Source organism: Carcharodon carcharias, chromosome 18, assembly GCF_017639515.1.
Source record: "Carcharodon carcharias isolate sCarCar2 chromosome 18, sCarCar2.pri, whole genome shotgun sequence".
NCBI lineage: Eukaryota > Metazoa > Chordata > Chondrichthyes > Lamniformes > Lamnidae > Carcharodon > Carcharodon carcharias.
In genome coordinates, this window is record NC_054484.1 from 65,487,608 (window position 1) to 65,775,965 (window position 288,358).

The following is a 288,358-nucleotide window of genomic DNA, read 5'->3' on the forward strand; positions in this document are numbered from 1 at the left end:
AAATTATTGCAGTCCATGTGGGGCAGATACACCCATAGTGTTGTTAGTTGGGGGGGGTTCCAGGATTTTGATCCAGTGGCAGTGAGGGAACAGCGATATATTTCCAAGTCAGGATGGTGAGTGACTTGGAAGGGCATAGACAGGGTGGATAGGGAGCAGCTGTTCCCCTTAGTTGAAGGGTCAGTGACAAGGGGACATAAGTTCAAGGTAAGGGGCAGGAGGTTTAGGGGGGATGTGAGAAAAAACTTTTTTACCCAGAGGGTGGTGACAGTCTGGAATGCACTGCCTGGGAGGGTGATGGAGGCAGGTTGCCTCACATCCTTTAAAAAGTACCTGGATGAGCACTTGGCACATCATAACATTCAAGGCTATGGGCCAAGTGTTGGTAAATGGGATTAGGTAGGTAGGTCAGGTATTTCTCACATGTCGGTGCAGACTCAATGGGCCGAAGGGCCTCTTCTGTGATTCTGTGAGGAGAATTGGCGGTGGTGTTCCCATGCATCTGCTGCCCTTGTCCTTTTAGGTGGTAGAGGTCATGAGTGTGGAAGGTGCAGTCAAAAGAGCCTTGGAGCATTGTAAACGACCACTATGTTCTGTGACTATCACTTTTAAATCAGTTGATACTTCAAAACCACAATTTATGGCATATGCCAAATCAGTCAGCTGAGCATGGATATTGTAAGGGGAAATGCGTTGTTCACTTTCCATGAGGGAAAAAAAAGCATAGATTCAGCAGAGAACAAAACTTATCCTGGGTGGCTGTGATTTTCACAGGCTGAATTTTATAGATCATGGTGGGGTCACGTTGATGGAAGATGAAGTGCACACTTGCCTATTCCCACCCAACTCCTATTCCTATTCCCAAGTGCCAGCAGGGCCAATTAGCAGCCAGCTGGTGGGAGTGCCCTGTGGAGGTAGGGTTGGAGAGAGACAGAGAGCAAGAAACAATAGGCAGTTAGCTTAACATCTGTCATTGGGAAAATGTTAGAATCCATCATTCAGAAAGTAGTAGCAGGACATTTAGAAAATCATAATATAATAAGGCAAAGTTAACATGGTTTTGCGAAAGGGAAATTGTGGTTCGAGTTCCTTGAGGATGTAACAAGCAGGGTGGATAAATGGGAACCAGTAGATGTAGTGTATTTGGATTTCCAAAAGGCATTTGATAAGGTGTCACATATAAACTGACTACACAAGATAAGAACTCATGGAACTGGGGTGAAATATTAGCACGGATAGAGAATTGGCTAACTAACAGGACAGTACACGAAAAAAGGGACAAATCCAACCCAGGCAATTACCATCCCATCAGTCTACTCTCCATCATCAGTAAAGTAATGGAAGGGGTCATCAACAGTGCTATCAAGCAGCAATTGCTTATGATTAACCTGTTCACTGATGCCCAGTTTGGGTTCCGCCAGGGCCACTCAGCTCCTGACCTCGTTACAGCCTTGGTTCAAACATGGACAAAAGATAAAAACAAAAAAACTGTGGATGCTGGAAATCCAAAACAAAAACAGAATTACCTGGAAAAACTCAGCAGGTCTGGCAGCATCGGCGGAGAAGGAAAGAGTTGATGTTTCGAGTCCTCGTGACCCTTTGACAGAACTTGAGTTCGAGTCCAAGAAAGAGTTGAAATATAAGCTGGTTTAAGGTGTGTGTGGGGGGGGGGGGGAGAGAGAGAGAGAGAAGAATTCCCAAGGTGAGGTGAGAATGACTGCCCTTGACATCAAGGCAGCATTTAAACAAGTGTGGCATCAAGGAGCCCTAGCAAAACTGGAGTCAATGAGAATCAGGGGGAAAACTCTTCTTGGTTGGAGTCATACCTAGCACAAAGGCAAATGGTTGTGATTGTGTGAGGTCAGTCATCTCAGCTCCAGGACATCACTGCAGGAGTTCCTCAGGGCAGTGTCCTAGGCCCAGCCATCTTCAGTTGCTTCATCAATGACCTTCCTTCCATCATAAGGTCAGAAGTGGGAATGTTCACTGATGATTGCACAATGTTTAGCACCATCCACGACTCCTCAGATACTGAAGCAGTCCATGTCCAAATGCAGCAAGACCTGGACAATATGCAGGCTTGGGCTGACAAGTGGCAAGTAACATTCGCGCAACACAAGTGTCAGGCAATGACCATCTCCAACAAGAGAGAATCCAACCATTGCCCCTTGAAGTTCAATGGCATTACCGTCACTGAATCCCCCACTATCAACATCCTGGGGGTTACCATTGATCAGAAACTGAACTGGACTAGCAGGTCAGAGGCTAGAAATCGTGCAGCGAGTAACTTGCCTCCTGACTCCCCAAAGTCTGTACACTATCTACAAGGCACAAGTCAGGAGTGTGTTGGAATACTCCCCGCTTACCTGGATGAATGTAGCTCCTACAATACTGAAGAAGCTGGACACCATCCAGGACAAAGCAGTCCACTTTATTGGCACCACATCCACAAACATTCACTCCCTCCACCACCGACGCAACATGATGCACTGCAGGAATTCAGTCCTGTTATGGAGACAGTTCTGGGATTTTTACCCAGTGACAGAGAAGGAACAACGATATATTTCCAAGTCAGGATGGTGAGTGGCATGGAGGGGGACTCCCAAGTGCTGGTGTTCCCATGTACCTGCTGTCCTTGTCCTTCTATATGGTAGCGATTGTGGGTTTGGAAGGTGCTGCCTAAGGACCCTTTGTGAGTTTCTGCAGTGCATCTTCTAGATGGTACACACTGCTGCCACTCTTCATCAGTAGTGGAGAGAGGCTTGCCCAGAATTAATAAATGAACCCATAATCCCTTATGAGCGATTGGTGCCTTCATAACATTATAAAAATACGACATGGTGTTTAGCAATGGTTCCTTCTAAGCGACATGGTGCTTAGCCTGGTAGCAAGATTCAGTACAGATACAACATGGTGAACTTTTAGATCATGGAACATGGCATGAGATGACCCTTGACGTTCTGGTCAGACTGCAACAAAGCCACAGCATTGGAGAATGTTAAAACCGCAGTATGGTGAGTACACAGGAAGTCTTTGAACACACACTACAAAGATTGTGCTGAAATGAATAGCTGTTCAGAAGATGAATCCTCATGCTGTTGAGCGGACCAGCACCAAGTTAGCTCAGTCAGGAAAGGCAAGTGACCAGGGTGTGGGCTGGATCTATAGCAAGTGAGGGAGAGTCAAATAAAAAAGAAAGTCATGAAAATCAGGCCAGAGAAGGTTACGATTACAATGGAGTTTCAGAAAAGCGCACAAAAGTGACTACATTGACAGTCATCCCAGATACTACAGGAGAAAGAAGGTCAAAGGTCTACTGTCAGAATGTTCACAAAATGACCCAGTTTAAATTGGAATGAAAATTACTTGCAAATCGAATTCAAAAGTTTGAAAAAGCATACAGAGCTATGGTTTCTTGATCCAGGCGTTTCTGAACCCGACAAGCAAGCCATAAAAATTTGCCTAGCAATTGGGAATAAAGGACTACACAGGCTGAATATGTCGGGATTAATAGCAGAAGAGCTAAAGGATCCCCAAAAGATATGGACTTCATTGAAAGTCTGGTTCAGAATCAGATTCAACTTCTGTTTTCATCAACGAGAGCTCATGTCATATTGTCAACAGCCTACAGAATCCATAGACCCTCTTAATCAGCAGATGCAGAGAAAAGGGTAGATGCTGTGACTTTTCAAATGCAGAGCTAGCAGACAGAATTGTTGAAATGGTGATCAAATCCACTCCCATGAAGAATTCCAGAAATATCTGCAGGATAAGCCCATAATGTATAGCATCGAAGAACTACTCAAGGATGGACGTACGTACAAAGCTTACAGGCCCTAAGTACAACCCCAATTGTTGACATACTTAACACAAAAATGAAGAAAGATGTAATCATTAGAAGAGTACAAAAGCATTGTATGCCATGTGGAAGGTGTGGCTTTCTCTATGCATCATGGAAATGCCAATCTTTCCAGCAATTCTGCAAAGTAATTGGCACAAAAGGCCATTGGAAGCAGCAGTGCACTAGAGCAAAGGATGATGCAGTTACAAAGAGCTGTGCATTGATCCAAACAGACCTTTCACAATGAGTACATTCAAGTAGTAAGAAAGAGCATCCAGTATCCCGTCAGAAACATATACATGAAGTGATTGACAAACCAGAAAATTACAATGATTGCAGAATGAGATAAAGAGCGGTGAACATGTTTCACACCATCAATCTCTTGGAGAACACAGATTCTGTGTCACCAACTGAAATATTCACCAACATTTGAATTGCCTGCCCTAAGGAAGTTGATAGCTTTGTGTTATTGGCCAAGATTAACACAGGGACAAGTGTCAACACACTGCCCCAGTGATTCAAAACAACATGGATCCACAGACATGGAACACCATGGTGAAACATACAGCTGTGAAACCCTCAACTTACAATGGTTCACTGATTCCGTGTGCAGGTTGCATTGTCCTGGACTGCAAGTACAATCAATCCTCCTGAGTGCCTTAGATATTCTATACCATGGAGACTAAAGGCTGAGTAATTGCAGATGTACCAGTATGTCGTGACCTCACACTATTGACAATCCACAGAATTATTCAGACCTCATACAGCAGATCAACCTCAGAAACTACTCCTGTCACCTCAATTCATGACCTAACATCAAAATATCCAGAATGTTTCAATGAAGTTGGCACCTTTAAGGGAGCTGCAACATTACACTTTCAGGAGAATGCAAGTCCATCCATTGATCCAACACATAAGTGCAGCATCCATTTATAAGACAAATTTAAGGTTGAACTGAATTTAAGGTTACACAAAATGAAGAAAGATGCAATCATTAAAAGAGTACAAAAGCACACAGATTGGTGCAGCTCAATTATGTTTGTCATAAAAAAGGACAGATCATTGTGAGCATGCCTTGATTCACATTTAAATGCAGCTTTGAAACATTGTCCTTACAAAATACCCATATTAGAAGAGTTAAATTGAGATTTGCAGGTGAAAATTCTTCTCAAAGCTTGATGCCAAACAGGGCCACTGGTCAGTGCATCTCGCGAAGAAGTCACAAGAGCTTACTACATTTCGTACCCCATTCAGACAATACTGTTTTCAAAGATTCCCTTTTGGGCTCTCTGTTAGCCAGGATTTCTTTCAAGCTCACATGGACTGCATTACGTGCACTATGCCAGGATGTATCACCATGACATTGCTGTTGTGGAAAGGACAAAGCAAGAACATGACCATAATCTGCACTTATTGATACAAGTGGCACGTAATGAATGATTGGTCTTCAACAGTCTGAAATGTGCCATCAATGTGCAGCAGATCAGTATTTTAGGCTCTATTTACTCCAGTGCTAGAATACATTTCAAACCATGTAAAAAAGAGGATGTTAAGGCCATGCCAACTACTTGGGATAAGGATCATCTTTGAAGATGTGTAGGTCTCTTTAATTTTTTGTCCCCCTACATTCCCAATTTCACTCAAAAATCTTCATCGCTAAGGGAATTGTTGAGAAAGATGTGCCTTTCCTGTGGCATGAAGACCACTAATGCCTGTTCGAAGTACTGAAACAGTCATTATCATCGACATCGACATTGCAATTTTACAATCCTAGGGAGATAACTACCCTGGGGATAGATGCCTCACAGAAAGGCCTGGGAGCATGCATACTACAAAAAGGCAAACTGATTGTACTTGCTTCAAAATCTCTGCCTGTAACGCAATTCAACTAATCCAACATCGCGCGAGAAACATTAGCTTTAGTGCTTGGAATCATGCGTTTTCATACCCATCTACTTCGCAAAAGATTTGTGGTAGAGACTGACCACAAGACGCTGGAGGCAATTTGGAGCAAGCCATTGACCAGTGCATCACAGAGATTGCAAGGTCCCTTGATAAAGATTCAAGATTATGACTCTGAGATTAGGCATAAACCAGGTAACTTGATGATCACATCAGATACACTTCGCAGATTGCCTAACCCAACAATAATGGAAGACGTACCCTTAGATCTATAGGTTGACTTCATTGACATTGAAATGGAAGATGTTCTCCAAATTGATTTGGTACATTTTGCACTAGGTAGATGCCAGCAGCTACAAGAGGAAATGGTGAAAGCTTCCACACTAAAGAAACTGGAAAACCATCATTGAAGACTGGCCTGGTTCAATTCAACATGTCCACGAGCAAGAGGACTCGCAAAAGGCACAGTCTGTAGGCCAGGTATTAACAATGACATCGAAATAATCAAGACATGCGAGGCATGTCAAGAGCATATGCCAAATCAGCACAAAGAGCCACTGATTTGGCATGAAGTTCCTAACCGTCCTTGGTCCAAAATCACATCTGACCTCTTTCATGTCCATGACACTGACTTCATCGTCATTGTTGACTACTTTATAAACTACTTCATTATATAACAATTGTACAATATGTCAAGCACAACTGTCGCACGCACTCTAAGTGCTATTTTCAGTTTATGCGATGTGCCTAGAGAGATCATTACAGATAACAGTCCGTTATTTGTTAGTAAACCATTTCAAGATATGTCTGAGAAGTAGAATATCAATCACACTATTTCTTCTCCTCATTACCCTAGATCTAACAGCCTAGCTGAACGAATGATTTTTTTTTTTTTTGCAAAAATATACTTTATTCATAAATCTTCAAAAACATTTCGAACCATTTCAAAATCACCATTACAAAAATACAATCAGGTTCAACTTTTACAACATGAATCACAAGGTGTATCAGTACAAACAATGAATATTACAATCATTGGCAGACATTCATTTTAAGCTGTACAGCCTGAGGGGCACTAAACAGTTCCCAGTCCCTCAGTGCACTGTGGCAGAAAGGTCTTAGACAGCGACCCTTCCCCATTGCGCCTTTGTGGCAGCTGCCCCAAGCTTAACTGTGTCCCTCAGCACATAGTCCTGGACCTTGGAATGTGCCAATCTGCAACACTCGGTCGGGGACAACTCTTTGCGCTGGAAAACCAACAAGTTTCGGGCAGACCAAAGAGCGTCTTTCACCGAGTTGATGATCCTCCAGCTGCAGTTGATGTTTGTCTCGGTGTGTGTCCCTGGGAACAGCCCGTAGAGCACAGAGTCCTGTGTCACAGAACTGCTCAGGATGAACCTCGACAGAAACCACTGCATCTCTCTCCAGACCTTCTTCGCAAAGACACAATCTACAAGGAGGTGAACAACGGTCTCTTCCCCACCACAGCCACCTCGAGGGCAACGTGCAGAGGGGGTGAGACTCCTGGCATGTAGGAAGGATCTTACAGGGAGGGCCTTTCTCACCACCAGCCAAGCTACATCTTGGTGCTTGTTGGAAAGTTCTGGCGATGAGGCATTCTGCCAAATAACTTTGTCAGTCTGCTCAGGGAACCATCCCACAGGATCCACCCTCTCCTTTTCCCTTTAAGATGTTACGTGCCTACCACTGCCTGATGGACTTGTGGTCAAAGGTGTTTCTCTGCATAAATTTTCCCACGAGGGACAGGTGGTATGGCACGGTCCAACTACTTGGACCATTCTGCGGCAGCGTGGCCTGACCCATCCTTCGTAACACTGGGGACAGGTAGAACCTCAGCATGTAGTGACACTTGGTGTTTGCATACTGAGGGTCTATGCACCGCTTGATGCAGCTGCACACAAAGGTGGCCATCAGTATGAGGGCGATGTTGGGCACGTTTTTTCCCCCTTTATCTAGAGGCTTGTACATCGTGTGCCTGAAGACACGATCCATTTTCGACCTCCAGACAAAGCGGAAGATGGCTCGGGTGATCACCATTGCACAGGAGTGTGGAATGGGCCAGACCTGCACCACGTACAGCAACAGTGAGAGTGCCTCACACCTGATGACCAGGTTCTTACCTGCAATGGAGAGGGAACGTCGCTCCCACATGCCCAGTTTCCTTTTCACCATAGACACTCGCTCCTTCCAGTTTCTAATGCGTGCCCTGGTCCCTCCGAACCATATCCCCAGCATCTTCAGGCCGTCAGCCCTGACAGTGAAGGGGACAAAGGATCGGTCAGCCAAGTTCCCAAAGAACATGGCCTAGCTGAACGAATGATTCACACTGTGAAATCCCTAATTATCAAATGTAGACAGACCAAGCAAGAGGTACACATTGCAATATTACATCCGAGAGCGACACCTTTAAGTACAACTATCCCATCACCAGCAGAGCTCATGTTTGGCAGACCAGTGTGTACCAATTTATCTACACCTATGCATTCTACTCTCTCAGAAACTAGAGAGCAACTTTTAAAGCTGCAAGAGAGGATGACCAATGTGCAGGATAAAATGTAGATATAGATAGCCAAGCTTACATTTGGGACAACAAGTTCACAATCAGGATCCCACAGAAGGTATGTGACAACCAGCTGAGATGACAAGGATTTGTTCGGAGCCAAGCTCCTATGCAGTTATCACACAAAAGGTGCAATGGTGAGATGTAACCAAGGGCAAATCAAACCCATTCCAGATCCTCAACCATTGCATCCTATTGCATCTAGGACCAGATCTAAAATGCAACGAGGAACAATATCCAAGAATGACAATCCTACAGATCACTGTGAGTAATTAAAGAAACATCAGGCAAGGTTACCATTACAAGGTCTGGGCATACCAGGAGATCACCTCTGTGCTTCAGAGACTCATAGATTCACCCATCCTATCCACTTACCTAATGCTAACTAAAATGAACATGTATTGTAAATAATTATACTTCTTTGGAAAGGAGAAAAGTATTTTTAAAAAGAAAGGGGGATGTTGTAGTATGTCTTTAAGAGATGGCAGCATACCATGACTTTAAGGGAAATGTGTCATGTGATCCAGCCAAAGTTTCACTTTGGCCTGGGGCAGAATACAGATGTGCAGCTTTGCAACTCTGATGTCCTCAAGCTTTCTGTCTATGTATATCTGTTCACATGTGCCAAGAATGAATAAATGAATCCACAATATGTTTGCACAATCTCTTATAAGACAGTGGTACCTTTATATCATTATAACATAAATGGCAGTGGGGTCATCCAGAGGATAGGCTACAATGCCACAAAAGGGTGACCTTCTCTGTTCTGCAAGGGTGAGTGACAAACCTAACTGTCAATGTGGTTGCACTCTGTGGTAGGGTATATGAGTGATGTGCATGATGTGCCAGGGAAATGGATAAGTAAATGCCACACATAATGAATGCATACTCAAGGAGCCTCCTGTAAGAGCCTCAGCAATCTGCCTGGCTTTTGGTGGCTGAGGAGTGGTGTGGGAAAGGTAGGCTGGCATGTGAAGAACAACGCCATAAGAAGAAGCAAGGCACCATTGGTTGTGGACTACGCCCTGAAGGTTTGATTTCTCCAGAAATAGAACACATCAGTTTTTAATTATCTTTGCAGGGATAGAGGGGCCATAATGTCTGGCAGGTGGCAAGGACCAGTGGCAGAGTCCCCAACATAGCAGTTATCACTCAGATGGGGGAGAACATCCTGCATAAAAACAAAAAAACTGCGGATGCTGGAAATCCAAAACAAAAACAGAATTACCTGGAAAAACTCAGCAGGTCTGGCAGCATCGGCGGAGAAGAAAAGAGTTGACGTTTCGAGTCCTCATGACCCTGTCGAAGGGTCATGAGAACATCCTGCAGCTGGTCAGTCACCAGGGATGCAGATTCATTGGCCACAGAAAGGTTGAAGATGCCAGGGGGATTAAGAATCTGAGGGACAGTCACTCGGACCAAGGGAGGTGACTGTGTTGCTGTGGTGGTGAAGGGATGATAGTGTCTCATCTGAAGCTGGGAGGGCGTCACTCTGTGTCGTGGGTTAAGGGCAAAGGTGTCTGTCCGAGCTGCAGTGATCTCGTTTCCAACTTCATTCTGCAGTGCTGAGCAAACTTTATCTTTCTGTTTTCTCCAACAGGTCAGCCATTGGCCCCAGGAGCCACCATCAATGTCTGCTCCTGGTGGATGCATGGCTCTGTATCAGTGATACAGATTCTTTACTGGCATCAACAGCCATCTCTTTGTCCAAGACTCCCTGTTGCCAACTATCCAACCCTCCCTCTCTGGTGTTGGCGCAAATAGCTGTCTCACCCTGTCTGAGGATATGGGCATCCTGGCTACTCCCAGCTTACCGAACATAAACTTCATGATCCTCTACCGCTGGTCACAAAAACATTTTAACATTCAAGGAGTGAAATCCCTTATGGTTCACGAATGCCCCTGGCTGGCCCATGTGAGACTTGGTGGCCACATGTGTGCAATAGATGACTCCCTGCACTTTGGGGAATCCAGCTATGGCACCAAACCCTCTGGCTCTCTTGACCTGACTGACCACATCCATGGCTAAGTTGACAAAGTCGCCAGCTCTCCTAAAATGTGCATCAGGGACCACCATGATGCAGTGATGCATTGACATCTGGGGGATGCTGTACAGATCTCCGGTTGCTCCTTTATGAACCCAAGGCATAAAGGTTTAAGGCCACTATCAATTTGAGCACCTCAGGCATCAGGTGGTCAGCCAGCACAATTGGAACTTATCTCTCACACTAACGTATCACACAGAGATGTCACTGTCTCCCAGGAGACTCGCAGATGGTAAAGACACTGGCACTCTGACAGCTAAGGCAGCTTGAGCCTTGCCCATACACCAGCTCTCTTCTTAGGCAGCCTTGCTAATGGTGATGTCAGTAGCCTTCTGCCCCTTCAACATGACCGTGTGCTTCATGTGGTGGTCAGCAGATTGCTGCTGTCCCTGTTGAGTTGCCCTCCTCTCCCTCCTTCTCCTCCTCCTCACTGGAGGAGCCTCCACCAGCCTGCACAATGCCATGTGGATAGTAACTTCCTAGTTTGACTCATTCCTTTCAAGAATACTACATGGCTCCAGGCCCCCTCAGCTATGATTCCCTTCTAGATACTCTTTTGCATTGTATTTCCTTAGAAAGTTGCCTCATGATACAAAAAAATCAAATGCCCCTCACGCCCATCAGTCTCAACTGCTGCCTTCAGCTCCTCAGACTGAGTTCCTCTCCAGCTGTTAATCTAGTACCCACGTGCTGTCCATAAAAACCTGCCCAGATTCCCTCTCCCTCATTTGGCCTTTGCACATTCCGACAAAATGCATGGGCCACGTAAAGTGTCATTTGATTGCCACTTTAATGAACTTAACAACCTAACAATTGCTCATTTTCGGAAGGCAGGTGGGTTTCTGATTTCACACCCTGCCTTCTGATTTATTATCAATTGTTCTTATTTTTGGACATGGGCGTCATGACTTTAGCTTCCCAACCCGACATCATGGTACCTGATATTACAGAGGGCCAGGAGGGACAGCCTGATCTGAACCTATGAAATTTAGCCCCATAAGTATAGTGCGTACTCAATGTACTATGCAGAATATTGAGCTTGGCTGCCATCTGCTGGCAAACACGTGTACTACACACTAAAAGAAAACAGGAATTCCAAACAGTGCATCACCCCATTTTCATGCATCTCATGTAACAGCACATCCATTTTGCCAACCATCAAACAGGAAGTGTTAAGTGTTGTGGAGTTTTGGATACCATTCAATAGGTCTTAATGAAGTCTTCATAGTCTTAAGCAGGTTAACTGTATGTATTTATTAATGACAAGAACTATGTACATAAACACAGTAAAGGGTTCAAGCTGGGAGCTGCCTCCATGCTTGCTTGGCACACACGGCTCTGTCCAACACTAGACTAATCCCTAGGTGCAGGTCATGTGTTCACTTACATCACTGTGCAGACAGTACTCTACTCAGTCCCACATTAACCCTATGTGTGTCAGACCCTTACACAACACTGAGCTACTCCAACACTTGACTATAGACTTTGATTTATGTCTCCACTTTGGGTTTCCAACCTTGTATGAGAGACAGGCAATGACCACACCCGCAGGATGTGTCTAAACTGGACCTGTGCATGGCCACCTTTGCCAGGCCTAGGAGTAGACCCATGAGGAACTTCTCTGACATGCCTGTGCCCTCTGCACTGGATAGCCAAAGGTCAGAACTGTGAAGCTGAAGTGTAGCCAGAAACTGAGGACCAGCCTCTTCAAATAATGAAGACTGCAATCTCTTACACTCCATTTAAATACAGTCTCCGCGGAGTCAAAAAAATGTTGAAAAAATTACAAGCGGCCCTGGAGTGACTTTAACATTTGTCGGTACTATGAACAACACTCTCCATCCAAATTCCCCATGGTGCAGGGGAGGACTCCTGTGACGAGAGGTCAGAAACACGCCACACAGCTCCTGTTTGTTAAGTTGCTGGCCTGGAGCTGCCTAATCAGAGACGTAATCAGAGTTCTTTCCCATCAGGTCCACTGGTCATCCTCCGGGAACTGTTACTCAGGAACCCACGTAGCCATATGATTGATTCCAGTGACATGATGCCAGTGGAGAGAAGTGCCCTAGGAGCCAAGGTAACTTGAAGGAGGGGTGTACTGGATGTCAGCAGTTGGATGACATTGGAAGAATGAATAAATTAGCCCTACATCCAGCCATTGTCATAGCCAGCGAGGCATAAAAGCTGCATTCTGCCCTGACTCCACTGATTGTGTTGAGCAGGCTCAAGAGTGAGGAGTGATCCCATCCAAACTGACCCTGTCAGACAAAGTTTTCATCAGTGCTAAGAGAGCCCTCTGTTGCGGTCCCCTTCCTCTGCTGGATGGAAAGGTTTTCTTTCCCCAAAAATATACTTTATTCATAAAATTTGTAAAAGTACATGAAAGTTCAAATTTGACCTTACATAAAATGCAATACAGATCAGTTTCTTTCAACACAGTACATGAGCTGCCTCAGTAGATGTGCCATTACAGGTTATATTTACAATGTCTATCTACATTTCATGTCAAACATTCGCTGACGTGGAATATTCATGATTTGAAGTGTAGATCTTATTAAATTTGGAATCAAAAAGAGAACCTTTTATGTTCAAAATATTGGTTTAAAAGGGTCACTGTGTGCACAAAATGGCTGCTGAACATCAGGTGACATGACCGTGTGCATTCCATAGCCAAGTCAAGGAACCAGTGGCTGGGATTTTCCCTGATATTGGCGAAGTCTGATATCAGGCGGGGAAATTAGCATTTGACCTGCAGATGGCAATGTCGAAATTTCATCCCTAATCATGTGGAACATTGCCAAAAAAAATCAGAGGCACAAGTTTTATGTAGGATCGCTAGCAGGGCAGCCTTGGATTTGCATACCCAACCATAACCTCAGAGCTTCAGTAATCTGGGCACCATATTTAAAGGCTGCCCCTGCACAAAGCTAGCACTCTTCAAGGAATAGGAATCTGCTCGGAACTGATGGCTGCCAAAGGGAGGAACATGCTGTCCCCAAATTTAGCAACGCCTCCCTTGAGCACCTACTGGGCACAGTGGAGGCCCACTGTGAAGTCCTCTAACCCCCAATCTGGGCGAAGACCAGCAAGCAAGGTCACTAATCCCACATGGCAGTGGCAGTGGTGGTCAGCGCCAAAAGAGGATAGCCACCCAGTGCCAAAAGAGGATGAATGATCTCTTCCGTTCCATCAGAGTAAATCATTCTTCTCATCACTCTCAACTCACACACTCTTACATCCACAGGGATCTCACTCACAGCTCAAGGGGCATCACCATTCACCCCCTCACACACATTCATCTGCCCTGAAGATCATGTCTTCATCCCATCCATGGCATCACTCACCATCCACACATGCTAGGCATCCTTCTCATCTAGCCTGGCAGGTGTCCTGCTTATACTCTCTCCATCTGTTTTCATGTGGGACAATTGGCACACAACAAAAGGGAGAGGTCGCAGACTGGTGGAGGAATTCCCAAACTCAAGGTCCTGACAGGCTTTGAAAATAGAGCAATTCGGATGGCCAACGAGGATGAGGACCATTCTTTGTGCTGACATTGAGGCTGATGGTGCTGAACCAAGCGAGGATCCAGCATTGCAACATCCATCAGACAATCATACTGTGAGTGGTGTCTCCTGTTTCACAGGCCACTGCCATGCACTACCTATCTCTCCTTTCTTTTGCAGGCACATCTGGGAAGGCAGTGCGGGGGTTCACGAGCCAGGTCCTCGACTGAAGCCCTGAGGACAACTTGGAAGTGGAATCCACCAACATTGAAGGCCTGTCACAGCTTCACCCACTCCCTCCGCCAGCTCAGAGACACACACCTTGGTTGGACCTGGTTCTAGTGTAGCCTCGGGGTCACAATTTGGTGAGCACAGCAAGTGGAGGCAGAGACTTCCCAGGTTACTGGCAACACTGGTAGGAGACCACCGTGGAGACCTTACTCCAGGACATTGGTCCTGCACTGCCACAGAAGCTTCACTCCATCGCTGAGGCACTTGCTGGCATCCATCAGTGCCAACGCAAAAGGGGGGCAGAGCATCTCAATCTCACTCCAGCTGCCCCTTCGTCTCGAGAAGCTAGCCAGTGGTCCTCGGATACCCATAGGGAGGAGGATCAGCAGGTGCACATCTCGGGCCATTCACCCAGGTGACTATGAGAGTTACCGGCCCATCAGAAGCCCCTCTACCTGTGATCCCAGCAGCTTCAGTTCTGCAGGCCGAAGAGGGTGCCATTGCCACACAGCAGGACCCTGAAATCAGGCCGGGGCCCTCAGGACTCGGCCCTCCAGAGGATGCCCGCCAAGGTCATCACAGACAACAGGGCGTAACTGTCAGCAGGCTGCCTCCACCTCTGATGTGGATGTCAGGGGAGCACTAAGAGTAAGGAAAGTGAAGAAGTTGGCATGGGTGTTAATAACTTGTACTTAACATTGACCATTGTAAATATACTCCCAAGAATACCTCCTTGTCTATGGTTCCTTGTTATGAAGAGCAATGTTCGTGTCAATCAGATGTGAAACATTGATTCCTGCACAAAATGAAGGCAAGTGTCGCAGTCCAGGGCCTTTCCCCTGTGCAGGGTGTAATCTTCTGAGCACAGTCTGGCTTCAAAGTCACTCTCCAGATCAGTGATACTTGCACTTCCATGTGGCTTGTGTTTGCTGCAAGAATCTCTTACCCAAGTGTCATTGGGTTCTGTAATGATCTCTGTGTGCTCTCAGCACCTTCACCAACCCATTTCATCATTATTCCTGACAGGTGAAGGTGTGGTGCTGAAGGGATCAGGTGATGAAGCCTGCCAAAGGATCAAGTAGCTTTAAGGTCCATGCGCCTGATGTAGCTCAGCAGCGTCTCCATGATATGAGCCTCTTCACAGAGCGTTTATGCGCTACCCTCAGCCAGACAGTGTCAGATGTTCCCAGATGCAATGTGAAGATCCCAGGAATGTCCTCACTGCATCTCATCGTCATCCTCCTGGAATCTTGTGGCAATGAGAGCCTCACAACGATGCCTGCCTCATTTGGCCTGTGCAATGGCCTCAGTACCTGCACCCTCACCTTCCAGGGCCCCATCACCCTCATCCCCTTCAACTTCCTCCTCATCGGAGGAGATGTGCTGCTCTTCCATCTGATCACCATCCAGGTCCTCCCATCTTTGCATCGCCAGGTTGTGTATCATGCAGCAAGCCACTATGATGCGTGACACCCTCTAGGAGTGTATTGCTGCGCTCCACCAGATTTGGCCAAGCAGTAGAACCTCATTTTCAGGACATCAGTAGTATGCTCAGCCAAACTCCAGGTTGTGGTATGAACATCGTAGTACCTTCTTTCACCAGGAGTCTGAGGCCCCTGCACAGGCTTCATCATCCAAGTCCTTTGTGGGTAGCCCCTGTCCCTGAGGAGCCAGACTTGCATCCTGTGTGGCCCCTGGAAGAAGTCAGGGATCTGAGATCTGCTGAGGATGTAAGAGCTGTGGACACTTCTGGGGTATCTTCCACAAACCTGCATGATCTGTTTGTTATGATTACAGACCAGTTGAACATTGAGGCAATGGAAGTCTTTGCAGTTCAAATACTGGACTGCTTGTTGGCAGGGAGATCTAAGAGCCAGGTGATGAATTCAATGGCACCCTACACTTGTGGAATCCGGAAATCTCAGCAAATCCCAGCGCACTTGCTTCCTTGGTGCCATCTTTTGCAATCTCTCCTTTGCCTCCACTATCACTGGCCTTCTATCCAGCTTCCACCCCTCCTTAAACAGTGTATATTTCACTACATTTCTACTTCTCTTTAGCTCTGAAGAACAGTCAGAGGAATTCGAAACATTAACCCTGTCTTTCTCTCCACTGATGCAGTCAGACCTGCTGAGCTTTTCCAGCATTTTTTGTCCATGACCCTGACGGTCTCCTCACTGTAGTATCAAAGAGAGAGAAGCAAGGGTCAGCAATTGTCTCCTAAGGACCAGTGTTGGTCAAGTCAATGACTGCGACTGCGTCTCAAGGCCCCTTTATGCATGCTTGAGAGTCCTAACCACCACGTGGATGCCCAGTGTTTACTAAATATGATGGTTGATATAGTAACCTGAAGTGTAATATACCTTTAAGACAAGTGTGGTAGTGTAAGAACACATGATCTAAATACCCAATAGCAGAGTAGCGTGGGCTACCTCTGTGAGAGAGTCTTAAGTTAGACACTGAAGATTGAAGACAGAGTTATGAGTTGTGAGCACACAAGTGTACCTGCTGAGTTTAGTTTGTAAATAAACAGCATGTGTTTATTCTAACACCGATCTCCTGATGTTCTCTATCTTTGTACCAACTCGGTCACCCCGAGATAAGCGTGCAACTTGGATCCTTTAGCCCCAACAAACCAAGGGCCAAACCAAATCCAACAGTTGACCAAAACCTCATTCAACACCGCCTCACACCACAGGACCAAGTGGCGACAGCTTTGCCCACTCAACTGCATCCTGAACTCTCATCTCAGGCTCAGGCATTGTCCTAACCTGCATTCCAATGCTTGGCAGTTTGCTTGAACCATGAGGGTGATTTCAATGTCTACTTAAACATAATGCAAGGGATTAGGAGCACCACCCCTCTGTCAGTGTTCCATGGCCACCTTTCCCAAGGTGACCCCCAAGCTTTCCCAGTCACCCAATGCTTCTGCAGTACCATAGCACTCATTCAATTTTGAATTGTGCATGCGAGGGGTTAACAGTAGAGGGGCAATCATTGGTACTGTGAGGAATTAGTGCTGCTTGAGTGGGCACAATTGCTTGACTAGCCCAACTCCAAGCATGTCAACTGAGCTCAACTAGATGGTCTCAGATGCAGAAGAGTGCTCATCTTTGACATGTTTTTTCCATTTGCCTGGCTGTTTTCTTCCCACCACCCCCAAACTCCTCTACCCCCAGCATGTGTGCAACTTTCAGTCTATACCACCATGACCCCGCCAACCCCCCCACTGCACTGTTGCCATTGCCCCGAGGTTCCCTTCTCTCCCTTGTCTCCAGCACTGTTGCCCTAGCCCCAAGGTTCACGTTCCCTTCGCTCTAGCACTGTTGCCCTAGCCCTGAGGTTCCTTTCTCTCCAGCACTGTTGCCCTAGCCCCAAGCCACCAAGAAGCTGTGGTGGAGACTTGCCTGTGACTCCCCGCCGAATCTGCGGAGCCACTTCCTTGTATTGGGATCCTCGCGAGCGCTGCACCTCTGAGTTCCCCTCAAAGTTCAGGTTGCCAGGTGCATGCCTTTTAAAGGCAGTTGTAAATCACACCATTCTAAAATCACGCTGATGTGGGATTTATATTTGATGTGGGAGGGTGATTCTGGCGTGTGGCCACAATAATGATTATACAAATGTGTTCAAATTAAGTTCCCGACATCCGAAGGCAGGAAACACAGCCCGCCATTGATGGGGGAAGGGGACAATCGCTTCCGGGATTTATGTCACCTAGGCATTCTTGCAAAATTTTCCGATCTCACCACTGAACATGCCCATTCTGATTGGGCATGAAAAATCCCGTGGGTCCACTGCAATCCAGCCTAAAAGATGTTAATTACATGTTAATTACAACAATTACATGGTTGTGAAAAACCATCAGAAGGCACTCCTGAATTTAACGTGTCTTTTGGATGAAAAGTAATTATTTTAACCCAACGAGGTGGCTGTCTTAATCAGTGGCGCAGTAATTTAGAAACGATAAAACAGGATATGGCTCGTCAATCTAAGAGCACCACCTTATCTGGTAAAGATGCCACAATTGTGAGAGGTTGCATGATGGAACAGCCACGTTTGTCCTTATGTACCTTAAAATAATAAATGCTGTCTATAGACAGAGAAACAGAAAAGACAGTAGCACTCGGGTTATCGTCGGACCCCCACCCTCCCCAGCCCCTCGCTATCCCCCAAGTCTGTGCTTTTTCTGGCCCACACAACAGATGATCAACCCACATAAGGACTAGGCTGTCCTTCGGTTGAAGAAATGACCAGAAACCAACTTCGTCCCTTCACCTTTTCTACCCTGGCTGCTGAAATCCCTTAACCAACTCTTGGACTAAAGAAGACCATGCACCAAGATCTGCAACCTTGATCTTCAGATCACATTAGACAACTGATGTATGATATTTTCCTGATTTCTCATACATTGTAACTGCACTATCTCTTACCCCTGTAATTTTTCTTGAGTGTGTTTGTGCGAGTGAATGAGTGATGGTTTTGGATTATTTTGTGTCTTAAAAATAAATAATCATCTTCTTCTTTTAAAATCAATTCCCAAAAGTCAGCTGCTGTATAACATCTTAACGGAACACTCAGGGGGTTAAAAAAACACATACACCATTCTTGTTTTTTAAATTCACTGATCACCGGCAGTTTGAGAACAGGGTTGGGACAGGGTTGTCAGCAGTTCCCTTTCAACTTGACTGTGACAGGTGCATGCAGTCTGAGGGGTTTTGCATGCTTTCTAGTCCCTCAGTATGCTACGGCAGGAGAGGCTTAGACAGTGGCCCTTCCCCATTATGTCCTTGCAGTGGCTGTCCCAAGCTTTGGTGTGTCCCTCAGCATGTAGTCCTGAACCTTGGAATGTGCCAGTCTGCAACACTCAGTCATGGATAGCTCTGTGCACTGGAAGATCAGCAAGTTTCACATTGACGAATAAGAGTCTTTCAGATTTGATGGTCCTCCAGCAATAGTTGCTATTTATCTTGATGTACGTCCCTGGGAACAGCCCATAGAGCAATGAGTCCTCAGTGAATATCAGGGCTGCTTAGGATGCATCACAACAAAAGCCACTGCATGTCTTTTTAGACCTGCTTCACAAAAACACTTTTCAGAAGGATGGTGGGAGACCGTCTCTTCGCCACCACACCACCTTGAGGGCAGCAGGCGGAGGTGGTGAGCCTCTGGCTGTTGGTGACTGAGAGGGTCCTTCCCACAACCAGCCAAGCTGCTGAATGGCCTGTCAAGGAGTGTTCAGACTTAGGTTTAGAGTGCGGACATGGAGATTGTGAAGGAGCAGCCTGTACAGAAACACCTTCATGCAGAGCACAATTGAATGGAAGGTATTTCTGAAAGATGGCTCAAGTTGTGAGGTGCAGGTCGTTGAGGCAGGTTGTTGAGGCCTCAAACTGATGAGAAATTCTGTTTGAACAGGGGTCATTACAGACAAGATTTCTTATCTCAGTAGCCAAACGGTATGTAATGCATGGGGAGGCTGTGTATAAGGATGCACTTATCTTACTAGTGCAAATTAGAAAACACTCCCTCAATGTGGACAAAGGATCTGAATGGCTCTGCAGACATTGGATACCCCACAGTGAAAAATAAAACTTTCATTTTGGGCATCATAGGACCTTCCTTGCTGGCAATGCTTTTTTCTCTGAAAAGGAACTTAAATTACCTCCAGCTTTAAAAAATATGGCAGAATTTTAAGGGTAGCCAGCAGCTCATCTGACTCTGCTAGCTCCCAATATTCCAGTTCTCAACATCTGTGGTATTCCCAGAACATCACCCCCCCCCCAAGAATGCCACAATAATTATTTAAGTGGGTTGTCTTTGCATGATGCAGAATTATATAAGCTTGTGAATATGGTAAGAACAGGAAGTTGTGGAAACAATGAGATTGACTCAATCTTAAAGATGAAAAAAACTTATGAACGAATGATGGAAGTGGAATTGAAGGGAGTGGAGGAAAACAATCAAAGGGACTTACTATCCAGATAAAATTTATTCATAGAAGTTTACATGGTTTATTCTACTCTCACTTCTCAAACCAAAGCGTTACATTGGTTACACCTCACCCCAAGGCCTCTGCTATTTTCCTATCTGGATTCTTTCAATAGACTGGGGTGTATTCAATTAGGGGTCAATAATGGAATTCTGTTAATAGTTTCTAGAATAAATTTATTTTCTATAGTTAACTCGAGCATAAGATTCATATCATCCCCTAGTATATCTGCATTCTCATTTCCACTATCCTTCACAAATGTAAAATATCTATACACCATATCCTTCATTGCCTACAACTAGATTCCTACTTTTGCACCTGAGCAGTCCTACCCTCTCAAATTATTTTTTTTTACTTTCTATTTGTCTATGAAAGCCTTACTATTTTCTTTTATTAGCTCAGCCAGCCTTTTTTCATATCTCCTTTTAGCTCTTATAATCTCCCTTTTCAATTCCCCACTAAAACAAATTCCACATGTTTTTCTTTCAGACTAACAGCTCCAACATTTATCTCCGTTTTAAGTTGCAGTTTAATTTTAATTTCACTATTTATGCATTAAATCCTGTTGTATTATGCATCGTTTTGTTCATCTTACAGGAATACATTTATTTGCTCTCTATCCATCTCTTATCCATTGCTGATCCTGTTTGCTAACTTTTATGCCCTGTTTATTTGAGCTAGATCCCATGTTATCATGTAGAACCTTACCTTATTCCAGTCTAACACCCTATTCTCTGGATCCTACCTTTCTCTATTTTTACATTGAACTAAGCTGCAGTTGTTATTTCCCAATTATTGTCCTTCTTTTGCATCAATTATTTGCCTCAATTCATTTATTAGAATTTGTCTGGCAAAGCTTCTTTCTTCATCGGACAAGAAGCAGAGTGATGTGGGAAGCAGTTTTGACACATTGTAAAACCTTTTGCTCATTTTGACCAAGTATATTACTTTTATTCTAGTGCTTATTATTGCCTGACTGTTTTTTATGGGCCACAATTTGCTGTCAAAATAATGATGAGATGACCAGTGCTCTTTGTTATTCATGCAAAGTAGTACAGCAACTTCAAATGAGAGGCAGATGCACGCACAGTTAAATGCAGAGACCAAACTTTGCTGTCTGAATGGCACTGCTCTCCTGTTATTTTTGCCAAAGTGTCATCTCAGCATTAAAATGTATTGAATGGCTTGAAATTGCTCTAAATACAAACTAAACTCATTGCAAAAAGCTAAGCCTTGTCAATTTCAGTCTAAGTACCACTTTAACAACATGATAAATGTTAATTACTGCCAAAAAACTTCACTGGTACAAAAATTAATTATTGCAAGTGTGGCCTCTCTTTCCTTCCGGTTTTAATTGCTGTTGAAGATTTTAAAAATGATGGAGTCATGTTTCCATTTGTTCCTGCTAGCTTACAGCCAGATTCAAGAACAATCAACAGATCCAGCTCAAAATGTCACAGAATTTTAAAGTACTTATTTTAGGATTTTCTGCAGTCTTTTACACTCTTTAAGATTTAATTTGCTTGAATTAACTGGCAACATGGCAAACTAGCCAGATCCAGATTGCAAATTTCTGCTGGTTCAGGAAGGTTCTTCAAATCGTGTTCATTTTCTTAAGCACATAGGCATGTTTTAAATTTTCTTTTATCTAAAATATTTAATTTACAAATAAACATACTAGTGTACAGTGGTGAAACTAGTAAATGGTTCAACACAGTTTTGAAATCAGAGATTTCAAAATCACAGATAGAAGATTAAATGCTGGTTAAAATGATTATTTTTTGTAATAAACACATTTTCATCTGTAATAATGAGAGTGTATCAGGCTATCACTCTTAACTACAACAATGAATATTTTAAATAAAAATAAGATTATGTTCAATTTTGCCACTCGGTTGTGCTAGATCATGGAATATTTTAAGTTTGAGCTTAAGCAAATACATTTCAGTGGAAACTTGGGGCAGAATTTTTCGCTGAGTGGGCGGGTGCGCGCCCAACCCACTCGAGTGTCAAATGACGCGCGATGACATCAGGAGCAATATTTCGCTCAGTAGTCGTGGGAGTCGGATCCATGCCTGCCATTAATTAACAGGCCAGTTAAGGCCCTTGACAACCCAATTGACAGCAATTTAGCGTTGCCCATGCGATTTTTCACTCATCGCATGGGCAAAATGGGCAGACCATAATTTGCAAAACCTCATCCATGGGCAGGATAAGAAGGGTCAGCAGCATTGTCAGTGAGGAGTTTTGGAGATTACTTGCTGTTAGTGGCTTATTGAGACTTGGCAGTTTAATCTCTGATTAAGGCTTCATTCCTAGCATTTCCAGGCTTCATTTCTGGATTCATTGGTGTCTTCCAAGCCCCCTGAGGATTCGGACCATGTAGACCCCTCCAGGTATCAGACAGCCTTCCCTTACCCTGGTAAATGGGAATTGTGATCTCTGCTGGTGTCACCTCCTCTGCAGAGGAACAGAGGGGCAGAAGGGAGAGGAGGCCAGGTGTCTCAATTCAGCTTCCAGAGGAGAGACCTGTGGGAGGAGAGACACAGGCACAAGAGGCGCAGGGCCAGCAGGATGTCCAAGGTGGAAGGGGCTGCAGAAGACGCCACTATCCTGCTAGCAGGGTTTATAGGTGACAATGCAGCTACCTCTATATGTCTGAGGTGCAATGCCGAAGGAGGCTCCGTCTCTCAAGGGAGACCATGACCTCCATTGGTCAGATGATTGGGCCTGAGATCAGATCCGACTGTATGGGTGGACACCACATGCCAGTGGCTCTGGAGGTCAGAGTGGCCCTCAACTTCTATGCCTCCGGCTCTTTCCAGGGCTCAGGGGGGAATCTGTGTGCAGTCTCCCAATTAGCTGTCCACAGTTGCATCAAGCTAGTGACTGAAGCTCTGTTCAGGCGGGTACTGACTTTCATTCATTTCCATACGGACAAGACCAGCCAGACTGAGCGAGCCAGAGGCTTTGCAGTGATTGCTGGGTTCCCCCACATCCAGACTGCTATCGACTGCTCACATGTGGCCATCAGGCACCAGCACATCCCAGGAAGGGCTTCCACTCCATGAACGTGCAGATAGTGTGTGACCACAGGATGCAGATTCTGCAAATCTGTGCAAGGTACCCTGGCTGGTCCCATGACGGGTATATCCTCAGACACTCCCAGATGCCGAGGCTCTTCAGTGCTCCAGCCTGACTGGAGAGATGGCTGCCGGGTGACAAGGGCTATCTTTTGAATATGGCTCATGACACCTCTCCACCACCCAGAGACGAAGCAGCGGTACACCATGAGTCACACCTCCACAAGGGCGGTGGTGAAGATAACCATAGGTCTTCTCAAGATCAACTTCCAATGCCTGGACCATTCAGGGGGCGCACTGTAATGCCCTCCAAAGCGGGTGTCATTGATGGTGGTTACATGCTGCGCACTCCACAATCTGGCACTGGCAAGGGGGGACCCATTGGAGGAAGAGGATCTTGTCGCAGCTGCACAGGCCACAGAGGATGAATCCAGTAGTGAGTCAGAAGAGGAGGATGGTGAGGAGAACGCTGAGGGTGTGGAACCAGACCTTGGTAACCTGCAGGGAGGCAGGGACACCAGGGTCATCTTGATCCAACACTCCTTCAGCTAGGCTGCCAAATAAGAACTAACACTTCATGCCAGGGCTGCCGCCTCCATCGTAGATTGCAGAAATAACCTTTCCCTTGGCCCCCAAGATATACTCAGTGCCTCTACAATAAAGTTTTGAGCCACCCACGCCGAGCATTACATACTGGCCTACCCTGCACCTACAAAACAAATGAAGCATACTCAGGCCAATAACACAAAAGCAAATGTAACTTAAAGTTGGAACACACATAGTCTTGAACGGAAAAATATTTGGTGTTGGTAGTCACACCATTAAATAAAGAAAAACAAAATGGGGGAACAAAGGATCACCCATGATCAGTCCCTTTTGTGCTTAGGGTCCTTTAAGCTTACGTTTACGGGTGCTATGTCTAGGTACTCCCCTCTCGCTGGCTTCGGCATTGGAGACAACCCTCTGCCTGTGCTAACTTGTTTGCTTTGATGTCCTTGGAGGTTGGGATACTGGGTACCCCATCCATCTCATACATGGGCATTGACCAGCTGAGGTCAGTGCCTGTGTGAGGTCTTGCAGGTCTGAGCATAACCCCAGGAAACCTTGACTCTGTTCCTGGAGCAGTCTCTCCATGAGAATCGCCACTCTCTCCACGGAGGAGGCATTGCACTCAGCCATGAGTGCTCACGCTCCGCACAGACTCCTCCACAACAAAGACCATGGCACGCATACCCTCATGGATCTCCGCCAGATCCTTTCCCCACATCCCGCTGGATGTCCAACATCTGCTGCCTAACAGGCGACTCCAGAGGCTCATCATTTGCCTTCGACTTAGCATTGTCCTGATCTTCAGCAGTCCTCCAACTGCTGGCGCCCTGGGCACTCTCTGCCTCTGCCTGCATCTCAAGCAAATGTGAAATGCCCTCACCAATGTGCACTGAAATACTAGCCATCAAACTAATGCCCACCAAGGTGCTGGTATCTGCACTGGTGCCTGGTTCAGAGAGTGTGTGTGACGCAAGTGCATGGTAGTCCTCCGGGGTCAGGGGTGGCCCTTCAGGGTCCAGAGACTGAATGCCTGCTGGCGAACCTAAAAGGGAGAAGAAGGACATGTCATTAATGAAAGCCATCACACTGTCACTGTGCATGCCAGGCACCCTGGTGAGACAACGGAGATCTGCATCATGGTGCTCTCGTCTTTCAATGATCAATGGGGACTCCAGGTTTAAGGCTCACATCAATGAAGAGACTGCACTAGTATGGTTGCACAAGCTGAAATTCTTACCTCAGTGCACTGAACTCTTACCTTCGTCTGACACCCCAGCCTCATCATGACCACTTGACCGAGGTGCATGACGTCTCTTGAGCTCCAAGGCCTCCTGCTCGTACCAGGAGAGAATGAGGGGGTGAGGAAGTCTTCCGCCAGTCCGCGGCCTCTCAGTCTTATTATGGGATGTCTTCTCCTGAAAGGACAGAGAAGCATTGATTAGTCCACTCTCTACCTGAAGCGCCTTTGCAGCCTGGCCAACCCCAGCTGAGGAGCACCTTGCCGGGCGCATCCGGGTTGTGGCCTTCGAACCGCAAGGCACACAGTCCAAGCAACCAGGACTCAGCTCCTTGGTCAGCTCCAGCATGATTGACAGTTGGCACTCAGGTTCTAACACTCCTGAGCTCCACGGGAGGACAACCAACCCTAAAAAATTCAACACACTGATCCATGCCAACATGGTACTCACCCTTCCTGAGCACAGCAGGTCATTGAAGCTCTTCAGGCATTGCACCCAGGTGTACCGCAGCATGCCTTGGCTGTTCACCTGGGCTGCCACCTCCTTCCATGCCTTCTTTGTGAGATGCGGTGGCCTCCTCCTCCCATCTCTGGGGACAAGGGTGTCCCTTCTGATAGCCACCTCCTCCACGAGGGCAGCGAGGAACTCATCGGAAAAACAGGGGGCCAAGTGCCCACCTGACCTGCCCTCCCGCCTGGTGTTTGCAGCCGCACTCGAGCTCATCCTTGCAGCGGCGACAGATGTCCTTCACTGACAGCCTTTCTGGGGCTGGCTGAGCGCTTTTAAACCGGACGCCGGTTTGCCATTAGACCTAGCGGCCAACAGGCCCCGCTCCCGCTCAGCCCTTCCTGGCCAGTGACGAGCCGCGTTTCATGCTAGGTGGGCCTTAATTGGCCAGCCAGCGTGAAATTGCAGATGGGTCTCGATCGTGGGCGGTGGTGGACTTCCCGACCTGTCCCACCCGCCCCATCAAGCCCGCCTGACGTGAGCAAAATTCTGCCCTTGAAATCTAAACTAACCAGCACCAAATTTGGGTGCATTTTGTGTATAATTTCCCAATTTCTGAAATCTTTAAAACTTGAAAATTAATTTATATTTTACTTTCCCTTTCTGTCTCTTTACCCTTTCTTAGGCCAATCTTAGGAAGTCCTATGGTGCAGTGGATAACGTCCTTACATCTGAGCCAAAAACTCTGGAACTTGATAGCCACGTAAGATGTGTTCATATTGTGGCCAAACAGGTTGATTATTAACCTATTCATCCTTCCAAGACACATATGGCAGTCTCCTGGTCAGCCATAACCTGCAGAAGGCAAAGTAAACCACTGCAATGCCTTGACAAGAATAACCGTGGACCAATGCATTGAAGTTCATGTTTGCCAATGCTTTCTTAGGGCATGGTAGAGACAGAGAGATTAACCTTTCCACCCCAATCTTTAGTTCTCTTTCTGTATCTGAACTGGCACTGAATTCAATCATTTTATGTTTCATTTTTAGCCTTCCATTGTTATTAATGCTTCCAATCCATTAATTTTATTTTGAATACTTTGTGCATTCACATATCATAGCACTCCATAATGACTGTTTTTTATTTGGATCGTGGACAATTATTCTTTCTCATGGTTTTCTCAGTACGGTGAGGGGAAATAGGGAGAAGAGGGGAAGAGACTGAGTTGACTTTAGTGGGTATGGAAGATTGCTAGAGTTTCATGTTTGCCTTTGTGAATTGAGGTTGCTAGGACTTGGATATGTTTATGCCTCAATGGAGGGCTGATGTTGTAGGGATGCAATTCCTGTGTCAGCTGCAGAACATAATTTGCATAAAAAGAGGTACTGTTCTAACTCTGGATCCAAGCGTCAATGGGAAAAATTTTCCCCACGTTGGGGGTATGTGCGGGGGCGGGTGGGAGTGGGCACGAAGCCGATCGGCGCCCCTGATCGGGGCCGCGCCACCGTTTTACGTGGACGGGCCAATTAAGGCCCGCCCAGCGTGACACTCGACCGGAGTGCTGAGCGCTTCCTGTGTGGGTGGGGGGGGGGGTTTGGGTGGAATTTCCTGAATCGGGGCCTGTGCTCTTTCATGCGCTTGTGCACAAAAGAGTGCAGAAATCTCCCTGAGGCACCTCTGTGCTTCAGGGAGATCAGTTTGATATTTAAAAACTGAAATAAAGTAATTAAAATTTTTAAAAACATGTCCCCTCATGTGACATGAACTGGGACATGTCAAAGAATTATTTTAAAAATTTTTATTGAATTTTAAAAACTTCATGAAACCTCACCCGGCCTGTGGATGAAGTTTCATGAAAAATGCGAAGGCCGTCTGGGTTCTTCGCCTGCCTGCCAACCTTAAGGTTGGACAGGTAGCTCAGTTAATTACTTTAATTAGTTTTTAACAGGCCAAAATAGGCCTTTGACAGTTCAGCGGGCATGCAGATGAACCGAAAATCTAAATGATGCACGGTGATATCGGGACACCCGCCTGATGTCACCACGCATTCATTTTACCCGTCAGTGAGCGGGCCCTGCCTCCACTCGTCGATCAGAGAATTCAGCCCAATGAGCATCTTGTCTGCAGATCCTGAATGGGTTGTCTCAGTGCAGAGGTGGACTTATTTTCAGGATAGGCCATTTTCCTGACTGCTTTGCATTGGTGAGCAATTTTACAGCCCTTCAGACAAATTTTGCTGCAATTTTAGAAGATCAGGTGCTGCAGGTTACTTTCGGCTCATTCCACAATGTGTTTGCCATTACTGTTTTTAATTTTTTTTTAATTAAAAATATGCTCTGCGATTTTTAATGGCACCTTGTGAAACATCTTTATTTCTTCTTACATTTCCTTTTACATTTCCCTGCCACATAATGTTATATCATGTAATATTATTCTCCCAGCACCACCTAAACCTTTGGCATGTTGCCATCACTGGCATTTTTAAGATAAATTCCCTTTTGATGTAGAATGAAGTACTGCAGAAAATTTATCATGGTTAAGGTCCTTGGATCTGACCAAAGTGTCAGATTTGTTTGGGAGAGTAATAGGGAGTAATTTTGAGCTCCTGCCAGCAACCAGGACTCAGCAATAATGTGCAACATACTTTCTCTGCATTCTTAGTAACCCAGTGTTTGTGGAGTAGACAGTGGGTTGCCTTAGTCACAGACTGAAAGATTATTTTGGTCTTGTTTTAAATTGAAGAAGCAATCCAAAATTTTGAGAAAGAATCACGTCCACATTTTTGCATGCCTAATCACTTCAATTCGACGCTGGAAGCACCTGCTTTAAAATTAACAGGCATATTTAAATAAGGTGGTAATTATATCACAACATGGTATATTCTATTTTCCATCATTGTTACCTCATTAACACAGATTATAAATAAAGACTGGAAAAGAAGAACATTCAGTACTGTTAGGAAGAAAAGAAGAGAGATTTGCATTTATATACTGCCTTTCACCGCCACAGGACATCCCAAAGTGCTTTACAACTAATGAAGTACTTTTGAAGGGTAGCCACTGTTGTAATATGGGGAAACATACCAGTCAATTTATGTACAGCAAGAAACAACAAACAAAAATGTGATGATCAACAGTCCTTTTTTGTGATGTTGACTGAGGAATATATTTTGGACAGGACACCAATATAGTGTCATGAGATCTTTTACATGCACCTAAGAAAGCTGAATCTTGAGCCTTGATTTTTGTGCTCAATTCATGGAATGAAAGTTTGAATTCCCAAGCTTCTGACTCAGAGACATGAGTGCCACCCACTTAGCCCCAGCTGACACTTGCTAGACAATGAAGCAATTTCACAAGGCCGGCAGCTATTTTAAAAGAGCTCAGCACATACTTTCAAAAGAGACATACAAATTTACTGATTTACTGAAATATTGATTTTCATTATTTTATATTTTATCATTGAAGGCAACAGCTTTACAACCTACCTTTGTAGCTCTAATGTGGGTTTGCCATTTCTCCTACCCTAAAAGATGGCACAATGCATTTTCCAATGGGAACGCATGGGCATTTTGCTCTTTGGAGTGAGAAAACAGCAACTATGGAGGGAAAACATCTTGGTCAGTCAGCATAAGAGGTACTCGCTACCCACCTGTCAGCTCCTCTGCCACAGTATATAGCCAAGGTGCTCCTGCCCTCATTTCACTCAGGAGCTACAATGGCAGACACTAATAAAAACAAAAAAACTGCGGATGCTGGAAATCCAAAACAAAAATAGAAATACCTGGAAAAACTCAGCAGGTCTGGCAGCATCGGTGGAGAAGTACAAATTTGACGTTTCGAGTCCTCATGACCCTTCAACAGAACTAAGTAGAAATAGGAAAGGGGTGAAATATAAGCTGGTTTAAGGGGGGGAATAAGGGGGGTGTGGTTGTTGGGACAAGCAAGCAGTGATAGGAGCAGATAACCAAAAGATGTCACAGACAAAAGAACAAAGAGGTGTTGAAGGTGGTAATATTATATAAAAGAATATGCTAATCAAGATTGGAGAGCAGGACGAGCAAGGTAGCTCCAGTGGGGGTGGGGTGAAATAAACCATGAGTGGAATACATTTTAAAATAATGGAAATAGGTGGGAAAAGAAAAATCTATGTAAATTATTGGAAAAAACAAAAGGGAGGGGGAAGAAACAGAAAGGGGGTGGGGATGGAGGAGGGAGTTCAAGATCTAAAGTTGTTGAACTCAATATTCAGTCCGGAAGGCTGTAAGGTGCCTAGTTGGAAGATGAGGTGCTATTCCTCCAGTTTGCGTTGGGCTTCACTGGAACAATGCAGCAAGCCAAGGACAGACATATGGGCAAGAGAGCAGGGTGGAGTGTTAAAATAGCAAGCGACAGGGAGGTCTGGGTCATTCTTGCGGGCAGACCGAAGGTGTTCTGCAAAGCGGTTTCCAAAATGGCAGACACTGCTGTTAGCAAACAAAAGAAACCACAAAATTACCTGCAGTGCACCTCCATTGCAGACACTGCCAGTAGCTGTAGAGGTCACAACTATCCTGAATAATGATAATACAGATAGCAGGCTATTCTAGGTTGCCACTGGCAACATCAGTAAGATTAGTGCATTCAGCAAGTCATGGGTGCAAGCCAATGCTCTGCAAGTTTACAGAGATACAGAATTCCCTAATGCCTAAGAAGACATGTCCCAATTATTGTGGGACATTGTTCCCTCTGGATGTCCTCTGCGCAGTGGTGGCCCTGGAGAGGGGATAGGCAGTGTCTGCCAGTATGTTTGATGTCTTATGCAGCCAGTGGGCACGGCAGGGACGAGTGGTAGTGGAAATAATATTATGATTTAGTTTGCCCAGTTTTATATGATTTGGGATTCTATTAGACGTTCCCCCTCCAAAAGGGGGAGCACTTCTGTTTAATGTTATTTCTTTTATTTCGACCGAACCGGTGGAGCCAACCGGTGTCCACTTATAATAATAAAAAAGCAGCAAATGCTGCCCAAGTCCCTGCTGCAGATTCACGGACAGGGAAAGATGCTGCCCGGGTTCCAGTGTTAAAGCCAGCGCAGGGCTCGAGCTGGCAATGACGTCACTGCGCAGGAGGTTCTCCCGTCATCTGGGCGACCGTGGAACCTCGCAACCCGCTTAGCAACAGGCGCCAGGGCAACGTTGTGGCGGGGGGTGCGGGAAGGATACCCGGATATACAGCGAGACGGAGCAGCGGCTATGGCTGAATGGTAAGTGTCGCTTCTTCTGTGGTAGCTGGGGCCGAGGGGGGAGGGTCGGGGAAAAATCCAGCCGGAGCAGGCCCTTGCTGTACGGGAGCGGCAGCTTTGTTGAGCGGCCGAGGCTGGAGGTTTTTCTTTGTGTTGCTTCCCCCCGATCCCCGGGCCTTTGTCCCCAGACCAGCACCGAGTGGCTGGAGGGAAGGGTTTGCACCGCCGGGTTGTCAGGTTCAAAGCTGCAGCCAGTATTTCAGCTGAAGAGTTTCTCTGCTTCACTAGATAGGAAACTGTGATCCAGGGTTTTCACTGTGATGTTGGGGAAAGGACAAGGAATGCAACCTCTTTAAACATGCATCACTTTCATAAAATTGTCACGTTCTTTGGGAGAGTAGAAGATGGGGGAAATTAAGAAAAGCCGTACATCAGATTTATCACTGAACTGGTTCTTATTGACGTTGCTCATGGACAAGTTTTTTTTAATATAATTTCTAAAAGGGCATCTTCAGTCACTTGCTTTCCTGCTCCTTCTGACTCGTTGCATCTAAACAGCCCAACGATTTGTTCCAACATTAATATTGTATTTTGTAAATAAAGATGTTATCTTTGTCAATCTCTCCTTTGCCCCCACCTATCGCTGGTTTTCTATCCAGCTTCACCTGCTCCATCCCACTTAAACAATGTAAATTTCATCACATTTTTACTTCTCTGTAGCTCTGACGAGTCATGCGGACTCGAAACGATAACTCTTTTTCTCTCCACAGATGCTGTTAGACCTGCTGAGTTTTTCCAGCCTTTTCTGCTTTTGTTTCAGATTTACAGCATCCGCAGGACTTTGCTTTTATTTTGCCTAAACTGAAGCTAGTACTTCTATGCATTATACAACAGCACAGAAATAAAACATTTAGCCCAACTAACCTGTGCTAGTGTTTATATTTCATACTAGTTTCTTCCCATTCTATCTACCTCACATGTATCATCTCAACCTTTCAGCATATCTATTTTTTTCTATTTCTGTCACGTATTTAACATGTTTCCTTTTCTGAAAGCATCCAATCACTTTTTCCTGTATTTCTTTTTGGATCCATTACCTTGTATTTATGGCTCCTAGTTTTGGATTCTCTGCACACCTGCAAGTCACCTCTTTTCTAAAGAAAAACCCTAACCGATTCAATCTCCGTTGATCACTGTAATCTCAGTTCTGGTACCATCTTGTAATTGTATTTTGTACTTTCTCCAGTGCACTCTGTGCCCTTTTTATAACATGCAGATCAGAAGTGTGCACTCTGAACTCTTAAGTACAGTCTGACCAGGGATCTATACAAGTTTACCAGAACTTCACTACTTTAAATTCTATACCCCTGTGCTTTGTTAACATTTTTTAATGCGTTGCTGATCTATTTGATTTAAGTGCACTTCTGATAGTTGTATTATTGTGCAGGATTTGCTGGAGCAGGACATCTTGTGGCAAGCCCCACTTGTTAGACATTTTCCCTCACCTGTCAGCTGAAATTTTTTTTTTGCCCTGGAAGTGCAAGCTGATGCTGGTTTGGGGAGGGCAGAGGGGTGGCTGGGATTTTAGTGAAGGATGGGACCAACATTGTATCTCATCAGCTATTGAACTTTAAGTATTAAGGCAGAAAAAGAGGGATGATGGAGAATAAGGGTGAATTAGGGTGGATGAATTAGTGAAATCAGGTGCAGATGGAGAAATGAAGTCAGGGAACAAAAGATTGGATTCAAAGAAAGTGAAAAAGAAAGGGGAAAAAAATATAAATTAAAAAGAAGCAACAATTGAATACTTGTAAGAATGAGATCCACAGTTTAAAACGCTCCCTTTTTGGGCTAGAAAATTTGGTTGGCACTGCAGGACATAACAGTATATCCTTTTACTGAGGAGATTTAATTACTTTTCGTAACTTACTGAGGCAAGTTTAGTGGGCAATTAATGTGCAAATGCAGCTACCTCATGAAACTCACCAGGAGGTTGAGGGCGAATTGCCATTTTTGCGAGGCCAGTGGTGGAGAGATGCAAATTGACCACTAACATCTGGCATTCTGCAATTCATTGGGTATCTTTCCCTTGACACAATTTGCTAGATTTATCCATTAATAACAGTGAATGCCATTAAACTCACTGTTACTTTAGCAGCAATTTCTGGGCCATTGTTGAATGAATACTTTTAACCTTTAAAAAATATAGTTTCATTCCTTATTTCAAATCTCCTGAGAACTATTAATCCTATCCAAGGCTCCCTGCAATGGGAGAATACATTCTTTGGCTACAGTGTTGGCCAACTGGCGCCTCTGGAGCTGCATGTGGCTCCTTTGTGGCTGAAATGTGGCTCTTTGACTGCTATACATAGTTTGCTTCTGTGCTGGAGCTATGTTTAGTTCCCCTGTCCAAGTACTCAGAACTGATGTAAGAGGTGACGAATAAGGAAGGATGGACACAACAAAGTATAATGACTTCTTTTCATCTTAACAAAGTTCTAATGTTCCCTTATATTTTGTGCCCTATTATCTGTCTTTTGGATGAGATACTAAACAAAGGCCCCTTCTGCTTTCTCAGGTAAATGTCAGCGATCCCATGGCAGTATATCGAAGAAGAGTGGGGGAGTTCTCCTTGGTGTCCAACTGAATTATGTTGATTTAGGGATTCATTCAGTAAAACAGGCTATCTGGTCATTATCACATTGCTTTTTGTGGGAGTTTGCTGTGGCTAAATTGGCGACTGCATATCCTCCATTACAATAGTGACTATACTTCTAAAGGATTCCATTATCTGTAAAACAGTTTGGATGTCCTAAGGTCATGAAAGGTGATTATATAAACACAAGACTTTTTTTCTTTATGTGGTTCAGAAACAGATTTTGTTTGTTAACAGTCCTGTGAAGCACCTTGGGATGTTTTACTATGTTCAAGGAGCTATATAAATGAAGTTCGTCATGTGCGCTATAAGAATTTCTACAGTGCTTTACTATATCACAACACACCAATAATAAGGAACCCTACCTTGAAATTCACACTGATTTTTTTTTAATTAACTTAATTTTAGGAAATAGACTTGTTAAATTTCACGAAGGGAATATTTAATAACTTATCATTTGTAAAGAAATGCTGTTGTGCCATGTTTCTTTTAAGTTAATTCTATTGTTGGGTGATGAAAAGGATTGATAATATGATTTTTTTTAATTCAATATCCATTGTACAGTTACAGAAATATATTGATTAAGTTTGGAAATAGGTTCTATTTTAGATTGGAAAACATTTGGTGATCCAGATTACAATCTGCTATCAGAGAAATCAGTGGTTCAGCTTTCCTTCAAACTTTGTTTCAGCATTTCTGTATCTCTCTCTTGTCTGCATTTGCAAAAATACTTTGACTATATCATTTTTAATGTAATTCTCAGGATGAGAATTGTTCTCGAGACAGAAATACTGTTATGATAGAACCTACATGTCAGATCTTTTAGGCTGACAAGATATATAGCCTTATCTGATATTTATAGGATAACTCGATGAAATATCTATGTTGTTTTGAGTGATGAGGAATAAATCGAGCCCCACCTTCTTGGTCATGTAAATGTACATGAAAAAGCCTAGTGAGTTCTCATCAATTTTCTTCTCCCAAACATCCCCAGGAAAACCAGATTTCTAATTGTTTTAACTGAAGTTTGTGCATAGAACCATACTTTAAACACATACACAGACAGGGAAACACAGAAGGGCTGTCAGTTAGTGTGTGTATACCAGAGCATGAAGGCAGAAGGTCTAATATCCAAAAGGTCTAGTGCAGCTGCATTTAGCGACGTAACAGCAATGACAGCACTTTGAAGACAAGCCATCGGTTGTAAAGTTTTGGGGCACCTTCAAGACATGAGAAACAATATATATCCAATAGATTTCCAGCATCCGCAGTTTTTTTGTTTTTAATATATATCCATACCTTAGCATCATCCAAGATTAAAAAATAATGTGAAATGGCATAAGGGAAAAGTAAAGAACAGCTCAAAAAAGAATTGACGATGTTGAAACTTGAAGAATAACAAAGTAATTAATAGGTATGACATAATAAGCATCTGCAACTGGCTATGCTGAACAAGGCCCAACTGAAGAAACACTGAAGGATTACAAGAAGTCAGATAACTAAATGCAAAAAACAAAAATTGGATGCAAGGCCTTTTGAGGCAACTGGTAATTATCTCCACCCCCCCCACCCCTTCATCATTGCTGAGATGGAATTCCCCCACATGCCTTGCCTGATAGGGCAACATTTGCACTCAGACATTCCCCACACATGCTGAGGCAAATGACACCTTGCTTCTTCTCCTTCCCTTCCTGGCTCTTTATCTCTTCCTGTTTTACGCTTTCCCCTTCCCTCTTCCCTACTTATATTTTCCCCCATTTCCTTTCTGGGAAATCTAATAACACATGAAAATGTAGCATCTAGCATACATCTCGTGTCATGTTTATTAATTGTATAAACAGCAGGTGTTCTGACCTGAATTAAACAATACCACAGTTCTGATTTACTTTATAAATTAGTTCTCTATGTTTACACTTTAATTTAAACAAAATGATTAGTACTTTTTTAAAGTCCTAATGCCTGTACTTGCAAAATATGAACGGAGTGAAATAATTCTGCACTTTTATTTTTACTGGTGTTAGAAATGATGTATACCTTTAAGTTTCATTTATAATTGTAGTTTTGTGTTAAGAAAGGTGAAACTTGATTTCAGTTTTATTTAGAGGCTTTTTTTGTTAGTTGGGTGCCAGGAAATCTAGGGCCCTGTTTGTATACGTGTATTTTTAATGAGGTTTTACAACTCTTGAAGTGATGAGATGGGTTACCAAGGGGCTAGTAGTTTAGTGATGTTTAAAAGAAGCATAAAGTAGAAAATAACTGTGCTGTTGCCTAGACAGACACAGGGACAAGGAAACACAGAAGGTGTTGTCAGGTAGTGTGTGTATACCAGAGTTTGAAGGCAGAAGGTCTAATCTCTCTAATAAGAAATCCTGCAAGCCTGCTGTGGAACTGATGTTGGGGAACTCGTGTTTGCTCTGAAGTTGAAGTAATAGTAAATTTAGATTGTGGTTTTTGGGTGTCTCAGGGTGAGATACCAGCTGAAGAAAAACATCTAGTGAAAGCTCAAAAGACAGCCAGAAGAAAACTGCTTTGAAACTGAGCTAACCCAAGCAACAAGCCATGGTGTTGAGATAAATGGTGAATCTTCACTGGGCAAAAACAAAAATAAAAATACCTGGAAAAACTCAGCAGGTCTTACAGCATCTGCAGAAAGGAATACAGTTGACGTTTTGAGTCTGTATGACTCTTCTTCTGATGAAGAGTCATACAGACTCGAAACGTCCACTGTATTCCTCTCCGCAGATGCTGTCAGACCTGCTGGGTTTTTCCAAGTATTTTTATTTTTGTTTTTGTCTAGATTTCCGGCATCCGCAGTATTTGGTTTTTAATCTTCACTAGAGTTTTGTGTCTGTAATAGTTGCTGGGATAAAAGAAATAGTGTGAGTTTGAATCATTTTCTGGTATCTGTATTGAAATCTTTCCAACCCCTTTGTCTAGCGTAATATAGTTCATTGTTTTCTTGCTTAATAAACATTTTATTCTTTGTGTTAAAAGTACACTGCCAGACTCTTGTGAATGTGTTCGGTAATTGACCTCCACGGTTTCTAAAAAAAATACAAAGTCGGATCTACCAAGCCAGGCTTCATTCTGGGATCTGACTTGGCCAGTATTAACATCAGCTGGGATCATAACACTGGATAAAAATGAATATATGTGAATAATGAAGTAATGGTTTGTCTTAATATCTTATTGGTACCTGTTTAGCACTTCAAAGTTGCCAAGATCATTGCTTTTCTGCATGAAATAAATTTACTTTGAACTGAGGTTTCAGATTTTATAACTTTTGTTACATAGAGAATCTTATTTCTTTAATTAGATCATTTCAAGTTCGAACTTTAATTTTGAAAGTACATTTTTGTAAACTTGGTTGGTGTTTTTATTCATTTTGCTGCAGGTGTTTGCCTCTCTGTTGGCATATTTGCTGAAGTCTGCTCTTCACAGAATTCTGAGAGGGATGTTTAGTCTGATGGCTAACTGCTGCACGTGGCTAAAACGTTGGCGAGAACCTGTAAGGTATAATTTAAGCAGTTCTAATGAAAAGTCATCGACCTGAAATGTTTACTGTTTCTCTCGCCACAGATGCTTCTTCAACTGCTGAGAATTTCCAGCATTTTCCTTTTCCAAGTTGCTGTATATGCAACATTTTTGCCTTTGTGTGAACTAAGCAGTGTTGCTGTATTCGAGTCTGTTAACATAGAAATTCCAGATATTTGGTCTGTAATATTGGTAAAGTATTTTCTAAAAATTATAATTAAGATTTACAATTAATGAGAGTTTTGTAAGACAATTGTTATGATTTAATTTAATTAATTTCCCAGAGACCAACAGAAGTAAACCAAGGGACAAGATTTTAAGTTTTAAGAAATTTACTGTAACTGATAAACTAAAATCAAATATTACTTAACAGGCAACTAATACACCAAACTAATTAAGATATGTCTTACAACTGCTTTTGCTGTGCACTTCACTTCTGGTAGATATATAGCATTAGAAGATTAAGTCCCAGGTTGCTCCCAGCTCTCAGCAGGCTCCCTTCTCCCTGCCACGCTAGGTTATAACTTCCAGTGCCTTTCAAAAATCGTTCCATTCAGCCTGAGTATGCCAGGACTAATTTCCACCAGCAAAGCCCACCTCAGCGACTCCTTGTTCCATAAATCTCCGAAAGTCCATCTGTTCTGTCGTTTTAAACGGAGAACCAGGTCTCACAAAAGCAGTATTTTACTACTCTTCACAGCAGTGTGTGTGTGTGTGTGTGTATGTCCAAAAAGCAGCTTTTGGTTTGTTTTTCTTTCCCCATGACAACCAGATCACATGGGCCTTCCTCTGAGCAGAGGTTTATTATTACATCACCATTCCCCTTTGCAGAACACTGTTTCACCTTAAGTCAAAGGAGACACTTTAAAACATAACCGTCCTGTAAAGTTCCGCATTTGTAACACAATTCAGGTCTTTGCCTAGTAAAAACCCAATTTTTTTTCATAGAGGAATGTGGTACATCTCATTTAGGCTTTCAGTTAAATCTATTTTGCACTCTGTCATTGTGATCTCTGCCGAGAAATAAGAATTACAGTAGGGGGAATTTTGATTGCAAGTTGCGCAGAAATAGCGTGTAAGTACTTTTCCATTAGTGAGGTCTTCAATTTCTGGATTTAGTTCAGAGAAAATGTATCAGCACAATCAAATACAATCTGTAAATTTAACATTTTTCTTCTCTACTGCCAATTAGATAGGTAATTGTGAAATAAAGATAATTCACTTTAGTGAATAGTATATTCTGTGTTCTTAAAATTGCACTCTAAATGGACTACTACCAGAGTAATGCTCTGCTTAGTAGTACAGTGATACTTTTCCAAAAATTTAATTCTCAATTATATGTCCATTCAATGGATGTTGTATACTTGAATTTTCTGAAGGCTTTTGATAAAGTCCCTCACAGGAGGTTGATTAGCAAAATAAAAGCACATGGGATAGGAGGCAATGTACTGGCATGGATTAAGGATTGGCTAACAGGCAGAAAACAGAGAGTAGGAATAAACGGGTCATTCTTGCTTTGGCAGGCTGTAACTAGTGGGGTGCTGCAAGGATCAGTACTTGGGCCCCAGCTGTTCACAATATATATCAAGGATTTCAATGTGGGGACCAAATGTAATATTTCCAAGTGCGCAGGTGATACAAAGCTAGGTGGGATTGTGTGTTGTGAGGAAGATGTAAAGCGGCTACGGGAGGATTTAGACAGACTTAGTGAGTTGGCAAGAACATGGCAGATGCTATATAATGTGGAAAAATGTGAGGTTATCCACTTTGGTAGAAGAAACAGATGTGCAGAGTATTTCCTAAATGGTAAGAGATTAGAAAACGTAGATGTACAAAGGGACCTGGGTGACCTTGTCCATAAGCCACTGAAAGCTAGCATGCAGGTGCATTAGGTAATTAGGAATGCTAATGGAATATTAGCCTTTATCGCAAGAGGATTTGAGTAGAGGAGTAGTGAAGTCTTGCTTCAATTGTTTAGAAGCTTGGTTAGACCGCACTTGGAGTACTGTGTGCAGTTTTGGTCCCCTTACCTCAGAAAGGATATTATTGCCATAGAGGGAGTGCAACGAAGGTTGGTGGGTCTGTCTTCTGAAGAAAGATAGGGGAAACTGAACCTGTATTCTCTAGTGTTTCAGAGAATGAGAGGTGATCTCATTGAAACCTGCAAAACACTTAAAGGAATAGACAGGGGGTTGTAGGTAAGATGTTTCCCCTAGTTAGGGAGTCGAGAACCAGGGGACACACTTTCAACATAAGGGGGAAGCCACTTAGTACCGAGATGAGAAGAAATTTCTTTACTTAGAGGGTTGTGAATCTTTGGAATTCTCTACCCCAGAGGGCTGTGGAAGCTCAGCCATTGAGTATTTTTAAGATAGAGATTGATAGATTTCTGATTAACAATAACGTAAAGGGTTATGAGGATAGTGTGGGTAAAAGACATTGAAGTGTTTGATCAGCCATGATCATATTGAATGATGGAGCAGGCTCGACTGGCTGAATGGCCTACTCCTGCAGCTTTGAACACTGGTTTTGTAAAGGTTACATACCTGTGTTCACTGGTCTGTAATTTGTTTTTATTCATTTGTGGGATCCGGGCTTCGATGGCTAAGCTAGCATTTATTTCCCATCCCTAAAAGCCCTTGAGAAGGTGTTGATGAGCTATCTCGCTGTGGTCCTTGTTGTGTTGGTACACCCGAAGTACTGTTAAGAAGGGAGCTCCAGGTTTTTCACTCAGCACGAGTGAAGGAATGGAAATATAGTTCCAAGTCAGGATAGTGTGTAACTTGGAGTGGAACTTTCAGGTGGTGTTTCCATTTATTGTCCTTGTTCTTCTAGATGGTAGAGGTCACCGGTTTAGAAGATGCTGTTGAAGGAGCGTTGGTGAACTGTTCAGTTTATCCTATAGAGATACTGCCATTGCGCATCAGCGGTGGAGGAAATGAATACCTAATGGATGGGGTGGATGGGGTGCTGATCAAAGAAGCTGCTCTGTCTTGGATGTTGTCAAGATTCATGAGTATTATTCAAACTGCACTCATCCAGGCAAGTCTTGCTGCTGAATTTGCAGCCTCTGACCTGCTTTTGTGACCACAGCATCTTTATAGGTGATCCAGTTGAGTTTCTGGTCAATGGTAATCCCCAAGATGTTGAAGATGGGAAATTCAGCTATAGTAATATCATTGAACATCATGGGGAGATGATTAGATTCTCTCTAGTTGGAGAGGGTCATTGCTGTGGTGCAAATGTCTGCCTGCAGACTTTTTTTAAAAGGGTATTCTTACAAGAAATAGATCTGTTAGCTTTCAAAATGTCAATTAAACTTATTATTCAGTGTGCCAATTATTGCTGAAAAAAGAAACGTCAAAGCTTTTCATCTTGCCCATCAGGACACTTGTAAGAATACCAACATAAGAGGAAAATAACAATTTATAGTGTATGAGAAGAAAGTGCTGATTGGTTGGTAATTGGACTCTAATTGGTAGAGGCGTTACCATGAAGAATGCACCAATCGATGGTGACTGATAGTTAACTGCCGAGCATTGTTTGAAATTTAAAGCAGGCAGCTTGCCCCTGCTTGGCCAAGGCATTTCCCTGAGGAATGAGTCAGAAAATGGCTGTCACTAATTTTGTTTAGCTGAAACATGTGTAATGCGTGTACATGTTCTTTCACATAATTGGCATATGTACATGACTTTTCAATCAAATATTAATTCAGAAAAATGTATGTGATACATACTCAATTATTGAAAACTATTGGTATAGTAGTTCTATACGGTTTTGATACCTGAATGCTATGAGCACATTTGTAGATGACTAGCATTTTTTTTCACTCAATCCTTTACCAGTGAACCATTTAAGACTGGACAAATGTTAATGTATGTGGGAAGAAATACGAGTAATGATGGAGAACCATTTCATAATTCTGCTCATCATTTTAGTTTAGATGAATTCAATGTTATCAGAACAAGAGGAACATTGAAGTTGTCATTCATGTTGTAAATTAGAGTACAGTAACTTATTTCCTTGTTAAGTTATTTTTATTTAGAATGCATGTGTATGGATTAAATTTCTTTGTTACAACTGCCAGAAAATTTGAAGGATCTAAGATTGCTGTTTGGAATTCTTTTATTATGAAGTGGTTCGAGTGGTTTAGCCATTTTTCTCCAGATTTAGCCGGACCCCACATAACACTATGGGATTCTGCTAAACCCACAAAACCTCACTCTGAAATGAAAAGAAAACCACCTGCTTCTTTTCTCCATTAAAAACAGTCTTATATCCCTCCACCCTTATCTCCAACAAGAAGTGCAAGGAGCTCTTGGACCTTTGTGTCACTAAGATTGAGACCATCTGACCAGCTTCCCCTGCCAATTCCCTCCCTTCCCCTAGCTCACCTGGACAAACATCCTCTAAGGTATCCTCCAGCCTCACCCTGATCTTGCATCTTTCTCTAGTTTCCCTCTATCGCCACCACCCCAAACCTCATGCCCGGCCCAAGTTTATTTTGTCCATGAGACCTATTTCCTACTCCCTTGACCTTATTCCCACCAAACCGCTGACCATCCAACTTCACTTCCTAGCTCCCATGTTAACTGATATTGCTAACGGTTCTTTCCTCTGATACTGATCACCTCCCCATCAAATTTGCTGGGATCACCATTCCACTCCAGAAAACCAATCTCTTACTCTTATGTTCTGGTAAATCTCTGCCCCATCTCCAACCTTTCTTTCCTCTTCAAATTTTTTGAACCTGTTGACCCCTCCTAAATCCATGCCCATCCTTCCTGAAACTTCATGTTTTAGATTCCTCCCATCGTGTTTTTGCCCTGTCATAGCATTGAAACAGCTCTGATCAAACTCTCAAATTATATCCTTTTTGACTCTGACAAAGTAAGCTATTCCTCTTCCTCAACCTGCCTGCAGCCTTTAAAATAGTTGATCCCATCAACCTCCTCCATTGCCTCTCTACCATTTGTCCACCTGGGTAGGATTGCACTCATCTGCTTCAATTCTTATCTATGTAGACGTTGAATTACTTGCAGTTGCTTCGCTTCCTGTTCCTGCACCATTACCTCTGATGTCCCCCAGGGATCTGTCCTTGATTGCCTCCTGTTTCTCATCTACATGCTGCCATTTGGTGATCATCTTGAAATGCAACATTAGTTTCCACGTGTACACTGAGGACATCCAGCTATACCTCACCACATCTCTCTCGAACCCCCTTCACCATCTCTAAATTGTCAGACTGTTTATTCAACATCCAGTACTGACTGAGCAGATATTTCCACCCCTAAATCTTCATAGGACTGAAGCTAATGTCTTTGTTTCCCACCACAAACTCTGTTCCCTAGCTACTGACTCTATTCTTCCCCCTGCAACTGTCGGAGGTTGAACCATTCTGATTGCAACCTTGGTGCCATATTTGACTCCGAAGTGAGTCCATGCCACCACTAATTCAACTTCCACCTCTGTAACATGGCCTGACCCCACGCCTATTTCAGCTCATCTGCTGAAACCCTCACCTGTGACGTTGTTACCATTAAACATGACTATTCCAATGCGCACCCAGCCAGCCTCTTACGTTATACCCTTCATAAACTTGACCCATCTAAAAATCTGCTCCCTGTGTCCTAAATCACACCAAGTTCTGTTCATTCATCACCCATGTGCTTTGTAACCTACATTGGCCCCCAGTTAAGCAACACTTCAATTTTTAATGTTCTTGCTCTTTGTTTCACTTCTTCCATGGCCTCTCACCTCCCTGTCCCTATAATCCCCTTGAATATTCCTGCTTTTAATCACTCCACCAAGGCCCTAAACTCTGGAATACCCTCCCTAAAATTCTCCATCTCCCTCTCTTTCCTTCTTTGAAATATTCCATAAAACCTACCTCTGATCAAGATTTTGGTTGACAATGGTTGCAAGGAAGATTTGATGGTCTCCCAGTCCATGAAAAGGCATCTGGAGGCTATGAACCACAAGCTACAGGAGAAAATTGTGGAACTATCAAAAATAATTGAGATACTACTCAGCCCTACTCTTTCTCTATGTGGCTCAGTATCAAATTTTGATTGTTAAGTTTGTTGATTCTCTTGTGAAGCATTTTGGCATATTTTTCTACATTAAAGGTGCTCTATAAGTGAACTTGTTTTTGTGATTTATTTTCTATATTTTGAACTTATTCAGTGCAGGCAGAATTATTTTTTTATTCATTCACGAGATGTGGGCTTCGCTGGCTGGGCCAGCATTTATTGCCCATTCCTAGTTGCTGTTGAGAAGGTGGTGGTGAGCTGCCTTCTTGAACTGTTGCAGTCCATGTGGTGTAGGTACACCCATAGTGCTGTTAGGAAGGGAGTTCCAGGATTTTGACCCAGCGACAGTGAAGGAACGGCGATATATTTCCAAGTAGAGGATGGTGAGTGACTTGGAGGGGAACTTCCAGGAGGTGGTGTTCCCATCTATCTGCTGCCCTTGTCCTGGTAGATGGTAGTGTTTGTGGGTTTGGAAGGTGCTGTTGAAGGAGCCTTGGTGAATTATTTGGCAACTTCTTATGATTTAAAAGCAATTGATTAATTACACTATTGCTATTGTTCAAAATATGTTCTTGACATAAATTATTTGACTACAATGGGTCATATATTTTAATATTTCGACACTACTTTGATTTCCCAGTATAATTATATTTGTCCAAGCATGTACTACTTCTAAGGTTTGCTGTCTGCCAGCATTATAATTAGGACTATCAAATGAAGAGTATTCAACGATTCGTAACATTAAATGATAACTTAATATTGCATTTGTACTTTGCCTTCCATTACTTTTAGTAATTTGATATAAATGGAAATTTGCTTAAATTTCAATGTTAGTAAATCAAAGTTGCTTAAATGTCTGTTTGGTATGAGAGTATAAACTGGACTTTCTTTCTATTCTTATTAAATCTGTCAGGACAGTGAAAAATGTTTTCCATTGCTTCTACTGTATGCTGCACAGTAGCATGAGCAGAAAACTCTGTGCCCATGGTTAATTTAATTTCATTAACAGACCCAATATTCAAGACCAACCAACATTTGTTTTTTTTTTGGAAAAATATATTTTATTCATAAAGTACCTGAAAGAACATTACAAAACTTTTCTAAATGGCCATCACAAAAAGTGCAATCATATTCAACTTTTACACATGTATCACGAGGTGCGTCAATACAGTCAATGAATATTACAGTCATTTCAATATGGTCATTACAGACAGTCAGACAATGCAATGGTATTGGAGTTATCAACATACATCATGTTGCACTCTGAGGCACTTCAATACAATGATGATACATTTAGTATTCAATGCATACATTCATTGTGAGTCATACAGCCCGAGGGATCTATACAATTCCCAGCCCCTCAGTGCACTATGGCAGGAAGGTCTTAGATAGCAACCTTTCCCCATTGTGCCTTTGCAGCGGCTGCCTCAAGCTTTGGTGCATCCCTCAGCACGTAGTCCTGGACCTTGGAATGTGCCAGTCTGCAACACTTGGTCGGGGACAACGTTTGCACTGGAAGACCAACAAGTTTCGGGCAGACCAAAGAGTGTCTTTCACTGAGTTGATGACCCTCCAGCTGCAGTTGATGTTTGTGTCGGTATGTGTCCCTGAGAACAGCCCGTGGAGCACAGAGTACTGTGTCACAGCACTGCTCAGGATGAACCTCGACAAAAACCACTGCCTCCAGATATTCTTTGCAAAGGCACATTCCACAAGGAGGTGAACAATGGTTCTTCCCCACCACAGCCACCTCCAGGGCATTGTGCAAAGGGGTGAGACCACTGGCATGTAGGAAGGATGGGCTTTTCTCGCCACCAACCAAGCTACATCTTGGTGTTTGTTGCAAAGTTATAGCGATGAAGCATACTGCCAAATGACTTTGACAGTCTGCTTGGGGAACCATCCGACAGGATCCACCATTTCCTTTTCCTTTAGGTCCCCTAGGACGTTACGTACCAACCACTGCTTGATGGACTTGTGGTCAAAGGTGTTTCCCTGCATAAATTTTTCCACGAGGGACAGGTGTTACGGCGCTGTCCAACTACTTGGGAGTGTTCCACGGCAGCGTGGCCAGACCCATCCTTTGCACCCCGGGGACAGGTAGAACCTCAGCATGTAGTGACACTTGGTGCTTGTATACCGAGGGTCTACGCACAGCTTGATGCAGCTGCACACAAAGGTGGCCATCAGGATGAGGGTGATGTTGGGCACGTTTTTTCCCCCTTTATGAAGAGGCTTGTATATCACGTCCCTGCGACCACGGTCCATTTTCGATCACCAGATAAAGCGAAAGATGGCTTGGGTGATCGCCACCACATAGGAGCGTGGAATGTGCCAAACTGCGCCACATACAGCAACACTGAGAGCGCCTCACAGCTGATGACCAGGTTCTTACCCGCAATGGAGAGGGAGCATCACTCCCATATGCTCAATTTTCTTTCCGCCATAGCACTCGCTTCTTCTAGTTTCTAACGCATGCTCTGGTCCCTCCGAACCATATCCCCAGCACCTTCAGGCCGTCTGACCTGACAGTGAAGGGGACAAAGGATCGATCAGTTCAGTTCCTAAAGGACGTGACCTGGCTCTTGCCATGATTTACCTTGGCTCCCGAGGCCAGTTTGAACTGGTCGCAGATGTTGATCAGTCTGTGCACCAACTGCAGAACTGAGCAGAAGATGGCAACGTCGTCCATGTACAGGGAGGCTTTGACCTGAGTGCCTCCACTGCCTGGGATTGTCACTCCTCAAGCCTGGATCCTTCCTGATGGACTCAGCAAAGGATTCTATGCAACACAGAAACAGGACAGAGGCGAGAGGGCAGCCCTGCCTGACTCTAGATTTAATTGGAAAGCATTCTGATTCCCACCCATTGATTGACTGAAACTGCACTTTTGATGTTAGTGTAGAGCAGTTGGATCCAGTTGCATTTTCCCTCCCGAAACCCCATTTTGGAGAGCACATCCACCATGTAGGTGTGTGATATTCTGTCAAAGGCCTTCTGATCCAGGCTGATGAGACAGGTGTCCACATCCCTGTCCTATACATAGGCACTCGTATCCCTGAGTAGCACAAGGCTGTCAGAGATCGTCCTGCCGGGTACAGCGTAGATCTGGTCAGGGTGGATCACCAACTCCAGAGCAGACCTGAGCTGATTGGCAATGACCTTGGACAGAATCTTAAAGTCCACATGCAACAGTGAAATGGATTGCCAATTTCTAATTTCCTCCCTTCCCCTCATGGATGAGGGTGATGATGCCTTTCCTCATGGATTCTGACATGCTGTCAGCCAGAAGCATACACTCGTACACTTCTAGCAAGTCTGGGCCAAGCCAGTCCCACAGAGCCGAATACAACTCAGCCGGTAAGCCTTTGCTTCTGGGAGCTTTACTCTTCTTGAAGGACTCAAGGGCCTTACTCAGTTCATCAGGAGTTAGCGGTTTGTCCGGACTTTCCTGTGACTGTCGTCTAAGACCTCCATGATAGAGGACAGGAAGGACTGGAAGGCCATGCTGTCTGTGGGCTTCATGTCATACAATCCTGAATAAAAGGATTTGCTGATCCTCAAAATGTCGGACTGCGATACCTTCACTGAGCCGTCTTCTTCCTTCAGGCTGCTGATCACAGAGCTCTCACTGTGTACCTTTTGGAAGAAAAAACATGAGCACATCTCATCCTGCTCCATGGAATGGTCTCTGGATGGGAGGATGATCTTGGAGGCCTCTGAGGCAAAGAGCAAGGCTTACTGGCTCTTCACCTCTTGGAGGCCCTCCTTCACATTGATCCGCATTGACTGCAGCCGAAGCAGGTTCTGCATGTTTTTCTGGGACCTGGATATTTCCCTCTGTTCCTTTCTAGCTTTCTGGACACCTTTTGAGGATGAAAAACCTCTTGATGTTCTCTTTGATCGCTTCCCACCAGTGTGTCAGGGACTCAAAGAGGGGCTTCACGGTAATCCCTCTTGAGTTCCTCAATGTTCTCTGGGGTCAGCAGTTGCACATTCAGCTTCCATGTTCCCCTGCCAACCCTCTGGCCTTCCTGTAAGTGACAGTCAGTCAGTAGGAGGCAATGTTCAGAGAAGAACACCGGCTTGACATCAGTGGATCTGACTGTGAACGAATGGGACACAAATAAGAAATCTATCCTGGAACGGATGGACCCATCTGGCCATGACCGGGTGCATCTTAGCTGCGCTCCATCAAAAGGTTGCTGAAGATGTCGGGCAGCTTGGCATCCTTTACTGTTTCCCTCAGGAGCCTGGACATGGCGTCCAGTCTGTTGTCAGCCCTGCCAGATTATCCAGCCACATCGATGATGCAGTTGAAGTCACCACCCAGAATGACTGGCCTGGAGGTCGCCAGCAGCAGTGGGAGCTGATGAAAGACTGCTAGCTGCACGCTGTTTTGAGCCGGGACATATACGTCAGTTAACCGGAATGGAGCATTCTTGTGCAATTCGTCTGCTACGAGGAGGTGCCTGCCCACCACCTCCTTAACCTCCTGAGATGGTGAAGTTGCATCCCCGCAGCAGAATACCCAGGCCGGAGGAACATGAGTCGTTTCCTCCCGACCGGATCGATGGCCCATGGGACCACCATCGCAACCATTGCCTGTAGAAGCTGAGGTGTGGTATTGCACATTCCTGCAGAAACAGCAGGTCAGCTTTGACCTTGGCAAGGTGATCCAAGGTTGCAACACATCACATGGTAGATTTAATACTACGCACATTAATGGATGCAATCTTTATCCCCATTTTTGAAGCATTCTGGTGCTTACCAAACCTGTTGTCTTTGAGAGTCCCAGATCTTTGGTCTGCTCCTGCATACTCAGCGTTTGCAAATTGTCTCACTTTAGATGGGCTGAGGAAACCGTCCTGAACCATCCCATTGGAGATGTTCTGCTCAGGTGGCATTGTTAGGTTTGTGCAAGGAGCGAGGTTTGAATTGTCCTCTGTTGGAGAAGTCCAACAATTTTTTTGGAAAAATATACTTTATTCATAAAACATCTGAAAGAACATTACAAAACATTTCTAAATGGCCATCACAAAAAGTGCAATCAGATTTAACTTTTACACATGGATCATAAGGTGCAATCAATACAATAAATGAATATTGCAGTCATTTCAATATGGTCATTACAGACAGTCAGACAGTTATTGACATACATCACAGTGCTTCAGTGCAATTATGATACATTTAGTATTCACTACATGGAGAAGTCCAACATTTGATGCCCAATGCTGGAGTCAAATCCTAATTTGAGTTAGTAAGCAAATAAACTAGCCTCCTACCTAAGTGGCTATCCTCCTTGTAAAGATGTTCTGATCAGAGCCACATTATGTTTTTAAATGGGGAGAAGAAAAGAGTTGACGTTTCGAGTCCTCATGACCCTTCGACAGAACTTGACTCTCAAGTTCTGTCGAAGGGTCATGAGGACTCGAAACGTCAACTCTTTTGTTCTCCGCCGATGCTGCCAGACCTGCTGAGTTTTTCCAGGTAATTCTGTTTTTGTTTTTGTTTTGGATTTCCAGCATCCGCAGTTTTTTTGTTTTTATCTCTATGTTTTTAAATGTTGTTTATGATTGACTGGAGCTACATTGTACCACCTTTGTTTCTGAATGAAGCTTGCATGTTAAAAATCACTAAGACAGGCCACAGGGAAATTGTTTCCCACAGAATAATCTGCAAGGATCATTTGTTTAAAAGACCTTTTAGGGGCTTGGTGCTTCACTGAATTTAATTTGATTGTAAACATGATGCGGCGTGCTTTGGAATTTACAGAATGCTGTTGTATACTGTTAGCTTGCAGAAATTGTAAACTAGGCTGAGATCATAAGAAATAGGGCTGGAGGAAGCCATTCGGCCAAGAAGCCTGCTCTGCCATTCGATAAGATCATGGCTGATGTGATTGTGGCCTTAATTCCACTTACCTGCCTGCCCCCCATAGCCCTTGACTCGCTTGTCGATCAAAAATCTGTCTAACCTAGCCTTGAATATATTCAGTGACCCAGCCTCCACTGCTTTCTATGGAAGAGAATTCCAAAGGCTAATGACCCCTGGAGAGAAGAAATCCCTCTTTAAATGGAAGACGCCTTATATTTAAACTATGCCCCTGGTTCTAGATCCCCCACAAAGAAAAATATCCACTCATCATCTACCCTGTCAAGTCCCCTCAGAATCTTATCTTTCAATAAGATAATCTTTCATTCTTCTCCAGTGAGTATAGGCCCAACTTGCTCAACCTTTCTTCATAAGGCAACCTCTTCATCCCAGGAATCAGTCTAGTGAACCTTTTCTGAATTGCTTTCAATGCACATATATCCCTCCTTAAGGAGATCATAATCATGCACAGTACTCTACGTGCGGTCTCATCGATGCCTGTATGGTTGCAGCAACACTTCCCTACTTTTACACTCCATCCCCCTTGCAATAAAGAATAACATTCCATTTAAACATTCCATTCTGCGACTCCTCATACTGAAGCAGTTCATCTCCAAATGCAACAAGACCTGGACAATATCCAAGCTTGAGCTGACAAGTGGCATTTAATATTCGCACCACACAAGTGCCAGGCAATGACCACTTCCAACAAGAGAGAATCTAACTCATCACCCCATGACACTTAATGGCATCGCCATTGCTGAATCCCCCACTATCAACACCCTGGGAGCTACCATTGGCCAGAAACAGAATTGGACTATCCATATGAATACTGTGGTTACAAGAGCAGGTCAGAGGCTAGGAATCCTGTGGTGAGTAACTCACCACCTGATTCCCCAAAGCCTGTCCAGAATCTACAAGGCACAAGTCTGGAGTGTGATCGAAAACTCTCCATTTGCCTGGATAGGTGCAGCTCCAACAACACTCAAGCTTGACACCATCCAGGACAAAGCAGCCCACTTGATTGGCACCCTATCCATAAACATTCACTCCCCCCAGCACTGTGCACAGCAGCGGTGTATATTATCTACAAGATGCACTGCAGGAACTTATCAAGGCTCCTTAGATAGCACCTTCTAAACCCATGACCACTACCATGTAGGAGGGCAGGAGCAGCAGACACATGGGAACATCACCATCTGGAAGCTCTTCTCCAAGCCACTCACTATGCTGACTTGGAAATCTATCGCCATTCCTTCACTGTCACTGGGTCAAAATCCTGGAACTCTTCCTAATAGCACTGTGGGTGTACCTACACCACATGGACTGCAGCTGTTCAGGAAGGCAGCTCACCACTACCTTCTCAAAGGCAATTGAGGATGGACAATAATTGCTGGCCTAGCCAGCTATGCCCACATCCAGTGAATGAAGAGTTACTGTGGAAAATAAAAGCCCGTGGTAAAGGGGGTAATATTGGCATGGTTACAAGATTGGCTGGCTAACAGGAAGCAGAGAGAAGGCATAAATGGGTCTTTTTCAAGTTGGCAAGATGTAACAAATGGTGTGTCATGGGGATCAGCGCTGGGACCTCCACTGTTTACAATTTATATAAATGATTTGGATGAAGGGATTGAAGCAATGGTTGCCAAGTTTGTTGATGACACAAAGCTAGGCAGGAAAGTAAGTTATGAAGAGGACATAAGGAGGCTACAAAAAGATATAGATAGGTTAAGTGAGTGGGTAAAGATCTGAAAGATGGAGTACAATGTGGGAAAATGTGAAATTGTCTATTTTAGCAGTAAGAATAAAAGAGAAGCACACTATCTAAATAGTGAGAGATTGCAGAGCTCTGAGGTACACAGGGATCTGGGTGTCCTAGTGCATGAATCACAAAAGGCTAGTATGCAAGCACAGCAAGTAATTAGGAAAGCTAATAGAATGTTATCATTTATTACGAAGGGAATTGAATACTAAAATAGGGAGGTTATGCTTTAGTTGTACAGGGCACTTATGAGACCACATTTAGAGTACTGCGTACAGTATTGATCACCTTATTTAAGGAAGAATGTAAATGCGTTGGAAGCAGTTCAGAGAAGATTTACCAGACTAATACCTGGAATGGGTGGGTTGTCATATGAGGAAAGGTTGGACAGAGGGGGCTTATATTGCTGGTGTTTAGAAGAGTAAGAGTGACTTGATTGAAACATGTAAGATCCTGAAGGGTCTTGTCAGGGTGGCTGTGGAGAGGATGTTTCCTCTTGTGGAAGGATTTAGAACTAGGGATCACTGTTTAAAAATAAGAGGTCGCCCGTTTAAATCAAAGATGAGGCAAATTTTTTTCACTCAGAGGGCCGTGAGTCTTTGAAACTCTTCCTGAAAAGGTGGTGGAAGCAGAGTGTTTGAATATTTTTAAGGCAGAGGTGGATAGATTCTTGGCCAGCAAGGGGGCGCTAGGTTATCGGAGGTAGGCGGGATGCTGATTTCAAGTTACTATCAGATCAGCCATGATCTTTTCTAGGCTGAACAGGCTCAAGCGGCTGAATGGCCTACCCCTGCCCCATATTCGTATTACTGAATAAAAAAATTGCTTTCCTAATTACTTGCTGTACCTGCTTGCTAACTTTCTGAGATTCATGAAGAAGGCCACCCAGATTCCTCTGTAAAGCAGCCTGCTGCTGGCTCTCTCCGATTAAATAATATCCTTGCTGCCAAAGTGGACAACTCACATTTTGCCAAATTATTCTGCACCTTCCAAATTTTTGTTTACTCACTTAACCTATCTATATCCGTTTGCGGATTCTTTGTATCCTCATAACTTGCCTTCTGACCTATCTTGTATCATCAAATTTGGTTACAATAGAGTGAGTCCCTTCATCCAAGTCATAAATACAGATTACAAATAGTTGAGGCCCCAGCACTGACCCCTGCGGCAATCCAGTAGTTACAGTTTATCATCCTGATTTATCCCGATTCTCTTTCTGTTTCCTGTTCGTTAGCTAGTTCTCTTTCCATGCTAATATGTCATCCGAATGCCATGAGTGCTTATCTTGTACAGTAACCTTTTATGTGGCGCTTTATCAAATGCCTTTTGGAAATCGAAATACACTAAATCTACAGGGGTTCTGCTTTATCCATCCTGCTTGTTACATCCTCAAAGAACTCTCTAATAAATTTGTCAAACATGAGTACCCTTTCACAAAACCATGTTGATTTTGCCTGATTATATTGTAATTTTCTAAATGTCGTATTACTACCTCCTTAATAGTAGATTCTAGTATTTTCCCAATGATGTTAGCCTGACTGGCCTATAGATCCTGTTTTCTGTCTTCCTCTCTTCTTGAATTGTGATGTTACATTTGCGTTTTTCCAAATCTGCTTGGACCTTTCCAGAAACTGGCAAATTTTGGAAGATTACCACCAGTACATCTGCTGTCTTTGCAACCACTTCTTTTAAGACCTAAAGATGCATGTCGTCAGGTCCTGGGCACTTGTCTTGGACAGCTAGAGAGTAGATTAAAAAGCAGAACCACCAAGATAATAATCTCTAGATGAGCAAATTTGCAGAGGATAAATAAGTTCAGAGAGTTAAATATGTGGCTCAAAGATTAGAGTGGGAGAAATAGTTTTCGATTCATGGGGCGCTGGCACCACTAATGGGGAAAGAGAGAGCTGTATCATTGGAGTACAATCCTTTCATAGTATTTAGTGAGTCAAATCCACTCTAAACCTCCTGCCCCTTACTTTAAATCAATGCCCCCTGGTTATTGACACCTCCACTAAAGAGAAAAGTTTCTTCCTATCTACCCTATCTATCCCCCTCATACTTTTGTATACCTCTATCATGTCCCCCCTCAGCCTTCTCTGCTCTAAGGAAAACAACCCTAGCCTATCTAGTCGCTCTTCATAGCTGGAGAATGTGAAGAGCCTAGCCCAGTACTTCCCAAGTTGTTTTCCAATGTATTTCCATTTTAACATTGAAAATTGTGTGTCCAGACGCCAGCAAAAATAAAACACGGATAAAACTGCATGGTAATATTCAGTATAATTATTAGTTCACATATTATAGATCAAAATATAATACGTGATATAAATATGAAAATCCGAGATTTTAAAATACTTTGTAAAAATGTTATTTATTCGTTTTTTGGGATGTGGACACTGCTCACCAGGCCAGCATTTACTGTCCATCCCTAATTGCCCTTGTTCAGGGGACATTTAAGAGTCAACCAAATTGTTGTGGGTCTGCAGTAACATATAGGCCAGATCATGTAAGGTCGGCAGATTTCCTTCCTTAAAGGACATTAGTGAACCAGATGGGTTTTTACGAAAATCGACAATGATTTTTAGGTCATCATTAGACTTTTAATTCCATATTTTTATTGTATGCAAGTTTCACCACCTTCTGTGGAGGGATTCCAACCTGGGTTCCTCAAAGCATTACCCTGGGTCTCTAGAATACTAGTCCAGTGACAATACCACTATGGTACCCACCACCTCCTACCCCCGTCACCATGTGCTCATTCAAGTGGTTATAACAGTTTGAATTTTTAGAAAATGGTGATTTTTTTTTTCAATTCAGCATGTACTTGACAGTATGTAAAGCTATGTGAAGAAATAAGCCAGCTAGATCTCTTGAGTTAACAAGTGAGGGGTTAGTTTTCTTCTTTAAAAACTCATTCGGGTAAAAGTATAAAACTTATTAAAAAGGTAAAACCACGTCCCAAACCCCACAACATGCATATGCACGCGCACAGACACACAAAACTTAAGTTATAAGGTGGAGGAGATGGAATTGATAAAAGTAAAAGTCTGTAAGAAAAAAAATACATTCCAACATTCCTTTGGTAGTCTTGAAATTCTGGTGGGATTGTGGCTGATGTAAAATAGTTGTTTTTCTGGAGACAGTCTCTTTTAACTGTAATCCATCTAATGGCACTTGAAGTTTCTTTTAATTAAAATTATCTGTCTTTGTGATGTATTCCAAAATGTAACAGAGAAAGAGTCCAAACTTGAGAATAGCAGGGAGAGATGATGTTACATTCTGCAGTCTTCTTCTGGATATTACTAGTGCATACTGCCGACTCCGCTTTGCATAATCAGTTTTGACGGTCCTTTTTTGTTCCAAACAATTTCAGAAGTCAGGATGTCTGGTGGCCTGTTGTCCTTATGTTTTGCAGAGAGTTCAGACAATGACAGATGTGAAGTCCATGAGGGAGCTGCCCAGATATGTCCCCTGGTAATCTGCTTTTAGAGGCTTCTAGAAACTTGGCCAGTCAATTTGTAGGTCAGGAATTCTACAGCCATTTTAAAACCGAGTTTTTGCAGTTCTAGTTGGTTCTTTCCTTTTTTAAAAACAATCCAGGGAATTATACCAGCTGATGAAATTAGTAATTAATATTCTACATTGCACACAGCACATTGTCATGACAGGTTGAGGAACACTTTTGGCTCACCACCACTCCTTGCTGTTTGATGGCATCAATTCAGTGAGTCCAGGGCTGTGCTGCCAGAGCCTTCAGACTGGGGCAATCTCCTCTCCACAGTTGCCATTGCTGTTTGGACAGGTGTGACTTGCACCTCAAATATGACCTCTACGACCCGCGGTTTGGGAACTACTGACCTAGCCAAAAGGGTGTGACAGCCTCCTGGACAAAATATCCGGGTAACTTCCATGCTCCTCGATGCATTGCAGTGTCCGAAGCTTGGATTCCAGCTCATTAATCTTGAGTTGATGTTTCTCGAGCTGCAAACTCTTAATGCAGACGTGGTTGCCTTGGATCACACTAGTATCCACCAGCATGCCACATGCTACAGCGGCAACACACCACCTCCCCTGCCATCTTTATTGTGTTTTATTTAACTAATTAGGTATCAGTTCTTAAAGAAAAGTTTTACTTGGTGCTGCGCAGAAGATTTGCAATCTATCTAAATAAAACTAAAAGATCATAGTTTTTGCATTTTGTCATATAACTTGATAATTTCTACAATTTCCGCTTTTTATATAATTTTGAAACATTGTTTACCGATAGACCAATCAAGCTCTTGTACATTAGTGGCTTTTCTAAATATTTGCAGACCTCACCACTTGAGTTTTTTAGTTCTGAAAATAAAAGTATAAAGAAAATTCACTGTGCTAGTCTGCTTGATACATCTAAATTACTGATGTTTCATTTTATTTAGGCATAGATGGGTATTATTGGGTCTATCACAGGATTGACATTTGCTATATACCATCTATCTTATCACTTTGGCTTTCCAAAATATGAAGGTGAAAGTGCCTGATCTGCTTTGTGGAAGAACATTTAGATGAGAGCTGTTCTTCTATGTAAATAAGATTGAAAGAATGCAATGAAGAATAACCAACTGGACCATGCTTTAGAATAAAAGGGGGTGAGGAGGGTGTGGGGGAAATCTTAACCCCCCACTCTCCAAGATTGGATGTGTTGGGGATAGATGAGGCGGTTAAAATTTTTCAACTTTTGATTTGGAGTGCAATCCAATTCCAAACCTCTCACTTCAGGGTTTAACAATAGCGAGTTTGTATGTTCATGAGAAACCGACTTGCCAAAGTCATGGATTTAATTATTATGGGTGAATAGATAGTTATTGGTGAAATTAACAACAACTTACATAGCATTAATGTTGCTTTGATGCAGTGAAAAATCCCGAGGTGTTTCACAAGTGCATTATAAAACAAAATGCAATATCAAGCCACAGAATTGGATGAGAGCAGATAACCAAAAGCTTAGTCAAAGAGGTAGATTTTAAGAACATCTTGAAGGAGGAAAGCAAGGTAACAAGATAAAAGGTCAAAGAAATTGAATACTGTTTGTTACTGAAAGCTGAAGGCATAAGTATGTATTGCAAGACAGAGTGAAAAGGGGATGTGGGTCTTTAAACCCCAGGATGTAGTTGAATCAGCAATATTCCTAACCATTCCTTACCATTGTCTTAACATGGTATGCTTATTAAAGCACTTCCTGCTCTGCATCCTAGACCTGGGCACAGTTTTCCTGCTGCTCACCACCTTGATGAGGTTCACAGATTTCTTCCTTTTCATATTGCAGTGGAAAAGTATGCCCTGACTGTACCCAGCTACAATTCCAGTGATGCATCATTGAATCTGGATGCTGCTCTTGCTTGATTTCCATCAACCAGCTGTAACACCTCCAAGTTTCAGTACTTATTCAGAATTAAAAATTCAGCCCACTTGGCTCTCACAAAAGAATTGTGTCCTCTGCCAAACCACTTGTTACACGCATTTGCAATAATATCATTGCTCATCATGGTCAGGGGTGCTGTCCACAAAATTAATAAATCATGTATTCATCACTGTACTCACTTTTTGGATTTCCACTGTAATATAACTTCTCATTCAGTTAGTATGGTCTTTTAATTTGCTCCCTTTATCTCTTCCCAGTGGTCGCAAGTAGTTTAATAATCTAATGTTCTGCTTGGTTAATATTTGCACAAAGTTCCCCAGCTAACGAGACCACTTAATTTTCTGTTTTTGAAAAATAGTAATATAAGGGATGCATTGTACAACAGCCCCTTTTCCCGGCTGATATGCATTAGCTCTTGTTGTTATTCACAATAAGTGTCTGTTGTGGAAGAATGAGTCCAAGCCAGTCTTTTACCTCAAGCTGGTTTATTCTCAAGACAGCTCTGCAGTGCAGCAGACTCTCAGTCCCTTGATTATTGAGGTGTTACTCCTGTACCCATTAGTACTATTTTAGTACTATTTTGATAGGTGAACGAATGTCCATCACCCGTTTTAACAAGTGGTTATCTTAACATTGTAATTGTTATACAATGTAATTGCCAGTCAACAAGAAGATTGCCAAGGCCCAATAACAATACAATTACTGATGTATTGACGCTTCTATGTTACAGTTCTGCAGACAGTCTGGTTGCTTCTTAGAAACATCAACACATCAGTAATAGTTGAAATGAAAAATATTTTTTAAAACTTACAAAGCTCTTACCATCGCATTCCCATCCCCACACCTGTAAAACATTCCAATTTAATAGTCAGCAGGTCTGGCAGCATCGGCGGAGAAGAAAAGAGTTGACGTTTCGAGTCCTCATGACCCTGTCGAAGGGTCATGAGGACTCGAAACATCAACTCTTTTCTTCTCCGCCGATGCTGCCAGACCTGCTGAGTTTTTCCAGGTAATTCTGTTTTTGTTTTTGTTTTGGATTTCCAGCATCCGCAGTTTTTTTGTTTTTACCAATTTAATAGTAGTCCTTTTTATTATTACTAAAGAACAAAAGGAGCAGTATGGAATTGGGAAACTAGGCATTAGGACTGCTACTAATATGGAGGATTATACTATTGCAGACTGGTTGATTGAGTGGTATGCTAGAGGGCCAGGTCCAGGAACTTGTGGGTGGTTTGAGCGAGACAGGGAAAAGAGACTAGGATGAAGAGGGTACAGAGTATCTAGGATAGTTACGTTGTGGACATCGCTGTGATCTTCATGTCCTAGAGATTTTCTTCTCGCTCACTTTGGCTTTGATTCAGAGTGTCTTATGCCTTCACCCTTGAATGATTTCAGTCTACATGTACTGATACAGTCAGCATATCTTCAAAAACAGTTCACCTTCCCAGCCTTGTTTATCTTTCCCCTGAATTTCCCAAGGATCTATTACTGAACTCTTCTCCCTCTTCCTCATCTTAATTCAGCCTGTTCAACTTTCATAGGTATAGTGATGACAGATAGTTTTACCCCTTTATTCATTACTGATGAATCACTTTCAGATTTGTTTATTATTCAGATTTAATTTGATATAATGTGGATCACTGATATATTTCCCCCTTTACCCGTAATATTATCCAGTATTTTTATAGTGATCACACTAGTGCCACAGCAGAGTTGGGTTTTTTTTATTCGTTCATGGGAGGGGGGCGTTGTTGGCTAGGCCAGCATTTATTGCCCATCTCTAATTGCCCTTGTGAACTGAGTGGCTTGCTAAGCCATTTCAGGGGGCATTTAAGAGTCAACCACACATGTAGGCCAGGCCAGGTAAAGATGGCAAATTTTCTTCCCTAAAGGACATTAGTGAACCAGATGGGTTTTTACAAAAAAGCCCAGTGACACTACCACTACGCCACTGCCTCGCCTGGAAATAACATTCTGGAAAATGTGATTTTGTTTAATTTTATAATCATAGGTGTATATGTCTCCAGCTTTATCACACATAATGTCATGAGTTCTGAGATCCCTGGTTTAACATATTTCTTTTATACAGTATTGTAAATGGAAAAAGTAGTCTTATGTAAATACAACATGCTCTTTTCACAGGAAGGTGACTCTCGTAATGGTAGGATTGGATAATGCTGGGAAAACTGCAACTGTAAAAGGAATTCAAGGAGGTAAGAAATCTTTAGTGATCCGTTGAAACTTCTAACTCTCTGTGGTAACTGTAGGTATAAACATTGAATTTTACATGAAATCTTGTCCAACAAGAAATAACAGCTGTAGCTTTTAAATTATAAAAATTAAATGTAATCTCCTATTTATATTAGATCATTCAGATATTGTAGTGGGCATTGCTCTCAACTAATAAAACTTGGTTGTTAACAAGTATGATAGCCACAAAATAGGACTCCATAATGCCCATAGTTTTGTCAAGATGGGTACTGTTTTGCTAACAAAATGGCATCTGCGCTGCACATACATATGGTACAGTAAGCAAGATTGTGTCATTTGCTTGTAATGTTGATTTGACACTAGTGGTGCCACTTTCAAGCTTGCCACTGTAGCTAACGTCCTCCCTTAACCTTGCACTGTTGAACATGAGTTCAGCAACAGGACCAGTGCTACTTAAAGTGATCATCAACTTTCAGCATAGTTGCTGATTACTCTTTACTGGCTCTGTTTGAGTTTGTGAAAGGGCATGTTGTTTTAAGTTGGTAAAGTCAGCAGGCAGTGGCACTGCATATGGAGAAAGCCTTGGCTGTCATTGCTCCCATTCATGGATGTTATGGTTGCAATTGCCCTTGGGCTGCAGCATGAGAACAAAATGAAGCAGAGGCAGAAAAGAAGAGAAGAGGACAAGCTCCTTTCAGAGTGGGGAGGAGGAGGAGAGGGGAGAAGGACTCTCAGCAGGAGGCCTTATCCACTTGGAGTCTTCTGGAGCATTTCTCTTACCTCCACCTAGGTCAGGAGCATTCTGTGCATCATCTGCGCTTTAAAAAAACTCTCAGAATTCTGCCAAATTTTGAAAACAGACCTGGAGCCTCAGAGCTTTGTGAATATGGGCACTGCCACTGGCTGTGAAGATGACTGTGGCCCCTGAATTTCTTCATATGGGATCCTTCCAGACTGAAACGGCAGTTTACCTAACATCGCCAGTTCGCCTTCCACTGCTGCACTGGAGAGATGACAGATGCTCTTTACACTGGAGAAGGGACTTCATTGTGTTCTCTCTGAATAGAGAGAAATAGGCAGAGGGCACATGACTTTACTAGGATAGCAGATTTCCCCACGGGGCAGGATGCCATTGAATGCATACAGATGGCTTTGTGGATGCAGGATCCCAATGCAATGTACCACAAATGCGAAGGTTGGCACACCAAATTCGTAGTTGGTGTGAGATCATGTTCAGCACATTGTGCTGGTGAATGACAGCTCTCCTGGTAGCCCTCCTAATGCTTTAATTCTGCACCAGTCCAATGTTCCCTCAATCTTTCAGACTTTGGGCTTCCTCTTTTTCTAGCTTTCTCCCCAGTTAGAAAGTACCCTGTTGTATCCTTTTTAGGTCCAATGTGGATGACCCTGGATCGTGGGGGGAGATCCAGTTAGGGACCACTAATGTTTTGTTTAAAGTAGATGAAGTTTGAGATTCAAGACACTTACTATTTGAATAAAGCCACAAGATTCCATGGGTTTTGAACAAACTTTACTATTTAAGTTCAGAAAGATAACACAATTTACAATATCTAGCTTATACTCTTACGTTCAGGGTAAGTATGAGATACACGTGAATTAACTGGCGAACTGTGGTTGGACACATCATACTAAACAATAAATGACAGGTGCAACTAAAATAGATATTGAGGGTTTCTCAACAACCCACCCAGACTTTTGTCACATTGTGAACTAAACAAACTCATGAAACCCATGGAATCTCCGTATTTGAAGATCTTGCCTTTGAATTCTCTCCAAAGGCCGCTCCCACTGGGGTGGCTTCAATAACGACCCACCTTGAAGGGCTTCACTCTCGCCTTCCAAGATTCTTTTCTCCTGGATCTCCGAGTACACTCAAGCTTCACCTGCCAAGCATAATTTCAGATCTTCAGCCGTACCAACTAGAACACCACTGCTCCAAAGAGGTACATTTGCCCCAACAACCTGCAGCATGGAGTCACCCACCTTCAGTTGACTTCTTGGATCTTCAGGGCTCCTCTTGTGCACATTCCGCTTAAAGTCTTCTCCCGGCAGCTCGCTTTTAAATTCAGAGCCTATAACCCTGCTCCTTCCTTATTACTTAACGGGACCTATTCCTGTCCCCTATCTTCATCCCTTACTTGGGGCTACCTTTTTGAGACCATCTCCTTGCCCCCTCCCTGGTTTGGGACCTTCTCCATGTCTCCCTCCCATGTCCTGCTCCCTGGAATGCACTCACTCCGCTGGCACTCCATATCCAATCATTTGACCTGCCTCTTTGCACTTTTTTTTCTTTCGCCTTCTGCGTGCAGGGCTGGTCCCTGGTCTGAAGAGCATATAAAAAAAAACGAACTGTGCATGTGTATCCATTTCCTGCCTGGCGCATCTGTAAGTGGCCCAAGGTCTGTCAGGAACCTTCAAAGGTAAGTATAGGTTTCTTAACATCCTGCATTGAAACCCATTAACTACAGTTTTTTTCATTCATTTTATCTGTCTGTTTGTAATGTTATACCTCTATCTACACTGCTTATAATGACGTCTATCTTGGTATCGTTGGCAAATTTGGTATCTGGCTTTCTATCTTATTTAAGTGATTAATAAATACAGTGAATAGTTGAGGCTCCAACACATTGTTGTGAAACACTACTTATCACATTCTGCTAAATAGCATACCTGCCCACTATCCCTATTCTCTGTCTTTTCCACCCAGCCAGTTTCCAAACCAGGTCAACAAAATTTGCTTTCAATTCCATGGGCTTCAACTTCATCTAACACTCTCTTGTGATGAATTTTATCAAACTCCTTCTGGAAGTCCAATAAATAACATCCATAGACATTTCCTTGTCTACTGGTTTTCAGATGACCTGCCTTTTACAAATTGATTCTGAATTTTAAGGGAGTAAAATCACTGATGGTTCATGAAAGTGTCAAGTTGTTAAAGGAGTCAGGTTGTTGATGGAGTCTTGACAGCCATATGTGCTGTTGATGGCACTCTTCAATTATGGTAACCCTGCAGTGACTGCACGACCCACAGCCCTTGCCTGCTGGTTTCTGTTGTCCACGAGAAGCCAGAGAAATTCTTCAAACCTGGTAAACAGTCCATTTGTGATTTTAAAAACAAAATGTGTTGGAAAAACTCAGTAGGCTTGGCAGCATCTGTGGAGAGGGAAACAGTTAATGTTTTGAGTCCAATATGTCTCTTCATTGGAACCCATTTGTAACTTGCTTTTTGCAGGAACACACTGCAGCCATATTGCATATGTCTTCAGCCTAAAATGTCTCTGCTGCATAGGAAATCAGGACTGTGGTCACTTTAACTTTCACAAGCAATGCAGTACCAGTTATGGGCTCCAATTCCTGTTGCAGCATTCTGTAGGTATTTGATCTTGCCTCTTGTGGGAATGTCAGTCTTCTCATACTGCTGGTTGATCTATCTGAACTTCATTCTGGACCTCGAGTGCAAATGCAGGGTAAATCTGCCTGTGAGGTGTCATCCTCCATCCTGAATTCCTTACAGGGCTGAGAGATACTCCCTAAAGTTCCCCAGACTGATGCTGTTTCTGTACCTGTGCCCCCTCTTTCTACAGCCAGTTGGGGGTGGTAAATATCACAGTTACCCATCAGTAAAGCAAACACCTTTTAGTACTAATAGGATGGTTGAAATGTCAAAAGTAGCACAATTTGAAAGTCTGATCATAAAAGTTCCTTCACCTCTCCAGAGAGACACCAGTGATTTGACTACTTGCAAATGAGTGTTCCATTGAATATTGTTGGAAATGTTTGTTTACAATCTCTAGCATGCAGTACAACTGGATATGTCTGGCACTGAATGTTCACTGTACATTGGAATTCTGTTGAGTCACAGGATCTAGCTTTAATGAGGCTGTCACCTGTTGTTGGCAGGACTTCCAGTCATTTATATTGAGACCTTGATGAAAATAGCAGCAGGCAGATCGACAGCAGGAATAGGGCCGTAAGTTGAAAACTCAAGTGCTAAAGGCAATGCTACTACATTCGTGCCTGATAAGAAATTAAAAACTAGTCTTAATGTGCGGAACCTATGAATGTGAATTCAGTGATTTCTAATTGGTCTTATTATCGGTAAGATTCCATTTGGGGTCAATCCCGGACCAGAGAAATGGATTTAAAATGTTGAAAAATGTATTAGTAGCAGTTGAATATTTTTCATTGACCCAATGATTATGTACATGTAGCTTTTTCTTTCCTTCTGCAGAGTCTCTAGAAGATATAGCTCCCACAGTGGGTTTTTCAAGAATTGATCTAAAACTGGACAAGTTTGAAGTCACCATCTTTGATTTGGGAGGAGGGAAAAGAATCCGCGATATCTGGAAGAACTATTATGCTGAATCCTTTGGTGTTATTTTTGTTGTGGACTCCAGTGATGTTGATCGAATAGAAGAAGCCAAAGATATTGTGGCAGGGGTCATTAGGCATCCTAGGATATCAGGGAAACCTGTGCTCGTGTAAGTATTGCCTCTGAACATAGAACAAAACATATTGTATATAGATCTATTATTTGTCTTATCCAATATCAACATATGCATTAATAAAATGGTAAAAATAATCTTATATGCAGCAATACCACAGATCTTCTGTTAGTATAATTTTGAATGCCCAATAGGTAAACCATTTGGCTGGTGCTCACTCGCCCATAAATAGTTGTAGGGTGCACAGCTTGGATTATTATGATCAATCTGTTCTTAATACGGATTCTTAAATCTGAAATGTAAAGAGGATCCTACAGAATATCTGGGATAGCATTACTGCAGCGAAAGTGAACTTTTCTACTATCGTGGCATCCTAACGACCTAACTTGGTCTATCTGAGCCAATAGAAATCACTTTGTTGATAGACCGTCTCCTTTTGCAGTAGAACTTTACATAGGCCAATGGGTTACAAGACTCTAATCTCTGATCATTCAGTCTTGTCGTGGTGGTGAGCTGCTCATGGACAAAAATGCAAACGAAACTACCCCACCCCCAATCATCAGTGCAGCTCAAACACTTTCTCCTTTTAAAAAAAATAATTTATGCCCCAGCAAGTAAACACGAACAGATGAGAAATTTCCACTGTTTGGCAGAATTCTGACTTTTGGATCGCAGAATTCTGCCTTTTTTATTTCAAACCTCCACCTGGCTCAGGGAAGCCATCCATCAGTGCCCCTCTCTTTAATCTGCCACCAATTTGACTCACTTTCTGTGATGTAGGAGATGCAGAGGCCATGCCTCCAGTAGCTGCTGCTCCCATGTACAGCCTACAGAGCACCTTCCTGCGCTGGGCTGTCTTTCTGGTGCTGCCTTCGCTGTCAGAGTTGCTGATGCAGGACAACTGGAGCCTCTCGCCCAATCTGAGGCCCCGTTACTGATGGAGTGACTCGGCCCAAACCCAGTTGCTGCCCTGCCGCTTGGATTCAAGCTCCAGCCCGAGGAGGGAGGGAGATTCCAACCAGCCATGGCCTTGACCACATCCTGCCCTCTGAAGCACTTTCTCTGGCTTGGCATACCTGGAAGTGCCTGGTGATGGAAAAAGCTGCACTCCCTGTTCTGCCAGGTTCTGAGCCCTTGGGCTGGGCTAAATTCCCCGGAGAGACAGCTCCACCTTCCCCAGCATTGCAGATCCAAGTGACACCGGCCGAGAAAGAGTTGCAGCTGCCCACTGACAACAGCAAGGAGGAGGAGCAGCGGCTGGAGGAGCTGCTGTTAAGGGATGAGGCGATGTTGCTGGAGCAGCGACAGGCCGATGTGAGGGACAAGAGAGCAGGGCAGGTAAGGAGAGGAGCGGGGCCGAGGCATGATTGAGTGTGGGAGTGGGGTGGGGGAGAGGAGCTGACTATAATGTGTGTAGGTGGGGAGGGGGAGAGGGGCATCACTGAGCCTTCTGACACTTGGGTAGATAGCAACCAAACTCTCCAGAGTACATGAAATATTTTTACAAAGTACTTGAAAAACACTGATTTTCACACTTTTTGATGTACACTTATCTATAATACACAAACTTTAATAACATACCAAATGTTACTATGCTGCTTTATTGCCGTTTTGTTTTTGCTGGCATCTGAGGCCACATTAATTTTCAATAGTTTTTCTTGCCCATCCCTAATCTCCTTTGAGAAGATGGTGGTGAGTTAAGAAAGGGTCACATTGGAATATGGTTTGTGAAGCACTACCATTGTCTTTTACTTCGCTTCATAATTCCACCCATTTGAAATGGCCTAGAAGCATTCGCATTTTTCTACACATTAAAATTTTAAATGAAAACATGATTCTTTGTCATAAAAAAATTTCAGACCTTTTTGTCTTTCGCAACTAGTTTCGGACCTTTTGTCCTTGGTCACCCTCACCCCTGCACTGAAGTCATTTTTAAGTTATTACAATGCTATGCATAGCTACAGTTTCTCGTTTATGGTATGTAATGTAGAGATACTTGTGATCTGAAGCAGGACAGAAAACTGCCACACCTGCCCCACCACCAGAGAACTAGTATGGTTTAATCCATATCATCTGGAATTGCTTTGTTCAAATTGCTGGAAAATTTGAATCATTATTAAGGCAAAAATCAATTGAATTTTCAAAGAGTAGACAGTCCATCATTGGCCCCACTTGTGGGACCAAAAAGGGATTTGCTGATTTTTTTTCTTTCTCTCAGGTGAACGATTCAGTACACAGCCAGAAAGTCTCTACAGAATTCATGCAGACAGTCCAGCTGTCTATACAATGTGGATTGGTCTACACCAAGCTTCTATTGACCATTCATTCACTTTGACTTTACCCACCTAGTGGTCTTTTCTCAGCGTAGCAGTCTGATGGTGTCCCTTACCCTTCTTGCAGATTATCAGTTTATTGCCTTGTGTCCCACCTAATTTAGCATTTAACTTCAGTGTATCCACTCTGTAACCTGTTTGGCTTAAAGGATGTGGGCTGAATATGTGATTTGGTGCAGGATTTGCCTTCACACTGGACAACATCATAGGGACACCATAGAAAGTATACTTGCATTTATTAGGAGCAGAAGGGAATATTATCTGTCACAGCAATGTTATTTCATTTCATTTCATTTCCAGTAGAGAATATCACATGCAAAGTACCTGAAAGCATATAATGTTCATTTCTAGCTTAACATTTTTAAACCTCTCCATATTACAGTGAGTAGCAATTATATATTCTGGGTGGGGGAAATGTTTAAGGTGAAGGAATCCCTTTTAGAATCTGACTCCAGTTTAGCTATGAATAATTTTCATTATCATTTAGGATTTTAAAGGCCTTTGTCAATAATTTGAAATGAAACCTACTGTGTACTCTATATTACTAAGAGGAAAATGTGTTTGTCAGACATTATGTAGGTATGGAATCTGTCTCTGCATCGTTAGTATGCCTGATGAGATTGCTGCTTTGAATTTTGAGATCAGACATCTGCTGTTGTACGTATTCTACCAACTACCAGTCAGTAGGTGGTGCTGCAGTATATAAGCAAATCCATAACAGGAGTTCAGTATCTGTACAGTAGTGAGGCAATGCAATCAATTTGATATAGAATAGGAAATTATGGGCCAGATTTTGCCCCCAAAATAAAAATTAGATTAATGGTCCTTGAGTTGAGGGACAGATTCACAGTTAGATGAGGATATTGAAAGGTTGTGATGTGAGTTTCCCCACTGCTCCCTTAGCTTTGCAAGAGTGTCATTTCATCATCTGTTTCACCATTGAAATGGATTGAGTGGTGTGAGATTGCTGTATTTGAGTACAAGATATGAATTAAACTGTCCACAGAAAGTTAAGTCTTGTTATTTAAAGTGTAAATACCTTTTTAACAATGTGATAAATATTGTTTAGTGCAAATCAACCTCTCTGATAATGAAAATTAATTATTACGAGTGTAGAGTCTTTTTTTATTCATTCATGGGATGTGGGTGTTGCTGGCAAGGGCAGCATTAATTGCTTTTCCCTAGATGACTGAGAAGGTGGTGGTGAACTGTTCTCTTGAACTGCTGCAGTCCTTGTGGTTTTTTTATTCGTTCATGGGATGTGGGTGTCGCTGGCTAGGCCAACATTTATTGCCCATCCCTAATTGCCCTTGAGAAGGTGGTGATGAGCTGCCTTCTTGACCCGCTGCAGTCCATGTACACCTACAGTCCTGTTAGGGAGAGAGTTCCAGGATCTTGACCCGGCGGCAATGAAGGAACGGCGATATGTTTCCAAGTCAAGATGGTGTGCCTTGGAGGGGAGCTTGCAGATATTGTTTCTGTGCTTCTGCTGCCCTTGTCCTTCTAGGCAGTGGAGATCACAAGTTCAGCCGAAGACAGGTTTTAAGATTTTCCAGATCCTTTAGGTTTTTAAACGTAAAATTTTAACTTAAGCATCTTTATTTTCTCAATCCAATCGCTCTTCTCTTCTGTTTTTCGTTCTTGACTTGATTTAACATTGCATTTACCCCCTCTAATTTACATTTCCTTCTCAGTTTTGTTTCACAGTCCTGCAAACTGGTTGGTTAAGGAGATACAGGTTGCTTGCCCTATTCCCTCAGATCTCAGACACCTGGCTCTCTTGCTGTGATGTTATCAGTTCACACTTCCAGCAACTTGCCAGGCTAAACATTTAAAAACCTAATCATTCAAGGACAAGTTTGAATAACAGCAAACACTTAGATGTTCTGCTACTGCAAATTATGGCCCATGGTCTTTCTAGTAGATGTATTCATGTGGAATAAATTTATGATGGTTATTGTAAGAATTCAAGAACATACAAAAATACATATTAATTACGTGACTGAATGAAAACAGTTGCAATATTGTTTCAACTTTTTGTTTAAGTAATTTTTTGGTACGTTGTTGAAAATCTTGGAGTAAGCAGCCCAGCTTATTATTAAGGGGGTAGGGTTAGATTTTGATCTGGACCGATGAACATTTGGTTGAGACTGCAGCATTCACCACCTTCTCAATTCAACTAGGGAAAAACAATAAATGCCATTCTTGCCGTGAATGCCCACATCTCAAGAATTATTTAATACTTTAAAATTATTCCCAGCACACGTGCACCCTTCTCAACCACAATTCTTCCAGCTGCTCCCTCCAACACACTAACCCCAGATTCCCCTGTTCTGTTTGCTCCCAATCCTGTTTTGCATTCCTCAGTTGAAAGTAAAACAGGTAGATGATCTGATTACATCAGTTTCCTGACCAGTGGATTAGGTTAGAATTACCACCCCATCTGAGTGTCAGAATCAAGTATTACCAGGTGATGTATAGCATAGCCAGGTGCAGAGTAAAGCTCTCTGAGCTATGCCTCAATCTCAGAATAGCACGCTCTATTGTGCCAGTATGGCATTTTGCCATTTCCCAAATCAGCCATCATATGGTCTCTCTGAGTTAGACTGCCAATTAGTGTCAAATAGAGCAGTTTTATGCTGTTAGTCCTGGCTCATTAGTAGCTGGTTTGTGAGTTTTGTGCCAAAACTCATTTTACCTAACAACTCTGCGACAGTTGAATTTGAACCAGGTACCAGAGGTGAAAGATGGCAAAGGTCATTGTGACACCCAGTTCCTTTATGATACAATTTTATTTTATTTTGTCTATGAGCAATCGGTGTTATTAAATAATGGTTAAGATTCAGACATTTCAAACTCATCATAAAACAATATAGTTACTAGTGAAATGTGTGTTCCTTGTCTTGGTTGGGAGTATATTGGTGAGGTGGTGTAGGAACATAAAAAATAGAAGCAGGAGTAGGCTATTTGGTCCTTCAAATCTGCTGTGCCATTCATTGAGATCATGACTCATCTTCTACCTCAATTTTGCCTTCCCATCTATCCCCAACTTCCCTTCTTATCCAAAAAAATATAGATCTCTCTCTCTCTTGAATGTCCTCAGTGACTGAGCATCCACAACTCTCTGGGTTAGAGAATTCCAAAGATTCTCAACTCTTTTGAAGAACTTTTTCTTTATCTCAGTTCTAAATGGATGACCCCGTATCATAGAACTGTGACCAACCCCCCTACTTCCAGACTCCCCAACCAGAGTAAACATCCTCCTAGCTCCTACCCTGTCAGCCCTTTATGAATTTTATAAGTTTCAATGAGTTTACTCCCCCATTCTTCTGAACTCTAGGGAATATAGGCCCAGTCTACCCAATCACTCTTCAGGGGACAATCCTCTCATCTCAGGAATCAGTCCAGTGAACCTTTGTTGCACTCACTTCAAGGCAAGTATATCCTACTTTGAGTAAGGAGACAAAACTGTTCACTGGATATCTCACTAAGGCCCCATATAATTGTAAGGCTACTTTTGTCCTCCAATCCCTTTATAACAAAAGCTAACGCATCATTTGCTTTCCTAATTCCTGATTTGTGTACAAGGATACCCAGACCTCTCTGAACAACATTTTCCAATCTCTCACCATTTTAAAAAGTATTCTGCTTTTTTATTTTTTTCTTGCCCATTTGCCTAACCTGTCTATATCCCTTTACAGCCTCTTTGCAAACTCCTTTATACTTTCTTATCTAATGTTGTATGGTCAGCAAACTTGCGTGTTTGACATTCAGTTCTCTCATCTATGTCATTGATAGAAATTAGGTCTCAGCGATTTAGAATCACTGATCCTTGCGATGCCCCACTAGTTACATCCTGCCAACCTAAAAATGACCCGTTTATTCCTACTCTCTTTTTTTGTCCGTTAATCATTCCTCAGTTTTTTTTTATTTGTTCATGGGTTGTGGGCATTGCTGGCTAGGCCAGCATTTATTGACCATATCTAATTACCCTTGAGAGGTGGTGAGATGCCTTCCTGAACCCGCTGCAGTCCATGTTTTGTAGGTGCTGTGCTGTTAGGAAGAGAGTTCCACAATTTTGACTCAGCAGCAGTGAAGGAACGGTGATATTGTTCCAAGTCAGAACATGTGGCTTGGAGGGGAAACTGAAGATGGTGGTGTTCCCATGCATCTGCTGCCCTTGTCCTTTTAAGTGGTAGAGTTTGCAGGTTTTGAAAGTGCTTTTGAAGAATTGCTGCAGTGCATCTTGTAGATGGCACACACTGCTGCCACTGTGCATTGGTGGTAGAGGGAGTGAATGTTGAAGATGGTGGATGGGGAGCCAATTAGTAGGGCTGTTTTGGATGATGTTGAGCTTCTTGAGTGCTGTTGGAGCTGTACTCATCATGACAAATGGAGAGTATTCCGTCACAGTGCTGACTTGTGCCTTGTAAATGGTGGACAGGCTTTGGGGAGTCAGGAGGTGAGTTAGTCGCCACAGAATTCCCAGCCTATAACTTGCTCTTGTGGCCACAGTATTTATATGGCTACTCCAATTCAGTTTCTAATTAATGGTAATCCCCAGGATGTTGATAGCGGGAGATTCAGCAATGGTAATGCCATTGAATGACATGGGGAGATGGTTGGATTCTCTTTTGTTGGCGATTGTCATTACCCGGCACTTGTGTGGCACGAATGTTACTTGTCACTTATCACCTGAAGCCTGAATGTTGTCCAGGTCTTGCTGCATTTAGACAAGGGCTGCTTCAGTATCTGAGGAGTCGTGAATGGTGCTGAACATGCCAACATCCCCACTTCTGACCTTATGATGGAGTGAAGATCATAGATGAAGCAGCTGAAGATGGTTAGCCCTAAGAGACAACCCTGACGAACTCCTGCAGTGATGTCCTGGAGTTGAGCTTATTGACCTCCAACAACCACAACCATTTTCCTTTGTGCTAGATATGACTCCACCCAGTGGAGAGTTTTCTCTTTGATTCCTATTCGACTTCAGCTTTGCTCAGGCTCCTTGATGCCACACTCTGTCAAATGCAGCCTTGATGTCAAGGGCAGGCACTCTCACCTCGCCTCTTGAATTCAGCTGTTTTGCCCCTGTTTGGACCAAGGCTCTAATGAGGCCAGGAGCTGAGTGGCCCAGCAGAACCCAAACTGAGCATCATTGAGCAAAGTCCAAGCTAATATCTTACACCTAAAGATTAAAAACAATGCACCCACTTTCTCTGTTGCAACCTCTTTTAGATAGACACAGCCCATTAGGCCCTGGAAATTTGTCAGCTTTTCATGTTATTAATTTTTCCAGTATTATTTCTTTACGAGTACTTATGAGTTCCTCATTCTGCTAGACTCTTGGCACCTACTTTTTCAGGGATTATTTTGTTTTCTACCATGGAGATAGATAGAAAGGATTTGTTTAATGTCTTTGCCATTCCCTTGTCTTCAATTATAATTTCTCCTGTCTCTTTCTGAGGGACCCAGATTTACTTTCACTAATCTCTTTTATGCATACCTTTAGAAGATTTTACAATCTGATTTTATATCTCTTTCTTATTTACTCTCATATTCCCTTTTCTCTTTATCATCGTTTGCTGAATTCTAAAATTCTCCTAATCTTCAGTCTAGCTACATTTTCTGACAACATTATAAGCCTCTTCCCTCAATCCAGTACCACCGGTCACTTCCCTTGTTAGTCACGGTTGTACACTTTTTCTCTGAGGTTTTTGTTCATTAAGGGGACGTGTGCTTGTTACAAATCATGAATTACAGAATCACAGAATTGTTTTGGTGCAAAAGGAGGCCATTCAGCCCATCATGTCTGCATTGGCTCTCCAAATGAGCATAATGGCTTAGTGCCGTTCTCCTGCTTTTTCCCCATACTCTTGCACATTGCTTCTATTCAAATAATCATCATAATAACATTGCCCTCTTGAATGCCTCGATTGAACCTGCATCCACCACACTTCCAGGCAGTGCATTCCAGACTCGAACCACTCACCTGTGGAAAAAGTTTTTTCACACATCATATTTGCTTCTTTTGCAAATCACTTTAAATCTGTGCCCTTTTATTCTCGATCCCTTGACGAGTGGGAAATGTTCCTCCCTGTCTACTCTATCCAGCCCCCTCATGATTTTGAACACCTCTATCAAATCTCCTCTTAGTCTTCTCCTCTCCAAGAACAGTCCCAACCTCTCCAATCTATCCTCATAATTGAAGTTTCTCATCCCGAGAACCATTCTTGTAAACTTCTTCTACGCTCTCTCCAATGTGATCACATCCTTCCTAATGTGTGGCGACCAGGACTGTACACGATATTCCAACTGAGGTCTAACCAGTGTCCCAGCTCTTGTACTCTATGCCCCTATTAATAAAGCCCAGTATACTGTATGATTTATTAACTGCTCTCTCCACCTGCCACCTTCAATGAGTTATGCACATATACACCCAGGTCCCTCTGCTCGTGCACCCCACTAAGAATTGTACCCCTTATTTTATATTGTGTCTCCATGTTCTTCCTACCAAAGTGCATCACCTCACATTTCTCTGCATTGAACTTCATCTGCCATCTATCTGTCCACTCCACCAACTTGTCTACGTCCTTTTTAATTTCTGTACTGTCCTTCTCACAGTTTACAATGTGGTTTTGTATCATCCGTGCATTTCTAATTTTCTGATTTATACTCTGCCCAATACTACCATTAATGTTAGGAAGGAAGGCAATCTTTTTTCAGATTCTAAAATCAGTCAGTCTATATGTGAACAGCATGAAGTTGCAGGTCAAAAATGTGGGACTTTGGCAGTGTTTTTGTTTTTGTTCATGATTTGACTACCACTTGAAATCAGTTCATTACCATACCAGCATAGTAATTTTAAAACTAAGTGAAGATGTAATTCATACCTTACTTTATTTTATTGACATGTAATTATTTTTCAGTCTGAATATGCTATTTGAATATGATTTGAACATTTTAATGAATAAAACTTTATTAATAAATAAGAGTGCAGCTGCAAACACCAAATAAATGTAAAGAAAGAACTTACATTTCTTAGTGCCTTTCACAATATATTCCCAAGCAATGCTAGCAAGGTTCCAAAAACAGCAATGTGATGTTAGTTAAAGGTTAAATATTGACCTGAATAGCGAGAGAGCTAACCTGTTTTTCAGACCGTACTGTGAAATATTTTATGCCCATTTGCAAGTGCAAGTAGGGCAATACTGCATTGGAACATCAACTTAGATTATGCGCTGACGTCAGTGGAATGGGGCTTGAACCTAAGTGAGGTAACTTTTGTGCCTAGGCCCAGAAGAAGCAAAATTTTACAGAATTTGAGGTATCACCTCGCTAAAGCAACTGCAGTTGGCGAGAACGCTTTGAGACTGGAAAAAATCTTAATTTAATGTGTATCATTCTCTGGTTAGGTTGCATGGTTACAAGGTGAATGCAGGTGATGGAAGCTCTTTGAGCTTATTTAACTCACCCACTCAGCGGTGAAAGATTAGTTGCCCCTTTTCCCCCATCGCATCATATCATTCTACCTTGATGAATCTAAGGTTTTCACAACCACTACTCTATCCAGAAGACCACTCAAAAGTTCATTGCTCTCTGCATGAATTTTGTTCTGACCAAAATTTGAAGCTGTCCTTTCACCATCAGTTTCAGCTGTGTTCCCTTGTTCTAGTATCTTGGCTTTCCTTAAAGTATTGCTCTGAGTTTACCTGGACTGTGCCATTTGGTATCTTATGCATTTCTGCCAGATCCACTCCCATCCACCCATTTTCAGTGATGACGAGCCTGGTTTCCCTAGCTTTCCCTTAAAACTCAATTATTTGATATCAGGGATCAGATATTGTCTTTCTCCAGTGTCAAAGGTTTGTAAATTTCCTTTGCACCTGGGTGAACACAGCTCTGATGGTACAGTCTGAGCAGAATGCTGTACAATTTTAACATAACATCCTCTGATTAGTATTCCTTTGATCAAACAATATTGTTCAACATTGTATTTGCTTTGTTGTTGTTTTATTGTGATGTGACAGGTTAAATATGGAGGATACTATCTTTCTCCAATTCATCTTTAGCTATTTAGCCCCACTTAATAGATCCATGATGCCCGATATTCTTCAGATATTTAGTGCTTTGAATTGGTATGCAGTAAATTTGATTTACCATCATTCTGCCATTTACTAATTTTATCCGACTTCTTCAGCCTGCTTTTACTGACTTGGACGTTCAATCATTTTACTATCTGAGAATTTAACTAATTTAGTTTATTATGCATAGATAACTACAGTCTGATACTAATAGATTGGTAAAGTAGTGATTACATATGACAAAGTAAGATGAAAAATGTGCCTAATGTGACTTTGTTAGTAAGTTAACGTACAATACTGTAGGTGTATTTTGGCATTGTGATTACATTAATAATAGAAATTAAACTTAATTTCTAATAAGTAACTACCACGTCATTTGGGGGAGAAAAATCACACCTTCCATGACATAAAACATATTGCACTATGGTAACATCATGATTAAAACTACCTCTTCTTCCCTGACTGCTTCCATAAATCTGTAGCAAAACAGTATGTATGATGCCAAATTTGTAGAGATTTTTACATATTGGATATATGTGAAATTGTGAAGGTAACTAGTAATACTTGCTCTCTATAAGTCAGTAATGAATAGACTAGCACTTGGTGCTTAGTGCCTTGTAAGATAAGTACTTCATTTCCACTATCTTAAAATACTATCTCTGTATAGGGAATTTCAAGATAGAAGAGATGAGTGACAGCTCGCATGACAAAATGCAAATAGTAAAGTAAAGCCTCAGGCATGAATAATGGCCACTTGGATAGGTACCAGAGAGTGCCCTGCACCGATGGAACAATATCACACTGAGGGGAGAGGAGACATGGAAGGATTCTTTTTTGTGTTTCGTTTCACAACAGATTTTCAGGAAATCAAAGTGACTTTGTTTTTATATCTAAAACAAAATAAAATTACACTTCATTGGAAGATCATACAGTTCAAATAGAATGATATAATTCTATTTAGTATCTTAAAACTTCCTCAAAGATTATATTGTAGCTGAAATGACAACACTTAAAAGTTTGTTCTTTCTCAAGATCTTTCTTGGCTAAACATTGGCCTGGATCTTGTTTGAAAAATAACAGCACATTAACAGCACTGTTAATGCGCAAATTGGCCAGCCAGTTCATGGAATTAAGAAATGTTGGGTGAGTTCCAAATTTCCAGAACTTGCTGGTTGATTTGCCTTGTACGAGCCATTAGCTTTTCTGTCATTTTTGAGGAATTGATGGATTTGCACATTAATTGCCCATTAAACTTGCCACAGAAAGTTAGGACTGGAACCTAACAGCATAAGCACCGTTTTAACAACTTGATAATTGCTTATACAATACTAATGAGCCTTGCTGGCCCAGAAAGGAAGCAATTTAAACTGTTCAATTTCATTCCGATATGTAGTCAATTGCGGTCAGATTTTGAAAATGCATTTTTTTCGTTCCCTGTGTCTTTTTCTCTCTCTTCATCCAATCTTTCTTTCCCCCTCTTTATTTTTCTTTCTGTACTTGGATTTGACTTTAATTCAACCTCCTCCTCTGTTTGTTTCTTAATCCCTAAATCTCACTGGTTAAGGGGATACACCGTTGTTTGCATCGTTCACTGAAATTATATATTTCCTGTCACCCTCATTATCAGCTCGAGCTTCCAGCAAGTTATGGCACAATATCTTTTGAGCTGCACGGTGCAGAAAATAGTCTAACTACCAGTGTGTACTGCAAGATACCAAACTCCAGCAGGGTGTGGCCCAGTATGTTCAGTCTCTAATTGATGGATATGTTGAAATGCATGACAAGGAGGACAATCATATTTCTGCTCTTAAGTGTAGGATGTGTAACTTAAAGCTTTGGCTTTATGCAATGAGTAATATTTTCTACTATCTGATACCATATATTTAAATTAAAATTGAAGGAAAGACTTTGTTTCTGTATTAAGTCATTCCCTACCTAAAGTTTTTGGAAGATAACTTATACTTGAGAAACTATGATGTGGTTTAGCACTCTCATGTCTATGATGGATACACTCACAATACAATATGTTCAGCATAAAGCAAACATTAAAAACTAAATATTCACTGTTGAAGGCTTCAGAGTTACCTGAAGTAATAACTAGGAACTGCTGACAAATAAATCAATTAAAAAAGGCTAAGTCAGGTTAACTGACTTTTTTTAGGCCACTCCAAATAACAGCTTTATATTTCCTCAAACATGCCTGTCTGAATTGGACAGATCACTAACTATTCATGTTTGATCAATATTTTTGCTAATTCAGTTCATTTGTTAATTTGGCTTATTTTCCTGGTTGCTAGCATTTATCTGTATCATTTTTTTCTTCCCTCCTAAGTTTGCAAAATTGTACACTGTAGGTCAGTAGTTCCCAAACTGGGTCAGGGGTCACAGGACGAGCAATTGGGATTGCAATCTCCAAGACAGCAATAGTGACTGTGGAGTGAAGCTTCTTGCAGGACAGCGCTTTGATATGTGTGCAGAGGTTTTTACTCCTATCCATGATTTGGACAGCATCTCCTCAGAGAATTTTTTCTGAGGCCTTATCGGTGCCTGCAAAATGATCATTAAAAAGCCATTGCATCATAGCTGCTCCCCACTGGCTCAAAAACCTTTCCCCCAGCTGCTCTGACAGCTCTCACTCCCATTCCAAACCCCCCCACCCACAGCTTGAGTGTTAAAATGGAGTCACAGTGCAAAAAACTTTGTGAAGCAATGCTGTAGATTTTTTTGTTTCTTGGAGCAACAGTTTTGCACACTAGCTGCAGCATTTTAAAACCCATTGTGATTGTAAATTAATCTTAACTTTGTAGTGATGAATCTCTAGCAGTTATTACTGAAAATGACTGTTCTTATGTATAATATCTAGTTATATTATATCAAATGCAACAAGGGAAACACCAGCAGCACAACTTTCGGCATAGATTTTTCTTTGTGAATTTTACTGCTAGTTTGATTTCATCCCTGCCCTTTTCCGTGTATTCTTTTGTGTTCAGCACTGCTCTTTCAATGTTGTTAAGAAAGTCCCCTTGCTCCTGTACCAAAAGCGAAATCTGCATGAAGAGATCTTGTAGCTCTTTGATTTGATTTTCAAGGTTGATCAGTTCCTTGTGGCGATTCTCAATTTCGTTCAGATGTCCTTTAGTAATTTTGACATCACTGAGGAAGTTCTCGTTGAAAATGTACCATTTGTCATGCTCCACCATGTTGTTCAGCTCCTCTTCTGATACTTCCTTTCCAACAACTTCAAGCTGACGTTGAATAAATTTCTTGCAGTTTTCTTGCTTTTTATTTAAAACAATATTAAAGTCTGACATTGCTACCTGATACTGCTTTAACAATATTGAATATTGTGTCCTCTTCATTCTTGAGATCATTGCATCCACTCCAGCCTCTGCTTCTGATTGTTGTGTGTCCTTTTGAATGGTGTCTAAGTGTTTGTAGATGGATTCGACTCGGACTTTAATGTCTTTAATGAGGGTGGAATTGTCTTTTTTTATAATGCTGAACCGACGTGTGGAAGACATGGTGGTGCTCTGTCGACTCAGTTTCTTTATATCATTGTTTAGTTCATTGATTTCATCTTGAATTCGCTGAGCACCCAATAAGAAGTCCTCTATGACTGGCTCCTTTTCAAAAATAATGGCCTGCTGTTTAAAGTCTATACTGTCTTCTGTTTGTTTGCTTTCTTCACCTTCATTTCTTATCTTAAGTTCTGCTTCTTTTGCCCGTTGTCGAAGCTCTTGAAGGCGATCCCTCATTTTGGCTACCTGTTCTCTGTTACAGTAGGTTTATCTTCTATTAGTACCTTCACTCCAGCTTCCTGGATTTTATTTCCTTGAAGACATCTTTCAACCTGTGTGTAATAAAGGGAAATTTTCAGAAGTGAAAATACAAACTCTTTTATTTCTTATTTACAGATTACACTGATTTCTGACAGAAAACAATGGGTTTGTATTATGTTTTGAAATTTAAGTTGCAGAGGCTCTCTTTTGAGATTTGAATTAATGTACATTTTTGGATGCTAGTAGAGGGAGTCTTATTCCGCAGATGGCTATTATATTTGATTAGAAATGTTACTTCCTTGACTTCAAGAAAAATGAACAATAATTGGTGAGGGTAAGAAAGACAAATAAAATAGTAATTATTGCCACTCTGGAGCAAATTTGTTGAGTGAGTTTGGCTGGAATTCATGGATAAGTCACGTTAGGTTGTCATACTGCATTGGGTAACCTAGGTGGAAAAGCACCTTAAATATTGGATAGCTCAATAAGCATTGTTTCCACCAAGGGAGTAGAGCAAATCTATTGGTCGTTGGGTGGCCAGGACACTAAAGCTTTAAATACATTTATTGTTAGAGAAAAAGAAGTAATGACAAGAAACTTGCAACTGTTGGTAGGTGTATTTCAGCCTGTGGTGTTTCCAAATTGGATGGTTAGTTGATTTCACGTTATACTAATATATTTTTGAAGGCTTATTAACCTGCACCAACACTTCTTACCCCATGTGCAATCCCAGCAGCTGATATCGTGCCAATAGAGTTTTTCTTTAATACCCTGTAGAGCCAGGACAAGTGAATTGGGGTATTGCTCTCTTTTGTCCTACTTCTCTGCAAACTGCAATTAACAGCGTTTCACATTTTATAGCCAGGGAAGTTGTCTCATGCTGGATGTAAACAGCCATTTACAGCTGGTCATAGCCATTGTATTTCAGAGTGGTTTAAGGCTTTCACAGTCAAACAATGACTCAATAAATTGCAAAGGAATTAAGATAGGATGGCAAACTTTTTGCAGGAAAAGCTCTGTAAAATGCAGCTCAGAGATCAAGATGGGCAGTCTAAATTCCCTGTAGTGTTGGCCCTTGCCTTTGGAACATGAGTATTGCTTCTCTTTTGCCTGTTTTGACATCAACATCATATGAAAGGGCTATAGCTATGCACTGAATTTACAAGATAGTTACTCCAGCCATGCAGGTACTGAGGCAAGTAATGTGGAATACAAAATTATTGATCTCCATAATGCTGGTTTAGGAAATTGTGCAATACAATTTATGTAACATAAATCAAGCTAAGATTTAAAAGTATCAATATCATCACATATTTCAACTAGTTCGAAGAATTTGCTTCTAGTTGTGGAAGGGGAAACCATGGCTGGTTTTTATTCCACTCCTTAATGTAGCTCATGCAGTTAGTATTTTGTCCCAGTGGTTATGAAGTTCAGTTTGCAGGTATGAAGTTCATGTGCACAATTTTTTTGTATCAGTGTGCAATTCTACATGTGTCTGCAATGTTTAGTGCTTTCTTGTTCATCATAGTTTCAGTGGGTGTGTAATACTGCATTTGTATATTTTTCAATTTATTTATCAGAGCAGTTAGTACTGGGCAAGGGGCTCAGTCTGTTTTTAAATCAAATTACAGGGTAATTTGAAAGGTACAGATACATAGATCTTTAAAGACAGTAAAGGTAGATAAAGCTATATATTTTTTTTAAATTTAAACCTAGGAGCATTGAATACAAAAGTGTGATGTTATTGGTTGTCATTGGTTAGGCCACAGTTGGAGGATTACATGTAGTTCAGGGTAAAGAATCACTAGTATGATATACTGGAGGTGAGATGGTATAGTTATATGGGCTGAAATAACATTGTAGCTTTTTCATTTGAACACAGAAGATTGGGGGGCACTTAAAGTTAAAGTACATGAAATGTTTTGAAAGGATAAATAGTGAAAGATTGCTTGCCAGAAAATCGGTAGCAAGAATATAAATTTAGGATTATCGCTGCAAAAGTGAAGAGAGAAGTTAGGAGCTGTTATTCTGGTTATTACAACATGGAATGTTTTTCCACGAGCAGCTAGTGAGGCAGAGGCAATACATCATTTAAAGGGGAAGTAGATAAGTATTTGAAAAAGATATAAGACATACTAGTAAAGAACACAAAAATGGAACTGGAGTGAATGGCTCCAGTTGCCACAAGTATAATGAACTAAATGGCTACCTAATATGCTGTAATTTATATGATTCCATGTTATTTCAAAATCACATTCTAAAGTGATGTAGTATCTTTGCAGTTAATGATCACATTAATTTTCAAATTTGTTGCAAGTGAGTCATATTCGGCGATCGTGCTCGTCCATCTTCAGTAAAGCACACAGCACTATGGCCAGATAAAAATAATTGGGAAATACTTCACCCACTTGGTTTCTGCTTGTTACATTTATCTTTTCCTCTTTGTCCACCACCCCCCCTCATTAGTTCATGTTCACTCAAAAACTTAAATTATCAGGAAGGCAAGTGATTCAAAACATGAAGTCACACTAGGACAAGTGTTTGACTGTCTCCGTATGTAGTGTAACCTATTCCCTCACCCTCCGTCTTTCTCACTGAGTTACTCCTAGCTTCAGTTGCTACACTACGATCTATATAGAGCAGAAGGCCATTCAGCCCCTTGAGCCTTTACACCAGATAGCCATTTCTAACAGTATGCTGCACTGTGCTGCAATAAAATGGTAAAGGTCTGTAAATTATACTTGGGCTATTGCATGTGACACACAGGTAAAGTTTTGAACTACAGGAAACTATTAAATTGGTGTGCCAACAACCGGCTTCCTCTCTCAGTAAAGGAACGCTGAGAATCCTTGGTAAAACAGATTGTGTGTTTGTTTGTGTGAGGGAGATACTTGGGGCAACATTTTCCCGTCCGTGGGGGGACGGGGCCCACTCACCGACGCGCAAAATGACTTGCGGTGACATTGGGTGGTCTTCCCGACGTAACCGCGCGTCATTCTGATCCTCAGTTCGGCGCATACGTAGTGGAGTCAGCTACACGAACTGTCAAAGGCCTATTAAGGCCTGTTTAAAAACTAATTAAAGTGCTTAGCTGAGCTACCCGTTCAACCTTAAGGTTGGCGGGCAGGCGAAGAGCCCAGGCGGCCTTTGCATTTTTCATGAAACCTCATCCACAGGCGGGATGAGGTTTCATGAAGGGTTTATTAATGAAATGATTTTTGAAAAAATTCATTGACATGTCCCAGCTCATGTGACACTATCACATGAAGGAACATGGTTTAAAAGTTTTTTTTTCCCTTTTATTTAAATTTTAAAACCTTAAACTGATCTCCCTGAGGCACGGCGCAAAAGAGCGCAGAGAACCACTCAGGGAATCCCCCCCACCGCCTGCACAGGGAGCACTCAGCGCTTCCGGGCGGGCGAGCGTCATGATGGGTGGGCCTTAATTGGCCGGCCCACATAAAATGGCGGCGCGTCCCTAATCGGGGGCACCGATCAGGTTCGCGGCCACCTTCACCTGCCCCTGCACAACCCCCTCCCGACGGGGGAAAATTTCTGCCCTTGGTTATATGATTGTTTGATTTTCCCCTGTGTTGCCTTGTGATATTTGGCCATTTTTACCATGACAAATTACGTGCCCTAATTAGCAGAAGATTGGCTGGATTCCACAGACAAGACTTACTTCCTTCAGTTGCTCATGTACACTTCTAAACAGCATTGCACATTCATGTAGTTTAGTTTTAAATGTATTACGTAAACAATGTGAAATTTGGAAAAATTAATATCCTACACAGTATGGTCAAGTTCAATATCATCATCTTTGGCTGTTTTGCATTTTAGAAAGAAGTCTCTGTCTGCAGTTTGTTTTCCATAGTTTTAATGTGTATCCTTTTAATTCATTAAATTCTGCTACTTTTTAACCCCTGTTTTTTAGAAACGACTTAACTGGTTCCAGATGCAGAAGTTCAAACTGAGAGTTTTCTTTTTTTAAAAAAAAAGCCAATTTTTAAATCGGTGACTTGTACTTGGACCTAATACTATGACTAATGCTTCTGAAACTGTTTACGTCGCAAAGTTTGTCATAGGCCATGACAAGCGTACGTACTAATGATATATAATATCAAGAAACTATGTCATAAATGTGGGAAAATCAAAACAGGCATTTGAGATTGTGTAATATTAGTTTGGGAATTTCCTTAAGTGCAAACTCCTCAGCCAACCTTCCAATAAATGGCGAGTATGCTTCAGTGAAACAAGAGAAATATGGAAAAGGGCCAACACAGATTTTCTGCTAAAGACCTCACAGCTTAGTGCCCAAGACTGACTTCTTGGGGAAAGAAAGCAAAGAAGAGAGAGAGAGAGCTGTTGCTTATTGCTAATCCCCTTATGAAACAAGAAAATAAGTGTAGATCAAGAGGTTTTGAAAATTGCAGCTGCTGAACAACAAATGCCTAACACAGTAGTCTGGTATGCTAGCTTACTTTCCAGCAACAAATTGGGGGCAGCAAATATGTTGTTCCCAATTCATCATTGCAGTTAATCATTGTGATAAATCTGTACAGTAATTGTTCCAAGTTTGAAATTTACCAGCTAACTAGATTTGAGGAAATGGTCTAGCTGTTGTTAAGGTTGCTGTAGAGCCAATGGCCAACTATGTAGCTGTTTAAATCATTTACATTTCTACTCATTGTGCGCTTGAAACCAATCATTAAAAATCTGATCAACTATAAACTATATCTGATATTTTCAGTCAAACATTAAACTATTTCTACATTAGAGCCTTTCATATTTACAGCGATGAGGTGAATTCAAACATAACGAGAGGAAGTTCAGTTCATGTATGGACACTTGCGTCAAATGCCCAGAGGGCAGGCAGTCCCATGGCATGGTATCCTTCAGTAACGTTACTGAAAAATGCGATGTTGATTGTGCAGATTGCCCATTGGAATTGACATAAGTCTGCATAGCCACTTTGTGAGTTAATTCTCCCCCAATTAGTGCATTTCTTCCAGACCAGGAACGCCTCAGGTCTTTGCTAAGTTACCTAATTTTACCTGGACACTACTTGAAATGTTACAATTAAGCTCAACACTCTCTTGGGTTAAGGAAAAGAAAATGGACAGAGTTCTTGTTCATGTCCACTGTTATGCAGTCTCTGCTCAAAGTGGATTGAATTGGAGTTGCTGTTAATACTCTTACAGTTGAATAAACTGCTAATACTTGCTGTCTAGTACCACACTGTGAATGGCCACTTGGACAAAACACTGAAGAGGACTTGTTGCCATGGAACCTTGCGTCATCATGGAATCCGTAACTGCAAGAAAATAGATAGGGAGCAGAAGATAATAGTTGGAAGCAAAAAAAAAAAAAAATCCTTTACTTAGCTGAAGGGGTGTCACTGTGGTCATCTTGACATGAGACTTTTAAAAATAAAGGATATAGTATTAAAAACAGATTGGGGGAAATTATTTTAGAAGAACTTGACACTTTTAAGAGTAGAGTGACATAGTCTACCTGAGCAACAGGGACTGTATAGTTTGCTGCCAGTGAAAGTTGCTTGTGGGCCTTCTCTGTATTGCTTCCAGTTCTTGAATACTTACTTTTTATTGACTAGAAAATGATACTGTACTCCAGGATTGGTCTGACATGCATTCTCAAAGTTTAATTGTGATTTTGTCCAATCTGTACAGTTTTCACTATTATCAACTTGGCTTATTTGGTAGCATTCAGAGTTGACAGGTTATGGGTTCTAGCCCCACTCTACATCTTAAAGATATAATTGACACGTCACACTTTAGCACTGAGGAGGTGCTGCATTGTTTGAGGTGCCATCCTTTTGAAGTCCTATCTTCCTGCACTGTGGTTCAGGCAGACCTGGAAGATCCATGGCATTATTTAAAGACTAGGAGTTCTCCCAGTGTCTTTGCCAACAATTCCACTTCAACTAACACCATCAAAAATGGATTAGCTAGTCATTAATTTCGGCGCTGTTTTGTGAGATATTGCTGTATAAATGTCTGCCTCATTTCCCAACATAACTGAATGCACTTTGGGTGATTTATTGGATGTGAGAGACTTTAGAGCATCAACACATGTGAATATGTCAATATAAGTTCAGCTTTTTTCCCTTTGTTCTCTTTCCTTTCATTCTTTCAATACTTTCAGTTTGATCTTTCAACTTTACTGCTAGTTATTTCTTAAACCATCCAGTTTTTCTTGTTTGCAATACTTTTTACTTATTTATGCTTCATTTTATCTATCATTAGTCCACCCATTTAAATATTTTGTTGTGTAATGTCATTTGTACTTTGGCAGTTGCCTCTTCTAATTAAACAGTCTTTGATAATTTGGTGTCTTAATATTTAGCCAAATTACATTGAAAATGAGAGTTGCATTAACAGAAGTCTATTAGGTCATTTGGCTAGGGATTATTGTGTAGCACAATGAGATGGAACAGGACAGAAAAAGGCAAGTGAAAATATGAAAGGCGTAAATATTTGTATTTTACAAAACCTATTCAAACCATTCTATTGAAACTATGGAAGCACCATACTATATTTTGGAACCTAGATGGGTAACAGATAGCATGTCACTGTTCCTTCATGTTCTGTTTTGATTTTTTTAAAGGGCATAATCGGACAACAATTCTGATATGGTGTTTTAAGAAGTTCTATGAACAACATGTGATACACTCCTGTTTTGTGCATTGTCCAGAGAAAAAAAAAAACATTCTAGGGTAAATCATGCCATGTAATTTTAAATTTGTCAGACTGCTGGGATAGCTTTGACGTGCTGTACTGTCAGGTAATAGAGACAGTAACACTGACACATTGGCACAAAGAGCTCTCATGTGACTTACCCAATAACAAACAAATTCTTGCTATGGAGAAATGAGGTTTTCTAGCGAAAGTACCAATGAATCATCGAATCATAGGATAATTTTTTTATTCATTCATGGAATGTGGGCTTCACGTGCTGGGCCAGCATTCATTGCCCATCCCTTATTGCCCTTGAGAAGGTGGTGGTGAGCTGCCTTCTTGAACCGCTGTAGTCCATGTGGTGTAGGTATATCCACAGTGCTATTAGGAAGGGAGTTCCACGATTTTGACCCAACGACAGTGAAGGAACAGCCATATGCTTCTAAGTCAGGATGGTGAGTGACTTGGAGGGGAACTTTCAGGTGGTGGTGTTCCCATCAATCTGCTGCCCTTGTCCTTCTAGATGGTAGTAACTTCTAATTACTTCTCGCCTGTTTATCTGCACAGGCTGTTTGCCACAACAATTGAAAATTAATCCCACCACCCCTTCTTACTATGGTGTATCTTCCTTGCTTTAAACATTTATCCATCCTTCCCTTGAAGGAGCATGTAATGGTCTTGTGGCAAAGCATTCAATGCCTTAAGAACTCTAAAGAAATTTTTTCCATCTTTCTGCTCACTTAATTTTAAAATGGTCACTTGTTACTAATTCCTCAACCAGGAGTTGACCTTTATTTATCAAATAATAATTTCATAATTTTGAATGCCTCTATTAAGTCCCTTAGTCTATTCTGTTCCTTCTTAATTTGGTATCATCCTGGTGAACACTTTTTATGGCTTTAATGGTCCTTTTATAATCCGATGTCCAAAGCCGCATATATTGCTATAGTTAGGGCCTACTAATTATCTTGTACAGATTTATCATAGCCTTTTTTTATATATGCTATGCCCCTGTATTCTAGTAAGTGTCGTATTTTGTGTTAATTACATTATGAGCAATAAAGACTACAACTCAGCAAAGGTATTTGGGATTTCCATATAAATCTAAGCAGAAATCATTCTACCCATTGTAAATAGCAGTAGATCTAGCACTGACCAATTCAGCTAACGACCATTTGAGCTTCGTTCACAACCACTTCAGAAGCTTGCCTTTTATGATCATCTTTGGCATGCTATTAATAAACCTTGTTAAAATCAAAATAGATCACATTCACAGAATTTGTATGAACAACGTCTGAAATTTTCTCAAAGAACTCCACTAAATTTATTAGGTAAGACCTGTTGTTCATAAATTCATGCTAACTCCCTTTTATTTGTGGAAATTTAGTTTTTCCCTCTTTCAGATTCCTTCTGATAATTTACCCATAACAGATGTTGGATTCACCAGCTTACGGTTTCCTGGGCTGTCACTGTGCTTTTTAAAGATTGATGTTATGTTAGCTACTTCCCTAAAGATGGTGGAAAGAAGGTGACCAATTCACATTGGCCACTTCCTTGTGCATCTTTGCATGAAATTCATTAATCTCTGCTTCCTTGCACCCCTTTACTTTCCTTAAGTTATCAGTGACCAACTAATCCAAAAAATTTTTATCTTTCATTAGTTTCTGTTTTCTCCTTCCCAAAGCAGAAAATTAGCTTCTATGCTTTATTCCATGAAAACAGAAAAGAATAATTCATTTAGCATGTTTGATGTCCTTGTTCATATTATCTGCTATCCTAACCTCATTTTTTATTTAGTTTCCCTGATGAGTTTCTTAACCTCCTTTGCTACTTTTTATATCTATCTCAAATTGTGTTTCAGTGGATGTATATTTAGGAACAATTTCTTTTTTGCCCTTATTCCCACACATTTTTTCCTCTTGTTCCATTTGTCCTGGGCTATGTGCTCACTATGTATTCTGTATAGTATTTATAAACATAAATCACTTTTTGCCACTTTTTTTTTCTGTAACAACATTGCTGTTTCCTGGTAAAAGCAAAAAACTGTGGATGCTGGAAATCCAAAACAAAAACAAAAATACCTGGAAAAACTCAGCAGGTCTGGCAGCATCTGTGGAGAGGAGCACAGTTAATGTTTCGAGTCCGAATGACCCTTCAACAGAACTAAGTAAAACGGCCCATCTCCCGCGCATCCGCCCTCACACCTTCTTCTCCCTCCCAGAAACATGATAGGGTCCCCCTTGTCCTCACTTATCACCCCACCAGCTTCCACATTCAAAGAATGATCGTCCTCCAACTCCAGCATGATGCCACCGCCAAACACATCTTCCCTTCACTCCCCCGGCGGCATTCCGCAGGGATTGTTCCCTCCGAGACACCCTGGTCCACTCCTCCATCACCCCCTACACCTTAACCCCCTCCCATGGCACCTTCCCATGCAACCGCAGAAGGTGCGACACCTGCCCCTTTACTTCCCCTCTCCTCACCGTCCAAGGACCCAAACACTCCTTTCAAGTGAAGCAGCATTTCACTTGCACTTCCCTCAACTTAGTCTGCTGCATTCATTGCTCCCAATACGGTTTCCTCTACATTGGAGAGACCAAACGCAGACTGGGTGATCGCTTTGCAGAGCACCTTTGGTCTGTCCGCAAGCATTACCCAGACCTCCCTGTCGCATGCCATTTAAACACTCCACCCTGCTCTCATGCCCACATGTACATCCTTGGCTTGCTGCATTGTTCCAGTGAAGCTCAACGCAAACTGGAGGAACAGCACCTCGTCATCCGACTAGGCACTTTACAGCCTTCCGGACTGAATATGGAGTTCAACAATTTTAGATCATGAACTCTGTACTCCATCCCCAACCTCTTTCCGATTTTCCCCCTCCTTTTTGTTTTTTCCAATAATTTATATAGATTTTTCTTTTCCCACCTACTTCCATTATTTTTAAGTGTATTTCCATCCATTGTTTTATCTCTGCCTTTTAGCCTATTTCAATCCCTTCCGCCCACCCCACCCCCACTAGGGCTATTTGTACCTTGTTTGTCCTGCTTTCTACCCTTAATTAGCACATTCCTTTAGATAATATTACCACCTTCAACACCTCTTTGTCCTTTTATCTGTGACATCTTTTGGTTATCTCCAATTAGTTCTTTTGAAGGGTCATTCGGACTCGAAACGTTAACTGTGCTCCTCTCCACAGATGCTGCCAGACCTGCTGAGTTTTTCCAGGTATTTTTGTTTTTGTTTTGCAGTTTCCTGAGTTCCCCTCAGAAATCAACTTTCATAAAACTGAATGTTTATATTGTACTTATTTTCTTTTCTACCATAAACCTCAAGTTAAACTCTGCAATATTGTAGTAACTGTTACCAAGATGTTCTCTGACTTTGGCCTGCTGTACCATCTCCTGATTGTTATAACAGAACAATTGCACTGAAACAGCATCTTTAACACAGATGAAAATCTGATGGTGCTTCACAGGAGCAAAATTAGATTGGCTCAGTGTCACTTTTCAAAGAAGGGAATATAAGAACAGATGACAAAAAATCTAGACACTGGGATAGGTAGTAAGAAACATCTTAAAGGAGAAGATGGAGATAGAGTGATGGTGATATTAAGGGAGGACATTTCAGAGCTTGGAACCTAAATTGCTGGAGAGATGGTTGCCAATTGTGAAGCAAAGGATGTGAGACAAGAAACCAGAGTTCTTGGCAGGTTGTAGGGCTGAGGAGGTTATAAAGACGGGGTGGGTCGAATATAGTGGGGCTCCTGCTCGTGTTGCTTCATTGACCAATTGTTCCATGTAATAATCTAGTGTTTTGACCAGCATCTTGTTAGCATTGCACCCTTTCCCAACGTGTCCTGGTGAACTTAAGTCATCCATAACAATTGCCTGTTTCTGTACAGAGTTCCATATTTGATTACAAATTTCTTGGTTCAATCCCTTCTAATTTGATGATCTATAGTGGACGCTCAAGTTAGTTTCTTTCCCTTGTCCCTCTCATCACTAATAGGTTTCCACCTTATCTGCACTTTGATTAGAAAGTTGTACCTCTATTATAATCCAGTTTTCTTTCACATTAAAACTCAACACTCCTTCCAGTTTCTCTCTTCTGTGATTCTGACTATCTGTATCCCTGCACATTTATCAAAGCTGTGCTAATGTTGAGCTCAGTTTCTGACACCTGTGATATCATACTTCATTTGTATCAAGGACTTTTGTGTCTCCCATTTTATTCCAAGTATTTCCGGAATTCATATACAGAAACTTGAGACATTATTTCTACTCACTTCAGAGAATAACGTAATTGCTTTGTTGTTATTTCCCCATGTAATCATATCCATATACTTGGCAAACTTCTCTGCTATATCACTGTGATTTACCAGCCCACACTCTGTGCAGTGATATCTAGCTTTTTTATCTTTTCTACCTGCATTACACCCCCACCATTTCTGCCTCTGCCTGGCTTGTCCATTCCCCCTTATTTTTTTCAATCATTTCCACTGCCTCATTCACTACCTCTGGAAAGACATTGGCACTCTTTTGATTCAGGTGAAGGTCACCCTATCTGTGGAAGTGAACTTATCCTAATGGATTGGAATTTCAATGTACAAAGATCCCCAGTTCTGCAATAAACTACTGCGCCATTTCAATTCCCTAGTTTTGGAATAGTATTAAGTTGTTAAGTTCAGAAAGTATTTAACAATACAGTATACTATGTAAGTATATAACTATACATTTATGATCCTTAGCTTTTTATGCAGCAGTTTTACAAAATCATAAATATGCTATTTGATTACTTCCAGTAGTCCACATTTTACTTTACACATGTAACTGAAATTGTTCTTAAAATATGTGTAATCTTTGTACCGTACCTTATACAATCAGACTAGAATTAATAGCACGTTCGTCCAAAATCTTAGATAGAATCTTGGCTCCCTGGATATAAAAGTGAAGAATCTATGCATAGCAGCTTCATGGTATGCTTGAAGTCTCTAAGAGCAAGTAGTATTTTAAGATCACAGTGACTTTTCTTTAGTAGTTCTCCATCTTGTAAACATTACTGAAGAAGTGACTTCCTACTATGCTAAATGTTGTGAGTTCTCAGACCACGTAACCTGGCACTCCTCCAAAGGAGATGTGATCAGACAGCTTCGATGTTCACATGACGTCAAGAACAAGAAAACTTCTTCCTGTTATTTCCTGGGCTGGGAATCTGGTTCAGCCTGTTGGGAGGCTTTGGAGGAGCACAATACCTTGTCTGCTATCCAATAGCCTAAAGCTTTTAGAAACAATTCCACAATTATCCACAGTATAAATTATCGGGTAGTATAGAATAGAAGGACGAAGCACCCTGACCGAATGCTGGTTTCTATATTTTTAATAAATCTAAAAGATGATTATATTGTACCATGTTGTGTACTTAAAGCTAAAATATTAAAGGCTAATTTGGGATCTTACATTCTGGCCAGACTTTTCCCAAAGGAACAACACTAGTTCTGTCGAAGGGTCATGAGGACTCGAAACGTCAACTCTTTTCTTCTCCGCCGATGCTGCCAGACCTGCTGAGTTTTTCCAGGTAATTCTGTTTTTGTTTAACACTTTCACTGATCTAGTTTACATATGGAACATTTGACAAGGAATCACAGTAGTCTGCATCATAGTCATAATTTACTGTGCAGACAAGAATTGATCAAAAAGTCAAAGTCACTTCCAAGATCAATTTAGTGTTTGTAAATATGGCCAGCAATTACCATTAAATTGTTCAGGTCGAAAACATTTCTTTTGGAGTGAATTTTTGCTCAAGCAGTTGTTTCACAGCATTCTACATGTAGGCTCTTTCTTTCATGAATTATATTCAGTGATTTAATAAAAAAAATGTATAAACCACAGTGAGTCTATTCAAACCTCCTAAGGCGAATAAAACCATCATTGTTTTTTATAAGTCAAATGAATATGAATTGTTATTTCATATTCCCCTTTTTTAAATGATGTTCATTAATTTTAAACCTTTGAATGCTAAAGCTGTAATTAGTATAATTGACTTGTGTCACTGAACCCTACAATGCAAAGGAAATAATTGCATAACATAGTTGAGCTAAAGTTGCTGAAGCACTCTGGATTGTTCGTATCAGTGCTGATGATAATTAAGCTTTTTCAACAAAAAATCATTTTTAAAGAAATATGAGTAAAGATACAAAAAATTAATTCATATTTATCTTCACAATTAACAACAGCTTGCAATTCTAGACCAAAGGGGAAGGTCTTGTAAACTTTCAGTTTGGATGTGTAGTCATAACTCTACAACATGATCAATTTGTTAAGGGAAGATTAATAATTTGTCAATAATCATTATTATATGGAAATATGTTCTTTGTCTACAATGCAGGTTTTTGCATACCACAACATTAATCTTTTATATTTATTTTCATTGAAGATCTATATTGTTCCATTTGGTCTCCTTTTCTGCATTTACAACCCTCTTATCCCCCAAAGAAAGTCTGGAAGAGCTTTTATGAACTTGCTCTTTTTTAAAAAAACAAAGTCAGTTCAGATTATTATTTTATCTTTTATTCTTAATGTCTTCCCTTATGACTACATGCTTAGTTTTGCATAACTGTACTTCAGTTATAAACATCTAACAAATAATATAATGAGGATGACGACGAAAAGGTTCGGATCGGAAACGTTCTAAACTACAACTCTAAGCTAGTTGAACAGTTGCCCCAAACAAGAGCTCTCCAACAATGACCGTACATTAACCAATCCAGTATGCATGGCTACTAAGGCTAGTGGATCAGTGAACATAATTCATCACAGGTGTGCAATAATGGAAACCAGAATCCACGAGCAAGAAGCAGTCTTTCCATGTTAAACTGATCAGCATTGACAGGAATAATATATCAGTTGTGTAATGAAGTTGCCTTGAAGGAAACTTAACTCTGAGTACATTGCCCTCGAGTCAGCTCTGCCATTCAATAAGATTGTAATAGCAACGTTCCCTCTAATTTTATTTTTTTGTTGTGTGCTGCCTATTAATTTAAGTACTTGGGGTTTTAAGTTTTTTGTGACTGCGCACATGCAGTTAATTAAAGGAGATGACTTGTGCTTGGGCCTGTGCAGGAGCTTCCAGGCTCCACATAGCCTACTTCTACTTCTGTGCCTATTTATTCCTTTCTTGTGCTTGCTTGTGCTTGCATTCATCTGCTTAAAAAAAGATGAACTTGTCCAGTTGGAAACACTCATAGCTTTCACCCCACCCAGCACCACAACCCTCCACACCAAAATCTTTTTTTTCCACTTCTGAAAGTGGCGATTCATACTGAGCAGTTGTTTTGTATTCACTGGCAACCTTCCTGCACTTCACCTACATGCAATATCTTATGTATGAGCCCAGAAAGTCAGATTTTCCATCCTTTCATAATCATTTGGTGGAAACTCTGGAAAATGATCAAGCATGAGAAACCCTGCCTGAATCTCTATTCCCCTCCCACAAAGAAAGGAACATTAAGGCTATTGATAATAAGCAGCTGAGATTGGAGATCACACCCCAAAATAAACATCTTGTTTTGATAATCGTTCATGGGATGTGAACATTGCTGGCAAGGTCAGCATTTGTTGCCCATCCCTAAATGCCCTTGAGAAGGTGATGATGAGCAGTCCTCTTGAACTGCTGTAGTCTGTGTGGTTTGAGTGCACACGCAAAGTGCAGTTTGGGAGGGAGTTCCTGGATTTTGACCCAGCAGCAGTGAAAGAACAGTGATATAGTTCCAAGTCGAGATGGTGTGCTACTTGGAGGAATACATGCGGGTGGCAGTGGTGTTCCCATGTGCCTGCTGCTCCTGTCCTTCAAAGTGGTGCAACCCACAGGTTTGGGGGTGGTGTTGAAGACTTTGGCGCATTACTGCAGGACATCTTGAAGATGGTAGATACTGCTGCCACAGTGTGCTGTCGTGGAGAGAGAATGTTTAAGGTGGTGGATGGCTGCCAATCAAGTGGCTGCTTTGTCAAGCTTCTTGAGTTGAAAGCTGCATTCATCCAGGCAAGTGGAGAATATTCCATTACATTCCTGACTTGTCTGACCTGATTTAATTTGGCACCTTTCTAATGTGTATAGATTGGTATTACTTGGAACATGTATTTACCATCAGTGTATGTAAGGACTTTTTTCATTCATACAGCCACCGCGCAAGACTATCTTTCTATTAGACACTTATACAGCCTCCTGGACTCAACATTGGCTTCAATTTCAGATGTTAACCACTGGTCCTGTTTTTGTTTTGGACAGCAGTTGCTGGTAAAGGATTCCGCTGTTGCCATTTACTCTTCCTTTGGACCCATTTCTTGTTTCTTTACTTGTCCCAATATTGACCCCCTTTTGTCTTACACCATCATCATTTTAGTCATTCAATCTCTCCTGTTATCTACCATAACACAGACATTTCCTCTTGTTCATTCCCCTTACCTCGTTTTTGCTACCTTTGTACTTATTTAAAACTTGTTGCATCTCTAACTTTTTCTAGTTCTGATGAATGGTCATTGACCTACAATGTTAACTCTTTCTCCACAATTGCTGCCTGACCTGATATTTCCAGCGTTTTCTGTATTTTTATAAGCAAATTAACCCCAAACCATATATTGTGCATGAGCATATTCTGCATTGATCACTTTATATTTGAAGAAGACACTTTCTCATTGCTATCCTAAAATTACTTCTAATTATCTTAAACCTACATCCTCTTGTTCTTAATCCACAGTTTAATTTAAAGTAATATTCTGCATTGGTTTTCTTTATACTCTTAACAATCTTGTTTATCTCCATATGATCATGTTTCAGATACCTCATTTTCAACCTAAAATGGCAAAGACTATTCTTATAAACAATATGCTGGGCATCAGCCTTGTGTCTCTTCTCTACACAGCCTATAGGACTGAATGTCACTTGTTTCTTGGAAATTAGAACTGTGGTGTATTCAACATGTGGTCGGATTAGGGCAGTATATACTCTTAACAATCTACCCTATCTCTATATGATTATGTGTCAAATACTTCATTTTCAAGTTGAAATGACTAAGTCTATACAATTTGATTGCCTCTCCTAACATTTTTTTTTACTTGGTATGTTGTTTAACATCAGTAACAACAAAATTATGTACAGTAGCTTTTTTAGCACAGTAGATATCCTAACACATTCCCAGGAATTGAGAGAAAATAAGTAAAATAATTCAAGAATGGACATCAAGCCATGCTGCGAGCTGACTGAAAGAGTCTTAAAAGTTTATAAAGGTCAAGAAGGACATGGAGAAAGCAAGAAAGAATTGCAGAGTCTGATTTAGACGGCTAAAGGTGAGACAAAGAAAAGGGGGAAGAAGTGTATAAATGACCAGTGTCAAAGGGCTGAAGGGGTGTAAATTTAGAGGAGATTGGAAAGATCAATTCTGCATTAGAATGATCAACCAAGGTGACTAGATGCAGTGAATTAGTTATATTTGCTGCTTTTGATTTTTATCAAAACTAAATTGATGGCATTGAAGTGCTCTGCTTGTCTCCAAGATTCTCAACTCAAGTAGTCCGATAAAGTCCTAGTAAATTTCAGTCAACAGCAGAAAACTCCATGCTTGAAAGTCTTGCGCATTTAACTTATAGGGTAAGTTTTGATGGGAAATTGAAATGTAACCCTAATGTAGCAAAGAATGCTTTTCTCCAGTTACATTTCAGATGTTATTGGAAGGTTTTGTTCTTTTCTTTGTGCTAGGAAATTTCTCATGGTGTTGCTACTGGAACAAAACAGAATTAATTTAATAAATAGTGGGCTGTTCACCTAACATAAGCAAATAAATAAGTTTCGACCTGTCACGTAAAGCAGTTATGTAAGTTTACATCTATACACCCCTTTTTGTTTATTCTTGAATGACTTATTATATTGTGACTAATATCTAGTTCATGGTTCATATTAATATTTTAGAGGTAATGTTTAGTGCTGTGAAGATTAAGTTGCATTTACCTCATTTTCTACAGTTAAACTTTAAACAGCTTGGAGTCTTTTATTTATTTGTTCACAGGATGTGGGTGTCATTGGCAAGGCCAGCATTTATTGCCCATCCCTAATTTCCCTTGAGAATTAATTAAGTCCATTGCACTTAAAAGGTTGGGGCCATGTTGACTTATGGGGTTAAAAGCTAGAAAGGTAAGATCCTAAAACAGTATATGGGTTTACTTAGCTGGAGAGCTGGAAATGTGATGTCAACACTGCTTGCAAAGAAGTGCAGTCCAGAGAAATGTTTTGTTTTGGGAGTTAGAGCTAAATTAAAATTATTCAGTGAATCTTGAAAGGATTCATGGAGATGGGTGGAGCTCCAGAAGGTTATCTGGTTTCAATTTATCTGTGTGTTTGTTGGGAGGTGGATTGGTTGCAGTTTGGACCTCATGTGGTTCGCAGATCACAAAGAAGCCCAGGGAGCTGTTAGCAGTCTCCAGGCAGTTAGGGCTCGGTGAAATCCTGGTAAGCTGAGAAGGTGGTGGTAGGTCACTGGTTCTGTGCCAGGCAGTCAGGGCTCAGGTAAGTTCTGGGAGCTATTTATAGCTTGGTATAGCTGGAAGACTAGAGTTCTGAGAAATCCAGGAACAGTGCTTGTTTAGTCAAACTAATGGTCTGCTAGGAATTGGAAGTGTGCTGGTAATTAGAAATGGGAGTGCAGCTTTGTGAATCCCATGGAATGCAATCTCAGAAGTGATTGAACCATCAGGAGGTAAACAATCGCTGAGGCTGTCCAAGTTGGAATGACTTCTGAGGGAATTCTGAGGCTAGATCTTAGAAAGTGAGGAGCTAAAATCCCTAGTGAGGGAGACAGGGTTTTAATGAGATTTTGTGACTCACAGTGATCAATGACGTCTGTGGGTTGCTGAGAAATCCATGGGATCTGTCTTAGTCGCATCTGCCATCTAATGTGCAGTATGGTGTGTTCGACGACATTTTGCCTCTTAATTCATATTTACCACAGGTTAATTCAAAATGTTAGAGTATAAGATGGACTTGTAAACTGTTTTACTTTTTTGACCTAGTATAGTAAAGTTTATTTTGCTTATTTAAAATTGTGGAATCTTGTGACTTTATTCTTCTAGTGGATATCTGGGATTTCAAACTTTGTCCGCTTAAGCAAAAAGTTACTGGCCCCTAACCGGATTGTAACAGTGTATGAAGTCAAAGCCCGTTGGGCAATTTAATTCCTTTTTCTCCATTATTAACTCCTTTGCTCAAATTCAAACTAGAAAAGCTCTATATGAATAGGTTTCTGTCACAGTACCATTATAACATGGAGTCAAGAGGTAAAATTGTGTTACTTTTTCCTTACAAATTGACTTAATGCTTTAAGAAAATTTTACCACCTTTTTCCCTCAGTAACTGAAATTTCTGATGTCAGCATAAAAGTTGAACAAAATTAAAACTACATATCACAGTAATGATTATGTTTATCCATTGAATTGTCTTTTAAGGCTTTTATTAAAGTTTTACTTGGAACCCTTACAAAATTGATGAATTGGAAATTGCAAGCCTCCAAGGAAGAGTACTAAATGTGCAATTACGTGGTTATTTTGTTAAAAAAAATCAGTTAAACGGAAATATAATCAACATTTTTTCAATTTTAGGTTGGCAAACAAACAAGATTGTGATGGAGCATTAGCGGAGGCTGATATCATAGAGTACCTTTCATTGGAGAAGTTGGTCAATGAAAATAAATGTCTGTGTCAAATTGTAAGTATTTGAATATCACCATATATTCACTTTCGTTTCTGTAATAAAAATGCTCAGTTTATTTCATTTTTTCCTTCATAATTTCCTAGTCAATCTCTTCTGAACCCTTCCATGGCCTTTATATCTTTTCTAAAATAAGGTGTCCTAAATTAAATTATCAAACTGTGGTTGAATCAATGATTTGTATAGGTTTAACATTATCTGTTTGTCTTTGTATTCTATGCCCCTATTTATAAACTTAAATCTCAGCTATAGCAAATTGCTCTTCTCACTTTTAATGATTTATTCATCAAAGCCCCCTAAGTGTCGCTGCTGCTTTATTTAAAGTTTTATCAGTTAGTGTCCATGTCTACTCCTCATCCTTCCCACCAAAATGCATTACCACAGTAGTTTTCCACATGAAACGTCATGTACTGCTTGAAATGCAAGCTTTTACTTTTAACATACCTTTATAATGACCTGATTTGAAGCTGTTAATATTTCAGCTCATGAACCTGCAGAAAGTTTTAGCAGTAATTAATTTCTATAAATGATGCCAACAAAGTTTTTATTTATGGATTTGATTGTTAGTTTCTAAGTTAAGCAGTCTTGTAAAATAAACATTTAATCCTTTTTACTATTAATTTTAATGTACTTTTCAATATATTGTAATGGTGAACCATTCACTGGTATAGCATTGCAATGGCATATCTATTTTACAATGAACATTTTTAAGTGGTTTATTAAATTAGCTCTTTTAGAAATGCTTTTAATTATGTCTTGTATGTTTGAATTTATTACTGTAATATTGTAGATTTCCTTCTCTCAAAACCAGATACCATTGTCCCTTTTACAAGATCATATAATTGGGAACCTATGAGCACTTGATGCTAACTCTTAATGTAATTCCTAATTGCTCATTTCATAGCAGAACCAATCACATTATACCAAACTAATGTTGTGCTATAGAGTCATGGGGCAGAATTTTGCTCTTGATGGGCGGGGGGCCCCACCGGCTCGGTGGTGGGCGGGCAGCGGATTGCCACTGCCAAAAAGGGCCCCGCCACCATTTTGAGCGGGCAGGTCAATTAAGGCTGCCCAACGGGAAGCTCTATGCTCTTCCTGTGCGGGGGTGGGGGGAGGGATTCCCCAATTGTCAGAGTGTGCTCTTTCGCGCATGCGTGCGAAAGAGCGCACTGCTCCCTTAGACTGTGTTGTCTCAGGGAGAGCGCTCAAAGTTTTGTCAACTTCAAAAATAGAAAAATAAAAAAATTATTAACATGTCCCCCTCATGTGACAATGTCACACGAGATGGGACATGTTAATAAATATCACATAAACTTTATTAAAGTTTTTTAAAACACACATGAAACCTCATCACACTGGTGGATGAGGTTTCATGCTTTTTTTCAGAAGCCCACTGGGGCTCCTGGCCTGCCGGCCAACCTTAAGGTTGGATGGGCAGGGTCTTTAATTGGCTTAACTATCCTGACAATGGCCTCAATTGGCCATTGACAGGTCAACGGGTAGACAGCACAATCAGCTGTCCGCCCACCTTCCTGAATATTCAAATGGGGCAGGATGACATCATAGGTTCCCCTCAATGTCATCCCACGTAATTTTCGGGTCAGCGAGTGGGCCCCACCCCCAGCTCACCGACGGAAAAATTCTGCCCATGAAATTTCCTGCCCCACTTCAGTATCTGCGTCCTTAAGGTTTACTTTATTTCCAGCCTTGTTTGGAGTTCTAGAACCCCCAATTCTTTCTGTGCTCCAGTCCCTAATACTCATTTTATCTCCCCACAACCATACTATGGGACCCTAAAGCCCATATTGCTGCCAGATCATGATTTCCCCATCCTCAGTTCTCTGAGATCATGACACTACCTAATTCCATTGCTGTAAAACTGAGACATTTCCACAGTGAAACCAAAACAGCACCCTTCTTCCAAACCCTGCTTACCCCTTCTCAATTGCTCTTAGTTATAGGAACACTTTGACAAGTTCTGAGTCACTCTAGGATTCTGCTCAGTGTTGCAGACCTCAGCATCCTTTCCAATGCAGCCTCATCCTGGGATCTTCTATTCTCACCAGGGGTGAACCCTGACATTGCCCTCCCATGCCACATCCCAAGAATCGCCCCTTATTCCAGTGGTACCAAAGCTCAGGATCACACTCCACAGTATGACTGCTCAAGCTACCAGAGCCCAACACACTCCCGTAATTACTGCCAAATACTAAACTCATCTTCCCACTGCACCTGCTGCTGCCATTAAACTCCAGCATATCAAGAACTTTGTAAAATGTTACCTAGAAATTGAATCATTTAATCATACAAATTTAAATCATGGAAGAAGGCTTTTCAGCCCATTGTGCCTGTGCTGTTTTTTGAAAAAGTCGGAGGAACCTATAACAAAGGCCATTCATTTCTGGTTTTCATCAAAATATTAACAGAGCCATGCAATTTGGTCCCCATAACACCATGGGGACACTGAAAGAATTTCTACAATTCCACTGCTGCATCAGCTAATTTCACCCATTACAAACCAGGAATTAAATCCAAGAAATGTGTGTCTACCATGAAGCTTGGTAGCAATTCTCCACTAAGCATAATGTTCAATTTGTACCAATAGGAGCCATGTTCTGCAGCTTTGGGGTATGGAAAAAAATTGGACAAAGCCATCAGGAAAGGCCTTAGTTGGCTTTTGAATACCATAGCAAAAGATTACGAAGACCTACAAGAACGGGTACAAAAAGACACAATGGAGCAGAAGGTACAGGAAGAGAAAGAAAAACGAGAACGGGCAGAGAGAGTACGTAGAATAAGAGAGGAAAGGTAAAAGCACATTTAACAATTTAATTTAGTTCTGTCGAAGGGTCATGAGGACTCGAAACGTCAACTCTTTTCTTCTCTGCCGATGCTGCCAGACCTGCTGAGTTTTTCCAGGTAATTCTGTTTTTGTTTTGTTAACAATTTAATTGTCTGACTTACTTAGATAATACTTAATTTTCAGCATTATTAGTGAAGTAATTTTTCAATCCTTCAGAAGAATTTGAATTGTAACCAGTTTTCCACTTTTAATACCATTGTATACTTTAAAATAATAATTGCAAAATATTCCCTTGCCTCAAAAAACATAGATTATATTGTCATGTTTTCTAAGAGTTTGAATGATTAGAATATTCCCTTGCCTCAAAAAACATAGATTATATTGTCATGTTTTCTAAGAGTTTGAATGATTAGAATAGCTTGAAAATGGTTAAGAAGATTTACTTGAGGGATGCTAAACTATTATTTTTTGTGTAGTGAATTATACATTATTTTTAATATCCATCCTAACTCAGCAGTAACACTTTCATCTGAGTCAGAGGATTGTGAATTCAAGTTCCTCTCCAGAGACTTGAACAAATAATCTAGGCTCATACTTGATTGCTGTACTGATATATTAAGATATATTTACATGAGCCTGAAATTTACTGTATTACTGTCAGCACTGAGCAATTTATCAAGAGCTGGTCCACATATATTCTGGAGTGTCATCTCCTCTCCAGATTTTTTTTGTGCTGTTAAGTGACATCAAAGTATGGGACCTCCATTCTAATTCCTACTGGACATGATACCATATCATAAAACAAGACAATATTTGTACAGAGTATACACGTTATTGTGGGCAAAAATTTTCGCTCGGCTGGCGGGCGCGCGCCCGACCTGCCCAAGAGTGAAATGACATCGTGCATTGACATCGGTCAAGCATGCTGACATCAAAACACGGTCGTGCGATTGCTCGGTCGGCAGATGTGTGCCAGAGCCAGCAGCGCACCCACCAACAATTAAGAGGCCTGTTAAGGCCATTAAGTTATCAATTAACATAAAGTTTTTGCTGCCCGTCCAACCTAATGGTTGGCGGGCAGGCGAAAAGGCCAAGTGGCCTTTGCATTTTTTCGGAGGTGGGGTGAGGTTTCCAAAAGCAAATAAAAATAAAATAAAAACATCAATATTTCATTAATAACATGAGTCACATAAGGGGGGCATGTTTTATTATATTTTTATTTAAAAAACATTTTTTTAATATCTCTTTATCTCCTTGAGGCAGTTTCGTGCCTCGGGAGATTATGCAGTGCTCACTCATGTGCACGCGTGAAGTTTGCGCTTGGTCGGCTCGCTACCCCAACCCCCGCTCCCCCCCAGGGCTGAGCATCTCCGCTCACGTTTCACATTGGGCAGGCCTTAATTAGCCCACCAATGTGAAATTGCGGTGTGGTGCCAATCAAGGGCGGCGTTTGGCTTCCCAACCACCCCTGCTGAGCACCCCTGCCAAGGGAAAAATTCTACCCTGTGTTACTGGATTAGTAATCCAGAAGTCTGGACTAAGAATCCAAAGAATATGCATTCAGGTCTCACTATGACATCTTGAAAATTTTAAATAAAGTGATTGTGAAGTTGTTGGAATGTCATAAAAACCCAGCTGGTTGACAAGTGTTCTTTTGGAAAATAAATTTGCTATCCTCTGATCTATATGTCACTCAAGTCCCACACCAACATGATTGACTCTTAACTGTCCTCTAAAGTTCAAATTAGTCATTATATTAAACTATTCTGGGCAACTAAAAATGGGCAATAAATGCTGACATTGCCAATGACCCCTACATCCCAAAAATTAATTTTAAATTTACGCATGATAAATCTGACATCATTAAAATTTCCCTGTGAATTGTCATTATTTTAAGACTAGTTTTCAAAAAGCATTTATGTCTTTGTAGAGAACAAAAAGAAAAGGAAGTCGCTGAGCAAGAGGGGCACCCCCTAAATCAGGAAGAGGATGATGAATCTGACCTAAAAATAAACCCTTTTCAACCTATATCTAAGGTCATTTCTGTGGTAGGTATTAAGTACATGGCCAGAAAGAGTTGTTTTTGTTGTTTAACTGTTGGATTTTAATATTGACATCAGTTTTTTGACTGGATTTCTAATTAATCGCATTACATTTTGATAATTTTAAACAATATTGCCATCTGTGTGCTAATATGTCGCAGTTAAGGTGAGGTGACGTTGATTGCCTTTGACTTCAAGGCAGCATTTGACTGAGTGTGGCATTAAGGAGCCTTAGCCAAATTGATGTCAGTGGGAATGAGGGGGGAGACTCGCCACTGACTGGAGTCATACCTAGTGCATGGGGGAGGCAGTGGCTTAGTGGTATTATCACTGGACTAGTATTCCAGAGACCCAGGATAAAGCTCTGGGGGCAGATGGTGGGATTTTTTTTGTTATTGTAAAAACCCATCTGGTTCACTAATCCCCTTTAGGCAAGGAAATCTGCCATCCTTACCCATTCTGGCCTGCATGTGACTCCAGACCCATAGCAATGTGGTTGGCTCTTAAATGCCCTCAATAGGGATGGGCAGTAAATACTGGCCTAGTCAGTGACACCCACATCCCATGAACGAATAAAAAAAAAGGAAAGTTGTAGTTGTTGGTGGCCAATCATCTCAGCCCCAGCACATTCCCTCAGGAGTTCATCCGGGTAGTGTCCTAAGCCCAACTATCCTCAGCTGTTTCATCAATGGCCTTCCCTCCAACATAGGGTCAGAACTAGAGATGTTTTCTGATGATTGCACAGTGTCCAGTACAATTTGCAACTCTTCACATACTGAAGTAACCTGTGCCTGCAGCAGCAAAATCTGGACAACCTTCAGGCTTGGTCTAATAAGTGGCAAGTGACATATAGGTGCCACAGAAGTGGCAGGCAATGATCATCTCCATCAAGAGAAAATCTAACCATCTCCCATTGACATTCAACTGCATTACAATCACTAAATCCCTTGCCCTCAACATCTTGCAGGGTACCATTGGCTAGAAACTTAATTGGACCAGCCATATAAATACTGTGACTACAAGAGCAAGTCAGAGGCCTGGAATTCTGTGGCAAGTATCTCACCTCTTCACTTCTCGAAGCCTGGCCACCATCTGCAAGGCACAAGTCAGGAGTGTGATGGAATACTCTCCACTTGCCTGGATGAGTGCAGCTCCAACAACATTCAAGAAGCACGAAAGTATCCAAGACATCCCACTTGATCGGTACCCCATCCAACCCCTTAAGCATTCACTCGTTCCACCGGATTGGCAGCAGTGTGTACCATCTACAAGATACACTACCGACCTCGTCACAGCTCCATCAACAGCACCTTCCAAACCCCCGACCTCTACCATCTAGAAGGACAAAGGCAGCAGACATATGGGAACACCACCACCTGCAAGTTCCGCTCCAAGCCACACGCTATCCTGACTTGGGAAATATATCACTGTTCCTTCATTGCTGCTGTTTCAAAAACCTAGAGCTCCCTTCCTAACAGCACTGTGGGTGTACCTACACCATGGGGACTACAGAGGTTCAAGATGGCATCTCACTAACACCTTCTCAAGGGCAGTTAAGGATGGACAATTGGGGTTACCCATTTAAGACAGAGATGAGAATTTTTTTTTCTCTTAGAGGGTCGAGAGTCTTTGGAACTTTCTTCCTGATAAAGCAGTGGAAGCAGAGTCTTTGAATATTTTTAAGGCAGAGGTAGGTAGATCCTTGGTAAGCAGGGGTTGATAGGTTATCGGGGTAGTCAGGACACAGATTTGAGGTTACCACCAGATCAGCCATGATCTTCTTAAATGGCAGAACAGGCTTGAAGGGCTGAATGGCCTATTCCTGCTCCTTGTTAAATGTAAATGCTGAGTTTACCAGTGACCCCCTCATCCTGTAAATGAATAAAAAGAAAATGCATATAGAAAAGTCTGTAGACCTTCAGAAATCCTACAGTAGCTCTTAACTGCAATTTTTAGTGTAGGCCTTGCATCAAAACCTAACTACAGTACTGAGGACCACATATGGTCTGAGAGAAAGCTATGTTAATGCTTAGTTTTTGACTCAAATAATGTTGAATGGGATTAGATAGCTAGCTGAAAAATTCAGCTAAAGGATCTACTCAGATCACATAATCTTTGTCATAAGGAGTACTGTGTAAGGAAAGATGTAAATGCATCGGAAGCAGTTCAGAGAAGGTTTACTCGATTAATACCTGAAATAGACAGGTTGTCTTATGAGGGAAGGCTGGACAGGCTAGCTTGTATCCACTGGAGTACAGAAGAGTAAAAGGCGACTTGATTGAAACATAGAAGACCCTGAGGGGACTTGACAGGGTGGGTGTGGAAAGGATGTTTCCTCTTGTGGAAGAATCAAGAACTAGGGGCCACTGTTTAAAAGGGGTCACCCATTTAAAACAGATGAGGAAAAATTTTATTCTCTTACAGGATATATGAGTCTTTTGAATTCTCTTCCTGAAAAGGCAGTGGAAACAGAGTATTTGAATATTTTTAAGGCAGAGGTGGATAGATTCTTGGTAAGTGAGAAGGTTCTTGGGGTAGGCAGGAATGTGAAGTTGAGGTTAAAATTAGATCAGTCATGATCTTATTGAATGGCGGAGCAGGCTAGAGGGGCCGAGTGGCCTACTTTTGCTCCAAATTTGTATGCTTAGATGTATAAACTGAAGAATATTTTCAAGAATATTTATGTTGCTGTTACATTCTGATCATCTATGGTAGAAAACTCTTGAAGGTAAAATTTAGTTTAACAGATGTATCGAATAGGGTTGTATGTGCTTGTTTTTATTTAGGCATGATCTAGTAGTACAATGACATGTTCAAAGTGTGCATTTATCTGAAATTGGAGTATAAAGATTATAGTTAATTTTAAATTTAACTTTAATTTTCCTTTATGAAAATCTGTTAAAATAATGGAAATAAATGATTGGATTTTTGTTGGAATGGTTGCTGATTGGTTATGATATTGACAGGACTAATAATGGCTGAAAGATCCAAAGAGTTGTGTTGTTTATTACTACATGAATATTCTCGAAAAAGTGAAATACTAAGACTATTTCATTTTCATGGACTGGCACTTGAGATGTGAAATTTTGTAACAGGATATCACAAGTAGGACTTTGAGCAATGGCAAGTAAACCAACACTTAAATTAATATCTTTCTGTGCACATGCAACTTATTATTATTTGCCAATTATATGAATACATTCCAATATTATAATTTGTAGTTTTCCATTCAATATTATTGCACTTTTCAGTTAGAGTAGCTAGAATGAACAGCCTGTGAATAATTGGTTTGTTCTTCACCTGCATTACAGGATTCCATAAAGATCAAAGAGCTTTGGACGAGATGTCTGTAAAATATGTGAATTATCTGATACTTATATTTTGAGGTAGATTTCAGAATTATTTGATTTAGAACCGAATTGAACACTGGGATTTCTGGGTTCATGGGAACACTGGAGGCAGTAGACATAAGTAATTAGCTGGCATTCTGAGCTGAGTGTGATTATAATGTTTTTAAAAATAAATTTACCAGGTCACATGCTAGCTGAAAAGTTCAAATTGAAAATAAAGAGCAATTCTGCTCAACAGGTTAAGCAAGCAACAATGACATGCTTGTGTAACTAAGTTTCATATAGTAGCTCCCTGATGATTCTATTCATCAGGTTAGATAATATTGATGGACATAATAAATAGGTTTAATATAGTATCATTGTATTAACTCTGTTCAACAGGTTAGGCAACATTGCCTGGCACAAGAAAAATAAGGTCACTATAGCATCACAAAAAGACAGAAAAAGTTGCCAAATAGAATGTTTGAGATCAGTACTTACGTTGAGGTTGATGAGGGAAGGCAAAAGAACTAGAGTAGGCTGTGGCATTTCGGGGACAAAGAAATCTATAAGCTCCTCAACTAGCAGCCAGTGTGAGGTCTGAGGAGACAGAAGGGAGCTCAGACATTACAGTTGCCTTGGAGTGCGAACAGGAGAAGAACAGCACTTGCCACTTTCTATTTTCTCCATTTGTTTTTTGTTAGAATGAAGAGAAAATCAGAAAACAGAAAGAAAAAAACAAAACACAATCTAATGGAGAGATTCTACTAAACGCCTCAGAAAAGACAAAATTGTCTAAGATGCAAATAGAATCCAGCAACATCAATCAAAACATTGAGAAAGTGAAGCCAGCTGCCCATGTATTAACTGAGCAACAAGAGGAAATTGAGCACAACTGGAAAATGCCAGACTCTGGTAATTATACAAATGAAATTGCTTAGGGTATATAAAGCAAACAGTAATATATGGTAACTGTCAAAATTTGTTCTGCACATTGTTTATTAGACTTGATTAAAATGGTGTTTGTACTTAACTGTATATTTCAAGCTATATGTTTTAAACAGAGCCAGGGAAGAGAAAAGTCAAAAAGATTCCTATAAAGAGAAAGAACAAGGTAGAACCATATGGTACAGATGATGACTCTGAAAATTCCAGTCCACCGCCACCACCTGGTGAGTAGAAGCCTATTTTTCTGGCATACACCTAATAAGAGAACCAATTATGTTCAGAAACAAAGGGAGCAATAAATTATTATGTTTGTAATAGAGCAGTCACAAATACTGTAGGAAAAAATGAAATTCAAAAAAGATATTCAAATTAAAAGAAATTCCTAGCATTTGGTGGCAATTTATGACAAATTATAACAATTTTGGCTGTTATTTTAGAATAAATAGAGTTGACCAATATAGTTTTACTATTTTCCTTTAAAAAAGCAGTAATCTGAGCTACAGCTGCATACAATAGACAATTGCATCATGTTGGTGATAGCATCAAAGCAGGGAAATCCCAGGTTAGTTGATAGTAGTCAGGGTGATGGTAGGGTTGCTAACATTGACATTGTGTCTCTCACTGGGGTGGGAAAAACTCAGTCAAGGTATCCACTTGTAGCTTCTATCTAATGCTCTGTGCCCATAAGTACACATGCTAATGCAGGTTGGGAACTGAATTTTTTTTTTGTCCAACTTGCCCTTCATGACCAAATTGCCTGCCAGCACACTATCCAGCCTCACATGGGAAGGATAGAAAACTGTAAGTTAGAACCTATGTAAATGTACTACAGCAAGAGTTGGTACCTTCAAGAAAAGAAAGGAAAAATTTGGAGGTTGTGGGTGTTATACCACAAAAGCCGGTTAATGAAGGATGATACTGGAACCAATCTTTACTCGGTCTACCATTTATTAACAGAGTGAAACATTATAAACGTACACTTCCTAACTCAACTAATTTCAGTGAGTGTTCCTTTATATCTCTTTGTGAAACCTTAATTAATGTCCTTCACCTGCATACAATAAAACACAATTGATATGCAACTAACAGTGGATGGAGGGGGGGTGCCCAATTGAAAGCTCAAAAGTGCTTTAATATTGTGCGGCATCACATTCTGTGAACAATTTGTTTTTCCTGGAAGTTTAAGTTTATTGATATCATGTGAACAAAATTATGGAGTAGATATATTTACGGAATAGACAGTAGCTGGAACTGTCTTCCATAACCTCCATAGTGAGACACGCAAGACTGTAACACAAATATTTTAATTGGTCTGTAATGATACTAGCCTGAAACTTTTAGAAGAATCATACCAATGTTGTTGAACATCAGCAGAGTATGAAGGATAAGTTCCATACAAATTAGAAATTCTCCTGACTTACATTCTAGGTCCCTATTTTCAAATTATTACTATTAATGTATCTTAGTAAGAACACAGAACAGAAATTAATTCTCCTTTATATACTGAAACCTCTGGGTGAATTATCTGTCTAATCAATTTCTGTTGCAGTAAAAATATGTAAGTCTTGATCAACATCAGGAAGAGGCTTTTGGGTTGTAAAATCAGCTTTACAATGCAACCTATATATCCGATTTTATATCAGGTGACTCCATTTACTATGGTAGTTAAGAAATTATAGCGCCACCTGTAGAGGTTATAAAATTAAAGTTAATCTTCAGTCTTAATCTTGTAGTTATAGGTAAATAAGACGTCCCAATAAGGGGAAAAAAGGAACCTCTAGTTCAAAGTCTAACCGTTCATTTCCCTCCGCCCCCACATGCCTCACATATAATGTATTTAAGTGGCAGTTTTAGTCATGTACACACTAATTCTGCTAGTCAAAAAGTTTTTCTTTAACGGTACTGTGCACTTGTCTCAATCTGTGATGATAAAATATTTGTTCCTTGTTCCATGATCGCTAATGAAAGCATTTAATATCGGATAGTGATGATATCTGTTTTGATTGATTCTGATACCAACAGCCATGTCCAGGACACACTGGCAAGAAACAGGCAACAATTGCCATTCACATAGCATCTTTAATTAAGGTAATTGATAACGAACATCATAGAGAGTTTTCCTCAGAGTGCTAAACCCTCTGGGCCAAAGCAAATAAATTAGAGAAAGAAACACATTCAAAATTGGTAGTCCCATCAGGATATAGATCTTAGCCTGAGGTTTCCTAAAGCAAGTTTGGATCTTTGCTATCAAGCCCCAAAGCTAAGTCATAATTCTTTGTCCAGACCAGGTATTGTATTTCAAATAAGGCCCTAGGATTTTATATTCATGGATAGAGTGTCCTCAGGGGATTGCCTAAGTTAACTAGGCAAAAGTTCGGTATCGTTTAATAGACGCTTTATCAGTTACCAAGACCTTCCAAGTTCAAGTTCCTCCCTTAATTAAAGATACTATGTGGATGGCTATTGTTGCCTCTTGCTTCCCAGTATGTCCTGGACATGGCTATTAGATATCAGAATCAGACATTGTTGCTGGATTAAGATACATAGGATGATTCCATACATGTAAGTCTGTCAGAGGTTTGGTGACTCCAGGTTATTCTTGGATCAGGTTTTGGATGCCCTCACCAACTACAAGGAAGCCTATTCTGGGGGATGATTCATCCTGTAAGAGACAAAAAAATGGCAAAATGCCTTTTGAACTTAAACTCGCCATCTTGAGAATGAAAATTTTAACACCCCATTTTAACACTTGCCCAATTCATCAAGAAAGTTGTAAGGTATTGTTGAAAAAAGAGACAAGTCGAAGCTTTTTGTCTTGCACTCTTAGGATACTTGCAAGAACACCAATTTTTTTTTATTCCTTCATGGGGTATGGGTGTCGTTGGCTAGGCCAGCATTTATTACCCATCCCTAATTGCCCTTGTGCAAAGGGTATTTAAGAGTCGACTTCATTGCTATGGGTCTGAAGTCACATGTAGGCCAGACCAGGTAAGTATGGCAGATTTCCTTTGCTAAAGGACATTAGTGAACCAGACAGGTTTTTACGACAATCGGCAATGGCTTCGTGGTCATCATCAGACTCTCAATTTCAGATTTTTATTGAATTCAACTTGCACCATCTGCCATGGTGAGATTTGAACCCAGGTCCCGAAGACAACAATTTATACTGTATGTGAAGAGAGTGTTGATTGGTTGCCAAGTGGACTCTGTTTTGTAGGGCCCTGTGTATTAATATATGTAGCTTCCTGTATATGCAAATGTGCCACACTGTGAGCCTGACTGACAATCTTAAATTTTTAGCACATTGAGGATTATTTAGTAAATGTTGTCCAAGCGCAGAGTCACATCTAATGTTGGACGCTGTGTTTTGAGTTTTGCAAGCTCAGGCTGGTTGTGTACAGTCTGTACCTTGCCCACTGTGAATAGCGACTGGGACATGCTGTCTGATGTGATCTGCCAGTCTTTGGGGTATACAACCTACATACCTGACATCGCACTGGCACAAATGAATGTGCCACATTACTCATTTGTGTGATACACAGAACGTCTATTTGACTTGACGGCAGCAACCTTGAAGTGGCGAACGGCAGCAACACAAGTGGTATTCGCCACTAAAAGTTTGCTGCCTATTACACAAATGAGTTATGTTGGATATTAATTTCAGTGCCAGCGTGATGCTAGGTATGTAGGCCGTACATCCCAAAAACTAGCAGATCGTATCAAACAGCATGCCCCAGCTGCTGTTCACAATGAACAAGATGCAGAATGTACCCAACCAGCCCATGATTGCAAAACTCAAAACACAAGGTGGAATTTCCTGTGCCTGCTGGCGGCGGGTGTGATAGGTGGCATGAGCGGACAATATGGCGCGATCAGTTTCACGACAGTAGGAAGGCAGGTTGAGATTGTCCACTCAGCCCAGAATTGGTTGTCGGGAACCTCACTGTAATACATCAGCGTGTCATTATCAGGCCATCCCGCCAGGCTCTTGCACCCCCTGCTGGATCATCTGTCCACGTCGACAGGAAACGTGCCAATCATATCAATGTGGCTGCGCCTGAACTGTCTCAGCTGCAGAGGAATGGTCGTTTTCTACAGGTTTCCCGAATGGCGGCCTGCACTTTGGGTGAACAGGAGGTGAGTACACAGCAACGTTCTGCAGAGCTCACCGGGGTCGCCTGGCTTCAGGGGCACGGCAGGGGGCGGGTAATGTCACCCTGCCTCGGAGGCGACTTGTGAGGGTGAGGGGGCACAGGGACCAAGTGCAGCCTTGCCCTTGATGCGACTTGTGAAGGGGGGTCAAGTGCAGCCTTGCCGTTGAGGCGACTGGTAGCAGGAGGGGAGGGTGGTGGTTAAGGGCAGCCTTGCCGTTGAATAGAGCGCACAAGCATTCGGGGTGGCAGTGTAAGGTGGGCAAGGGAAGTGGCCACGCATTTAGGAAACCTGTAGAAAGTGACCATTCCTCTGCAACTGAGACAGTTCAGGCGGAGGGACATTGACATGATTGGGGTTGGGCTCCTAGCTTATCTGCCCACTCAAGCAACACAAAGGCATCAAAGTGCCACCAAGTTCTCCAGAGCTCCCCCAGCCCCCAGCACAGACTGCAAATTCATGAGCACTTCAGTGGACTGCAGAGCAGTTGGAGTGCAAACGTTGTATAACCTCCTCGCTAAAGCTGGCCATGTAGCAGTCACTGCTGGAGGTGCTCACAGCCCCTTGCAATGTCAGCATCCCTGTTTGGACCAGCCTCCCCCATGGTTCAAGCTAACAGGGCAGCCATGCAGCACAGTGATCTCTGGCCATCCAAGTGGTGGCCAGCACTCTCTAGGAAACATTAAGGGGCCATCACACTTAACCAGGACAGGTTCTTAATACACCCATGCTAACCACATGTCTCTCTCCCTTTCATCCTGCAGGAGAAATGCATCACAATCATGAAGTCTGGCGAACTAACTATATGCCTGATGGCCTACAGAATGCGAAGAAGACGGAGGAGAGAGCGACTGAGGCTCCTGGCTGCACAGAGGAAGAAGAGGTGGCTGGGGCTCCCGCACACGCCGCCCAAGAGCCACAGGGAGTCATCGCAGGCTGTTGCCAAGCAACACTTCTGGTCTATAGATGCCGTCTTTCATTCCTGCAAATGACCGAGAACCAGTGTCGTAGAAGACTGCGTATGTCTCGGGAACTGGTTGCTCATATCAGCTACTTACTGCAGAATTTGGCGCCACAGGCACATGGAGGGCTGTCCACTGCCATTGGCTGTGAAAGTGACCGCGACGCTCAATTTCTATGCCAGCGGCTTCTTTCAGGGCTCCACAGGTGACCTCTGTAGGATCTCTCAAGCCTCCACCCACAAATGCATCCATCAGGTCATGGATACCATCTTTGCGAGAGCACACAACTTGTGCATTTCGCCTGGGACCAGGGCAGCCACGATGCAAGAACGATTGGATTTGCCCAGATTTCGGGCTTCCCACAGGTGCAAGGATGCGATTGACTGCACTCATGTGGTGCAGATCTCCATTGCAACACACAGTGGACTACATCAACTGCAAGGGCTTCCATTTGCTGAATGTGCAGCTGGTGTGCGACCACCAGAAACACATCCTGCAGTTGCATGCATGGTTTCCAGGGAGTGTGCACAACTTACCCTGGCGGAACGGAGGAGATCATTCATCCTCTTGTGACACTGGCTGGCTGTCCTCTTCTGAAGGGCATTGGCACTGACCACCACTGCCACCGCCTCCCACGTTGGTCACGTTGCTGCCCATCCTGCGGCCAGAGCGAGGGTACAGGACATTGCAACGGGCTTCCACGGCATCCAGCAGCCGCTCAAGGGACCCGTGATTAAACCAGGGGCGCTGCAGTCTTATCTTTAAAGCCCATGTCTCTGGGCAGCAGTGGTGAGCTAGAAGCCATGCGTGCGTCCTTGCGGCTAGCCTTTAAACATGGCGCCCAGGGTGATGCAGAGGTGGATGATGGCGGGCAGGCGAATGAGGAGCCCGCCTGCCATGAAGACAGCATGTTTCCAGGGAGTGCGTAAATAATGAAGCCGGCTTGGGACGATACAGCGTGAAAACCCACCGTCGCTGGGCAGCATGCCATTTTACCCGCCCTCTACTGCACTTAATGCAAATTTGGGAAAATTCCGCCCACAGCGTCCAACATTTTTGTGTACTGGAAATTACATATATTAATACACAGGGCTCTGTTCTTTGCAGACAGAACACGTGCACACATTGTGCCTGTTTCAGTGTTACAAAGGAAGTGATAGCCATTCGCTGACTTATTCCTCAAGGCAATGCCTTGACCAATCCGTCAATCTGCCTGGTTTAAATTTCAAACAATGCTTGGCAGTTAACTGTCAGTCACTGTCACTGGTGCATTCTCATGGCAACGCCTCTACCAATCAAGAGTCCATTTGCCAACCAATCAGCACTCTCTTCACATGCAGTATAAATTGTTGTCTTCTCTCTATATTGGTATTCTTGTGACATGCCCTGAAGAGTGCAAGACAAAGCACTTTGGCATGTCTGTTTTTTCAGCAATACTCAAGTTTTGTACTACCAAACGACTATAGTTGCAAGGTTTTTTATTCTGGCCAATCTACCATTTTAGTATTTCAACAATATGAGCACACTTGTGCCAAATTCTGCAATTTTCCGGGCATCTAAGTAACTTGAAGACTATTTTTACTGGATCAAATTTATTTTCAATGTTCTTGTATACTTTAGGTAGCTAACTTCAACATAATTTTTATAATGTTTTCATTTGTGTTCTCTAAATCATACTTTCTTGAATATTTTGTTTGCTGTAATTTTATTTAGATCATTTTAGCTCACCTGGATGTTTTGGCTTTTTAAAAGCTTGTTCTTGCTTTGTTGGACTTTAACTTCAACATTGTAGCAAGATTCTTTTCAACCCAGATTTCCATGTTTAATGGTGATTTTGTCTGTCTTCCTTTAGTCGGCTGGGGTACTCCCAAAGTTACCAGACTTCCAAAACTTGAACCTCTTGGTGAAACCCAACATAATGGTAATTTTTTTTCAATGTTCAGTGTTGCGTGACATGCTTATTTTGAACTCCATTTGGTTTGTTCAGCAGCAACCTCCACCAATGATCACATACAATGTAAAGCCCTGAAGCAATTATTGTAATTTGTTTTTATCTTTTGATGGTTTTAGATACTTTGGTTTTATTTCATAGCAAGAATGTATTTATTTTGCATAATTTATATGACAAATTTTGGAGTTATCTGTTGGGAGTAGTTTTTGCTTTCTCCAGGCTTGTCAGCATGATATCTATTACAGCCGGTATATCTAAAAAAAAGCAGTGTATTATGTGAATAACTATTACAAAATGGCATACTGAATGGAACAAACTTATTTAGATAAATATATATATATAGTATGTTGGTAAAACCAAGAAAAAAAACTCACTGTATTCACAGAAAACCTCACCTCATGGAGCACTTTGAGCATTCCGAGTCCAGACCTTGAAATTGCAGTCTCTGTGCCAAATTTCCCAACTCCTCCTTCAAACTTCACTTTGGATTGGCCCTTTAAATGCTGGAATTGAGTCCACATCATGCGAATCCACAGCATGCCCACTGGTCCTCATTCAACTCAGAAGTAAAATGATAATAAGCTGACTCTGTTAAAATGCCCGACAGATATGTTGAAAGTACTTACAGGTTTCCGAGTGATATTGGACACCCCACACTCCCAATGCACCACGAAGCGAATATCGGTGTCCATTGGCTTGCGTGCTCATTGTCTGTCTGTGTGTTCCTCTCTACCTACATATATCTTCACACACTTGCTTTTATATAAACTTAACATCTGCAATAAATACTGCAGCTAATTAAGGGAAACGTGTTTTTCGAGAGCTGAAGTCATAAATGGAAGAATACACAGTGGAGGGGAGTTAGCTCCTTAATATTAGAAAGATATAATAGTCTGGAGAAAGTGTAAGACAGATTTATCAAGACAATACATAAGAGATGAGAAATCTTGAATTTCAAGGAATACCTAGGTCAACTGGGGCTGGATTCTTTTGAACTAGAGGATTAAATGTCAAGGCAGGGGTTCTTCAAAAAGGTAATTAGTATAAGCAAGGTAAATACTATTTCCTTTTGGCAGGTATATCCAAAGTTCATGATCTTAAGATAAGCACAAGATGCTTTAAGGATAAGGTTTGATGAAACTTATTCACACCTAAGTGTTAGCATTATGTGAAATAAAAGGCACAAATGATTGCTGCTAATTTCAAATGGCACTGATAAGAATATACAAGGACATGGGGAAAAACAAGATAATGGAACTGTATGAAGTCAACATCCAAATCAGCATAAGCAATAAGAACTGAATGACTTCACGTGCTAAAATTTCAATAATTACAAAGCTAGATTGTGGTTTTTTTTATTCTTTTATGGGATTTGTGTATCGTTAGCAAGGCTAGCATTTGTTGCCCATCCCAATAAACTCTGTATAAACTGTTCCAATGCTTCAACTAGTTAAAGTAGTGAGTTGCTAAGTCATGCAGACCAGGAAGATCAGAAACACAACCTCTGAATTAATTGATCTCAGCCAGGATATGGGCAGGAGCACTGCAAATGGGCCTGGTGCCCCAAGTTAGAGGGAAAAATCAACCAGGGTTTCTATTACTAAACTGAACACAAACCAGCAACTGCACCAACATAGAAACAATATAGCATGGATGCTGGAAATCATCTGAAATCATTAGCAGAAAATACTAAAAATAATTAGATCAAGAACCATAAGCATAGAGAGAAACAGAGTTAACATTTCAAGCCAATAAATCTTAACCTTTTATCAAAACTGGAAGAAGTTTAGCGGTCTAAAAGTACTGAGCTTGGGGGAAAGTGGTGGGAAGAGCAGAGGAAAGAATAAAAGGGAAGGTCTGTGATAGAGTGGAAGGCAGGAGTCATGAAATTAAAAAAGGATAAGGCAGAAGATGGTGATGAAGGAACAAGAAAAAAAAACAAAATATGGGTTTAATGGAACTGTAAATGGTAAAACCAGAACCATTATCAGCATCTACTGTGGGGCGAGAAAAAAAAAGAGCAGTGGTCTTGTTCTGAATTTGTTGCACTCTGTGTTGAGACTGGAAGCTTATAAAGTGCCTAACCGAAAGATGAGGTGCTGTTCCTCAAGCTTGGGTGAATTTCATTGGAACACTTTAAGTATCATAGAATGATTACAGCATAGAAGGAGGCCATTCAGTCCATCATGTCTATGCCGGCTCTCTGAAAGAGTTAATCAGCTAGTTCCGCTGCCCCTGCCCTTTCAGTGCTGCCCTGCAGTTTTTTTTCCCTTCAGATGCTTATTCATTTTCTTTTTGAAAGCCATGATTGAACCTTCCCCCACCACACCCTCAAGCAGTGCATTCCAGATCATGACCACTTGCCGTGTAAAAAAAGTTTATGTCACCAATGGTTTTTTTTAGCACTCAGCCTAAATCAGTGTCCCTGGTTCTGAACACTTCTGCCAGTGAGAACAGTTTTTTTTCTGCCTACTCTTGCATAAGCGCATCAAGATTTCCTCTCAGCCTTCCCTAAGAACATCCAGGTAACTGAAGTTCCTCATCGCTTGAACCATTCTTGTAAATCTTCTCTTCATTGTATCTCAAGCCTTCACATGTTCCCTAAAATGTAGTGTCCAGAATTGGATATTAATGTTCCAGTATGGCCGAACCAATGGTTCATAAAGGTTCAATGTGACTTGCTTGCATTTGTACTCTGTACCTCTATTTATAAAGCCTAGAATCCCTTATGACTCTTTAATCACCTGCCATTTTCAATAATTTGTGCACATATATCCCAGTGTCTCTGTTCCTTCATCCACTTTGGAATCGTGCCCTTTATTTTATGCTGCCTCTCCTCATTCTTTATAACAAATTGCATCTCTTAACACTCCTGTGCATTAAAGTTCATCTGCCACATGCCTGCCCATTCTAACAGCCAGCCTGTGCCCTCTTGAAGTTTATCACTATCTTCCTTACAATTCACAACACTTTAAAGTTTTGTGTCATTTGCAAATTTTGAAATTGTGCCCTGTACATCCAACCCATTAATATATATCTAGAAAAGCAGCTATCCTAGTCCCAACCCCTGGATAATCTCCCTAAATTGCCGCAGTCTGAAAAGCAACCATTCACCCTGCACTCTGTTTCCTGTCACTCAGCTGACTTCATACCCATGCTGCCACTTTCCCTTGTATTCCATGGGTTTCTTCTTTGCTGGCAAGTCTGTTATGTGGCACTTTTATCAAACTCCTTTGGAAGTCTATATATACCACATCAACAGCAGAACTCTTATCAACCTTCCCTGTTAACTCATTAAAGAACTCAATCAAATTAATTAAGCATGATTTGCCTTTAATTCCTGCAGATTTTCTATAATTAATCCATATGTTGACCTAACTGTTAATTTTGTTCTGGAGTATAGTTTCTAAAAACTTTCTTACTACCAACTACAACTTATATTTATATAGCACCTTTAACATAATGAAACAGAGCATTCTACAACAAAGTATAACACCAAGCTAAATAAGGAAATATTAGGTCAGATGACAAAAGGATTGGTCAAAGAGGTAGGTTTTAAAAAGTGTCTTAAAGGAGGGAAGGGAAGCAGACAGATGTAGAGGTTTAGGGAGGGAATTTCAGAGCCTGGGGACTAGGCAACTGAAGGCATAGCCACCAATGGTGGAGCAATTATGATTTGGATATGCACAAAAGACCAGAATTAGAAAGGTGCAGATATCTCAGAAAGTAAACTGATTGGCCTGTAGATGCCAGATTTACCCTTACAATCTTTTTTGAACAAGGTGTAACAAACTGAGATAACTAGGTTCTTGATTGGTAAGGGAATCAAAGGTTACAGGGAGAAGGCAGGAGAATGGGGTTGAGAAACTTATCAACCATGATTGAATGGCAGAGCAGACTCGATGGGCTGAATGGCCTAATTTTTTTTCTATGTCTTATGGTCTTATTTGCAATTCTCCAGTTCTCTAGCATCACCCCCATATCTAATGAGGATTGGAAGATTATCGCCAGTACCTCTGCAATTTCCACCCTTACCTCCTTCAACATCCTCTGATACATCCTATTTGGTTCTGATGACCTATCAACTTTAACTACAGCTAGTCTTTCTCACACCTCTCCTTTATCGTTTCTTAGTCCATCCAGTATCTCAACTGCCTCCTCTTCCACTATGACTTTGGTACCATCCTCTTCCTTAGAAAAGACGGGTGCAAAAGTACTTATTTGGTATCTAGCCATGCCCTCTGCCTCCATCTGTAGATCCCCTTTTTTGGTCCCCACCCAGCCAGCTCCCTCTTACTATTTATATGCCCAGCAAAGAATTTTGGATTCCCTTTTATGATAGCTTCCAGTCTCTTTTTGACCCCTCTTTGCCTCTCTCACTTCCTTTTTCACTTCTGTAGTGCTGAAAAATAACATATTGTTGAAGTTTTTCATATTGCACTCACCAGGTCAGTCGCAGGGGAAGCAACAACTTTATACTGTATGAGAAGAGAATACTGATTGGATAGCAGGTGGACTCTGGTAGAGGCGTTGCCATGGAGAATACACCAGTTAACTGCCAAGCATTGTTTGAAATTTAAACCAGGCAGTTTGATTCTGGCCAAGGCATTGCCCTGAGGAATGAACCAGTGAATGGCTCTCACTTATTTTGTTTAACCAAAACTGGCGCAATGTGTATACATGTCCTTTCTGTCTGCGAAGAACAGGGCCTTGAGTATTATTGTATGTAGCTTCCAGCACGCTCAAATGCGCCACACTGCGAGCCCGACTGATGATCTTAAATTGGTTGTCAGCGCAACTTTTAGCACACTGAGGATTAGTTAGTAAATGTTGTCCCATCACAGAATTACATCTAATGTTGGATACTGTGTTTTGAGTTTTGGAAGTATGGGCTGGTTGGGTACAGTCTGTACCTTGCCCATTGCGAACAGTGGATGGGAATTGCTGTTTCATATGATCTGTCAGTCTTTAGGATACATACTTAGCATCACACTGGCATTGAATATCATATACCACATTATTCATTTTTGAGATCGGCACAATCTTTTTTTGGCTTGACGGCAGCATCCTGTTAGTGGCGAATACCATTCGTGTTGCGACTTTATAGGAGCAGTGTGAAAAAGCCAGCTTCACCTGTTGCACAAATTTTTAAGATACCTTACCCTTCCAGAGTAATCTGAGGTAGACTGGGCACTTTTCACAACTGAAATTGATGGCCTAAGGCTCGTTCATGTGTTTGCATGATATACAGCACAAAATGAAATGATCATGGTAGCCTTATCCTGCAGGATGTCTTTGATGTGCCCTATATCAGCATCAAGCTTGTATGGTGAACAAGTGGCTTGAGCCCTATTTACGAGGTTGCCAATAAGGCCAATATTATAGCGTGTGAAACTGTAAGAATCCCAATGTGTATATTGACCAGTGAAAGTAGGCTTGCAGTAGACTGTGGCAGAGAACCGCCTGGCAGATTTCTCAACTAGTACATCAAGGAAAGGGAGTTCATTTGACTGCTCCATTTCAAAGGTAGAATGGCAGAAAGGTAGAAAGCGCAGAATGGATCCCATTAAGATATGTAAGGAAATTATTACATGCTGCTACGGATTTAAATATTGCAAACGTTTCATCTACATATTGGAAATATGCAATTGGTAGGAGGTTAGGTGTCATTCCATCAAAGCCACGTTTCTCATAGGACCCAACAAAGATGTTGCGAGAGCTGGGCCTAGAGGGGATCCCATGGCAACGCCATCTACTTGGGCATACATGGTATTGTTAGAGCCGAACTCAACTGCACTAGTTGCTGAGTTCATAAGCGCAATGAATTCTGTTTCACACAATGGTGGCAGGCCTAGACCGCCATGATAGAATGCTGCAGCACAAATATCTGTGGCTTCCTCAAGTGGAACATTGGTGAATAGGCTGGCAATGTCAAATGAGCACATGGACACACATTGCTATCGATGAACAAGTCCTGTATGGTCTTCGGAAATGTGAAGGAATCTTTCATCATATATCTGAAAAACTTGTTCAAAACTGGTTGCAACAATTCGTCCAACCATTTGGTCAATTCATGCTGTGCAGTACCAGTCATAGATAAGATAGGGCTTAAAGGGACATCAATTTTATGTGCCTTTGGTAGCGCACACATTTGAGGATGCAGCGAGTCATGAGGATGAACCCTGTCCTATATATCGTGCAGCAGCTCATCGCTCTTGCACAAGTCCAGCAAGCATTTTTTTTTTAGCTTACTTTCAAGCAAGGCTGTCCAGTCATATTGAGTGGCAGGTCCAATGGATATGAATTTGACTAGTCATTAAGAATGGTGTGCATTTTGTTGATATAGTCACGCTTGTTAAAGGTGACTATTCCCATCCCTTTGTCAAGTTTACTGATGTGTATGTCTGGATTGGTCTTAAGATCTCGCAATGCTGTGAGACATTCTCATTGCATGTGGAAATCAGACAGTCGTTCGGAATCCCACAATATGCTTGCGCTAGATCAGCTAGGTGCGCTTTCAAGGATTCAGCATCTTCAGTGAACGCTGGTTTGTTGCGGGATAGTTGGGAGTAGAGGAGTTCGAACTCAGCAAATACCTCTTTCCGTTTGATTTGGGATGAAGGCACACCAAAATTGAAACCATGAACAAGAACTCTGACTCCTCGTTTTCTGAGAGTACATGGTCAGAGAGATTTGTTACATGTTTAGTGCGTCATTAATTGCATTGCCAAACTGCATCCACTTAAGTGAGTTTATAGTGCAAACGTGTTTCAAACAGGTACTGTTTATAGCGTGGTCATCTATTGAGCCAATAAAGCGGCATAAGCAGATCAAATCAAAAAATGAAAGAACCTTTTCTGCTCTCACTTTCTATGTTCACTCTGATTCTCGCTTGTATTATCTGTTTTATGCCCCTTTTTTCTGCTTCATTTTACTTTGTCTCTTGCGTCATTCAGGAAGCTCTGCGTTTGGTTGCACTACCTTTCTCCATCATGGAAATGTACCTGAACTGTATCCAAACCATCTTCTCTGTAAATACAGTACATTATTTTGTTACAGTTTTGCCTGCCAATCTACACGATTACTATCCCAGATTATATTAGGATAATTAAAGTCTCCAATTATCACTACTCTATAGTCTTTTGATTCTCTTTGATTAGTTGGTGACCCATAGAATACAATTCTATTGTTTTTTAATTCTACCAAATAGATTCTGTCTTTGATCCCTCACGGATATCCTCTCCCTCTCCAGCACTGTAATATTCTCCTTAATCAATACTGCCATCCCTCCTCCTCTCTGTCCTGGACACCTGATATCCAGGAATAATTAGTACCCAGTGCTGTCCTTTTTTGAACAGGTCTCCGTTATCCCCACATCATATTCTGATGTGGTTACTTGCATCTGCAGCTCACAAACTTTATTTACCATTCTCTGTGTGTTCACATACATGCGCTGTAAACCTAATTTAGACCTTATTTCAATCCCTTTTAGTCTGATCCCATGTAATGCCTTACTATTTCTTACTCTACTGCCCAATCTGTCCCAATCCTATGTGGACCTTGTTTCTCCTTTCTAATGCTACATCCTGGTTCCCATTCCCCTGCCAAGTTAGTTTAAACCTTCCTGGAAAAAAAAGAGGTCAGAGTGGGAATAGGACGGAAAACTAAAATAGTAAGCAACCAGAAGCTCAGTCATGCTTGCAGACTGAATGGAAGTATCCAACACAGCAAGCACACAATCTGCATTTGGTCTCCCCCAAAAGTAGAGGAGACCACCATCCTGCAGCTAAGTGGTCAGTGTTAATATGAGCATTTTATAATATGTTGGAAGCATTTTCTAGCTACAAGGATTCTAACACCTGATTGCTATCTAGCGGCCCTTGTTGTAAGTATACCTATGTAGATATTGTTTAGTAGCAAGCTTAGGCTTGACTATGATGCTCTCAATAAGTAAACAGTCTGTGCTGTTAACACACATGATCAAAACTCTATTTAAAACTCTATCTAAAAATATTTATCTTTGTGGGCCAGGTACCCACAAGCAACTACCACTTGTAGAACCATAACTGTGGCAAGTAATTTAACGCCTTCAGAAGAGGAGCATGTGTAAGGTACAGGATTTTTGGTAAAAGTTATTATGGCCACTTCGTGTGAAGGGAGAAAATTGGAAAGAAATGAACAAAAAGAGAAGTCCAATAAATTAACGTATCACTGCAGCACCCGGTGTTGTTTCACTGACCTAATTAATATGTAATCTTTACTATTTAGATTACTAATCTAGTTATCCTTATAATTCTGCTTTATTGTGGAACACTAGTAAGATGAAAATAAAATCCTTTTCTCCTTTGTTCCTTTCTTTTTCACCCTTGTTTCCCTCCTTTGATATTGAGTCATACTGAAGCAAAATTCAGTGGGTGCAACAGCTCCCTTCCCAAATATATCACTCTCATATGCACTCACACACTCATACATGACATAATAACTGATTTCCCACCTATCCAATGGGCAGTTGGGCCAATTATAGCATGGCTCTGATCAGCTAATTAACCACTGACCTTTGTAGCTTTTTAAACACAAATTGTGAATGATATTTCATTTGAATTAATAAATCTCCTCATAAGGATTTGGTGAGAATTGGTGTGAACTTTGTTTATAGAACAGATACTGCACTTTCAGTTGAAAGTAATTCATTGCCTAAGGTGCCATAAGAGAAATTAACATGAGTATTGCTGAAAAAAGACACAGCTAGACAGTTAACTGTCAGTCTTCAGTTATGGTGCATTCTCATGGCAATGCCTCTACCAATTAGAATCAATTTACCAACCAATCAGCACTCTCTTCTCGTGATGTATAAATTGTTGTTCCCTTTACATTTGATATTCTTGCAAATTATCTTGATGAGTGCAAGATGAAAAGCTTTGACATCTTTTTTCAGCAATACTCAAGTTCTATTCTACCAAATGACTATCAGAAATTAACATGATAGATGCTCTATAAATAAATGCAAGAAGAACCCAAGTGTTGTCCAGAGTAGTACAACATAGTCATGTTATTTAAGACCAAGTATATGAAAATTATTTCTCTAACAGTAATTTACCCTTGTTACGAAGGTTTCAGTGTGTTAATAAACTGTGAAAAAAACTGTTTTGAGAAGAACTAAGGTTTTGCTGAAAAAAGACATTTTGTCAAAGATTGACTCTGGTCAAGGCATTGCTTAGAGTCAAGCTGCCTGGTTTAAATTTCAAACAATGCTTGGCAATTAATAGTCAGTCACCAATAAGTAGTGCATTCTACATGGCAATGCCTCTACCATTCAGAGTCCACTTGCCAACCAGTCAGCACTCTCTTTTCTCATACAGTATAAAGTTGTTGCTTCCCCTGACATTGGTATTCCTGCAATTATCCTAATGAGTGCAAGATAAAAAATTTCAACAAAATGTCTTTTTTCAGTAATACTCAAGTTCTGTACTACCAAACAACTATTTTTACAATTGGTTTACACTCTAGTTGGTTGGTGCTAATTAGGAAATGCCATTATTTCTAATATCTATTACATTTCCCTTTTAATTTATTTGACAGATTTTTACAGTAAGCCACTGCCACCAGTACAAGTGAGCCAGAAACCAAATGCTGATACCCATGAAGTCATCTCCTAGCAGTATGGATCTCTTGTTACTCCTTGACCAGAAATAAAAATATAGTGTTTGAAGTAGTATTCAATAAATCAAACCTATGGTTCATTCTTTTTCATCAGGAAAGATCTAAAGAACTTATCAAGAAGGAAATGAATCTATTGTCACCTTTCAGAACAAAACAGCTTTCCATTCTGCTTTCGAGGACACTATTGAAACTTCATCGGCATGTTTGCAATGGAAATAAATGGCTGAAATGGACAGATTTTAGCTTTGAGGAACATGTTGGACAGATATATTAGACATACGGTATATTTTGTAAACATAGGGGAAGGAAGAAGCAGTGAGACAATACACTATAGAAGTATTTTTTCTGCTGTTTCAGCCAGTAGAATTTTGTATCAGTTGAAAATTTCATGAAGATGCACTGAAACCTGACAGAAAAAAACATAACTTTTTTAATATAAGATTTGGTATTTGTATAGTACAGAACATTTTTATGCCATTTGTGCTTAATGTCTTTTGAGCAATATTTCTAGAAAATACAGCATAGTCATGTGACTAATTATGTTTAGAACTGCAGATATTTTGGGTTTTGCTTCAAAGTTCAAGAAATAACTTCTATTTAAGCGGTTTTGAAACTCAGTTGGATTGGATGTCTGCAAACACTAATGTAGCGAGGATGTGTTATATGTTTCATGGAGCAAAATGTTATTTTTTTAAAATCACATGTAATATTGGCAAGCAATAATCCCTTCACCTTCCTCATATACAGTTGAGTTGACTCTGGGTGTGATCTTATAACTGCTTACACAAGTATCCCAGTTTTTAAATTGCAGAAACACTTGTCATTAAAAGGCTCACATATTCCACGATCATAGAAAACAAATCAGGGTTTTGTAGATACAGTCAAATGAGACATTATTTTAGAAGTAGCTTGTATTTTCCATCCTGAGATGTAGATCGATCTGTTCTTGTAGAGAGCAGCTGTATAATGTAGCATACGTCAGTGGTCATAAAAGTTGTCTGTAAAATTTAGATTTTTTTATCTTAATTAAACGACCCATCTTGTATCTGTAATGTTTATTCCTTTTCTTAAAATGTTCGAGTTTATTTGTTTATAATAGTTATTAATTGTATTTATCAGACTAGTTTGTGACAGTTTTTAAAGCACTTTCAAGTATCTTTCAAAAAAAAAATCTTGCATTTTATAAAAGTATTACGTGCTGTTAAAAGGATACAGTGAATCACTTGGTAAGACCATAAGAAGTAGGAGAAGGCCATATGCCCCCTCAAGCCTGTTCCACCATTCAGCAAGATTATGGCTGCTCTTTGACTACAACTCCATTTTCCCCACTTGATCCTCATATTCCTCGATTCCCTTAAGGCACAAAAGTCTGTTAATCTCAGCCTTGAATATGCTCAACAACTGAGCATCCAACAGCCCTCTATATACAGCATTTGAAAGATTCACAACACTTGAGAGAAGTTACTCCCCATCTCAATCCTTATCCTGCAACAGGGCCCCTAATCCTTGATTCTTAGCCAAGGAAAATATAATTGAAAATTCTGTGAATGCAAGCCCTCAGAATCTTCTATGTTTCAATGAAATCGCCTCTCATTATTGTAAACTTCAGAGAATATAAGCTTATTCAATCTCCTTAGAGCACAAATAATCCTCTTATTCCCAGAATCAATCTGATAAACTTTCATTGCACTACCTCTAAGGCAAGCATATCATTCCTGGATAAGGAGACCAAAACCGTACACAGTACTCCAGTTGTGGTATTGCCAAAGTCCTGTACAATTGCAGCATGACTCCTTGACTTGGGTACTGCAATCCCCTTGCAATAAAAGCTAACATACTATTTGCCTTCCTAAGTGTTTGCTGTACTTCTTTGTTATCTGTGTTTCTAAAATAAAAACAGAAAATGCTGGAAATATTCAGCAAGTCTAAGAGCATCTATGGAGAAAGAAACAGAGTTAATGTTTCAAATAGATGATCTTGTGTTAGAACCATATAAAACTAGCTAACAGCACAGATGAGTGATTGAAGCTGCCGCCCTATTGCACAAGATACCACTAATAATGGTGAATTCATTTTTGGTAAGAACATTATAAACTATCAGATTTGTAACATTAAATATTTGTCAAAATATTTATTTATATTTCTGATTATAAATTTCTTTTTTTTCTTCTTCCAAACACTAAGTACACAAATTTTACCACAGTCAATTGTTACTATTTGTTTTGTTTCAGGATAAACAAGGTGTTAAATAATGTACTCTACATTTTTTTAAAAACCCACCTTATTGGTTTGCCTGAAAATTTCTTGTAAAAAAAAAAGCAAGGCTATTCTCTTGTGTTTGAAACATCAATAACAAGTATTACAAATTTAATATTTTGATTTACATTGTGCTTACATTTAAGCCCAAGTTTACTTAATTACGTTTCTTTTTGAAAGTAGTTATGTCTATTATTTTGAACATTTTTGTAGTAATATCTATTTGTAACCCAGTAATCATTTTTTTTAAATGTACTGATTTGTAAAACATATTTATCAGTTTATTTAAAGTCAGTACTATGTGGCAGAGTTGAAATGTTGCTGTAAAATGTCTTAGTCAAAAGCTAATATCTGATTAAAATCAGTTGTATTATACTTTGGGGCTTCATTTAATAACTGAAGATTTTATGATCTTTTAAAATAAAAAGGATACCTTTTAAAAGGTGTTGCATAGTTCTTTTACTATCATTAGTTTGGAGATGAAGGTGTAACACAGTAATTCAACACAGCTTCATCAGTAATTACTCCTTTTTACCTCTCATAACCAAGGATTGAACGCTCAGATCATCTCTGGGGCATTCCATATAAATGAAATAAATCCATACCAAAGTAATTGTTAGTGGATAAGGTGAGACTGTCTCCTTTTACATCTGTGCATTTGTTCTGATTGAACATTATGTAAATTGAGTTATGAGGGTAGGGCAAAGAACAGTCACCCAAATTAAAATACTCAAAAGAAAGCAGCAATATCAGCCAGTCCAACTACCAGAGCACTGACCTCGTGAAGGAGGTATGGAAACTTGAGCAGCATGCTTGTTCATCCCATGGCTAGTTTTGATTTGTGAACTGTGCAGGAAAAAGTGCTTGTTTCATTTTGAATATGAAGCATAAGCCATCAGCAGAATTTAAGAAGTAGAACCTCAAAGGTAATAATCTCTGGAGTATCACCTGATTCACATAGCAAATTGCATAGGGCAAATAAGATTAGAGAAATGAATACATGGCTCAAAGACTGGTATGGGAGAAGTGGGTTCCAGCTCGTGGGGCACTTGCACCAGTATTGGGGAAAGTAGGATCTGTACCGTTGGAATAGTCTACACCTGAACCATGCTGGGACTGGTGTTCTCGTGAGCCACATCCACAAATATCCCCATCATCAATGATGGGGGAGCACTGTACATCAGTGCAAAAGATAAGGCTGAAGCATTTGCTACAATCTTCAGCCAGAAGTGTCAAGTGGATGAACCATCTCGGCCTCCTCCAGAGGTCCCCAGCATCACGGGTGCCAGTCTTCAGCCAATTCGATTCACTCCACATGGTATCAAAACGGCTGAAGGCACTGGATACTGCAAAGGCTATGGGCCCTGACATTATTCCAGCATTAGTACTGAAGACTTGTGCTCCAGAACTTGCTGCTCCCCTAGCCAAGTTGTTCCAGTACAGCTACAACACTGGCTTGTACCCAGCTATGTGGGAACTTGCCCGGGTATGTCCTGTACACAAAAAGCAGGACAAAGCCAACCTGACCAATTACCGCCCCATTTTAGTAATGGAAGTGGGCATCAACAGTGCTATCAAGCAGCACTTGCTTATCAAAACCTGCTCACTGGCACCCAGTTTGGGTTTTGCCAGGGTCACTCAGCTCCTGACCTCATTACGGCCTTGGATCAAACATGAACAAAAGAGCTGAACTCCTGAGGTGAGGTGAGAGTGACTGCCCTTGACATCTAGGCCATATTTGACCGAGCGTGGCATCAAAGTGCCCTGGCAAAACTGGAGTCAGTGGGAATCAAGGCAAAACTCTCCAATGGTTGGAGTCATACCTAGCACAAAGGAAGATGGTTGTGGTTGTTGGAGGTCAATCATCTCAGCTCCAGGACATCACTGCAGGAGTTCTTCAGGATAGTGTCCTCAGCCCAACCATCTTCAGCTGCTTCATCAATGACCTTCCTTCCATCATGAGGTCAGAAGCGGGGATGTTCCTTGATGATTGCACAATATTCAGCACCATTTGCGACTCCTCAGATACTTAAGCAGTCCATGCCCAAATGCAGCAAGACCTGGACAATATCCAGGCTTGGGCTGACAAGTGGCAAGTAACATTCATGCCACACAAGTGCAAGGCAATGACCACATCCAACAAGAGAGAATCTAACCATCGCTCCTTGACATTCAATGGCATTACCATCAGTGAATTCCCCCACTATCAACAATCTGGGGGTCACCACTGACCAGAAACTGAACTGGACTGGCAATATAAATACTGTGGCTACAAGAGCAGGTCAGAGGCTAGGAATCCTGCAACAAGTAACTCACCTCCTGACCCCCAAAAGTCTGTCCACCATCTACAAGGCACAAGTCAGGAGTGTGATGGAATACTCTCTAATTGCCTGGATGAGTGCAGCTCCCACAACACTCAAGAAGCTTGACACTATCCAGGACAAAGCCACCCACTTGATTGACACCACATCCACAAACATTCACTCCCTCCACCACCGACGCACAGTAGCAGCAGTGTGTACCATCTACAAGATGCACTACAGGAATTCACCAAGACTCCTTCAACAGCACCTCCTAAACCCATGACCACTACTATCTAGAAGGACAAGGGCAGCAAATAGATGGGAACACCACCACCCGGAAGTTCGCCTTCAAGTCACCATCCTGACTTGGAAATATATCGCTGTTCCTTCACTGACACTGGTTCAAAATCCTGGAACTCCCTTCCTAACAGCACTGTGTACCTACACCATGTGGTCTTCAGCGGTTCAAGAAGGCAACTCACCACCACCTTCTCAAGGGCAACTAGGGATGGGCAATAAATGCTGGCCCATCCAGCGAATTTCACATCCCGTGAATAGTATTAACACAATAGAGAGGGATGATCTAAGTTCAGGAAACCAGGATGTAGAGACGGTTTGGGTAGAGATGAGAAATAATAAAGGCAGAGAGTCACTTGTGGGAGTGGTGTACAGGCCTCCTAACAGTAACCACATGGTAGGGCAGAGTATAAAGGAAGAAAATAATGAGAACTCAGAAAGGTACAGCAATAATCATGGGGGATTTCAATCTACATATAGACTGGATAAATCAGATGGGAAAAGGTAGCCTAGATGAAGAGTTCATAGAGCATTTTAAGGATAGTTTCTTAGGACACCATGTTCTAGAGCCAACCAGAGAATAGGTTATACTAGACCTGGTATTGTGCAATGAGACAGATTAATTAATGATCTCATAGTGAAATGCCCTTTGGAAGTAGCGATCATAATATTTTACATTCAGTTTCAGGGAGAGAAGGGTAGGTCCAAGGCTAGTGTATTAAACTTAAATAAGGCCAATTATCAGAGCAGGAAAGCAAAATTAGCCAAAGTGAACTGGAAAATGAGATTACAAAATAGGTCAATAAGATGCTGTGGCAGGTATTTAAGGGGAGATTTCAGAATACTCAGAATAGATACATTCCAATGAGAAAGAAATATTCCAAGGGGCGGATCCACCATCCATGGTTAACTAAAAAAGTTAAAAAGATAGTATCAAACTTACAGAAAAAGCATATAATTGCGCAAGGATGGGTGGCAAATCAGAATACTGGACAGAATATAAAGAACAGCAAATAAAGACTAAAAGATTAATAAAGTGGAAAAATTAGAGTATAAGAGAAAGCTAGCTAGAAATATACAAAGAGATAGTAAGAGTATAGAATTCTATAGAATTTTGGGTGTGGGAAGGAGGGGTTCGATTCATAGGATACTGTCATCAGTACTCAGGGAAGAAGGAGCTATTTCTTTGGGATGGGTTCCACTTAAATTGGGCTGGGACAATGTCCTAGCCAATTGTATAACTTGGGCTGTGGATAGGGCTTTAAACTAATGGGGCGGGGCAGTCAAGTAAAGGGGCATTTTGAAATCCAAAAAGGAATGTCAAGGCAACTGAACAGTGTAGTGACATAGGAAAGACAAGCAGAGTGGGACAGAAAGGTGTAGAGAATTTAACAGCACAATCAAGTAAGGTCCATACAGAGAATCATTGTAAAAAAATGAAATTGAAGGCTCTTTATCTGAATTCACATGGCATCCACAAAAACATAGATGAACTAGTGGCAAAAATAGAAGTAAATGGTTTATATTTAATTGCCATTAGACCGACATGATTACAAGGTGACCAATGTTGGGAGATAAATTTCCCGGGGTACACAATATTTTGGAAAGGCAGACAGAATGGCAAAGGAAGAAGGGTAACCCTGACAGTAAAGAATGAGATAAGGACATTAGTGAGAAAATACCTGGGCTCAGAAGAATCAGTATGGGTGGAGATTAGGAATAGCAAGAAAACGCTGGTGGGAGTAGTTTATAGTTCCCCTAACAGTCGTTATACCCTTGAATGGAGCATTAAACAAGAAACTATTGGAACTTCTAACAAAGGCAATGTAATAATTGTAGAGAACTTTAACCTTCATAGCGAATGGAACAATCAAATTGGCACGGGTGGTCTAGAAGATGAGCTTGGAAAATGTTTTTCTGACAGATTCCTGGAGCAATATATTGCAGAACTGACTAGGGAAATAACTATTTTAGATCTAGGGAAACATTTTCCCCCCCATCAGGGGTGCGCCGCTATTTTACGTGGGCGGGCTGATAGTTTTCTTTTGATTAATTTTTACAATCCTTTTAAAGATCTTATTATTGTAGAATTAGGAGTCTTGATATCAGATGTCAAAAAGCCTATTATGTGGTGTGGGGATTTTAATGCACATAGTCCGAAGTGGTGTAGTGGTCATATATATGGAAATGGGAGGATGGTGGAAGACTTATTTGACCATTGTAATCTGGTGTGCTTGAATGATGGGATGGGCACTAGAATAATTATTGGTAAAAATACTTTATCGTGCCTGGATCTAATGCTCGTTTCCAGTGCTTTGGAAGGAAGATGTGAATGGGATTTTAATGAAGACTCTACAGTTGGACGTGATCATTTTTCCATATGGGGAAGAGTAGGGTTGCGTTTGATTGAAGACTTAACAAAGGTGAATTCACAGTGATGTTTTTGTAAAACATAGTGGATGGTTTTTCTGAAGAGGTGTGCGGATAGCATTAAAGCGCTGGGATTTACGGAAAACGTGGATACTTTAAATAATAACTTAAGTGATATAGTATTGGATGCTGCAGAAGTGTCTACTCCATTAAAGAAAGGAATAGGGAAGAAAAGAATTGTGCCTTGGTGGAATGCGGTTTGTGATTTGGCGATAAAGGAGAGGGATAAAGCTTTCAAGTTGGTGCACAAAGCTTATGTGTTTGAAGCAGTATTACATCATAATAGGAAGAAAGCCACAGCTTATCGAGTTATTAAGTGTGAAAAAAGGAGTATTGGAGGAGCTACTATGATAGTATAGGGAGAGATACATTGATAGATGATGTTTAGGAGAAAATTAGGAGGATTAATGGAACTTGTAAGATTAAAACTATTCCAGTATTGCTAAAACCAACCTGGAAAAGGCAAATATATTGTCAAAGGTTTTTGCTAAGATACATAGTAGTGATAATTTAGATCCTGAATATTATAGGATCCACAAATCTTTTCTTGAGAAAAATCAGGATATTCTCAGGAGGAGTGAAAATAAGGGCAATCCTGTAAATGATTGGTTTACTTTAGGTGAGCTGAAACAGGCAATTAACAATACTAAAAATACAGCTCCTGGAAAGGATCTAATGTGCTATGAAATGTTTTGCTACATGGGGGATGGGGTTTCAAAAGTATTTCTTGAGCTTTTAATTTAGTATGGGAGAAGGGTACTTTGCTATTGTAGTGCCAATTGGAAAGCCAGAAAAGATTTATCTAGCCCGTCATCATATCGGCCCATAGCATTGACATCCAATATTTGTAAAATAATGGAGCACATGGTTACTGGACGGCTCTCTTATTATTTAGCAAGCAGCTTCTGACGCAGTATCAAAGTGGGTTTAAGGAGTTTTGTTCCACACTGGATCAAGTGATGAGGTTAGATACTGATATCTTAAGAAAGCTTTATATAATAAAGAAATCCTTATAGCAGTCTTCATTGATATTGAAAAAGCATATGATATGCTGTGGAAAGATGAGCTTTTATTTAAGTTAAAAGGCTTGGGTATAGAAGGGCGTATGTTTAATTGGATAAAGGATTTCTTAGTAAGTTGTATCATGCAGGTAGGGTGGGCATGGAATTATCGGATACAGCAGTGGTAGAGAATGATACACCACAGAGAAGTGTGATTAGTTTGGTTCTTTTTAATATTTTGATTAATTTTATGATTATGTGGGTAAGGATGTGGGATTGTCATTGTATACAGATGATGGTGCAATTTGGAAAAGATAAGAAGTGTTAAGTATGTACTGAATAAAGTTCATGAAGTTTTAGGGGCATTGGAGCACTGGTCTAGGCAGTGGGGATTTAAAATTTCTAATTCAAAACTCAGGCAGTTTTCTTTACAGGAAAGAGAAATCTGCATGGCAATATTTTGTATCTATATCGTAAAACCAATCGAGATGGTAAAGGTGTTTAAGTTTTTAGGGAGCTGGTTTGATTGCGCTCAGACATGGAAAATACATATTGTAACAACAGTCATTACTGTAAAAATGTGATTAATTTAATGAGATGTATTGCTGGATATGATTGGGGACCAGATAAGAGAACTTTATTAAGAATATATCAAGCAATGATACAATCAGAGGTTGACTTTGGATGCCAGGCATATGGATCAGCAGCAGAAACCTTATTGGAAATATTGGACATAATTCAGTCTCAATCATTTGGAATTTGTTCTGTTGCTTTTATTTCTTCTCCAATAATAGCTCTACAGGTGGAGAATGGAGAAATGCTTCCTGAAGTAAGGAGAAGGTGGATGGATTTGAATTATTGGGTGAACTTGGTAGTGCAGAAAGACAACTATTTAACCAAAAGTGTCTGTCAAGATAGCTGGGAGAATGGATCGCAAATGAAGGGGAAGTTTGGAGGGGGGGTGCAAAAGGTGTTTTAGTGGATTTAGTGGGGAGGCAGTGGCGTAGTGGTATTGTCATTAGACTGGTAATCCAGAGACCCAGGGTAATGTTCTGCGTTTGAATCCCACCATGGCAGATGGTGAAATTTGAATTCAATAAACATTTGGAATTTTAAAAGTCTAATGATGACCATGAAACATTGCTGATTGTACAATGCCACTTAGGGAAGGAAATCTGCTGTCCTTACCTGTCTGGCCTACATGTGACTCCAGATCCACAGCAATGTGATTGACTCTTAAATGCCTTCTGAACAAGGGCAATTAGGAATGGGCAATAAATGCTGGCCTATCCAGCGTTGTCCACATCCCATGAACAAATGAATAAAAAAAAGTTGGGCCTGCAAGTTTTTAATATCAGCATACATGCATGCTGGTCAGGAACTCTACTGTAGTACTTTCAACATCCAACAGTTGGTTTTATAATACTGGACAAATTTAAAGGAAACAGTATAGGTTTTAATTTGTCTAGTTTCGTAAAAGAATATATAGATAAGAATTGGTTAGCTTATATTCAACTTTTCCTGATGGTTCTATTGATCCAGGGATGGGAAGGACAGGTTCAGCAGCTTTTTTTTCCTGAATTTAATGTTAAGATTGTGAAAAGGTTATCTGATAGTTTATCAGTATATTCAGTTGAGTTGATGGCAATTATGTTCGCTTTACCATGGGTAGTGGAGGTAAAGCCACTGAGCGTCATTATTTGTTCAGATTCATCATCAGCATTGGTTTCTATCTAACCTTGTTTTTCTGAATCCAGACAGGATTTTATTTTTAAAAATTTTCATTTATCGCATAACATACATAGTTGGGTACTGTAGTGGGTTTTTTTATGGATGCTAGCACAAAAAGGTGTGGTAGGGAATGAGGTAGCAGATTTGTTGGCTAAAAGTTCTATAAATCATTTGATTCCAAATATTGAGATTTCATTAGGGAAGACAGAAATTAAACCTATTATTTAGGGAAACTATATGCATTATGGCAACAAAAGTAAGAGATGGACGAGAAAGGAAGACATTTATGTCAGATTAAAAACAATGTGAATTTATCTAGTAACTTCACTGGGAATTGTAGAAGGGATGAGATGATTATGAGCAGGATTAGAATTGGACACTGTGAGTTCAATAAGTCTCTGTCTCTAATAGGGAAACACGTTGATGGTTTGTGTCAGGAGTGTGGGGAGGGTTTCCTGTAATTGGTGGAGCATGTTTTATTACACTGTGCGAAGTTTGCAGCTGAAAGGAGAATGATGCAGTCTAATTTACAATATAGAACAAAAGAAATAGGAGCAGGTGTAAGCCATTTGGCCCCTCAAGCCTGCCCCGCCATTCAATAAGATCATGGTTGATCTGCTCCAGGCCTCAACTCCTCTTTCGTGCCAGCTCCTCATGGCCCTCAACTCCCCAATATTTCAAAAATCTATCTACTTCCTCTTTAAATACTTCTAGTGATCTGGCCTCCATAACCCTCTGGGATAGAGAATTCCAGATGTTCACTACCCTCTGAGAGAAGAAATTCCTTCGCATCTCAGTTTTAAATGAGTGTCCCATTATTCTGTAACTATGTCCCCTAGTTCGAGATTCCCCCACTAGTGGAAACATCTTCTCAACATCTACCCCATTAAGCACCCTCAGAATCTTGTCCGTTTCCATGGTACCTCTCATTCTTCTAAACTCTAATGAATAAAGGCCTAACTTGTTTAGCCGTTCTTGATAAGTCAACCCTTTCATCCCAGAAATCAGCCTGGTGAATCTCTTTTGAACTGCCTCCAATGCCAGTATATCCTTTCTTAAATACAGGGACCAAAACTGTACACAGTACTCCAGGTGCGGCTTCATCAACACCCTGTACAGTTGTAACAAGACTTCCCTATTTTTAAACTCCAACCCCCTAGCCATACAGGCCAAAATTCCATTTGCCTTCTTAATTACTTACTGCACCCACATGCTGACTTTTTGTATTTCATGCACAAGAACACCCAGATCTCTCTGTGCTGCACTTTTTTGGAGTCTCTTTCCATTTAAATAATAATCTGCCTTTTGATTTTTTTTACCAAAATGCATGACCTCACATTTTCCTACAATAAACTCCACCTGCCAAGCTTTTGCCCACTCACTCAACCTGTCTATATCCCCTTGCAGATTCCTTATGTTCTCAGCACAACATGCCCTCCCACCTATTTTTGTATCATCAGCAAATTTGGATACATTACACTCTGCCTCCTCCAAGTCATTAATATAGATAGTAAATAATTGAGGGCCTAGGACTGATCCTTGTGGCACTCCACTAGTTACGTCTTTCCGACCTAAAAAAGGTGCATTAATCCCGACTCTCTGTCTTCTTTGTGTTAACCAATCCTCAATCCATGCCAATACATTACCCCCAATACTGTGAGCTCCTTTCTTGTGCAATAACCTTTTATGTGGCATCTTATCGGATGCTTTTTGGAAATCCAAATACACTACATCTACTCGTTCCCTTTATCAACTCAGCTTGTTATATCCTCAAAGAACTCTAGCAAATTTGTCAAACATGATTTCCCTTTCACTAACCATATTGACTCTGACTGCGTTAAGCTTTTCTAAATGTCCTGCTATTTCTTCCTAAATAATGGACACTAGCATTTTCCCAACCACAGATGTTAGGCTGACTGGCCTATAGTTTCCTGCTTTTTGTCTCCCTCCCTTTCCAATCCACTGGTACCCTCCCGGAATCCAGTGAGTTCTGGAATACTTTGACCAATGCCTTCACTATCTCTGCAGCCACTTCTTTTAAAACCCTTGGGTGCAGGCCATCGGGTCCTGGCCACTTGTCTGCCTTTAGTCCCATTAGTTTATTAAATACTTTGTCCCTCGTGATAAAGACTGTTACAAGATCTTCCCTCCAATTAGCTCCTTGCTTATCTTATATCTTTGGGATGTTTATAGTGTTCTCTACTGTCGAGACCAATGCAAAATATTGGTTTAGGTAATCTGCTATTTCCCTGTTCCCCATTATCAGTTCTCCAGTCGCACCCTCCAAGGGTCCCATGCTCAATTTGGCCACGCTTTTTATATACCCATAGAAGCTCTTACTGTTTGTTTTAATATTTCTTGCCAATTTACTTTCATTATCAACTTTCTCCCTCTTTATTAGCTTTCTAATCTTCCACTGCTGGTTTCCTAAAAAAATCCCGATTCTCTGGCCTACAACTAGTTTTTGCCACTTTGTATTCCTTAGTTTTAGATTGGATACTCTCCTTGACCACTTTTCTTAAGCATGTGTGGTTCATCCTTCTCATCAAGTCCTTCTTTTTGACTGGGATCAACTTTTGCTGAGCTTTATGAAATATCTGCTTAAATGTCTGCCACTGCTCATCCACTGACCTTCCCCTTAGTCTATTTTCCCAGCCCGCTTTAGACAACTTTCTTCATATATCTGTAATTGCCCTGGTTGCTCGCCCTCAAACTGAATTTGAAATTGTACCACTACCCCTAGAGGATCCTTAACTACAAGATCTCTTATTAATCCTACCTCATTACACATTAATAAATCTAAAATGGCCTGTTCCCGGGTAGGTTCTGCAACATATTGCTCTAAGAAATAATCCTTGATGCACTCTACAAATTTGTCTTCCTTGTTACCCCGCCTATCTATTTGTCCAGTCAATATGCAGATTAAAATCACCCATGACATTTGTAGCACTCTTCTTGCATGCCTCCATAATTTCCTGACTTATACTTTGTCCTACAGAAAGGCAACTCTCCGGAGGCCTATAGGTGAACACCACCCGTGACTTCTTCCCTTTGCTATTCTTTATTTCCACCTAAACTGATTCCATAACAACAGGTGATCTATTGCACCTATTTCAATACTCAGCACCGCACTGACCCCTTCTTTTATTAGCAAAACTATCCCACTTCCTTTTTCTTTTTGTCTATTTTTCTGGAACGTCGAAATTCCCAGACTTCCCAAACCACATCTCTGTAATAGCTATCAAGTCATATTCATTTATTTCTATTTGTGCCATTAACTCATCCATCTTGTTACAAAAGCTGCGTGCATTCAGATAAAGAGCCTTAAGCTTTGACTTTTTACCATCATTACTCATTCTGGTTCTGATTTCTGCTGCACTCTTCTGCTTATATTTTCTGTCCCTTCACCTCTTCACTACCCTGCACCTCTCCTCTTTCATTTATTTTTGATTTTTTAAACTTATCTTCAACTGGAACCTGACCCCAGCTAATTAGTTTGAAGTCCTATCTACAACCCTAGTTATATGATTCGTCAGGGCGCTGGTCCCAGCATGGTTCAAACGAAGCCCGTCCCAATGGAATAGCTGTGTTTCCCCAGTACTGGTGCCAGTTCCCCATGAATCAGAACCCATTTTTCCCACACCGATCTTTGAGCAATGCATTTACTTCTAATCTTATTTACCCTAAGTGAGTTTGCACGTAGCTCAGGTAGTAATCCGGAGATTATTACCATTGTGGTTCTGCTTTTTAATTTAGCCTCGAGCTGCTTTTCGTCCCTCAGCAGAACCTCTTTCCAAGTCCTACCTAAGTTGTTGGTACCTACATGGGCCACGACAACTGGATCCTTCCTCTCCAACCCAGAAGAGATATCCTTAACCTTGGCACCAGTAGGTAACACAGCCTTTGGGACTCTGTCTTTCCTGCAGAGAACAGTACTTATTCCCCTAACTATGCTATCCCCTATTACTGCTACATTTCTTTTTTCTCCCCCCACTTGAATGGCACTCTGTACCATGGTGCTCTGGTCAGTTCGCACAACCTCCCTGCAGTCTGTGTCCTCGCCCCCATTGGGAGCAAGAACCTTGTACCTATTGGACAAGGGCACTGACTGAGGTTCCTCTAAAGCTAAGTTCTGGATCCCCATGTCTGCCTCAGTCGCAGTCACACCTTCCCTGTCACTGACCATGGTCCAAATTTGGCATAATTAATCCAAGGGGTGTGACTGACTCCTGAAACAGCGTCCAGATAACTCTCCCCCTCCCTGGTGTGTCACAGTGTCCATAGCTCAGAGTCCAGCTCATCAACTCTGAGCAGAAGTTCCTTGAGCAGCCAATACTTGCTGCAGATGTGGTCACCATGGATCGCACTGGCGTGCACCATACTACAGCTGCAACAAGTGAAGGGTGTGACAGGGTGGCTAGTGTTTTAGCGGTTAATTTGGGTAGTAGGATACTTATAAAGTGGTATTGTCTTTTTTATATTTCACAGGATTAGCCATAGAACTTAGGTTTTCGTATTGCATTGCACTTCTTCCTCCGATACAGTGGGTGGCAGTAACACCAAAGAGCTGTCAAGTTACCAGAAATAGGAACCGTTTGGGAAAAAAAACAATTGGGGTTGGGGTCCGGAGGGAAGGGGGAGGCTGCACTGGGGCCGGCCGTTATGGTTCGGGGACGGGGAACAGCCCTGGCCTTTTCACTCGCACAGGCCGGCTGCGGCGGTAAAGGTGTCCGCCTCACTTCATCCCTCGTTCGGTTTAAGTGTTGGACGGTCGCCGAGCAACCCGGACAGAGCGGCGGTCCCGGTCCGAGGCCCCGGCAACAGGTGAGAGCTGGAGCTCCGAGGGGAGGGGAGAGGGATGGGGACTTGGCCGGAGGTCACTGTGACGGAGCCTGTATTGATGTGCACGTGGACCCGGGGATTTACCTCCCGGCCACAGTTTACTCTCGCCGGGTTCTCAAACCCCACCTCCTGAGTCAGATTCCCCCTGGTGGGTTTAGGATTTTAACCGTGGTATTTTTCTTTTGAGTTGTTAACGATGCCAGCGGGAGAAGAAATAAATTGAAGGATTGTGGAATTAAAGTTTGAAGTTTAAATTAGAGCCAGTGAATTCGATGTCAAATCAGCTAGTGAGAGAGAAATTAGAATGGATTGAGTGAACAAAGAGAAACAAAAGAAAAGAGGGAAAAAAAAATCGACATTTTTGAAATCTCCAACAACAACTAACACCTGAAGGTATGAGATACCACAATTGTAACAGTTGATTTTCAGTACCAGAAAGGCTGAGTGGCAGTAATTAAGTTATCATGTTACACAAGTGGTACCTAGTCTGGAATGGAGACACCTGTGGCAAGTTTAGTGCAAGTACAGGAGCTTCATGTGGTTCAATAATGGCCCGCCCACGTAAAATGGTGGCGCGGAGCTGATCGCAAGTGGCGATTGGCTCTGTGACCACCCCCACTCGCTCCCACCGAGCCCACCCACCACCTGAAAAATTCAGGGCCATGTTATATTCACAACACTAAGGACAAGAGACAGAGCCATTGTCAACCAGATGTTGAGAGCTGGTGTTCCAGAGTGAACTGACAGTTTCAACTTCATTTACTAGATTCCCACAATAACCTTAATCAACTCCTTCTTAGACGAAGAAAAGCTCAAGTGAATGGCCTTCATGTTGAAAAAGGGTTCAGTCGAAGCAGCCCCATTGCCAACCCAGCTATGGTTAAAATCCAGGTTTTCTTAATGAAGCTTTCCAAACAGTTAATACTACCAGGCTACCTTAAATTCTTGTTTCAATTATTTATTAAAGTGGTCTCACTACATGAAAAAAAAATGCACAGTGGATTTCAATGATTAGCCGACCAAGATGATTTTGTGAAGCTACTGGCGGTGCAGCACAGCTCAGGCAGCGATTTTTGAGTTTTATCACAAATCTGCCCCTTGTCTGAAGTTGTTGTACTATTTAAGTATATGCAACACCTAGTGCCACTAATCAATTTTGATATTAAAAAAAACATGACCAATAATATTGCTGCATTTGCAAATCATTCTCCATAAAATGCACCATAGAAATTAAGTATTTGTGCAGTTCTTCATCCAGCTGTTTTGCAAAGTGATAATTGTTAATGACTGCCAATCAACTCTTCTTGCCCAGAAAATGTAAGTGTGGAGCCCCCTTCCTTAAAGCTGTGAATTGTTGGAGATTTAAAAATATCTTACAATTTTTTTTTTAAAGTTTGAGCCTTTTCCTTTGTCTTTCATTCTAATCTTTCTTTTCCTCTTCCTATTTTCTTTCTGTACCTGATTGTCATTCCTTCTCTTCAGTCCTCCCTTTATTTCTGAATCTTTAGATCCTATTAAGGGGATACTCAGTTTTTGCTAAGATAAAAGCAAAATACTGTGGATGCTGGAAATATGAACCTAACAGAAAATGCTGGAAAAACGCAGCAGGTATCAGCATCTGTGGAGAGAGAAAAAGAGTTAAAGTTTCGAGTCCGTATGACCCTTCTAGTGCCCTGAAGAAGGGTCATACAGACTTGAAACGTTAACCCTGTTTCTGTCTCCACAGATGCTGCTAGACCTGAGTTTTTCCAACATTTTCTATCTTTGTCTCTGTTTTTGCTGTTCACTAAGGTTTCAGATACCGTGCTGTCTCTCTGTGCCATTTATAACACCATAAGACATAGGAGCAGAAGTAGGCCATTCGGCCCACCTAGTCTGCTCTGTCTTTCAATGAGATCATGGCTGATCTGATAATCTCAACTCCACTTTCCTGCCTTTTCCCCATACCCACAGATCCACTTACTAATTAAAAATCTGTCTATCTCAGCCTTGAATATACTTAACAACCCAGCCTCTACAGCCCTATTCGGTAAAGAATTTCACAGACTGACTACCCTCTGAGAGAAGAAATTCCTCCTCACCTCTGTTTTAACTGGGTGCCCCCTTACTCTGAGATTATGCCCTCTGCTCTTAGACTCTCCCACAAGGTGAAACAACCTCTCAGCATCTACCCTGTCAAGCCCCCTGAAATCTTATGTTTCAATAAGGTTGCTTCTTATTCTTCTAAACTCCAATGAGTACAGGCCCAACCTACTCAACCTCTCCTCATAAGAAAATCCCTCCATCCCTGGAATCAACTTAGTGAATCTTCTCTGGATTGCCTCCAATGCCAGTATATCTCTCCTTAGATAAGGGGACTAAAATTGTTCACAGTATTCTGGGTGTGGTCTAACTAGTGTCTTGTATACCTTTAACAAGACTTCCCTATTTTAAACCCTTTGAAATAAGGGTCAAAATTCCATTTGCCTTCCCTATTAACTGTTAAACTTGTTAGCTTTTTGGGATTCATGCACAAAGGCTCCAAAATCCCTCTGTGCTGCAGCCTTCTGCAGTCTTTCTCCATTTAAATAATATTCAGCTCCTCTATTCTTCCTGTCTAAGTGCATAACCTCATTTTCCTACATTATATTCCATCTGCCAAGCTTTTGCTCTCTCACTTAACCTGGCTATATCCCTCTGTAAACTCCTTGTGTTATCCTCACCACTTGTCTTCCCACCTATTTTTGTGTCATCTGCAAATGCGGTACATTCACTTCCCTCATCTAAGCTATTATTGTCAATAATTGATGCCCCAGCACTGATCCCTGTGGTATTCCACTAGTTACAGGTTGCCATCCCGAAAATGTCCCCTTATCCCAACCCTCTGTCTTCTATTCATTAGCCAATCCTCTACCCATGCTACCCCCAACACCACGGGCTCTTATCTTATTAAATAGCCTTATTTGCGGTACCTTATTGAACGCCTTTTGGAAATCCAAATATATTCCGTCTAATGGTTCTTCTTTATCTTTCCTGCTTGTTACCTTCTCAAAGAATTCTAATAAATTTGTTAGGCATGATTTCCCCTTCATGAAGCCATGTTGACTTTGCTTGATTAGATTATGTATTTCTAAACGCTCTGCTATTACATCCTTTATAATATACTCCAACATTTTCCCAGCGACAGATGTTAAGTTAACTGGCCTATAGTTACCTGTTTTTTGTCTCCCTTTTTGAATAAGGGTATTATGTTGGCCGTTCTCCAATCCTCTGAAACTTTTCGTGAATCTAAGGATTCTTGGAAGATTGCTACCAGTGCATCCATTATCTCTGTAGCTACTTCCTTTAATATCCTAGGATGCAACTCATCAGATCCAGGGGACTTATTGGCCTTTAGCTCCATTAGTTTGCCTAATACTTTTTCTCTAATGATAGTTATTGTATTTATCTCCTCCCCGCACCCCCTCTTTTGCCTCTTGATTATTTAGTATTTTTGGAATGCTATTAGTATCTTCTACTGTGAAGACTGAAGCAAAGTATTTATTCAACTCCTGTGTCATTTCCTGGTTCCCCATTATTATTTCCCTAGCTTCATTCTCTAAGGGGCCTGTGTTCACTTTGGCCTCTCTCTTCATTTTTATATATAAAGAAGCTCTTACTGTTCGTTTTAATATCACTTGCTAGTTTACCCTCAAAGTTTATTTTCTCCCTCTTTATTTTTTTGGTCATCTTTTGTTGGTTTTTAAAACTTTCCCAATCCTCTGGCTTACCACTAATCTTTGCCACATATATGTTTTTTCTTTTAATTTGATACTGTCCTTAACTTACTTGGTTAACCATGGTTAGTTTATCCCCTTCCTTGAATCCTTCTTTCTCACAGGGATATATCTTTAAGAGTCATGAACTATTTTCTTAATGTCTGCCATTGTTCATCAACTGTCTTTTCTGCTAAACTCCTTTCTAGCCAACTCTGCCCTTATTTCATTGTAATTACCCTTATTTAAATTTAGCACAGTTATTTCCGACCCAAGTTTCTCACTCTGCAATGCTAAATTCTACCATATTATGGTCACTGTTTCCTAGGGCGTCCTTTACTCTCAGATCATTTATTAAACCTGCCTCATTACACATTACCAGATCCAAAATAGCCTGATCCCTGGTTGGATTCACAACATATTGTTCTAAGAAACATTTCTGAATATGTTCTATGAATTTTTGCTTGTGTCTACCTCTGCCAATGTGATTTTCCCAATCTACATGAAGATTAAAGTCACTTATGATTAATGTAGTGCCTTTTTTACATGCCCTCATTATCTCCTGATTTATTCTCTGTCCTACAGCTATTGTCAGGGGGCTTATAGACTACTCCCACCAGTGGCTTCTTCCCCTTGTCATTTCTTAACTCCATCCATATGGATTCTACATTTTCTGATCCACGATCCTTTCTTGCTATCGTACTTATTCCATCACGTACTGACAAAGCTACCCCAACACCCTTTCCTTCCTGCCTGTCCTTTAGAAAAGTTACATACCCCTGAATATTTAGTTCCCAGCTTTGATCTCCTTGTAACTACGTTTCCGTAATGGCTGTAAGATCAAACCCATTAACCTCTATTTGTGCTGTTAATTCATTTATTTTATTCCGAATACTGCGTGCATTTAAGTAAAGAGCCATTAATCTGGCCCATTATTAATTATATCCGTTGCTCAGCTGGGGCGGACTGTTCTTGGAGAACTCAGGATGCTTGGGTTGGATATCCAAATGGACATGGTACATAAACATCCCCAGGCAAGAGTAGGATAGAAGATAAGGTGAATCAAATTATGGTCAATTGACAAAAGCAAAAATAAAAGCAAAAAACTGTGGATGCTGGAAATCCAAAACAAAAATAAAAATGCCTGGAAAAACTCAGCAGGTCTGGCAGCATCTGCGGAGACAAACACAGTTAACGTTTCGAGTCCGTATGACCGTGTGAAGAGTCATGTGGACTTGAAACGTTAACTGTGTTCCTCTCCTCAGATGCTGCCAGACCTGCTGAGTATTTCCAGGTATTTTTATTTTTGTTATGGTCAAGTGATATTCAGCTTGAGTTTTAAAAGCTTGCACCTTACAGCAGGTTCAATGTCACAGAATCACAGAATCTCACAGTACAGAAGTGGCCCTTCGGCCCATTGAGTCTGCATCAACATATGAGAAATACCTGACCTACCTACCTAATCCCATTTACCAGCACTTGGCCCAAAGCCTTGAATGTTATGACATACCGAGTGCCATTCCAGTACTTTTTAAAGGATGTGAGGCAACCCACCTCCACCACCCTCCCAGGCAGCGTGTTCCAGACCGTCATCACCTTCTGGGTAAAAAAAGTTTTTCCTCACATCTCCCTAAACCTCCTGCCCCTCACCTTGAACTTATGTCCCCTTGTGACTGACCCTTCAACTAAGGGGAACAGCTGCTCCCTATCCACCCTGTCCATGCCCTCATAATCTTGTATACCTCGATCAGGTTGTCCCTCAGTCTTCTCTGCTGCAATGAAAACAACCCAAGTCTATCCAACCGCTCTTCATAACTTAAATGTTTAATTCCAGGCAACATCCTGGTGAATCTCCTCTGCACCCCCTCCAGTGCAATCACATCCTTCATATAATGTGGCAACCAGAACTGCACATAGTATTCCAGCTGTGGCCTCATCAAGGTTCTATACAACTCCAACATGACCTCCCTACTTTTGTAATCTATGCCTCAATTGATAAATGCAAGTGTCCCACATGCCTTTTTCACCACCCCACTAACATGCCCCTCCGCCTTGCGAGATCTATGGACACACACGCCAAGGTCCCTTTGTTTCTCAGAACTCCCTAGAGGCATGGAAACATCTATAGGTAAGTGATGGAGAGAAACAGCACCTTGACCCTTGATGGCTGACCATGTTAAGTTGCAGCTGATTGAACTGGGTGTAATGAATTGCATTGAATGTACAATACCAACAGGCTATTTTACCCACCTGGCCTATAATGTTTTACACTCCACATGAATCTTCTCCCACTCTTAATTACCTATTCCCACTCTGCCACTATATCCCACTAAGCCCCCACCTCCATACATGCTTTAAACATCCCCTTAAATGCTAGGGTGAGTGGCCACTGTCGGAGGTCAAGAATACCAGATACCAATGTGGTATGGGGGGGAGTGGCATCATCATGTACAGAGATCCATTGTAGTTCAAGATGGAAAAGGCCCAATTGCAAGTGAGACACAAAGGGGTGGAAAAAATTATGAAAACCCACCAGCCTCAGTTTGAGGCTGCTGCAGAGGGGGAGGAAAAGAGCACTGGCACCAACCAGTGATTCACTGCATTAAGTGTACTAAGGCCCAGAATACCAGATATAGACATCTGGTACTGGACAGTAGTTAAACTGGCTAAAAACTAGACTAATGAACATCTTATTAAATGCATCAGTGCTGTCTGCCTTAACCACTCCACGTGGCAACAAGTTCCACATTCTCACCACTCTCTGAGGAGAGTTGTATGGTTTGGCACTCTCCACAGAGGACAACAGTGCACCATGCCTGACAGGTAGTGATTGCCAGGGTCAAAGCTGTGTATTTTTACAGGATCTAGGGCCAAAATTAGTGAGTATAGAACGTCTTTGAAACAAATGCTAGAAAATAGACAATAAAGGAGTCATTCTGATTAATGGTATATAATTTAATGCAAGGAGTCTAGTAAATAAGGCAGTTGAGGTGAGGGCGCAGATAGACACTTGAAGGTATGATATCATAGCTATTACTGAAATATGGCTTAAAGAAGGGCAGTAATGGCAGCTCAACATTCCTGGTTACAGGATTTTCAGACTGGTTGGAGAGGAGGATAGAAAAGGAGGGAAGGGTTGCAATATTAATTAAAGAAGCAATCACAGCTGCGAGGAAGTCATTCAAGGAGGACATAAGAAAAAATGTGGGATTCCCAAATCTCTCATCTACCTCGCCCCATTTTTGCTGATGTCACAACACAAACAGAGTACAATGAGGCAAAAAGAAAGCTCACTTCAGGTGGCCAAAGCTCAAAACTGCAGAAAGCTTAGAGAACTGCAGAAAATTCAGGGATGGAATTTAAAAGGGAAGTGAAAGCAAAGAGAGAGCGTGAAAATACATCAGAGAGTTAAATCAGGCAAAATGCATGTTGGATATCAAAATTATTAAGCCATTATATAAGAAGAGGTTGTATACTGAACCATGGAATGGAATATCAGCAAAGGAATGGATTGCATTATATCATTGAGCGTAGGTGATCATTAATATGGAGAAACAGCAGAGTTTGAGAGAACAGCAATGAGGAATCTCTGGCATGAACTACAGCACAGATAGATTTGAGAAAGGAGCGAGGTATCCATAAACGTAACTAATGTAAAACCGTGTAACAGTTTAGAGGTGTTTATGAAAGTTCCATCAAGACTAATAAGGGGTCCACAAAGAACCAAAGAACAGAGTTCTAGGGCGTGTAACATAGACAAGAAGTTTAGTAATGGAATAGTCATACTGAAAATTAGTATAATTTGAAGTTTATGGATAATTTGAGTTACCTAATTGCACCTCCAGTAACTTTAGAAAGTACAGATATAAGGGAAACGAGAAATATCAACCTTCACAAAATCATATTTGGTATAATTGTATTATAGTTCTTCAATAGGAAAACACCATTTGCCTAGCTGCTAAAAAGAAATCAGACATAAATTAATGAATTAGTGCCTGGCTATGTCCTTAAACATACACACATTAGATATATTTAGAGACTTGTCTAGTTATGTGTGTGTGGTCTTTGATATTAATTCCAAAATCTTAGTCATTTTTAGATACTGCTTGGAAGTGTAGGACCTATTAATGTTAACCTGCTTCTGTAGGAGCAGCAGAGTTGTACAGGCTGTAGACATAACCTAATTGCACCAAGACGTCAATTTCTACTTAGATTTTATAAAACAATCAAGCCAAGTGAAGCATTTCTCACTATGAAACATTTAAACCTTTTAATCTGGATTGAATATATTCCTGAGATGAGCAAATAAGCAAGAAACTAACAAGAATACAACTGCCTGTTAACTTTATATGCACAAACTATATAACATAAACAGAACAGCTGTACAAAAACAACAGCTCTTGTGGACAGCAGGCAATATTTTGAGAAATTAGATGCTAGTACACTCACTTCTAGCTATTAAATTTTGGAAATATTCCTTCCCCTGCCAATGAGTACAGCATTTAAAATCATGTTATATAATAGATTTAGTTTTGAGGGAAATATTTTTATATAGGGTAGCTCTTGTAATCACCTCTGAATAGTTTGTCACAATTGGTGGATAATTCTCCTCGAACAGTACAGGAATTATTGCAAGGTATTCAAGTGTTGCAAAGATATTGGAATGTACTTTGGAAGAAATAAAACAGTGTTGGAGGAAACATTATACAACCTTCGTTTTTGTAGATCATAAACACCTTTCCTCCCTTTCTCCTGAAGATACGTTACATACTAGGGTATGAGAAGCAACCCTTTAATACATTGTCTAACTGGTCGTTTTACATATTTCTTTCTTCCTAGCACATTCTCCAGCCCTGAAAAAAAACTTGACAGCATTTACAGGCAAGCTTGATTTGCTTTCACAGTTTCAATGTAAACTGCATCTACATGAGAGACACTTAAGAATTTTTGCTGCATGCTTACCACCATTTGAGAAATGGTCTCTAGATTGTTACCACTGGATGCAGGAAATGTATTACTGGTTACTTTCTACCTAGCAAAATAATAGGTGAAAAGGAGATGATGTCAAGTAAAAGACATTCATAATAAGCAACCAGAGTTGGCGGAAGCAATTACTGTTGTCAATTTTGTTTTTAGATAAACAAGAAACCTCGACAGAAACCACAGAAACAAATTTGTAAACCTGTTTTGGAATATTTTGATGAAAGATATGGACAAGAACTTGGTGAATTGTGGGACAAAGTCAGGTAATGAGGTAATTTCCTTCCCAGTAAATTGGATTGAAATAAGACATAAAAATTATAAAATCATATTACCAATTACAAATAAAATCATGATTATATGCCACAGATATGACCCTGGTTTCAATTTAATGTCTCATCTGAAATACTTCACCTTGAACAATGTTGTGCTCCCTCAGTACTGCATTAAAGTATCAGCCTAAAGTACATACTCAAGTTTCTAGAATGGGGCTTAAATCCATGACCATCTGACTAGGAGGTGTGAATGTTATGACTGAGCCACAAGCCTGACATGTAAGGAAAAGTGTTAAAATTTATGAATAAATTAAATAATTTAAACCATTCGTCTCTTGCAGAATTGTGCATGTGATGAGATTCAGATAGGTTTGACAGGATTGTGTAAAGGGAGATTTAGTTGAAGCGTTTGATAAGATGGAGCAGAGAACTTGGCTGTAATGTGGAGTTAGCAAAGGCATAACCAGTTGAGTGACTACTTTCAGTGCTGAAATCTTCATGATTCTTAGCATCAATTCTTAATATTGCCTTTCATACAGATAGGATCAAAAACTCAAATCCCTATAGATTTACCTTATAGAGAGCAAACATTCTTCAATTTGGTGTTTGTTAGTTTCATAAAAATCTGTCCAAAAAGATAGTATTGCTCCCTGCAAGCTAACACAATATGATACTTCTGATATTAAAGGATATTTCATTGGGAATGTGGCTGCTTCATTGTAAGCTCATTAACACATTTGTCAGACCATTAGTTTTTATTCTTGGTAGCAAAGTCAAGATGTTAAATTTGGCAATATCTGCTTTCCAATTCTTAGATGGCCTTGCACCTTTTAGACACATCTGTGATTTGAGTGTATAATAAATAAAATAAAGTAGATTAATTGTGTTTTGGCAATATAGTCATCTTTTTCAGTATAACATGTATATTACCATCATTTCTATGCTTCGCCCTTCTGGATGTGCAAATGTACTGTACCTATATATAATACTGTACCGATATATATAATATTCTGTATTACCTGCATTCATAGACCATTACAATGAGTTTATTTGTAGTTTAATTGTAAATTCTTTGTGTTGTTTATTTTCACCTGGTATCTCTTAAGAACAAAAGAAGTAGCAGCAAGAATAGGCTACTTGGCCCCTCTAACCAGCTTTGCCATTCATTAGGATCATGGTTGATCTGATTGTGCCTTAACTTCACTTTCCTCTCTGCCTCTTCCACCAACCCTTGACTCTTTTGTCAATCAAAAATGTGTCTAACTCAGCCTTGAATATATTCAATGATCCAGAATTCCAAAAACTAACAACCTTCTGAGAGAAGAAATTCCTCCTGATCTCATCTTAACGCTAAAAGAATGAAGATGGGTGCACTGAAGAAATCCTTATGTAGTGAAATATGTAATTTAAACAACTCTGGAAGGGTAAGGGATCGCTGTCATTTTGTTTCCCAGTGAGTTTGTTCTAAGCGATGGTATGTGGAGCATATTTGAAATTTTTTAAGTGACTAAACCTAAGTAGCTATTCTATTTGTCATCCATCGTATTTTGCCTTCAGGTAGGATCTCATTAAAAATCTGTCACATTCTTGAACTACTTACTAGGGAAGAGTAGCTGAGGTGGTTTCCTGTTGCTGCCTCCTTAAATTTTATCTTGAATCTTCTATGTGGCTTGCAGCCAATACTAAAGATCCGAACTGCCCTTTACATTGGGGGTGAACCCACACCCTTCAGACACAAGTCATCTCGCTGGATACTGGTATTCAGAGCCAACACTCCAGTCTCTGCTTGCTGGACTGTCTAGAGTAAGACTGAATCCAAATCTTCAGAGGTGGTAATACTACCTTTGAGTCAGTAGTTACTTAATCAAAACGTGCTGGACGTCAACCCAGTATTCAGAGTCCATATTCTAACCTTCGTTGGGGCTGTGTGGAGTGGGACTTGGACCCTTCACTTAGATTGGTGGTGAAAATGTTACCGCTAAGCTAAAGGCCATTCCCTACCTGTTGATTCTAAATTTTCATTAGAGTAAATGCAACATGCCTGAACTTTAGAAGTGTGGCATTTGTATATTTTGCTTCAGGTGATAGCTCTTTGTCATATTGATATCCAATTGGTTGTGCAACATTGGGAGCACCTGTAACTGATTAGTACAGCAAAATCCTGTTGCTCCTGTGTCTAATCAGCACAAGTTGACACACATGTCTGATTAACAGAACAACCAGTCTGCAGACTAGAGCAGGCGGACTGACCGATTCCCAGCTCCTCAACAGTTAGTGACTATCCGGGTGAAACCTCAGTTGCAGAACAAACGGGGTCTTTCCATCCAAAGATCAGGTTAGTTTATTTCCTTTGCTGATTTGGAGCTTACTGCATTTCGATCTTCCTCAGCAAAAATGTATTTGAATGCAAAAAGTGTGAATCTTGTCAAGTTCCATATTTGTGTATTTACTTACATGTATTATTTTCTTGTGGGGTGTTATTGGGGAAAGTCCAATCATGTGGTACTATCAGTAGTATTTGTGTGAATGTAATATTGTAAAATTCATCTCAGGCTTTATGATGATACTGAACCCTTCAGAGATTAAACATTGGAACTTACATCTATTTAGAAATACCTTCCAAATTTGTGTGACATGATCAAATGAAATGCTCCATTTTTACTGTGCTTACTTCATTATCTTAAATACTTACATTGGTCAGGATTTTGTGGTCATTGGTGAAGGAAAAGCACTCACCGTTCATGTCAAAAAAACTACCCATAAAATTTTACAGGACTCACGTGCAGACTTCTTCTTTTCCGATGCCAGTTTAAACTTACCACCTCCTCCAGAGCATCTTTTGGGTCTGTGAACAGGGCAGGCAGCAGGGAGACTGATCAACCTATCAGATTGAAAAACACTGCAAAAAGCAGTAAATAAAAATTACATTTAAATCATTGTGTAGAAAGAATGGGACAAAATATGTTATTAACAGAGAAACGTTAATAAAAAAAGACAAACTTCTAGACAGTATTAATATTTAAAAATCTACAGCATTTTCTTTCAAGAGTATGAGACTCCACATTTATAAAATTAATCTTTCAGAGCCAGAGAGGTTGATCATTGCGATTATAACTCAGTACAGCACTAAAACTTTAGTTACTCCTGATTGAACATGGCTTACATATTTCATAAATCTTTACAGTGAGAATAGTAGGTAATTAGTTATGTTCACACCAAATCAATGATTTTATACAACAGCGTACCCTGTGGACTAATAGATATCTCTGATAGCTTCAAGATTTTTGTGCTTAGTTGTGCATATGTATATGAGTATATGTAATATATATGCAATCATAGTGAAACCCTGGTTTGTGTCCAGTATCCACCAATTTGAAGAATACTTGATGGTGTGGCTGGAGACTGTGTAATTCAGCAAGCATCTAGAGTAATTGATACTTGTGCTTGATTCTGCTCAAAGTAGGTTATCAAAAAGCTACAGATTATAGTGGGTGGAGACAACAGGAGCTGCTCTTAAAATGATTTTGTATAACTTCACTTGTATAAAGTAATTACTGCCTTGTCTATTTGCAGTTGTACGATACAAATATGCATGTGCAATGGAATGAGTTCATAGAATAGTCTAACAGGCTATTTTTATTTTGGTCTAATGATTACATACATAATTACCAAATTATTAAGAAAAATAACATTATAGATAACTATCAATAGTTATTACTTTTTATCTTTTTGCATATTTTGAAATGGCGTGTAATTTGACAAGGCTAATGGTATAGTTTTCAGGGTAAGATGCCAGTTTTTGAATCTTTATGAAAATTAGATTTTAAATCTGTGTAACTTGTTTACATTACATTTTATAGTTGTACTTTGCACTTTAGATGGTAAAGTGGGGTCCAGTAGGAATTTCATAATGTATCTGTGTGGAGAAGGGCGAATAGTTTGATGCGAACAGAAGTAGTGGGTTACAATCTACCTTGCCATAAGTGTTGACACTGCTGTAATAAGGTTGGAATTGTTGAGAGAAAAAAGAAAATATGCAATTTTGTACATTGTTCACAGCTCTGAAGCATCAGTTTACTTAGTAGAACTGTTGCTTACGGACCAAAGGTTGAAGCATATCCCAGGACTTCAGCTCTTGGCATGAGTGTGTGCCCAATGACAGCTCAACCATATCTGAATTTCTAAGAACTAATTCCTGTCGATTTGCCTGGGGAAGAGGGAAGTGAGCAGGATCTCTTTAGGGATGAGGTGGCTCCCAAGTTGTTTGAAACTCTGAACTTTTCATGGCAGAATTAGTAATTGAGACACCTGAGCCAAGCAGATTTGCAATCCTCCAGAGCTCTTTGATGATTGACCAGCCATTCTGGGTAGTGGAGGGCTCATTGGAGGACTGGATACCTGTCAATGAGGGTATAGTTCTTTGCAGGCTCCAAATGATTGTGCAAGCCAGTGTCCAAATGGATGGACGATGTAGCCGGGTGCTTACGGTGCTCTGCACAGGTAGCTGCATCTTTTCCTGCACACGCTTTGGCTCCCCTAAGATAGAGCTCTGCTAACAAATTAAGTTCTCTGTACTTTGGTAATTTCGATGTACGTTTACAAAGAAACAACTTGCAGTCTATATTGGGCAAATAGAAACTCTGGCTGGATTTTCCAGCTCCGTCATGGGTGGGTTCCAACACGGGTGAGGTGGCGCCCAAGCCAGAAGTCCATTGATTTCTGGCGGGACCGGAAGATCCTGGCGGTGGGTGGCTGCGGAAAATCCTGCCCTCTATGTTGCTGTCTAAATTGTTAGGTTTGGACACTCTTAAAATGTTATTGACCTGATTTTAATTTAGATTGTTGCATAACCATTTTGTCATCAACTCACCAAAGAGTTAGCCTGTTCCAACAAGTGCATGTTCCAAAATTCACTTAGTACATTACAATACATAATCTTATAGGAGAAAATAAAGGGCAGAATTTTGCTGTTGGTGAGCAGAGGCTGGGGCCTGCTCGCCGACGTGGGATGACGTCAGGCAGAACCCTCGACATCATCGCGCCCCATTTAAATTTTCAGGAAGATGGGCACGCAGCAAACTCAGCTGCAGGCCTGCTGCCCTGTCAATGGCCAACTGAGGCCATTGACAGGATCATTTAAACAATTAAAGGGCCTGCCCGTCCAACCTTAAGGTCAGTGGGCAGGCCCAGGAGCCCCGGCGGCAAATAGAAAAAACGTGAAACCTCATCCACCAGCGGAATGAGGTTTCATGCAGGGTTTGGAAAAGTTTAATAAAGATTTAGTGTAAATTATGAACATGTCCCATCTCATGTGACATTGTCACATGAGGGGAACATGTTAGGGAATTTTTTTTTTCTATTTATAATCTTTTTCAAAGTGGAAACGATCTCCCTGAGGCAGCACATAGCCTCAGGGAGATGTGCGCATGCGTAAAAGAACGCATTCTCGCATTTGGGAAATCCCCCCCCACCCCCTGCCCACACAGGGAGCGCACAGCGCTTCCCGCCGGACATCACGCTAGGCGGACCTTAATTGGCCTGCCCATGTAAAATGGCAGTGCGGCCTGCTTCTCCGGCGGGGATTGGCTCCCCGCCCACCGGAGATTGGTTCGGGCCCGCCCACCCGACAGGCAGAAAATTCTGCCCATAATCTCTATCTTTTGGCAATCATGATTTAATGATGGAAAGTACTTGATATGTGGATATCAGTAATTCCTTTAGCCTCAGAAATTTTAGATGTAAGTTCAAGCTTTCTGTTTCTCCAACAGGAGCACCCCCACCCCCAACAACCCCCCAAAGAAAATGCTGTAACAGTTTAAATTTTACTGACTCTTTTTTCTTTGCTTTGGTTGTCTTTCAGAGAAGTGCTCCTGCTTCCTTCAGACTGGCAGTACGCTGTGCTTGTGAACAAATTCAGTCAATGTGTGACATTTGAACAGTATCTGCAATCTCAAGGATATTACAATTTCCTACCAGATGTTCTACCTTTTTCCCAGCATTCTTTGCGATGTTACATCAGCAATATCCAGTACCAGTTCCCCAGACTCCAACATCACACTGATAGGTTGAAGGAGTATTACCTTCTGAATGCAGCCTCTTTGTTGCCTGTCCTCGCATTGGATGTGCACGATGGCGAGTGTGTGCTAGATATGTGCGCTGCTCCTGGAGGGAAATCTTTGGCAATATTGCAGTATGCCACACCAGGTAATCTTTGTTATTTTATGTGCTACCCAAAGCTCATACTATGCTATCACTTTTCAGAATTGCCATGCTTGCAGCTTGCTGAAGGCTGATATATAAATACTATTAAATTACTCTTTTTCCTACACCTGTAGTGCAATTGTCACCATTCCTATTGTGGCTGCCTTGGGTTCTCTAGGCGTAACCTTTCCATCAAATGATTTATTGTTCATTTGTTCCATTTTAGTGGCATTATGCATTGTGTTTCAGTAAATGAGAAGCAGTTTCCAAAATGGGTGAAAAAGGTGATGTTGGGCAGAACTTTATCAAAAAGACAGGAGTCCTGACAATAGCCTGAAATATGTGTCGGCAACATGCCAGCTAGCTGCTGGGACCTCCCCCTTGATTTTACAGTTGGCAGCTCATAATGGGATTGCTGTTTTGTGCAGGATGGCAACCCTCCCTCTAGAGATGTTGGTTCAATCAGAGGGCTGGCAGTTCAGCAGTGCTATCTGGCTGAAGAAACATTTATTAAAAGAAAATATAAAAATTTTATCAATGAAAAGGAAACCCCTTAGAGATTATTGCTAGGGTCATGGGGGCTGCCTTCCCTATCTGCGCTCCCCCTCTGAATAAAAAAAAACTTCCTCCCCCCCCTTCCCGGTCCCCCGGATTGCCGTTGAAAGGCTACCGGCTGAATGCACTCATTTTGGGGGGGGCTCAATCTGCCATCGGCAAAATGCTGGTGGTCTGGTAAAATGGCCATTAATGAGCAACTTGAATATTTAAATTTGTTTCCCGTCTCCTTGTGGCAGGAAGCCTGTCAGAAACTGGTCCTGTCGTTGGTGAAATTCCTCAACGGTGGGACTTGGTCAGGTAGTTCATCTTTTTCTCCACCCCATCCCGGCCACCTGTTGTGGGCCTGTAAAATTCTTCTGATTAACTCTGGATTCAGGTTGTTCGCTTGATAGCTGGATGCATTGAACCTGAGGGGTATGAGACCATCACTTGGAGCTTTGGCTATGGTGCAAAACTAAGCTTAAAAAGTTGTCCAGGAGATGCAGCCTTACGAATTTACTTATAAATGTACCTTACTGATAGAGAATTGACACCCCACTCTGCTTTCTCCTCACATCAAAAATGAACTGGTTTTGCATATGCTTGCATGCATGTGCATGCTCCCATGTTGCTGAGCTGAGTGCAAGTTTCAGCTAGTAATGGTATCTTAAAATAACACCCACCTTTAGATGAAATTATTCCTTTATTGTTTAGGCCTGAATGTTAAATGAGAACCAAAAACCCTGGAGCATGAGGAAACAAGCAATCTTGAAAATTAGTTGGACTAATAGGATGATTGCTTATGCAGCATAGTTGGGATGAAACCACTCAATAAGAGTTGGAGAAATTTCATTAGGAATTGCCATTATTTTGACAGGAACAGTATTTCTGTGCAATTTCTTTGCTTGTCTTTTTTGAGGAGCAAACCATTGAAATAAACTGGGATTACATTTTTTGAGATCAGCATATACTAGGTAAAAATGTAAAAAAAATAGTGATAACATCATTTTGCAAAGCCTTTTCTAACAAACTGTCAATCTGAGGTTCTATGTAAGGGTTAACCAGCTAGGGAAACAGACTTTGAAGCTGAATCATAAATAATGAGATAATTAAGCCAATTACACTTAAGATCATAATTAGGATAAAACAATTAGAAATTGCCAAAAGAAGCAACAATTAGTTTAAGCTGACTCTGTGACAGAAAATGTTTACTTAAATAAAGCAATGCTCTTTTAAATGGGCATAAATGAACCTCAGTGAGAAATGTAGTTGACTGTGAACTTTAGACAACTTTTAACTGCAAAAAATCCTGTCTATAAACTGACCTTCCACAGGATCATTGTGGTTATCTCCATATATATTACATATGAATGCAGATTTAATTCTTTGTAATGGAAGAGAATTCTGTGTCTTCAAATTAAAAATTGCAAATCAATAAAAAGTTAGATTTTTACACATACAAGTAATCTCGGATTTTGCGGACAGTGGCAAACAAACGTGTGTCGGGAATCTGAAACAGCGTGTACCCTCTGCAGGGGATTTAGGATCTGTATGACAGAGCAAGCAACAGCGTGTCTCTTCAATTAATCAGATCAAGGAATCCTTAGTAAGGCAGCCAGAGTCTAAACCAGGAAGGGTAAGTTAGAATATGTAAAATCATGTTTATGGAGTAAAATAAAGAGGAGGCAAAAATGGGATTAAGAGTTACTAAAAAAATCAAAAAATGAAAAAGAAAAATTTATTTTTAATTTTTTTAAAAGACTCCTAACAACAATTAATAAGTTATTACGCTTATAAGGTAAATTTTCAATGCCAAAGAGGTGTTTGACAGTAATTAAATTTTATCACGCTTTTAAAAATTCAGTTACATTTGAATGAACAAATCTTAACTTTTCTGGCATGTTTGGTGGATATCTAATTGGTAAGAACTGCAATTTTGCATCCTCCACATATGTGAAATCTGTATCTCTTGGCAAGGTTCTTTTGTTGAATAGAACATTCAAGAAGGGGAGTGAAATCTGGCACTTAGCTAGCAGAGACCAAGCAATGTTTATATTGCTAATAAAATTGGTACTATGAAAGGGGTTTTATTGTTAGAAGAGGTGGAGTTCAAAGGGGCTGGTGATACAATGAGAATTTACATTCAGTGAGATGTGCTAAGTATGACTGACAGCAGTGTTTTGTGTGTGCACTGCAATGGCAATGTAAGATCAAAGCCTGTAAGCCTACCACTGTGTCTGGAAAGAAACCTCGTTTTGAATTTCTAAGGTGAAAACGCTTTGCCTGGTGTCTACTTAAAGCCTATGGGTTGCCTGGGTGGAGATTAGTTTGGGAATTTGTTATAAGTTATAATAGTAGTAACTTGTAGCCATGAGTATGTATTTAACTTGTGTAAGTTAATAAATGCCCCATGTAGTTTGATATAAAAACCTCTTGAGAACTGATGGTCCGATTCCTGAATTTAGAGCTGCACCTCAAACATATCACTTAAAATATAGTTTAGGACAGTTGTTTAAAGTTTTCTTCTGGGATTTTTAGATAACTCAGCTTTACCAATTGCTGTGTCTTAACATACCCAAGAAGCTTAAAGTTCCTAGTGTCCTGATGGGAATTGTTAACTTAGGTACTGATCAGCTATTTCAATTATTTTATGTAGTTCTACATTACTATTATTCCCATCAACCTTTACAATTAAAATGCTATTACTTGCTCATGTATTATACAGCCTAACAATTATTTCCTATTAATCACTACTTATTAGACTTGTAGTCATTGTGTCCCATAATTTATTCTTCACTCTTCCACCACATGCTGTTGCTATCGGCAAAAAGGTAAGGACTTTAAAGTCAAATGAAATGATCTAAATGGAAAACTATGCAGTGTGTAAAATCTAATGGATTCTATGGGAGTGATATCAAGGCAAGAATTTCTTTTTAGAATTCAGATGACTTATGAACCACATTCATCAAAGCATTCCAAGTTGTCATATTTTGTTATCACTATCAAGCGGCCAGTATTCTCAATTTACTTTAGAATAATAATACTTAATTACCTATTTTATTTTAGGTTTGTTTTCACCATTCCAGGGAAAAGTTAATTTAAATTTTTGTATGGATGAATTGGAATCTCTATTCAGTTCTGTCTTTGAACATTTCTTAAACAATCCTATCATGTAAAGTTCCAGTAAGGACATGAGAATATCAGTTAAGGAAAAGAAACTGGACAGGAGAGGTATTTTTTGAGAGAGTGTATATATATCACAGAATCACACAGTGCAGAAGAGGCCCTTCAGCCCATCGAGTCTGCACCAACACGTGAGAAACACCTGACCTACCTACCTAATCCCATTTACCAGCACTTGGCACGTCATAACATTCAAGGCTATGGGCCAAGTGCTCATCCAGGTACTTTTTAAAGGATGTGAGGCAACCCGCCTCCACCACCTTCCCAGGCAGTGCATTCCAGACCATCATCACCCTCTGGGTAAAAAAGTTTTTCCTCACATCCCCCCTAAACCTCCTGCCCCTCACTTTATGCCCCCTTGTGACTGACCCTTTAACTAAGGGGAACAGCTGCTCCCTATCCACCCTGTCCATGCCCCTCATAATCTTGTACACCTCGATCAGGTCGTTCCTCAGTCTTCTCTGCTCCAACGAAAACAACCCAAGTCAATCCAACCTCTCTTCATAACTTAAATGTTTCATCCCAGGCAACATCCTGGTCAATCTCCTCTGTGCCCACTCCAGTTCAATCACATCCTTCCTATAATGTGGCGAACAGCACTGCACACAGTACTCCAGCTGTGGCCTCACCAAGGTTCTATACAACTCCAACATGACCTCCCAATTATGCCTCTATTGATAAAGGCAAGTGTCCCATACGCCTTTTTCACCAACCCACTAACGTGCCTCTCCGCCTTGAGGGATCTATGGACACACACGCCAAGGTCCCTTTGTTCCTCAGAAATTCCTAGTGCCATGCCGTTCATTGAATATCAAGGCAGAGAGCAGAGGCTCAGGGGTTCATAACATCCACAGAGAGATTAAAAACACATTTTAAAAATCCCTCACCCGAGATTGGATTGGTTGGTGGTGGGAGTGGGATTAGTAGTTGAAACTGAGGGAAACCATTTTTTTTTAAACCATGGCTTGCTGTGTCCTGGGCAGGGGTGGGTTGGGAGAGTAGAAGCAGCTTTCTGATTGTTATTTAGAAAACAACGCCTTAAAAAAAAAAGGTGACAAAGTTGGTGGAATAAAATTGACGCCAGTTTGAATGATTGTTAATTTCAGTGTCATTTTTAAAAAATGTTTGCAATATTGCCAGCATAGACTTTTAAAATATTTGAATCAGAAGATTGCTTTAATTATGGAGGTGTTCTTTAATCACCAGAGAAGCTGTTAGCGCATCCTAGAAATATTTCAGAACCTTTAAGAACCAAAAGCAGCATGCAATAAAGCAAAGCAACCTCACAATAACAGGTCAAATGGAAGCTCTGCAGTCCTGCCACATCCAGTCGTGAATGGGTGGACTATTAAACAACCTGCCGGAAGAGGCGGCTCCACAAATATCCCCATCCTCAATGACAAGGGGAGTCCAGCACGTGAAAGGACAAGACTTAAGCATTTGCAGCCATCTTCAGCCAGAAGCGCCAAGTGGATGACCCATCTCTGCCTCCTCCTGAGGCCCCCAGCATCACAGATGTCAATTTTCAGGCAATTCGATTTACTTCATGTGATATCAAGAAATGGTTGAAAGCGCTGAATACTCCAAAGGCAATGGGCCTTCGCAACATTCTGACAGTAGTTCTGAAAACTTGTGCTCCAGAACAAGCTGCACCCTGAGCCAAGCTGTTCCAATACAACTGTGGGGCTGACATGTACTCAGCAATGTGGAAAATTCATTAGGTATGTCTTTCCCACAAAAAGCGGCACAAATCCAACCTGGCCAATTATGGCCCCATCAATCTACTCTCATCAGCAAAGTGATGGAAAGTGTTGTTAATAGTTCTATCAAGCAGAACTTACACAGCAATAACCTGCTGCACTGACACTCAGTTTGGGTTCTGCCAAGGCCACTCAGTTCCTGACCTTATCACAGACTAGTTCCTGACCTTATCACAGACTTGACCCAAACATGGATAAAAGAACTGAACTTGAGGTGAGAGTGACTGCCCTTGACTGTATTTGACTGAGTACGGCATCAAGGAGCCCTAATGAAACTGGACTCCATGAGAGGAGAATCGAGAAAAACTCCACTCTAGTTGGAGTCATACCTATCATAAAGGAAGATGGTTGTGGTTGTTGGAGGTCAATCATTTCAGTTCCAGGATTTCACTGCAGGAGTTCCTCAGCATAGTATCCTAGGCCTAACTATCTTCAGCCTCTTCTTCAATGACCTTCCTTCCATTCTAAAGTAAGGTGTGGGGATGTTTGTTGATGATTGCATAATGTTTAGCATCATTCGTGATTCCTCAGATACTGAAGTAGTCCTTGTCCATATGCAGCAAAACCTGGACAACATTCAGGCTGATACATACAGGCAATGACCATCTCTAACAAGACAGAATCTAACCATCTCCCCTTGATTTTCAATGGTATTAACCATTGTTGATTCCCCCACTAACAGCACCCTGGGGAATGACCAGAAACTGAACTGGACCAGCCATATAAATATTGTGGCTACAAGAACAGGTCAGAGGCTAGGAACTATGTGGCAAGTAACTCAACGTTTGACTCACCAAAGCCTGTCGCCATCTACAAGGCTCAAGTCAACAGTGTGGTGGAATACTGTCCATTTGCCTGGATGAGTGGAGCTCTAATAACACTCAAGAAGCTCAACACCGTCCATAACAAAGCAGCCCACTGCATCAGCATCTCATCCACCACCTTAAAAATTAACTTCTTGCACCATAGATAGACAATAGCAGCAACATGTACCGTCTACAAAACTACACTGCAGCAACTCACCAAGACATCTTCGACAGCACCTTCCAAACCTGCAACCTCTACCACCCAGAAGGATATGGGCAGCAGATGCATGGGAATGTCGCCACCTGCAAGTTCCCCTTCCAAGCCCCACACTATCCTGGCTTGGAATTATATTACTGTTCCATCACTGTCACTGGTCAACATCCTAGAACAGCCTCCCTAACAGCACTGTGGGTGTACCTACACCACATGGAATGCAGCGGTTCAAGAAGGTGGCTCACAACCTTCTCAAAAGCAATTAGGGATGGTCAACAAATGCTGGCCTAGCCAGTGGCACCCAGATCATGTGAAAGAGTAAAACAAAAGGAAAATATATGCATATATGTAGCACCTTTCACTTCCTAACAATGTCGAACTAAGTACGAATAAAGAGAAGAGTTTGGGGAGGTGGAGGTGTCCACTTGGTAAAAGCCCATGAAGCCTATGGATTTCTTTTGGAAGTGTAGTCATTGTTGTGATTGTGGGGAACACTGCAGCCAATTTGCACTCAGTAATAAGTAACCAGATAATCTATTTCAGTGAGGTTGATTAAGGGATAAAATTTGGCTAGAACACTTGAAGGCCTTAGTGCCATGGGATCTTTTATGCTGGGTAGGATTAATGTTTCTGACAGTTCAGTGCTGCACATTCTGTCTGGATTATGCTCAAGTCTCTAGAAAGGGGCTTGTACCCATGCCATTGTGGCCCAGAGATAAGAGTCTTACTAATGGGCTGAGGCTGGTATATAATGGTGTCCTTGGAGGACAGATGCAAAGGTATTAGCTTTATTGTTGCTATTCTTGTAATTTTTTTTCTAATTATTACCTTTCACTATTGTTGGTTGTAACGGAACAAGTAAAGTTGCTTTGTTTTAAGTTGCTGAAACAAATGCCATGTACACAGGAATTTCTTCCTTGACTCAGTGAGATGTTTGGTCACCTGAAAACCTTTCATTTGCTTGTCTTTTCTAAAAAAGGTAATTTTCTCTGCAATGAATATGACAGTTTGCGACACAGACGGCTGAAGCAAGCACTTGAATCTTTTATACCTAAAGACTTAAGAAGCATAATTTCTGTGACTGACCTGGATGGCCGACACATTGGTCCACGGTGGCCACAAATGTATGACAAGGTGAGGCTACATTTTTATCATATTTTGCTAGACAGGTGCAAGCACTGGCTTTAAGACAACTTCTGTGCTTTGGTGATGTAGTACATTATAGCTTCAAAGCGTAGTCCTATAGAACACTGAGTTTAGACATATGGACCACACAGCACTTGAGTTGATATTTTCTGTACTGGTTTCGAGTGGAGGCCAGGTGATAAGTTTTAAAAAGTTACTGATGTATAAGAATTGTATGGTTTAAAAAAAAACTCTGCAACAATTTGCTTTTATAGGCATGGGTTCTATTAAAATTGAAGCCATAAAAAGATACCAAAGATGATTTTGGAATTACCAAGAGTAAACTTGAGGATTATCTTTATAACAGTCTAATAAACAACAATCCGTATGGTAGAAGGGGAAAATCGGCCTTCTCAACTGTTTGACCTCTATGACATAGTGAAAACTCAAGTGGACTGTGGAAAGCTCTACAGTATGGTGTACCTCAACTTCCACAAAAGTGTTTGACATTGAAAAGTTTATAAGCTAAGCTCAAAGCTGAGAAAGGAGTCAGGGTAACTCTTGGGGATGGATAACAAATTGATTGAAGAGTAGAAAACAGCGGAAACTTGTTAAAGGAATTATGTTAGGATGGAGTGACTAGAATTCAAAATCTATGCAACATTCCCTAGCAGGCTACATAGGGCTTTCGATAGAACTTTAAACTAGTAAGAATAGGGGACTGATCTGTGAAAATGGCGAAAGAAGTGGGAAATGAGAGTAAAGATTAGACTGACGTAAGGAATAAGGGTATTGTAGATGGTCAGTGAGCAAATATAGTTATAAAACAAGCTTAAAAGGACCATTGAACTTACATAAAAGGAACAAGTAATAAAGACAGATTTCCTGTACAACGACATGTGCAGCATGCAAAATAAGAAGGGGAAACTAGAGGCAACCATCTGTAGGAAGGAATCAGAGGCATGAGGAGTAACTGAAACATGGCTACATAAAGACATAAAGACTAAGTATTGCAGTTTATGATATCAGAAATGATGGGAAAGGAAGAAGTGGTTTGGGTAACTGTGCTAAATAGAGATATTATGGCAGTAGAGAAAAGGGAGATAACTAACAAAATTCGACACAGGATCTGTATGGATTGAAATAAAAGGTGTGATCAATCATACTAAAAAAATAAACTACAGCCTAACAAATAGTGGAAAGGAGGCTGATGAAATATGTTAAGCAAATATGTGACATGAATAAAGACATAAGTTAATAATCATGGGTGGTTTCAACTTGCTCCAATTCTTAAACCTCATGTTGTTTTCACCAGATTCCTCCACCCTTCTTACCAGTTTAAAGTCCTATTGACAGTGCTATTATCCTTTCCTCTAGGAAATTGACAAGAGGCAGCAAACTGCCAGGGAATGGAGTTTTTACATTGTGTACAAGACTTCTTTCTTACCCAGCATGTAAAAAGCCCACGAGGAGAGGTAGCATGGCTGGATATGGTAATGGGAAACTAAACAGAACAGATCGGAGAAGTAAGTGCAGGGGAACACCAAGGCATTAGTGATTGCAATATAATAAGGTTTAGGATAAAAATTCAGAAGGACATTTGGTAAGACAAATGCCAAAGTAACAAACTTGGTGGGGGTGGGGGGTAGAAAAAGCTTATTTTAAGGGAATGAGAGTGAAAAGAGTGAAAATAAACTGGAAATATTTACTGACAAAGAAACAGAACAGTGGGAAGCACTTAAACTGGTGATCATAAAGTAGCAGAAATATATTCCACTAAAGGGAGTAAGAACAAACTAATCCGTAATGATAAACCACAAACTAATCAGTAATGATAAACAATGGGTATACAAGTGAAAGGACAAAATTAATGGGAAAGGCACACTCTTTTATTGCCCATGTACTTAATCTATGACAAAAGGGAAAATGAAAAGGTTAGGAAAATCAAAGACAATTAGGAAGGCAAAGAAAAACTACAATGTTAAGTTATCAAGGAATATAAAAGGAAATAGTAAAGTATTCTACAGTCACGCCTCCTCTAGACAATACTTTGGTTTCTTTACTTGTCTGATTACCACTCCCTTTGGCCCTGCACCACCTGTCATTTAATCTCTCCTGTCTTCCACCCTATCACAGACCTCTTTTGTTCTTTTTCCACCCTCTCCCATTTGACTTGTTTAAAACCTATTACATTTCTAACTTCTTCCAGTTCTGATGAAAGGCCACCAACCTGAAACCTTTAACTGTTTCTCTTTCCACAGATGCTGCCTGATGTGTTGAGTATTACCAGTTTTTTATGTTTTTATTTCCAACATCAGCAATATTTTGGTTTTGTGTTAGTACAAGTAATTACATTGCTTGAGTATTTACCAGAGACACTAGCATGGTGGCATGACATTAGAACAAGAGATCAGGCGGAGTATAAAAAAATTTAAGATGGGAAAATAATTGGTAAACTAGTCAAACTTGGAGAATCTTGATGAATTGCATCTGCCCATATTAAAATAAGTTAGGGAAGAGAGCACAGGCACTATTACCTACATATAGAAAAGGGAAAAGTGCTAGAAAACTGGTGGGCAGTTAATGTGATTCCTATGTATAACAAGCTCAGGGAACAATGGATCAGTAGCTTAGGCTGGTGGTGGGAAACATCAGTGTCATCCTCCATCAAAGGTGTAATAGAAAAACATCTAAAAATTTTAAAAAGTAATGGAGTAGTTTATACAGATTCAAAAGGGGAGGCCATGCTTGAGCAACCCTCTTGAATTATTTAAAGCAGTAACAAAAGGTGGATAAATGTAATGCAGTAGACATAAGATATTTGAATTTCCAAAATGCCTCTGCTAAGTACTGCATAGTAGAATTGTGACTAAGGTCAGAACATGTGGAGTCAGGCAACAAACAGAATGGATTGAAAGCCCACCAGAAAACAGTAGTAGTTAAGGAAAGTTACTCAGATGGTTGGGAGTCATATTCGAAAAGAATCGGTGCTGGAAATGCTGTTGTCCACAATTTACATAAACAATTTGGACTCTAATTGGAAGTACAATGTCATAATTTGCGGATGACACCAAATTGGAAGGTGTTAATACAGAGGAGGACTGTTATAAAATACAGGAAGTTATGAATAAACTTGCAGAATGGGTGTGCAATTGACAAATAAACTTCAGTGTAGGGAATTGCAATATACATTTTGATGGAAAGAATAAGAGGACATCAGACTCCTTGGCAAATACAGTCTAAATAGGGTAGAGGAGCATAAGGATCTGGGGGGACAGATACAAATCAGTAAAAGTAGCAACACAGATCAATAAGACCATTTAAAAAAATCAGTCAAAGCACTGGGGTTCATTTCTAGAGGGATAGAATTGAAAAGCAGAAAGATTATGCAAAACTTGCACAGAGCTTTATTTAGACCATATTTGAAGTACTATAAAACATTATAAAAAGGATATAGAGGCACTGGAGCAGGTGCAAAAATTATAGATGAGAATGATACAGAATGGAGAAGTTAATGCCTATCAGGAAAGATTGAAGAGGCTGGGGCACTTTTCTGTAGAAAAGAGGACTGTGGGTTGACCTGATAAAGGTCGGCCAAGATTGTGAAAAGGTTTGACGGAGTAGACCTCAAGATTTTTACACTTGTGGGCAAGATCAGAACTAGAAGCTATAAATAAAAGATAGTCACGAATAAACCTAACAAAGAATTCGAAAGAAACTTCGGTACCCAGTGGGTAGTTCAAATGTGCACCTCGCTATCACAGAGAGCAGTTGAGCCGGATAGAATATGTGTATTCAAGGGGAAACTCGATAAGCACGAGGGAGAAAGGAATAGATGGATATGTTGATGGAACTAGATGAAGCATGTGGAACGTAAACTCTGGCATTGTCTGTTTCTCTGCTCTAAATGCTTTGTAATACTTATAAATTTAAAGAATTTTTGCTAAATGCTCTGAAGGTCAATGAAATTGAAGGCAAGATTTAATAAATTACAGATTGAGTTGGACAAAATATAAATATGAACAAATGATTTTTAATGCAGGTATGTTCATTTCTGCACATTGGAAGGAAACATGGGCCAGAATTTTCAGGTCGGCGTGCGGGAGCGGGCCCGACACGTAAATTGATGTCCGGTGTGTGTCCCAATGTCACCACGCGACATCGCGATATTTCGGAAAGCGGGTGCACCAAGAGTTCCGAGGTGCGCCTGCCATTAATTAACAGGCCAGTTAAGGCCCTTGAGGCAGCAATTAACGATTTTTTGCAACCCGTGCAATTTTCAGTGCATTGCATGGGTACAGCAGGCAGGCGGGTAGGCCACCTTTTAAAAAATCTCATCCATGGTCAGGATAAGAGGGGTGAGTGGGTTCACTAGTGCAAGTAGTTTATAAACTAATTGCTACTTTGTGTGAATAGGGCAACTTCAATTCTCTTCAGAGCCACTTTGACAGAAAGAACGGGCTTCGGCTGAGGACTGGAGGAACCATAATGCTTGGGGCCTTGCAGGTATCAGGTAGCTTTCCCTTACCCTGGGAATGGGGATTGTGCTCTCCACTAGAGGCACCTCCTCAGGAGAAAGAGAGGGCCAGAAGGGGTGGAGGCCAGGAGCCCATATTCAGCCTCCAGGGGAGCCACCTATGGGAGGACAGGCGCAGGCAAAAAGGGCGCAGGGCCAACAGGAACTGTAAGATGGAAGGAGCCGCAGAAGATGTCACTATCCTGCTGCCAGTGTTTACAGGTGGCGATGCAGCTACCTCAATATGTCTGAGATGCAGTGCCAAAGGAGGCTCCATCTCTCAAGGGACCCAGTGACCTCCACCTGTCCGATAATCGACCTGAGATCACCTCCAATCGTGCGGGTGGACACCTCATGCCAGTGGCGCTGCAAGTCACGTGTTGCCCTCAACTTCTATGCCTCTGGCTCTTTCCAGGGGGTCGGTGGGTGATCCTTGTGGAGTCTCCCAGTCGGCTGGCCACTATTGTGTCAAGCTGGTGACAGACACTTTGTTCAGGCATGCATTGACTTTCATTCACTACTGCACGGATGAGGCCAGCGAGGCAGAGTGAGCCAGAGGCTTTGCAACATCCAGGGTGCAATCAATTGCACAAATGTGGCCATCAAGGCACCAGCGGGTGAACTGGGAGCCTTCATCAACAGGAAGAGATTCCACTCCAATAATTGTGCAGATAGTGTGTGACCATAGGATGCAGATCCTGCAAGTCTGTGCAAGGTACCCAGGCAGCTCCCATGACGCATATATCCTGAGACATTCCCAGATGCAGAGGCTCTTCCGTGCTCCAGCCTGGCTGGATGGATGGCTGCTGGGTGATGAGGGCTATACCCTCAAAAGGTGGCTGATGACGCCCCTCTGCCATCCAAGAACAGAGGCTGAGCAGCGGCACAATAGGAGCTGTGATGGAGAGAACCGTCGGTCTTCTAAAGATGCACTTCCGATGCCTAGACCATTTAGGGGGTACACTCCAATACCCCCCAGATTTTGTGTCACTGATAGTGGTTGCTGCTGTGCTCACCACAATCCGGCGCTGGAAAGTGGGGGACACAGTGGAGGAAGCACATGTAGACGCAGATACTCTGGCTGCAGACGATGAGTCCAGCAGTGAGTCTGAGGATGAGCACGCACAGGAGAACGCTGAGGAGATAGACGCTGACCTGGGCAACTTCCAGGGAGGCAGGGCCACCTGGGAGGCTTTGATCCAATGCTCCTTCAGCTAGCCTATCAAAGATGAACCATCAACACATGCCAGGGCGGCAGGCTCCATACTTGATACCCGAGAGCAACATTTGCCTGGTCAGCAACATTAACTATGTGCCTTTTCAATAAAGCTCAATGATAAACAAGTCAATCATAATAGCATGGGTTCCCCTTCACCTGCAGAACTAATGAAGCACCCAGAGGCTTGTTGAGAACCAAAACATTTAATGATTGCCAACTTGCATACAGATATCAAAGTCCATTAAAAGATGTTGAACAGCACACCTCTTAAAAACAACTAAAATGTGGGGCAAAAGAAACCTACTAAGCCTGGGTTGCACCTAAGTTGATTTATGCTTGCGGGTGCCACATCTAGGTGCTCCCCCCTTGCTGGCATCGGCATTGCAGGCAGCCTGCTTACTTTGCTGTCCTATTGGCCTTGATGATCTTGGGCATCCTCTGGCCTGGTGCTGGCCCCGACTGGGAGGGAGTGGCCAGTGGCACGGTTGGCATCTCCCTAGTCGCCACAGTCTCGTCAGCTGCCATGGTCACTGGCATAAGGGTGGAGGAGCTGCAGCTGTCATCCGGAGTGCCTTGAGAGGAGCCTGCAGAGATGACAGGCAGCTCGTGCGCCAATGTGAGGTCGCTTTGGATCTCCCTGCTCACCGTTGATGGATGGGCACCTAGCTGAGATACTGGGTGCCCAATCCATCTCCCACACTGACCAGCTGAGGTCAATGCCGCTGTGAGGGTTTGCAGGTCCGATCGCATCCCCAGGAAGCCCTGATTATTCTCCTGGAGGAGCCTCTCCATGAGAGTTGCCACTCTCCATGGAAGAGTCATTTTGCTCGACCATGAGGGCCATTGCATTGCTCATGCTCCGAATGGACTTCTATCACAGAGACCATGGCACGCATTCCCTCATGTATCTCCACCAGATGCCCTCCGCACTCCCTGCTGGACTTCCAGCATCTGCTGCCTCAGGGATCACTCCAGAGGCACATCATCAGCCACCAACTGAGCATGTTCCTGGTCCCCGCAGTCCTACGACTGACAGCGCCCTGGGCACTCCGTCTCCACCTGCATCTCAAGCAAGTATGAAGTGCCCTCACCGCTGTGCACAGAGATACATTTCTGTTTGAGGGAAATGCTTCTATTTCCTTGTCTGTGCACACAGAGCTTGACCCTTGTGTCCAGCACAAAACAATCCATCTAAGTATGAATAAGATGCAAGTGATTTCTATTATTTCATAGTTTCACGAAAACTAATGGCGTTGTTTAATTTGTTTTGAATAGCAATATAAGCTTTCATTTAATAATTTTTTCTGATTAGTTCTTCCCTGGTATTCATTATTTATAAATTACAGGAAATTAATCTGTCACCTGTATAAAAAGTACAAAGTCTAAGCATGGATAATCAGACACAACCATCCCACCCCATACAACCCTATATCCTTTCATAATTCTGTTGTCTACATTTTATTTTAAAAATGCCTGAATACTGAAACTCCGTGATCAGACTACTAGACTTTGTCAAGGGATGAGTTGAGTTCAGCACTGTCAGAAGTTGTACTCTGCCTGTATCTATAAGCCACAATTATATTTGTGCTTTTGGGGAATATTTTGTCATGGGTGTCTCTCGTGACTTGCTGTTATGGTCATGTTATGTTATCATTGTCCAAACAGACAGCTGATCAACAACAGATTAAATATTTAATTTCCCAAATATCTTGGCTCATGTAACTCAGAACTTCTGAGTAGATGCTTCATTGTCTGAGAGATGAGATTGAAATTGCTTGGCCAAACTCACTTTTTACCTGAGGCTGTAGGACCATAGACAGTTAGTTTTCTTCAGTGGTCCTTTTGATGTGAAGTAAGTCTTTATCAAAGTCACCATGTGCACTTTTTGACAAATTTCCACATGTGATTCATCCTGGGATACCTTGAAGTAGTGCTGATATCCTGAGTATTGAGGAACGCACTTTAATTCAGATAGTCATTTTCAGCATTCATAGCTTGAAAAAACTTTTTGATTGGGGGTCAGGGGGAAGCAGCACCACCAAATATACAGTGTACACTTACTTTGCAAAAGAAAGAGAAAGAAATGCCTGACCATGTCTTCAGTGTTCAAATGCTCTTTGCAATCAAGGATTATGTTTTTGAAGTGGATTTGGTACTATATAGGTAAACTGTGCAGCCAGTCTGTATGTAATGAAATCTCTGAAAGAGTGAATGAATGGCTAAAGGATAGATGTTGACTAGGTCACCTTCATGACTACCTTCCTGCTCCTTATCGAATGACACCATAGGATTATTTACATTCACCTCAGCAAATAGATGGGATATCATCTGGGGAAATATGTGAGCCGAAAACTGGAAACTTTGATAGTGCCACACCTCCTCAGTACTACCAAATGTTAGCCTAGATTATATGCTGAATTTTGTAATGAGGTTTGAACCTAGCATCAGTGAACTTAGGATGGGGTGCTGACAACTGAGCCAAGTTGGCAATAAACTGGAAACACAGATTTTGATATAAAGACACTCTGTCACCTAGACTTGTACATTTTTTTGGAGTCACTTCTGTATTTTGTTACTAGTTTGATTTTCTTTCATAGGTACTAGTGGATACACCATGTTCGAATGATCGAAGTTGGCTCTTCTCCTCTGATGTCCTTCAGGCTTGCGTGAGGATTACACAGAGGCCTTACTTACCAGTTTTGCAGAGGCAATTACTCAGGTACAAGGGGAAACCTTAAAAGCCTATCTATTCACGTTTTACATTTTAAATGGAATAATTGTCAAATATTTCAGTGAGCAACTGGTCAATCTATTAGAACAGACTCCCTAGAGAACTAGGGGAAGCAGTTAGTATTGATTCATGTTGGGATACAGTAGAATAGTAATTTGAGATATGGTCTGTGCTAAGTGTAGCATGCTTGGGGGAACTTGTTGACTTTGGACCTATGGCTCCCAAAACAACAACTCAACTGTGGTTTTGCTTTGGTTGCTTTTAGTTTCTGTTGCTTTTAGTTTCTGTTGTAGACAAATTGGTAGACAAATTGATAGCCATTGAATGCCATAATTAGTTAACATCGTCTTTATTATTGCATTATCTGACTGCCAGGATGAAGAAGGCAAACTAGATGGACCCGGTCTTTTTTCATCTAGCTGTTCCTATGTTGTTATGTTTCATTCCAAGAGACAATGGTCTGTCCAGACTATTCACTTACATTTTGTTTTCAAAAGATGATACAGTACCAGTTCACACAATAGACAGCTTATTACTTTATGATATTTGCCTTAATTTAGTTTCTGGGAACATTATTCACCGGTGCTAAATAATGTGGTCAATGACATTTATTTCTCATGCCTCTTTTTCTTTTTGTTCAATTATATGTAAAGTTTTCTTTTATATTGATATGAGCTCCACATAGTTCTGAGAATTTAAGTTAAAAAATTTCTGCCAAAATGGTTGATATTCATAACACATTCTATTTGAATACCATTGCATTGATTCTTATATACGCTTTAATTATACTATTTTAATTCTTGCACGTTCTTTCTGATGGGCAGAAGGGAATATTATTCCAAAAATACTTCTGTAATCAGCACTTGGCACTTTATGTACTTTTCACCTTTCATTATAGTATATGAATATACTAAAATGGCAGGAAAAGACCATAAAGCTCATCAATCCTGTTCCACATAATTGTGGTGTCTTACTCATCATGATTTCGCCACTTTCTACTTACGTAAAACTGTAATCTCCAGGGAGAAGCAGATTTTGATTATTTGTTCTTTTAATTACATAGCTACCTTGTTCTAATTCACTTACTGATAATAGGACACTTGCAATATGGAGTTTATATTGTGAAATTGGAATAAGACGAAATAAGAAAAGAACTAAACAGCATTATGTAAAGCTATCAGCTTGTGAAAAATGACTTTTGCAGAGTCTTTAAGTAACAAACAATAACAGAGCCTGCATTATTTCAAAAGAAATAACAGAGAGGCTAACAGTGCTCTCACTTATGTGGAAATCGGACAGCAACTTCCAGCAACTGTATATGGACAGTTAAACGTGGAATGTCAGTAAGTTGCTATCCCAAATGCCTTACTTCTTCAAAAGCTGTGTAATAATGGTATCCTGCCAAGAACATTGAAATGCATGAAATGGAGCGAAGTTGCTGTACTTGCCTCAGAAACAAACTAAATCAACTGAAAAATGTTGGGACTTTTCCCTTCCAGTGTAATTACTCTTTACAGCATGTTAAGTGTTAATTGCTGACAAACTACTCTCTGAAAATTAACTTTTACAAATGTTCAGGCATTGTGGAAGATTTTAATCAAAAGGTTTTTTTTTACTTTGTGTGCCTCCCTCTAATACTGTCACTTAAATCTTTCTTTCCCTCTCTTCCCCCCAACCACCTGATTTCACATGGAATTCAATATTCTAATTCACACTTCCTGGTTTAGACTGCAATACCCATTAATGATTTTTCATTCTGATTAGAGAGATACAATTGCTTGCCCTGTTCACACAGGTCTCGGGTGCTCTGTAGCAGGTGCTGTGCTCTTTGACTCTTTAATTTACAGTGAGTGCAAAGACAAGTGCAAGTGTAATGAGACTGATCACCATTGAGAAAAAATTATAGCCATTGTGTGTTTAATGAATTGAAAACCTCTGATGATTTCTAAAGAGATTTTTTCAGGTTTTATAGCAGCATTTTATAGTAAGTATCCACAGCTACATTTTTGTACACTTTTCAATTGGGGCATGACCTAAATACTTCAGCTCCGATGATGGGGCGGGGGGATGTTTAACTTCCATTCATCTATATCTGCCACAATGGTTACCTCTAAAGCTTTCATTTTTATTAATGTCTTAGAAATGTAAGCTTCTGGTTATTAGTAACCTTGTGAATAAATCTATTGAACAATCTTTTACAATTCTCTAACTTTAAAAGTATTTAATACACAATATTTTAATGACTAAAGGGTTTAAATGAATCATACATTCTCGCAAAAGTTTTATTGGCCAGTTTCAAAAATAACGTTTGAGTAACGAAGGAGAGATTAAGTAAAATGATATAATACAAATATTTTGATCATGGAATGATGTGTTGGTTTGTGCGACAAGCAGTGTATTCTGCTTATAATGTAATGGGGTTAATTTGTGGTCTTCATAGTTGTATTATAGATTATGCATGGTTTCTTTATACACTAAGTAGTGATACTTTTAAAGTTTATTTTGATTTAATAAGTTGGTGTTAAAAATTATACTGAATACATGTATTCACATTGTAATAAAATGGATGTAATGCAAGATTTTTTTCACTGTTCAGAAATGTGGTTGACTTTAGTCTGCTTTTGATCAGACTTACTCCACATTGATTTCGTTGTCCACTGAAACTAGTTCTGACACACCAGCTCCATCATGCTGCCCCAGTTTCTAGTTACCTGCAACCTGTTGTTTCAACTTCAATAATGAATCCATTGATCTGAGCTTCAACTTACCCAGTCATTTGTGAGAGAAAATATGCAATGAGCCCTTAGAAGATTTATCCTCACCCTGTTTGACCCTGTGTCGATTTTCATGCTCTACATCTGGCTGACCAAGCTAGAATTAATTAACAAACTAAATATTGCATGATGATCCACATTCCTTCTGTCAAATTTCTAATCCTCCACCTCATCACCTTGAGGATTGACTTCTCTACCCCAGTCTTTGAAATCTCCTCCTCAACAATTTACAGTGAATTCATAACACCATGACCCATTCCTCCTTCAGTAGGAAGTCCTTCAAACCCATTAGCCCATATTGTTTCAAAGCTCCACTGCTTTCCTGTACCTCAGCAATTAATTTCAGGATCTTTAACCTCAATTTTAGACTCTGCTCTCTCACCAGTCTACCTGAGCAATCTTACCAGCATGTTCTACTTACACTTGCATGTTCTACTCCTCTGGTTCCAAATCACTTTTTTGATTATTTCCTTCTATTCAGTTACACTATAGAAGGGCATTCATTCAGTTAGAATGTTGTGGTCTTTTGAAATTCTTTGTTAGAGTCACTTCATTTGCTACTCCATCCCTGTCTTTAAAAGTTTCTTTAAGACCAATGCTTTTAACCTTGCTTTCAGTCTCCCCTCTAAATATACATTTCCTCCTTTTGCTGCTTGGTGTATTTTGTTTGAGTGCTGCTGCTGCCATCTTTGTTCAGGCAGCATGTTTTCTGTTTCTGGTGGGCAGCAGTCGTAAAATTACTCTAAATGTGAATTAAGGTTTTGCTGACGATTTCTAATTACCTTCATTTTCTCCATCCCCAATTTGTCTTCTAGAAAGTGTAACCTTAATTTTTACTTGGATTAAACATTTTAAAATAAAGATTGAATGAATAGCCCTGCATTATACTTAATCCATTATTAAATATGACCTGAGGGGACATGATAGTGGCACTGGATGCAACATGTGATATTTTTCACCTTGAAAAGCAAAAATGTTACCAAAAACATTTTTAAAAAGTCAAGCATGCATGACCATTTTACAATTTTTTTTTGCATGTGGGTCTCTTTTCTCTAAACCCCAGAGATTTTACCAAATGAAACTGATCAATCATGACTTTTCAAACAGCTTGGCACTCGCCCTCTGTACAGAAAGAAAATGGAATAGTCTGGCTCTTCATTTTGTAAATCTATTTATCACTTGTAGAATTAAGTTAATGTGTACATTGCGCATAAGACCGCTTGCAGAGCCTATTGATAGAAATGTACAATTAGCTCATTGATAACAGTCCTGAAGCTGCACTGCTCGGCTATTATCAATTAACTAATTGTACATTCTAACAATAGGCACTGCAGGAATTCTTTTTGAGTCATACCTATTTACTTAGTTGGTCTAACACAGGCCACAAAATTAAATCATTAAATCATAGAACCGGAGAGTAGCTCACGATCCTAGCTGGCTCTTTCAAAAAGGAATCCAGTTACTTCCACCCTCTGGTAATAGAATCATAGAATAATACAGCACAGAAGGAGCAGAAGGAGGCCATTTGATCCATAGTAGTATGGCATTCTCGTACTACACAAGAGCAGGGTATACCGAGAGGTTGTAACAGGTTTGCTACAAAGCTGAAATCCAGCACAACTTGTATATATTCTGCCTATAAATATAAGTAAATACTATCAATTAGTCTACAGCAGACCGGAAACAAGGTGAGGAGAACCTCCCATCGTGGTGCTGAGCTTTGGGAAGCTATGATGATGGGGGAAATAACCAATCATGACAAATGTAAAATATAGTTTTGATTTTGCTTAATACATTTTTGAAATTTCTTGTTAACAATGGATCATTTTTAATAGCATAAATGTGTGGTAACTTGTAGTGTTTAACCAAAGTGTTTGTCATGGTTATTGTTAATTATTATATAACATTCAAAAATATGACAAATTAATTGTATAATGCACAGCTCCAACCAACGTTCCGAGACTGAGGACATTACTAACAGCAAATCTAAAAGATATCAGAATGCGTTCATTAGAAGCCAACTGGAATACGTTTATGAATCTCTAGAAGCCATGTTGACTGGTTTGTCATCACAAATGTGAACAATTGTTCCTTATCTCCATTTGTGCAGCAACAGGATAGCTTTTAAAATAAGTAAGGTATCTAAGGAACTACTGGTCCACTGTTCACCAAACATAGGGGTAGAGTTTTGTTTCTACCCCTTGAGTGGATTGGAATGTCGACCTATATAGAGATAATATGATGCGTATTTAATTGAAGTCAAAGAAAAAATCAGGTGGGTTCTCTAAAGCTGGGTTGGTGGTGGTGAGGGGGAGGAAATCTGTCCTGCTAGTTGCTGCCGAGCAGTGAAAACAAAGGGCAGAATTTTCGGCTCGTCGAGCAGGGGCGGGGCCTGCTCATCGAGGCGTAAGATGATGTGTGTGATGTTGGGCATGCTTCCTGATGTCACCGCAAGTCATTCAGATTTTCAGTTCGGTAGGCGCACACCGGAGTTGGCTGTGCGCCCGCCAAGCAGTCAAAGGCCTATTAAGGCCAGTTAACTATCAAATGTAACAATTAACTGAGCTGCCCATCCAACCTTCAGGTTGCTGGGCAGGCGACGAGTCCAGGTGGCCTTCGCATTTATCATGAAACCTCATCCACGGGCAAGATGAGGTTTCATGAAGGTTTTTAAAGTCTTTTAAAAACATTTAAATAAAATGAATAGACATGTCCCAGCTCATGTGACAGTTTCACATGAGGGTACATGTCTTAAATTTTTTTCATTTTATTAAATTTTTTTGAACTTAAGACCTGCCTCAGGGAGATTAGTTTATGCTTCAGGGAAATTTCTACACTCTTTCGCACGCATGCGCAAAAGATCGCAGGCCCCGACTCAGGCAATCCAACTCCCCCACCCGCACAGGGAGCTCTCAGCACTTCTGGGCACGTGTCACATTGGGCGGGCCTTAATTAGCCCGCCCATGTAAAATGGCGGCGCCCTGCTCCCGCCCAACCCCCCCCCCCCCCCCCCCCCCCCTTCCAATTCTCCCCAAAGTTCTACTCCATTCAAAAGATCCTAAGTTTGAAACTCCCCAGTAACAGACAATTGAACTTGCTTATCCTCTGCAAGCTAGGTAAGCTGCTTTGGTAGTTTACCTTTTATCTGATGGGGGAAGAAAAATAATATTCCCAGGTACTATATATACCAATATGGAGAAGCATTCAACATACAATCTTTTGAGAGGTTTTTTTCTTAAGGGTGTTGAAGAGGAGGTTCAAAATTTAGTTTCTAAAAAATTGAATTAAAGTCAGTTCCTTACATTTGTATACTGTGGATAATTCTGTCATTTGTACAGTGAGGTAACCATTTGTGTAGCTTTGATCGGTTATTTTTGCAAATTAAAATGGCTGACATAAAAGCAGCACCTAACTATGCAGTGATTCAAGATGAAGCATTTTCTTCCACGTGAGTGTTTCATGTTTGAGTTACTCTCCTTATGATTCAGCTTTACGGGTTCATTCTTCTTGTGTTACAAATTTTGGATCCATACAGAATATTCTCTTGGGTCAATGACGGTGGTCACCCCTGTGGCTGGAATGCACTTCCCTACCTTCAGGAGTATAGTTTTACTGCTCAATAATTAGTAAAGCAATAGGATTACTAAATATTGTGACCTCGTGTTGTCATGTGCATATTCCTATCCTTTTGTAGGTTGACTGTTGAGCACCAATAAATTGGTTTATTTTAACATGAAAGATATGATGAACAGGATACAGTTTCTCAGTGTATTTCAACCAATTCTACATTGCTGTTTTTAACTTTAGAATAATAATAGAAACTTTGCCCTTTATGGGTCCACATCGCATCACCGAGTGGATGATCCATCTCTGCCTCCTCCTCCGGAGGATGCCAGCATCACGGATGCCAGCCTTTAGTCAATTCAGTTCACTCCACATGATAAAAAGGAACGGCTGAAGGCACTGGATACTGCAAAGTCTAAGGACCCTGACAATATTCTGGCAATAGTGCTGAAGACTTGTGCTCCAGAACTTGCGATGCCCCTAGCCAAGCTGTTCCAGAACAGGTACAACACTGGCATCTACCCAGCAATTTGGGAAATTGCTCAGGTATGCCCTGTGCAACAAAAAGGACAAATGCAACCCGGCCAATTACCACCCCATCAGTAAAGTGATGGAAAGGGTCATCAACAGTGCTATCAAATGGCATTTGCTTAGTGATAACCTGCTCACTGACACTTAATTTGGGTTCCACCTGGGCCACTCAGCTACTGACATCATTACAGCCTTGGTTCAAATATGGACAATTGAGCTGAACTCCAGAGGTGAGAGTGACTGCCCTTGACATCAAGGCAGCATTTCACTGAGTGTGGCATCAAGGAGCCCTAGCAAAACTGGAATCAATGGGAATCAGGAGGAAAAATCTCTATTGGTTAGTCATACCTAGCACAAAGGAAGATGGTTGTGGTTGTTAGAGGTTAATCATCTCAGTTCCAGGACATCACTGCAGGAATTCCTCAGGGTAGTGTTGTAGACCCAACCACCTTAAGCTGCTTCATCAGTGACCTTCCTTCCATCATAAGGTCAGAAGTGGCGATGTTTGCTGATGATTGCACAATGTTCACCATTTGTGACTCTTCAGAAACTGAAGCAGTCCATGTCCAAATGCAGGAAGACCTGGGCCAGAAATTTTCTGTTGGCGAGTTGGGGGTGGGGCCCGCTTGCCGACGCGGGATGATGTTGGGGGGAACCCCTGACGTCACCCTGCCCTATTTAAATACTCGAAGGCGAAATCAGCTGTCTGCCCGCCGACCTGTCAATGGCCAATTAAAGGCCCTGCCCGTCCAAACTTAAGGCTGGCAGGCAGGCCAGGAGCTCCGGCGGGCTTCTGAAAAAACATGAAACCTCATCCACCGGCGGGATGAGGTTTCATGGCTGTTTTTAAAAAGTTTAATAAAGTTTCTGTGCTTTTTATTATGTCCCATCTTGTGTGACATTGTCACGAGGGGGATATGTTAATTTTTTTATTTCTGATGTTTATAAAGCTTTCACCAATCTCCCTGAGACAGCACTTAGTCTCAGGGAACAATGCGCACTTCTGTGTACATGCGCGAAAGAGTGTACTTTGACAGTTGGGGAATCCCTCCCACGCACAGCACTTCTCATTGGGCAGCCCGCTTAAGGCCTGCCCACTCAAAATAGCTGCGGGGCCTGTTTCGGTGGCAATGATCGGCTGCCCGCCCGCCGCCACCAAGCCGGTCGGGCCCGCCCACCCACCGAGGGCAAAATTCTGCCCCTGGACAATATTTGGGCTTGGGCTGACAAGTGCCAAGTAATATGTGCACCACACAATTGCCAGGCAATGACTATCTCCAACAAGAGAGAATCTAACCATTGCCCCTTGACCTTCAATGGCATTACCATTGTTAAATCCATTTCTTTGTCCCCCATGATTCCCCTGGTTTGCTCCCACTCTTTTCTTTCACACACCCCCCTCATCCCCATCCCCCCGGAATCATGACCATCATCATCCAGCCTGCCAGGCATAGGAACCTTATGACTAACTTGTACATTTCCTATTCAGTTGCCCGCTGACCTCTAGAATGTGCTAATCATTCTGTCCACCAATGTTGTCTTGAATTGTTATGGTGTTCAGAATATATGCAATTCTGTTAAGTACTTCATCTGATACCTCAGCTAATAGACCACATTCATATCACAGTTAATTTTTACTTTGAATCCTTTGTGCACTGAATTTATGTTCATATCAACATAATTAATCTCAAAAGCCCTTCCATACTAAATAGATAGAAATTTTAAAGTGTGATACTTGTTTATGCTTCATTTTCCAGCCAATGGAGTGAGCAGGTGGCCCAATCACAGGTTTCATTCCTGTCCTAGAAGTAGCATGACTCCGATTTGTTTCGTGTTGCTCTGTTATATGGGAAGATGCCTAGTTTCCATTTGTTCCCTTTAATAACAGTATGGTTGAGGAGGTGAGAAGTTATTGTAAGAAGGATTATGGCATGAAATGTCCAACAATCTGCAAAATAGTAAATGTATAGGCCTAGAAAGTAGGCCCTGTCCATTTTGGGCATCTCGCCTGTCGAGGGTTAATAGCCCGCATGCAATTGAGGAGAGCTGAAGAGCAATGCACCTTGGGTCTCAGACCTCATTGCCATGTAGAAGGCACAGTAGTAAGAACCTGCATAAGTCCAAGTACCAACGTTCAGGTAAGTGATTGTGTAAGATCATTGGGGACTGAAGGAGGAAGGGTTGGGTCCCATGGTACAGCGGTTGGGGGTGAGTTTGGGGTCAGGAAAGAACATTACTGGGATCAGCAGTATTGCTGGGGGATCAGTGAGTGCGATTGGAGTTTGGGAGAGGGGAGACTGGGCCAAAAGGAGATGGGTTGGGGGTGGTGTCTGGAGTTTGAAGTCGGGAGTGAGGTCCAAGATCTCTGAACAAGGAGTGGTGGTGATTGAGATGACTAACCTTTTTCTCATTCTATGCATGGTTTTCCTGGAGGCAATCAACATTGGTGCTAGCTGCCTCAGATGTAAGCCAAAGTTGTACAAGCAAGCAGATGCAGGTCTTATAACCCTTATTTGCATAATTTCTACCCTAATGTTTGCATCTGACGTGGGTGAAGGACACTTCTTATTTGGCTCCTACCAAAATGGCATCTGGCATGGCCCACAGCATAATGCTGAAGCCGTTTTGGACACAAAACGACATTCACACCACCGAAAACCTGTGAACTATGGAACTGGCTTTCAGATTTATAATTTTCCAGAATATTTTTCCTTTAATTCTTAAAGCCGTAGGTGGTAGAATTGATTATAAAATCATTGGTGCAATATGCACAGCAGTTCATTTGTGACACCAGTTTATAGTTTATAGTCTACAACTCCTGTGCCATCATCAAACTGCATCATTATATACCTTGGCTTTAGTGAATTGCAGCCAATAAATGATATACCCTGTCTTATTCACATCAAAATTTCTTTGCTGCTCCAGTGAATAAATTGGCAATTTACATCTTATCTAATTTGCACATTTACTCAACTGAACTGAGATTACAGGAAGCATGCCACACATTACTGTGCAAATAGATTGACAAAAATGATTTACATGGAGGTGTAATGCAGAGAAGTGGTGAGAATTCTAACATTTCATGTTGTCTTAAGTGACATTAGATGCACAGTCAATATCCTGTAAGAAGGGAATTGAAAATCTGAGTGGGTGAAATGGTAATGTTTGAATTACGATTGTGCTTTCAGCTCTTAAATAACTGGATCAGGAATTCATAATATATAATTAAAGTGAGTGATAAATATTGTGAATTTGGATTCTGTGCTCAGATCAAATAATTTTTAATTGTTCACAGCATCATTGCAAATCCTACCTTTCACCATCAGGTGGCACTGTTGATATAGCTGAAAGATGTTGTTGTGAAACAATTAGTAGAGATGAAAATAGCCTAAACTATCTTATTATGGTGAAATTATTTCAACATAACTATAAACCAGTGTATAGCAGGTGTGCAGTAATGTGTTGATCTATTACACAAGTTAAATATAAATGAAAATTGTTGAAAATGAGTGGTTGCTTTCTGTTGGATTGGACATCCAACTTTATTTTTGGCAAATTGGATACTGTCTGCTGTCATTTCCAGTTATATTCACAAATCCAACACCAAAAGTTGCACCGGTTGACTGATCCACTATAGTGATGATGACTGACAATAATTATCAAAAGTAAAGTTTTTTTTCTACTTGTGTATAAGAAGCAGATATTTGGTCAACTGCAATAGACGACAAACTGAGAAAGGATAGAGGGAATTTCAACAGTCGGGACAGCCATTGACCAGTTGGGCATTGAAAGATGGAAACTTAGTGATTAATACTTCAGTAGCAAATACGTCCACTTCTGGGATTCCTTTTCTTACGGATAGGATAATCGACCAGTTAACCAAACATCAGGTCAACTATTCAACTGCATTGAAATAGCACTGTTGTGATAGTACTACACAGTGTACTTTCTAATAGTAATCCAAAGCTGTAGGTGCAATACATCATTTTAGAGACAATTTTCATCGGATACCATGATTTATTTGTCAGTTAATGGTGTCCATGTTTTTGTGTCAAAACTGATATATCTATTTGAAAAAAAAATCAATTAGAAATTATTGCATTTAGTGAAAATTGCACAATAACAGTGTGGTCAAAGTAAAACAAGTAATTTCTTTCCTAAGTACATTTCCATTAAATCATAAATACTTTACAAGCATTTACAATTTATGTAAAACTGACTGTTTTACATTATTTGTATCATGATGAATTACTGTCTCCAATATGCAAAGATTCACTAAATCAACTAAGCTGTATGTAGCGTGGATGTAAAAATAGTTTAAAAATTGTGTAATTTATCAAATTATTAAAGATGCACTAAAATGAACTTGCAGCTTGATATGTACGAAAAAACATTTATTTGTTTTCACCTGATACTTTGTGACCTACAATGCAGCTTATGCCTTCATCCTGCTAAATGCTTAATAGTAATGCTGAGGCAGTTACCCTTTACTGGAAACTGCTTTTCAATCCATAATGCATATCCTTATTGAATTAACTTTCTTTATTGACTTAATGGCTGCTATGTGTTTCTCAGAAACTACTGATTCCTGTAACCCATTTAGTGCAAGCACATCGTAATTTAGAATTACATGAAGTAAGATTCATATAGACAGGTGCTTACTACATAATGCTAAATGTCACAGTTTCTTATAATGTTGTGCATTTTTTAAAGTTTTTCAGATGGTTATCACTCTACTGTTAATGTTCTAAATTGAGTTAGGGAAAGGGGTTAATTGAGCATAAAACTTATTTATAAAATAATTTTTCCATCAGATTGCTATTTTTACATGTCAGCAAAATGTGCTACCCTCTTAGAACGCTTGATTTGGGTTGTCAGTCTTAGTCGTGTGTGTGTGTATATTTAACATAATGCAATACAGTCTTGGTAATTTTTTATTTTGTGTTCTGATATAGATCTAATAGAGCTATTGCTTTAAGAAATTTATAAGATTGATAACAATTTGAAATATACTCCCTTTATATTTAAGTAATAGTACTGACGGTGGGCAGGATTTGGGTTTGAGTTTGGGACTCCGACGTCTGGTCAAATTGGGATCCTGACCCTGCAATGTGTTCCCTGCATCAACAGCTACCTGGCAGTGATTTTCCCCAAATTGGCCCATTTGTGGCCAGAGAGTGGGCTCGCTGTCCCATTAAGGATGGCTAGTAAGCTCTTGATGCTGGAGGACCAAAAGGAGGCCATCTGGCAGGAGCTTATAGTTCAGGTAAGAGGGAGGGAGGTGCCTTCATCTTGAGGGGTCCTCTCTGTAACTTTTCAGAGTTTTAAATCAAAAAATAGCCTCAGCAGCCAGATTATGAAAAGGGTCCCTGCACCCAGGAAGGACCTCAAAGACATCCCCCTCATCGCAGATCTGCCGCTGAAAGGCCACCTCTAGGCAGCTGGCCTTCTCCCTGAAGCCTTGGAGGGGTCCAGGGGAAGAGGTTCTGTAGGCTGACTTTTGGCCTCTGACAATTGGCATAAATAAGCAATTAATTTACCTCAATTGGCAGCCCTATCTGACCCCCGTCCTGCCTCAGAGAAAATGGTCCTGGGCAGGCTGGTCCCGGAACACCAGTCAATGGCCAGATTTTCATGCTGGCCTGCCTCTACGCTTGCCCCATATGGGGATGAAAATTTAGCTCAATGACTCTGTTATAGGAAAAGCATACGAGGATTAAAAAATACCCATCTGCGTTTTACTGAAAAGTTGATTTAAAAGTATGGTATTATATAGTATATAGTAAACGCATTTGTATAAATACCAATTGGTTTAATTCTACACTGTGCTATTGTTTAACACATTTGTTAATGTACTTACTTAAATTTGTGTTTTTCATATCGTTGAGCAGGTTATTTTGACCTGTTTGCTTTCGACTGTTTAACGTCTGTGTTAAAATAGTGCCGAGAGAAATGTATGCAAATAGACTAAAAGGGTACACTAAAAATAGTGCACAAATAGGTTATGTTTTTGATGGAGTACTTTCACATGGAGTACTTAGACAGCTTCTATAAATGTTCAGCTTAAAAAAAAAATCTCATATATATGATGTGGGATGATCAGCGCTAACTCCGCCTCGAGAAGAAAGTTTTAAGTAACCGATGACTTCTCTTTTTTTTCTTGGTATTAATATTATAGGAACAAAGTTCAGTTTTAAAAAATCATATTTTCTCCCATAAGTGACCATCTCTTGTTTCAAAAACACTGTTCATTGCTTGAGATTGTTACTTCAATCCAGATGGATTAAGGGTAAACCATGGCACAACTCAAAACCCATATAAAAAGTACTCTCCCATAGAGATGATGCGTTATCAAAGTTATTTTACTGTCTGGTTACAAAATAAACAAGACCCATTTTTCAACTTGCTTTTGTGTGTCTGATGGAAGTGACCTAACTGTCTCTTTACTGGTGACTTGCAGGTCAGCTCTTGAGGCACTGCGTCCTGGAGGGACTGTGGTTTATTCTACATGCACACTGTCTCGAGCAGAAAATGATGATGTTGTGGCCTCTGTCTTGAATTCTTATGACAACATTCAGGCTGTGGACTTAACAGGCTTGGCACGTTCCCTCACTGATAACTTCATGTTTGCTGAAGGTGTGCAGCATGGACAGTTAATCGTGCCAGAAAGAGGGAAATTTTGGGGCCCTATGTATGTCAGCAAATTGTGCAAGTTGCACTGATTTTCAATTAAGGTACAAATTTTAAAAATGGATGGATACCTATGAAACTAAATGAACACTCAAGTTTTGAGTTGAATGTGTTACTGACTAAATGGCATAAAAACAAAACATGCTGGAAATACTCTGCAGGTCAGGCAGCATCAATTGAGAGAAACAGAGTTCATGTTTCAAGTTGATCTTTCGTCAGATGAGTATTTCTAGCATTTTTTGTTTATATTTCAGATTTGCAGCATCTGCAGTATTTACTTTTTTACTTAAATGGCATCTTATTTATGTTTTGTAACTGCACTTTGCACCTTAATATACTTAGTTTTTTTATTCCACCCATAAAATCAAGAGGGAAAGATAGAGATGCTTATTGTAACCAAATAAATAAGCACAATAAATACTATATAAAGATGGCACAGTAGAATTTCCTGTGCACCTGAAAAACCTCCAACAGTGTTTTGTTGGAAGTCCATACCTGTCTGAGAAGCTGGAGGATGAATTCATGGGGATCACCGGAACTATCATTCTCAGCTAGAGACCCAACAAGGTAGTAGCCTCCAGCTGTCAATATGTATTTGTAACTATAACCAAATTTATATAAATATGATTGACAGCAAAACTGGCCATTCATGTAGCATGCTACGATTTACTTTTTGTAAACCTTCCCTACTATTCACTGATGTAACAATAGGAGTACTAAGGACAAATTCTCCCCTTTCTCCAGGGAAACTATTTTAGGACAAGGATGATAACTTCTTTTCTGTTCATATATAATGTCAAAAGAAGGTTAAAGTGAATTCCCAATTTTGTAAGTTAAAGCAGTGAATACTATATACCAGCTAATTGCCAATAGTTAGAGGAAATCAAGTTACAGTAAGAAAACGAAACACCTACAGTTAATGAATAAACTGGTGAATGGGGAAGGACTCATACAGCAATGAGTAAGAGAGGGTCTTTGTTTTGTAATTTATTTTAAATGCATGTAACAACTGTTTAACTTTTATTTATATTTATACCCAGAATTCAAAAACTGCCCTTTGCAAGTATGGTTGGCAAGTACAGGAGAGAGCTGAACACAGATACTGCAAACAAAACTCAGATGGTAGTAGCTCTAAGTGGAGTATTTGTATATTCTAATGTATCCTAAGTGTTTTACACTCTATGAATGCATTTTCTTTAGGTTAAAGAACTAAATATAATCTGCAAAGATTAATCTAAACAATAGCATATTATGGAAGAACTGCATCGTTATTCAAATTTACAAGGAGGCTCGGAATAAAAATCCTAAATGTGAACATATTTAAGTAGATATTTGGTAGCACTAAATATTGTTTCAACATTATCTGGTAAGGAAGAGAAGATGCAAATAAGATTATTTTATTCCTTTTTGTAATTCTTCGATCTGTGCCAAAAAAAAAGCTACTAAACAGGTGGGCAATCAAAGTTTTTAAAAAACGTATTTCTCCCTGCTGGCCTATATTTATTTAACTACCTGCAGTGAGTAAAAATATCACAGATATTTCCCAGGAATCAATCAAAAATACATACTTCACTCTTGCTGGAGAGATGTCTTAAAAATTCTTCCCATGTCTTTTTGATTTAGATGTACATTCCTTCTCCATTTCCACACTGATGACCAGCTCTTTGTAACAGCTCTGATCTAGCTGGAGTATGGGTTTAAGAGGTTTTGGTGGTGGTGGAGTGTATCATTCTGGTAGTATCAAAAATTAGCTCATCTCTTCCTTGCCGCATAGTAAAAGGAAATCCTAAATCACTGTAAACATTAAATGATAATGGAAATCTGTATAAAATGTTTCTGTACATTTCTGAAACAAACAGCAAAGATTCTAATCATTGCTTGCAGGTGAAGTTGTTAACTTTTACTGTATGCAGGCTGTCATTATGACAGTACTTAACCAGAACCAAAATCTGTGTTAACACATTTTACCCCTTGCAGCTAGACAAAAAGAATGAAAGTTTGATGATGTATTGAATATAATAATCCTGCCATTTGAGTCCAACATTTAATGGCATGATCAGGGGCCAATGATGCAAAACTGCCACTGAATTGCCAGTCTCACATGGAATAGGACAGCTGGTGCTTGAAACGGAAAATGATACCCTTGTATATACAGACATACAAAAATATTGGACAGGACATGAGCTGACTCAACTAGCATGTCTCACACTGTTGCGATCCCTGTGCCATCCCACTTCAGATGCTCCTGACCCAGCCTGAACCATATAATCTGAGTTTTGTGCTGAGGTTTAAACTGGTCGCGAGTAGAGCAAGCTATACTTTGCATCTAAGCTGGAGCACTTGTCATTGGCATCACATGCTGAATTGGATAAGTACTCAATTTATCTCCCACCAAATAGTACATGCAAATAAATTGGAAAATATTAGCTAAAGCGGTCGGTGTGTTTCTGATATTTTTGCAAAATTAAAAACACTTCGATAAACTGCAAATTACCTTTTCTGGATTTTAAACTTACTTTTAATAAATTAGGTGATCTGTGTGCAGTTGCTTGCAGAGAATACGTCACACCATCATTAAGCTGTGGCCATTGCTTTGCAGCTTCACTATTACACCCTCTCCTCGCAGGTAGCAGTGTGTGTCTCTGTCTCTGCTTGTTTCACTTTCTTCTCTCTCCTCTCTTTGTTCTCTTTGCTCTCTCACCTTTCCCCCCACCCCTCCATCCCATTTCCTCATCTCCATCCTGGCCCAAAACTTTGTTAGCCATCAACTTCTCTTCTACCCCCTTTCAAGAAGAACACTGCCAAGCTGCGTTGCTGGGCACAAACAGGGCCTACAAGGAGCTGCATGGTGGGGAGAGGAAGATAAATACAGCCTGAAGACAATTATGTTACAGTGGCATTTAACTGGAATAACTTATTCTAAAGCAAAATCTATGAAACCACTGGCCCATTGCAGCTGTGATAACATTTAACTGGCTATTGGCCAAGTAACATCTTGCATCTCATTAGTTAATGATCCTGCTGGTGAAATCCAGTAAAATAACAGGTTTGCATTTGATATAAGAATAAAAAGCTTCAGATAGGTATTATGTAGTTAGATTACATTAATGGAATGAATAATGGAGCATTGCTGAAAAAAGACATGTATACTTTTCTTTTTGTACTCATCAGGGCACTGGCACGAATACCAATGTAAAGAGGAAAACAACAGTTTATACTGTACGTGAAGTGTGTGCTGATTGGTTGGCAAGTGGCATTGGCATGGAGAATGCACTACTGATGGTGACTGACAGTTAACTACCAAGCATGTTTGAAATTTAAACCAGACAGTTTGACCCTGATTGGTCAAGACATTGCCCTGAGGAATGAGTCAGCAAATCACGGTCACTTATTTTGTTTAGCTGTAACAGGCACAATGTACTTACATGTTCTTTCTGTCTTCAAAGAACAGAGCCCTGTGTATTAATATATGTAGCTTCAAGTACAAGCAACTGTGCCTCATTGCGAGCCTGACTAAAAGTCTTAAATTGGTTGTCAGCGTAATTCTTAGCACATTGAGGATAATTTTGCAAATTGCAGACAGAAAGAACACGTACAAACGTTGCACCTGTTTCAGCTGAACAAAATAAGCGACAGCCATTCGTTGACTCATTCCTCACGACAATGCCTTGACCAATCAGGGTCAAGCTGCTTGATTTAAATTTCAAACATGCTTGGCAGTCACCATCAATGGTGCATCCTTTATGGCAATGCCACTTGTCAACTATTAAGCACTCTTCACATACTCTATAAATTGTTGTTTTCCCCCTTATATTGGTATTCTTGAGTGTCCTGATGAATGCAAAATAAAAAGCTTTGACATCTCTTTTTTTCAGTAATATTCAAGTTCTGTACTACCACACAACTATTTGAATAATAGTGTTTTTATGAGACACGCATTTTTTTTTCAGAACATTGCCTTTAGTAATCGCACAAGGAAAACCTGAACTGGCAGCAGTGGTGCTTGCCCTATCTACCTCACTATATATCTCTGACACTGTAGCCCCAGTCTTGAAGCCTGAAGAGCATTCTGCAATGTGCTATACGTTGCGGTGTCATGATCAGGATATCACAATCTGTAAGTGACATTATGCTGAGTAGAAAAGTGATATTCTTTCATTGTGTGAGAGATTATATAGAATCACTATTAGTAGAGCATATCTATAAACAAAATTGTTTCAAAAATGTACTTTTATAAATAAAGTTGCTTTAAGACCAATGAATAGATTTTATTTTGTCGTCTTGAATCAGGATATTTCAGAAAGGAATATCCTTGATTAGAAATAATTTGGGAAATTTTCTGTGAATCTGCTAAAATATATTTTAACAATTATCTGGTAAATATTCTATCATACTTGATTGCAACAACCTCAATCAGCTTGTTTGTTTTGTGGCAGTACTTTTCAATGTTCAACTACTGCTGTGAAGCATTCTTTTCAATTATAAGGTGATCTCTTTTATATCAAATAATCAAAGAAATGCACCTTTTTTCACCATGCATCTTAATTAAGAGCATTTATATGTGATATGTCATTGTGAATAAGATATGGTTTTCCTCAGTACATGGCATCCATTGCTTCAACTTTAATGTTTCATTTTGTCTGTGTGCCAAATGGTCATGAAATACCTGTACCAGTATCTTTATACTAGCTTCTATTTTCCTTTAATAGAACTATCACTATTACCATAGCACTGTTCCTTATTTTCATCACAAAACCCCTGGCAATATGGAAGTTTTTACACATGAAAAGAAGTAATAAACATAAGTTGGCAAAATCTGATTTTAATTTCATTAACAAAAAGGACCTGCTTGTATTCCTCTAGTAGTCTTTCTCATTTTTAAATCGAGACCAATTATATTGCCAATCTTGGAGTGAAACCTGTTTGTGCACAAAATAAATGACATCACTTTCTAGTTTTCCGGATAGCACACTGTCCATTCTCTTCACTATATAAAAACCTCAAAGTACCTTTTGAAGAATTTCACATTTTCTAAAACTGTATACAGATGAAAAATTATCTACTATGTTTGTTTGTGGTCTTTATGTTCATTCATTCAGCCTCAATCCACTAGCTACTTTGGGCTGAATTTTACTGGCCCATGGTGGCAGAATGGAAATGGAGTCCTGGGTAAAATAGCAGGGAGCCTTGTTGGGATTGCTCCCCATAATCCCACCACAAGTAGTGGAAAGATGGCAGACTTGGAGGTGGACCAGCTGCCTGCTCTATGGAGATGGGGAGCCAATTTGCATAATTAAGGGCCCAATTACAGCTGCCATTTTGCAGCGACGGGGTGGCTGCCTGCTACGAGGGGAGGCCACCAGCCTCGTGAAGGTACCTTCCCTGCAGCAGCCCTGGGCACCGACGGAGTCAGAGACTCCATGGCCTAGAGAGGGGTCTGTGGGCATTAATGGCAGCTCCCCCAGGCCTCAATGATCCATCCTGTGGACCTACAAACTTCATAAATTTTAATTTTCAAGTAATTGTCCAAGGCACCCAAGGTTACTGACCTGCCTCGGCAGCACCCGCCATTCCCGATGGGGCTGCTTAGGCTCCAAAGGTACAGGCCCTTTGGGCCAGCAGCATCAAGTAGGCGATCATATTGTGGTAAAATCACTGAGCAGGTCCCGCTGCCAGCAAGAGCAGGCTTGGGCCTGTTTTTTTTGCCCCAATGTCTGGGTCCCAAAGGCCGTGGTAAAATTCAGCTTTTTTTATTTCAATAGTTCTAGAGTAATGTGAAGCATGATACCACTATATAAGTTCATGGGATGTTCATATCATTGTACGATATTAATCATTACAAAACAAAAACACCTGGAAAAACTCAGCAGGGCTGACAGCATCTGCAGAGAGGAACACAGTTAACGTTTCAAGTCCGTTTCGAGTTCGATGCTGTCAGACCTGCTGAGCTTTTCCAGGTATTTTTGTTTTTGTTTTGGATTTCCAGCATCTGCAATTTTTTTGCTTTTACTTTAATCATTACAAATTGACTTTTGGTAAGTATACAGACATGCCTGTTATTTTAGGATTGTTAACTTTGAAGTATGCCTATTTTAATAAACCAAGTTGCCCCAGTGTCATCTTCCAAGTGTTATATATCCCTTAACAGGTGTTTTTTTCTTCAAATAAAACTTTTGTCTATATGATTAACAGTATATAACTACAAACAGGTACAATTTATCCTATAAATGTGACTTTTACTGGAGATTGGGAACAGAAAATGTAAAATCATAAGTGTGAAAACAAAAAGTTTTCAATTTCAAACTTGTTAGCTATGGCTCAGTTGGAAGCACTTTTGCTTCTGAGTCAGAACAAGGTGGGCACAAGTCCCACTTCAGGAAGGAGCACAAAATCTATGCTGGTACCATATTCTGAGGGAGTGCTGCACTGCAGAGGTGCCATCTTTCAATGAGGAATTAACCAAGGCCCTTTCTGGTGTCTCAAATGGATAGTGCAGATCCCTTTGCACTATTTCAAAGAAGCACATGCATGTTCTCCTTAGTGTCCTAGCCAATATTTATCCTTCATCTAACCCAACACCTAAAAACAGATTGGTCGTTATAGAATGGCCCAGATCTTCCAGTTAGTGTCGGATGCTGACTGTGGTTTAATCTGCCAGTTTACCATTTTCTGCTAGAGCCTTTGCACTTTCCAGTGCTGAGTCCAGCAGCAGTTCTGGAATGAGCACAATTGGGGGGCCAAGTGTCAAATGTAATTCCAGCACAGCCGTGCCCCTTTTTTCTGGTCATGAATTGAAGATATGCCACTTATGGTCTGTTTAGTTCATTGACTTGTTTTTAATGGAGCTGTCAACCCCTTCACTGCACAACTTCATCTCACTGACAGTGCTAACCCCCACTGCCCTGTTCAAATCCCTCCCTCAGGCACCCCTCCCTACCCCAACAGTGTTCACCCCACTAAAATGCTCAATCCCCCACACTCTCCAATAATGCTGACTCTTCTAACATCAGTTGGACAGGAGCCAGTGATTCCAGAAGGTGAGTCTGTAGTGTGGGGGGCAGGAGGGCATCAACAAAAGTTGATTCAGAACCCTCTTCCCATGATTTGGGTCATTGTTTGTGGGACCTTACTGTGCATATATTGGGTTCTATGCTTTTGACATTATAAAAGTGGCTGCACTTGAAAAGTATTTTGGTGGATGTAAAAGGCCTTTGGACATCCTAAGGATTGTGAAAATTACTTTATAATGTCCTTTTTTTAAAGTTGGCTATCTGGACTAAGGCTATGGAATTGAATTTGCTTTGACGTCTTCCCCACTCTCCAAGTATGTTAAGTTAAATCTACTAGCAATGCCTTTTCATTTCAATAGTACATAAAGAATGTTTTGACATTGTCCTAAAAATAGAGTGCCAAATGATTTGTCTATTAACTTTCTTTTAGTAACTATATGGCCCAACTTATACTCACCAGCATTGTACCTTAAAAAATTCAGAAGAGATTAGAATCTAGAACCAGATGTTGCACTTCATTGCTTGTGGTTCTGAGGATGGTTGTAACCCTGAATTTCTTTGCCTCGGAATTATTCTAGCCTGGAGCAGGTGACAAACAAAATTAGACAGTTTGCAGTATCCTCAACTCAAAATTTGCCAGGGTATTTATATCACATTACAAGGCATGATTAAGAAATACTAATCCAAAGAAACAACAAGAATTCATTCAAAAAACAATTTCAAAATGCCAGTCATCACATACTTTAGATACTCCTCTACCTATCTTTGTACTCTTACGAAGTGTCACCACAATGGCTACAACATGGACAGTGGTAGGCGACTATTAATTCAGGGAGGGCACTTTGGAGAGTAGTTTTTTTTTATTCATTCACAGGATGTGGGCTTCGCTGGCTGGTCCAGCATTTCTAGCTCCTTGAGAAGGTGGTGGTGAGCTGCCTTCTTGAACCACTGCATTCCATGTGGTGTAGGTACACCCACACTTTTGTGAAGGAGAGAGTTCTATGATTTTGACCCAACGACAGTGAAAGAATGGCGATATATTTCCAAGTCAGGGTGGTGAATGACTTGGAGGAGAACTTCCAGGTGGTGGTGTTCCCATCTATCTGCTGCCCTTGTCCTTCTAGATGGTAATGGTCGTGGGTTTGGAAGGTGCTGTCGAAGGAACCTTAGTGAATTCCTTCAGTGCATCTTGTCGATGGTACACATTGCTGCTACTGTGCGCCAGTGGTGGAGGGAGTGAATGTTTGGAGATGTGCCAATCAAGTGGACTGCTTTGTATTGGGTGGTGTCAAGCTTCTTGAGTGTTGTGGGAGCTGCACTCATCCAGGCAAGTGGGGAGCATCCCATCATACTCCTGACTTGAGTCTTGTAGATGGTGGACAGGCTTTGGGGAGTAAGGAGGTGAGTAACTTGTTGCACGATTCCTAGCCTCTGACCTGCTCTTGTAGCCAAAGTATTTATATGGCTGTCCAGTTCAGTTTCTGGTCAATGGCAACCCCCAGAATGTTGATAGTGGTGGATTCAGTGATGGTAATGCCTTTGAACATCAAGAGGCGATGGTTGGATTCTCTCTTGTGGGAGATGGTCATTACCTGACACTTGTGAGGTGCAAATGTTACTTGCCACTTGTCAGTCCAAGCCTGGATATTGTCCAGGTCTTGCTGCATTTGGACATGGACTGCTTCAGTATCTGAGGAGTCACGAATGCTGCTGAACATTGTGCAATCATCAAGGAACATCCCCACTTCTGACCTTATGATGGAAGGAAGGTCATTGATGAAGCAGCTGAAGATGGTTGGGCCAAGGACACTACCCTGAGGAACTTCTGCAGTGTTGTCCTGGAGCTTAGATGACTAACCTCCAACAACCACAAGCATCTTCCTTTGTGCTAGGTATAATTCCAACCAGCGGAGAGTTTTTCCTGATTTCCATTGACTCCAATTTTGCTAGGGCTCCTTGATGCCACACTTCGTCAAATGCGGCCTTGATGTCAAGGGCAGTCACTCTCACCTCACCTCGAGGTCAGCTCTTTTGTCGATGTTTGAACCAAGACTGTAATGAGGTCAGGAGCTGAGTGGCCCTGGCGGAACACAAACTGGGCATCAGTGAGCAGGTTATTGCTAAGCCAGTGCCACTTGATAGCACTGTTGATGACCCCTTCTAATACCTTTACTGATGATGGAGAGTAGACTGATGGGGCGGTAATTGGCTGGGTTGGATTTGTCCTGCTTTTTGTGTACGGGACATACCTGGGCAATTTTCCACACAACCGGGTAGGTGCCAGTGTTGTAGCTGTACTAGAATAGCTTGGCTAGGGGCACAGCAAGTTCTGGAGCACAGGTCTTAAGTACTATTGCCGGAATATTGTCAGGGCCCATGGCCTTTGCAGTATCCAGTGCCTTCAGCTGTTTCTTGATATCATGTGGAGTAAATCGAATTGGCTGAAGACTTGCATCTGTGATGCTGGGGACCTCTGGAGGAAGCCAAGGTGCACTCAGCACTTCTGGCTGAGGATTGTAGCGAATGCTTCAGGGTTATCTGATGTGCTGGGCTCCTCCAACATTGATGATGAGGATATTTGTGGACCCTCCTCGAGAGAGTTGTTTAATTGCCCACCACCATTCACAAATGAATGCGGCAGGACCAGAGCTTAGATCTAATCTGTTGGTTGTGGGATTTCTTAGCCCGTCTATCACTTGCTGCTTATGCTGTTTGGCATGCAAGTAGCCTTGTGTAATATCTTCACCGGGTTGATTCCTTATTTTTAGATATGCCTGGTGCTGTTCCTGGCATGCACCCTTCATTGAACCAGATTTGTTGGTAATGATAGAGTGAGGGATATGCCAGGCCCCCCAAAGCCTCATGGTTGCCCAATCTTGAGTTGCTAGATCTATCCCATTTAGCATGGTGGTAGTGCCACACAACACGATGGAGGTTATCTTCAATGTGAAGGTGGGATTTTGTCTCCGTAACTACTGTGCAGTGGTCACTCATACCGATACTGTCATGGACAGATGCATCTGCGGCAGGCAAGTTGGCAAGGATGAGGTTAAGTATGTTTTTCCCTCACCACCTGCCACAGACCCAGTCTAGCAGCTACATCCTTTAGGACTCAGCCAGCAGTGGTGTTACTGAGCCACTCTTGGACATTGATGTCCCCTTCAGTGCTTCCTCCAAGTGGTGTTCAACATAGAGGAGTACTGATTCATCAGCTGAGGAAGGGAGGGAGGGTGGTGCGTGGAAATCAGTAAAGGGAATTTGTGAACCAGATGGGTTTTTACAACAATGGATTCATGGTCATCATTATACTTTTAATTCAGTATTTTTATTGAAATTCCACCATCTGCCATGGCGGGGTTTTGAACCCAGGTCCTCGGAGCATTACTCTGGGCCTCTGGATTACTAGTCCAGTGACAATACCACTATGCCATTGCCTCCCCTGGTTATGGGTGACCTTGAGGAATTCAGACTTAATAGGGCCTGATTGCAGACTGCAGCATCTCTGCTACAACCAACACCATTCAGTCCAGCTGTCTCTTTTGTATGGGCTTACTAACAGAAGGGTGTGTGTGAGGTGGGGCGGGGAGGATAGGGGATGATTGGCAGGTGCAGTAGTTTTGCTGTCATTCTGAGAGAAGACAGCATATGCCTTTCCAATCACCCCACTGGCACACAATAGGCTGCAACTCACTTGCACTACTCTGCAGGAGAACAGTGTCGTAGTGATGCATTGGGTTGAAAATCCCTGCCCAAGTCATATTATCCTTAGGATAAACTGTACATATTTTTATTCTGAGAGTTGCATTTAAGAAAGTAAGAACTTATTGAGTCCAATAGTTTGCTAATTGCAGTATAGCATTGCTGGCTTTATTATGGCTGTGGAAAAATGCACACTTTTATATTACTGTCTTATTTTTCCCCATGTGCTTATAGTTTTCATTCACATAACTGTTTAAGATCAGGTTTGAAACCACTAAATCATCTTTTAAAAGGTTTTTTCTGTATGCAATCATCTGGAAAGTATACCACATTTTATTTTTCAATGGAACAATTTTTTTCTGAACAAGTGGACATTACTGCCTTGAAAGCTTTCAGTTTTCAACTTTGGTGTAAACTTCAGTTGACATGGCAAAAAAAATGCACTCTCAGTTCATGTGTGTCACAGAAAAGAAAGCTGTTAAGCCGGTGTCAGTGGCAGTCAGGGATTTGTGAAGGAGAGCAAACAGAAATGTCATTGGTTCTCCTATAATCATGCCTTTGCTACAAAAGGATCAGAGCCACAAATAGACGGAATGAAGCACTAATGCATTATAAAAAGTCTGCTGTGGGAGGTACTGTTTTTGTGTTTTGCTGAGAAACCACTGGAAGCCTTATAATGCTTATGACTGTTGGCCTATATTGAATTCAGATATCAAAGAATAAGTAGTGACTAATGCTTTGTTTACTAAAAAAAATGGGTAGCTTGTTTGGTTAATTGAATTACCTCAGGTTTGATGAAGTTAAGCCTCTATAGAGCTATTATCCTTACTATGTTGTTTTTTCTTTTGAGGGCTTTCTTGTGAAGAGAATGCTTTTTGCTTCAATTTTACCCATGTTCAATTGTTTCATCTTTTTGCGATTCTAATCCACAGATTTCTTTGTTTATCATGAAGAATCAGGTTATTAATTGCTCCAATAATTCCTTTACTCTTAGAGAGTGACATTGACACCAGTATGAAGCATTCTTCCTTCCTTGATTGAGGAAAAGGTGTATTTTCCAATAGGTCAGATGGTAAGCCACCTCCTAATGCACCAAGTAGCACTTCTATCCCAAAAGGCTTCAGTGAAAACTTTCTAGCAAGTCAAAACTTTCAAGTCACTTCTTTCAATCAAATCATTTCACTTACATTCATTTGATGAAGTTTTAATTTTTCCTCACATTATTAAGTGTTATTCAGGCTGGTGACATTGTTTTCCTCGTGTCATTATCTGTCCTCCTTTCCTAAAGGCATTGAATGCTTGCTGGATTATGGATCTTTAAGTTCCTGGTACTTCATCCAAGTTCCTATCATTAATTTTGTGGCAGTGGGTTCAGTGGACAGGCAATTAGATTGTAGGAGCCATCGCAACCAAACCTCATTGGGCATGCTCACTTCCCAAAGGTAGCATTGAATACCACGAGGAACAGAATCATGGCTGATCTTCCAAGCAGGATGTATTGCAGTGGTGCCACTGCCACACTGCAGTGGTGTCCACTGAGCACAGCCTGGGTTCAATTCTTAGACACTCCTGCTCTGCATGTCTCAGTTACTCACGGGATAAACATACTGAGCTCTTAAGTACTGCTATATTGGACAATATTCATCTTCAAAAATTTTTGCAAATACAAGCCTTTGTTTCAAACCATCATCAAACTAAATTTGGCTTGCTTTAGTTCCAGCTTGCAGCATGATTCATTCTGAATAATGAGAGAAGAAATGGTGTTATGGTATTCTTCCTAAGCATTCCTATAGCATAGTTTTCCATAGCATACAATGAACCTCAGCAACTTGTCATCTTCAGCTGACATTAACGCTTCAATTCATTTCTGGGACAGCACAGACCAACCAGGGAGCACAAGTAATGGGCAAGCTACACAAAACAATGACAGGCTGCCTCAACACTCTTTTTGATGGATGTGAGAAAGAATAGCCTTCAATGTGAGACAGGAATAGGTTTGGTCTCTATTGTGGTGTCTGTGAATGCAGTAGTATTTTTACTGACTTATTTAACTCATATGTCTGTTTCCCTGTGTCCTGCGTCTTTCTTAAAAACAGTATAAAGGCTTTGGTGTGATGTTTAGTTAAACTTTTCTGAATATTTTTACACAAATGATGGCAATCTTATTAGCACCACTGGGGTGAAAATGAATAGAAAAGCTGTCAAAAATAGAGTTGAATAGGTAATCAGTGTGACAAGAATTCCTTACTGTCTGTTCATTAATAGACTTTTATATATCTTTATAAGAAAACGTACTCACTGCATTGATTCTTACTCTATTTCCTTCTCCAACACAAAATGAAATTTGAATTAAGACTAAAATCTGACTTTTTTGCTTCGACACATCTGAATTTACCTACCCCGCCATTGGTTATTGTATTTGTTCAGCCAATCTAAATTGTGCCAATCACAGATTAGGATTGATAATGAAAACTTTTCTCACTCTCCCTAAAGATGAGTCCCATGATTTATGTGTAATATCCTATCACAAAGATCAAGCACAGTTTGGTTTCTGATGGCATTCAAGAGCCAGACTGACCTCAAATTCAAACTCTTACCTGTAAAGATGAGACATAAACATATAGGGGAGAATTTTTCCTTTGGCGGGTAGGCGCGGAGCCAATCGCCACTCGCAGTCGGCTGCATGCTGCCGTTTTATGCAGGTGGGCTAATTAAAGCCCGTCCAGCATAATGCACGGCCAGTAGCGCTCAGCGCCACCTGTGTGGGCAGGGGAAGAGAGAGAGTCGGGGTCTGCACTCTTTCGCAGTTATAGACTCCCACACAAGGGAGCTCTCTCACAATCTCTCAGCATCCACCCTGTCAAGTCTCCTCAGGATCTTTTATGTTTCAATAAGATCACCTCTCATTCTTCTAAACTCCAATGGGTACCAAGGTGCTCTACCTTTCCTCATAAGATAACCCCTTCATCCCAGGAATCAATAGAGTGAACCTTTTTTGACCTGCTAATGCAATTATATCCTTCCTTAAATAAGGACACCAAAACCAAAACTGTACACAGTACACCCAGTGCAATCTAAGACCCTGTACAGCTGCAGTAAACCTTCCCTACTTTTATACTCAGTTCCTCTTGCAATAAATGCCAACATCGCATTTGCCTTCCTAATCGCTTGCTGAACCTGCATAGCAATTTTGTGACTAATGTACCAGAATACCCAGATCTCTCTGTACCATTGAGTTCTGTAATCTCTCTCCATATAAATAGTATACTGCTTTTCAATTCTTCCTGCCAAGGTGGACAAATTCACATTTTCCCACATTATGTTCCATCTGCTAGATTTTGGCCCACTCACTTAACCTATCCAAATCTCTTTGTAGACTGTTTATTTCTTCTTGACAACTTACTATCCTACCTATCTTTGTGTCATCAGCAAAATTAGCTACCATACGTTCGCCACCTTGATCCAAGTCATTGATATAGATTATAAATAGCTGAGATCCCAATGGTGATCTGCATGGCACTCCACTCGTAACATTGCCAACCCAAAAATGACCCATTTATCCCTACTGTCTGCTTCCTGCTGGTGCTTAGCAATAACTGATACATTTGAAAAATATCCCAATAGCCTCTTTGAAAATGTAATGTAACACCATGTTGCAAATTGTGTTATATGAAAGGATTTTTTTCAGTTGTTGAGATCAGATAAGAGCTTACCTTTTACTTTGTGCTTTGTATTGAGTACCTCGATCTTAGATGATTACATCTTTTTGTATGCATGATGGAATGGGCTAATGATTCAATGACTCAGACTGACTTTCTCACCTCAGACAGTATCTCCTCTTAGTTAAGTGTTTTAATTGTTAAGATAGATACCAAGAAAAACCATGGTAGCTGGAAAGCTGGAATAAAAGTACATATCAACCATAGGTTCTTCAGCATTTGTAAATGGAGAATCTGATTAGTATTTTAGGTGAGAATGAGAAGAACTTGAAACATTAATCTTTGCTGAATTTTCTCCTCTAGTTCCAGCATCCTATTGTATTCATTTCAAAACAAGTAGTTATTTATGTACATTAAATTAATTTATTCTACTGCTTTTGAGCTTTATTGTTTAAGAAAATTAAAGTAGGTGTATCCGAGATCTGTTCAACTGGGCTTTGGTAATCTGAATTCCTTTTTCCAGGATGTTTGTGTTTTAGCTGCTGTTCCTACATTTGTTGAGGAATCATTCATATGGTCTTTCAGTAGGAGAACATTTAGAGCACAGGGATCATTGTATCATAAATCTTAGGCTGGCTTTGGAAAAGGACAAAGAACAATCCAGAGTAAGTATAATTAACTGAGGGAAAGCCAACTTCAATAGGGTAGGAATGGATCAGGGCCAGATAAACTGGAATCAAAGGTTGGCAGGAAAAGCTGTACCTGAACAATGGGCTACCTTCTAAGAAGAGATAATTTGGGCACAATCTAAGTATATTCCCACAAAAGGGAAAGGTAGGGCAAACAATTCCAGAACTCCCTGGAAGGTGAAAGAGATAGCAATTAAGATGAAGAAGAAAAAGTGAGCTTATGACAGATGTCAGGTGGATAATGCAACCGAGAACCAGGCTGAATATAGAAGGTTCAGAGGGGAAGTGAAAAAGCAAATAAGAGAAGCAAACAGAGAATATGTGAAGAGACTGACAGCTAACATAAAGGGAATCCCAAAGTCTTCTATAGGCATATAAATAGTAAAAGGGTGGTAATGGGGGATTGGGGCTGACTAGGAACCAAAAAGGGGATTTACACATGGAGGCAGGGGGCATGGCTGAGCTGTTAAATGGATCCTGTGCATCTGTCTTTACCAAGGAAGATGATGCTACCCAGGACACAGTGAAAGAGGAGGTAATTTAGGCATTAAAAGGATTTAAAATTGATAAGGAGGAGGTATTGGATAGGTTGTACTTCAAGCTGATAAGGCACCAGGACCAAATGAGATGCATCCAGGGGTATTGAAGAAAGTGAGAGTGGAAACGGCGGAAGCACTGGCCATAACTTTCCAGTCCTCCTTAGACTCGGGGGTGGTGCCAGAACAAATGGCAAATGTTACACCCTTGTTCAAAAAAATGATGTAAAGATAAGCCCAGCAACTACAGGCCAGTTAGTTTAACTTTGCTGGTGGAGAAACTTATTTTTTTATTCATTTATGGGATGTAGACATTGCTGGTTAGGCCAGCATTTATTGTCCATCCCTAATTGCCCTTGAGAAGGTGGTGGTGAGCTGCCTTCTTGAACAGCTGCAGTCCACATGGTGTAGGTACATCCACAGTGCTGTTAGGAAGGGAGCTCCAGGATTTTGACCCAGCGACAGTGAAAGAATGGCGATATATTTCCAAGTCAGGATAGTGAGTGGCTTGGAGGGGAAGTTCCAGGTGGTGGTGTTCCCATGTGGCTACTACCCTTGTCTTTCTGGATGGTAGCTGTCGTGGGTTTGGAAGGTGCTGCCTAAGGAAGTTTGGTGAATTCCCGAAGTGCATCTTGTAGATGGTGCACACTGCTGCCATTGTGTTGACTGTGGAGGGAGTGAATGTGTGTGGATGGGATGCCTATCAAGCGGGCTGCTTTATCCTGGATGCTGTCAAGCTTCTTGAGTGTTGTTGGAGCTGCACTCATCCAGGCAAGTAAAGAGTATTTCATCACCACCCTGACTTCTGCTTTGTAGATGTACAAGCTTTGGAGAGTCAGAAGGTGAGTTACTCACTGCAGGGTTCCTAACCTCTGACCTGCCCTTGTAGCCACAGTATTTATATAGCTAGTCCAGTTGAGGTTCTGGTCAATGGTAACCCCCAGGATGTTGATGTGCGGGACTCAGTGATGATAATGGAGGAAGGCTTATAGTGAGTTCCTCCAGGGGGTCAGTGTTGGGACTCTCGCTCTTCCTGATATATGCGAATGACCTAGACCTTGGTGTACAGGGCACAATTTCAAAATTTCTGCATGATATGAAACTTGGAAGTATTGTGAACTGTGGAGGATAGGGTAGAATTTCAAAAGGACATGGACAAATTGGTGGAATGGACAGGCAAGTAGCATTAGATGTTCAATTCGGAGAAGTGTGAGGTGATTCATTTTGATAGGGAGAACATGGGGAGACAATATAAAATAAAAGCTATAATTCTAAAGGGCGTGCAGTAGCAGAGGTACCTGGGTGTATGTGTGCACAAGTCATTGAAGGTGGCAGGTTAATGAAACATACAGCATCCTAGGCTTTATTAACAGGGGCAAGGAGGTTCTGTTAAACTTGTCAAAAAAAACACTGGTTTGGCCTCAACTGGAGTATTGTGTGCAGTTCTGGCGCTGCACTTTAGGAAGGATGTGAAGGCATTGGAGATAGTGCAGAAAAGAATCGCAAGAGTGGCTCCAGGGATGAGGAACTTCAGTTAGGAAGAAAGACTGAAAACATTGGGCCTGTTTTCCTCGGAGAAGATAAGAATGGGAGGAGATTTGATAGATGTATTCAAAATCATGAGGGACCTGGACAGAACAGATAGAGAAAAATTGTTCCCACTTGTGAAAGGATCAAGAGCCAGAGGACATAGATTTGAGAGGGAAGTAATAGCAAACTGAGGAAAATCTTGTTCACGCAGCGAGTGGTAAGGATCTGGCATGCACTGCCAGTGAGTATGGTGGAGGCAGGTTCATTTGAGGCATTCAAAAGGGAATTAGACTGTTATCCGAAAAGGAAGAATGTGCAGGGTTAAGGGGAGAAGGGGAAATGGCACTAGGTGGATTGCTCATTGAGAGCTGGTACAGACATGATGGGCTGAATGACAATCTCCTGTGCTGTAACAATTCTGTGATTCTGAATCAGTGTGTTAAACACACAATTCTTTGGCTTGGTTTGTTTTTATCTCTTATTGGTTTATTACAGTTCAAAGAAATGAGAGCATGACAATTAAGCAGCATAGTAAAGCCAGTAAAAATTAGTTCCAATGCTCTGAATAAATAGCTACATGTTGAAGGTGCAGAAAATTTGGATTTATTTTAAAGTGCCAGCCAGGACCGGCAGCTAGGACGTCAAAGCATACACAGACAATCACAGCCTTACATGAAAGCTAAAAACTTGTACAAAGGGCTCAGCTGTAACTTTGCAATTAGGAAATGGGAGACACACACAAAGACATAAGATAACTCAATCAAGAAATGGGGAAGGCCATTTCACACCATCTGATGGCCTCGAACCACATCCAGTCAGCCCCTGTAAACCTTGTGTATAGAACAAACATACAATTTTTGCTGTCTCCAAAAGGACAATACCCAGTCTCTGCACTGCAATTACTGTACAAGAACATAATTATCAGCCTGGCGGGGGGAGGGGGGGGGGGGTCATTGTGCTGTGGCCTTTGTCTAACTAATACCATTAAGTTGTAACTGATAGTAAAACATATATAAACTGTGTTCATTTGAACCTCGGTAGACAAACGCCTGGACTGCCCAGTGTTTGCTCCCCACATGCGTAATAAAGGAACCACTTGAATATTGCTTCTGGGCTCCGAGTGTTGAAATTTTGCACCAGAGTATTCCTCAGACCTTTCAATGTTAAGATTGGTTGATTTATGAAAAATGAAAACACCTACAAGGTCACAAGACAAATAGAGATGATAGACTCAAGTTATTCCAATTTGATTGATTCATCTAGATGGCAAAATAGCTTACATTCCCCACCCAATTCAATCTTAGGGAATCTAAAATTTTTGTCATTCTGCTTTCCAGAATGCTACACCATATGTTGAACACTTTTATATGAAGGGGTTCCTCTTGACATCAGTTCCAATTTGGCTTATCTCCAGATTTAGCCTGGGCCTCCATATTCCATTGTCATGGCTTTCCTTGAAATAATCCTTCAACTTTACATTGTCAATGTCAGTTAATGATGCCTTATAAACTTTTACAAGATCCTCTCCTTTCAAGACTAAACACCCTAGTTATTCTAATCTTGTTTCACAACTCAGAAGTGTGTGTGAGCCTTAGGCTTACTGGTAGCTTTCCTGACTCTAAGTCAGAACATTTAGGGTTCAAACCACTCCAGAAAGCCCTGGGTCTTTGGAGGCTGGAGCTCTTGGCTTTGAGTTATGGTTTTGCCACCCAGTGGACTGGGTGTGGGTAGTCTTTCCCCCCCAATCATAAATAAAACACCATATAGGACTAACCATCCTATTGGCTGGTATAATGCTGGTTGCAGCCATGAAAGGAGCATTTACATTGTGGCTCCGTAGTCTGTCAATCAGCCTGCAAATCATTCCACTATTCCAGACTATCATCCAAAGGATCAATGTGACAATACACAAACAGCAACTCAGCAGTGATGTGATGTGAAGAATCAGCCTTAGGGCTCTTTGAATCATAGAATAGTACAGCACAGAGGGAGGCATTTGGTCCATCGAGTCTGCACTAGTCCATTCAATGAGCAACCCAGTTAGTCTCTCTCCCTGGCACTTTCCCCATATCCCTGCAACTTTTTTCTTAGAAAATTTATCCGAACTTACTATTGAATCCCCCACTATCTGACAGTGTATTCCAAATGGGCCCTGACAAAATTCCAGCAATAATACTGAAGACTTGGGCTTCAGAACTCACTGCGCCCCTAGCCAAGCTGTTCCAGTACAGCTACAACTGGCTATGTGGAAAATTGCCCAGGTATGTCCTGTACATAAGAAGCTGGACGAATCCAACCCAGCCATTTACTGCCCCATCAGTCCACTCTCGATCATCAGTAAAGTAATGGAAGAGGTCATCAACAGTGATATCAAATAGTAATTGCTTAGCAACAACCTGCTCACTTATGCCCGGTTTGGGTTCCGCCAGGGTCACTCAGCTCCTGACCTCATTACAACCTTGGTTCAAATTTGGATAAAAGAGCTGAACTCCCAAGGTGAGGTGAGAGTGATTGCCCTTGACATCAAGGCAGCATTTGACAGTGTGGTATCAAGGAGCCTGAGCAAAACTGGAGTCAGTGGGAATCAGGGGGGAAACACTGCTGGTTGGAGTCATACCTAGCACAAAGGAAGATGCTTATGGTTGTTGAAGATCAGTCATCCCAGCTCCAGGACATCACTGCAGGAGTTCCTCAGGGTAGTATCCTAGGCCCAACCATCTTCAGTTGTTTCATCAATGACATTCCTTCCATCATAAGGTCAGAAGTGGGGATGTTTCCTGATGATTGCACAATATCCAGTACCATTTGCGACTCCCCCAGATACTGAAGCAGTCCATGTCCAAATGCAGCAAGACCTGGACAATACCCAGGCTTGGGCTGACAAGTGGCAAATAACATTCGCACCACACAAGTGTCAGGCAATGACCATCTCCAACAAGAGAGAATCCTTCCATTGCCCCTTGATGTTCAATGGCATTACCATCACTGAACCCCCCCCCCCCCCCACTATCAATGTCCTGGGGGTTACCATTGACCAGAAACTGAGCTGGACTAGCCATATAAATACTGTGGCTACAAGAGCAGGTAAGAGGCTATGAATCAACGAGTAACTCACCTCCTGACTCCACAAAGCCTGTCCACCATCTACAAGGCAGAAGTCAGGAATATGATGGATTACTCCCCACTTGCCTGGATGAGTGCAGCTCCTACAACACTGAAGAAGCTGGACACCGTCCAGGACAAAGCAATCTGCTTGATTGGCCACACACCCACAAACATTCGCTCTCTCCAGCACTGACGCACATTAACAGCAGTGCATATCATCTACAAGATGCACAGCAGGAATTCATCCTAGGCTCCTTGAGAGCACCTTCGAAACCCACGACCACTACCACCTAGAAGGACAAGAGCAGCAGATAGATGGGAACTCCACCACCAAGAAGTTCCCCTAAGTCACTCACCATCCTGACTTGGAAAGATATTGCTGTTCCTTCACTGTCGCTGGGTCAAAATCCTGGAACTCCCTTCCTAACAGCACTGTGGGTGTACCTGGACTGCAGCGGTTCAAGAAGGTAGCTCACCACCACCTTCTCAAGTGCAACTAGGGATGGGCAATAAATGCTGGCCCAGTCAGTGAAGCCCACGTCCCATGAATGAATAAAAAAAAATCCTGTACTTGTTGTGAAAAATAGCTAACCCCTGTCTTTTAAACTCTGGTTCTTTTTGTCAATCAGCTTAAATTTGTGCCCTTTAATTATCAGCCATTTAGCCATGCTTTATTTACTGTGTCTAAACCCTTCATGGTTTTAAACACCTCTATTAAATCCCACCTTTACCTCACTGCTCTGAAAGGTTCAACCCCAATTTGCCAGTTTATCTACATAATGGAATCCCTAGAACCATGCTACTCAATCTCTTCTGTATCATCTCCAAAACTTCTGTGTCCTTCCTGAAGTGTGATGTCCAGAACTGGATACTCCAGCTGGGGCCATATTGATATTTTATATACACTTAACATAACTTTCTGACTTTTGTATTCTGACTCTACTTATAAAGCCGAGAATGCTGTATCCTTAACTGCTTTGTTAACCTTTTCTGCCACCTCCAAAGATTTGTGCACAAACACCCTGAGGTTTCTTTCTGTTCTTGCATCACCTTAAAAATTGCACTTTCAGCACTTAAATGTTTATGTTGTGTTTTGGTGGGCAAAATTTAAAAGACCACATCTCATTCAACTTCACCAGTGGTTATTTTTACAGCTTTTATTATAAGCATAAATTTCTGAACCCAAGTTGCAGCTGCAGATTACATCCAGTTAAGACATCATTACCAATTCCAGGGGACTTGGTTCACTGCGTGAACCCAGCTGGCTGGAATAATTCCCCAAGTCTGTGTCCACAGCAACTGTTTTTTAAGCCAATGTCTTTCCTTTTCATTTAACTGGATCTTCCCAATTGCTGGTGGTCTTCCTCAGCTAATCAGCTGCCTCTGCCACTTCTCTCACTTCCACTAGCCCACCAGACCATATTTTCCATAAAACTCAACCTTATTCCCACTAAACTGCTGACCACCCAAATTCTCCTCCTGATATTATAAATGGTCCTCTCAATTCAGTTGTTGTCCCATGCTCCTTTAAATCTGCTATTATCACCTGACTCCACCATCCTTGCAAACTACCGCCCCATCTCCAACCTCGCATTCCTCTCCAAAGTTCATGAATTTGCTGTTGCCCCTCCCCCACCCCAAGTTCGTGTCCATCTTCATCAGAACTCCATTTTTGAATCCCTCAAATCAGGTATCTGTCCCTGCCACAGTACCGAAGCTGCTTTTTTCAATGTCACAAATAGCATCCTTTGTGATTATGACAAAGGTAAACTTCCCCTCCCTGCCCTTCTCAACCAGTCTTCAGTCTTTGATATTGTTGACTACACCATCCTTCTCCAATACCTCTCCATTGTCATCCAGCTAGAGGGGACTGTTTTCACCTTGTTCCCATTCTTCTCTAATTGTAACCAGATAATCATTACAACAGCTTCTCTTCCTGCTCCTGTACCGCCAGAATCCATCCTTGGCTTCCTTCTGCATGCTACCCAACAATGACATCATACAAGTGCACGGCATTTGTGCACATTTGTCTTACATGAGTGCTGAAAAAACCCAGCTCTCCCTCACTACCACTGGAATACAAGAGCAAATTACTTTAGATGATGTAAATCTGAAAAGAAAACAGAGTGCTGAAAAAGCTCAGCAGGCCAGGAAGCACCTGTGGAGAGAGAAGCAGAGTTAACATTTCGAGTCTGCGATGAAAGGTCAGGCTTGAAACGTTAACTCTGTTTCACTCTCCACAGAAGCTGCCAGACCTGCTCATTGTTTCCAGCACTTTCTGCTTTTATTCTACCTCACCACCACCTCTCTCAACTCATTCACCGTTGCTAAATTATTAAACTCTTTGTTGTAATGGTGGCCAAGTTGTACAGTTAATGATGGAGTTGATCTGCAGACACTTCTTGGGTAAAAACATTAAGTTTATATACAATATACTCAGCAGCAAGTACATATGTGCTTTCAACTCCATCTCAGCACTGACTGTTGAGATTGCCCATATTACTCTCCTATTGGTTACTACTGATCATGTGATCTTTCCTGACAAGTATTATTCTTAATGGTACATTACACACTAAATAAAACCATAATTACTACATTCCTCCCCTTTTAACTCAGCTATACATATTTTTACAAGTACACATTTTTCAAGACAACATAATATTTACACTGGGTAAGGAATTTACAAGTTCAGTCTATCAGGTGGTTTCCTGGTACATGTGGAATGTCGCCGCTCCACAACTTCAGATGCTTTGTCAGGAACCTCCTTTTCCGGAGTTGCCTGAACATCAGTTGCTTCAGTGGGCACTTGCAGTTCTGTATCCTCAACTCCTGCAGGAACATCAGTCTTGGGTTGAGTAACCTCAATAGGAAACAATGACCCAGTCATGATCACTGGTGGAAACAAATCTTGGTGATTTGTCTCTCTGTTCCTTAAATGGTCCACATGTTTATGGATGATCCTCCACATAGTAATATAGAGGTCCAGTCACCGCACTTATTTCACCCAGTAACCACTTTGGTCCTTCCCCGAAGTTCTTCACATATACAGTCTCTCCCGTGGTAAATTTCCTCTTGTAACTATGCCAGTCGTGTCTAGTTTTCTGGCTTCCCCTCTAAATTTGGCATTATTAAGCTCAACCTTGTCCTGAGACGGCGTTTCAACAATAACTCTGCAAGTGTGACACTTGTTGTATTGTGAGGGGTAGTCCTGAAATGAAAAAGAAAGCAGTGCTAGCTTGGTTGACAAGGAATCACCAGTTAACTTTTCCATGCTTTCCTTGAACCACCCTTTCAGCCAGTCAGTTTGAGGAAGGGTGATATGGTGCAGTTTTTGCACGAGTAACACCGTTGAGGCTGATAAATCATTGAAACTCAGCTCTCGTAAATGGCGTGCCATTATCGGAAACAACTACTTCTAGTAGTCAGTGAATGGCAAAAACTCTGATGTTTTTTCTCATTTGTAGCGCCTGATGTTGGTGACTTCACCACATATATATCCAACCATTTTGAAAGGGCATTGACAATGAGCAGAAACATTGCTCCCAAGAAATGGCCAACATAGCCACAGAATCACAGAATCACACTGTGCAGAATAGGCCCTTCAGCCCATCGAGTTTGCACCAACACCTGACCTACCTACCTAATCCCATTTACCAGCACTTGGCCCAAAGTTTTGAATGTTATGACGTGCCAAGTGCTCACCCAGGTGTGAGGCAACCCGCCTCCACCATCCTACCAGGCAGCATATTCCAGACCATCACCACCCTCTGGGTAAAAACGTTTTTCCTCACATCCCCCCTAAACCTCCTGCCCCTCACCTTGAACGTGTGTCCCCTTGTGACTGACCCTTCAACTAAAGGGAACAGCTGCTCCCTATCCACCCTGTCCATGCCCCTCATAATCTTGTACACCTCTATTAGGTTGCCTCTCAGTCTGCTTGCTCCAACGAAAACAACACAAGTCTATCCAACCTGTCTTCATAACTTAAATGTTTCATCCCAGGCAACATCCTGGTGAATTTCCTTTGCACCCCCTCCAGTGCAATGACATCCTTCCTATAATGTGGCGACCAGAACTGCACACAATACTCCAGCTGTGGCCTCATTACAACTATAACTATACAACTCCAATATGACCTCCCTACTTTTGTAATCTATGCCTCGATTGATAAAGGCAAGTGTCCCATATGCCTTTTTCACCACCCCACTAACATGCCCCTCCACCTCCAGAGATCTATGGACACACATGCCAAGGTCCCTTTATTCCTCAGAACTTTAGTGTCATGCCGTTCATTGAATACTTTCTTGTCAAATTACTCCTTCCAATATGTAATCGCACCCAGGGTCTATCTGGCCACTCCCTTGGGTGTAATGGAACTGTCACTGGCAACTTTTGCAGTTGTTGATATTGCACACAGCACTTTACCAAACTCTGTATTTCACCATCCATCGTAGATAGCTGTGTGCGTTGGCCTTCATTTGGGAAATTCCTGGATGGGCACTGTGTAGTTCAATTAAAAGTGGCTCCCTTTCCTCTGGAGAAACTATCACTCGTGATCCCCACAATAAGATGTCATCCTGGCTGGTTATTTAATGTCTTCTGTTGAAATATAGTTTCATTTCATCAGTTAAGGGTTCCTGTGACCAGCCATGCAGCACTTGTACTCACACTTGAGTTAGGACTGGGTCCCAACTTGTCCAGTGTCTGATCCGTCGAGCACATACTGGTGAGGAATCTAAGAAATTTAACATCTCATTTTGCTTATCATTTTATTGTAAAGGCAAACGACCAAAAACATTGGCGTTTGCGATTTGATTGCCAGGCCTATGTATGGAAGTGTATTCGTATGCTGCCAGAATTAAACCCTATTAGTATTTCTGTATCTTCTTTCTACGTGCCTTTTTCTTTCTAGTGAAGACTTTAATCTCGGCCTTCCTTTTGACTTCACTATTGTCCAGACTTCTCTCAGATGCCAGTTCAACTTGTCTGAACTCAGTGACTGACTCTCCCAAAATTTCATTATCTGTCTGCTTCTTGGAAAATTCTGCGACATTTGCTTCCAAAGCTGTTTTGTCTTCATTTGGCTGGTGCTTCAGCTCTTCCATCTCTTTTTGATATTTGTTTGCTGCCTCTTGGAAAATTGAACATTGTTGTGTCTTCTCTGCCAACTCATTTTTCAGTTTGTTCAGAAAGCTGCTGAATTCTCTGTTTCTCTTCAGACTTTTACAGAGGTACAAACTTTAACCTGAGGGAATCTTATCGTGTGTGAAGCTCTTTCAACAGTTTTTCTTTTTCCCTTCGAAGGTCGCTCACCTCATCTTGAACTCTGCCTTCAAGCAGAGTCCCTTTGAGTTCCTTCTACTGTTCTTCCCTGTTTTGGTTTAAGACAGCCTGCATTTCTTCAGGATGTTGATTCCTTACACACTCCCTTTTTTAAAAAAGGAACGCTTCCTTTTGGAATCTCAGTGGCCAATCAAAGTTGAGGCTTGGACCTCTGTCTCTCAATGAAAACACTAGTAGCTTGGCCGATTGGCTTCCATGATGGACAGTTACCCTGCTTATGCCTTTTACTTAAATGTCTTCATTTGTATATGTTTTGAGCTTGGCAGCTGTTTCTTCTAAGCTTAATTGATGTTCAGCATTATTCAGATATCTGAGGGTATGTTCCCCAATTACTGTAGTGGAAGCTCCTGTGTCCCCTTCCATTTTAACAGGTTTGCCATTTACTTTCACTGTGACGAGTATTAGTTCTGCCTTTCCAACTTTCAGATTAAACAGTGAGTAACTGTCTGAATTTGTTGTTTCAGGCTCTTCTACAATGTAAATTTCATTGGGCTTCTTCTTTTGTTTTCAAGCCTGCTTGAATCTTTCCTTGCATTGTCTCATCCTGTGTTCATTTCTGTGACAATAGTAGCATTCAATTTTTTTAAACTGCCAATTGCTAAAAGACTGTTTGTTTCCACCTCTATTAAAATTATTCTTCAATTTCACTTGTAAGTTATTTTTCTTTATTTGTCGGCAGTAGGGAGTTGTTTCCCATTTCTTGGTAGAGTCTTGCATCTTCGTGCCCTTTTTGGTTGGGGTTTCCAGCCCGATGTGGAGGACGGTGCCATGTTGCGCACCCTGTATTACTTTTGAATCTCTTACTGTGATTTCCATAGCCAGCGCTATCTCTAGTGCCTTCTTGAAATCCAAATTCACTTTGGGCAATAATCTTTTCCAAATAGAGTCCCCTTTCACACCACACACTAAACAATCTCTGAGCATGTTGTTTAGAGTTGAACTCACAAAATTCCGTTAGCTGCTTCAAATTTGCCACATAGCATGCAATCATTTCAGCTGGGGCTCTATTTTGCGAAGTAGACCTGAATCTCTGCATCATGACTGAGGGCTTTGGTTGAAAATTACCCTTCACGAGGTCCACCAATTCATTGAGATTCTTCAAATCTGGGGCACTGGGTTTCGTCAAACTTTGAATCAGACTGTAGGTTTTGCTACCCCGTAATCACATTCGCTTGAAAAAAGAACGTGAGGTGTTCTATGTAATGAGATCAGTCGTCTGTGGCTGGTTCAAAAGAATCAATTCTCTCAAATTGTGGCATTTTGAGAGAGGATAACTCCTTCAATTCCAACGGGGCTTGCTACTTACAATCACTGGGAGAGGTACATTGCCGATTTCTTTCTAACTTGATTTCTTCTGTTCAATCCATTTTTATCCTCATCACCAGTTTGTTGTAGGATGGCCAAGTTGTACTATTAATGATAGAGTTGATCTGCAGATACTTCTTGGGTGGAAACATTAAGTTTATCTACAATATACTCAGCAGCAACTACATGTGTGCTTTCAACTCCAACTCTATCTCTACACTGACTGCTGCAGTAGCCCATACTACTCTCCTATTGGTTACTACAGATCATGTGATCTCTCCTAATAATTATTATTCTTAAAGGTATATTACACACTAAATAAAACCATAATTACTACCCTCTTTATCTGACACTCAGTGCTGGATGAGAAGAAATTTCCTCCAGTTAAATATTGGGAAGACTAATGCAATCGTTTTTGGTCCCCGCTCTGATCTCCTTTCCCTAGATACCAACTTCATTCCTCTCCTGGCAACTGTCTGAAACTGAACCAGACTGTTCGCAACCTTGGTACCATCTTTGACTCTGAGATGAGCTTCTGACCGTTTATCTCCGCTATCAATAAGATTGCCTATTTCCATCTCTGTAACATTGCCTGACTACCTCCACTCACCCTACCCCACCCCACCCCACCCTCCCCAGCTCACCTGCTTCTGAAGACCTCATTCATGTCTTTGTTATCTCGAGTCTTATCTGTTTCATATATTCCTGGTCGATTTCAAAATTTTCTACCTTTCCTAAACTTGAGGATATCCAAAACTCTGCTGTCTGTGTCTTTAGTTGCATCATGTACCATTCACCTATCATCCTGTGCTCCCTGACCTGCAGTAGCTCCTGGTCAAGAAAAGTCTTGATTTTAAAATTCTTATCCTTTTTTCAAATCCTCCCATGGATACACTCCTCACTATCTCTGTAATCTCCTCCAGCACCCCCAACCCTCCTCTAGTTGTAGTCTCTTGGGCACCCTGTTTTTAATTGTTCCACCATTGATGGCTTTGCCTTCAGCTGCCTGGGCCCTAAGCTCTGGAATTCCACCTGCACCTCTTTGTGCTTCCACCTTGCTTTCCTTCTTTAAGACACTCCTTAAACCTAGCTTTCTGACCAAGCTTTGGGTCATCTGATCTAATATCATCATCTGTGATTCCATGTCATTTTTTGTTTTATATTGCTCCTGTGATGCACTTTGGGACAATTTATTATGTTTAAGGTGTTCTATAAAACAAGTTGTTGTTGTAGCAAATGAATGTACTCTGCTAGCAACAGCTGTGTGTTTAATGGTGGTAATGCCATGATGTACCAATGAGGCATCAGCAGTTTGAGTATGCAGTTATCCAAAATGCCACAGCCAGTCCACGTGTTTACAGGAACTGTTTACAGGAAGACCAGTAAATGCTCTTTCAAGACCCATGCTGCTTTGTAAAGGTAGTTTTAAATAGTGCATCTAGTTGGTTGTTGGTCCATGCCAGTGTTGAATCCGAGGTCACAAACTTAATCATGTTGTAGTTCTAATTGCCAAGGGATGCTACAACTTAAATTTTCTATATACTGCCAGGGTTGCTCATCATTACCAAGTCAAGCTGAGAGCTCTCATGAGCTGGTGCATTGGGTTATGAGACAAATGTGCATTACATTTACCAGCTCTGGTTTTTAAAGCCATTTGGGCATTGTCAATTTATATTGAAATGGTTGAAGTCCCAATTGATGTCACAGTTTTGTTTTCCGCATTCATCTTATCACTTCATAGAGGTAGACTGCCTTACTTTTTATTATTACTTTGAGTAACTTGCAAAGCTCTCGTGTTAGTTTAGCATTCTTTACTTTGGAAACATCAGCTAAAGTGGTTCATTAAGTCGTCTTTCACGTTGTACAAGATTTATTTAATTTACATCTCAAGTGTTCCAAATCTACAGCATTTTCCCTCATTTGTTCTATAACTCCCTAGTATTCTGTACATTTGATGTTTTATTCCTTTCTATTTAAGGTAAAGCATTCTTCTATTATTTCTATTGCATCATATTCCCTAATGTTACAATAAATAAGCCTCCTCAATTTACAACAGCTGCTTCTAGCATTTCTATATACACACAGTCATCAAAATGTGCCTTTTTTTTGCTTTCAGTGACTATTCTTGAAAGTTGGATCTAGCATTTCTTTCATATTGTGTTCTTCCCTGTATGTTGTCTAATATCCATTCTTCCATCTGTTTTGTATGGGACCCAGTTGCCTCCCACCTCTCTGTCTAGCTGAAATTAATTTCAATAGCTTCCTCTATGTTCCTCATTAGCTTTATTTAAGCCTAGCCAACTTTTCTAGGGCAGTGCCTTTCTTCCTGAATCCAGTCACATTACTTTTTCAAATTATTATTATCTAGTATGCCATCCTTTTGTTTGTCTCTCCTTCTTGGAGTAATCAGTTTTTTTTATATCAAACACCAGATGACATTATTGGGGAGAAGTTTGACTTCTACCTGAAATAGATGAGCATTTGGTAGTGCCTGTTAATGCTGGTTACTGTGCCACTTTGGAGCTGCAGGTGCCAAATGGACCTCCTGCTGCAGTGCTGCAGCTCTGAAGGTCCAGAGGTCACTGCAACTGGCAGAAAAGTTGAACCAATAATAAAGTGAAGGGAATGAACTAGTGGTGACATGACCCACATTATTCTCATGGAGTCCATAGGAGTACTTCTAAGCTCTTCCTAGACCTATAATTTTTTTCTTTTACTTTTTTTGGGGCTTCTCCCTTCTCACCAGCTATAACTATGCAGAATGTGCACGACAATTTGCACACGAATTGAACTATTTCCCCAGGGCTCCCATTTAAGCAGCCTAATACCCGTTTTTTTCCCCACAAGAGGGCTGATCTGCCATCTAAAGAGATGCATGAAAATAACATCAAGTGGACCTTGGGCATCGTTAGAGCTGAGGACTCCTCCTCACCACCACAATTTTCAACAGCCAGCAGCCCAATTTTAGTTGATAAAGGGACAGTTGTGAGTTGAATTATTCTCCCTATATCTACTTGGATGATTTCCACACACACCTCCGAGTTCATCTGATTCTCCATCTATTGTGATTTCTAACAGGAAATAGCATTTCTCCTGTTATCCTCCTGATCCCTTCAGTAGCTCACTTACAGCTTTGAACTACACAGGTCTAGTTCCATGTAGAAACTCTGTATCCTGTACGTTTTTACTTTTGCAAAGAAGAATTACACTCTTGCTTTGTTTCACATTCTGCTTTTATCCTATCTACCCTCCCCAGTGTCTAGCTAACCTCTTCCTCTGATGGTAAGCTTTGCCGGTAGTGAAAGCTAATGGCTGATATCTGTTACAAGGAGAAAAAGGCACATGGGAACACCAACACCTGCAATTTCTCCTCCAAGCCACACACCATCTTGACTTGGTTCCTTCGCTGTTCCTTCACTGTCACTGGGTCAAAATCCTGGAACTCCCTCCCTAACAACACTATGGGTATACCTCCACCACATGGACACCTGTGGTGCAAGAAAGCAGCTCATCATCAGCTTCTCAAAGATAATTAGGGATGGAAAATAATGCTGAGTTTGCCAGCAACACCGATACCCCATGAAGTAATAAGAAAGAGAAATAGAATCTTCCAGCACAGATGAGGTCCATTCAGCCTGTCCTGCCTGTTTTAACACTGGGTCTGGTTTAATTATTTTTTGAAAGTTCCTATGGAATTTGATTCCACAATCCTTTCAAGTAGTGGATTCCAGCTATAACAACCCTCTGTGCATAAGTAAAATAAGTCTAATTTTCCTCTACTTCTTTTGTCAATAATTTTAAATCTATGACCTCTGATTATTGACCCTCTTGCCAGAGGAAACACTTTCTCCCCATTTGCCCTATAAAAACTCCTCATAATTTTAAATTTGTCCTCCTAGTAACCTTCTTTGCTTCAAGTTGAACAGTCCTAGCTTCTCCAATCTCTTCACATAACTGAATTCCCCCATCCCTGGTATCACCTGGCAAACCTTCTCTGTACCCTCTCCAAGGCCTTGGCATCCTTCTTAAAGTGTGGTACCCAAAATTACAAACAATTCCCAAGCTAAGATGTAATCAATGATTCGTAAATATTTTGCATGACTTCTCTGTTGTTGTATTCAATGCCCCTATTTACAAAGCCGACCATTTCGCATGCTTCCTTAACTGCCTTATCAAGTTGCTCTGCCACCTTTATGAATTTGTGAATATGCGTCCCTGAATCCCACGACTCTTTTACCCCAATCAAAATACAATCACTTTGATTATACCACCTCTCCATGTTGTTTCGCCTAAAGTGCATTACTTCATACATGACCTCATTAAATTGCATCTGCCATAAGTCTGCCCATTTCATCAATCTGTCTATGTCAGCCTAGTCCAACCCACGGCCCATTAAGCTTCCTCCATGTGGCCCCCGAACCGTTTGTTGAAAATGCTGGGAGGAGGTGTCAGTGAGTTTGAAGATTTCTGCAGGCAACTGCTCCTCCAATCACAGCCTGATTCTCTCCCACACTTGTTGCTGATAGGTTCAATAGTGAGCCTATCAACAGCAAACATGGGAGAGAACTAGGCTGTGATTGGAGGAACAGTGACTACTGGCAACACTGGAATGTGCAGGGCCTCTGCTCACCACGCTTCACCCCTTGGCTTACAGTGCTTTGTCCCCATTCCTCCCCTTGTTCCTCTCCATGTCCCCCCTGATTCCTCCCACATTCAGCAGGCTCTCAGTGCTCTCCTTGCCAGCCACCCACGTTCAGCCGCTGCTAGGCCTCAGACCTCACCCCAGACTCCTCTTCCGCACCTCCCCTGCCCCTGCAGCCAATTTGGTGAGTGAGGGTGAGTGGGTGAGTGAGTTAGTGAGGATGGGTGGGTCAGTGAGTGGGGGCAGCTGGGTGAGTGGGTGTCTGAGAGATAGGGAAAGAGTGAGAGTGTGTGTCTGAGAGAGAGAGAGATGGTGATCGTTTATGTGTCTGAGAGAGAGAGAGTAAGCGTGTATGTGTCAAGAGAGTGGGAGGGTGAGCATGTATTTGTCAGAGAGAAAGGGTGAGTGTGTATGTGTCAGAGAGAGAGTGCGTATATGTATCAGAGAGAGAGGGTGTGCATGTATGTGTCTGAGAGAGAGAGGGTGAGTGTGTATGTATCAGTGATAGAGAGAGGAAGAGAGGATGAGCGTGTATGTGTCAGAGAGAGAGAGGGTGCGTGTATGTGTCTAACGGAGAGGGCGAGTGTGAGCGTGTGTGTGTCTGAGAGGGTGAGGGTGAGAGTGAGCATGTGTGGGTCAGAGAGAGAGAGGCTGAGTGTGTGTGCATCTGAGACTGGGAGAGAGAGAGAGAGAGGGTGAGCCTGTGTGTGACTGAGACGGAGAGGGAGAGTGGATGTGTGTGTATGTGTGAGACAGAGAGGGGTGGGTGGCAAGATGGAGGGGAGAGTGTGTGTCTGACTCACCCCCAGTCTCAGGGTTCTCATTCACCCTCACCCCCCACACACTAACAAGTACTCTCACCTACTCTCATGGGGCTGTGAGTGAGCACTCTGAGAGTGAGCTGGACACACACTGTCTCACCCATTCACACTCAAATGGTCATCTTAAATTTAAAAATGAGTAATAAATAATCAATTTATTGTGATTTTTTTGCTCAGCAAATTGTTTCTTTTCATATGTCAGCTTTTGTTCTTGAAATTCATGTTTAATGTTGTGCCAAACCTTATCTTTCTGAAATTGGCTCATTGGCCTCCTGAATGTAAGGAAAACTGAAGTGTGCCACCCCCCCATCTCCTGCAAGAAGGTTGGACAAGCCTGGTCTATGTCCCCCTGAAGTTCACTGCCGTCCTCACTATGTATTACAAACTATACATTTTTTTTATCATACACAAACTTCAAAATTGTACTCCCTACCTAAGGCCATGTCATTTACATATAACAATTGACCTAATGCCAACCCGCTGGGGACCCCACTGCAAGATTCTCTCTGGTAAGTAACAAATCCATTCACTGCTATTCCCTGCCTCCCATCCTTTGGGGAACTACAATACCCAAGTTGCCAACACCCCTTTAATTCTTTGAACTTTTATTTCCTGAATAAGTTCCTTGTGTGATACTTTCTCAGCTCGATCAGATTAGTTACTTGCCTTTAACAAATTTGTGTCTGCTTTCTGTTATGGGAATGTTTGATTTGTAACAAAGTATTTCTACCTTGAAGACCTGCCATTGCACGCTTCCTGTTTTCCTGGCCAAACTTTGTTTACAATTCATCTATGCTGGATTCCTTCTCAAATCACTGAAAGTGGCTCTTACTTTTACATATGTTACATGAATTATGTATTGTTATTTTTATAGTCATGTATAGACTGAGTGTCACAGAGCAAGTTATTGCTGAGTAACTGGCACTTGATAGAACTGTCAATGACACCTTCCATCACGTTGCTGGAGGATAGACTGATGGGCAATAATTGACTATGTTGGATTTGTCCTATTTTTTGTGCACAGGACATACACCCGGGCAACTTTCCACATTGCTGGGTAGATGCCAATGTTTTAGCTGTGCTGGAACAGCTTGGCTAGGGATGCAGCTAGTTCTGGAGCACAAGTCTTCGGTACAATTGCTGGAATATTGTTAGAGTCCATAGCCTTTGCAGTATTTAGTGCCTTCAGCCATTGCTTGACATCATATGGAGTAAATTGAAGACTGAAGACTGGCATCTGTGTTGCTGGGGACCTCTGGAGGAGGCCGAGGTAGATTATCCACTCGGCACTTCTGACTGAAGATTGTGCACATGCTTCAGTCTTATCTTTTCCACCGATGTGCTCCTCCATCATTCAGGATAGGGATATTTGTGAAGCTGCCTCCTCCTGTTAGTTGTTTAATTGTCTACACCATGCGTGGTTTGATGTGGTAGGACTGCAAAGCTTAGATCTGATCCCTTGGTTGTGGGATCGCTCTGCTTATTGCATGCTGCTTTTGCTGTTTGATGTGCAAATAGTCCAGTGCTGTGCATTCACCAGGTTGACATCTCATTTTTAGGTATGCCCGGTGCTGCTTCTGGCATGCCCTCCTGCAATCTTCATTGAACCAGAGTTCATCCCCTGGATTGGTGGTAATGATAGAGTGGGGGATATGCGAGGCCATGAGGTTACAGATAGTGTTCGAGTACAATTCTGTTGCTGCTGATGGCCCACAGTGCCTCATGGATGCCAAGTTTTGAGCTACTAGATCTATTTGAAATCTATCCCATTTAGCATGGCAGTAGTGCTACACAACACGATGGAGGGTATCCTCAATGTGAAGATGGGGCTTTGTCTCCACAAGGACTGTGTCGTGATCATTCCTACCAATACTGTCATGAACAGATGCATCTGTGGCAGGCAGGTTGGTGAGGATGAGGTCAGGTAGGTTTTTCTCTTTTGTTGGTTCCCTCATTACCCAGTGCAGCCTCTGTGTGGCAGCTGTGTCCTTTAGGATTCAGCCAACCTGGTCAGTAGTGGTTTTACTGAGCCACTCTTGGTGATGGACATTGAAGACCTCCACCAAGTGTGCATTGCTACCCTCAGTCAGTCGCTCTTCCAATAGGTGTTCAACATGGAGGAGTACTGATTTATCAGCTGTGGGTATTGGGGCTTTTGGGGGGTGGGGGAGCTGGTAATCAGCAGGAGGTTTCCTTGCCCATGTTTGATTTGATCACATGAGGCTTCATGGGTCCAGAGTCAATGCTGAGGACTCCCAGTTCTACTCCCTCTTGACTGTATACCACTGTGTCGCCATCTGTGGTGCTTCTATCTTGCTGATGGAACTGGACATACCCAGAAATGTGATGGTGCTTTCAGGGACATTGGCTGTATGTTGCTTTAGGTAATGTGGGCATTTTTTTTCTTTTTTCTAGAAGGCTTATCATCACTTTCTCTCAAAAAATGTTAGACTGCCGTAGTGATTATTTTTCCAAGAGTTTAAAATTAATGACAGCTATAACAGGTTTTCTAAGCAGAGATTCCCTCTTCACTAAGAGCATCTCCATTTTCAGGTGATTCTTCAAGACAGTTGTTATTCTAATAAATGCAGAGGATATATAATTTAAATAAGTGAACTGTCGGAAGGTGTTTCAGCTGTCCTTTATCTTCTGTCAGGCTTTTCATTAACAGTCTGTTACCAGCTAAAATTGCCACCTATTCATCGGTTTTAACCACCTATTTATATTCAAGCTATATTTTAGAACTCTTTAAATGACTTCATTATGTCCCCTATTATATTTGCTGCCTGGCAGCTGTAATAATTAATGACACCCCAGTCCTTTTACAGCATCTTTTATGACTCTCATGTCACTCTCTCACCAGAAGTCATTTAAACTGTGACAAAACTATTCTCCAAGGCATTCCTGAGGTGTCTCAAAATTTGCAACAAGCAATTAAGAAGTCAGATTAAATTTATTTAAATTAAATGCATCACCTATAACATCTTGTACAGCTACCTTTAATAAAGTAAATACATGTACAACAAATATTTAAATAGACCTGATTTTATGTGGTATATAGTACACTTTGGTCCATGTAAATCCATCCTTAAAGTAACCTATTTCTATAGTTGAATTCTGATCATAGGTCACAGACCTGAAATATTAATTCTGTTTCTCTTTTCACAGATTCTGCCAGGCCTGCCCAGTATTTCCAACATTTTATTTTTGTAGCTGTCTCCTTGAAACAGAAATTATTTATAAAGTATTGGGACAAAGTTCCACATCCATGTCATGGGCACCACTAAAAAACTGGGCTAATGTGCATTAACTCTTTCCTCCCTTAGAAGCATGGTGATGTTTTACCATATTAATGATGCTAAATAAAGGCTAATTGTTGTTGTTTAATAAGACTATTGGCTAGTCTCCAACAATTGGGGCAGAACTTTCATGGGCCAAATCAGGTCCGAACAGAGGCCTGCATTCCAGTCTACCATCTCCATTCGCAGCCCAGGTAAATTTTATGAGGGGGGAGGGTGGGGTGGGGAGGAGATTGGGGGAAGGGTGGGCTAGCTAACTCACCCATAGTAATGATCAGGTCAGGTAAGACACTTAAGGAGCTCATTAGGAGCTTGCCGTTGATTCTTTACAATTTTTTACGGTGGTGGGCAGCCTTCAGAGCTGTCTAATACAGACTTGCTCAATGTGCTGAGAACAGGGTTGGCTGTGTTTTGAGCACAGAAGATCAACTAATAAATTGCAGTAAAGAGAGAGGGTATAAGTCTAACATTTTTTTTTAACAAATTCTCATTTCTACCCCATCCTGGATCCTAGACCTCCATCTACTCTCCAAAATGTGAAAAGGCTGCACTTTCCATTTTTCTACCTTAAAAGTTACTGTCCAAATGGCAACCACAATGGTTGCTGAAGCGAGTCAAACATGGTGTGCATTTCCAGTGACCTGCCTCTCTTCCTGCCCGCCAGAAATGAATTGGCTGGCAGACCTACCCCCTCTCCAATTGACAGCTTGCTTCCACCAAAATGCCAGAAAGGTTCTACATCCTGTCAGGACGGTTCCAGAACCCAGAAACAAACCGGCCTCCCAATTCCCACTTCCACCATAAAAATCCAGACCTTGGTGTTTAGTCTTACACAGAAGGGATGGTCACTCTATGCTTGGGGTACTCCAGTGTTGCAATGTACAAGGAACATATTGCAAAATAAGTCACATCTTTAAGTAGAGAAGGAGAGAAAATGGGGGGAAAATATATTATGGTCAATTGTTGCCCGAATGCATTAAAAGGACCCCTTCCACCTGTGTGATGTATCACCAGTGCGATGGATGGAAATAAAACCATTCTTGTGAATGGGCCCAATAAATATTGTGTTACAATCCCAATAGAGACCAATAGTGTTTAAAGAGAACTGTGAAAACCCTGTTATTTACTGAAAGAATGAAGCCACATGATTCCAAGGTTTAAAACAAATGAAATTTGCTCCTCAAGAACCAAGTAAAGCAAACAGTACTAAATAAACACCGTCTTAGGTGTTACCTTGCACTGAACAGCACAACAAAACACAACCATGCGTACTTTAGACTAAAACCCTCAACTGAACCTTCCCTTTTCCACTCTGACTTCCCCCAGAAAGTATTTCGCTACTTATCTGGTGCTTGAAGGTTATCCACTTTCCTGGGATCAACTGCAAACTTTTCCACAGCTGTCTTGTGAGGCCTGGGACTATTCAGCTCAGCCCTGAGCTGCACTCAATTCCTGCACAGTGACTTAAACAGGAAATTACAAATACTTTTCTAATAGTTTCTAATAGTTCTTTTCTCCTTATCCTGGCTTTGAATAGGCATAGACTGCTTTCTCCCAGACTGCTCCCAAGCTTAACTGCCTTCAGAATAAGGGTTAATGTAGATGTCTTCCTGTAGCTCCAAGCTAGGGAAAATCTTCCAGCCTCGCTTCCCCTCGTGAACTCTATCCCCAAACTGAGTGTGATTTCCCACCCGCATTCCACACAGTGAATAATAAAGTTAGGATTTTTTCTGCTTAAGGTGCAGGTCTGGCCAACACCTCTTTTTTTGCTTTCCTAGACTCTTCCTTTTCCCAAGCTGAACTGCTTGTTTCTCTGAGCAAAAACACACATATACAAGACACAAAAATACCTTCCTGTATAGCCTACCTCCATAGCAATGTGACATATTCAGCATATTCTCAACAGAAATCTTTTGCCTTCAAGTAAATCCTTTGATTCTGTGACCCACATGACTAATTTTTATCGTGAATGTGGTTATCAGCCCTTATACCAGATTTGTTGGTTCGAAGAAACCCCCTTATTTACAAAACTACTTTTTAGCTTCTTTGATCTCAATTCTAGCTCTGACCTTATTAAATAAATGTAGGTTATCCTTTGAACTGTAATACCCCGGGTCTGTTTGAATTGCATTTGCTAGAGGGTTACCAGTTTTTCAATAGATATTTTTGTTTAGCTACATTTAAACTAAATTCCTAAAACTAAAAGTAATACCTCTAAAACACATGAATTATGAATTTAGATATTCGCAACAAAGTGAATATTAACGTTGGTGGCACTACTAATATAGAAGTGCTATAATCGGATAAAATCCTGCCTTCTATGTTTAACATATATTGAATAATTTAAAGCTTGGGACAATGATTAGTATTAAGACTAGGTACTACATACTTCACAGGTATAATTGTACAACCAATGCATGGGGAAAATATCTTGCTTATAATTGTGACTTGCACAGTCTCACAGAGATTTGTGTTTATCCTTTGGTTTCGCTCAATGTCCTCTCCTTTAAAAAAGTATCTTTAACACTTATACTCACATTTGAATGCATTGTACATGATTCAAGTGTACAGAGCTCCATTTCTAGGTCTTCTTTTCCTACCAAACACTATACTGTTTGGGGAATTTAAAAAAAAATAGGTGTAATTCTGCATTGGCACAATTTTTGGCAGTAAGAGTCCTTTAAACTGCTGTGCTGCATTAGCTAACCTTTGCTGGAAATTGAGGTTGAAAGTTTACACTGTTTGCTTTGTAAAGTTGAAAATTGGTTGCTGGAATTACCAGCAATGTTCATTACCTCAGTGGGGCTTGATCCAATTAACCAATTTCTGCGTACTTACAGAGCCTGGGGTTCTACAATTCAAAAGTCTAAGACTTGATAATGAATGGATGAGGCATCCATGACACATGGCAGCGTTAAAGTCTGACCTATAATGACTGCTATCGTCTTACCAAGATGAAGAGTAAGGTGATGGGAGGTTCAGAAAAATCTGAGTACCATCCATTTTAGTTCAGGAATTGTCTCTGTTAATACCAGTAACTCCATATACTGGGCCAGGCACTGCCTGGTCATATGTACTTACCCAATAAAGCAACATAGTACCCATGGGAAACATTACTTGCACCTCTTTTATTGTCTTCATAATTGTGAAGCATATCAACCACAATTCAGTCTGTCCTATTTTTGTCAAATCAGCTCACTATCATTATCTAAGTGTACTGTTACCATAGAAAAGGTGGGGAAGGCATAAAGAGAGTGATCTAAAAGACGTATTACATTCTTTAGGGGAGATGATGGCATTGTGATAATGTTGCTGTACCAGTAATCCAAAGGCCTCAGGCTAATTCTCTGGGGATGTGGGTTCAGATCCCACCACAGTAACTAATGGAATTTAAATTCAATCAATAAAAACCTAAAATATAAAGCAATGGTCAGTAATGGTGACCAAGACAACTATCATCAATTGGCTTTAAAAACCCACCTAGTTCACTAATGTCCTTTAGGGAAGGAAATCTGCCATCCTCACCTGGCCTGGCCTACATGTAGCTCCAGGCCCACCTTTTTAAGTTGTTTCATGGTACATGGGCATCGCTGCTTAGGCAAACATTTTTATTATCCATTCCTAATTGCCCTTGAGATGTTGGTGGTGAGCCGCTGCCTTGAACTACTGCAGTCCATGTGATGTAGATACATCCATAGTGCTTTTAGGGAGGGAGTTCCATAACATTGACCCGGTGATAGTGAATGAACAGTGATATGGTTCCAAGTCTTTGATTGTGTGTTGCTTGGAGTGGAACTAGCAGATGGTGGTATTCCTATGTATCTGCTGCCCTTGTCCTTCTCAGTAGTAAAGATTGCAGATTTGGAAGGTGCTATCAAAGGAACGTTGGTGAGTTACTGCAGTGCATCTAGTGGATGGTATACACTACTGCCATTGTGCATTGGTGGTGGAGGGAGTGGGTGTTAGAGGTTGTGGATGGGGTGCAGATCAAGCGGGTTGCTTTGTACTGGATGGTGTCAAGCTTCGTGAGTTTTATTGGAGCCATACTCATTCAGGCAAGTGGAGAGTATTCCATCACACCGCTGACTTGTGCCTTGTAGATGGTGGATAGGTTTTGGGGAGTCAGGAGGTGAGTTACTCTCCGTAGAATTGCCAGCCTCTGACTGGTAACCACAGCATTTATATGGCTAGTCCAGATTAGTTTCTTGTCAACGGTAAGCCCCCAGGATGTTGATAGTGGGGGATTCAATGATGGTACTGGCATTGAATGTCAAAGTGAGATGGCTGGATTCTATCTTGTTGGAATTGGTCATTGCCTGCCACTTGTGTGGTGCAAATGTTACTTGCCACTTATCAGTCAAACCTGACTGTTGTCCAGGTTTTGCTGCATATGGGAAAAGACTGTTTCAGTATCTGAGGATTCACAACTTGTGCTGAACATTGTGCAATCCTCTGAACATCTCCACCTTTGACTTTATGATGGAGGGAAGGTCATTGATGAAGCAGTTGAAGGTGGTTGGGCCTAAGGCACTACTCTTGAGGAACTCCTGCAGTGATGTCCTGGAACTGAAATGATTGACTTCCAACAACCACAACCATCTTTCTTTGTGCTAGATATGACTCCAACCAGTGGAGAGTTTTCTCCCTGGTTCCCATTGACTCCAGTTTAGGCTCTTTGATGCCACACTCAGTCAAATGTTGCCTTGATGTCAAGGGCAGCCACTCTCACCTCACCTGTGGAGTTCAGCTCTTTTGTCTATGCTTGGACTAAGGTAATAATGACACCAGAGCCCCTCAACTCCTGACTTAATTACAGCCTTAGTCCAAACATAGACAGAAGAGCTGAACTCAAGAGATGAGATGAGAATGACTGCCCTTGACATCAAGGCAGCATTTGACTGAGTGTGGCATCAAGGATCCTCAGTGTGGTTGACTCTTAACTGTCCTCTGATATGGTCTAGCAAGCCACAGATCAAGGGCAATTAGTGGTAGCCAACAAATGCTGGCCTTGTCAGTGATGCCCATATCCCGTGAAAGAAATTCTTCATATGAATGCAATATGCGCCCACCCTACATACATCATGGTGTCACCCAATTCACTATTTCTCTTCAACTGGTACGTGCCTCTGAAGAGGAAGGGAGATCATCTGTGGTCCACAGCTGATACTAAATTTACTAATGGTAGGTTGTTTATCCAACTGTAGAACTTGAGACTGTCTACATGTGATGGTGAAGGGATCAGCGATCCTCCGGCTTGGTGGACTAAAACTGTATGGAGTAGCCACATTAGAGATAAAAACAGAAAAATGTGGGAAATACTCATGAGGTCTGGCAGCATCTGTGGAGAGCAAAACAAAATTAACACTTCAGTTGGATGCTCTTTCATCAGCCAGTTTTAGAGGGATTTCCAGTTGGGCGAGAGAAGAAATACGATCAAGATAGCAGTAGTGGGCTTCTTAGACATTTGTAGCCTCCAATGAAGGAAAAACCTTATTTAATCTGAGCAAACAATCCTTCCTTACTTCATGCTTAATACACAATAGTCTACCTCTAATTTTAGTCCTTTTTGGATTGTGGATCTCATGTCAGATATATGTTAATGAGCAGTATGAAGCAATATGAATACCAGAGCTGAATCCTGAGAGTACAATCAAATTCACTCTGGTATTGGTACATAACTTTTTGGTCAGTTTTTCCATTCTGCCTCCAATGTTTCCTCTCAGCCCTTTCAAACTGGCAGGAAAACAGATTTCTTCTCGGTTCCATGAGGCTCATTTACTCCAATTGCACTTTTAAAATATAATGCTGGGAATGAAACTGTGTTCCCTTGTACAAGTGTCAATGCATTGAGCTCCCTTTAGATCCTGAGAATTTGACTGTCAGCCAGGCAGTGCGAATCAGATTCTGCCAGGCTGGAATCAGTTCTGTAATCCATTTTCAGACTGATCTTTGATTGTAACTGCAATTGAATTTGATATCTAAGAAAGTCAACAACAACCAGCATTTATATAGTGCCTTTAGTGTAGAAAAATGTCCCAAGGTCTTCTCACAGAGGCATAATCAGTTAATAAAGGACACCATGCAAAGGAAGCAGCATTAGGAGGGGTGACCAAAGAGGTGACTTTTAAGGAAGAGCTTAAAGGAGGAGTACAAGATGGAGAAATGAAAGATGAAACTGTTTCTCACATGTTTGTCCTCCTGCCAGACCCCTCAGACAAGTGTACACATATCAGGATATGTGCTTATACAGCAATATGAGAGTTGCAACTTGCAGCAGTCCCCTGGGGCTTTGGCTACTTTGATATGAGAATCACCTGAAACGCCAAAAGCAACTAAAGGAAAACAGCTGGACACTTCATAACTTTCTGCCACTGAGGGCTACTGAAGACAAATTGGGGATTGTCTTAGAGAATGACCATTCATGACCTTTTCAACATGACAGAAATGGGCCGGAAGATCCCATCGCACGTGGGACTGACTGCGGGAGACCCAGCCAGAAGCCCATTGACTTGTGGCAGGACTGGATGATCCTGATGACGGGTGGATATGGAAAATCCTGCCCATGATCATTTGCTTTTGAAATTCAAATGAATTTTACTTTTGAGGCTTCAGTTGTGATTCATTGTTCTATGAATATAAAGTTTGAGGCAGTAAAGTCCAAGAAGGTTGTACATAGAAATACACAGCAGCAAATTTGTTTTATTCATTCACGGAATGTGGGTGTTGCTGGCTATTTACTGCCCATCTCTAATTGCCTTTGAGAATGTGGTGGGGAGCTGTTTTCTTGAACTGCTGCAGTCCATGTGTTGTAGGTACACACACAGTGCTATTAGGGAGGGAGTTCCAGGATTTTGACCCAGCAGCAGTCAAAGGATGTTTCAAGTGCAACATGGGAGTTTGACATAGGCGTGTAACACCTGAAGTGTAATGGACAACAGTGACAGGAATCGTGAGGAAAAAAAGCAAGTAAACAGACACCACAATGAGAAATGTGCCATAGCACTACTGTGGGAAAGGAAGAGTGGGAAACAGAAGGTGACAGAGAAAAACAGAAGAGTAGGAAGTGATGGGAGAGACTTCTGAATAAACTGAAACACTACTTATCTCCAGAATATTAGCACATGAATTGTAACATATAACAATCAAGGTCACTGATCTCCATTTCCACAAGGAAGATTGGAGAATTTGTTCGCCAAGACACCAGTGAAACCCACACTACACCATGTAACAGGAAGAAAATTTAACTCATTCATTCAATCACCAAAGATCAATCACCATAGATCAAAGTCCACATTATGCATTATATGATAAAAAATCCTATTATCATAATATCGTGAACACCAGTTTTATTCTGAAATCTATTTCCAGTAACACCTGTAGGATATGGTGCTGAAGTATACAGTTTGGCACAGGACTATTCTGAAGTGTCCAAATTTGTTTGAGTAAAAAATGCCATCTCAGAAGTCCTGAGAAACTGTTTCCTTTAAAACAAACAATCATCAGTGTCAGCTCCCCATCTACAACTCCATGAACAGCACAACAGTAGCTTTGTGCAGTTTACAAGTCTAACAGACATTGATACCTGTGCTTCTATGTAGTAAGCTGCAATATTCCTCTATGAATCAGTATTCAGTCCAATTTGATATGGCTAGAGGACCTTCTTGTGATTGACAGAGTATTCACTTCCCACTGTCATTCAAGCTAGGAAAATACGGATTGTGTGAATGCCAGCGCTGAAAGCAGTTTCCATTTTGTTAATATGATTGAAATGGGCAAATTCAAGTCCTGTCAATAGCTCCAATAACAGCAATGCCAGGTGGAAGGATGTGCTGTCAAATAACCAGTTTTGCTGTGTGTAGACTGGTTACTAAAATAAATGAGAAAACCGAACATGTTTAAAGTATTGGTACAAGGAATTATTTTCAAGAGCTTTCATGATTAATTCGCCAGACAATGCCAACAACTGATTTTGTACAAACATGTCTCACCTTATTTTGGTCCTATAGAGGTACAGGTTGGTGGAATTGGTCCCAATGATGCAATATACATAAAAGGGCAATAAATTCAGGCAGAGATATTCTGTTGTTGAAACCTGCCCCATTAGTGCAATGTATAATCTTCCAGTTTGCTATTTAAGCCAGCCTAAATCATTGGTGTTAAATGCGAGAACTTCATTTCAATACTGAACTAAGATTGTAACCAATTTAATTTTGCCTGTGTTACTCATATTGTGTTTTTTTGACCCTGTAAGGTTTAATTCAGAATTTTTATTTTATTCAACATAAACCAGCAGCCATGGTTACCAGAATGATTTGGAGTATCAATTAGATAACGAAGGTCAGATCATTATGTGCAATCTCTAGCATTTAATGCCATTGTTAATGGAACATTCTTTGCAACATATGATGGAGCTGAGCATCATTTCATTCCATTCACACAGCTGTGGACTTAGCTAAGATAATCACTTGAAAACTTCCTACTCACACATCAGTTGACAAGCTTAGACTTATGGTTGTAACTGAGATGTTCAGCTTGGTGGGCCGAACTGCTCACTTTAATAACAATACAGGTTACAGGGAAGTAGCTTGCTCTGCCAAATATACAAAGAACTCTGATACAGCAGGCAGCAGCAGAAAGTTGCCTGAATTTTAAAAAGACCTAGACCAGTTATCTTTAATAGCTTTACTATAAAATAAGTCTATATTTATAGAGTTAGTAGGATGCAGCTGTGTTATTTTGTATAACAGAGTGATGTAGGAAATTGACTGCTCTTACTGTGAAAATTGTATTATCTTCACCAATGTATTTCATGGAGGAGGTCTTGTGGCACAATAGGTAGCATCCCTGCCTCTGAGCCAGATGCCCTGGGTTCAAATTCCACTCTGGGACTTGATGGCCAAGGAAGGTAGGTTGATGTAGTTTGAGTATCAACTTGTAAGTCCTTCCAACATATGCCAATGGCAGGGCGTAAGAGTGGAGGGATTCCTGGTCAGCCACATGATGGAAAGAAATTGGAGCCCCTACCATCACTATCCATAGCTCTGGACCACAAACTTCATGTAATAGTGTATGCTGCCACAGCAACTCGGACTCTGTGGGGGCCTGGTTGGGCCAGTTGGCTGAATGGCCAGTGTGGATCTGATTGGTGCCAACAGCATGGCATTTGATTTCTGTTCCGGCTGGGGTGGATTCAAGACTTGCCTCCTTGCCCTACTCATGGTGGAAGTCATGATGCTGTGGATCAGACCTGCCTTCAGGCAGAGAACAGAAGAATGTATTTCATATAAAATATATCAGTTTCTGGGTTAAAGTTCTTTCTCCTCTGAATAGTGAACTTCCCATGTTTATCAGTCCACCCTAAAGAGAGGAGTAGTACATGCAATATTTCAGTTGCAAGGTATATGAACAAACTAACACAAAGCTCCAAGGGCAACATTTTCTGTATTACTTGTGAATTTGTCTCAGGTTAATTTATCTTCCACAAAAACGTGAGAGGAGGAATAACAGGAGACACTTAAATGGAAAACGGTCTATAAATTACATTTGTATGGGGATAGAAGCGTATAGATTTTTTTATATTAAGTGCCCCGAATCCTGTGACCTTCATGAATGAAGAAAGCAAGGTTTCAATACCAAGCTGAATGTAGTTTTGAGTTCTCAAAGCCCAGAACTCTGACCTGTGCAGAGTCGCAGCTGGAGAAATCATAACCAATTTTATTTGATTTTTCTTTTAAAGTGATAACACTCTTTCCAGCTGTTCACACAGCAAGTTTTACAAATTCAAGCTTTCCTGCAGTGAACTTAGATGTAGTTTCAGCCATGCCGATCCCTGGTTATAGTTCCTGTTAGCTTGGAACTCTGGCCTAGAAATTCCTTTAGAAATTCCTTTAGACCATTTTCAGATTGGTGATTGGACACAGGGAACAATCCCTGAACATGAGGCTTGAGGCCTAAATTTTTTAAATTCATTCACAGGATGTGGTGTCACTGGCTAGGCCAGCATTTATTGCCCATCCCTAATTGCCATTGAGAAGGTGGTGCTGAGCTGCCTTCTTGAACCGCTGCAGGGTAGTAGTGTAGATGTAGGTACACCCACAGTGTTGCTTGGGGGAAAGTTCCAGGATTTTGACTCAGTGACAGTGAAAGAATGGCAATAGATTTCCAAGTCAGGGTGGTGAGTAGCTTGGAGGGGAACATCCAGTTGGTGGTGTTCCCATGTAACTGCTGCCCTTGTCCTTCAGGATGGTAGTGGTTGTGGGTTTTAAAGGTGCTGCCTAAGGAGCCTTGATGAGTTCTTGCAATGCAATTTGTAGATGGTACACACTGCTGCCACTGTGTGTTGGTGGTGGAGGGAGTGAATGTTTGTGGAAGAGGTGCCAATCAAGTGGGCTGCTTTGTCCTGGATGGTGTCAAAACTCTTGATGTTGTTGGAGCTGCACTCATCCAGGCAAATGAAGAGTATTCCATCCTTGTAGATGTTAGACAGGTTTTGGGGAATCAGGAGGTGAGTTGCTTGCTGCATGATTCCTAGCCTCTGACTGCTCTTGTAGCCACAGTATTTATATGGCGAGTCCAGTTCCGGTTCTGGTCAGTGATAACCGCCAGGATGTTGATAGTGGGGGATTCAGCGATGGTAATGCCATTGAATGTCAAGGGGTGCTGATTAGATTCTCCAATGTTGGAGATGGTCATTGTCTGACACTTGTGTGATGTGAATGTTACTTGCTGCTTGTCAGTCCAAGCCTGGATATTGTTCAGGTCTTGCTGCATTTGGACATGGACTGCTTCAGTATCTGAGGAGTCACGAATGGTGCTGAACATTATGCAATCATCAGCGAACATCCCCACTTCTAATCTTATGATGGAAGGAAAGGCATTGATGAAGCAGCTGAAGATGGTTGGGCCTAGGACACAACCCTGAGGAACACTGACAGGGATACCCCGGAGGTGAGATGATTGACCTCCAACAACCACAACCATCTTCCTTTGTGCTAGGTATGACTCCAACCAGCGGATTTCAAGCCCTGGAATCCTCCCTCTGGATTCTTACCTGCTCTTGATCTTTTCTTTGAGAACTGTCAGCGTGACATCAGCCATCTCAATTTCTCTGCTCTTCTCAACCATTCTAACCTATCTCCTTCTGAACTTGCTGCACTCCATTCTCTCAGGTCCAACCCTGACTTTGTCATCAAACCCACTGACAAGGGCAGTGCTGTTGTTGTCTGGTGCACTGACCTCTACTTCGCGGAGGCTGAGCGTCAACTCGCAGACACTTCCTCCTACCTCCCCCTGGACCATGATCCCACCACTGAACATCAAGACATTGTTTCCAGGACTGTCACTGGCCTCATCTCATCTGGAAATCTTCCCTCCACGGCTTCCAACCTCATAGTCTCCCAACCTTGGATGGCCCGCTTCTACCTCCTACCCAAAATCCACAAACAGGACTGTCCCGGCAGACCGATCGTGTCAGCCTGTTCCTGCCCCATGGAATTCATTTCTTGCTATCTTGACTCCATTCTGTCTCCCCTTGTCCAGCCTTTTCCCACCTACATCTGTGACTCCTCTGATGCCCTACGTCATATCAACAATTTCCAGTTCCCTGGCCCCAACTGCCTCCTCTTCACCATGGTTGTCCAATCCCTCTACACCTCCAACCCCCACAGAGATGGTCTGAGGGCTCTCCGCTTCTTCCTCAGAGGCCCGAATAATCCCCATCCGCCACCAGTCTCCTCCGTCTGGCTGAAGTTGTTCTCTCACTGATCAATTTCTCCTTAAACTTGTCTCACTTCCTCCAAATAGGTGTGGCTATGGGTACCCGCATGGATATGCCTGTCTCTTTATGGGGTATGTAACATTCCTTGTTCCAGTCCTACTCACGCCCCCTCCCACAAATCTTTCTCCTGTACATCGATGACTGCTTCGGTGCCGCTTCATGCTCTCGTCTGGACCTGGAAAAATTTATTAATTTTGCTTCCAATTTCCACCGCTCCATCATTTTCACATGGTCCATCACTGACACTTCCCTTCCCTTCCTTGACCTCTCTGTCTCAATTTCTGGTGATAGACTGTCCACCAATATTCATTACAAGCCCCAACTCCCACAGTTACCTCGACTACAGCTCCTCACACCTCGCTTCCTATAAGGACTCCATCCCATTCTCTCAGTTCCTTCACCTCTGTTGCATCTGTTCCAATGATGCTACCTTCCAAAACAGTTCTTCTGACATTTCTTCCTTCTTCCTTAACTGAGGTTTTCCACCCACGGTGGTTGACAGGGCCCTCAACTGTATCCGCCCTCACACCTTCCTCTCCCTCCCAGAACCATGATAGGGTCCCCCTTGTCCTCACTTATCACCCCACCAGCCTCCGCATTCTCCTCCGTCTGGCTGAACTTGTTCTCACGCTGAACAATTTCTCCTTCAACTCCTCTCAGTTCCTCCAAATAAAAGGTGTGGCTATGGGTACCCGCATGGGCCCCAGCTATGCCTGTCTCTTTATGGGGTATGTGGAACATTCCTTGTTGCAGTCCTACTCTGGCCCCCTTCCACAACTGTTTCTCCGGTACATCGATGATTATTTCGGTGCCGCTTCATGCTCTCGTCAGGACTTGGAAAAATTTATTAATTTTGCTTCCAATCTCCACCCCTCCATCATTTTCACGTGGTCCATCTCTGACACTTCCCTTCCCTTCCTTGACCTCTCTGTCTCAATCTCTGGTGATAGACTGTCCACCAATATCCATTACAAACCCACCGACTCCCACAGCTATCTCGAATACAGCTCCTCACACCCCACTTCCTGTAAGGACTCCATCCCATTCTCTCAGTTCCTTCGCCTCCGTCGCATCTGTTCTGATGATGCTACATTCAAAAACAGTTCCTCTGACATGTCCTCCTTCTTCCTTAACCGAGGTTTTCCACCCACGGTCGTTGACAGGGCCCTCAACCGTGTCCGGCCCATCTCCCGCGCATCCGCCCTCACTCCTTCTCCTCCCTCCCAGAAACATGATAGGGTCCCCCTTGTCCTCACTTATCACCCCACCAGCCTCCGCATTCAAAGGATCATCCTCCGCCATTTCCGCCAACTCCAGCATGATGCCACCACCAAACACATCTTCCCTTCACCCCCCCTTATCGGCATTCTGTAGGGATCGCTCCCTCCGGGACACCCTGGTCCACTCCTCCATCACCCCCTACTCCTCAACCCCCTCCTATGGCACAACCCCATGCCCACGCAAAAGATGCAACACCTGCCCCTTCACTTCCTCTCTCCTCACCGTCCAAGGACCCAAACACTCCTTTCAAGTGAAGCAGCATTTCACTTGCATTTCCCCCAACTTAGTCTACTGCATTCGTTGCTCCCAATGTGGTCTCCTCTACATTGGAGAGACCAAACATAAGCTGGGCGACCGCTTTGCGGAACACCTGCGGTCTGTCGGCAAGAATGACCCAAACCTCCCTGTCGCTTGCCATTTTAACACTCCACCCTGCTCTCTTGCCCACATGTCTGTCCTTGGCTTGCTGCATTGTTCCAGTGAAGCCCAACGCAAACTGGAGGAACAACACCTCATCTTCCGACTAGGGACTTTACAGCCTTCCGGACTGAATATTGAATTCAACAACTTTAGGTCATGAGCTCCCTCCCCCATCCCCACCCCCTTTCTGTTTCCCCCTTTTTTTTTCCAATAAATTATAAAGATTTTCCTTTTCCCACCTATTTCCATTATTAAAAAAAAACCCACTAGAGCTATACCTTGAGTGCCCTACCATCCATTCTTAATTAGCACATTCGTTTAGATAATATCACCAACTTTAACTTTAACACCTATGTGTTCTATTGTACTATTGTCGTTGACATCTTTTGATGATCTGCTTCTATCACTGCTTGTTTGTCCCTACAACCACACCAACCCCCTCCACCTCTCTGTCTCTCTATCTCTCCGCCCCCCACACACACAACTTAAACCAGCTTATATTTCAGCTCTTTCCTGGACTCGAACTCAAGTTCTGTCGAAGGGTCATGAGGACTCGAAACGTCAACTCTTTTCTTCTCCGCCGATGCTGCCAGACCTGCTGAGTTTTTCCAGGTAATTCTGTTTTTGTTTTGGATTTCCAGCATCCGCAGTTTTTTTTTTTTGTTTTTTTGTTTTTTTGGTTTTTTTTGTTTTTATCTCCGCATTCAAAGGATCATCCTCTGCCATTTCCGCTAGCTCCAGCATGATGCCACCACCAAACACATCTTCCCTTCACCCTCCCCCCGTCGGCATTCCGTAGGGACAGTTCCCTCCAGGACACCCTGGTCCACTCCTCCATCACCCCCTACAGCTCAACCCCCTCCCACGGCACCTTCCCATGCAACCACAGAAGGTGCAACACCTGCCCCTTTACTTCCCCCCGCCACACCGTCCAAGGGCCCAAACACTCCTTTCAAGTGAAGCAGAGCTTCACTTGCACTTCCCTCAATTTACTCTACTGCATTCGCTGCTTCCAATGCGGTCTCCTCCACATTGGAGAGGCCAAACGCAGACTGGATGACTGCTTTGTGGAACCTCTGGTCTGTCCGCAAGCATGACCCAGACCTCCCTGTCGCTTGCCATTTCAACACACCACCCTGCTCCCATGCCCACATGTCCGTCCTTGGCCTGCTGCAATGTTCCAGTGCAGCTCAATGGAAACAGGAGAAACAGCTTCCGATTAAGCACGTTACAGCCTTCCGGACTTAACATTGAGTTCAACAACTTCAGATCATGAACTCTCTCCTCCATCCCCACCCCTTTCCGATCCCCTTTTTTCTAGTAATTATTATATATTTTTAATATATTTTTCTTTTCCCACCTATTTCTATTATTATTTTTAAATTTATTTCCATCCAATGTTTTATCTCCACCTTTTAGTCTATTTCTATCCCTTCCCCCACCCTACCCCCACTAGGGCCAGCTGTCACTTGCTCATCCTGGTGTCACCATTAACACATCCTTTAGCTAATATCACCAGCATCAACACCCCTTTGTCCTTTGGTCTATGACATCTTTGGCAATCTCTTCTTTGCCTCCACCTATCACTGGCCCTCTATCCAGCTCCACCTGTCCCACCCCCACCCCCCCTTAAACAGCTTATATTTCACCCCATTTCTATTTCTCTTTCGTTCTGATGAAGTCAAGACTCAAAACTGTCTTCCTCTCCACAGATGCTGTCAGACCTGCTGAGTTTTTCCAGCTATTTCTGTTTTTGTTGCAGCGGATAGTTCCCCTTGATTCCAATTGACTCCAGTTTTGCTGGGGCTCCTTGATGCCACTTTCTGTCAAATCCTGCCTTGATATCAAGGGCTGTCACTCTCACCTCACCTCGGGCGTTCAGCTCTTTTGTCCCTGTTTGAACCAAGGCTGTGATGAAGTAAAAAGCTGAGTGACCCTGGCGGAACCCAAACTGATCGTCAGTGAGCAGATTATTGCTAAGCAACTGCTGCTTGATAGCACTGTCAATGACCCCTTTCATCACTTCACTGATGATGGAGAGTAGACTGATGGGGCAGTAATTAGCTGAGTTGGATTTGTCCTGCTTTTTGTGTACAGGACATACCTGGCAATTTTCCACACAGCCGGGTAGATGTCTGTGTTGTAGCTGTACTGGAACAGCTTGGCTAGGGGCATATTCTGGAAAACAAGTCTTCAGTACTATTGCTGGAATATTGACAATGGCCCATAGACTTTGCAGTATCCAGTATCTTCAGCTGTTTCTTGATATCGTGTGGAGCGAATTGAATTGACTGAAGACTGGCATCTGTGATGCATGGGAGCTCTGCAGGAGGCTGAGGGCACGTGTGGTTGAAGATTGTTGTGAGTGCTTCAGCCTTATCTTTTGCACTGATGTGCTGGGCTCCTCAATCATTCTGGATGGGGATATTTGTGGAGCCTCCTCCTCCAGTGAGTTTTTAACTGTCCACCACCATACACAACTGGATGTGCAGACTGCAGAGCTTAGATCTGATCCGATGGTGGTTGAATTGCTTAGCTCCGTCTATCACTTGCTGCTTATGCTGTTTGGTACGCATGTCGTCCTGTGTTATAGCTTCACCAGGCTGATATGTCATTTTTAGTTATGCCTGATGCTGCTCCTGGCATGCCTTCCTGCAATCTTCATTGAATCAAGGTTGATCCTCCAGCTTCATGGTACTGGTAGAGTGGGGGATATGCCAGGCCATGAGGTTATATATTATGGCTGAGTACAGCTCAGCTAGCTGCTGCTGATGGCCTACAGTGCCTCATGGTTATCCAGTCTTGAGTCGCTAGGTCTGTTTGAAATCAATCCCTTTTAGCATGGTGGTAGTGCCAACCAACACAATGGAGGTTATCTTCAATGTGAAGGAAGGACATCGTCTCCGCAAGGACTGTACGGTGGTCACTCCTACCAATACTGCCATGGACAGGTCTATCTGTGGCAGGCACATTGGTGAGGATGAGGTCAAGTATGTTTTTCCCTCTTGTTGGTTCCCTCACCACCTGCTGCAGACTCAGTCTAGCAGCTATGCCCTTTAGGACTCGGCCAGTTTGGCCTGTGGAGGTGCTACAAAGCCACTCTTGGTGATGGACATTGAAGTCCACCACCTAGAGTACATTTTGCACCCTTGTCACCCTCAGTGCTCTCTCCAAGTAGTGTTCAACATGGAGGAGTATTGATTCATCAGCTGAGGAGGGGACAGTATGTGGTAACCAGCAGGTGGTTTCCTTGCCCGTGTTTGACCTGATGCCCTGAAACTTCATGGGTTCCGGAGTCAATGTGAGGACTCCCAAGGAAACTGCCTCCCAATTGTATATCATGGTGCCGCCACCTTTGCTGAGTCTGTCCTGCCAGTGGGACAGGGATGATGATGGTGTCTGGGACATGACCTATAAGGTATGATTCCGTGAGTATGACTATGTTAGGTTGTTGCTTGACTAATCTGTGAGACAGCTCTCCCAATTTGGCACTAGCCCCAAGATGTTAGTCAGGAGGACATTGCAGGGTCGACAAGGCTGGGCTGGGCTTGCCATTGTCGTTTCTGGTGTCTAGGTTGATGTCTATTTTCATTCATTTTTATTGACTTTGCAGCAGCTTGATACAACCGAGTGCCTTGCTAGGCCATGTCAGAGGGCATTTAAGGGTCAACCGCATTATTGCAGATCTGGAGTCCATTACCAGACCAGGTCAGGATGGCAGATTGCCTAAAGGACATTAGTGAACCAGATGGGTTTTTACAATAATCGCCAATGGTCATTATTAGGCTTTTAGTTCCAGATTTTTATTGAATTCAAATTCCACCATTTGCCATGGTGGGATTCAAACCCTCATCTATGTATTAGGGGTGATCAGCTGACCTGTCACATCTCTACAAGCAGCTTGCTTGACAATGGAAGGGCTGCCTGCCCTTAGATAAGTCAAGGGAGAGGAGAAGGACAACATACCAATTTCTACCCCTGTAATTGCTCAGCCAGTGGAAAGCTGTTCACGTGACTGGATAAACACATGCATACATTTTTTGCTCAAAAATTATAAATGCAAATGTTTAGAGAATAGATTCAACAGAATCCATGTTCTATAAATAGTTAAATTTCAGTCAGGTAGTTTTAAAGATGCCTCAGAATCCACTGGATTCTCTGTGCATTCTGTAAACTGAATTTAAAATTACCCTGGATTTTCAGTCCATGTAATGTCAAATCAAAGTTCTAGCTCTGAATTTCCTTTATAATCTTAGCATTGGTTCGAATTGAAAATCAGACTGTTTTGCCCATGTATGCACTGTTCCACTGGCAGGACAGACTCACAAGAGGTGACAGCACAATGATATACAGGCTGAAGGGAGTGGTCCTGGGAGCCCTCAACAGTGACTTCGGACCTCTTGAAGTCTCATGGCATTAGGTGTTATGATCCCCGTGGAGACCAATAACCTTTTAAAAAGGAATCCCTATTACACCAATGGAAAGAAAACCATTGGACAATATTTCACTTTTTAAAACTTTTACTGTAAGAGGCCAATTAAAATCAACATAATTCCAACTTTAATTAACCTGTGAAGGATATTTCAAATAAAAAGGTAAATTTTGCTTTAAATAGTTGATACAACGAAGATACACCTCACTTAGTGACAAAAACTCACATTACTTCCTGCATAAATGTGGCATCGTGTGTAATCTCACAGTCTTTCCAACTCAACCTTTATTTTGAAAGGATCTCTCACTTCCCATCCAATTGTTTTGGCCCATGAGTTGCATTCATCTGCAGCCATATTCCATACAAATTCCCCAAATAAGGTTACCACAGACAAGGCACATGCCAAGAACTCTCACTCAGGTCACAACAGTCCTGATGGCACAGAATCCTCAGAGACACCCATCACCATCCCTTTAAATGGCCTGGTGGACTCTGGCGCAGAAATAGATATTCTCCAATCTACAATCTCTTACTCTTCGTGCCTTCAATGTTCTGTCCTTTTCAACTGCATAATACACACACTAACACAGTCTCTGCTCTATTCTCAGATAATTGCTTCAGCACCAGGATCTCTGTTCAAAGACTGCCAAACAGAAAACCATTCCATTTTAACAGAATATAGCTTTTTTTCTCATTGGGCAAAATCCCAGTGTTCTGAACTGTCAAACAGATAAAACAGGCAGTCCCTGCCCTACAGCAGTTAGCTTTCTAGTTACACTTCACATTTTAGCTGTTCATCCCCATGGCAATCCCAAGGCACACAGGCATCTCTTAGAACTTAATGATGTCATTATCAGGAAATCAATTAACCCTCTTTCAAAATACTCCTCAGCCCACATTGTTCTTAAAGGGACAATACACAAAAGAAAATACAGGTTTTTCCCCAACACATTGGTCATTACACAGGAAGAAAATGGACAAGGAAACCTCTTGATGATTACCACCTGCTGGCTTTCCTCAGCTGATGAATTATTACTCCTCCATATTGAACACCATTTGGAAGAGGTACTTAGAGTAGCAAAGGCATATCTACACTCTGGGTGGGGAGTCTTCAATGCCCATCATGAAAAGTGGCTTGATATCAGCACTACTGACTGAAATACATGACTGCTAAACTGGGCCTGTGGCAATTGATACAAGAACCAACAAGGAATAAAAGCCCACTTGACCTCATCCTCATCAACTCACCTGTTGCAGATGCATCAGCCCATGACAGTATTGGTAGTAGTAACCACCATGCAGTCCTTGTACAGGTGAAGTCCTGTCTTCGACCTGAGGACACCTTTCTTCGTGTTGGATAGCAGTACCACCATGCTAAATGGATAGATTAAGAACAGATACAGCAACTCAAATTGGGAATCCATGAGGTGCTGTGGGGTATCAGCAACAGCAAGAATGAATTCAACCACAGTCTGTAATCTCATGGTCTGACATATCCCTCACTTTACCATTCCCATCAAGGCAGGCAATTCATTAATGTTTAATGAGGAGTCCAGGAGACCATGCCAGGAGCAGCACCAGCCACATCCAAAAATGAGTTATTTGTTGAATAACTTAATTGTACAAAGATACCTTTAACCACGAATCTGATTTTGCTACATTGTGACTGGAAAGAATATAAGTTATATGTCATAGAATTTGAAACATAAGGAATAATCAGTTAGAGGGAGAAATATAGAGATTTATACACTTTAATCAAAGGTAAAGAATAAATCTGAATGGCAATGGTGATTGAAACAAGAGTTAAAGACTATAAATTAAAAAAGTTCCTGCCTATTGCAACTTTGAAATGTATGTTAAGGCAGAATAGGGCTTTGTTATTAGTTGGTATGAACCCAGGCACACCTGTGTGTTCTCTCCCTTTCATCCCTGAGGACACAAATTTAAACCCATAAGAGGGGTGAGACTCATCTCACCGATGACTCGTGATGATTACATGTGAGTTATGATTTATTTGTCTTAGCCCAGTTCCCAATGGATATGAGTTCAAAGCAAATAGGTGACACAAGTGACTTATTTTAACAGTATCTAAAGGTAGGCATAAGGTGCTGTGGAAATTAGAAATATGGCTGGGTGAAAATAAAGTAGGAAAATATTCCATTACATCAGCACTGGCATCTGTTGACTTAATAAACATCTCAATTTTAAAATGACTTTTGGTGATACCGCAGCTGCAGGGGTCACTTCCCATCAATGCACAGTTGCAGTTCTTGTGTTAATAATTTTACTTAATATACCATATTCTTTATAATATGCTTAATCTGCATTAATAGTCCTTCTCCACCTTAATTATATTTACCAAACACAGTTTTTAAATACTGTAGATATCAATGTATAAGTAGTACTTCAAAGCCTCCAAAAATGGGGGTCGACTTACAGAGCGAGTATAAAATGTTAACCACTGATATAGGTGTGGGTGTGGGTGGCTGTCATTTTGAAATGTGAAAAAATACTGAACACCGGTAATTCATATTAAACAAAGGTTCCATGGTTTGTTGAATGAATTAATTGTACAAAGATACCTTTAACCACAATGAAAGTGTTTTAAAACCTGTCAAATTCATTGTGTTTGGCATCCGACGCAAGGAGTTCATCAAATTCATTCTGAGTTACTTTGATTGTGACATCAATGTATGAATCCTACTATGGCTCAGATGTGGTGCTTTAGGTTTCAGAATCATCACTCAACAACAAATCATCTTCCTCTCCAACCATTCAATTGGAGATTCGGCATGTTTTGAGCGATTTAATGACAGTTTGTGCACTAATAGCAGCCCATAATTTGATGATGAAACCAAACATCAAGCAGGACAGCATGCACATCTCCACTCTCTGTGGAGGCTTTTCTCTGTCAACCATCCATTTATTCCATTTGGTGCAAACATGGTACTTGAATGGTTTGTTGAAGCACATATCCAAAGGTTGAACTATGGACATTAGAGCCTCTGATTTCACTGCAATGTGAATGTTATTTCTTCACAGACATCTCTTGATCTCACATGTGATTTGAACATGTCCCACACTAATAAGGTGTATTCTTTATTTAGGCCACCTTTTCCACACATTGTTGACCTGTGACTTCACTCCATCCTCATCCATTTAATTGTTGTCATGGAGATGCATAAAAACTCCTGCAGGGAACTTGATTTTTGGCAAGGTTTCATGTTTGAAAATTACCATAGGCTTTAATTTTGTTCCATCAGCCATTCAGGCTCATACCACTATCTTGTCTTCTCATGTCCTGTAGTTTTCACTAGAACTGTTTCTGAACCTTTCCATTCCATAGTTTGGTTTCTGGGCATATCAAAATTCATGGGTGTTTTATCCATGTTCTGATGTGACATAATGGGCGCTCATGTTTTTGCCATTGTCTGATGATGATGCACTGGAATCCAATAATTTTGGCATTGAGGTCTTTTGGTAGTCTCTGTGCAATCTTTTTCTTTTCCTGCAATACTACACATTTCTGTTCTATAACATGACTACACCCTACTAATTGTTGCTCTGAAATCTTTGCTGGACTCAAGGTTTGATTTGGCCCACTTAAGTATATATATGCGTATTGCGTTTCTGGAGATGATGTACCCATTCTGATGACTTTTGATGACCTGTTCTAATAGATGTTTCTCCAGGTCAGGCCATTGAGTAGTCCTGTTCTCATGGCACATTTGGTCTTGAGCATCTTCTTCAGAGTGGATTCCTTCTTCCATTCTTGCACCAGTTTTTCACTAACACCAAATTCTCTCACTGCAGCACAGTTATTTGACGAGTTAGCAAATGTTATGACTTTTGGCTTGAAACCAGCTTCATACTTAATTCATTTTTTGGACACTCATTTCTCTTTGTTGTTTGCCATGCACAGTCTGCTCCATGTCGGGATGTTGTAAACTCCCATGCATCTTTGCAAAATAGCCTGTATTGCCTGCTCAATCTATTGTGTCCAGCTATAAAGTAAGTAAAACTTGCATTTGTGGGTGAAAAATTGAGGCAAGCTACTGGTGCGAGTATAGCATGCTGTGGTGAAAAGAGAGTGTGGGGTTGGGGGTTGGGGGTTCAACTTACATACTGAGTATATACAAAAACATGATGGTGTAATTGTCTAGTCCCATTGCTGGAGGGCATCATTTTTAAAAATTCATTCAGCAGACGTGGGCTTTGCTGGCTGGGCCAGCCCATCCCTAGCTGGTCTTGAGCAGGTGGTAGTGAGCTGCCTCTATGAACCGCTGCAATCGTTGTGGGGTAGGTACATCCACAGTGCTGTTAGGAAGGGAGTTCCAGGATTTTGACCCAGTGACAATGAAGGAATGGTGACATATTTCCAACTCAGGATTGTGTGTGACTTGGTGTGGAACTTCCAGGTAGTGATGTTCCCATCTATCTGCTGCCCTTGTCCTTCTAGGTGGTAGTGGTTGTGGGTCTGGAAGGCGCTGTCTAAGGAGCCTTGGTGAATTTCTGCAGTACATCTTGCAGATGGTACACACTGCTGCTACTGTGTGTTGGTGGTGGAGGGAGTGAATGTTTGTGGATGTGGTGCCAATCAAGCGGGCTGTTTTGTCCTGGACGGTCTCAAGCATCTTGAGTGTTGTGGGAGCTGCACTCATCCAGACAAGTGTGGAGTATCCATCACATTCCTGATTTGTGCCTTGTAGATGGTGGATAGGCTTTGTGGATTCAGGAGGTGAATTATTCATCACAGGATTCCTAGCCTCTGACCTGCTCTTGTAGTCACAGTATTTATATGGCTAGTCCAGTTTGGTTTCTGGTCAATGGTAACACCCAGGATGTTGATAGTTGAGGATTCAGTGATGACAATGCCATTGAATGTCAAGGGGTGCTGATTAGATTCTCTCTTGTTGGAGGTGGTCATTGCCTGACACTTGTGTGGCATATAAATGTTACTTGCCACTTGTCTGCCCAAGTATGGATATTGTCCAGGTCTTGCTGCATTTGGACATAGACTACTTCAGTATCTGAGGAGTCGCAAATGATACTGAACATTGTGCAATCATCAGCAAACATTCCTACTTCTGGCCTTATGACGGAAGGAAGGTCATTGATGAAGTAACTGAAGATGATTGGGTCTAGGATACCACCCTGAGGAACTCCAGCAGCGATGTCCTGGAGCTGAGATGACTGACCTCCAGCAACCACAACCATCTTTCTTTGTGCTAGGTATGTCTCCAACCAATGGAGAGTTTTTCCTTTGATTCCCATTGACTCCAGTTTTGCTAGGGCTCCTTGATGCCACACTTCGTCAAATGCTGCCTTGATGCCAAGGACCGCAACTCTCACCTCACCTCGGAAGTTCAGCTCCTTTGTCCAAGTTTGAACCAAGGCTGTAATGAGGTCAGGAGCTGAGTGGCCCTGGCGGAACCCAAGCTGGGTGTCAGTGAGCAGGTTATTGCTAAGCAAGTGCCACTTCATAGCATTGTTGATGACCTCTTTCATTACTTTACTTTTATGATAGGCGGGGGAAGAGAATTTAGTGTGAGGAGCAGAAATCAGTTTTACACAAGCATGAAATCACAGTGGGATCATCCGATGGTGTCCGCCAGGGCGTGAACACAATTTGCATCTTGCTAATGGAATGCAAAGTAGGGCATGACTGGAATCGACCCCACCACACCCGATTAAACATTATGCTGGCAGGTAAACACGCTGGCTCAGAACATGTCTGGACAAGCGTGACGTGCAGAAATTGAGACTTACATTTAGGCCTTGCTCAGATCACGGACATCCGAGGAGCAGGAAATGTTGGAGCTCGACAGCAACCGGACCCTGGAGGAACACATGCATCGCATGCTGGGTAGATTCTTATGCACATGGCCTTGCTGCAAAGCAGCTCTGGAAGGTGGGACTAGCACCCGTTGATGCTTCTGGCCTGCTTAGGAACCTCATGTTCTTGGCCATGGACTACTATGGATGATCAGCAAAGGGGAGGGAGAGGAAGGTCTAGGTGTGAGTAGGAGAGGAAGCTGTACTGGGGGAGAGTGATGTTGAGAGGTGGGCATGAATGTGTTGTGGAGGTGAGGCTGGGAGGGAGGTCAAAGATATCCGGGGGGGGAGGAGGGAGTATGTGGCAAGGTGGGCGTAATGGGGAGAGTGCTGAAAGTGGGGAGGTAGGTGGAAGTAAGGTGTAAGGGAGGGAGTTCGAAGAGGGGGAAGATGTCTGGTGGGGCAGGAGGGAGTTCAGAGAGGGGAAGGTGTCTGGCGGGGGAGGAGGGAGTTCAGAGAGGGGAAGGTGTCCGGCGGGGGAGGAGGGAGTAAGGGTGAAGGAGGGAGAAAGTTGAGGCTGGGGATGCCCAGGTGAACATGCAAGGGAATCTGTGGAGTCAATGACTGCCTCCTGGGGAGTGAACTGAGGGTGGGCGTGGTAGAAGGGAATGATGAGTATGAGGGGGCAGAGGGAGCCGGTAGGGTGGGAGGGTGAGGGTGCATCTGTGCGGTAGAAGGATTGGTGAGGGCGGTTAGTGGGACACAGAGGCGGACACAGGCCCTAGGGGTAGGAAGGAGGGGATTGGGGAGGTCAATGTGGACAGGGATGGGGGTCTCCAGGAGATAGGGAACATGCCTGTTCACTTGGGCATCCTGGAATGACAAAGGTTTGGGTTGGTGGATGACAGTAGTGAGGTGGAAGGTGATGCGAAGCAGGTCCACAGTGATAGGGGAAAGGACATGGGGGAGGGAAAAGGACAGGGGAGCTGAGCAGAAACTTGACCACGACAATGTTTGTCAAATCGAAAGTGAGCGGAGCCTCATGTTGGATGTGCACAGGTGCTGCATGGGAGTGTGATCAGTGGGTGGGCGGAGATGCAGGTCAGCTCAGATGGACAACTGAAAGAGAACCCCAGCAGGCAGCATTGAAAATTCTCGGGAGAGTGAGATGCTTGTGATGGAGGAAGGATCCGGGTACATGGGAGAGTGCTCACACGAAGTTCTGAAAGGCCCTGACACACACACACACACACACACACACACACACACACACACACACACACACACACACACACACACACACTTCGCCCTCCAGAATCACTTAGCTGCATACAGCTGAACTGCTGGTGGGGGTGGGGTGGGGGAAGGGGTGGGCGATGCAGTGTGGAGGAATTGTGAAGCCTGTAAATGAAGCTGAAAGACATGACACATTCTTTAGTGGAAGTGAATATACTTTCAGATTATAATGTAACAAGATGGGGATTCTTCACCTGAGTGCGTGAAGCAAATTGGAAATTGGATGAACAGAAATCAAAATTGTCGAAAGTCAGAGACTTTATTTTGCAAGGATGGACAAATTCGCCTGTATCTGAAGATTTGAGATCATGCCAGAAATAAAGTTAAGCTGTCAAGATGGAATTTTGTTGAGGGGATCAAGAGTTGTTGTCCCATCACAAGGTAGAGAATCACTCTTGACAGAGCTTCACAGTGCGCACCCAGGCATATCAAAGATGAAAATGCTTGTGTGAAGCTATATCTGGTGGCCAGGCATTGACAGTGACATTGAAAGCATGGTCAGGAACTGTCTGCAGTGTCAGCAGCAGCAGAAGTTGTCAGTTTCAGCTCCCCTGCATCTGTGGGAGTGGCCTGGTTGACCCTGGGTTAGGCTACATATCAGTTATGTAGGACCATTCTTAGTACCACGTTTTTGTTGATTGTAGATGCACATTCTGAATAGATGGATGTATAAGAAGTCAAATCGCTAACATCGAGTGCAACTATCGAGAAGTTGCGTCATTGTTTTAACATACATAGCCTACTGACCGAAAATCATTGTTTCAGATAACGGAACAGCCTTTTCCAGCAGAGTTTCAAAAATTCATTAATCTGAACAGAATTAGACATATTCAAACAGTCACTTATCATCCCTCATCGAATGGTTTAGCTGAGAGAGCTGTACAAACTTTCAAGTCTGCTATGAGACGGTTATCGGAAGGTACTCCAGAATCTCAACTTTCCCACTTTCTTCTCAGTTATTGTATAATGCCACATTCGACTATGGGTTCAACACCATCTGAATTATTGATGAAATGCCACCTACGTACATGGTTAAGCCTGGTGTTTCCAAACTTAGAGGGGAAGATAGAGTGGAATCAGAGTAATCAAAAATTGAACCACAATATACACAGCAAAGTTTGTATATTCAGCGTAGGTGTGACACAGTACCCATGCAAAATTTCTGAAATGAAAATTATTGGGTTCCTGGAACCATTGTCTCCGAGACCGGACCATTATCTTTCCAAGTGGATTCATAAGCACGTGGATCATATTCATGCTAGAGAGACACTCCAACTGCCAGCTATTCTGCCTGCCACTAACGTTGAACTATCAATCCCTGAGGTGACTTATTGACCTAGAATAGACATGCCCGATGTCTCTGTAGAGTTGCCAAACCTAAAACTGCCACTTTTAAATGGTGTGTCTTTTGCTGCAGTTCCTGATTCTGTCAATCCTGTTGCAGGACCTCAAGTGGTAGAGCTACGCCGTTCTAGCCTTATAAAGAGGGCATCTCAGAAACTTGATCTTGAATCACTTGAAGCTGTAGATATGTATATGTTGTTGGATATTCAAATGTTTCCCGGTAACTAGAAACTGTAAAAAAACTAAAGGAAGACGAAATGTAGTAACTGAAGGTATGGCCTCTCCTGCTGTCTATCAGGGGTCACGTGATGTTCTGGGAGGTGCCGACCAATGAACCCTAAGCGAGGGGTATCTGGAGGGTGGGGCAGCCTGATGAGAGTCCTGATCGAGCATGTAGCACCTGCAAAGCTCTCTGTTTAAGGTTTATCTGTTTCTTGTTGAAACCTGTCCATTCTGTCAAATCATTAAAATTTGGGTGAAAAAATTGGAATAAAAACAAAAATTGTTGGAAATACATTACAGGCCCATCAATATATGAAAGAGAAACAAAAGGTGAATGTTTTAAATCCAGATGTAGCATTTATGCCTGAAATATAAACCTATTCTCTTTCCTAATAAAGAGCGATTGGTTCTGTATTTCTGGCACTCCCTTTTTATTTTTGCTTTACTACTTATGTTCCTTACCCCATAACTACAAGTTGTTACTGTTGTTTCCTTCAGTTCAGTAAAATCATCAGCAGTTTGCATAATGATAAATTCATACATGCAAGTTATTGGGAAAGTTTTGTTAAAGGTTTCAGAATAAATATAGAAGGGAACTAGTTAAATGGCACAGAACCCAATTTTGGATGTACAGCTAATTTAAATAACTGATATGTAGTAACCCCAAAACTGCATTGTGCTGAAGGATGCTAATGGAGCACAGAAATGAATGAACAGCAGAGTGAAATAAGTATACCTGAGATGTTCAGCCACTTCAGTTAATTGATTCGCTTGGTTAAGTAATATTCAAATAATTCTGAAATGATAGCTACTGGGACTAAGTAAAAGGTTTAATTTAGTAATTAACTAAAAGTTGCTGTTTGGATTAGAAGAAGGTGAGTTTTAGGCCAGCTTTAAAGCAGGGTTTGTATAGGCTCTGTTTGCAGCTACAACTAGTTAATTAGATAACTGGCTTGAACAGGTTTTCAGAGGCTAGATTCAGAGAGTATAAAACAGGCCATCTTACAGTGCTGACTTTGTCTGTAGTAGAGTGCTGCTTTGGACTGTAGTAGAGTGCTTAAGTTGGAGTTTGGTGACTGAAGGAATGAGATGAGGAGGGAATGAGGTGATCCTTTGAGTACTGAGAGTACGGCTGGGTAAGTATTTACTATTTTTATCACTTATAGTTTTTAAGGTCTTATTTTGTGGTTCATCATTTGTAAGGGTTATATTCTGTAAGAATGAGGAGCAGAGAATAAGGGCCCTAGAGTAATTGATATTATTTGATATTAAGTATCTTCCAAAAGGTTTAATTTAATTTAAAGGGGTAAATCATGGCAGGAGAGCTCAAAGCCATGGTGTGCTCCTCCTGCTCCATGTGGGAAGCTGGGAACATTTCCAGTACCTGGGACCAGCATGTGTGCGAGAAGTGTCTCCAACTGCAGCTTCTGGAAGCCTGGGTTTCGGAGCTAGACCAGCGGCTGGGGACACTGCGAGGCGGAGAGTATCGTGGATAGCACATATAGAGAGGTGGTCACACAGGCAGGAAGGCAATGGGTGACCATCAGGCAGAGCAAGAGGACTTGGCAGTCAGTGCAGGAATCTCCTGTGGCTATTCCCCTGCAAAACAGATATACTGCTTTGGATACTGTTGGGGGGAATGACCTCTCAGGGGAAAGCAGCTGGCTGTGCTGCACAGGGGAGGAGTAAAAAGTGTGGGAATGCAATAGTTATAGGGGATTCAGTTGTAAGGGGAATAGATAGGCGTTTCTGTGGCTGCAAATGAGAATCCAGAATGATATGTTGCCTCCCTAGTGCTAGGGACAAGGATGTCTCAGAGCAGCTACAGGACATTCTGAAGGGGGAGGGTGAACAGCCAGTGGTTGTGGTACACATTGGTGCAAATGACATAGGTTAAAAAAAGGGATGAGGTCCTAAAAGCAGAATATAGGGAGTTAGGAAGTAGGACCTCAAAGGTAGTGATCTCAGAATTACTACCAGTGCCACGTGCCAGTCAGAGTAGAAATAGCAGGATATATTGGATGAATACATGGCTGAAGAGATGGTGTGAAGGGGAGGGTTTCAGATTCCTGGGGCATTGGGACCGGTTCTGGGAGAGGTGGGATCAGTATAAACTGGACAGGTTACACCTGGGCAGGACCGGGACTGACGTCCTAGGGGGAATATTTGCTGGAGTGGTTGGGGAGGGTTTAAACTAAAATGGCAGGGAGATGGGAACCTATGCAAGGAGTCAGAGGTGGGGAAATCAAGGATAAGAACAAAAGACAGAAAGGGGAATAAGAAAAGAGGTAGGCAGAGAAATCAAGGGCAAGAATTAAACAGGGCCTCAGTGAAAAATAGTGGAAACGGGACAAGTAATGTCGAAAGGACAAGCCTTAAGGCTTTGTGCCTTACTGTGAGGAGCATTCGCAATAAAGTGGATGAATAAACCGTGCAAATAGATGCAAACAAGTATGATATAGTTGGGATTACAGAGATATGGCTGCAGGGTGACCAGGGATGGGAACTGAACATCCAGGGGTATTCAGTATTTAGGAAGGACAGACAAAAAGGAAAAGGTGGTGGAGTTGCATCAGTGGTTACAGAGGAAATTAATAGTGAGGAAAGATATTAGCTCCAACGTTGTGGAATCTGTATGGGTGGAGCTGAGAAATACTAAGGGGAAAAAATGACCCCAAACTGTAGTGGTGATGTGGGGAATGGCATTAAACAGGAAATTAGAGACGCATGCAATAAAGGAACATCTGTAATTATGGGTGACTTTAATCTGCATATAGATTGGGCAAATCAAATTAGCAACAATACCATGGAGGAATTCCTGGAGTGTATATGGGATGGTTTTCTGGACCAATGTGTTGAGGAACCAACTAGAGAACAGGCCATTCTAGACTGGGTATTGTGTAATGAGAAAGGAATAATTGGCAATCTCGTTGTGCGAGGCCCCTTGGGGATGAGTGACCATAATATGATAGAATTCCTCATCAAGATGGAGAGTGACATAGTTGATTCTGAGACTAGGGTCCTGAATCTTAATAAAGGAAACTACGATGATATGAGGTGCGAGTTGACTATGATGGATTGGGAAATGTTCCTTAAAGGGATAGGCGATGGCAAACATTCAGAGTGCATGGGTGAACTGCAACAACTGTTTATTCCTGTCTGGCACATAAGTAAAATAGGAAAGGTGGCCAAACCATGGCTTACAAAGGAAATTAAAGATAGTATTAGATCCAAGGAAGAAGCAGACAAATTGGCCAGAAGAAACAACAGACCTGAGGATTGGAAGCAGTTTAGAATTCAGCAAAGGAGGACCAAGGGATTGATTAAGAAGGGGAAAATAGAGTACAAGAGTAAGTTTGCGGGGAACATAAAAACTGACTGTAAAAGTTTCTATAGGTACGTGAAGTGAAAAAGATTGGTGAAGGCAAATGTAGGTCCCTTACAATCAGAAACAAGGGAATTTATAATGGGGAACAAAGAAATGGCTGACCAACTAAATAGATACTTTGGTTCTGTCTTCACAAAGGAGGACACAAATAACATACCAGAAATGTTGGGGAACACAGGGTTTAGTGAGAGGGAGGAACTGAAAGAAATCAGTATTAGTAGGGGAATGGTGTTGGGGAAATTGATGGGATTGAAGGCCGATAAATCCCCGGGGCCTGATAATCTATATCCCAGAGTACTTAAGGAAGTGGTCCTAGAAATAGTGGATGCATTGGTGGTCATCTTCTGAGATTCTATAGACTCTAGAACAGTTCCTGCAGATTGGAGGGTAGCTAATGTAACCCCACTATTTAAAAAGGGAGGTAGAGAGAAAACAGGGAATTATAGACCAGTCAGCCTAATGCCAGTAGTGGGGAAAATTCTAGAGTCCATTATAAATGATTTAATACCTGAGAACTTCGAAAATAGTGGCAGAATCGGACAGTCAGCATGGATTTACGAAAGGGAAATCATGCTTGACAAATCTACTGGAATTTTTCGAGGATGTAACTAGCAGAGTTGATGAGGGGGAGCCAGTGGATATGGTTTATTTGGACTTTCAGAAGGCTTTTGACAAAGTCCCACATAAGAGATTAGCGTGTAAAATTAAAGTGCTTGTGATTGGGGGTAGTGTATTGAAATGGAAATGGGACTTTTTCCGAATGGCAGGCAGTGACTTGTGAGGTACCACAGGGATTGGTGCTGGGACCCCAGTTATTCACCATATATATTAATGATTTAGATGAGGGAACTAAATGTAATATCTCCAAATTTGCAGATGACACAAAGCTGGGTGGGAGGGTGAGCTGTGAGGAGAATGCAGAGATGCTTCAGTGTGATTTGGACAAGCTGAGTGAGTGGGCAAATGCATAGCAGATGCAGTAAAATGTGGATAAATGTGAGGTTATCTGCTTTGATAGCAAAAACAGGAAGGCAGATTATTATCTGAATGGCTATAAATTGAGAGAGGGGAATGTGCAATTCGACCTCGTACACCAGTAGCTGAATGTAAGCAAAAACAAAAACAGAATTACCTGGAAAAACTCAGCAGGTCTGGCAGCATCGGCGGAGAAGAAAAGGGTTGACGTTTCGAGTCCTCATGACCCTTCGACAGAACTTGAGTTCGAGTCCAAGAAAGAGTTGAAATATAAGCTGGTTTAAGGTGTGTGTGTGGGGGGCGGAGAGAGAGAGAGAGAGAGAGAGAGAGGTGGAGTGGGGGTGTGGTTGTAGGGACAAACAAGCAGTGATAGAAGCAGATCATCAAAAAATGTCAACAACAATAGTACAAAAGAACACGTAGGTATTAAAGTTAAAGTTGGTGATATTATCTAAACAAATGTGCTAATTAAGAATGGATGGTAGGGCACTCAAGGTATAGCTCTAGTGGGGTTGGGGAGAGCATAAAAGATGTTAAAAAAAAAATTTTTTTTTATTTTATATAATGGAAATAGGTGGGAAAAGGAAAATCTATATAATTTATTGGAAAAAAAAAAGGAAGGAGGAAACAGAAAGGGGGTGGGGATGGGGGAGGGAGCTCACGACCTAAAGTTGTTGAATTCAATATTCAGTCCGGATGGCTGTAAAGTGCCTAGTCGGAAGATGAGGTGCTGTTCCTCCAGTTTGCGTTGGGCTTCACTGGAACAATGCAGCAAGCCAAGGACAGACATGTGGGCAAGAGAGCAGGGTGGAGTGTTAAAATGGCAAGCGACAGGGAGGTTTGGGTCATTCTTGCCGACAGACCGCAGGTGTTCTGCTAAGCGGTCGCCCAGTTTATATTTGGTCTCTCCAATGTAAAGGAGACCACATTGGGAGCAACGAATGCAGTAGACTAAGTTGGGGGAAATGCAAGTGAAATGCTGCTTCACTTGAAAGGAGTGTTTGGGTCCTTGGACGGTGAGGAGAGAGGAAGTGAAGGGGCAGGTGTTGCATCTTTTGCGTGGGCATGGGGTGGTGCCATAGGAGGGGGTTGAGGAGTAGGGGGTGATGGAGGAGTGGACCAGGGTGTCCCGGAGGGAGCGATCCCTACGGAATGCCGATAGGGGGGGTGAAGGGAAGATGTGTTTGGTGGTGGCATCAGGCTGGAGTTGGCGGAAATGGCAGAGGATGATCCTTTGAATGCGGAGGCTGGTGGGGTGATAAGTGAGGACAAGGGGGACCCTATCATGTTTCTGGGAGGGAGGAGAAGGCGTGAGGGCGGATGCGCGGGAGATGGGCCGGACACGGTTGAGGGCCCTGTCAACGACCGTGGGTGGAAAACCTCGGGTAAGGAAGAAGGAGGACATGTCAGAGGAACTGTTTTTGAAGGTAGCATCATCGGAACAGATGCAACGGAGGCGAAGGAACTGAGAGAATGGGATGGAGTCCTTACAGGAAGCGGGGTGTGAGGAGCTGTAGTCGAGATAGCTGTGGGAGTTGGTGGGTTTGTAATGGATATTGGTGGACAGTCTATCACCAGTGATTGAGACAGAGAGGTCAAGGAAGGGAAGGGAAGTGTCAGAGATGGACCACGTGAAAATGATGGAGGGGTGGAGATTGGAAGCAAAATTAATAAATTTTTCCCAAGTCCCGACGAGAGCATGAAGCGGCACCAAAGTAATCATCGATGTACCGGAGAAAGAGTTGTGGAAGGGGGCCGGAGTAGGACTGGAACAAGGAATGTTCCACATACCCCATTAAGAGACAGGCATAGCTTGGGCCCATGCGGGTACCCATAGCCACACCTTTTATTTGGAGGAAGTGAGAGGAGTTGAAGGAGAAATTGTTCAGCGTGAGAACAAGTTCAGCCAGACGGAGGAGAGTAGTGGTGGATGGGGATTGTTCGGGCCTCTGTTCGAGGAAGAAGCTAAGGGCCCTCAGACCATCCTGGTGGGGGATGGAGGTGTAGAGGGATTGGACGTCCATGGTGAAGAGGAAGTGGTTGGGGCCAGGGAACTGGAAATTGTTGATGTGACGTAAGGTGTCAGAGGAATCACGGATGTAGGTGGGAAGGGACTGGACAAGGGGAGAGAGAAGGGAGTCAAGATAATGAGAAATGAGTTCTGTGGGGCAGGAGCAAGCTGAGACGATCGGTCTACCGGGATAGTTCTGTTTGTGGATTTTGGGTAGAAGATAGAAGCGGGCCGTCCGAGGTTGGGCGACTATCAGGTTGGAAGCTGTGGGAGGGAGATCCCCAGAGGAGATGAGGTCAGTGACAGTCCTGGAAACAATGGCTTGATGTTCAGTGGTGGGGTCATGGTCCAGGGAGAGGTAGGAGGAAGTGTCTGCGAGTTGACGCTCAGCCTCCGCGAGGTAGAGGTCAGTGCGCCAGACAACAACAGCACCACCCTTGTCAGCGGGTTTGATGACAATGTCAGGGTTGGACCTGAGAGAATGGAGTGCAGTAAGTTCAGAGAGAGACAGGTTAGAATGGGTGAGAGGAGCAGAGAAATTGAGATGACTAATGTAGCGCCGACAGTTCTCAATGAAAAGATCAAGAGAAGGTAAGAATCCAGAGGGAGGGGTCCAGGTAGAGGGACAATATTGGAGATGGGTAAAAGGATCCGTTGAACTGGGAGAGGACTCCTGCCCAAAGATCTGAGCCCGGAGACGAAGACGGCGGAAGAAGAGTTCAGCATCATGCCGAGCCCGAAATTCATTGAGGTGAGGGCGTAAGGGTATGAAAATAAGTCCTTTGCTGAGCACTGAACGTTCAGCATCAGAGAGGGGGAGGTCAGGCCGTATAGTGAATACACGTCTGGGGCTGGGATTGGAAGATGGGGTGGGGACGGAGGGACAGGCCGGGGTGGAGGGTCCTAGATGAGTGTTGGTGTCGATGAGTTGTTGGAGCTTGCGTTCCTTAGCACTTGAGAGAAAGAGAAAAAGTTTCTTGTTGAGGCGTCGGATGAGCCGAAGGATAAAATGAAACTGGGGTCACGCGCAGCTTTGAAAAAGGGTACGGTGGTGCTGCTGGAGGGAGAGGTCGAGTGTGTTCATATGGCGGCACATGGCACTGAGTGTGGATTTCAGAATGTGACGGGAACAGCAGTCCGAGAAACGTTTTATGTCCCGGAGATACCTGTAATCCTGGGTGGGTTCGAAACATGAGGGGTGGAATTTCAGTTGAAATCCACGTGGGGTAAGTCGGAGACGGAGACAGTCACTGAGAAAGGAGATGTGGCTGTGAAAGCGGGTTTTAGTAAACACATTGTCAAACAGCAGGAGGGAAATGGAAAGCAAGGAAGGTGAGCAGGGCAAAAGAGAGGAACGGAAATCTTGTCGCAGAAAAGAACAGAACTTCTTCAAGGAGGTAGGCATTTCTTGAAGAGCAGTGGCAGTCAATTAAACACAGAGATAAAAACAAAAAAACTGCGGATGCTGGAAAGCCAAAACAAAAACAGAATTACCTGGAAAAACTCAGCAGGTCTGGCAGCATCGGCGGAGAAGAAAAGAGTTGACATTTCGAGTCCTCATGACCCTTCGGCAGAACTTGAGTTCGAGTCCAAGAAAGAGTTGAAATATAAGCTGGTTTAAGGTGTGTGTGTGGGGGGCGGAGAGAGAGAGAGAGAGAGAGAGAGAAAGGTGGAGTGGGGGTGTGGTTGTAGGGACAAACAAGCAGTGATAGAAGCAGATCATCAAAAGATGTCAACAACAATAGTACAAAAGAACACATAGGTGTTAAAGTTAAAGTTGGTGATATTATCTAAACGAATGTGCTAATTAAGAATGGATGGTAGGGCGCTCAAGGTATAGCTCTAGTGGGGGTGGGGAGAGCATAAAAGATGTAAAAAAAAAAAATTTTTTATAATGGAAATAGGTGGGAAAAGGAAAATCTATATAATTTATTGGAAAAAAAAAGAAAAGGAAGGGGGAAACGAAAAGGGGGTGGGGATGGGGGAGGGAGCTCACGACCTAAAGTTGTTGAATTCAATATTCAGTCCGGATGGCTGTAAAGTGCCTAGTCGGAAGATGAGGTGTTGTTCCTCCAGTTTGCGTTGGGCTTCACTGGAACAATGCAGCAAGCCAAGGACAAACATGTGGGCAAGAGAGCAGGGTGGATTTTAACACTCCACCCTGCTCTCTTGCCCACGTCTGTCCTTGGCTTGCTGCATTGTTCCAGTGAAGCCCAACGCAAACTGGAGGAACAACACCTCATCTTCCGACTGGGCACTTTACAGCCATCCGGACTGAATATTGAATTCAACAACTTTAAGTCGTGAGCTCCCTCCCCCATCCCCACCCCCTTTCTGTTTCCCCCTTCCTTTTCTTTTTTTTCCAATAAATTATATAGATTTTCCTTTTCCCACCTATTTCCATTATATAAAAAAAAAAATTTTTTTTTTTTTACATCTTTTATGCTCTCCCCACCCCCACTAGAGCTATACCTTGCGTGCCCTACCATCCATTCTTAATTAGCACATTCGTTTAGATAATATCACCAACTTTAACTTTAATACCTATGTTTTCTTTTGTACTATTGTTGTTGACATCTTTTGATGATCTGCTTCTATCACTGCTTGTTTGTCCCTACAACCACACCCCACTCCACCTCTCTCTCTCTCTCTCTCCGCCCCCCCCCACACACTCACCTTAAACCAGCTTATATTTCAACTCTTTCTTGGACTCGAACTCAAGTTCTGTCGAAGGGTCACGAGGACTCGAAACGTCAACTCTCTTCTTCTCCGCCGATGCTGCCAGACCTGCTGAGTTTTTCCAGGTAATTCTGTTTTTGTTTTGGCTTTCCAGCATCCCCAGTTTTTTTGTTTTTATCGCTGAAGGTAAGCATGCAGGTGCAGTAGGCGGTAAAGAAAGCAAATGGTATGTTAGCCTTCATAGCGAAAGGATTTGAGTACAGGAGCAAGGATGTCTTGTTGCAATTATACAGGGCCTTGGTGAGACCACACCTGGAATATTGTGTGCAGTTTTGGTCTCCTTATCTGAGGAAGGACGTACTTGCTATAGAGGGGGTGCAGCGAAGGTTTACCGAACTGATTCCTGGGATGGCAGGACTGACATATGAGGAGAGATTGGGTCAGTTAGGATTATATTCACTGGTGTTCAAAAGAATGAGGGGGGATCTCATAGAGACCTATAAAATTCTAACTGGACTAGACAGGATAGATGCAGGAAGGATGTTCTCGATGGTGGGGGAGTCCAGAACCAGGGGCTACAGTCTGAGCATATGGGGTAGACCATTTAGGACTAAGATGAGGAGAAATTTCTTCACCCAGAGAGTGGTGAGTCTGTGGAATGCGCTACCACAGAAAGTAGTTGAGGCCAAAACATTGTATGTTTTCAAGAAGGAGTTAGATATAGCTCTTGGGGTGAAAGGAATCAAAGGAAATGGAGAGAAAGCTGGAGCAGGCTAGTGAGTTGGATGATCAGCCATGATCATAATGGATGGCGGAGCAGGCTCAAAGGGCCGAATGGCCTACTCCTGTTCCTAGTTTCTATGTCAATGCTGAATCATGTTGATATATTAAATTTCAATCGCATGGTGAGTTCCACATTTCCAACCTAAACAGCATGGATTAAAGAAATTATGCTTCTTTTAATCAACACTAGAAGCTAACTCTTACCTCCTAGTTACACAAGGTGCGTGCATGTTTAATATTGTACAAAGATATGTTGATTGGTGTTTTGTTTGAAGGCAGGCAATGTTCCATTTATTTACTCTTTTTCATCTCCAGGGCATGAAGTTAAAATGCATCCAGGAGGCTGACTTCTTCTCTAACCAATGATTTAATGTTCACAGGTGAGTTAAGATTTTTTTACCTTAGTTTGGTCCCAGTGGACGTGAGTTCAAAGCAAATAATTGTCACTAGTGGCATGATTCAGCAGCCTGAGTGCATAAAGTTCAGGAGTGACACTGTGGAAATTAGAAACATAATTGTGTAGTGCAAGATGTTTTTCTCAGTGCTGCAATCATGTGGTATTCTATCCAACATTGACATCTGTTACCTTGATAAACAATTCAAATTATATTGAAAACTTAAATATAACCAGTTGAGTACATGATCAGTTTTGAAGCCTGTAATAAAATTCAATAAAAATAGAGCAAATAATGTTGAATGCAACATTTCGTTCTAAACAAGTTTTTCGTCCCAAAAAACTAAGAGGCTTGAAGATGTAATAAATATTCATTGACTAGATGCAATCAATGCAGATTTTTATGTACTCACTCATTTGTCTTAATCAGAAGTAATGAAGTAGTTTTCTATTGCACTATGATGGATCCAGATGGATCAGTAGAGGCTGTCAGATCATTTCCTATTACATATGATTGTGGTTTTTGGCTTATGTGGCATCTCCGGATCCACATCTGTTCCTAATGAAGTAGCTGTACAAAGAACATTTCAGAACAGTTTAATTACCTTTAATTGAGACTGCTGAGTGCATTCATTCATTATAGTAATCGCTCATCATAGGGGTCTGTGTCCAAACTGTACTCTGCAACATAGTGGATCCGCGAATTATCTCAAGTACCTGAAAGTGGTTTCAGCTGGAAGTCAAAACAGAAGCCATAAATCCAAGATATATCAAGCTGCCATTTAATAAGAGATTGAGCCACTGAAAATGTGTATTTGTGTTTAATGAATGGAAGCCTGGCACATGGAAAATCACCTTATTTCCAGATCAGTTGAGTTTAATCAGCTAAGCAATAATTTTTGGGTACAGTGTAAGTAAGTAGGTCCTGTAGTGAAATGGGTAGCATCCCTGCCTCTGAGCCAGCTGCTCCAGATTCAGGTCCCACTCCAGGACTTAATGACTTAATGGTGTCCACAACATGGCTAAACAGGTTGAGTATCAACCGACAAATCCTTCCAAAACACATCACTGGCAGGCACTTTTTTTTTAAGTGTACCTCTGTACAATGTTTTCTTCCCCTTTGGGGAATAATGGAGAAGTGGAGGAAAGATTCCCAGGCTGATTATCAGCTTGTTGAGCCATATCATGAACACTTCTTTCATGGCCAACAGGTCCTGGCATTGGGCTTCAACCTAGAACTTCTGGCCCAGAGGTAGGCAACACTACCACTGCACCACCAGACCTCCCACTGCAGGTGGTAGGAGTGGGAGAGACTCCTGGTCAGCCATGCGGTAGCTAGGAAGTTGGACCCTCTACTTTCATTCCAGACTGCAACATGCATGTAAAAGTGTATGTTGAAACAGCAACTTCTACTCCCTGAATGATCTGTAACATATATGAGAATAATTTAGTGCAGTGTGCATTCTGTTTAAAGTACAATGTGCACAGTTTTACTTAAAATTATGGCCAATGCCATTACTTTGGAAAGGCTTGTTGTCTAATTTACAAAGGAGATGCTGCATTTATAGTTACTTATTGATATTCTTATTGCAATGTTTTCATAAACCAATATGGAGTGAAATCTAGATTAAGTGGTCGTCTGCCTTTAATGTACACTAACTTGCAACAAACCTGGATTAATTCACCATTAGAGTCTCCAGTTGAGAGCTGGACAATTTCTAAGCAAAGTAAAATCAAAGGGCTGGAACTACACATAGGTACATTAGTATTTGGAAAAAGAAGAGACTATGAATGACATCTCTGCACCAAGCAGTAACTAGCTATACAATATCTGCATGGGTGATGCTGTGAATACTACCTGCAAAGAGTAGGTCGTGTTTTCTCATTTCCATTTAATTTTAATGTTTTCTTAATATTAGATTATCCATTGCCTAAACAAAATAATCTGCAATGATACTTGTGACATTGACCTCTTCCCCCACCCCCTCTTAGTTTCCTCCTGTCTACTCCTTCACAGAAGACAGGGTCAGGATTAGTGGGTCTTTTTCAGGTTGGAAAGATGTAACTAGTGGAGTGCCACAAGGATCAGTCCTAGGGCCTCAATTATTTACTATCTATATTAATGAATTGGAGGAAGGGTGTAATGTCTTCAAATTTGCTGACCTTACAAAAATAGGTGGGAAGGGAAGTTGTGATGTGGCCAGAAGGAATCTGCAAGGGGATGTGGATAGGTTGAGTGAGTGGGCAAAAACTTGGCAGATGGGTTTAATATAGGAAAGTGTGAGTCATGCACTTTGGTAGGGAGAATCAAAAGGCAGACTATTATTTGAATGGAGAGAGACTCCAAAAAAGTGCAGCACAGAGGGATCTGGGTGTTCTTGTGTATGAAACACAAAAAGTTAGCATGCAAGTACAGCAAGTAATTAAGAAGGCAAATGAAGTTTTGGCCTGTATGGCTAGGGTGTTGGTGAGGCCGTACCTGGAGTTCTGTGTACAGTTTTGGTCCCCGTATTTAAGAAAAGATATATTGGCATTGGAGGCAGTTCAAAAGGGATTCACTAGGCTGATTCCTGGGATGAAAGGGTTGACTTATCAAGAATCGCTAAACAGGTTAGGCCTTTATTCATTAGAGTTTAGAAGAATGAGGGGTGATCTTATTGAAATATATATGATTCTGAGGGGGCTTGACAGAGTAAATGTTGAGAAGATGTTTGCACTAGTGGGGGAATCTCGAACGAGGGGACATAGTTACAGAATAAGGAACACTCATTTAAAACTGAGATGCGAAGGAATTTCTTCTCTCAGAGGGTAGTGACTGTCTGGAATTCTCTATCCCAGAGAGTTGTGGAAATTAGATCTCTGAAAGTATTTAAAGAGGAGGTAGATAGATTTTTGAAATATCAGAGAGTTGAGGGCCATGAGGAGCTGGCATGAAAGAGGAGTTGATGCCTGGGGCAGATCAGCCATGATCTTTTTGAATGGTGAGGCAGGCTTGAGGGGCTGAATGGCCTACACCTGCTCCTATTTCTTAAGTTCTTATTTTCTTATGTTCAAGGTTATTGTTCATTTGGCACTAACCACTCTCCAGAACCTTGACCAAATGGGCATTCCTTATATATGCAGGTTTGGACTTTGAGTGCCAACAGGTTACATCACTGTTTGACATACAGTTGTCTCTGTCCTTACTCAGTCTGCACACATGAACTTGTCAGTAGGAGCGTGGTAACTGAGGGTATAGCCCCTCCTGCTGTCTATCGGGGTCATGTGGTGTTCTGTTTAAGGCTGCAACCAGTGAGTTCTAAGTGCGGGCAATCCGGGGGTGGGGTGGGGTTGGAGCTTCCTGACGAGAGCCCGATCGAGCGTGTAGCACCTGAAAAGCTCTCAGTAATAACATTTAACAGTTTCTCATTGAAACCTGTCTGCTCCATCGTGTCATTACATTTGGCAATGAGGATGGCATTAGTAATTGTATATCTAGATAATGCCCTCATCATGGGATTAACGAGATAAAATACTTGACCAACCTGGAGGAGGTGCTAAGGAGATTCACGGAAGCCAGATAACAGTTAAAAAAGGGAAAGTGCACATTTCAGGCACCGGAAATGACTTATCTAGGCCACAGGGTGGATGCCATGGGTTTGCATCCAGTAGAAGATAAAGTTCAGGCAATAAAAGATGCGCCTTCACCATCCAATGTAACAGAAATCAGCTCCTTCCTGGGCATGATCAACAACTTTAGCTGCTTCTTATCAAATCTATCAACTGTGTTGGCACCATCACATTTGTCACTAAAAAAGAACTACTGTAGGCTTTGGGAGCTCAACAGGAAGAAACCTTTGTGGAAAGCAAAGGAATTGATGCATTTGTCATGTCTATTGGTACACTACAACCCATCAAAACACCTGGTATTAACACGTGATGCCTCTCCCTACGGGGTGGGAGCTGTGTTATCCCATAAAATGGAAAATGGGTCTGAAAGGCTCAATGGCTATGTCTCAAGAACCCTCTCCACAGCTGAGAAGGACTATTCCCAGCTAGGAAAGGAAGATTCAGGATGGAGAAATTCCACCAGTACCTGCATAGTTGCCATTTCACCATTGTGTTGGACCATAAGCCATTAATGGGTTTATTCAGTGAGGATAAGGCCATCCTGCCAATAGCATCAGCAGGAATACAATGATAGACTGACATTATCTGCTTATGACTATACTTTTATGTACCATCCTCCCATTGTCTTCTGTTGCCAGGCAGCATTGTGCATACTCTCATTCCATAGGAATTAATGCTATTATTGAACTGCTTAGATTCTCTGCCTGTGTGTGTGAAACAAATTAGAAATTAGACAGAGATCCAACTTCATTGAAAGCCAGTGGCTTTGTCTTAAAAGAATGGCCAAACTTGCCTGTATCTGAAGAATTGAGACCATTCCATGTCAGACAGATGGAATTAAGCTGCCAAGGCGGTGTTTTGTTATAGGGGCCAAGAGTGGTGGTCCCACCACAAGGCAGAGCTGCTGTTGACAGAACTCCATAGTGCCCATCCGGGCATATCAAAAATGAAAATGCTTGTGCGCAGCTATTTATGGTGGCCAGGCATTGATGGAGATATTGAAAACTTGGTCAATCACTATCTCCACTGTCAGCAACAACAGAAGTTGCCTGTTCCGGCTCCCCTGCATCTGTGGGAGTGGCCTGGTCGACCCTGGGTTCGATTACATATCGATTACGTAGGCCCATTCTTGGGTACCATGATCTTGTTAATAGTAGATGCACATTCCAAACGGATGGATGTTTATGAAGTCGAGTCGCCGACGTCAAGTGCAACTATCGAGAAGCTATGTTTCAATTTTGGCATTGTCATTTAAGATAATAGCACTGCTGTTACCAGCACAGAGCTCAGAAATTTAGGGATCTGAATGGAATCAGACAAATTAAAACAGCCCCTTACTATCCCCCATCGAATGGCTTAGCCAAGAGGGCAGTACAAACTTTTAAGTCTGGTATGAAAAAGCTATCGGAAGGCACTCTTAATGTCGACTTTCCCGCTTTCTTTTCAGTTATCGTAAAACACCACATTCAACTATGGGCTCAATAACTGAATTATTGATGAAACATCACTTATGTACATGTTACACCTGGTATTACCAAATTTAGAGGAGAAGGTAGTGCATAATCAGAGTCATCAAAAATTTAACCACAACATAAACAGCAAAGCTCGCACGTTCACTATAGTTGACACGGTCTTTGTGTGAAATTTCAGCAGTGGACCCTGTTGCGATCCTGGAATCATTGTCTCAGGACTGGTCCATTATCTTTCCATGTACAAGTGGGAGACAGAATCGTTGGTAAGCATATAGATAATATTCGTGCCAGAGAGACATTCCAACAACCAATATTCCACCAGTGATTAACGTTGAACCGTCAATTCCTGATCAATCTAGAATAGACATGCCTCTGTAGAGTTGCCAAACCCTGAACTGCCAAGTCCCAATGATGTATCTCATGCTGGAGTTCCAGAAACTGTCGATCCTGTTGAGGAACCACAAGTGGTAGAGCTACACCATTCTAGCCATATAAGAAGAGCACCTCAGAGACTTGATCTTTAATCACCTGAAATTTTATATATATGTTGTTGGATGTTCAAATGTTTCCTTGTAAATAGGAACTGTAAAAAGCTAAAGGGGGAGGGAGTGTGGTAACTGAGGGTATAGCCCCTCCTGCTGTCTATCAGGGGTCACAAGATGTTCTGTTAAGGCTCCGACCAGTGAGCCTTAAGCGCGGGCAATCCAGGGGGTGGAGCTTCCTGACGAGAGTCCTGATCGAGCATGTTGCACCTGAAAAGCTCTCAGTAATAATGTTTACTATTTCTTGTTGAAACCTGTCTGTTCTGTTGAGTCATTACATGGAGGCATTGGATAGTAACAAGGAGTGCCTGTTATGATCCCTGTAGAGATGGATAACTTTTAAAAAATAAATTTGAACTTCCAGTTAGTAGCTGAATGGATGGCACAAGGTTTCATGTTTTAAGGTTTTTACGGTAACAAAAAGACTAAACTATTATTGTAAGACTATTTTTGTTGGTAACTCATACATTAAACCACATAACAGAGTATCACTCTTCACTTTAGCACAATCAATAAATCATGCTTCACAGGTATATGTTACACTGTCCTTTAAGTAGATATTCAATTCTCCCAAAATCAGTCCAAAGAAATACTTAGCTCCCGAAGACTTACATCTGTTCTTTTCCATTTTTTTTCAGCCATCTGTTCTTTTCCTTTTTTTTTTCAGCCTTCTAAATTTTAAACCTAGAACTGACCTTCACAGTGAGAATATTACAGGAGATCCTCCCTCTAGCACAAGCTAGGGGAATCATTCAACCTTGTTTTAACTCTTCACAAATTTGGTCTTTTCAATCCAACATGAGCTTGCACCCACATTCCAGTGCAGGGAACCATAGAAACTTTTGGCCTCTGGCTGTTCTCTTTCTCCCGGACCTGGCAGACTAACTGCATCTATTAATTTTCAGGGATATCTTAGAAAACCTTCCCCTCTCAAAGCTCATTTCCATGACAACATGAATCACATGAGTCTTGTATCCTGTTGGAAATGATGAATGGCTGTCCTTGAGAGCCCAGCTCTCTTTCATCTTGTTTAAAGCACAACCATTTACAAACTGACATTCTCAACTCTTTTGGGACTTTGGAGGCTCACAGTCTATTCACTATTGGCACACAGGCTGCTGCAATTGCCTCCAAGTGTAAACACCTTGCACCTTTTTATCAGTAAAACAGTCTGGGCTACCTTTAATCTCTAACAATTAACCCACCCAGGCAGACAGCAGAACAGGTCACATGGCTCCCTTTATTTTCCCTTAAGTTAAAGACACAGTCCCAAAACATAACAATTTTATAAACCTAGTAATTGTAACACTCCACAGTAGATCATGAATGCTGGAACCAATCAAATGGCTAAAACCCCACTCTGGCAGATCAGAGATTAAACATACAGCATCCACATTTTTACAACTCAGTTTATTTGCCAATTGAATGATGAGGTATCATGTGTTTGTAAAATTATTCCTCCTGAGATCTGTAGTTAGCTTCATTATTGGAATAAACATTCGATTTTTGTAGGAAACAGCGAAGCAACAGTGCTCAACATTCACCTCGAAGAAAAGCTGCCCACACAGTTTTAACAGGCTCAAGAGCACAAACCTCCTTTTTACCTCCACCAGTTTGAATTTGGCGCCTTCTCTCTGGAATCTCTTGTGTCTGTGAACAGGGCAGACAGCAAGGTTTATGAACAACCAATCATTCTGAAGAATTCTCACAGAATATAAAGCAGGAAGTAAAAAGCAGGAGATATACATACAGTCAAATCATTATACAGAAAATAAAGGTTAGAGCATACAAGTGTGATTAAGGGAGAAACTTTAACAGGAAAATACAAACTTTTAGAAAAACATGTTTTGGTATTTTTTACTAAAATCTGTAACATTTAATTTTTTTGAGGGAAAGTAATTTATAAAATTATTTTATAACAAAACCTAAACTTTTCAACAATTTTTACATTGAGAATAGTGGGTGATTAGGTTCATGTCAAATTAATGATTTCTGTGGTGATTGTGTCAGTGAAGACTGCAATAACGCACCCTGTGGAGGAGCAGGGAATCTGACACCAAATTCCAGTTCCAAATTCTAACACCAATTTCCACATTTAACAGCTCAGGTGTGGGTACCAGTGTTGCTGTTAGTTTTATTCAGTGATAACAGTGAGCACTGACAGCCTGACCATTATTATTTCTGCAAGTTCTAGGCTATTGTATATAATCATACCACAACCACTAAATAAAGTTCCTAATCACAGGCAATGGATCTCTGGGAAGATTCTGGATACAATGATACAATATGACACAGGCCAGGAATTTCACCATGCTACTCCCGCTCCATCACAGTATTGTCATTGGAAGGGTGCCATGAATCTAGTTTATATGTGAAAATGGGATTTCCACCACACTTCCATAAAAGTTACATTGGCAGAATGGAAGCATGTCTGAGGGAATTCCTGGATGATTAGTTTATGCATAACCTGTAAGAGTGCAACATGCAATAAAGAAATCTCCCCTTCAGATACACAGCCTCCAGTCAGATAACTGGATGCTAGGATGAACAAACTTAAGCTAAGAAGTTGCATCTAACGCATTACATAATCTACAATGTTTTTCTAAATCAAATTAAAGGTCAAAAAGGCAGAGAGAATATTTATTATGCTGGAGACACTGAAACAAAAACATATTAGAACATTTTGGCTGAATTTACATATGCAAATGAGTGAGACTCACAGCAAAGTTTCCCTGGCCCCAAAAACGCGATCCAAACGTTGTGCTGTTTGGAGAATACAATTATGATGGTATTAGGGATAATGTATTGATACAGCAAGCTAATTCATCTTAAATCATGCATGCTAATTACAAAATGCTGTTTCTTTGCAGCAAAATATCATCTTTGCAAAACTTGAAGGATATATGTATCATAAAATAAATAATTAATTGTGTTAGTTAGCATTTATATGTACAAACTGTGGTATTAACATTGCTTAACGTTTATGAAAGTTTAATTGTGTATGCACAATCTTGTTAGTTTTAACATTGATGTATTATGCAAATTAAACTTAATTTGCATATGAAGATTAAACTTTCCTTAATGACTAAACCAACACATATTTCTTGTGCTGCTATGTTAAAAATGCCAGTGCAACTAAGCACTTTCTATAACACACAAATTTCTGCACTGTAGTAACATTGTGAAGTTAATGAAAAGCGACTTCTGGAAATATGAGTTTGGCAATATGTAAATGGGCCTTTTATAAAAAATGAACAACAGTATTAAAATGCAAAGTTAAAATCATCAGATACTTGCAGATAGTCATACATATATTGTCATCTGTTTTATTATTGACAGTTGCACTTAAATTGGGTGGATTGCAACAAAATGCATTTAAACTATCAATTTATAGATTGTGATTTATCCCTTTATCTTGTAAGTAATATGAGAATCAGTATATTACCAAACAATATCCATAATTGAGACTTGTCCACATGGCTATGCCTTTTCTTCAATATTATCCTTACCAAATGTAATGACTCGATAGAGTGGACAGGTTTCAACAAGAAATTAATAAACAGACAGCTTTTCAGGTGCTACGCGCTCAGTCAGGGCTCTTGTCAGGAAGCCCCACCTCCCTGATTGCCCGCGCTTAGGGCTCATTTGTTGGAGCCGCCCAGAACATCATGTGACCCCTGATGGACAGCAGGAGAGGTTATACCTTCAGTTACTACACCACACATGAAAAGGCTAGCCAATGGCTAACAGGTAGCCTGTGTTTATCATGAGGAAGAAGACTTCATAACTCTGTTCTCCATAATACACTCTATTTCCTGAATCAATGTGGGGATAGTTTTGATTTATTTCTAACTATGTTGTACAATGAAACTCATATGCTCACAAATCATACTTGTTTTTTTGGCTACAATACTATATAATTCCCCATTGCTTTTGGTCAAACCAGCACAGCAGTTCCTGTAATACCCGGATTATAGCATTGTCCCGTCTGCTCCTGCTTTGAACATGTCTTAACTTGTTACTTTCTAAATCTCCTATCCTATGCTGTGGCTTCCTTGCTGGTATTGCTGCCTCATACCCAACACATCTCCAAACCAACATGGATAGAACATAACAGCTCAGAAGCAAATAGCTGCTTCAGTTTAACAACTATGCACTCCTCGCAGACTGTGCAGCAGTTGGGGGCTGTAGCGAGCATGGTTGGGTATGACAGGGCTCAACAGCATGAAGAGAGCAGGTAAAACATCAACAGGTAGAAATATAACAGGCAATTTGGGAGAGACTGAATAATCCTCTTTAAGGACTATTTCAGTTCTTCTTTAAATAAGTCTGGCGTGTTATTTCATTCATTTGTGGCCAATTCATTTAAAAGGTGATTTTTAAGCGGCCTTCTAAATTACTACAAGATCAGAGGGTGTTCTAATATTTTGTTCTATTATCAGATCTGCCTTTCCCCAGAGATGAATTCCGGCAGCCTTAAAAAATTTCTAAGCCAGGCTGCGATTCAGCTGATGATTACAGGCAAAAATCCTGGTTCCCTTATTATTCATTTGTAGGGTTACTGAGCAAAAGCATATTTAAACATAAGCTTAAACTGACAATCTTACAGAGGAAAAGGAAGAATCCTCACGTGCTAGTAATTTGAAATTAAAACATCAAATGCTAGGATTACAAAGTAGGACAGGTAACATTTGGAAATGAACTACATTTAAATGATGTGTTTTAAATTAACTTGTTTAAAATTTAAAAGTCTTGAATTCTCCTTCCCATTGCTACAGAGTAAAAAGGGAGTTTGCGGGGGTCAATATGGGAGGGGGTGCTAAATTCGACACCACCACCTGAGCTCCCCACCGAAAACAGGTGCAGTAAACAGTGTGTGGAATTTACCTGTGTGCATTGCTTCTAATGCAGGCAGCACATCAATTTACTGTTGCCTGCTAATTGACATGATTGCATTGTGGAGCCAGTGCTAAGCACTAACTGTGCTGTTGAGTTGCATGCCTCAGCATGGAGTCTGAAATCATTAGAAGATAGCACGATTTAAAGCTAGCCAGCACCTTTGGATTTTGCGCTGGTAGACTTAGTTGAGGATGGGCAGAGCAGAAGCAGTATGCTCTATCCATAGGGGGCCAGGAGGAATTTCAGGCAAGATCTGAGAGGTTTGTAGAAACAGATAGCTGTGGGGCAGGATTTTGAGGTCATCGGGCAGGCAGGCCCAGGAGCGGCTGGGAAACAGTCCGCTACCTGCGATCAGGCCCCGACCATGATTTCATGCTGGCCAATTAAAGCCCGCTCAGTGTAAAAAGTGGCTCCACACTGGCCAGGAAGGGCCGAGTGGGGATGGGGGCCTATGGGCCGCTGGGTCCAATGGTGATCCAGGGGCTGGTTTAAAAGTGGCCCAGGCAGCCTCTGGAAGACTGCCATGGAAGGAGGTCTCCTGTACTTTCACTGTGGAGTCAAGTGTGGCTAGACATGGCAAGCAAGAGGGCAGGTCGGGCAGGCAATTGGTCCCCCACTTTTCTGATGAGTGCCTCGCCGTCCTCCAGGAGGAGGTGGCTGCCAGGAAGGACACCTTTGTCCCAGGGATGGAAGGAGGAGGCCACCGCACCTCACCAAGAGGGCATGGGAAGAGTTGGCAGCAATGGTGAGCAGCCATGATGTGGTACAGACTGAGTCCAGTGCCGGAATCGCTTCAATGACCTGCTGCACTCAGGAATGGTGAGTACCATGTTGGCATGGGTCAGTGTGCAGATTTGTTAAGGTCTGGCCGACCACCGTGGACCTCAGGGATGCTAGAGTCTGAGTGCCAACTCTCAATGACACTCGAGCTGACCAAGCAGGTGAGCCCTGGCCAGTTGGGCTGAGTGCCTCGAGGCCCATGACTTGGATGTGCCCTGTCAGGTGCTCTTCAGCTGGGATTGGCCAGGCTGCAATGGAGCTGCAGGTAGAGAGTGAACTAATCAATGCCCCTCTGTTGTTCCAGGAGAAGACAGCCCAGAAAAATATTGAACGTTTGCTGACCTGTGGAGCCTCCTAATCCTTTCCAGATACAAGCAAGGTGCCCTGGAGCTCGAGAACCAGCAAGCGCCCCACACAACCAGACATGGAGAGGTAGGGGGACCAGATGAAGGTAAGAGTGCAGCGCACAGAGGTGAGAGTTTCGGATTGTGCAAACATTCTAGTGCAGTCTCTTCATTGGTGTGAGCCTCGAACCTGGAGCCCCCATTGATCATTGGAAGATGAGGGCACCGTGATGCAGGTCTCCATTGTCTCACCAGTGTGCCTGGTGTGCACAGTGACAGAGTGGTGACTTTAACTAATGACATGTCCTTCTCTTTTTAGGTTCACCAGCAAGCGTTCACTCTCCGGATCCTGAAAGGCCACCTCTGACACCGGAGGACCACCGAGCTTCTGTTGCACATGCATCACACTGCTCTCTGAAGCAGACACTAGTGCAGATACCAGCAACTTGGTGGACATTGGAACAGCGGCTATTATCTCGGTTCACATTGGTGAGGGCACTTCACACTTGCTTGAGATGTAGTTGGAGGCAGATAAAGCCCAGGGCGCCGGCAGTTGGAGGACTGCTGGGGACCAGGACGATGCTCAGGTGAAGGCTGATGATGAGCCTCTGGAGTCTCCCATTAGGCGGCAGATGTTGGATGTCCAGCGGAGTGTGCGGGAGGATCTGGTGGAGATCCATGAGGGTCTGTGTGCCCTGGCCTCTGTAATGGAGGAGTTCATGCAGAGCATCAACACTGCATTCACTTTCATGGCCCAGCGCACTGCCTCCTCCATTGAGAGAGTGGCGACTCTCATGGAGAGGTAGCTCCAGGAACAGAATCAGGGGTTCCTGGGGTTGTGCTCAGACCTGCAAGCCCTCAAACAGGCACTGACCTCAGGTAGTCAGTGTCAGTGTGGAAGATGGATGAGGCACCCAGTATCCCAGCTAGATGCCCGTTCATTAATGGTGAGCAGGGAGGTCCAGAGCAACCTCAAATTGGCGCACGAGCTGCTTCTGTTCTCTGCTGGCTGCTCTCAGGGCACTCTGAATGATGGCAGCAGTTATTCCATCCTCTGCCAGTGACTGTGGCATTTGATGAGGCTGTGGCGACTGGGGAGATGCTAGCTGTGGCACGGTGTTGGTCAGGCCAGTACAGGCTCCACAGGCCAGAGGAAGATCGCCAAAGTCATCAAGGCCAACAAGACACCACGGTCAGCAGGTTGCCTCCAATGCCAGCGAGGGGGAGCACTAAGACGTAGCACTTGCAAACGTAAGTTAAAGGCACCATGAGCACAAGAAGGACAGATCATGGGTGATTTTATGTTCATTTATGTTTTCTTTATGTACACAGGCCTGGGGTTGAAGTCCCAAAACGTTTATGTAAATATTATTGAACTGCCAGAATGAGATAAATTGTGTTTTGTTGTCATGGCCTGAGTATGCTTCACCTTTTTATTTCATTGGAGCGGGGAATGCCAGAATGTAATGCTGGACGTAGCTGGCTCTGAACTTCATTGCACAGGCACTGAGTGTTCTTTATGTTCAAATAAAAGGGTCCTTTCAAACATCTGGGATGGAGGTGCCAGCCCTGGCATGTGGTTGAATCTTATCTTTGGTAGCCTGGCTGAAGGAGTGTTGGATCAAGGCATCCCTGGTGTCCCAGCCTCCCTGGAGGTTACAGAGGTCTGGCTCCGTGCCCTCAGCATTCTCCTCACCATGCTCCTCTTCTGACTCATTACTGGATTCATCATCTGTGTCATCTGTGCAGCTAAGTCAAGACCCTCTCCCTCCAGTGGGTTCCCCCCTTGCCAGTGCCAGGTTGTGGAGAGCACAACCTGCAACCACTATCAGTGACACCCGCTCTTGGGGGTATTGTCGTGCTCTCCCTGAACGGTCCAGGCATCGGAACCACATCTTCAGAAGACCTATGGTCCTCTCTTTCGCTGCCCTTGTGGAAACATGACTTGTATTGTAACAGTGCTCTGCCTCTGTTCTTGGGTGGCGGAGAGGCATCATGAGACACCTCTTCACCCAGCAGCCATCCATCCAGCTGCGCTGGAGGACTGAAGAGCCTCAGACCCTGGGAATGTCTCAGGATATTAGCGCCATGGGAGCTGCCTGGGTACCTTGCACAGACTTTCAGAATCTCCATCTTGTGGTCACACACTATCTGCATGTTCATGGAGTGGAAGCTGACCCGCTGGCTGATTGCCACATGTGTGCAGTCGATTGTACCCTGGATGCGGGGGAACCCAGCAATTACTGCAAAACCTCTGGCTTGCTCAGCCTGGCTGGCCTTGTCTGTACGGTAAAGAATGAAGATCAGTACCCACCTGAACAGAGCTTCTATCACCAGCTTGACGCAATAGTGGACAACTGATTGGGAGACTCCACACAGATCCTCCACTGAGCCCTGGAAAGAGCCGTAGGCATAGAAGTTAAGGGCCACTGTGACCTTCAGAGCCACTGGCATGGGGTGTCTACCCATGCAGTTAAAGGTGATCTCAGGGCCAATCATCTGACAAATGGAAATCACATTCTCCCTGGCGAGGCGGAGCCGCCATTGATATTGCACCTCAGACATATTGAGGTAGCTACATCATTGCCTGTCAACCCTGGCAGCAGAATAGTGGCAACTTCTGCTGCCCCTTCCACCTTGGATTTCCTGTTGTCCCTTCACCTCTTGTGTTTGCGCCTCTCCTCCCACTGGTTGCTCCCCTGGAAGCTGTAGTGGGACACCTGGCCTCCTCTCCCTTCTGCCGCTCTCTTCCTCCTCAGGGGAGGTGCCTCCAGCAGAGAGCACAATCCCCATTACCAGGGTAAGGGAAGGCTGACTGATAGCTGGAAGGGTCCACACGGTCTGAATCCTCTGGGGGCCTTGCAGACACTAATAAGTCCTGAAATGATCCTGGAAATGCTAAGAAGGAAGCCCCGAACAGAGATGAGGCTGCCAAGTACCAATAACCAGCAGCAAACAATCTCCAAAGCTCCTCACTACTCACACTGGCAATGCTGTTGACCCTTTTTATCCCACCCCCATAGTGGATAAGGTTTTTGAAAATTTTGGCTGGCTGCCTGCCCTTTTGTCTGTGAGCGCAAAATTGGATGGACAATGAAAAAATGCCCTCAATTGAACTGTTAAGGGCTTTAAGTGGCCTGTTAATTAATGGCAGGTGCAGCTTCTGCACCCGCTCGTGCTCGCCAACCGAAATATTGCGTGAGTGTGCAATGATGTTGGGGCACTCACCCGATGTCATCGCATGCAATTTTTTGCCTGATCTGGTCCCGCCCGCCCACAGGACATAAAATTCTACCCATGATTGTCAATGTCAGGAATCAAACCCTGAGGACCTGGACTGCAAAACATTTAGTCACCTCATGTGAATGGATATGGTCAGTGAATGTATCTTCAAAAGCTATTCCCCACCAATTGCACCACTAGTCACTCTGTTCTGTGCACCACATGCCCTTCACTCACCTACTAACAACCTCAATCAATCCTGATTCATACCTACCATTTTTGGCCCTCATACACTTAGCACAGCTACAAGCTTCACACCCTCACCATAATCCTACCCTTTTGCCTTTCTCCTTTCGATTACCAAGCATTGCAACCTGTGGTGAAGGAGAAACAGGTAGAACAACAGGAAGACACTGATGAAGATGAAGCACTAACGTTCAATTTCACACTTGCAGCTATCAGCTCCGATAATGATACTGTGTGCACTTCAGAAGATATCTTAGAGTAGGATCTTCAAATGATGAGATACTGGGCATGAGTGGCCTGTAGCCAGGGCAGGGGACAAAAGTGGCACCTGTGCCAGCTCACTGGAGGGCAAGGTTGCACATGAATTTTGCTGCTGAGGACTCAGATGAACATTTTGATGGGACAGACTACAGAAAAGTGCTGATGGGCATGTATACTTGGTGCATCATCAGGCCTGTAAGAAAGCCTGCATGCAATGTCAAGAAAGATGGATGAGTCTAATGCCAACTTTGCACATGGCTTTGCATGGAGCTTGGAACCAATGCTTTTTGGCGAAGAAGTCATGACCATCTCTATTAGCACTCTTGTGGAACGAACCACAATGTAGCTTCTGGTTGATGTCTCAGCTTCCATTGCAGAACAAGCAGAAACCACCCAGACTGGTGCTGCAGTGGAAGACCAGACTGAAGCTCAGCTTGACACCATGTAAGCATGCTGCCGTTAGAGCTGTGAATACCTGTGTTCAAAGGGGTTTACAAGATCTTCCAGCAAACAGTGGCCCAGGATTGCTGAGGTAGTGTCAGTGAGTCCATTGAGCGTACATCTGCTGCCCTCTCTCAGGATGACAGTAGTGGAAGACAAATACTATCACTGCGCCAGTGTCTTTGTTGTTGCCTCTCAGATAGCCAGCCCACCCTGCTCATCCAGAGATCATGTAATTCGAAACTGGGCCTTCGAGGCCCAGAGCTGCTCAAGCTCACCCTGCAGTCTCCTCTACTTAAAGTAGCTCATAGACATGTGTATGTGTTTAATTTGTTGTAAATTAATAAATATTTAATTTAGTTTTATATAAAAAACCTCTTAGGGCTTGGTGGTTTTATTTCTGGACTCATCTCAAACATAACAATCGAAAATATAGGTTATGACAGTTGTTCAAGTTTCCCTTTAGGATTTAAACAACTCAGCCTTTACCAACTGCTCTGTCATCACAGGAATTGCACTGATATTGAGTGGAAAATTGGAGCTGCATTTACTGGCATCGCAGTCAGCTGAGAACTTCACAGACAGCATGGCCAGAAAGGAGCTGTTAAGGTTGCTTCTCCCGTTCCTTGTCCTCCTCCTCCAGCTCCTTCTGCTGCTCTTCCTTCTGCTCCTCAGCTGCACATCATAAAGCTGGTGGTTAAGGGCTGACCCCTCATGAGGGCGAAGGTTGTACAGCATGCAGACAACTACCATAAATCTTAACACCACTGTGCCCAGTACTGCATGGTTCCTCCAGAGCGTTCCAGGCAGTGCAAGTGTTGTTTCAGCACACTAATGGTCTGCTCTATCACACTTCCTGTGGCAGCATGTCTTTAAACGTATGTACGCTATGCACGTGTACATTGATTGCCCACCAAAGTCATCAGTCATCTTGTCAGCAGATAGTCCTTGTTACTCAGTTGTCACTCAAACCCTTCTGGTTAGCGCAATGCACTGTCGCAGAATCAAGACATCATGACTGCTGCCAGGATATTGGGCATTGATCTGCACGATTCTCTGCTATAGTCACACTCCAGGTGGATGTTGAGGGAGTGGAATCCATTTTGGTTGTGGTACATCTCAGATTTGTCAATGCAATGCCTGCAAAGTAATGTGCATGCAATCCACGGCACCCTGCTCCATGGGAAAACTGCATTCCTGGTTAAACCCTGTGCTCGCTCTGATGTCCATTCTCTGGCAAGAAAGAAGTGAAATTTAGTCAGCTTTTTTGAGTAGAGAATGTCAGTGAGTCTCCTGATGCAACAGTGGATGGCAAACTGGTAGATGTTACAAATACCTCCAGCTCCAGCCTGGGCACAGGCAATGCAATTCACATCACGCCCTGAGGTTGCTGCTGTGGATACAGCAAGTGGCAGATTTCAGTGAGGACTCCCTTAACGAGGGGCAGATGTCTGACACCCTGGGCTGAATTTTTTGGGAGACATTGAAGTCCTGCTGCCAGGGTTAAAAACAGGAGACAACACCGCTCAGGTGGGCATGGGACCCTGAGGTGGCATTTTGCTTGCAGTGGCCAATTAAGATACCACTGCCGGAGCCACTGTCCAATTGAATACAGCAGCCCGCCACCAGGGCTGCTAGTACAACCAGAAGGCCAAAAGCTCAGCAGCATCACCGTTAGTGGTGGCAGTGCTGAGGCTGCAGCTCCAGAATGAGGATTGCTCAATGATGAGGCGCCCTTGAAGAAAAGGTGGTTTTTTGGGGGGAAATTGGGCCCTGGCAGGCAAGTCTCTGAAATAGGAAATGGACATTGGTGTTGTGGTGCACCAATGTCGACATGAGCCAAAGGGTCCCCATAACACAGGCCCCTGCTCCTTCCTCACACCACAAGGAAGCCACAGGGAGGCTTTGGCAGTCTTTGCATATGACTGTGGCCCTTTGGATATGGGAGACTTAATTGGGACAGCTAATGGCTCAATTGGCAGTCTGGTGAGTGGTGGAGCTGCAGAGATCCCTGCCCCTAGCAATATACCATGCCAGCAGAAAGGTGTCGGCCTCAAATCCCAATGCCTTCCCTTGCTATATTGCCAGCCTTCCCACCTCCCAGCCCAATCCTAATGGGCCAGGAAAATTCAGTCTACTGTACCTCACTGAGGCGAGAATTGCTCCCTGAACACCTCGGGGAGCAACACCTGCTGAGAGTCTGTCTCCTCCTCCTCCCTCTTCCAACAGCTGGTCCTGCTTTGTGTGCCCTCTACTCATTCTTCCAATTGTGCTATAGGCCAAGAACTCAAAAAATAGGCAGGCTGGGTACCAATTTCATCCTCACAATATTAAGTTCAGATTACATGGAGTTCAATTATAGCATTATACTATTATATAGTGAAATTTTAAGTTGTGCAGGCACACTCCTTGTATGGGGACTATTCATGGGAGTGATAACTCCATTGCACCTGAGGGAAAATCTAAGGCAGTCCAAAAACATGTAACATTATACCAGCTACTTCATATCAACATTGTTGATGAGACATAATGTCAGAATGAACATGCCACATTTACAATTATAATATGTGAGGAAGAAGGGGCTGTCATTACAGTTTTAATAGACTGTGATAAATCTTGTATTACACTGGAATGTATTAATGATTTATCTGATAGAATCAAATTATTGGTCGATATCTGTTTTAATAACTTAATTCGCTGCCGGTTCTGCATACAGTTTGTTCTTTTCAGGGTAATAGTAAAATATGTTAAAGAGACAGAGATTCATAGAATCCTTATGGCACAGAAGGAGGCCATTCACCCATCAAGTTCATGCTGGCTCTCTGTAGACCAATCCAATCAGGCTCAATCTCCCACCCTATCCCTGTAGCCTTGTAAGTTAATTTCCCTCAAGTGTCCATCCAAACTCCTTTTAAAATCATCAATCGTCTCCACTCCTACCAGCCTCATAGGCAGCGAGTTCTAGATCACTACCACTCGCAGTGTAATAAAGTTCATCCTCACATCCCCCTGTATCGCTTGCCCAAAAGCTTAAATTTGTGTCCCATAGTGCTTCTGCCATCAGTTAAGGGGAATAGCTTTTCTTTGTCTACAATAAACCTGTCAAAATCATGTACACTTCTGGGCAATCTCCAAGAAACCTCACATTTTTAAAAAATTCATTCATGGGACGTGGGCTTCGCTGGCTGGGCCAGCATTTATTGCCCACCCCTAGGTGCCCTTGAGAAGGTGGTGGTGAGCTTCCTACTTGAACCGTTGCAGTCCATGTGGCGTGGGTGCACCCACAGTGCTGTTAGGAAGGGAATTCCAGGATTTTGACCCAGCGACAGTGAAAGAATGGTGATATATTTCCAAGTCAGGATGGTGAGTGACTTGGAGGGAAACTTCCAGATGGTGGTGTTCCCATCTATCTGCTGCCCTTGTTCTTCTGGATGGTAGTGATTGTGGGCTTGGAAGGTGCTGCCTAAGGATCCTTGGTAAATTCCTTCAGTGCATCTTGTAGATGGTATACACTGCTGCTACTCTGCGTCAGTGGTGGAGAATGAATGTTTGTGGATATGGTGCCAGTCAAGTAGACTGCTTTGTCCTGGATGGTGTCCAGCTTCTTCAGTGTTGTAGGAGCTGCACTCATCCAGGCAAGTGAGGAGTATTCCATCACACTCCTGACTTGTGCCTTGTAGATGGTGGGCAGGCTTTGGGGAGTCAGGAGGTGAATTACTCGTTGCATGATTCTTAGCCTTGGACCTGCTCTTGTAGCCACAGTATTTGTATGGCTAGTCCAGTCCAGTTTCTGGTCAATGGTAACCCCCAGGATGTTGATAGTGGGGGATTCAGTGATGGTAATGCCATTGAGCATCAAGGGGCTATGGTTGGATTCTCTCTTGTTAGAGGTGGTCATTGCCTGACACTTGTGTGGTGTGAATGCTGCTTGCCACTTGTCAGCCCAAGCCTGGATATTGTCCAGGTCTTGCTGAAATTGGATATGGACTGCTTTAGTATCTGAGGAGTCACAAATGGCATTGACCATTGTGCAATCATCGGTGAACATTCCCACTTCTGACCTTATGATGGAAGGAAGGACATTAATGATGCAGCTGAAGATGATTGGGCTGAGGACACTACCCTGAGGAACTCCAGCAGCGATGTCCTGGAGCTGAGATGACTGACTTCCATCAACCACAACCATCTTCCTTTGTGCTAGGTATGACTCCAACTAGTGGAGAGTTTCTCTCCTAATTCCCATTGGCTCCAGTTTTGCTGGGGCTCCTTGATGCCACACTTGGTCAAATGCTGCCTTGATGTTAAGGGCAGTCACTCTCACCTCACCTCGGGAGTTCAGCTCTTTTGACCATGTTTGAACCAAAACATCTTTCCACAAGTGTGGTGGCCCTAGAACTGGGCGCTGTCCGCTAGCTCTTGCCCAACCTGAGCTTTACAAGGGTTCAGCACAACTTCCCATCTTTTTTACTCAAGACATTTATGAAACCCAAGATCCCGTATACTTCGCTAACTGCTCTCTCATTATGTCCTGCTACCTTCAAAGATCTGTGCTTATGCACCCCCAGGTTCCTCTGTCCCTACACACTCTTTGGAACAATAGTCTATGTTGCTTCTCCCTGCCCCTTCTGTCAACAGGCATCACCTTACACTTGTTTGTATTAAATTCCAACTGCCACTTGTCTCCCCATCCTACTAGCTCATCAAAGGCCTGTTGGAGATAACTGGTATCATCCTTACTGTCAGCCACACCTCCAAGTTTGGAACTATGGACAAATTTTGAAATATTATTGGCGATATGCTCTTTTGGCAGTCGTCAGCCAGATATTAGCTCATTTAAAAGAATCTTGTTGGGAATTATATGGAGTGCAGATTTATACAGAAAAATATTAAAGATGAGGCATTGTAATACTTCTTTGAATTTGGACCGATAATTCCACATTATATATTTCATTGGCCCTAAGGAAATATGCAAAACTGAAAAGGTGTTCTAACCGCATAGCATGACCCTGCATGGAAAAAACTTTCAAATAATCTGCTGTATATGACCAGTCATCCACTTTGTTTTAACAATTCTATAGCATTGAACAGGAAATAGTTGTTACTGGACTATCTAATCTTTGTTCTATGGAGCACAAGTGACTGGCAAGTCTTGGCAATTGGGTCTGTGGAAATCCAGAGAGCTCTATTGTTAAAGTGATTATGTTTCTTACTTCCTGGTTTGTCAAAGTTTAATTTCATGGGCCTGGAGGTTTGGAAATGGTGGATAAATCCTCAAATCAGATCACAGATTCAGTACTCAGAGCTTGGGTTATATACAAATGAATGGAAGCATTGGTGCATCATTCCCTGGAAAGTTTCAGTGTAACTATGGCATAAGCTTGGGGTTGCGTCATTGTTTTTCTGAAAAATTTTGGGCAGTGCGGATTTATGCCACTTTTACACTAAAACATCACAAACTTCCTCAATTATTTTCTCCACTTCCAAGATGCAGGCCAGCCTTCCATGCAAAAGACCAGCTCGCACAAGTTTCCTGGATTTTTGCAAATAATGCATAGGTGCAATTTACAGCCAAATATTTCAGTGCAACACAGCCAGAAGTCAACCTGATAGCTGAGTAACGGATTCCTGAAGAACGGCAACAAGTAAAGAAAATTTCTTTGTATTTTTCTTACTGAGCTCCATAAAATACTTAACCAGTGATGTCAGTCGCGGTGCACCTGAAATTTATCAAAGCTCCCGCTATCGCCCTGCAGCCCTGGCATACTCAGGTGGACGAAGCAGCTGGAATGGATTTTCCAATGGGCCTCCCTCTGTTCTTCACAATAGTGTAAGAGAAAGAGTAATAGCAAAGTCTAGAGGCTCTGAGAGTTTTGCACAACAGCAATAGGCACTGAAAGCACTAAGTCCCTAGCACAGCAACACAATGTCACTCAAAAGTGGAACTACATCTGGTAGGAATGATAACCTCTAAATAATTTAAACTTGAACAATGTTAACAATGGCTCTTTAGCAACAGTTTGTATGCTGTCCAAGTTGATAGCGGAGGTGTGAAAATTAATCTTTGTTACTGTACTTAAAAATGATGCTACTTTTCAGTTACATGCAGAAATGAAAGCATTAATCAGAACTAAGTCCCTCTTCAAAAGACCTGGTGGGAAAATGTTATGTATTTTGACTAGTCAACTGAGTTCAATTCCAGATTTTACTTTCTTACTTTCCTCTCTTTGTGTTCTGAGTTCTTGCTAGACCACTAAGTGATGCAGCACTGGTTGGAGATAAAATCTCTGCCTTTGTGAGAAATCATACATGTTGGGCGGAATTTAGTTGTGGTGACAGGAGACACCATGGGAACTCTGCGTTGCCTTTCAATGGGAGAATTGATGCAATTATCAGGTAATCAGGTATGCAGCTGGACAGCTTTCGGTCTCCCATCAGATTAAGCCCCCAGCAGGGTGGAAACCCTGCTCCCAAGACTTGCTGGCCAATCACTGGGAAAGGTGGCCACTACTCAGTGGGGGCTTCACTAGGGATTGCGACTAGATCCCTGGAGAGAGGTAACTGGGGTGGGATGGGGCCATGGAAAGGGAGTTACTGGCCATTGAGAGAAGTGGGGACGGGGCCAGATACAAGGGTGGGGCAGGAGTTTCAGCAGGCCCCCCTTCCTGATACCAGGGTTTGGTAGAAATGTGAGAGGCAGGCAAAAGAAGTACAATACATTCCCAGAAGCTAGCAGACTTCTTGTTGTGCTCCCAAAGCACCAACCCAGGCCCTGAGGATGCTTTTAAAAGTGCACTCTGGGCTTACAGACACCTGGCAGATGACATTTGATGCAGACCCATTAAGTGTTGTATACTTTGGTAGAATGTATGAGGAAACCAACGTGAACTATATATGTTTCCCAGGGGTTTACGAGTTTCCTCTCAATTAAAGGGAGGGTCAGAGTGGCCGTGCCTACAGTATCTGCAAACAAAGGGTAGTGATGACAATAAGGAAGAAGGAGTAGAGCCAGCTTCTCTGCCTTTTTTTTCCTCTCCAATGCCAAACTGGGTTTTATGCTCTTTGCTCAACTATCTACAACCTTCCTTTTGGTCAGAAGCAGTAGGTTAGAGAAGTGAGGCCTTCTGACTTGATTTTGGACAGTGTGCTAAAGTCACCAAAGCTGGCAGCTGTTACCACAGCAACATATCAACATCTGTTTCTAGAAGTAAAACCCTAACAATGGGCAGGCTGCACTTGGGCCTAAGTTAATGATCTGAATTGGAAAATATGGTAAGGATCAGGTTATGCTGAGTGCTTCACCTGACTTGTGCCGAAGTGTGGATGAAAAGCAGCACCATCATCTATTGTTACTCCCAATTATGTAGTCAGTTTTCAATCCCTTTACCTAAGTTACCATTAGGTCTTGTAATTTAAGGATGCATTGACAATACATCATTGCTGCAGTTAATATATAAATGCATTCTGAATCCAGAATCAGAGGTCAACCTGATATTAGGCTGAAGTGGAGTCAAATTTGCTTCATAGTCAGTTCAGATTTACACTGCAAGTTTAACGTTGATGCAAAGCCAAAACTGCTTTGCTGAACTTTTAGTGTAAATAGCCCCTTTATCTTCTAAAATACACCCTTTGTCATCTGTAAATGTCTTAGATGAGGGACCTTATCAAGGGCCTTCTAAAATCAAGGCAATTTTTGGCAACTGGATAGACCTAATCCAATCATTTCATCATCTCCTCAAAGATTCCAGTAGTCCTTTTACTCTGGTTCTAAATTCATGTTGATTGCTTCCCTGTGCAGTTTTGTAAACATTGATGGCATTTTGTACAATGCAATTAATTAATTTCTCTTCCACAGATGTTGGGGAACATTTATTGACGCAGTGTGGCTTTATTTTGCATCTGACCTTTATGTGATAGACGAGGGATGTTTGATATTTTCTGGCACTGTTTCATTCATCTTGATTACACATGCACCAAATATGCCTCATAAAATGGTACTAGGACGCCATTATTAGGGATGAGATCAAATTCCATTTGGGACATATAATCACAGCTCTCTGGCATTGAAATGAAAATAATGCATTTTGTTTAAATATTGTGTTTTATTATTAAACAATTGAGTTCATGCACAAACCATTCTTCCAGTATTAAAGCTTAAGTAAAATCTGCCAAGGGCATAGTTATTTTTCATCACCAGCAGATAAATCATTCGAGTAAAATCAGTCATACTCTTTTCCTGCTTCATGTCACTTTTATAGCCATCAGCTCATGCTTTGCCAGACCTGCGATAAAGACTCCACCATACACACTTTGCAGATCTAAATATGTTATACACCAAGCTGTAAATTTAAACAAGACATTCTTATTACTCACATTTTTCAAATATTTTAAAAATGTCATGTCACAAAATTAACTTGTCAGGACTATCAGTCCTAGAACTCCATTATTCCCCAAGCTACAAACCTGATGTAATAATTTATAAGCTTTTCACTGGGACTTGGCTCTTACTATGGCTAATGAGTAGGTAGTGTAGGAAAATAAAACATCGGGCGTGCACATTAAGAGTGATCCTATGATATGACTGAGGTGTATTGTTTAATAGGGGCCATTTTACCCTAAGCCACTTGTTGGGTACCTGTTGGGATCAGTTATAACACTGCTTTGACACCCAACCTAAGTTTCCCTTCCATTGAAATCAGTGGGGAGTAATATAGGTCACAGTGTAAAACTGGCATTTCCCCAGATCCATGATTCTGACGAAAGGTCATCATCTATCTGAAATGTTAACTCTGTTTCCCTCTCCACAGACGCTGCCAGATGTGCTGAGTATTTCCAGCATTTTATGTTCTTATTTCAGGTTTCCAGTACCCACAGTATCTTCCTCTTGTATTCCCCCTGCATAATTGGATAGGTCATTTCTTGTTTGTTTAATTATATTGGAAAGAAAATAAAAGGCACAGTCCTCTAGGCAGCTGCCTGATGAATGTGCAATGGTCTCCAGGTGCAACCTGGAAGGATCCAAAGCTGTTCTCTTGGAGTGAGTAGAATTCAGCAAGAAACTGGTGTATTTCTCCTGTTTCTGGTGGGAAATTGCCTTCTGTGGCAGTTTTGTGCAATGTGTTCCAAATAAAGCCTTAGTGGTTTGTCACCCCTATTGAGTGACTATCTACATGTAAGAAATGAACTGACTGTGAACTGATTCTTCATGTAGGAAATGAATTGACTGTGAACTGACTCTAAACTCCTCCAATTGAATCCCATTCTCTTCCTCTTCATAACATAAAAATTGAAGGAATTTTAATTACTGGGACCTCATTGTGCCATGGGCTGACAGGAAATTAATTCTGGCTGAACCCAGCTGGCAGTTAAAATCCAGACTTAACCTTCAGTTGCAGCAAAAATAAAGGTCCAATCAATGCAAGCATCAGGGATATTTGTTGATACTCGTGCTACCATTTATTTAGCGACAGCAGAATTTGGGGAAAGTGGATTGGAAAGATTCACTACATCAACAGGGTCTTATTTAAATGCTGTAGGGTGATCTCGCAGCCAGGCTCAAAGAAGATTAGTGATTTGTTTGGAACTATAATTCCAGTGCAGTATTAGACTTGCATTCTTCAGGTGGTTGGCACTACTGCTCCATCTTACTGTTCACCCTGTCCCAAAATGGACAGAAAATGGGCACTAATTCAAAAGAAATGCAGCCCACAGTATCTAAGCTCAATGTGGCAAGTACCCAAAAAGGGGACAAAAGCACTATAGTGACCAATGAGCCTCTTCACTCACTGGAAAGTATCACATGCCAAACTGAGGAAACTAGCAAAGCTAACCCACAGCATCAATAAAGCTCCACTGCCCCACAAAAAGCCAAGAGTGCAAAAACGGCCCCTAGTTTAGTCCTTCCAACACATGAAGCCAAGGTATTACACTGAATATACGGTATCACATTTGTTTGTCATATGTTTAGTTGGATGTATGCCCAACACTTGGTCAATTTCAAAATTGGAAAAAAATACAACAGCATGCTAAACCCATTTTGCAACAGTGCTAAATTTAAAGATTACTACTGGGGAATGTGAGTGCAGAAGGCATAAAATTTATTTTATTTAAGAATCCAAGAGCAAATTTTACCCTGGCCCACTGAAAGTTTTGATTTTTGATCCTTTATTTGGTGCACTCTCTAGTATTTTGAAATGTACTATAATTCTGCCCTACAAGCTAAAAATACATCTTCCTGGAATGGTCAGAGATATTTTAAATCTGAAAAAAGAAGTACAGAATTCAATATAGTTAAGGTAAATCACAGATAAAGAAATGCCAAATGATGCATTAAGGGCCTAACCACTATCACTACTAACAGTATTTCTTAGTCTAAGTTATCTTGTGAACCTATCACTAAGTTTATTTCCTTTTTGGAAATTAAATCATTACTGGGAATAAAAAATAGGTTAAAAAAAAACAAATGCACAAAATCTTATTTTGCAGGAGCTGGCTTGCCGAGTTGAATCTTCTGCTCACAAATGGTCCAGACTGTCTCAAGTGTAGGGTTGGTAATCTATTATACTCTTACTGATCATTAAAATGTCAATCCCACATTTTTCTGTATCTTTCCTGCTGTACTTCAAATGGTGAGGCTGCAGTTTCTGCACAACAAAAAAGAAGCTCTCAATGAGCATGCAGATAAACTTGAAACAGCTCCAAAATAATGGAGCATTAGCAAGCACCGCAACTTGCACACAGTCAAGCTAATGGTCTTTATCACTTAACATGATCATACACTGTGGTAAAGACTTAAATACAGAGACATTTATTTAATGAAGCAGATCTCATTGCTCCAATCTGACTTAGTATTTTCAACCACTGGCACCTTCTCAAATGGTTGTAATTGTTGGAGGTCAATTATGTCAGCCCCAGAACATCACTGCAGGAGCTCCTCAGGGTAGAGTTCTAGGTCCAACCATGTTCAGTTACTTCATCAATACCCTTTCCCCCTTCACACAGTTAGAAACTGCACAATGTTCAGTTTTTAAAAATTCTTTCATGGGATGTGGGCATTGCTGGCTAGGCCAGCATTTATTTTCCATCCCTAATTGTGCTTGAGCAGGTGGTGGTGTGCTGCCTTCTTGAACCACTGCCGTCCATGTGGTGTAGGTACACCCACAGTGCTGTCAGGGAGGGAGTTCCAGGACTTTGACCCAGTGACAGTGAAGAAATGACGATAAGGTTCCAGGATCGTGTGTGGCTTGGAGGGGAACTTGCAGGTGGTGGTGTTCCCATGTGCCTGCTGCCCTTGTTCTTCTGAGTTGGTAGAGGTCGTGGGTTTGGAAGGTGCTGTCAAAGGAACCTTGATGAGTTGCTGCAGTGCATCTCAGAGATGTTACACACTGCTGCCACTGTGAGTTGGTGGTGGAGCAAGTGGATGTTGGAGGTGGTGGATAGGGTGCCAATCAAGCAGGCTGCTTTGTCCTGGATGGATAGTGTCAAGCTTCTTGAATATTGTTGAGGTTGCCCTCATCCAGGCAAGTAGAGAGTATTCAATCATACTCCTGAATTGTGCCTTCTAGATGGAGGACAGGCTTTGGGGAGTCAGGAGATGAGTTAGTCTCTGCAGAATTCCCTGCCTCTGACCTGCTGTTGTAACTACAGTATTTATATGGTTGGTTCAGTTCAGTTTCAACCTAATGGTAACTCCCAGGATGTTGATTGTGGGAGATTCAGTGATGGTAATACCATTGAATGTCAAGGGGCGATGGTTAGATTCTCTCTTATTGGAGAAGGTCTTTGCTTGGCACTGTGTGGCATAAATGTTACTAGCAGTTTATCAGCCCAAGCCTGAATGTTGTTTAGGTCTTGCTGCATATGGGCATAGACTACTTCAGTATCTGAGGAGTCACAAATAGTGCTGAATATTGTGCAATCATCAGCGAACATCTCCACTTCTGACCTTCTGATGGAAGGAAGGTCATTGATGAAGCAGATGAAGATGGTTAGGCCTAGGACACTATCCGGAGGAACTCCTGCAGTGATGTCCTAAAGCTGAGATGACTGACCTCCAACAACCACAACCATCTTTCTTTGTGCTAGGCATCACTCCAACCAGGGGATAGTTTTTCCCCTGATTCCCACTGACTCCTGTTTTGCTAGGGCTCCTTGATGCCACACCTGGTCAAATGCTGCCTTGATGTCAAAGGCCATCACTCTCACCTCACCTCAGGAGGTCAGCTCCTTTTTCCATGTTTAAACCAAAGCTGTAATGAGGTCATATTTTGGTGTAACATTTGATCGTTGGAGGGACTTGGGTGTTTCGTACAAGAAACATGGAAAGTTGTCATCCAGGTACAGCAAGCAATTAGGAAAGCAAATGGCATGTTGGCCTTTATTGCAAAGGAATTGGATAACAAGAATTAGAAAGTCTTGCTACAACTGTACTGTGCTTTGATGAGACTGCACCAGGAGTACTGTGTGCAGTTTTGGTCTTTATGTTTAAGGAATGATTTCTTTCATTGGAGGCAGTACACTGAAGATTCACTAGATTAGTCTCTAGATAGAGAGGGGTGTCCCATAATGAGCGACTGAGTAAATTGGGCCTATTCTCTCTGGAGTTTAAAAGAATGTGAGGTGGTCTTATTGAATTGTACAAGATTCTAATGTGCTTTGACAGTTTGTTTCCCCTGGCTAGGGAATCTAGAATAAGGGGGCACAGTCTCAAGTTAAAGAACTGATCATTTAGGGCTAAGAGAGGAGAAATTTCTTCACTCAAAGGGTTGTGAATATACTTAGGGTTGAGATAGATAGATTTTGAGGTCTCTAAGGGAACCAAGGGACATGGGGAGTGGACAGGAGAGTGGAGTTGAGGCTGCAGATTAGCCATGATCAGATTGAATAGCTGAACTGGCTCAACTGGAGTATGGTCTGCTCCAGCTCATATTTCTTACATTTTTTTATGTTCTTATCCTCAATTTTTCTGGCTCAAATTAAAGGACAATCAACAGTTGAAGAAAGTAATGTCTGATTGATTTATTCTAACAGCCTTCAGTTCTACTCTCTCACAGATCTGGTTCATATTGATAATCTCCAGCTCCAGTGAAAAGACGCAGGGGTTGAAATGCTGACTGCCAACTTACAATACCATCTGTTACCATAGATGAAGTATCAATCATCACAAGGTCATTCAGCCTTTTAACAGGACAATGCTGGGGGAGATCTTAGCCTCTCATTACCTGACTTCTGCATCAACAAGTACAGGAGTAGACTGGAGCAAATGCCAAGATTGCAGTGCTGTACTTGTATTATTGGAAAACCAGTTGTATGGAATTTATATTGGACAATGATTATACTGTACCCTAATTCACGTGTAGCGATGTAAACTATTGAAAGGGAAAACCTTGTAAATAAATGAACAATTTTTGTTACTACTCCTCTTTCCAATTAACCTGACTTAGGAATGTTTTCTTCAGAAATTGGATACCAAAAGTTCAAAAATTAAAACAGAAAATTCTGGAAAAACTCAGCAGGTCTGACAGCATTTGTGGAGAGAGAAACGGAGTTAACATTTTGAGTTTGTATGACTCTTCTTCAGAGCTAAAGAGAAGTAGAAAGTGATGGAATTTATACTGATTAGGGGAGTGAAGCAGGGAAACCAGGATAGAAGGTCAGCGATAGGTGGAGGCTAAGAGAGATTGACAAAGATGTCATGGACATGAGACAAAGGGAGTGTTAATGGTAGTGGTAAAGGCTGGAGAAGTTGCTGAGAGTAGCATAAAGGTAAGAAAGCAGAATGTGTGAATAGCAGAACAAGGGTCAGCACTCTGAAAAAACAACATGGAATAAGTAATAGATGGCCCCTTTGGGGGTGGGGGGCATGCAGTAGCTGGGGAAAAAGGGTAGAAAAAGGGATAAAAAAAGGGATGATAAAACAATGAATAAATGAATAAAAATAAAAATAAGTAAATGAAAAATAAAAAGTAAATTTTAAAAAAGGGATGAAAAAAGGGGTGAAGATGAAAGAGAGAGTTCATGATCTGAAGTTGTTTAACTCAGTGTTAAGTCCCCAAGGCTGTAAAGTGCCTAATCAGAAGATGAGACACCATTCCTCCAGTTCGCGTTGGGCTTCACTGGAACATTGCAGTCCAAGGATGAATATGTGGGCATGAGAGCAAGATGGTGAGTAAAATGGCAAGCAACGGGAAAGCCTGGGTCATGCTTGCGGACAGACTGAAGGTGTTCCAGTCTGCGTTTGGTCTCACAATGTAGAGGAGCCCACATTGGGAACAGCGAATAGAATGGACCAAATTGAAGGAGGTGCAAATGAAGTGCTGCTTCACCTGAAAGGAGTGTTTGGGGCCTTGGACGGTGAGGAGGTAAAGGAGCAGGTGTTGCACCTTCTGTGATTGCATGGGAAGGTGCTGTAGGAAGGAGGTGAGGAGTTGGGGGTGATGGAGGAATGGACCAGGGTGTCCTGGAGGTCCTTACAGAATGCTGATGGTGCTGGGGGCGGGGAGGTGGTGGGGCAAAAGGAAGATGTCTTTGGTGGCATCATGCTGGGGTTGGCGGAGGATGATCCTTTGAATGCAGAGGCTGGTGGGATGAAAAGTGAGGACAAGGGGGACCATATCATTGTTCTGGGAGGGAGGGGAAGGTGTCAGGACAGAGGCACGGGAGATGGGTCAGACACAATTGAGAGGCCTGTCAACTCCTTGCTGCATATTCACTATACCCTCTGACCTACCCTCTCTGATGCTGAATGTTCTGTGCTCAGCAAAGGACTCAGTTTCATTTCCTTACACCCTCACCTCAATGAATTTTGGGCTCGGCATGATGCTGAACTCTTCTTCCGCTGCCTTCGTGTCCATGCTCACTTCTTTGAGCAGGTGTCCTCTCCCCGTTCAATGGATCCTTTCAGCTACTTCCAGTACACTCCCTCCACCTGAACCCCTCCCTCTGGCTTCTTACCTGCTGTTGATCTTATTTTGAGAACAGTCGGCGTGACATCGGCCATCTCAATTCCTCTGCACCTCTCACCCACTCTAACCTGTCTCTTTCTGAACTTGCTGCATTCCGTTCTCTCAGGTCCAACCCTGAATTTGTTATCAAACCTGCCGACAAGGGTGGTGCTGATGTACTGACCTCTACCTCGCAGAGGTTGAGCGGCAACTCTCAGACACTTCCTCCTACCTCCCCCTTGACCATGACCCCACCATTGAACATCAAGCCATTGTTTCCAGGACTGTCACTGACCTCATCTCCTCTGGAGATCTTCCCACCACAGCTTCTAACCTCATAGTCTCGCAACCTCAGACAGCCCACTTCTACCTCCCTCCCAAAGTCCTCAAACAGGACTGTCCTGGTAGACCGATCATGTCAGCCTGTTCCTGCCCCAAGAAATTTATTTCTTTCTATCTTGACTCCATTCTCTCTCCCCTTGTCCAGTTTCTTCTCACCTACATTGGCGATTCTTCTGATGCCCTACATCATATCAAAAATTTCCAGTTCCCCAGTCCTAACCACCTCATCTTCACCACGGTTGTCCAATCCCTCTACACCTCTACCACCCACCGGGATGGTCGGAATGCTCTCCGCTTCTTCCTTGAACAACTGTTGGCACCAAAAGTTCAAAATTGTTTGTTCCTCAGTATAAACTGCCCTCAAGCATACAAGAATAAAAAATAAACTATATTTTTTAATGGACATTTTTACTTTGATCCTTGTGAGACATTTTGAGCATGTTTTATATATGCAATGGCACATAACCCTACAAAATATTCTTTCAGATATTTATTCAGCCATTGAAAGATCCACACTTACAAGTCATCAATATATAATTTTTAAAACATTACCGGTCCTGAAGTCTCCATCAGATGAAACATTAACTGAAGCTTGCCTGTTCATATGGATTTTAAAATTCCTTTGGCACAACTTCAAGAAGAGTAGTGAGTTCTCCTTGTGTCCTTGCCAACATTTTATCTTTTATCAATATCACAAAAAGCAGATAGACTAGTCATTCATCTAGTTGTGATTTATGGGACCTTACTTGGTGCAAAGGGGCCATTGCATTTGGCTATATAATGCATCACAGCACTTCAAAGCATTTTCTTCTATGTAAGACACTTTGAGATCTTTCTTAGGGATATGGGCAAAAGATTTTCAATTTTAGTTAGGGAAATTGGTCACTGTTTCAGTTCTCGGTCTTGCCTGCACACGGCATGTTCCAGATACACTCCCAGAAGTTTTAAAGAGCCAGGCCAATTAAAGGCAGGGAGCATGCTTGTCATCCAATTAATGGTGATGTGTGAGCTTGAGGCTAGAGGTTTATTTGGGGGCCCTCCAGCACTGATATATTGGTAGCACCATTGGCCAATGTGGAAGCTGCAAATTCTTAATAGAGATCTCTGAAGTAGAGGTCAATTTTTTTTGTTATTTGAAATATCAACAGTTTTTTGGCCATGATTCTGGAGGAGCAATACCCTGGACCATTGCTAGTGGGGGATTTAACAATGGTAATGTCATTGCATGTCAAGGGGGCTGGTTAGCTTTTCTCTCGTTGGAGATGGATATTGCCTTGCACTAGTATGGCCTGAATGTTATTTGCCATGGATCAGCCCAAGCCTGAATGTTGTCCAGGTCTTGCTGTACATTGCCAAGGACTGCCAGTATCTGAGGAGTTGCAAAGGCTACTGAACATTGTACAATCATCAGCAAACATCCCCATTTCCAAACCTATGAAGGAGGAAGGTCATTGATGAAGCAGCTGAAGATGATTGGGCCTAGGGCACTACCTTGAGGAACTCCTGCAGTGATATCCTGGAGCTGTGATGATTAACCTTCAATGACCACAACCAATTTCCTTTGTGCTAGATATGACTCCAAACAGTGGACAGTTTTCCCCCTGACTCCCATTGACTTCAATTTTGCCGGAGCCCCTTGATGCTACACTCAGTCAAATGCTGCCTTGATGTCAAGGGTACTCACTCGCCCCTCCCCTCTCGAGTTCAGCTCCTTTGTCCAAATTCGGACTACAGCAGTAATGAGATCAGGAGCTGAGTGGCCTTGGTGGAACCCAGACTGAGCACCAGTGAGTAGGTTATTGCTGATTGGGGTTGCTTGTTGGCACTGTTGATGACACCATCCATCACTTCGATTGAGGGGAGGCTGATGGGATGGTAATGCTGGTTGATTCAGGCAAACTTTCATTTAGGTTTGGCTTCCATTTTCTTTCTGATTTTACTTTTGACTGTGGGAAGAATCTGGACTGTAGGAAGTTTATTATCTTCTCTCTTTGTTGGTTTTCCTCTTCTAAAGGCCACTGATGGAGTTTCTCTCTAATCTTCACTGGATATGTGAATGTGCCTAGTTTCTTTACAACAACCCCGATCACGTACTTCTCCTTTTCACCTCAATGATTTTTCACCATGACCTTCTGACCAGCATTGAACTCTCTAAGTTTCACGCATCATGTATCATGACTCACCTTCACTTTGTTTTGCTTTTCTCTTACTATGTTATTAAGGTCAGTTCAGGCTTAAGCAAACTAAACCTTATCCTAGCAGCATGTCTCAACACAAACTCGAAAGGTGAGAAACCTATTGTAGACTGTGGGGGTTATTCAGTAAGAGAACAGAAAATGGTGTTGCCTGTTTTGAAGAGAAATATGGAAATTACTGCTTAGCTTGTCATCAAGCAAATACTTGTACAAAGACTTCTTTACAATCTCTACATTTCTTTCTGCAGCACCATTTGATGCTGGTTGATACGATGATAGCAGAGTGTGTTTGACTCAATTCTTACTCAGAAATAGTTCAAACTCTGCTGATGTAAACTGTGGACAATTAACTGACACTAACACCTCTGACAAACCATAAATTGCAAAACCCAACTCCTTAAAACCTCAATGGTTTTGGCAATTGTGGTATTTGGCACAGGGTCAACATTTATCTACTTACTATATATCAACTATATATCTAGATGTACCTACTTACTATAGCTATCAACCAAAACAAGGTACTCTTTCCCTTCCACTTCAAAAGAATCAACATGCAATCATTCCCATAGCTTTCTTCTGTTTGACCATGGAATAAAGGACTGGATCATTTCTCATTCTGAGCTGCATGTCACAACTTTTCATCAACTCTTCAATATCTCTACCTTTGGTTACCAAAAAAAGCTTCTTGCTACTGCTTTCGTATGGACTCTCCCTATCTGCTCTTGATGAAGTTCCCGTAACAATCTCTCTCTAAACATTGGATGAATAATGTCTCTTAAACCCCATAGGAGACAGCCTTGATCTACACTCAGTTCATTTCTACAGGTGAAGTACTCCTTCAAGTTCTCACCATCACATTCTTTAGACTAGCCATTCATGACAAAATTAAGCATTTTACTGAACAGCAAATCCTTGTGAGTTTCTTCACTAATTTCTCTGACAGACGCAGGCATGTCATTTATCTATGTAAAGTAAGTCACAGGTAACCCAGTGGCTAGAAATCAATCAGTCTTCATGGGAAACCTTCAAAGAACATTTGAATTTGCATGATCTGCTGCTATTTAAAATCGTACTGATGGTCAATCAAAATCAATGCCCATCTCTGTAGCCATGCTGCTGCTAGAGATGGTAGTCCCTTCTTTGAACAAAATGTGATCAGAAAGGATTAGTGGTCAGTTAACAAAGTGAACTTCTGCTTGTATAGGTATTTGTGGAACTTACTGATTGCTAACTCCTCTTTCTCAACTTGTGAGCATTTTTGCTCTGATTTTGTTCAAATCAAATACATGAAGCACATTGCCATGAAATCCATTGATCTTTGTGGCCCTGGGGCTAAATTAGTAGTCTGTGGAGATTGTACCATTTAAGGTACAGGATGCTCCAATGCTTGTTACATTGGTTCCTGTCTAGTAACAAGGGTGGGACCCTGTGGAAGTGTTTTGATAAGTCGTCAGATCAGTTCAAGGATCAGTGAACATCTCTTCTTGAGGCAGTCAGTTATAGGCAGTTTGCCAGCCAACAAGTGTCACAGAGGGACAGAAGAAGCAACTTAAAGAGCTGGGGAGAGCAGACTCTAAGTAAAGGGGGTCATTGGGTCAAAGGTACTCCTTTGGAGCAATGCTGTTTTGCTTGGCATGGCCATAGATCTGAAAGTGCTTGTGGGGTGGACTCGGGAATCCAGGGAGAAGGAATCTCGGAAGGCAAGATTGAAACCCTGCAAGGCGAGCCATTGTTAAAGCCATCCAAGTGACAGCTTCAAAAGTGAAGATTGGAAACCCTTGTGAGAGAGACGAAGTTTCAGTGAGATTGGTTGACTCACAGTGGGACTAATGTCTGGGTGGCTTGTTGAGAAACCCATGGAATTTGTTCTGGTTGCATCT

General features: G+C 41.8%; 3 protein-coding genes across 8 annotated transcripts; 2 read left to right on the forward strand and 1 right to left on the reverse strand.

Annotated features, from left to right (window-relative positions):
- The first annotated feature begins 30,509 nt into the window (after positions 1–30,509).
- arl13b (ADP-ribosylation factor-like 13b) lies at positions 30,510–123,770 on the forward strand. Of its 3 annotated transcripts, none has more exons than XM_041210990.1 (12): positions 30,510–30,656; positions 36,686–36,804; positions 58,037–58,107; positions 62,358–62,607; positions 95,114–95,219; positions 97,831–98,033; positions 99,959–100,076; positions 104,104–104,314; positions 104,464–104,571; positions 111,314–111,382; positions 120,992–121,070; positions 121,167–123,770. In XM_041210990.1, the coding sequence occupies exons 1-11, from the start codon at positions 30,654–30,656 to the stop codon at positions 121,066–121,068; spliced, it is 1,335 nt and encodes a 444-aa protein (XP_041066924.1). In that variant the 5' UTR covers positions 30,510–30,653; the 3' UTR covers positions 121,069–121,070; positions 121,167–123,770. The 3 variants fall into 3 exon arrangements, with proteins under 3 accessions (XP_041066924.1, XP_041066925.1, XP_041066926.1); XM_041210992.1 differs by having other exon boundaries at positions 30,538–30,656; positions 36,686–36,799; XM_041210991.1 differs by lacking the exon at positions 111,314–111,382 and having other exon boundaries at positions 30,528–30,656.
- Positions 71,786–88,567, reverse strand: stx19 (syntaxin 19). 3 transcript variants are annotated; one of them, XM_041210995.1, is made up of 3 exons: positions 88,342–88,567; positions 82,002–82,081; positions 71,786–76,838 (listed from the first exon to the last, which is right to left on the reverse strand). In XM_041210995.1, exon 3 carries the CDS (start codon positions 76,741–76,743, stop codon positions 75,862–75,864), a length of 882 nt encoding a protein of 293 aa, XP_041066929.1. In that variant the 5' UTR covers positions 76,744–76,838; positions 82,002–82,081; positions 88,342–88,567; the 3' UTR covers positions 71,786–75,861. The 3 variants fall into 3 exon arrangements, with proteins under 3 accessions (XP_041066929.1, XP_041066927.1, XP_041066928.1); XM_041210993.1 differs by lacking the exon at positions 82,002–82,081; XM_041210994.1 differs by lacking the exons at positions 82,002–82,081; positions 88,342–88,567 and adding an exon at positions 81,967–81,987.
- Positions 123,771–135,701: 11,931 nt separating the features above from the next.
- Positions 135,702–185,028, forward strand: nsun3 (NOP2/Sun RNA methyltransferase 3). 2 transcript variants are annotated; one of them, XR_005945909.1, is made up of 8 exons: positions 135,702–135,914; positions 144,803–144,912; positions 150,782–151,125; positions 158,602–158,756; positions 167,080–167,201; positions 180,543–180,816; positions 181,813–181,894; positions 184,723–185,028. XR_005945909.1 is itself a non-coding variant. In XM_041212011.1 (7 exons), exons 1-6 carry the CDS (start codon positions 135,753–135,755, stop codon positions 180,802–180,804), a joined length of 1,155 nt encoding a protein of 384 aa, XP_041067945.1. In that variant the 5' UTR covers positions 135,703–135,752; the 3' UTR covers positions 180,805–180,816; positions 181,813–182,598. The 2 variants fall into 2 exon arrangements, 1 of the variants encoding a protein (XP_041067945.1); XM_041212011.1 differs by lacking the exon at positions 184,723–185,028 and having other exon boundaries at positions 135,703–135,914; positions 181,813–182,598.
- The last annotated feature ends 103,330 nt before the right edge of the window (positions 185,029–288,358 follow it).

Coding starts and splice junctions, on each gene's coding strand:
- stx19 (XM_041210993.1), bottom strand. CDS start 76,743: ATGAGGGATCGCCTTCAAGAGCTTCGACAACGGGCAAAAGAAGCAGAA.
- nsun3 (XM_041212011.1), top strand. CDS start 135,753: ATGGTTCGGGGACGGGGAACAGCCCTGGCCTTTTCACTCGCACAGGCC. Junction 144,913..150,781: donor GAATTGTGGGACAAAGTCAG/GTAATGAGGTAA, acceptor GTTGTCTTTCAG/AGAAGTGCTCCTGCTTCCTT. Junction 167,202..180,542: donor TTGCAGAGGCAATTACTCAG/GTACAAGGGGAA, acceptor GGTGACTTGCAG/GTCAGCTCTTGAGGCACTGC.
- arl13b (XM_041210990.1), top strand. Junction 36,805..58,036: donor CGTTGGCGAGAACCTGTAAG/GTATAATTTAAG, acceptor CTCTTTTCACAG/GAAGGTGACTCTCGTAATGG. Junction 98,034..99,958: donor CGTAGAATAAGAGAGGAAAG/GTAAAAGCACAT, acceptor ATGTCTTTGTAG/AGAACAAAAAGAAAAGGAAG.